Source organism: Schistocerca serialis, chromosome 3 (assembly GCF_023864345.2).
Source record: "Schistocerca serialis cubense isolate TAMUIC-IGC-003099 chromosome 3, iqSchSeri2.2, whole genome shotgun sequence".
Taxonomy (NCBI): domain Eukaryota; kingdom Metazoa; phylum Arthropoda; class Insecta; order Orthoptera; family Acrididae; genus Schistocerca; species Schistocerca serialis.
This window is the reverse complement of record NC_064640.1, coordinates 263,243,985-263,489,550: the sequence shown is the minus strand read 5'-3', so window position 1 is coordinate 263,489,550 and position 245,566 is coordinate 263,243,985. Positions and strand designations below refer to the sequence as shown.

General features: G+C 40.0%; 1 protein-coding gene across 1 annotated transcript; it reads left to right on the top strand.

Annotated features, from left to right (window-relative positions):
• The first annotated feature begins 64,596 nt into the window (after positions 1-64,596).
• On the top strand, positions 64,597-192,825 carry LOC126470035 (solute carrier family 12 member 9). Its single transcript, XM_050097527.1, has 15 exons — positions 64,597-65,020; positions 65,511-65,645; positions 70,980-71,114; positions 85,670-85,866; positions 99,543-99,753; positions 114,824-115,093; positions 117,254-117,461; positions 129,312-129,510; positions 143,290-143,532; positions 156,410-156,558; positions 156,912-157,115; positions 159,793-159,910; positions 179,712-179,888; positions 189,698-189,822; positions 190,358-192,825. Exons 1-15 carry the CDS (start codon positions 64,750-64,752, stop codon positions 190,554-190,556), a joined length of 2,841 nt encoding a protein of 946 aa, XP_049953484.1. The 5' UTR covers positions 64,597-64,749; the 3' UTR covers positions 190,557-192,825.
• The last annotated feature ends 52,741 nt before the right edge of the window (positions 192,826-245,566 follow it).

The following is a 245,566-nucleotide window of genomic DNA, read 5'->3' as shown; positions in this document are numbered from 1 at the left end:
CATACAGAGTTTAGGTAATTAAAACTTTCGGAAGTAAGTTTAAAAGTTTGTTTACATTACTGTTTATTGACGGGTTAGTAGACTACAGATTACGAAACTACTGTGGTCTTGTGCCAACTTATTCTCTACTTTTGTGTTAAGTTTGTCTATCAAACCATGTGTGGCAAATGTGGTGGTTGCCGTAGAAATTTGAAAGAGGGGGTGTTCTGTGTAGACTGTAAGTTATGGTGTCATTGGGGTGAATGTAGCGGCGAGGAAAGGAGGGTAGAAAATGAGGCTCTTCCATGGCAGTGTAGATTATGTGGACAGGACAGAAAAATCGCTGAACAGGAGGCAAAAATTTGTGCCCTTAAGGCTGAATTAGAAAACACGAACTTGGAATTATGTAGATTAAGGTAGGAAAAACAGACTGGGAAATGGGAAAAGGTAGCAAGCAAAGGCCGAAAAAGGGAAACACTTGAAAAACTCCAGAAATTCAATTAGTAAATCAGTTTGGCTTGCTATCTGAAGTAGAGGAAGGACCTCATCCAGATGTAGTTGAAAGTAGGTTCAAGCAGAATATTAGCTTAAAGAAAAAAGACAGGTTGGGATCAAACCAGAATAGGAAAAGAATAATTCTGCTTATAGGCAGCAGTCATGGGAGGGACGTGGGCCAGTAGCTTTAGGAGATATTAGGTGCTGGGTAGCAGGTCACAAGTTTTGTGGAACCAAGTGCTAGCCTTAGCCAGGTGACAGAAAATTTAGGTCAGCTATGCAGGGACTTTAAGAAGGAAGATCAGTTAATTATAGTTGGGGGAGCAGGAAACAGCCTGGCTATGTATTAGGAATGACCTGGATAAAATAGGAGCAGAAACTGAGCACACAAATGTGGGGTTTGTGCAGGTCTTTCAGTGCCATGATCAGCCCTGGGTAAGCACTGCTGTAAGGCATGTTAACACTGAGCTGAACAGGATGCTCCAGACACCAGCAAAATCTCACATAAGTGTTGTTCCAGTAAATGCTATTGGTAGGTGGGGATACACTACACATGGCCTACACCTGAGTAGGATGAGGAAAAATAAGTTAGGTGCTCTACTAGCAGAAACTGTATGGGGTGATCCCTGTGGTTAATGGGTCCAGGTAGACAGGTTTTTTTAGGTTAAAGCCAAAGTCCAGACAGATGACAATCAAGATAAATATAATAAAAGAAACTTCATGTACAGTAAATAGGGGTAAAGCTAAGGGCAGTATAAACTTGCTTCATCAAAATATCAGGGGAATAAAAAATAAAGTAGATGAACTATTAGTGTGTTTAGATGATCTCAGAAATAAGAATGTGAGATTAATATACTCTGTCTGTCTGAACACCATGTAACTGTGGGCATGCATAGTGTCAGTATAAGTGGGTATAATTTAGCATCTTACACTTGTAGATCTAGGATGGATAAAGGAGGAGTTGCCATTTTCATAAAACAAGGGTGTAAATGCAAAACTGTAGAAGTAAGCAAATTTTGTGTTGATCAGCACTTTGAGGTTCGTGCATGTGAACTTCACCTAGATAATGTAGTATTGATATTAGCAACAATGTACAGGTCCCCATTAGGAGGCTGGGAGCTGCTCATAAAAAGATTTGACTCCCTATATGCTGTCTGTGGTGATTTCAATGTAAAATTTTCTATGTAATTCAGGTAGGAAAAGTGAACTAGAAGTGTTATTAACAACATATAACTTGGAATCAGTGATCACTTTCCCTACACATATAGCTCAAGACAGTAGCACACTAATAGATAATGTATTTGTACAGAAAGAGGATGTAAAACAAACACATGCTTTCCCTGTGGTAAATGGATTGTCAGACCATGATGCACAACTGATTAACTTACAAAACCTAACAGGGTGTACAGGTCAGAAACCATTAAGTAAAAGTGTGAGGTCGCTCAGCCGGTATCTATAGAGCACTTCAGAGGAAGCCTGTTGTTGTTGTGGTCTTCAGTCCTGAGACTGGTTTGATGCAGCTCTCCATGCTACTCTATTCTGCACAAGCTTCTTCATCTCCCAGTACCTACTGCAACCTACATCCTTCTGAATCTGCTTAGTGTATTCATCTCTAGGTCTCCCTCTACGATTTTTACCCTCCACGCTGCCCTCCAATACTAAATTGACGATCCCTTGATGCCTCAGAACATGTCCTACCAACCGATCCCTTCTTCTTGTCAAGTTGTGCCACAAACTTCTCTTCTCCCCAATCCTATTCAACACCTCCTCATTAGTTATGTGATCTACCCATCTAATCTTCAGCATTCTTCTGTAGCACCACATTTCGAAAGCTTCTATTCTCTTCTTGTCTAAACTATTTATCGTCCATATTTCACTTCCATACATGGCTACACGCCATACAAATACTTTCAGAAACGACATCCTGACACTTAAATCTATACTCGATGTTAACAAATTTCTCTTCTTCAGAAACGCTTTCCTTCCCATTACCAGTCTACATTTTATATCCTCTCTACTTCGACCATCATCAGTTATTTTGCTCCCCAAATAGCAAAACTCCTTTACTACTTTAAGTGTCTTATTTCCTAATCTAATGCCCTCAACATCACCCAACTTAATTCGACTACATTCCATTATACTCGTTTTGCTTTTGTTGATGTTCATCTTATATCCTCCCTTCAAGACACTATCCATTCCATTCAACTGCTCTTCCAAGTCCTTTGCTGTCTCTGACAGAATTACAATGTCATCGGCGAACCTCAAGAAATGTTAGTTGGGGAGGTGTATATAATGAGCCAAATGCTAATGATAAATGCAACATATTTCTTGATAAATTTATATCCCTTTTTGAACATTGTTTCCCAAAGAAAATTACAAAATGTAACACCACACACTTTTCAAAGAAACCTTGGATTACTACAGGTATTAAAGTGACTTCAGAAAGAAAAAGAAAACTGTATGAGACAGCAAGAACTAGTAAAGATCCAGAAGTAGTTTTACACTATAAAAATTATTGTAACATGCTGAAAAAAGTTGTAAGGAAATCAATAAATATGTATGTTAGAGAAGAAGTTAACAACTCTGTCAATAAAATAAAATCAGTATGGAATGTTGTTAGAAGGGAGACAGGAAAAGTAACCACTGGGGTAGGTAGTATTACTGTTAAAGAGAACGAGACCATCCTAACCAACAGTACACAAGTAGCTAATGTATTTAATAACTATTTCTTTTAAGTGTAGGAGAAAAAATTGGTGAGAACAGTCAAAAGAAAAAGCCAGGCAGTACATGGAAGTGTCTGTTTTGAAAAAAAAAAAAAAAAAAAAAGGAATAAGTTTCACCTAACAACCTCTTGTGAAATAAGTAAAATTATTAAATCTTTGAAAAAGAAATGTTCTGTTGGAGTAGATGACATCTATAATAAGATATTAAGGCACTGTGAAGCAGTTATAGCTGATGTTCTGAGTCACATATGTAATGCATCACTAACTCCAGGTATTTTCCCAGACAGGTTAAAATATGCCATTGTCAGGCCTCTCTGCAGTAAGGGGGACACCACAGATGTCAATAATTATCGGCCAGTATCCTTGCTTACAGCATTTTCAAAAATCTTCGAGAAAGTATTGTACTCAAGAGTGGTAAGCCATCTCAACAGCAATGGGATACTTAGTAAATCACAGTTTGGATTTCAGAAATGCTGTTCCACTGAGACAGCAATATACAATTCCACTGTCCACATAATAGTCTTTAAATAGTAAAATGTCACAAATAGGAATTTTCTGTGACTTGTCCAAAGCATTTGATTGTGTGAAACATGACATTATGTTACAGAAATTACAATTCTATGGTATAAATGAAGTAGCATATGAGTAATTTAAGTCATACCTACAGAACAGGAAGCAAAAAGTTTCCGGTTATGGGTCAAGTGATTTAAATATGTTTGCCATTTCAACTAACTGGGGTGAAATTACATTAGGTGTTCCACAGGTTTCAATCATGGGTCCCCTTCTGTTCTTGATATATATGATGAATAACCTCCCTTCCTATCTGAAACAGGAATCTGATCTGACACTTTGCTGATAATACAAGCATCATTATTAATCCAGTAAAAGAAACTCCAATTGAAAATGATACAAATAAAGTCATTAATTGGTTTTCTGCAAATGGGCTTGTTCTAAACTTTGAGAAAACACAGTACATCCATTTTCCTGCTGCAAAAAGTACTGTTCCTTCCATAAATATAACTCATCAACAGAAGTCTGTAGACAGGGTAGAGCATACTAAGTTTTTTAGGGTACATATAGACGAGAATCTTAATTGGAAAATTCATATTTTTGATCTTCTAAAGTGACTAGGTTTAGCAACTTTTGCAATCAGAATAATTGCCAATTATGAGAATATAGAAATTAGTAAGCTAACATACTTTGCATACTTTCACTCTCTGGTGTCATACAGAATAATATTTTGGGGTAACTCAACATTTAGACAAAAAGTATTCACTTCTCAAAAGAAAGTGGTTAGAATAATGTGTGGGGTTGGTAGTCACACATCTTGTAGGCATCTTTTTAAAGATTGGGAATTCTTACAACAGCCTCACATTACCTGTACTCACTAATGAAATTTGTTCTCAATAACATGGACCAGTTTAAAAACAACAGTGGCATTCATGATTATAATACCATAAAAAAGAAAGACTTACACTATCCTTTACTCAACCTATCTTTGGCACAGAAAGGGGTAAAATATGTTGCTATAAAAATTTTTGACAAATTGCCAGATGAAATAAAATGTCTGACAGACAGCAGTAATAGCTTCAAAGATAAACTGAAATCATATCTCCTTGACAACTCCTCCTACACCATAGATGAATTCTTGAACAGGAATAAATAAATCTATAAATATAGTATATGCATTTGTGCCATTTAAGGGAATGGGGTAAATAATAGAAATATTAATCATATATATATATATATATATATATATATATATATAAACCTTGTTTCATGTGTGCATTTCTTGTGCACTTGGCACGTTCACATCATTAAAGCTACCGTACCGTGCAATTGATCGATGGAACACACAGCCAGCCAACTAACTAACTAAGAAGAGGTGCATGGCCCCTATGGTACAGAAACAGAGAACGACTGTAACTATCATAGTGACTTGGCAGTGCACTTCGAATATGGGAAAATATGATGCGAAATCCATATTCTTTCTTTGCGAAATACGAGTATTAAGGCAAATTCACATTGGCCGTCACGTGAAAACATTCTCCACCATGCATTTTAAATGTTGGTATTCAATCTGGCTCGTAACGGAGCGTCGTGTCACGTCAAGGTTTCTTGGGAAGAAAGTTTTGTAGGAGTCAACATCTGCTAACATCGTAAGTTAACTTAAACTGAGATGACAAAAGTCATGGGATAGTGATGTATACATATACAGAGCTCCGACGAGATTATGGCCGCATAGAGGGAATATAAAGACTTTGACACGAGATCGTAGTTGGAGCTAGACGCATAGGACATTCCATTGCGGAAATCGTTTGGAAATTCAATATTCCACGTTCCACAATGCCAAGAGTGTGTCGAGAATACCAAACTTCGGGCATTACGTCTCACCACGGACAGCACAGTGGCTGACGACCTTTACTGCATAACCGACAGCAGCAGCGTTTGCATATAGTTGTCAGTACTAACAGACGAGCAACACTACATGAAATAACTGCAGAAATCAATGTGGGGTTTACGACGAACGTATTCGTTAGCACAGTGCAGCGAAATCTGCAGTTAATGGGCTATGACAGCAGACAACCAATGCAGTAGCTTTGATAATAGCATGATATCGCCTGCAGCGCCATTCTTGGACTCGTGACCAAATCGGCCAGACCTTGGACGACTGGGAAACCGTACCTGATCACTTGAGTCCCGATTTCAATTGGTAAGAGCTAATGATGTGGTTCACACCCGGCGCTGACCACGAAGCCATGGGCCCAAGGTGTTAAAAAGGCACTGTGCAAGATTGTGTTGGCTCCATAATCGTGTAAGCTGTGTTTACATGGAATGGGTCCTCTGGTTCAGCTGAACCGATCGTTGACGAAATGGTTATGCTCGACTACTTGGAGACTATCTGCAGCCATTCATGGATTTTATGTTCCCAAACAATGATGGAATTTTTATGGATGACAATGCGCCATGTCACCAAACATCAGTTGAAGCTGGTATGTGTGCTCTATCGTCTATGTCTGCGGGGGCTCAGTTGGATAGAACGTCTGCCATATAAACAGGAGGTCCCAGGTTTGAGTCGAGGCATACATTTTTCAACTGTCCCCATTGATATTTATCAATGCCTGTCAGCAGCTAACGGTCTAGATTTCATTATACTTTCAAACTTCAGTTGTTCGCGTTTGGTTTGAAGAACATTCTGGACAGTTCAAGCGAATGATTTGATCATCTAGATCGCCCAACATGATCAAGAGGTCAATTTGTGCACATAATCCTGTACTGGCAACACATTCACAATTGTGGGCAGCATGGCTCAGTTTTTCTGCGTGGGACTTCCAATGATATTTTGAGTCCACACCATGCGAGATGCTGCACTATGCTGAGCAAAAGGATGTCCAACACGATATTAGGAGATATTCTACGTCTTTTGTTACCTCAGTGTATGTACCCCGTGTTTACTCATATTAAAGTAGCGGATTCTGTACATCTGTGACTCCCGAACCTTTATTTTATTATTGTGCTGTTTTTCGTGGCAAGTTGCAAATGTTCCATGATAACTTGGGTATTTTTCCATTGAGTGTTCCTCCACACGCTAGGTCAGACATCTGAAAGTTAAAATTTATTAAGGTTTTAGAATGACCGAACAGAGCTGACGCCCACTTTATATATAAACAAGAACGTAAGTTGATGAAGCAATTTTTATCAAATAATATTTTAAGTGAAAGAGTCTGCTCTGATGAAGGAGAAAAATACCGTTCTGACATTATTAGCTACATAAGGAAAAGAATAATGGATAAGATGACTAAGCTGTGTTTATTCCCTTATAAATAGTGTTTGAAGTATCTGTATGTATATATTTTCGCTATCAAATGAATGTAGATGTTTTGAAATGTTGCTTCACTTCCCAGCACTTTACCACATAAAATAACCTTCAAGAAAATAATGCAAAATGTTGTGGCATAATAACATATACAAACAGCTATAGCAGAAAAGCTGCCAAAAGTTTATGGTATGATGTACTGAAGAACTGCCCCAGCAATGTTCCAGGTTCCTAGAAAATTTTGTTAACAGCAGGATCTGATGATATCTACTTCAATGAACTCAATAAACACACTCATTGTTTACATGAAACACAGTGTGTTCTATTTCAACATCAAGTAACTGTTAAAGGTGTTCCTAAAATATACGACCTTGCTTGTTTTTCATTTGTAAACAAAGAAATAAAGAAAACAATTTATTTATACAGAAAAATCTGCAAGGGCTTCTGAAACCCGTAATTCGCTGCAACATGTGATATGGCCAGAGAAAATTGTACAAGACATCAAGACATGGCATGCACTTAAATAGAAAGGGAAAATCTGTGATGTCAAAAAATGTTTAGTTAATTAACAATGATTGTTCTGTGTTCCTATGTAAAGATTTCAAGACTTTACTTCAAACTACCGAAAAGGCCTCAAAATGCAAGAAAGTCGATTGCAGACTCTTTCTCTCCTGGTATCTTCCGCTTCCCTGCACAGAAGTGCAAATGGACTACTTGCCAGTGTCAAAAGTAAACACAGAAGTATCATTGGCTGCAATAGTAGCCAAACAATGTGAGCCAGTGAAATGAAGAAAACCAGGGCCATCAGCAATAGCAACCACACAACAAAAGTGCCTGAGGCCTAGGAGGACTACAGCAGCAACAGTAGAAGTGTAAAGTCAAGGTAGGTGCCTAAGACCTAGAAGACCAGCTACATTAAGTGATGATTTTTTATGTCATCATGTAAGCAGAGGAAGACTTCAGAAAAATATGTAAGTGAAAGTACTCATCTCAGTTACCAGTATAAAAATTTTGCCAATAATTTAAACTCAGTAGAGGCAGATGAATCAATTTTAATTTGACAACCAGAAACAAATTATTGCAGTGTAACTAAAGCATGGGGAGCTATCGAAATGAATAGTGCATCACAGGAAAAGGAATCATTAAAGTGAACACAACATTTAGAATACTTCACCAGAATGTTCAGTACAAACAATAAAGCAGACGAATTAGAGGTAATAGTGCAGAAATATAAGCCAAACATTCTTGTAGTTACAGAACATGCCCTAAATAAAAATCAGATGGAGATCTCTACAATTTCAAAAATTATGCAAATCTAACCAGTTTTGGCAGAGCATTCCATAAAGGTGGTTGGGGTTGCCATTTTCTCTAGTTAAAAACCGAAAAAGCTATCCTAAGTACTACAAAATATACTACAGAGGTGAACGGACTGATGACCACAGATGTTAAGTCCCATAGTGCTCAGAGCCATTTTTTGAACAGAGGCGAACTTTGAGGCTACAACAGTGGGAATAAAAATTGCAGGGAAGACATGCTGTGTATTAGGCGTGCACTGATCTGCAAATGGTGAAATAAAAACTTTATTTTAACAGCTAGAATTTACAATCCAAGAACTTTAAAAAATCCTTATTTAACGATTATTGGAGTGTGATCATAGACACAAAGAAAAATAGAAACAACAGGAAGTCACTACTAGATGTCTTGTAGACTTACATCATAAATACAGATGAACCCACTAGAGTAACTAAGCATAGTAAAAGTACTATTGATCACATAACAACAAATATTCTTTCACACTGCTGTGACACACAGGTAATAAACTCCGCACTAGCAGGCCATTTTGCAGCCATGATAGACATTAATATAAAGACTGATGGAACTGAGCAGAAGATATGTGAGCAAAACAGGCAGATTAACTCGCAAGCCTAATTCAATTTAAAAAATGCTGATTGCAGAAAAATGGGAAGGGCACTGCTGCAAATACTATATGAGACGGGTTTTTTCTTTATTTAATTATTAAAACGCTACATATCCTGACACCAAAAGTCTGGTAAACAAGTACCAAAAAGAAAAGCTGGATGATTTGAGAGGTACTCTCCATCCAAGAAGTAAATTGAAAGTGTATTATGACTTCTGTAAGTAAAAAAAAGAAGTGAGACATATAGGTATAATAATTAGTAAAAAATAAAGAGAAAGATTACTGCATTTTCATCAGAGAAGCAAGGTGTTATTCATTAAGACAGTTGTAGGTAAGGGAGAGAAGTGCTCAAAAGACTTATGGTCCTTCATAACTGAAGGGAAAGGAAACATAACAAAATTGGCAGAGGACATCTGTCAACTGAAAGATGGCAAAAGTGAGGTAGAGCCTCTAGAAACAGCAAACCCCTTTAATAGATATTATTCAAGCAAAGGCATTATTCATTAAGACAATTGTAGATAAAGGAGAGAATTACTCAAAAGACTTATGTTTCTTCATAACTGAAGGGAGAGTAAATGTGACAAAATGGGCAGAGAACATCGGTCCACTGAAAAATGCTAAAAGCCGAGAGGATACGCAGCAGAGCAGCAGCAGCAGTTGTGTCATTAACTGTAAATTAATTTAGTCTTTGTTTTTTGTTCACTTGCTTCGGCAAAGAAATGAACTGTACATGTGTATTTTACTGTGTAGACTAGTGGTTAGAAAATTAATCGTAGTTTTTGTTGTTGCATAACTCTTGTGAATATCCTTGTGTAGGGCGGCTTCCTTGTGTAAATTTTCCGTGTAGAGAAATTTATTTCTGTGTAATAGCTTGCGTTCTCAGAGTACAGTGAAGAATCTGCACATCAACTTTTAGTGATACTTTATTCTCCTATGGTATATTTTCTAACTCAGTAGCGCCATTTGAGGCCTGATATCTATTTTATACACAGTACGATATGGCTAGGGACTGTGATTGTTGTGAGCGCACACAAGGGGAGGTGACTGCTGTCCGTGAACAGCTGGAAGCTGTGTTGGCTACCGTCGACAAGCTTCTAGCTAATGCTCGAAATTGCGGTGACGCCGGGGTGCTAGTGACGAGACGTGGGACAGCTTTGGTGCCACTGAAATCCCCTGGTGACCTGGACGTGACTGCGGCGTCCGATACGCAACATCTGACCAGTTCATCCTCAGTCCAGAGTAGGTGGCAGACAGTGGTGGGTTCACGTGTCACTGGGCAGAAAGAGAAAGAGGGAGCAGGCCGTGCGGTTGGCCCCTATGTCTTAGCAACAGGTACGAGGTGCTTCCTAGTGTTGATGATAACTCTGAGCCAGCATGGAATGCCTCTCCTGTTGGGCCAGCTGTCGATTTTCCTGCCCAGTCCAGACAAGTACAGAGGGTGGGTATGCTAGTCATTGGGAGCTTCAGTGTTAGGTGGGTGATGGAGCCCCTCAGGGAGATAGCAGGCAAGGCAGGAAAGAATTCCAGTGTGCATTCAGTATGTTTGCCATGAGGTCTCATCCGTGATGTCGAGGAGGCCCTGCTGGTGGCTGTCGAGCACACTGGGTGCAACCGGCTGCATGTAGTGGCACATGTCAGCGCGAATGACGCCTGCCGATTGGCTTCTGAGACATTCCTTGGCTCCTTTTGGCGGCTGGCTTATTTGCTGAAGGCAACTAGCAATGCACGCGGGGTGCTGGCTAAGCTGTCTAATTGTAGCATCGTACCCCGGGTTGATCGCAGTCCTCTGGTTTGGATCAGAATGGAAGGTCTAAACCAGAGGCTCAGGCGGCTCTGCGACGGTATCGGATGCGAATTTCTCGACCTCTGCTACCGAGTGCAGAATTGTTGGGTTGTCCTTAATAGGTCAGGCGTGCACTACACGCAGGAAGCGGCTACTAGGGTAGCAGAGTACGTGTGGCGTGCACATGGGGCTTCTTTAGGTTAAAATACCCCTCCCTTGAAAGACGATTTGCCTGTTAAATCAGCCACAGTAACCTCGGAGAATCTTGGTCCACGCAGATCAGAGATACAAAAGATTAATATGATTTTAGTAAACTGCAGGAGCATCGAAGGAGAGGTCCCAGAATTGGTATCGCATACTGAAGGTTATAATGCACAGATAATATTGGGAACAGAAAGCTTGTTGAAGCCAGACGTAAATGACAACGAAATCCTAAGTTCAGACTGGAATATTTATCGTAAGGATAGGCTAGTCGCCAATGGTGGCGGGGTGTTTATTGCAGTAAAAAATTCGGTAAAATCTAGCGAGGTTATCACGGATTGCAAATGTGAATTAGTCTGGGTGAAATTGAGTATCAAAGAACAGTAAAAAATGGTGGTCAGATGCTTTTATAGACCACTTGTGTCAGGATCTGTACTTGTAGAGCGCTTCAGACAGAACTTGCAGACTACCATTAGTAATTTGTCTGATCATGCCGCTGTAAGAGGGGATGACTTCAACTTGCCAGGTATAGATTGGGAGTGTTATGCCATCAAAACTGGTGCCACGCGGATCTGTGTGGCATTGTTGTGGATGTCTTGTCCGAAAATTACCTTGAGCAGATAGTTAGAGAACTAACTCGTGAGGGTAACGTCTTAGACCCCCTGGCAACAAACACACCTGAACTTATCGAATCAGTTAATGTAGAGGAAGGTATCAGTGATCATAAGGCTGTGATGGCATATATGACGAGGGGTCCTACAAGAAATGTCAAGAAAGGTAGGAAGATGTATTTGCTCAGCAAGGGTGACAGGATACAAATTTCAGAATATCTCAGCAGTCAGCATCAAATATTCGGTGATGGGGACGAAGATGTGGAGAACAAATGGAAAAAATTCAGAAACATCGTTCAGTGTGCCCTAGCAAGTATGTTCCGAGTAAGGTATTAACGGATGCTAAAGATGCACCATGGTTTAATTGCTGTGTTAGAAAAAGAGCACTTCATCTCAGATTCAAGACGATTAAAAACCTAGCTGACAAACAAAAGCTGAACGAAGCTAAAATGAGCGTAAGGAGAGCAATGAGAGAAGCGTTCAATGATTTTGAAAGTAAGACTTTGTCAACCGACCTGAGTAAAAACCCTAAGAGATTTTGGTCGTATGTAATATTAGTAAGTGGTTCAAAATCATCTATTCATTCTCTCAGCGACCACAGTGGCACCGAAACGGAAGATAACACAGAGAAGGCCGAAATACCGAATTCCGTCTTCCAAAGTTGTTTCACCGTCGAAGATCGTAACACTGTCTCTCCTTTCAATCGTCGAGCAAACATCGAAATGGCAGAGATTGAGATAACCGATCGCGGAACTGAGAAGAGTGATTTCGTAGTCCGAAAAAAAAACACAGCACTGGAAAGGCCCAAAAGTTTTCGTAAGCATTAAATGTAACAATATTCTAAAAGCAAAACAAGGCCTCATTAACTGTATTTAATTTGATTATACGCAAAAGTTGCGTTACCACACTTGCAGTCAAATGCCATTTACTATGCAAAGCAGTTATGGTTTCTTTTTCGATTCACGGTCTGGCAGATTACTCAGTTTCAGTTTACCACTGTCTAGAACAGGGAGAAAGGAAAGGTAATAACGAAGTAACGTCTACGACTTTTGGACTATCTAAACACCATTCCATTATAAAATCGAAGAGCTGAGCTTGTTATGCTTAGTGATGGGTGTCCTAGTAGGTCAAAAATAGTTATGATTCAGTTCATGTACAATCAAGCGCACATCTTGAAGGTCTACAAAAGAATCGCATACTGATTTCCAGTGCGAGGACACGTCTATTTCCCAAATGATCAAGGGTTCTCGTTGATAGGTCATAAGAAGCACAAGACAATGATTGCAGAAATTCCTGAAACCTCAGTCAGGAAAACTGCGGAACCATGTGCATTACCTCATTCATTCCAGCTGAAAATAACGAAACATGATCATTTCGTAGACATCAAACGTGCTACTGAACTATTCTCTTTCAATACGCCTAGACCTCCATTCAAACTGCAACAGGTACAGATAAATCGAAATGGTGTAGAAAATAGATTTTGTGTCTCATTGTGAAATTCTTACTTCGTCTCATGGAATAGGCATATCATTATTAAAATAAATCCTACTACAGAATATACTACCTTGGATCTACACAAGTTGTGCGTCAAGGATCCAGGTATTCAACCAGCTAAAGCGAGGGATTTTTGTAATTTGATGCAGTTCCTGGAGGAAGAAAGCAAAGCCTTCTGCAAAAGAACCTCCTTTACTGATACTCCAGATGGAAACTGTAATTATGGGGAGATGAAGTTGATGATGATGATAACAGTGATGGGTGTGAGAATGAATAATAACTAATAATAGAAACTGTGGAAATAACTAAATCTCTATTTTCAGTTTGTTGTAAGGAAGATAATATTGAACATAACAGTTTACTGGATGGGCATCCACAGCCAAACTTTTCCATGTTGAATAAAAACCATTGCAGCTATTGTAAATACTTCTTTATTGAAAGCACGACCAGTTTCGTAATTTTAAATTGCATTATCAGGTGCAAATCTGAATAAAAAGAAGAAACCCCATAATCTGTTTACACAGACTATATGACAGCGACAAAAAGTGTACAGAAGATCGAATACTTTTATTAAGTGGTCGTGCCAGTTTTACAGTCCAATCTAAACCCTCTCTTTAAAATTCTTGGAAATTTCGCCAAAATCGGTAGTCATGGATAAAAAAATTTTGTATGAAACTGGAACATATAACGAATGGGACAAGAGAAAATATATAAAACGCACCAGAAAGAGGTGGTGCAGGGAGGAGGACAAGTGTACAGTAGACAGTAATTCAGCTGAAGCCGCACCAAGACAGAATTCTGCTACTGCATACACAGATTGGGTGGCTATCAAAACATAGGCCCCAAGGGAAGCAGCACAGGCACAGAAGCATGAATAGCCTCTGATAAACTACGAGGAAATGGTTGAGAACGGATGTACAAAAATAAACGTATTAATAAAAATAGCAACTATCAAGTTGTAAGGTGGCTATAATTTCGCACCTTGCAAGCACTCATCCACATACTTTGCTGTGAACTACAACCACAGTTAGATATCATTTGATAGTTTGTACATCGTATATATGAATATTTAAAGAAGACTGACATTGTCATATACGCCTTGTACATAATTGTTAACGCTTATTGCATGAAAGGTGACAGAGTGTCTTTATTATAAAAACAGTGTAATGAATGATTGCCTATACTATTAGAGGTTGGAACGCCAGTGGAGATGAAACGACAGGCAGAACTCAAGCTCTGGGTAGAAGGCCCGTACAGGTGTGGTGGTTCAGCTCCACACAGGAAGTGCCAAGACGGACAGTCTGGACACTTGAGAGCGAAGTCACAATACAGGGGCGGCCGGCCGCTATTGTAGTAGGGCCGGAAGGATAACTTCCGAACTTTGCAAATCTTGGATGCAGGTGAGAGGAACGAAGAAACAGCACCTCGCAAACCACACAGGCTGGATTATTTCCAAGGATTTTTACTCAGAAGCGTACCATTGTATGAGTGTAGGTATTTCCTCGCAAACTTTCTGCACTGTACGACAAAATACTAAAAGATGGTTGGTCAGCATTCGAAAGATCTGTAGAGAGGGAGAATATTCCGTGGTTTCGGGAATATGATTCGTTTTCGGAATTACGATGATGGGGAGCTGAGCCTTGCTGGGAGGCCAGCAGTGGAGAGACAAGGTCTTCCGTTGTGAGCACCCGTGTGTGACGGTCGCTCGATATCAGCTTTCTTGGTACAGACGGACTTGCTGTCGCTCTCAGGGGAGTTTATAGTTAGAACAGTTAGGCACTGTACTGTTGTGAAACTATACGATTCTGGACTTCACCTCCAAGTTGGAAGTCGTCGTTGAGTACGCAGCGTTCAGTAATTGAGAGCACTTCCTCAGCCTATACTTACGTTGAACGTCATCTGAACCCCGTCCTTGTGGTCGTGAGTTCGCGTTTCTCGTCTGTAGAACACAGAGAGGAGAAGACAGTATTAGAGTATATTAGTCAAAGGACCGCCTTCTGCCGTCCTAGTGTCTGAAAGAATTTTTATTTTTTGGCTGGAGTTCTTCCATCGATGCAGACATGTACGAGAACCAGCACGCCAACGCACCAGATGAAGTACATACAGTGATATCGCAAATTGCTTCGGCTTATTAGGGCTATAAAGCTAAGCAGCTGTGATCATGTTAGTGTATTTCCACTGAGGTTCCACACCACTGTAGATCATCTTTGAAAGTTGTGTCTTCTAGTGTTTGGTACATAGATGATGTCAGTCATTTCGTGTTATTGATATTAGATTGTGCAATCATAAAACGGGGCAGAGTTGGGCAATTGATTAATAATTTTACTTAGAAAATGCAACCTTTGTAATATAAATGTTTTTTTAACCTACAATAAATATATATACAGGATCAACATTTATCATTTAGTAGGATTAGTTGCCTTCATCATTCATTTATGTTTAGATAGTAATTTATAGAATTAAGAGATCCTAAGTTCTGCTTCAGGGGGTAGTCAGACAGGGCCACATTTTCATTTTAGTGTTTATTATTTTCTGTTGGTCACATTCATTTTTCACCCGCATGGAGTAGGATCTTGGTTATGGATTACCCTGCTAGGATTCTACTTAGACTCTTCTGATAGTAGTCATAAATTGGTTTGAAACCTTGGAAATTTTTAAAAAAAGATTTCCCATTTAATGTTTAGGTGTTATTGATAGTGATCACCAGCTTGCGTATATATAGTTTTCAGTGGTAAAGCCACGTGATAACATTAAAAATAATATTTGTGTATTTATTGTATTTCTTTTCAGAGGCGCTGCACTTCAGCCCACTGGTTGTAATTTCCTGATTTATGTTATGTAATGTGTCAGTGTAGTTTGTTGTACTGTAACGACACTGCCCCATTGCGACGTTGCCATTAGTTTAGCCTTTTGTTGTAGATATTTATCTTACGTGCCGTTACCTAATAAATGTGGGTATTGTAAATGGAGTGTATTTTAAGAAAGAATTGTAATCAGGGATCAGTCCATATTAATTAGGGCGAAAGCGCACTTAGTAGCACAACAGAGCACTAGTTGTAACAATATAGAAATGACAGATACACGGGGTAGTCAAGAGAGCCTATAGCATGAGAAAGAGTTAGCTATGATAGCAGCACAAGGCACTGGTGAGGGGAATACTGATCCATGGGAATTTTGTGAAGCTGATAGACACAGTCAAGCCTGTGGTGGGCTATGTGATAGCAAAGATGATGAGCAGCGACACACTGAGGCAATTGTAAAGATATGGGAATATAATGTAGAGTGTCCAAGTGAACTCAGAATTACTAAAAATCGTGGAAGATCGCCATCAGTGACATCGTCATGAGGCAGCATATCACGGGGACACAGTGACGACTTTTTTGAATACCAAGTAATGGAAAGGGAAAAGGGCAGAAGATCACCTAAGAGTAGAGGAAGAGAAAGTCACAATAGGAGAGAAGATCTAGATAACGTAGGTGTGTTGAACATCCTTGAATACCTAAAAGAAATGGGAAGTCAAATTCAAAAGGTTAGTGAAGAGATGGGAAGTAAAATTCAAAACATCAGTGCTGAAATGGGAAGTAAAATTCAAAACATTAGTGCTGGAATGAGAAGTCAAATGAAAAACGTTAGTGTCGAAATTTAGTTGATAAGACATGAAACGAGAGAAGTGAAAAATGAAGTAGTGACGCTCCGAACAAAACTAGAACGAGAGACTGCGAAGGTCAGAAGAACCACGAAGGAGGCGCGATTACTAGCGAGGGGCGCAAAGCGGATTGCTTTTGAAACATTAGAGAAGACAGAAAATACGACAAAGATAGATAGAGGTTCATTAACGAAGTTGCAGAGGCGCGTCAAACAAGTAGAAATAACGCAGCTGCAAAGGTCAGAAATTGCACCAAATAAGGCATTGACCGCGGGTTGTCCCAATTTAAACAGAACATAGAAAGCGAAATTAAGCAATTATCTCAGGAAGTCAGGTCGCAACCAAGGCAAAAATCAACTCTCAGAAAAGAAACAGTAGGCGATTTGGAAACAACTGAAACCGAAAGAGCCAGTTCAAACTCTTCACGATCATGTCCAAGACCAGACGATATTAGAATGTAGTAGTTGCTTGTCAAATACAGACAGAAAGTGTATCTGCAGAGCAACGAAATATCACTAGAGATAATGGTCCCCGCTTCTATACAGGGCACAACTGGGTCGCGAATTCTGAATACGGAGAACAGCAATGAGATATGTCATCTGCATAACTGTTACCCAATAATGCGCACCATGGAACAGTTTTCCAGTGATGAAAACGTAACAGGAAGTAGAAGAGAGGACGCCGAAGGTAACGGTAGACAGGAAACGGTAGCGCCAAGTGAGAATGTGATAGGCCGAGCAGGAAGAAACTCTAATGAAATTTTCGATTTTAAGCATTTTATCTAAGTACGAAAATTTCACCATTACAAAGACAAGGATAATGTTTTACACCCGAAAACCTTTATTGGTCAATTTGATTTATCATTACCTCCCCACTGGCCTTTGATGTACAAACTGTACTTCGTATGTTCACATATCAAGGGAACAGCGGCCGAATGCATGCGGAACATTGCAGAAACGTGCACGTCATACGAAGAGTTTCGTGACACATTTTTAAACAAATACTGGTCCAAGGAGAGACAGGATAGGATCAAGCAGGAAATAAAGATGAGCACAGACTTGGAGAGTTCAGGGTTCTGTAGTCTGGTGAAGTTTTTCGAAAACTTGACCAAGAAAAACCAGTATTTGGACGACCCATGCACACTGGCTGAGATCATAAGATTATGTTACATGAAGTTGCCAATTTCCTACTAGCAAATCCTCGTTGGCCTATGTGGAAGTGATGTAGAAGGGTTCAGAGGTATCCTAAGATAATTGGAATACACTTTCAATGAGCAGTAGCCGTGAGAAAAACGTAGGCAGAGAGACATGCAAGGTGAAGGTAGGGAGAACAATGGAGGGAGTAATAGAGGCCATAATTGGCAAAACAATGTAAATCGTCCACCTCACCAAAACATGGACCAGAGAGATCATAGTGGGAATTATGGACAGTGGAGGAACTATGGCAGATAATATAGACAACAAAATGACTGGAGATGGGAACCACAAAATAATGGCGGATCATGGGACGACAATAAAGAAACTTGTCAATGGTCAGATCATGGATAGGGTGGAATGTATAGCAACAGGAATCAGGAACAATCAGTTGTAATTAGACCACCCAGCCCTGGGAGAGTATGGCAAAATAGCGTAGAATAAGGAGGAAGAATTAAAGTGAGTTGATATGGTGACAGTAAAGTATATTGTACCTAGTTAGCAATTAAGTTAAGTATTACACTGAAGGGATCTGTTGATTTATCAGATTTTCTGTAATATTATCATGTTAAAAGAGGTGATACAGTACATAAAAGGGCAGGGTGTTGTGGGTAAGAAAATTTGAGTATGTTCCTTGGTAGGTTATAACTATGTTCACAGCAAGCTGAGCGAACAATTTTAGAAGGTGTTTCGAGTTTAAGATGTGCTACCTGTCCTTGAAGGAATAAAGTGAAATTGAGAGACGTGTGGTACTAAAAAAATGGCGTAAAGATGTGTGAATAGATAAAAAAATTGTTAACCAATTGGTGTGGAATGTATTAGGAGAGAACACCAGTAAATTTTTTTTAGAAATGAGTGTCTATTTTAGATGTTTAGCAATAGGATCATAAATGAGTGACTTGCTAATAGGGTTTGCGGTGATACATAGGTGTGTCGCCCAAGTACGATTTGTCTCCATTCAGAGAAATCGGAGTTCAGTAGGTGGCCAGCTCCACATGTCTATGTGAGAGCGCTCCGTTATTTGTATGGGAAAGTTGTATTTATGTTGTCCAAAGAGACGGAATAATTGTGTATATGGTGGCCAGTTCTGTGGAATTCCGTATGAGCGCACCGAAATATTATTTGAGTGTTAGAGGGACATGAAATGGAAGTGTAATAATGGGATATAGACACTTAAAACGTAATAAGGAAAAGGTATGAAGCTTTATGTTCAAAGCACAGGGCACAGAGGGTAATACATAGCGACATGGTAGTCGTGTTGATGAGCAGTGATTTTATATAATGTACTAAAATCTTTATATTTCCAGGTACCACTAATAGAATAATCTGTAACTTTATTAAGATGAAAAGAAGAGACCACAAGAGAAAGGCAACAGCAGCAGATCCGAAATAGGGGGACAGAGAAGAGAGGTTATTACTGAGTAAAACCATGAGAAAAGGTCATAAAAATGAGATTAAAATAAAAGATCAGTAAATACACTAAATTTGCTATGTAGTATGATTGTCCACACGAAGCACGTCATGAGCAGGAAATGAAGAAAAGGCCCACCTAATCATTCATTTGTGTATGTCTGTGTGTCCAGATGTGCACTTTATTGTTCACAGATATTCACGACGACAGCCATGATGAAACCAAGAGCCATGAGATTGGACACTCTTGTGATACCCATGGCAGTGGAATAGTTATGCTAGTATAAACATCCTACTGACCAGTAGTTTAACAAGTAGTTAACAGTAGTTTAACAAGTAGTTAACAAGTAGTTTAACAATTAGTTTAACACATAGTATTTGCAACTATTAACATTGGGATTTGATGAGGATTAATTCTATTATTGTATAAACAACTAACGAACCTGTATATTTATAGGTATACAGGTGCCGACAGATATTTAATAATTCACTGACATAGGTAGAGGTTTATTACTTTATAATTAACATTAAGTTTCTACATTAAATCTTTATTATAATAATAATAGTAAACACGTGTCTTGGGTAATTGTACAACTCAAACAATAATGAATGTAAAGGTAAATGACCTCACTAGTGAATGCATCTTAAAATTTAATATTTCATAAATGTCAATAAATTGTGTTATGTATTACATAGTACTTGTTGTAAATCAGAAACTAATTGTGGGCATTAGAGAGCACAGGATGCGCAAAAAAATTTTTCGAGACACACTGGAAGCAACAACACAGTGTGTGGATGAAACAGTCCAGTTGCAAGGGGAGCCGTCAGTCATGTTGCGGCGGATATGGGCGGACACAGACGTGGGCTATTCATCGGTTGCCTGAAGACCTCGGCCGAGCGGCAGACAATGGCACCAGGTAACGTGACCAGCACAGCAGAGTGGTGTTTAAATGACCACTAATGGCTTGTCTCCACTGTTATACTACATGATGGTGACGAGATAAATCAATTGCACACATAATACAGTCAGTTAAGTGTACAGCGGAACTGGTAATAGCTGTTCGGAACGTGAACTATATTTGCTTTTATTCTGCAGTCCTCCACCAGACAGAGTCTGATAACATAATAAGCTGTAGGAGTCAGTCACCTGGCACTAACTTCTGAGGAATCTGAGTCACACACAATGACTCTAGTTCCATGTATAGTGTCACCAAACAGATAACCTACCTGTTAACAGTTACCGATATCCTTATCCCAAATACAATAGTTATATCAAGAGCAAGAAGCGACATGAAGAACAGAAGAGTAGGAACACAAACATAGTAAAAGAAGAAACCTGAAGAACTGAAGACTAGGCACAATTACACTTCTCTTAGCCGAAGCAGAAGAATTCTAGGTGACCTATAGCAATCCTAGCAGAATGTACCTCCCTGATACTGTGTGCAAATTCGACGAAAACTTGGTCCTTTCAAACATACACCCACTTACCTGGCTGTATAATCCGAGCATCTGTCCACATCATCTATTCTGCGAGAGACTGGTAACCTGAAGAGACCAACAATCGGCTGAGGGTCCAAAGACTGACTTGTAAAGGCAACAGTCCCATCTCAAATGATCTTCGCGTCCTAAATTTCACAAAAAAAACTGTAGCTTCCATTCCTGTACACAAATGAAGATGAAAGTGTGTTGTGAAACCCGAATCAGTGTTTGACTCTTGATAAAAAAAAAGGTGTATAATGTAGAGAACACTGAACAGTTACATCCACAAACTAACAGTTTCTGATATCTATCATTGTGTAAACATTTTGTACTTATTTTTCAGAGTTGTCTTAAGAAAATATTTGTGTATGTATTTATGTAAAATTATTGTTTGTAGTTTTTTTTTGTTAATGACGCTATGTCCTTCACTGTTTTTATATATTTGTGTATTTCCAGAATTTTATTTGTGTATGTATTTATGTAAAATTATTGTTTGTCATTTTCTTTTTTAATGGTGCTGTGGGTTTTTAATGTTTTTATGTTTTACATGTTACACACTGTGAACAAACACATTAGTTAAAATTGGTGGTCGATCTGACCTCTTATTACAAATATTAATTGTCACAGTAAATGTAAATGCAGTTTGTCAAAGAATGCTTTAGAACATAAGATTCTGGAAATGTTTAAAGGGTATACACGTTAAGGAAAAACCTGTCTTGGTCAATCAGTTTGTGAAATAATGTTTCTTTTGTAATGTAAGCCAAGAGCATAAATATGACCAAGTGAAATTACGTAGCATGTTTCACAGAATTTTATATAATTGTATAATGGCCAATAGATAACCTCTTGAATAATTGATGTAATTGCTTGTTTTGCATATCAATAGCTAAATGAAACACATGTAATTTATTGGACGACCACTTTGGAAAGATTAGGATACTTTACTTTAATATTTCTTGCCAGAATCTACGTCTTAGGGATGGATGAATGACAGAGAGTGTGGGCTGTAAGCCTAAGGAATGATGGGAACTCCCCTTTTTTTTGTTTTGAAAGAGACTAAAAATTTTGTAATGCTAGTTCTGCAAGGTTCGCTGGAGAGCTTCTGTAATGTTTGGAAGGTAGGAGACGAGATACTGGCAGAAGTAAAGCTGTGAGGACCGGGCGTGAGTCGTGCTTCGGTAGCTCAGATGGTAGAGCATTTGCCCGCGAAAGGCAAGGGTCCTGTGTTCGAGTCTCAGTCGGTGCACATAGTTTTAAGGGGCTCCGGAACGCCCTATACTTGCAATGTTAAAATAACGCTTATAAATTACATCTTTCCTCACAAAGTATTTGAGGTAGGAAGTTGAACTTTTTACAGATTATTTATTGGAATATGGGCTACAACTTAACACAGAGATTTTACAAAATTTTAGTTCAGTTATTAAAGATGATTTTTTTTTCAATTGTAATGAAAATTCACAACATTTTTTATTTATATATTCAAAAATATATAGTTTTTTGGAAAAAGGCTGTGTTAAATTATGCAGAAGGTACTGTGTAACATTTACTGAAAGTTTGAAACAAATATGTTTGGAAAATCCTTAGAAAACATGTAATTAGTATGAGAAAACAAAAGTTTTGGGAATCGAGCGACAAAGATTGGATTAACTTTTTAGTGCATTCAAGGTCCATAGGATGGATTATCTTCATCCTCTGCAAACTCCTCCTCCAGCTTCCTCTTGTTCCTCCTCCTGTTTACTCTTGCTTGTATTTCTAGACTCTTTACAGCCCCGTCTGCAGCCCGAAGGCGTTCCTTGTCTAAAGCAAGCATCGCTCGTTGTTGTGTTCGTAGATTTTGCCACCATTTTCTTCAGTTGCAGTTACTGCAACACTGTTCCAAAAGATGGTCATGTATGAAAACTTATCACATTTCAGTTGTATTTCACTAGCAAGTCCTACGTGCTTTATTATGGAGAGTTCCAGACCAACTTCACTACAATGAATACATCTTACACAGTTTGAAAAAATTCCTTTGAGAACCGACATATCAAATATTTTATTCACATCCGATTCGCCCATAAAACATTCATAGTTTTCACTCATTGAACCAAGCTGCTTCTGTGAAGTATTTTCTTTCCCACTTTGACTGCTATGGGCAGGTGTACTTGAGAGGTTAGGTTCACTCACTTGGTTATCGTCTTTATTGTTTACAGTAATAACACATACCTTTGGCTTTCCAACATTTCTCCTTTTCTTAAAGGCCTTCAGAGGATTTCTAATAACTTTACTTTTACTCATTATTATACTTCAACAAAACAGAGACTCAAGGAACAGAATTAATTACAAATATTTTCGAGATAACGACAGAGTAAATAAACATGAAACAATCGACAATCACACCAGCGATATATATTGAACCATCACAGGTTAGCCACAACACATACTTAATCTCACATCACTAAAATGTACCTGATGAACACGGACGTTAATAATAACACCATTTGACAGCAGTTTAACAGCGCCACAGTGGGTCACGCCCATGTAGAACACAATTCAAAAAAAGTTTAAAAATAGTTGTAGTCTTCAGAATTGAATAAATTATATATCTATTAAAAGGTAATAGTCTGCAGATTCAGAAAACGCAAAGAAGTAAAAATTGAACTTTTCATGATTTTGAGCCTTTCCGGAGCCCATTAATCTGCCAGGAAGTTTCATATCAGCGCACACTCCACTGAAGAGTGAAAATCTCATTCTGGTTCTTTTACTATTGTTTATTCCAATTGTCATGTCTCGAAACAATGTTCCAAACATAATGGGTAGACAGATTAAAATAAATATGTAATAAGTAAATTTATGGCAGTAAACCCATGAATGAATGCAGATGATGTAGAAGAACATATCATGATTCAAGTGCTCCTCTGCCCTCGTATTCTTAGTAATTTGCTTATACAGACATTTGATGGTTATATGATATTATACTAGATGACATAATGCTATAAGAATTCTCCCATCCTAGTACAATATAGTTCGTTAGGTGGGGGTATTGTAAGGTGGCTTTAATTTTGCACCTTCCTAGCACTCATCCACGTACTTTGCCGTGAACTACAACCACAATTAGATCTCATTTGCTATGTTGTACATCGTATATATGAATATTTAAAGGAGACTGACATTGTCATGTATGCCTTGTAAATAATTGTTAACGCTTATTGCATGAAAGGTGATGGAGTGTCTTTCTACATCTACATCCATACTCCGCAAGCCACCTGACGGTGTGTGGCAGGGGTACCTTGGTACCTCTATTGGTTCTCCCTTCTATTCCAGTCTCGTTCATGGAAAGAAGAATTGTTGGTATGCCTTTGTGTGGGCTCTAATCTCTCTGATTTTATCCTCATCTTCGCAAGATATATGTAGGAGGCAGCAATATACTGCTTGACTCCTCGGTGAAGGCGTGTTCTCGAAACTTCCACAAAAGCCCGTACTGAGCTACTGACCATCTCTCCTGCAGAGTTTTCCACTGGAGTTTATCTGTCATCTCTGTAATGCTTTCGCGATTACTAAATGATCCTGTAATGAAGAGCACTGCTCTCCAATGGATCTTCTCTATCTCTTCTATCAACCCTATCTGGTACGGATCCCACACTGCTGAGCAGTATTCAAGCAGTGGGCGAACAAGCGTACTGCAACCTACTTCCTTTGATATCGGATTGCATTTCCTTAGGATTCTTCCAATGAATCTCAGTCTGGCACCTGCTTTACCGACGATCAACTTTATATGATCATTCCATTTTAAACCACTCCTAATGCATACTCCCAGATAATTTATGGAATTAACTGTTTCCAGTTGCTGACCTGCTATATTGTAGCTAAAAGATAAGGGATCTTTCTTTCTGTGTATTCGCAGCACATTACACTTGTCTACGTTGACATTCAATTGCTATTCCCTGCACCATACGTCAATTTGCTGCCGATCCTCCTGCATTTCAGCACAATTTTCCATCGTTATAACCTCTCGATATACCACAGCATCATCTGCAAAAAGCCTCAGTGAACTTACGATGTCATCCACAAGGTCATTTATGTATATTGTGAATAGCAACGGTCCTACGACACACCCCTGCGGCACACCTGCAATCACTCTTACTTGGGAAGACTTCTCTCCATTGAGAATGACATGCTGCGTTCTGTTATCTAGGAACTCTTCAATCCAATCACGCAATTGGTCTGATAGTCCATATGCTCTTACTTTGTTCGTTAAACAACTGTGGGGAACTGTATCGAACGCCTTGCGGAAGTCAAGAAACACGGCATCTACCTGTGAACCCATGTCTATGGCCCTCTGAGTTTCGTGGATGAGTAGCGTGAGCTGGTATTCACACGATCGTCTTTTTCGAAACCCATGCTGATTCCTACACAGTAGATTTGTAGTCTCCAGAAAAGTCATTATACTCGAAGATAATACGTGTTCCAAAATTCTACAACTGATAGACATTAGAGATATAGGTCTATAGTTCTGCACATCTGTTCGACGTCCCTTCTTGAAAACTGGGATGACCTGTGCCCTTTTCCAATCCTTTGGAGTGCTACGCTCTTCTAGAGACCTACAGTACACCGCTGCAAGAAGGGGGGCAAGTTCCTTCGCGTACTCTATGTACAATCGAACTGGTATCCTATCAGGTCCAGCGGCCTTTCCTCTTTTGAGCGATTTTAATTGTTTCTCTATCCCTCTGTCGTCTATTTCGATATCTACGATTTTGTCATCTGTGCGACAATCTAGAGGAGGAACTACAGTGCAGTCTTCCTCTGTGAAACAGCTTTGGAAAAAGGCATTTAGTATTTCTGCCTTTAGTCTGTCATCCTGTGTTTCAGTACCATTTTGGTCAAAGAGTTTCTGGACATTTTGTTTTGATCCACCTACCGCTTTGACATAAGACCAGAATTTCTTAGGATTTACTGCCAAGTCAGTACATAGAACTTTGCTTTCGAATTCATTGAACACCTCTCACATAGCCCTCCTCACACTACATTTCGCTTCGCATAATTTTTGTTTGTCTGCAAGGCTTTGGCTATGTTTATGTTTGCTGTGAAGTTTCCTTTGCTTCCGCAGCAGTTTTCTAACTTGGTTGTTGTACCACGGTGGCTCTTTTCCATCTCTTACGATATTGCTTGGCACATACTCATCTAATGCATTTTGTACGATGGTTTTGAACTTTGCCCACTGATCCTCAACACTATCTGTACTTGAGACAAAACTTTTGTGTTGAGCTGTCAGGTACTGTGAAATCTGCTTTTTGTCAATTTTGCTAAACAGAAAAATCTTCCTACCTTTTTTAATATTTCTATTTACGGCTGAAATCATCAATGCAGTAACCTCTTTATGATCGGTGATTCCCTGTTCTGCGTTAACTGTTTCAAATAGTTCAGGTCTGTTTGTCACCAGAAGGTCTAATATGTTATCGCCATGAGTCGGTTCTCTGTTTAACTGCTCAAGGTAGTTTTCAGATAAAGCACTTTAAAAAATTTCACTGGATTCTTTGTCCCTGCCACCTATTATGAACATTTGAGTCTCCCAGTCTATATCCGGCAAATTAAAATCTCCACCCAGAACTATAACACGGTGGGGAAATCTACTCGAAATATTTTCCAAATTATTCTTCAGGTGCTCAGCTACAACAGCTGCTGAGCCAGGGGGCCTATAGAGACATCCAATTACCATGTCTGATCCTGCTTTAACCATGACCTTCACCCAAATTATTTCACATTTCGGATCTCCGTCAACTTCCTTCGATACTATTGCACTTCTTATCGCTAATAACACGCCTCCCCCTTCACTGTCCAGCCTGTCTCTGCGGTATACATTCCAATCTGAGTTTAGAATTTCATTACTGTTTACATCTGGTTTCAGCCAACTTTCTGGCCCTAGTACTATGTGGGCATTGTGACCGCTTATTAATGATAGCAGTTCTGGCACTTTTCTATAGATGCTTCTGCAGTTTACTATTAGCAGATTAATATTGTTATTCCCTGTTGCATTTTGCCTACTCCTACCTTGCCGTGTCTCAGGAGGCATCTTGTCGGGCCTAGGGAGGGAATTCTCTAACCTAAAAAACTCACATGTGCACTTCACACGTACTCCGCTACCCTTGTAGCCGCTTCCTGCGTTTAGTGCACGCCTGACCTGTTCAGGGGGACCTACATTTCTCCACCCGATAGCGGAGGTCGAGAAATTTGCACCCCAGATCTCCGCAGAATCGTCTGAGCCTCTGGTTTAAGCCTTCCACTCGGCTCCAAACCAGAGGACCGCGATCTGTTCTGGGAACGATACTACAAATAGTTAGCTCGCATTCCACCCCACGAGCGAGGCTTTCCGCCTTCACCAACCCTGCCAACCGCCTGTATGAATTGAGGATGACCTCTGAACCCAGACGGCAGGAGTCATTGGTGCCGACATGATCAACAATCTGCAGTCAGGTGAGTCTCCTCCACGTCTCGGATGAGACCCTCCGGCAAGCAGACAGAGTGAACACTGGTCTTCTTCCCCGACCTTTCCGCTATTTCCCTAAGGGGCTCCATCACCTGCCTAACGTTGGAGCTCCCAATCACTAATAAACCCCTCCCCCCGTGTGCCTGCTCGGACCTTGCTGAAGGAGCGGCCACATGTCCACTCAAAGCCAGACTGGGTGATACCACACGACCAGCCTCCACATTGACCCTCCGCCTTGTACGCCGCTGAACCCGCCACTCCCCTTGTGGAGAGGGTGCCCCAACTGCGCCCGGTACCTGCTAAGATGTCTCGACAGCAGGGACAGTGGGTGAAGCATACAACACCTGGGGTGTGCCATGCGATGCACCAGACTCCCCACCGCCGTTACACTCCAAGGCAGCAGCCTGAAGAAGGCTGACCGCGGCCATCAACACGTTCAGCTGTTCGCAAACAGTGGCCATCTCCTCATGCGTCTGCACACAGCAGTCACACATCCTATCCATCCTAAGAAATCAACTTACTGTAGAGAGTTAATCAACTTTTAACTAGACTGCTAATTGACTAAAGGCGGCTGATGGTTATTATAAAAACAGTGTAATGAATGATTGCCTATACTAGCAGAGGTTGGAATGCCAGTGGAGACGAAATGGCAGGCAGAACTCAGGCTCTGGGCGGAAAGCCTGAACAGGTGTAGTGGTTCAACTCCACACAGGAAGTTCCAAGACGGACAGTCTGGACACTTGAGAGCGAAGTTACAATACAGTGGCAGCTGGCCACTATTGTAGTAGGGCTGGAAGGATAACTTCCGAACTTTGCAAATCTTGGATGCAGGTGAGAGAAACGAAGAAACAGCACCTCGCAAACCACACAGGCTGGGTTATTTCCAAGGATTTTTCCTCAGAAGCGTACCATTATATGAGTATAGGTATTTCCTCGCAAACCTTCCGCACTGTTTGACAAAAGACAAATATGGTTGGTCAGCATTCAGAAGAATCTGTAGGGTAGGAGAATATTCTGTGGTTTCGGGAATATGTTTCGTTTTCGGAATTATGATGATGGGGAGCTGAGCCTTGCTGGGAGGCCAGCAGTGGAGAGACGAGATCTTCCGTTGTGAGCGCCCGTGTGTGACGATCGCTCGATATCAGCTTTGCTGGTACAGACAGACTTGCTGTCTTTGCTCTCAGGAGAGTTTATAGTTAGAACAGTTAGGCACTGTACTGTTGCGAACCTATACGATTCTGGACCTCACCTCTGGGTTGGAAGTTGTCGCTGAGTATGCAGTGTTCATAATTGAGAGCACTTCCTCTGTCTGTACTTACGTTGAGACGTTATCTGAACTGCGTCCTTGTGGCTGCGAGTTCGCGTATCTCGTCTGTAGAACACAGGGAGGAGAAGACAGCATTAGAGTATATTAGTCAAAGGACCGCCTTCTGCCGTCCTAGTGTTTGAAAGAGTTTTTATTTTGTGGCTGGTGTTCTTTCATCGACACAGACGTTTACAAGAACTAGAACGCCGATGCACCAGATGCAGTACATACGGTGATATCACAAATTGCTTGCGCTTATTAGGGCTATAAAGCTAAACAGCTGTGATCATGTTAGTGTACTTCCACTGAGGTTCCACACAACCGTAGAGCATCTTTGAAAGGTGTGTCTTCTAGTGTTTGGTATGTAGATGATGTCAGTCATTTCGTGTTATTGATATTAGATCGCGCAGTCATATTAAGGGGTAGAGTTGAGCAATTGATTAATAATTTCACTTAGGAAATGCAAACTTTGTAATATAAAGGTTTTTTTTAATGTACAGCTAATATATAAGCAGGAACAATGTTTATCATTTAGTAGGATTACACTCCTGGAAATTGAAATAAGAACACCGTGAATTCATTGTCCCAGGAAGGGGAAACTTTATTGCCACATTCCTGGGGTCAGATACATCACATGATCACACTGACAGAACCACAGGCACATAGACACAGGCAACAGAGCATGCACAATGTCGGCACTAGTACAGTGTATATCCACCTTTCGCAGCAATGCAGGCTGCTATTCTCCCATGGAGACGATCGTAGAGATGCTGGATGTAGTCCTGTGGAACGGCTTGCCATGCCATTTCCACCTGGCGCCTCAGTTGGACCAGCGTTCGTGCTGGACGTGCAGACCGCGTGAGACGACGCTTCATCCAGTCCCAAACATGCTCAATGGGGGACAGATCCGGAGATCTTGCTGGCCAGGGTAGTTGACTTACACCTTCTAGAGCACGTTGGGTGGCACGAGATACATGCGGACGTGCATTGTCCTGTTGGAACAGCACGTTCCCTTGCCGGTCTAGGAATGGTAGAATGATGGGTTCGATGACGGTTTGGATGTACCGTGCACTATTCAGTTTCCCCTCGACGATCACCAGTGGTGTACGGCCAGTGTAGGAGATCGCTCCCCACACCATGATGCCGGGTGTTGGCCCTGTGTGCCTCGGTCGTATGCAGTCCTGATTGTGGCACTCACCTGCACGGCGCCAAACACGCATACGACCATCGTTGGCACCAAGGCAGAAGCGACTCTCATCGCTGAAGACGACATGTCTCCATTCGTCCCTCCATTCACGCCTGTCGCGACACCACTGGAGGCGGGCTCCACGATGTTGGGGCGTGAGCGGAAGACGGCCTAACGGTGTGCGGGACCGTAGCCCAGCTTCATGGAGACGGTTGCGAATGGTCCTCGCCGATACCCCAGGAGCAACAGTGTCCCTAATTTGCTGGGAAGTGGCGGTGCGGTCCCCTACGGCACTGCGTAGGATCCTACGGTCTTGGCGTGCATCCGTGCGTCGCTGCGGTCCGGTCCCAGGTAGACGGGCACGTGCACCTTCCGCCGACCACTGGCGACAACATCGATGTACTGTGGAGACCTCACGCCCCACGTGTTGAGCAATTCGGCGGTACGTCCACCCGGCCTCCCGCATGCCCACTATACGCCCTCGCTCAAAGTCCGTCAACTGCACATACGGTTCACGTCCACGCTGTCGCGGCATGCTACCAGTGTTAAAGACTGCGATGGAGCTCCGTATGCCACGGCAAACTGGCTGACACTGACGGCGGCGGTGCACAAATGCTGCGCAGCTAGCACCATTCGACGGCCAACACCGCGGTTCCTGGTGTGTCCGCTGTGCCGTGCGTGTGATCATTGCTTGTACAGCCCTCTCGCAGTGTCTGGAGCAAGTATGGTGGGTCTGACACACCGGTGTCAATGTGTTCTTTTTTCCATTTCCAGGAGTGTAGTTTCCTTCATCATTCATTCATGTTTAGAAAGTAATTTATAGAATTAATAGATCCTATGATCTGCTTCAGGGGGTAGTCAGACAGGGCCAAATCTTCATGTTAGCGTTTATTTTCTGTTGCACACATTCATTTTACACCCGCCTGGAGTAGCATCTTGGAAAGTGAATAACTTACAGACATAAGAATAAGAGCCTAGAACCTATGTAGGCCATTTTTAAACATAATGGTAAGATTTGAAAAATCTTAAAAATTCTTACAGTTTCTTTATTTATTCTTAAATTTAAGAAAATTTTTAAAAATAATTTGACAGGGGAGTGGGAAATAGCCCCAGCAAAGACACCAAGGAAGGGGAGGTAACGGGTAGAGGGCTGATGAACCAGGCTATTCACTTAAGTAATCAAAGTTGGCCAAAATGGCCTTATGCCCTAACTCAGTTTGAGAACCTAATGTTTGCTTTTAAAAATTTCTTAATGCACACAATATCTCCAGCTCATCCAATATATTAAGAATGTTACCCTTGCATTCTGTACGCAAAATTGTAGGACCAGATGTAATCGAGAACCTGAGTGACAGTTGCAGATAAATGCAAGCTTAAGGCTGAATTGGAGTCTGAACCCGAAACATGTTCCTTAAACCAAACTACAAAGGACTTTTCAGGTTGGGACTGTGTTCATAGACTAGCAATCTTCACCAGTGATGATGTAAACACTTGACGACTTGTGGGGCTCCTGTTTTGCCTTCTCCCTGTTTTTAAACCTCAGACCATTATTCTTAAGAATGAAATATGCAAGTCATCAGGCACTTACAGCTTCACCTCTGAAGATTGGCAGTCTAAGGATATAGGCCGAACTGGAAAGTTAGGTTTAAGGGACATATTTCTGGTCTGGGTTCCAGTTCTAGCTTGAGTTCTCATTTACCTGAAATGGTCACTCAATTTCTCGTATTACATCTTGTCTCACAATTTTGCATACGGAATGCAAGGGCAACTTTCCTAATATCTTGGAAGAGCTGGAAATCTTTCCTGTGTTAAAAGAACCTTCAAACCAAACACTGAATTCTCGAACAGATTTTTGGCATCAAGCCATTTTGGCCAATTGTGATTGCTTAAGTGATGAGCTTGGTTCATCCGCCTTATCTCCTTGCCTTCTCTTCACTGGTGCCTTTACTATGGCCATTCCCCCATTTTACATTTTCTTATAAAGTTTTCTTAAGTTTAAAAAAATTAAAAATACTGCAACAATTTTTAAGAGATTTTAATTCTAAATGTTATGTTTATAAATGGCCCACAACAGGTTCTAGGCTTTTATCCTTATATCTATAAGTTATTTACTTGGCAGTCACTATTTTTATTAGCACATTTATTTTTGTGCACCACTTCCCAACCATTTCCTTAAAGATTAATGGAGGTTACTTCCACTTCCACACATGCACCGCTTCCCTCAGGACCTATGGTTTGATAGCCAGTCTGTCCGTTTATGGCAGTCTCAACATTGTTTCTTGATGTGGCTTTTGCTGTGGTACTGTCCACCCTACACATGTTTCTCCCTTCCCTCCCACATATTCTCGATGCGTTTTGTAATATTTTCTCCCATCCCGGGGTTGCCAACTCTCCTGTATTATGTGGGAACTCCCGTATTCTTCTGAATTTTTAAGCCTACTCACATCTCCCATTTTTCTTTTATACAGGAAATACAATCTCCCGTATTTGAGAAAAGGACACAAAAATGGGTCAAATGGCTTTGAGTACTATGGGACTTAACTTCTGAGGTCATCAGTCTCCTAGAACTTAGAATTACTTAAACCTAACTAACCTAAGGACATCACACACATCCATGCCCGAGTAAGGATTCGAACCTGCGGTCGCGCAGTTCCAGACTGCGGCGCCTAGAACCACTCGGCCACCCCAGCCGGCAAAAGGACACAGATTAAGGTTTAAACCTGCCACATATCTTTCAAATCTCGTTGGTGAATGATGGTTACAACATCGTTCAATCGATACGACATAGTCTAGAATGAAATTTTCACTCTACAGCGGAGTGTACGCTGATATGAAACTTCCTGGCAGATTAAAACTGTGTGCTGGACCGAGACTCGAACTCGGGACCTTGCCTTTCACGGGCAAGCGCTCTACCGACTGAGCTACCCAAGCATGACTCACGCCCCATCCTCACAGCTCAGTACTGCCAGAAGTAAAGCTGTGAGGACGGGGCGTGAGTCGTGCTTAGGCAGCTCAGGAAGTTTCGATACGACATAGTGTTATGGATACTGTTACTACATCGATATGTAGAGAACATAAAACATAACACGGTGTTGCGAGTCACATTGTGATTATCTTGTTTCTTTGTCGTTCCGCCTAATCCGAGTTGTGCAAAAAGGAAGAATCCAAAACCCTGTTCAAAAGGGGAGGAAAGTACTTCAGTACATATCGGAAGAAATGGGAAGAAACTCATTTACGGGTTAATCCTGTAAAACGAAACAATTCTAAAGCGTATTGCACCCTTTGCAAGCGTGAATTCAGCGTAGCACTTGGTGGTAATACTGACTGTCAGCAGTATGCCAACACTAAAGGACACAAAAGCATAGTTAGAGGAAGTAACACATCTAAGATATCCAGCTATTTTCAGTGCCTAAGTGGTATTCCCTTCAGTGGTGAATGTGACAAAGTTCAGGTGGGTGAGTTATCGTTTGCGTATCATATAGTGAAACACAACCTAAGTTATATTAGCATGGACTGTGTGAATAAACTTGTAAAGAACGTATTTATGGATTCGGATGTGCCCAAAAAAATACGTTGTGGTAGGACTAAAGCAGAGTCTATTGCAAACAACGTATTAGCGCCTAGAAGTGTAAGTGATTTCCTAGATGTGCTAAATGACCCATATTAGTGTAGCACCTTTTTTTCTGTGGCTTCAGATGCGTCGAATTTCAGGTACAGGAAAATGTTTGCTGTATTAATCAGGTACTTTGAATTATTAGATTTAGTGGAACAAGTAGATGACAGTGCTAGTGGTATTCATGCTTTAATAGAAAACAGTCTTGAATCTCATTCATTAAATGTAAATAACATTTCGTCATCAATTATAGCAAAAATAAATCCATGATGAAATTGTTGAGTGAGAAAAATAACAAAATTTTTAAAGCAAACTGCACAAATCACATAATCCATAATGGCAGAAAGTATGTTTCTGATGTCTTAGATGTGGACATAGAAATGATAGTTGTTAAGATTGCTGGATTGAATGAATGTGGGTTTAATTGCAAACGCATGTAACTGGGTGAATTCAGTGGGATTTCCTCAATTTAACTTAGCAGCAGAGGTTTGGAAAAGTAGTTGTGTTCAACCAAGTGCAAGGGATGCATTTGTTCAAATTTCAGATGTTGAACAGATGGAAAACTTTTGGAAACTAATAAACAGTCGTCGTTTTTCCTGTCCTCTGATTGAAGGAGATGGCTAGCACTAGTAAAGGAATCGTTTTGTTGATTGGTCAGTTCGTCACCTCCAGGTTTTTTCGCTCTCCGTACTCGGAGGCGAGGCAGACTTGTTTTTTTTTGAGAGGTCAGGAAGATGTGAAAGAATCGGGTTGCAGATGACTCAGTGTGCTGGTTAGTATTATGTGTTAACTTTGTGCACACTGAAGCGTTTATTTTGTGTGTGAATGAGTTCAGAGTTTTCGAGTATGAGTGACTTCGGCCATTTGTTAGAAGCACTATGGAATTTTCGTGAGTAGTAATTTTGATATCATTCAACTATATTCAAATTGGGCCGAACTTGCTCTTTACCTGGTTACGATTCACTTCAGGAACTCTCGATTTTGGTTACATGGAATGTTTTCTTTCCATTGTGATGCACAAGATAGTTTGACAACTGAACATCGACGAGAAAATAATGAATATTGTCTTCTGTAGTTCTTTGAATGTCTGAGACTTTGCGTGTGAATGTATGTGCATCCATTGTGATGCACAAGACAGTTTGACAACTGAACATCGGCGAGAAAATAATGAATATTGTCTTCTGTAGTTCTTTGAATGTCTGAGACTTTGCGTGTGAATGTATGTGCATCCATGTTGCACCACATGATCTAACCAATCCTCTCTGAATAATAATGATTAATACTATTTATTGTAATGGAATCATAGTGTTTGGATTTTATATGTATTGTATGTTTAATGCAGTTGAGCAGTACACTTTAAATTGTAAATAAATTTCCTCTCGATTTAAATTTAGTTCATTAATCTTTACCCTATTGTGCACAATCACAAGCTATCCTTCTTCCTGTGATCACAGACTTCATATACCCTACAATTACTAGGAAGCACTTAATGAAATTGAATACCTGATCGGTCAATTTGAAGTCTGGTAATTAGATTTTCGTTGCACGTTATTTCCTTGTAATAGGAGCTATGGCTAAAGTTAATTAATCTTTTTCTGGCTTCAGATGAATAGCACTCAGGGTAAGGTAGAGAATGTTAAGCACAGTAATTCAGTAGGTACTCATTGCTATGCAAGTCCCTGTTATAGTGTGAAAGATCGTCCAGCCAAAGAATTAATAACCAGTATTGAGTTTGGGGATAGGGTCAGACCACACTTGTCCTATTATGGGTGGAGACACCCGCAAACTCCAGTCACTGCTGATCTTTAAATAGGCTCAAGCAGAGGAATAAAGAAGAATTGCATGTACTTTGGCAGGCAATGGACCATCAACAATCTACTGAGACTAATGATAATGACAGTAGGGAGGGCTGTGCCTCAGTTAAAACAAACGAAGGATGAAGAGGAAGAATTTGAGGAATTGGCAATGTCAGCTACCAGGACAGTCAGCATTTAATAAGGCGAACAATGAGACAGCCACAATTGTTTCTGATGAGAACGAGACACACTGCCATTTTGAACTGGTACAATAGTACCATCTTTTTCCTGACCCGACAACTGATGCATGTCTGGTTATGTGGCTCACGTAATTCGATGGTGTTCTGACAATGTTGTGGAAGCACCTGCTCAAAGTGAGCAGTGTGTGTGGACATTTACACGATAAGCAAACCATGAGGATGTGTGTTCTTGTGAACAACTGTCACATATATTCAGATTTTAAACACGATTTTTTATACAAGTTATGATCACCAAAAAGAATAAAAATGGGCATTCTAATGTTGAAGCTGTACAGGAATTCTTTAGTGGGAGATAGTGATTGTCAGTTGGTATTTGGATGACATACACATGTTCCCGTCCTTACTTCCGGAGCTAGGGTGCAGTCACGGCAAAGAGGCAAAAGCACCTGCCACACCACAGGGTATTGTTATGCAACCAGAAAACCGTTCTGATGAACGACCGAAATGGTAACTACATCACCTACACAGAGAAATGGGAATAGATGGCAGTGTAATAACCAGACCAGTCGTTTGTCTCCGCAAGGCAGTAGCAGTGGGAGACGAAAACCTTCCCTTTACCCCTTATGAGAACTGAGAGAGGTACAGTGCGCCCATAGAACTTTTGGCGGTATGTACTGTGAACTCAAGGGACAATGGTCCGAGTACAAGTGAAGGCAGTAGCAGAAACTGACTAGGGGATAGTGGCTTAGGTAGCGTGGCAAATAGTGAGGAGCCCCCATACATTAATTTTGAAGAACTGAGAGGAACTCTTCTGAGAAAAGAGGATACCTCAGAGATCGCAGGTTACCCTGTGCTTTGGATAAAGGTTAACGATAAAGTAGTTTACTGTCTCTTCAATACCAGTAGTCCAGTGAAGGCTATTAACGAATGTGTTTATGAAGCGTGTTTAAAAGAGAGAGTGTCCAAAGTTCCCCATGCAGAAAACTAAGGTGAAGGGAACAGCTAACCAAGAGACAGTAGATTTGAAGAGACAAGTGAGAATAGATTTTATGTGTGAATCATATGAAAATGGAGGATTTTCTGCTAGTACCATCCCTCATAGTGGATGTAATTCTTGGTCTCGATTTTATTAATTATTATAAAATGTCTATGGGCTTTGACTCAAGACTGATCATAGTTAAAACCAGTAATGAAACCTCAAGCTTAAAATTTGTAGACTGGGTTGAAAACGGCACGTCTGAGAAAGACTGCTCTGTGGGGTTCACAGATGTGTTTCTCATAGGCTGTGTCAACCACCAAGTAGAACATGCAGAAATGGATGTGAATCAGTTGATAAATGATAAGGTAGGACACCTGGAGCCAACCAGAGAGACAGGACAGTTTCTGAGAATTTTAACTTCACAGCAGGAGGTATTCTCCAAGGCACTCAGCAAAATTAAGAATATTGTGTACCACTCGAAAGTTAAAACTGTATAAGAAGATTTTTATGTGATCATATTCAATCCTGCTAAAGTATAAGGAGCAAGTGGAATAGGAGTTACGACTGATGGTCACACAAAAGACTATTGAAAGCGCAACCAACTCCTAAAATAGCCATAAGTGTATATCTCTAAAAAGTATGGCTCCATTCAGCTGGAGCTCTGTCGTCCTGACACTCTGGAAGAGTTACTACAACGTTTCCAAGGGACAGAAGTGCTCGGCTCTGCTGACTCAAAGAAAAAGTTTTGGCAGATAGCATTACATCCTGAGTGCCGCCACTGCACTGCCTTACTATGCTTTGGCCACTGTTTCTCACTCAGGAAGTTGCTGTTTGGCTTGAACATCTCATTGCCTGCATTTATTAGAGGTCCGAATGATGTCTTTCTGGAAGATCTATGCAAAAGGTTAACACTGTACGTTGATGACATGCTAACTGCAGAGAAAACTTGGGATGATTACAATTGTTACAACAACTTAGAGACCACAATTTAATGGTAGACCTTATCAAATCTGAATTTGGTCACAAGCAAGTTAACTTCCAATTTTTCAGTGGGGAATTCAGTTAGACTCTGAGAAAGGTCAAGCAACGAGGGATTATAATGTATATAAGAAGGGTAGAAGGACAGATCCTCAAAATTACAGACCAATATCCTTAGCATCGGTTTGTTGCAGGATTCTCGAACATATTCTCAGTTCGAATATAATGAATTTCCTTGAGACAGAGAAGTTGCTGTCCATGCATCAGCACAGCTGTAGAAAGCATCGTTCCTGCGAAATGCAACTCGCCCTTTTTTCACACAATATCTTGCAAACCATGGATGAAGGGTATCAGACGGAAGCCATATTCCTTGACTTCCAGAAAGCGTTTGACTCGGTGCCCCACTGCAGACTCCTGACTAAGGTACGAGCATATGAGATTGGTTCCCAAGTATGAGAGTGGCTTGAAGACTTCTTAAGCAACAGAACCCAGTACATTGTCCTCGATGGTGAGTGTTCATCGGAGGTGAGGGTATCATCTGGATTGCCCCAGGGAAGTGTGGTAGGTCCACTGTTGTTTTCTATCTACATAAATGATCTTTTGGATAGGGTGGATAGCAATGTGCGGCTGTTTGCTGATGATGCTGTGGTGTATGGGAAGGTGTCGTCGTTGAGTGACTGTAGGAGGATACAAGATGACTTGGACAGGATTTGTGATTGGTGTAAAGAATGGCAGCTAACTCTAAATACAGATAAATGTAAATTAATGCAGATGAATAGGAAAAAGAATCTCGTAATGTTTGAATACTCCATTAGTAGTGTAGCACTTGACACGTTGATTAAATATTTGGGCGTAACATTGCAGAGCGATATGAAGTGGGACAAGTATGTAATGGCAGTTGTGGGGAAGGTGGATAGTCATCTTCGGTTCATTGGTAGAATTTTGGGAAGATGCGGTTCATCTGTAAAGGAGACCGCTTATAAAACACTAATACGACCTATTCTTGAGTACTGCTCGAGCGTTTGGGGTCCCTATCAGGTTGGATTGACGGAGGACATAGAAGCAATTCAGAGGTGGGCTGCTAGATTTGTTACTGGTAGGTTTGATCATCACGCGAGTGTTACAGAAATGCTTCATGAACTCGGGTGGGAGTCTCTAGAGGAAAGGAGGCGTTCTTTTCGTGAATCGCTACTGAGGAAATTTAGAGAAGCAGGATTTGAGGCTGACTGCAGTACAATTTTACTGCCGCCAACTTACGTTTCATGGAAAGACCACAAATATAAGATAAGAGAGATTAGGGCTCATACAGAGGCATATAGGCAGTAATTTTTCCCTCGCTCTGTTTGGGACTGGAACAGGGAGAGAAGATACTAGTTGCGGTACGAAGTACCCTCCGCCACGCACCGTATGGTGGAGTATGTATGTAGATGTAGATGTAGATGTACCCAGGACTAGGTTCCAATTTTGTGATTTTTAGGCATGGTAAACTTTTACAAGTGTTTTGTTGACATAACCGTCACAACATCCTGCCTCTGTCAACTCATGAGCAAGAACACCGTCTGGACATGGGATTAGGGTGCATAGTGAGAGTTCATGGTGCTAAAGCAAGCATTGGTCAGTGCACCTACATGAGATCATCTGGACCTTGAGAAAGAGTTCTGACCAGCTTCTGACACCTCACAGACAGACATAGACATCCACTTTTTCCAGGAAGTAGAAAGCAGTGGCGAGATGATAATTTAGACTATCGCATTTGCGAGCCATGTATTAACAAAGTATGGGAATAACTATTCAGTTACAGAACTCAAAAGCCAAACAACTGTGTGGGGGTTTGTGAGGTTCTGTTATTTCTTGTTTGGGAAGTATAAATGTATTTCAATCATAAAGCACTGCAGTTCCTCACGACTGCCAACCTCACACATGTTCGTTTAGTGTGGTGGTTACTATATCTCTAAAAATTCAAGTTCATTGTTGTTTATATTCTCAGAAAGAATAACACGGTAGCGAATACTGTATCACATTCTCGAACAGAGTTAAAGATCGATGACATTGGGGAACTTCGAGCGAATATGTTTGAAATCAGATATCGAAAACAGATGCTGTTCGAGAATTGCATTGAAGTGACGCTGTCTGACAATTCCAGGGAGCAGGACAGGGATCTGATATTATGGAATATAAATACCAGGTGAAGAGATAGGAATGAGGTCATGATTAGCAGATACTACATCAAAATGAATGGGATACTATTCAGCAAGAAATTCAACTTACAATAACTAGCTGCTGTACGTACTGGAAGAGTTCATTAACAAATTAATATGGCATGTGAACATTAGTTATGCACATTCTGGTATGAAGAAGGGCTTCACAAAACAAAGGAAGTCAGCATATTTATACAACACAGAGAGAAGAATTCAGAAGGTTTTAGAGAAACTTCCTGATAGATTAAAGCTTAGAAGTTAAGTCCCATAGTGCTCAGAGCCATTTTGCTGAGATCATTGATCCCTAAACTTACACACTACTTAAACTAACTTATGCCAATAACACACACACCCATGCCCGAGGCAGGACTCGAACCTCCTGTGGGAGGGGCCCTGCAATCCATGACATTGTGCCTCAAACCGCACGGCCACTCCATGAAGCTCTATGGGTAAAGAATAAATAAATAAATAAACGCCTTCCTTATAAAATGCTTTTTCCTACATTTTTGTTGCTCTTCAGAGTTGTATTCAATTTTGAACATGATGTTGTGTGGGGTACTATTCAGCCTTGTGTTGTATAGGGCACTGCACACATGTATTTTTTTTATACTATGTAGTTTCTGACAAATTTTATACAATGTATATTGTCTCTGAATGAATAAACTACTATTGCTGTTGTTGGTTTTACGTTCTTCTCATCCCACTTTGTAGTACATGTCTTTTAAGGACATTGTATTATTATAATTCTAATTGCACTGCTAGGTTTGATTGCTTTTGTTTTTACAATAGGCCTCTTCTGGCTGAATTGCCATCATCAGGTTATTTGCAAGTAATGGTACATAATTTCGCACATCATTTCTAATTTTGTAGGTAATTATTAAATCTATTTCATTATTAGCTGCTAAGATGTGTGCTACGTTTGCCTGCTCTCATATCACTTGCTTATTCGGATTTTACTTATTTCTTTTGTTGTTTCTCGTTTTTGGCTCTGTTGTTTTATATATGCTGCTGGAATTATATAGTGTATGCTGTTAAAGAGATGAATATGATATGCAGGTTAAAGAGGATGTAAGTTTTGATAGTTATTTGGAAGATGAAGAGGATTGCACAGTATAGAGTTGTGTGGAGAGCTGCTTCATATCAGTCTTTGAACTGAAGATAACAACAACAGTATTATTATTATGATGACTGTCACTGTTTAAATAGTCTGCTATTCATCGCCCATTGCAGTAGTTTTAAGAAACGAGAGTCTCCATAATGTAAATACACAGTTAAGGTAGAATACCTAAACTCTTAAACAGTGTCTTGCAGATGTCTTTAGGTTTCTTTCTTTTTTATTCTAATGGTCTTTCTTCTATTCTGAAAACTTGCTTAGCTGCTGAAAATTAACCCTAAAATATGACCCTATATTGAAGGTGGGAAAGAAAGTAGGTAACTAGGTATTCTTAATTGTTTTTTTCATATAACATCCATGTTTTTATGTCGGAGCTGATACTATTTTCATTTTCCATCACAAACTCAGTGACAGAGTCAATAAGTATGCTCAGTCAGATATCTAGTCATATACCTCAAACTCAAACTGATGTAGTAAGCACACACATACTAGGTATATAACAAGGTGTTAAAAGTGATTTCATCCTTCACAAATTAGACAAAAAAACAACTGCTTACATGTTATACTCTCCTCTGCTAACATTTTCCTTTTTGTAATTGTCTCTGTAGAAACTATACTGCACACTAACTGTATACATGTGGCAAAAAAAAGAAAAGAAAAACGGAGCTAGCAAACGCATATTTAATACCATACATGACTGAGTAATACAGGCTACCGTTTTCACTGATTTGCAACATGAATTCTGTTACAACTGTTCACTAAAAAATGCTTTATCCCAAAAGCAGCAAAAGTTGGCCAAGTCATTATCAGAAACATGTGATGTGGAAAGACATGACCCTACATTTTGTAGTGGACAGAATAAATCTTAATAGCTTCAGCTTTGCTGGGATGAAGATGCCGATGATCAAAAGATGCCTAGAAAAATATGAGAATTTGGTGTCCTACACCAAGCACAAGCAGAGAAGTTTTTATGTAGTTTGAAGGTCTTTTACTTGGCTTAGACGAACAGTTATTACACATTAAAGTAATTTATGGGTATAGAGTGGTAATTACATTTAAAGTATCTGTATAAATGTATTTAAAGTAATCCCCAATGTGTCAATAGCAAATGTATGGTCTTGTTTTATTAATTCTGTGGTAAAAGCTTCAATACCGCAGCACATTTCTCAATATTTAATGCACAATGATATTAACTTGACAAGGTAAGTTACAACAAATGTTGGTTACTCTTTAAACATGAGTCTACTTGTACAAAGGGGTCATACACATGTTTTATAAAAATAGCAATCACAAGTTCTTAAGTACAGCTGATATCTAGTTGACACCATGTTTTTTCTGTCAATAGGAGTCGATCATTTTAGTACACTTGCAAATTTGTTTAGTGCATATAGATAACTGATTGATCAAAAGAAGGAGAGATTCATGAAATTTATAGCTACTAATATACAATCATTTTCCACACAATAATAGAGTTCCATGTCAGCTGTTCATCTGTCATTACAGCCAGGGGTGTATAGCAGCTAATACCCTGATGCTGGTTTCCTGTCCGAAACGTCAATGCAGGCTGGCGTTTTACCGGTGCGAGACGCTCCCTTATCATTGCTGTTATGTAGGTAATGTTCTTTGCTACTTTTATACTTTTTCTTTTTCTGTGTGTTATTTGTACGTCTCTATATTTTCTTTTTCGTAACTGTAAGTATTTTTTGACTTTTGGTATTATTTACAAATTTTGCTATCCAATTTCCTTAGTTATTACTTATTTTACTTATTATTTGCATGTCTATATGACCTGGGACAGACAGCCAAGATGGCCGCCGAGTGACACCAGAAACCATTTCCAGAAAGTTAAGTGATTTAGACAGGAATATAATTTAGTTTAACGCCGACAACAAATTAAATACGTGCATTAGTGTATCGTTTAGTCTTGCCATTAAAGGTTTGACTTTTCTTCGCGTATTTTTTCAGAAAACACGAAAAGATCGTAACTTCGCGAAGTCGCGCTTAGGCTTAAATTTTGTAAACGTGTTTGTTTCTTGTTTCACGGTAATTTAACTAGTTTCTCGGTAACAAATAAGTAAACTACCGTAAATAGCGTATAACTTCATTGTTGTAATACAGATTTCAGAAAAACAGCGTAACTTTATATCAGAAACTTGCCTATATACATTTGTTTATAGGCCTAATTCTCGTAACGTTTTTGGAGAATCAAAGTTAAAGTATCTCGTTTAATTGTCCTTTTTTTCATTCCATCGAGTGAAATATATAATAAATAGCGTATACCTTCATTGTTTTAATACAGATCTCAGAAAAACAGCGGAATTTTAAATCAGAAACTTGCTTATATACATTTGGGAATAGGCTAAATTCTTGTAACATCTTTTTTGATTTTCGGTAATTTAATTGATTTATTCTAGCTAAAGTATTATTTTTGCCATGAGTGAGAAGTGCCTGACTTGCCGTAGAATTGTTAGTTCCGGGGTTTGGTGTGATGGATGTAGTAGTTTTTTTCACTGGGGGGACTGCAGTGGCGTGGGTGTTGGGAAAGTGGATCAGGCTCATCAGTGGTTATGTAGGATTTGCAGCAGAGATAGGAAGATAGTGGAACAGGAGGGGAAAATTGTTGCCCTTCAGGCTGAGCTAGATCAGGCTAGGGAAGATCTGGACAGGTTAAGGAGGGAGAAGGGCAAAGAGAGGTGGGAAGTGGCAACAGGTAGCAGAAGGAACAGGCCTAGAACTAAGTCTGACAGTTTTGTGGTGAATGTCAAAAATAAGTTTGACATGTTGCTTCAGTTAGAAACTGATGAGCCTCAAGCAGAGGTAGGTGTAGACAGGACACAACAAACTTTCAATAGGAAATTGAAAAAGAATGTAGGAAAGTCATCGAAAAGGAAGAAAGTTTTGTTGTTAGGCAGTTCTCATGCCAGAGGTGTAGGCCAACTTCTGCAGGAGGAATTAGGACCAGAATACCAGGTCACAAATTTTTTCAAACCAAGTGCTAGTCTGGATCAGGTGACAGAGGATTTAGGTTCACTCTGTAAAGGATTTACCAGGGAAGACACCGTGGTTATTGTGGGAGGGCCAGGGAACAGCATCGACAGAGATCCTGGGTACAGTATAGAGTGTGACCTGGTAAAGATTGCGTCAGCATCGAGACACACCAATGTTGAATTTGTATCTGTCCTGAGACGCCATGACTGGCCTCATTTGAACTCTTCTGTTGGGAGAGTTAATTTGGAGTTGGAACAGCTGCTTGGGTCAGGTGCGGGGGCTCATATTGGTGTGGTTCCTGTTGATTATCTCAGTAGGTGGGACTATACCAGGCATGGCCTACATCTCAACAGGAAAGGGAAGGGGAAACTGGCTGGGGTAATAGCAGGAAATTTAAGGGGGGGAGGCACTGCCATGAATGGTAAAATACCAGTGGTTACAGGTGTTGGAGCAGCACCTTTTTTAGGATAGGTAAGACAGAAAGATGTCAAGTTCTACGAGAGGTCAGGATTGAAACAAATCTTCAGTTTAGGGAAGAAATTAAACAGCACAATTCTAGCACATTTTATCACCAATCACAGCTATCAATTATAAATTTTCACCAATCACCAGAAATTTTATCTCCACCAAATTGTATCTCAGTCCTAGGTAATTGCATTGATGAATTAAAGTCACCCAACCCAGTTGACATAATCTGCCTCTCTGAACACCATGTGACCACTGGTATAGGAACTAGGCCTAAGCACAATGAGAAACTCAGACAGGAGAGTACTGCAAATGTTAGAATAAGGAAAGGTTCTCATAAAAGTATAATTAAAAATAATGTAAGTATATTTCATCAAAATATTGGGAGTTTAAAGAATAAAGTAGATGAGCTTCTGGTTTGTTTAGAAGATTTAGAAGCTGAGAATGAAATAGATATACTATGCCTGTCTGAGCATCACATTGTTACTGATATGGATAAGGTAAATGTAAGTGGATATAAGCTCTCTGCACATGTAATGAGAGAAAATATGGAGAAAGGAGGAGTTGCCATATATGTCAAAAGTTATCATTGTGCAAAAAGTATAGAAACAAAAAAGTTTTGTGTAGAGAAACATATAGAAGCATGTGCCTGTGAGCTTAAATTAAATAAAGGCACATTTATAATTGTAACTGTATATAGGTCCCCATCAGGAAATTTTCATCTATTTCTGAAAAATTTGGACTCCTTGTTGAGCTATTTGTCAGACAGGGGGAAGCAAATTATTATTTGTGGGGACTTCAATGTAGATTCTCTGAAAGAGGGTAATAGGAAAAATGACCTTGAAGTATTACTCGGTTCTTTCAATTTGACACCCGTTATTGATTTTCCTACTCGGGTGGTAAAGGATAGCAGCTCACTGATAGATAACTTCTTTATAGACCAAGATAAGTTTAACCGGATAAATGCTCAGCCTGTTGAGAATGGTCTTTCTGATCATGGTGGACAGCTAGTTACAATATATGACATAGCTCCATTCAGCAATACTAAACAGTCCTCCAAAGTTGTACGTTCAGTCAACGATTTAACAATTGCAAATTTCAGGGAAAGCCTACAGCAGTTAGACTGGGATGAGGTGTACCGTGAACCTGATGCCAATTTAAAATATAATTTATTTCATGACATTTTTGTAAATGCATTTGAAAACTGCTTCCCCAAGAAAATAGTTAAATATACTCATAAGAAACCTTGTAACAAACCATGGCTTACTAAGGGTATAAAAATATCTTGTAACCGGAAAAGGGAAATGTATCTGACAGCAAGAAAGAGTAGTGACCCAGAAACTATCAAAAATTATAAAAACTACTGTGTTATATTAAGAAAAGTTATTAAAAAGTCCAGGAGTATGTGTATCATGTCTGAAATCAGCAACTCTGATAATAAAATTAAAACAATTTGGAATATTATTAAAAGAGAAACAGGTCAACCAAGAGCAGAGGAAGACAGTATTACCATCAAATTGAATGAAAACTTTATGAACAAAAAGTCAGAAGTTGAAAATATTTTTAATAATCATTTTCTAAATGTTGTGGATATAGTAGGATCCAGGTGTTCATTAGAACATGCGAGGCTGTTAGTGGAAGAGGCCATACCTATGCAATTTGATACAATTGAAATCTCACCCACTTCTCCCTCTGAAATTAGGAAAATAATAAACTTGCTTATAAGCAAAAACTCACATGGAATTGATAGCATTTCCAGCAAAATACTAAAAGCTTGTTCTCAACAGATAAGTAAGATTCTAAGCCACCTGTGTAATAGCTCTCTAGAACAGGGCATTTTCCCTGATAGACTGAAATATGCTATTGTTATACCTTTGCATAAAAAGGGGGATAGATCTGATGTCAACAATTACCGTCCAATCTCCCTTCTAACAGCTTTATCCAAAATTTTTGAGAAAGTAATGTATTTAAGAGTAGCTTCACATATCTGTAAAAATGAAGTACTAACAAAATGTCAGTTTGGTTTCCAGAAAGGTTTTTCAACAGAAAATGCCATATATGCTTTCACCAGTCAAATTTTGAATGATATGAATAACCGAACACCTCCCATTGTGATTTTTTGTGATCTCTCAAAGGCTTTTGATTGTGTAAATCATGAAATTCTGCTAGAGAAGCTCAAGTATTGTGGCATGAGTGGGACAGTGCACAAATGGTTTAATTCGTACCTATCTGGAAGAGTGCAGAAAGTTGAAATAAGTAGTTCTCGTAACATGCAAAGATCAGCACATTCTTCAAACTGGGGAACTATCAAGAATGGGGTTCCACAAGGGTCAGTCTTGGGTCCTTTGTTGTTCTTATTATATATTAATGACTTGCCATTCTGTATTCATGAAGAGGCAAAGTTAGCTCTCTTTGCTGATGATACAAGTATAGTAATCACACCTGACAAACAAGAATTAACTGATGAAATTGTCAATACCGTCTTTCAGAAAATTACTAAGTGGTTCCTTGTAAACGGACTCTCACTGAATTTTGATAAGACACAGTACATACAGTTCCGTACAGGGAATGGTATGACGCCATTAATAAATATAGACCTTAATCAGAAGCATATAGCTAAGGCAGAATATTCCAAATTTTTAGGTGTGTCCACTGATGAGAGATTAAATTCGAAGAAACACATTGATGATCTGCTGAAACGTTTGAGTTCAGCTACTTATGCAATAAGGGTCATTGCAAATTTTGGTGATAAACATCTTAGTAAATTAGCTTACTACGCCTAATTTCACTCATTGCTTTCATATGGCATCATATTTTGGGGGAATTCATCACTGAGGAATAAAGTATTTATTGCACAAAAGCGTGTAATCAGAATAATAGCTGGAGTCCACCCAAGATCATCCTGCAGACATTTATTTAAGGATCTAGGGATATTCACAGTAGCTTCTCAGTATATATACTCTCTTATGAAATTTGTTATTAACAACCAAACCCAATTCAAAAGTAATAGCAGTGTGCATAACTACAATACTAGGAGAAAGGATGATCTTCACTATTCGAGATTAAATCTAACTTTGGCACAGAAAGGGGTGAATTATACCGGCACTAAAGTCTTTGGTCACTTACCAAATAGTATCAAAAGTCTGACAGATAACCAACAAGTATTTAAGAAGAAATTAAAAGAATTTCTGAATGACAACTCCTTCTACCCCATAGAGGAATTTTTAGATATAAATTAAGAAAAAAAAGAAAAAAAATATTAAAAAAAAACAAAAAACACAAAAAAATAAAGTTGTTATATTAACTTAAGTATGTTGTTAAATTAACCTAATTATGTCATGTATTAGAAAATTCGACTCGTTCCACATCATTACGAAATATCGTATTCATGATCCATGGAACTAGTTTTAATCTAATCTAATCTAATCTACATCGCTGGGTACTGGTCCATTTGACATTGCTGCATGCTGTCATTGTAATCTACTTTCATAGACGTGTTTAGTTCTATGTAATTGTATGTATTCAGTTACAAAAGGGATTAAACATTTCTTTCTAATTATTTTTGTGCTATACATTCATTTTAATTTTCATAAGTGTGTCTTTCTATCTGTTTGTTGATATGTTTTCCAGCGCTTCTGTATGGTTACGCTTGTTGTGAATTTGTGTATATATCTTCTGTGGTTGTCTCCTATTATTTGATTTAAATAGCTATCCGTTGTCCTGATGGATAATTTTAATAAAGTGTTTCAGATCTATTTGTTCATTTAATATTTTCTGCATGTATAGTTTCCCATCTCTTACAGAATATTCGTTAGTACTCCTTTCGGTGTTATGTGTAATATTTGGATAGCTTCTTCTATATCTACTGTCTTCTTTTCGACCTTTAGCTGGTGGAAGAAAAGTAGATGGATTGTTGTTGGTTCGTACCATGTAAACAGAGCCAAGAACCAGTTCGCCGGCACTATCCGAGAGTGGGGTGGGATCTGACTGTCAGACAATCGCGCTCTGTGAGCTAGACCTTTCAGGTAGACGCCAATCTCCATCTCTCGAGAGCTGCCCGCTGTAGTTCTCAAATAGGGAAAAGCTATATCGGCATTTTCGAGACAGGTGAGAGTTCTCATTGAGTGATAACGGCCACATTGTGTCCCGGATTTTTGCTTTAATTAACAGGTTTTACGAAACCACATATTAGCATATATTTTGCAGTTCTCATGCACAAATTAAATGGAAGTATTCACAGAAATGTCTGTTTTGAGCCATAATATGTGGTCTTGGCATGATTCGAGCCAAGAAATCGCCCATTTTACTTTCTTCAAGAACAGCACAAGCAGTTAGCCTATTTAGAAAATTCTAGACTTAACAGTGCAACGCAGCAAAAACCTCATAGACATAATTATACAGAGTTAATAAACGAAAAAAATTCTCACTGAGGAGATTCGATCCTATGTTAATATTAACAAGGGACTAGTGCGTTATCCATTGTTCGATGTAGGCACAGCAACCAACTGTTTTGCAAACGTGTACCAGCATTGTCAGAACAGTTGACACTATTGTCAGAACAGTTAACACTACTGTTGCGATGGTTACTCACGGCGAAGTAAATGTCAGAAATGAGCAGGCAAAAAAGGTGACGATGAAAGTTACCGGGAAGTGGATTCAGGGCGAAGTTGTGGATTCAGATACTTTTTATGAGTAAAGGCTAACATTATGGAATGCACAGGTACTCAACTACAGGAACTGACATAAGATGCATAGTTTGTGGGCTGAAATGGCTGAATTTTTTAACACCTCTACAGAAGAAATTCATCTGAATGTCCTCAACTTAAGGAATCAGGGAAAGTAGTTTTGCAACATAGATTAATTAACACAGGGAAACAAGTGAAGGAACATTTGAAAGTAACCGTTTTGGAACTCGGAAATTTTTCATTTACCAGGTGTATATACAGGGTGAAGCGAAATTCGCGCACTTGGGCTTCACTGTGCAACTCCTCACATGCCAGCAGTAAACAAATGTCTCTCACAAAATTTCGTCCTGCGAGTACATCCGGCAGAAGAAGGATGATAAACAGTGGCAATCTGGCAACACTGTACCTACATATATGGTAGCTACCTCTGTCAGCAGCTGTTAGTCGTCTTGTATGGTTGGTGCAGTGGCTAGGGTTTTGGCGTTAATATACATCATTTCTTAGGTCACATGTATCCTAAATTTACACCATTTTGTAACGCTGAATCTAACAAGTATGTGGTTAGACGAATAAGCAATAGGCAGTTGAAACAAATGACCTGTCATAGTACAGAGTAACTACAAAAACAATATCAATGTCGAGATGCTAAAGATGATAGCACAGTATGATAACACAACATCTACTTGCCATTTATACTACATGTAATATGAGCGTTCAGATGCCGCACATTAGCAACCAGTGACAATAATAATGTCCATATTAATGACTGCATGCCCTTCACATCAAATTACGTTGTCCTCAGAACAACAGATGCTCAAAGCGACTTCCCTGCACATGGAAACATTGCGCGACCCCCCCGGACCATACAGCTCCGGACCCTTGGCAGCAAAGCTGAATCCACAGTAACATGAGCAGCATGGACACATGCTACCAATTCTTCGACATTCATCGGCAGAGTAGAGTACCCGCGCTCCTTCAGGTGTCTCCACAGGAATAAATGCAGGGATTTAGGTCAGGTGAATGTCGTGGCCAACAACTACACCTCCACGTCCGAGCCATTTTCCTGGATATGTACTGTCCAAATACTGTCGCACATTAATTCCAGAGTGTAGAGGTGCACCATCATGTTGGAACCATATCCTCTGCCAAACATATAGTGGAACATCTGCCAGCACATCGGGCAGATAGTTTGATACATTCGTGCAGTCAACTGGTCAGGCAACATGTAGGGACCCAATCACCTGTCGCCCAATATTCTGGCCCAGACGTTGATACCAAAGTGAACTTAATAGCCACAGTCGCTGGTGACGTGTGGGTTAACCTCACACCAATGGTGGGCATTGTGCATATTGAAGACACCCTCACGAGTGAATGCTGCTTCATCCGACCATATTATGGTGTTCAGGAGGTCGTCATTGGCTTCCTGTTGTTGTTGAAATCATTCACAGAATTGAATCCACTGATGGTGATCTGCAGGATGCAGGTGTTGCATAAAAGCATAATGATAGGGGTGCTGACCCTGCTTGTGCAGCACATTAACAAGTGTGTATTGCAAAGCATATAGCTGCCTTGCTACGCTACATGTACTTTGCTGAGGTTCTTGGTGTACGACCTCCAGAAGAACTTCTTCAGTAGCTGGAGTATGGCTAGTCCATGACCAACCTCTGTCACGCAGTCATGGAAGAAGGGAACCTGGCTCCAGAAAGCACAGCTCCAGATGGCGAAATACATTTTTATCTGGATGGCATCAACGAGGATATCTAGCAGCATATTCACGAATGGCAACACCAGCCCAGTTATCAGATGCACCAAGGACCAGAAGCATATCCACATATTCATCGTTTGTGTATGTCATACGTCTACCACACTGGTTTAGAGGTTTACAATGAGAAAATTCGATACGTGTACGCATGTACATTGGAGTCTGTCATAGGCATGTTACTCCACTCGCAACTAGTCCCTGTCTGGTGGACAGCGTATACAGTATAAACATGCCATCAGTCTTGCCCACCATTCCACTTAACATGCATTACCCCTATGGCAGATATTGTTCTGCGTGATTCATCCTGACACCACTAATTGTGAAATGTTCGGTTTCGAATTACACTTTTTCCCTAACAGTAATAGACACGATGTTTCCACAGTTCCATCGACAGAATAATGATAATAATAATAATGCATTGAGATACATACTAAACAGTATGCAGTTACCAGAATCAGTGTTGAAAGGCATAATTAGTGGGACCATGGTGATAACACATTCAAATAATAACCGAGTTTGGACATTATTTGCAAAACATGTTACTAGTCCTACTGCTAATGTAAGGCCCTAACTAAATGTAATGGATCTGAACGAGGCAAGAATAATAGTTTGTACTAATCTATGGGACCATTGGGGGAGCATACAAAGAAAACAGGTTTCGCATCTAGTAGATTAAGTGGTGCGAATAAATTCACGCCCACAACATGGAAAGGGCTTTTTTCAAAGCTGAGCAATCTTCCATTTCTAAATGGCCATCTTCTAAACAGCTCCTTAACATTGACCACTGATGACTCTGAATGGCGGGTTATTATCTCCTCCTGCTCTGGTCCTGTATCCTCCAGCTACTTTACGCCCCACACTGGAGGATGACAGGGATGAAGGCATTAATCAGGCAGAGCATATAGTGGTCTGATATTGATTCTGAAATTGAACGTGCATGTCGATCGTGTCATGCCTGCTCCCAGAGACAGGGAGTCCTAGTACAACATTTCTCTCCATGTTCATTCGCAGACTACCTATGGGAAAGGGTATACACTGAATTTTGCTGGGTCATTTCAGGTAGTTATGTTGTCACTGGTGGTGGGTGCTCTCTCTGACTGTCTGTATGGATGTCATCAAGGACAACCCATGCTGCCATCTGTGAGCTCTCTATAATCTTTGTGATTGAACAAGTGTCACATACACTAGTGTTTAGCAATATTGCCCAGTTCAGAGCGTTGTAGTTCAAAATTTTCTGTCGTTGCAATGGCACTGAGCACCTGACCACTGCCCCCTCCCACCTAACATCCAATGCAGAGGCCAAGCACATACAATGTTTAAAGCTCAAATACATAAGGTCTTGTTGGCAATATTGACTGAAGAAGTCTTCCACAGCTTCCTCACCACATACTGGTCCAACCTCCTCAGTGGGACCACTTCAGGTAAAATGCTGCATAGGCACAAGCATCAAATTCTGATAGACTTTCTTTATCTGGTACAATGTGTCCAGTCTGGGCGCATATGCTCGTCAACCAGAGTCCGGGTTTGACCCAAGGCGCCATCAGAGCCTATTGGGGGCATCAGCTGTTGGAGGCCACAGCCAGTCATAAGTTCCTGACATATCACCAAAATCATCTCTGACTACACTCTCAATCAACTACCCCATCTCTGTCATCTCTCCTGACCCAGGGACCTGACACCCCACAACCACCTGCTGTGCATCTAGCCATAACCTGGTGGTGGCTACTCAGGCATACAACCTGTGCCCTTGTAACCCTTCTCCTAACTGAACAAATATTAGGGCCACTGTGTGGGAGTCCGTGTCCACAGAGCTACTCCCATTGCACAAGTTTTTTCTAGTCCTGTTTGTGCCAGCACAGCACTTTGCCTTCAGTGTACTGCCATTCCAGTACCCCCTCAGTGCCAAGCCAGGCCATCTCAGTTGCCCAGTCAAGATGATAATATGCCGCTCAGTTCCTCGATGGAGAGCTCAGCCACATCTCCTACCTTTCTCTGCCAACAACTCACAAACATGGTAATTTTCGAATCCACATGTCGATTTCAGAGGAGGGTTTAATATCCCTGCCTACAAGGACTCACTGCGACAATTGCCACTACTGACTACAAAAATCAGAAGCAGTGTGTCATGGTGGCCACACCTCTCACACAGAGCTAGGGCAGCTGTGTGGTCAGTGTTCTATGGTGCCGTACTGTATGAAGCACTCAGTGTATCATGATATCGCTATTACTACAATGGCATTGCTTTGTTTCTGGACTGTCTTGGTTTCTATATCAATATATACCTAGTGCTCAGCTTACGATATCTATTGCTCTGTTTATGGTTTAGGCTTTCGCATGGCGACAGAAAAGTAAGGAAATCGTTTGGCCTAATTAACGTCACATACTGCAAATATGGTAAATAACAGAATTATGCTATACACGTAGGTGCAGATTCACTTTCAGTTATATTATCTAGTTTTTCATTTACATGACCGAAAAGCTGTGTGCAGCTTTCTTCGACAAATGAAATGTGGTTGTAAATTCCGAGTCGATTCATTTTTCGTAATAACTGCATGAACGTTTTGTCTTTTTGCTCCTTTTGGCAGCTGACCCGAGTTTGAACAGTCTCCTGAGTGAACTGAAAAAGTCTCAGTGCAGTTTTGTAACAACTTGTGTCTCAGTAACAATTTAAGTTTTGGAGTGGGATTGCTTATCAGAGAAAAATATAATCTTCTTAGATACTGAACTGAGAAAATAAAACCAAGATAACCTGTCTTTCAGTTTGCATACGAAACAAATGGGCCATTTGCATCCAGTCTTAATACGTTTATATATTTTTAATCTTCATCCAGCTATGACAAACTATCGCAAACTGTCTCCAATGAGAGATATATTTTATGTCTTTTGATTAACAGATTCGTACTACACTGCCGGAAAAAAATTAGCACGGCTGGAAAGACGACGTAGATTTTGATCCTGTGGCAGCATGTGCCATGTGGAGTAGAGTGGATTTACTGAGAATTGTTTCAGCATCGCCTGCCAACAGAGAGTGTAGTGGCATAGCTACTCCAGACTGGGCCAGCACAGCATTCTGCCTTCAGTGTACTGCCAATCCAGTGCTCCCTCATTGTCAAGTCAGGCCATCTCAGTAGGTTTTGTAACATGTGTGTCTACCCTTTAATAGGGAATGCTCACAGTCAGAAGGCTCATTGTGGTGAAAACATGTGAAGGAAGCAGGCAGCCATGCCACAGAGATGCACTCGTGCTTCCTAGACCCAACTGAGCAAGTTTGAAAGGTGTCAAATTATGGCCTTCCGGAGAACTGCCACAAAAATTGGATGTGCTAAGTCATTTGTGTAACGATGATGGCATCAGTGGTCACTTGAACATTTTCACACCCCTAGACGAGATCCTGGACGTCGACGCAGCACAGACGCCCAACAGGATCGTCGTATTATAACGGCAGCAGTGGCAGATCGTACAGCTACCAAAGGACAGATAAGAGGACTTGTGAGTCCAGACGTGTCTACAGGAACTGTTGTGAAATGGTTATTAGCGGTGGGGCTGGAGCCATGCACACCTCTAGCCCATCTTCCACTCACGCCATAGCATCGACCAGTTATAAACTAAATTTTTTCACAGTGGGAACAAAAAATTAGCACTATTTTTACTACGTGTGCTCATTCATGCTATATCTAATATAGTTAAGTTGGCAGGAAAGTCTTTACTTTGATAAAAGTATCTGTTTTCTCATTTATATTAAATAGATTGAGCTTATCTCCTACGTTTTATTTAGATGAATTTGTTGATATTTGTCAAAACAGTGCCTACATCTGTGATAATGCAGACTTGCTCACAATCAGCTGAACTACTTGTCATGCAACCCAACAGTCAGCTGCAGTACTAGCATATACAAGGTTGTCCATTGATCGTGACCAGGCCAAATATCTCACGAAATAAGCGTTAAACGAAAAAACTACAAAGAACGAAACTTGTCTAGCATGAAGGGGAAAACCACCTGGCGCTATGGTTGGCCTGCAAGATGGCGTTGCCATAGGTCAAACGGATATTAACTGCGTTTTTTAAAATAGGAACTCCCCCATTTTTTATTACATATTCGTGTAGTACGTAAAGAAATATGAATGTTTTAGTTGGACCACTTTCATCGCTTTGTGATAGATGGCGCTGTAATAGTCACAAACTTATGGCTCACAATTTTAGACGAACAGCTGGTAATAGATAGGTTTTTTTAATTAAAATACAGAACGTAGGTACGTTTGACCATTTTATTTCGGTTGTTCCAATGTGATACATGTACCTTTGTGAACTTATCATTTCTGAGAACGCATGCTGTTACAGCGTGATTACCTGTAAATACCACATTAATGCAATAAATGCTCAAACTGATGTCCGTCAACCTCAATGCATTTGGCAATACGTGTAACGACATTCCTCTCAACAGCGAGTAGTTAGCCTTCCGTAATGTTCACACATACATTGACAATGCACTGATGCATGTTGTTAGGCGTTGTCGGTGGATCACTATAGCAAATATCCTTCAACTTTCTCCACAGAAAGAAATCCGGGGACGTCAGATCCGGTGAACGTGTGGGCTGTAGTATGGTGCTTCGATGACCAATCCACCTGTCATGAAATATGCTATTCAGTACCGCTTCAACCGCACGGAAGCTATGTGCCGGACATCCATCATGTTGGAAGTACATCGGCATTCTGCCATGCAGTGAAACATCTTGTAGTAACATCGGTAGAACATTACTTAGGAAATCAGAATACATTACACCATTTAGATTGCCATCGCTAAAATGGGGGCCAATTATCCTTCCTCCCATAATGCTGCACCATACATTAACCCACCAAGGTCGCTGATGTTCCACTTGTTGCAGCCACCGTCGATTTTCCGTTGCCCAATAGTGAATATTATGTCGGTTTACGTTACCGCTGCTGGTGAATGACACTTCGTCGCTAAATAGAATGCGTGCAAAAAATCTGTCATCGTCGCGTAATTTCTCTTGTGCCCAGTGGCAGAACTGTACATGACGTTCAAAGTCGTCATGCAATTCCTGGTGCATAGAAATATGGTACGGGTGCAATCTATGTTGATGAAGCATTCTCAACACCGACGTTTTTGAGATTCCGATTCTCGCGCAATTTGTCTGCTACTGATGTGCGGATTAGCCGCGACAGCAACTAAAACACCTACTTGGGCATCATCATTTGTTGCAGGTCGTGGTTGACGTTTCACATGTGGCTGAACACTTCCTGTTTCCTTAAATAACGTAACTATCCGGCGAACGGTCTGGACACTTGGATGATGTCGTCCAGGATACCGGGCAACATACATAGCACACGCCCGTTGGGCATTTTGATCACAATAGCCATACATCAACACGATATCGACCTTTTCCGCAATTGGTAAATGGTCTATTTTAACATGGGTAATGTATCACGAAGCAAATACCGTCCGCACTGACGGAATGTTACGTGATACCACGTCCTTACACGTTTGTGAATATTACAGCGCCATCTATCACAAAGCGAAAAAAGTGATCCAAACAAAACATTCATATTTCTTTACATACTACACGAATATGTAATAAAAATGGGGGTTCCTATTTAAAAAAATGCAGTTGATATCCGTTTGACCTTTGGCAGCGCCATCTAGCGGGCCAACCATAGCGCCATCTGGTTTCCCCCTTCAAGCTAGACGAGTTTCGTTCTTTGTAGTTTTTTCGTTTGATGCTTGTTTTGTGAGATATTTGGCCAGGTCACTATCAATGGACCATCTTGTATATAATCACATAATTTACAAAAGGAGTGGATAATTTGGTATGTTTTCAATTTCATGTGTCAAGAGATTACATGTAACTTGCAGAAAACAATATGTTGCACTGAATGTGAAAATTCCTTACATGGAGTATTATAAAGTGAAAATGAACTCCTGACTAGAGAGAATATGGGAGGTTCAGTGACGCCTTCCAAGGATGTTGTTAAAATCTATAAAGTAGCAGAACAAGCCTACTGCTCACAGCAGGTGAAGGGTACGCTTAACAAGTGCCCTTGTCATGCATTGCTATGGCAGAAATTGATAACTGTATCCTTCCATCTATTAATGAACATATTAGAAACACTGACCTCACGGAAAATAATCGTACCACACATGTAAAATCAATTTTGTTTTAATATTTCAAGATTAGAAACCACCATTTGAGAAAGACTGTTACAGAAATGGACCTGGAAGGATGTGTAAGGAGTTTGTTTGAAAACCAATATTATTTAAGGGGCAGTAAATGGACGGTGCTTCATGTTTGTTGCCTACTAACAAAATATTTGTTCACTGCCGAGTATATTGTAAATACTGTATTATCTTGCAAAATAAAGTTCTCAGAAAAAATTAAGTGACATGCCTTTGTCATTCCTAGTATGGTTACAGATTGCCTTCAGCAATTATTTGAATGAGAAGGGAACATTAAATGCTTAACACTCCACTTTTTTTTCTATCCTGCTCCAGTACAATAGAGCGGAGCAAGAGTTACAGCTGGAATTTTACAGTTTCTCAAGTCACAGTTCGTAGGTTTAGTACAAATTACTGACAGATTCATAGCTTATGGATATAAACTATTCAAACAATGAAAGGGCATTCAATTAAAAATACTTTAGATTTCGTGGGAGAAGGAAACAGTTGAATTCTTTATGCGAAGAGAACAGATACACTGCAAGTTTCCTTGTTTATGCTGATTAGTGTGATCATGAAGTCTAAATATTGTCTATCGATTTATAACTAACATATTTCCAGACCAGGACTCTACAATATACATTTTATACAGTGCACAATGCGTATCCTTAATGGAGAATGCATCTTGTAATTGGTAATACAGAAATATTCATGGCGAATGTATTGTGGACTTTATTACTAAGGAAACAAGTACGAGCTGACCACTGAAAGTGTTTTATCTGTTTGCAAAGTCCATAGAAAAGTAACTGTTGTAAAACTAAATTTGTACATTGCTTAAACATTACTGTTGTCACTACTAGTTATGTGAAAATGAACTACATTTACCATCATAAAGTTAGCAGGACTTTATTGAGAAATACTGGAAAAGAAATCGGAAAGCAGGGAGCTGCCTTGAGCTGCTGGCCAACATGTTAGAACCATGCCAAGTGTATAGCTACTGTACTATTTTCCCAGTCTATTAATATCTACGTTTGAAGGGTGTAGGTGGGACATGCATCATGTTGGTACTACATAGAATGCCTGTTATCCACATATAGAAGACCACTTATCTCAGTCAGTTGTGGATTTCCTACTGCCCAATAGTAAATATTGTGAAGACCTTTCACCCCATGAATTTTAAACGATATTTCGTCCATGTTGTACTCCCTAAGCAAGTTTTACAGCCAATATAAAAGTAGTAGGAAGCAAACTTTTATGTACAAAAATGATGAAGAGGATCGATAAAACAATAAAATACACAAAAAGTAGTTGCTGTGTTGATGTGGCATAGCTGTATGCGGCCGCTGACTTGTCACAGAACAAAATTAGACTTGAAAATGTTGGCAGCACAATGGGTAACAATTAAAAATCATGTATTAACAGCAAATCTATTTAAATACTAAGCCTTGTGTGGTGATTATGTAAAGGCGTGGCACTGATGTTAAAGTTCTGAACACTGGTCTACACAAAACGCAGTGAACAATGACTAACTAATACAATATTATGTTGAGCCTGGCTCTGCTGTTGGTGACAATATCTAAGTCCTGGCTCTGGTAATAACGTATTATGCGACACTCAGTGGATACTGCAACACTGTATGATGACTGTGACAACTGCTCAGTGATAACTGAGCGCCAGTAATACCTGGCAACAGATGGTAACTGACAGTAACTGTGGCAGCTGACTGAGTGACACCGTGCGTCTGCATAAATCCATGGTTGGTGGATGAATGTTCATTTCTGGATTATACGTTTGGCATCAGGTGCAAGCAGGATAATGTATGTGACTGGACAATGTATTATGCACAGTTTCACAACTTCCGAAAATTCTTAAAAATATACATGCTTTTATTCATGTACATATCTATGGCAATTTGGAGTGAACGATTTTTGTGTGAATGTACTACTACTGAAACTGAATCATTTGTTTTTAAAGAGGCACTTGTCTACAGGAATCAACTTTACAGGAGAGACAAAAACCAGAATACACTTGACATAAAACTACTTTTACATTTTATTTTATTTTGTTTAGAGTATGGTACATGTTTGCAATAATATACATACAAACATAAATATTTTTCTTCGCAGTCATGGGGATTTAAGTCAGTGGATTAGTGTTCTTTTAAAAATAATCGAAATTATTTTTCTATATAGAACACTGAAGAGCTCCTACTGGAATCAATGTTCATCGTGTTCACAATCAGCTATGGGCCTCGCCAGAATGTACTTGTAAAACTCTTCATTCTTGTGAGGGGTATATTTCATCACCTTGCTGATGTCTTGCAATTCTTTGAATTGATAGGTGTTCCTTAGATGCCCATCGATGTACATGTATGACACTACTGTTCCTGGGGCTTTTGGCTGTGCATAAATTGTGAAAATTGGCTGAGTGCAACAGATTGTTTTCCCAAAGCCTCTACAGAAAGTGCATTTGTTTTATAATATTTTGTCCATCATCGTTTATAATCTTTGATATCTTCAGTCTACATCAGCATTACAGTTGATTTACTTGATTCTGTACTTTTCTAACATATTCTTCTGATGTGTAGACTTGGTCGATTTTTCACATAGCTCTTTTTATGACACCAAAATCTCGATCACATGGAAGGAACATGTGTCCCCCAATCGAAAAAAAAAAAACAGATTCACAGATTCAGATCTGCCAATAACTGTTTGAGCAGTAAAGAAACGAGTGATTACAGTTTTGTTCCAAACTCCCATCTGAAAAAAAGTAAAGATGTCTTATTCTGTTTGGAATATAAACATTTATATACTGTTGAATGAAGGTACATACTTCATTTGGGCCATTCTGGGCATGTCCTTCATGACACACAGATATTGCAGTCTTTTCTGTCTTGAGGTTATTTATTCCAAATATGTTCACCCACATCTGCCGATAACAAAATATTGCCTGAACTGGAAAATGTGGTAATCCCAAATTTTGCATATAACCCACAACTGTTCCGCATGCATAATTGGTATTAGAACAGAGTTCCTTAATTTCTTTGATTTTGGAATGGAACTTTCAGGCCCTCTTCTTATGAACTTGTAGTTCAGCTATACTGGTTATCCTAGCCCTTTCATTCAATGAAGCATTTTTCAGTCTTATATTTATTTCTTCACATTCCAAACAAACGTCGGATTGTGGTCTCCCAAACCAGTATACATAGTTACATTTGAAATACTTGTAGTAGAGGGTATAAGTTACTCTTACATCTGGATGTTGTGACAAAAATAGTTTATGCATTGTTGTGACAGTTAGTTTAGCATCAAGGTATCTCATATGTCAGCGACCATAGTGGATGTCTTTCACTGCAAAGGATTCAGTGTGACCTTTCACAGGCTCACAGATTTCACTAGACACTGCATGACTTTTGACAGTCTTAAGTCATTCAGAGATGTACTCTGAAGCCAGAGCCCAGACAATCAATGAGGTCTTTTTGTAGATATATCACACAGGCACATTATAGCTTGTTTACACGCTTGAAATCTACGCCATTTCCTGGAGAGATAATTTAAGAAAACATTTGCAGTCTTTCATCACCAATGAACTGTTTCAAGCAGTGTTTGATAAATCGGCAAAGAAGAAACGTAAAATGTAATGTGCAGCAGTTTTATTTTCCGTACGACCCTGGAAACTGTACTGATTATAAATTCTACTATCCACAAGTATTCCTTGGTATCTTCTCTGTTACACGTTTTCCTCTGTAACTAACGTACTCTACACCACATAATCTTGGTTTCTTCACAACATTTCCCATATAGGACTCTTCATTTCTAACACCATGTCTCTTTTCCTTAAAGATTTGCAGCTATGCTGCATTATGCCTAAAGGTGAATAATCTTCAGCTTCAATGCAGTCTGCCATGTTGCAAACGTTGCTTCTAGTGGCAGTATCAGGAACTATTCTATCATTCGTTTGTTTTTAAAACGGCACAAATGCGTAAGAGGTGCCCTTTTAAAAACAAACTGTGTTTCACTGTCGTTCACAAACACAGAAGGGATGCTGGTAGAAATACCATTTCTTTGTAGAACGTATATTTGAGGATAAAATGCATGCTGAGCGTAATAACTCAATTTTGCAAAATTGTGAACAAGCGCCCCTTTAAAAGCAAACAATTCAGTTGTATAAAGCGCAAATGTAGATTAGTACTGATACCATGACACAGAATACTTTTTTTCGCGGCACTTAACGTTTGGAAATACGCAAAATATTACTATTCACACACGAGTTTTGATACAGTTTTACTTGAAAACTTAGGACCTAGGTTTTTGAAACGAATTTAAATAGTCGTTTTTCTCAGACACAAAGGAAATACCAGAACATGGCTTATATAAGTCAATGGAAGTTAGTTGGTTTTGTCACACCAACTACAGTAGTGTGTCAAAGGTTAAAACCTTACTGTCAGTATATCTCACAAAAAGCAAAGTAAATGGTGGAACATAACAAGGCACAAATTCCGCATGAAGCAGCTAACAATACAAGTATTGGGCTTCTATGCGCCTTCTAAAAATGCAAATCAAAACACAAAGTATATCACTTTGTTGCTGTATTTTGATAGAAATATATTTCTACTATAGGTTTTTGTTCATGTGCATCTGTCACCTTCAAATACACAGAACATTGCTGAAGTGAGCCATGAAAAGCAATTAAAGAGTGGAGACAGTGAAATGATAAATGTGAAATGATGTGAGTAGTATTGGTAACCAAACATACATATGTATAAGTGTATTTCGAGGGTGATAAAAAAAGTAACATTGTGAAGGAGGTAGATTTGTAATATGCTTCTGTCGACTTCTATATAACTTGGAAATGGAATATATTTCTCTAAATGATCATATGAGAAATGAACTTTGTTTAATGCACACAATGAAGTACAAGCACTTAGAAAGAGCAACCCAGAAAGTTCTCTTGCGTCTCCTGCTATCATTCCAATACATGAGCGAATGATAGAGTTTATGAACTTCTAAAGTTTTCCTCAGTTTTGTGCTCTAAAAATAACAGATCATAATTAAGTGTGATACTTCAGACGGATTTTGTTAACATAATAGAATGCTTAAAATATTTTGGCTTGCAGACTAATGAGAATTTACACCTTGAATTTCATGTGGTAAACTCTAGGTTTATTTAAAATTATAAGACCAAATTTCAATGTTTGCCTCACTAAGATAATATTTTTGCATCATTTTAATATTGAGAGATTTATTTACTTGTAAAGGAGTAAAACTGCATTATGTATACAAGTCAACGGGTCCACGAAAACAAATCAAAATAATAAAGCAAAGATAAGAAGTAACAAACGTATGAAATTCATTACTATAACATGAGTAAGCATGTGGAAAATAAATTAAAAATGCTTCCACACTATGTAATGACATTCTTTTCGGGCCCACGCACTTTCCTTGTACTGTTTTGCACCTCTGTCTCCCTTCTCTAATATACAAGCTATTCCTTCAAGTTGCAAAACATTAGAGTCCAATAAATGTTATTTTCGTACGAATGTGGACTCCAGCTAACATGCCACATTTGTTGTTTCCGTATTTACACTTGCATCTTACGAAGATATTCAGCTTTAGTGACATACTGTATCAAAGATTTCCTCAAAACGCGCCATTTATTAGTACAGTTTGTTCTCCTGAAGTATCGGTTGAGGTACGCAAATGCGAAATGTGTACTGAATTGAAGTTTCAGTTTAGCATTGAACGTATGTAGGTTGATACTCTTTACTGGCTTCTCATTACCATTGAGGAGTAAATTTAAACGCAGAACACGAATTAAAGACGACCAACATAACCTGAAGGAAGAGTAAGATTAATGCTCTTGTCAATAGCATCCAGAAACATATGCATTTTTGACTGTTTTACGTTTCAGAAGCTGCTATATATGAGATAGTTTCTGACATCTGCACTCACGTATGCGAAGCATTTCAAGAATTTTGTTAAAGTGCTTATGTGAAAGATAGTATCAATAACGTATTATTAATGTAATAAAAATATACATGTGACCTGTGCTATAGGTTACTTGATAAAACTTGCAGTATAGTGCATTAGAGGGCAGACAGCGTGATCCAGGGTAAATCATTTTTACTTATCATCAAAAACTTTCAACATAAAAGTGATACATCAGCCATGTAATTCCAGACATCTTGAACATGTGCAACGGGTCTTTTGTATATTTTTAATTATAATCTGCATAATAGATATTATCTGCACTTGTTTACTTTCTTGGAAACGTATTGTGGTTTTCCTTTTTGATAAAAGCTAGTGCTTATTAAGTTCGTTTCTGCTTGGTGCAAGGCTCTATAATGAAATTTATCGTCTTTCGTATAAAAATGGTTCAAATGGCTCTGAGCACTATGGGACTTAACATCTGAGGTCATCAGTCCTCTAGAACTTAGAACTACTTAAACCTAACTAACCTAAGGATATCACACACATCCATGCCCGAGGCAGGATTCGAACCTGCGACCGTAGCGGTCGCGCGGTTCCAGACTGTAGCGCCTAGAACCGCTCGGTCACTCCAGCCGGCGTCCTTCGTATATGTCCCCAATAGCACCAAGTTGCTACGAGCAAAATATTTATCTCTTGCTTCTGTTATTTCCGAGGGACCACACACATACTGGTCAACATGGTGTCAGCGGCATGCTCAGCTTACTCGAAATGTGCTACTGGACACGTACGCATCATTTTAATGTCACTTCTGAGTCTACTTTCTGGAGATGGGCAGGCTGTTAATCTCATGCAACTACAACACCGTCACAACTTTCTTCCTGAGAAACCAAGACGGCGACATGACGTGACGGTCTGGTTCGGTACGTTGTTGGCCTATCTGAACGCCGCCATCTGAAATGCACTGTGGAATGTTTTGACGTGATGTGGAGGCAAGTATGAACTGGCCTTTATTGAACACAAAATTATATGTAATCATATATAATCTGTTTTGTCACCAATTCGACTGTAACATGTTAGAAGTATGCGATGAAAACATCAGTAATCAAGATTTTATAGCTAAGATAATGGTAGATTACATAATTCAATGTATACTTTTCTCATGCTGTTTGAATAAGGTGATTTAAAAATGAAGAAGTTAGTTTATTTGGCCTGCTTCCATTCACTAATGAGTTATGGAATCATCTTTTGGGGAAACTCCTCTCACAAAGAAAACATTTTCAAAATTCAGAAACGAGTCATTAGAATTTTATCTGATGTCAGTCGTAGATCATCATGCAGAGACCCCTTTAAGAAACTTGGTATTCTAACTACTACTTCTCAGTACATATACTCATTTACGTTCTTTGCTATTTCCAACATGTCTCTTTTTACACAAAATTGTGCATAACATGATTATAATATCAGAACCAAAAACAATCTGTATAAGGACTATAAAAGCTTAACATTAGTACAAAAAGGAGTCAAATTCATGGGAACTCATATATTCAATAACTTACCAGAGCATATCAAAGGTCTTGTAACTGATAAAGATCAGTTTCGGAGTGAATTAAAGAACTTCCTGTTGACCAACTCCTTCTACTCCATCGATGAATATCATCACAAGGATTATAGCTCATAACTCTGCATTAGAATTGTACAATATCCATGCATATATCTAAGTATATATATGTATATATATATATATAACCTTTGAATCTTTCCACATCCCAGACACCTCTCAAAGGGATCCATGGAGAAAGTATAAATGTAATGTAAGTCCTTAATCTTCTGTTAGTAATAATGTAAACATAATATGTGCTTAGTTTTGTTGTAAATTTCACTACTCAATCGTACCCAATGATTCATTCACGGTCGTATGTGGGGTGCCGTGATTCATCCCACCACAACGTACGTTATATGCATGAATGAAGTATTCCAAAGTTATACTTTAAGGAGGCCGCTCATCTATGGAAACAGCAGAAGTTCTCGAATGAGGGGTGGGTTTGGATGTTTGACAGTTGTGTGTGGTGCATCGTGATACTGTGAAGCGTTGCGAGTAATGTGATGATTGTGTGTTTTGTATCGTAAAATTAACATTTTGTTTGCTTTTTGTATATAACGTGAAGATGTTGTCACCGGAAGAGGGAACAATAAATCCAGGTCCTTTTTCTTCGGCCTCAGACACAAGTGTGCCAGTTATAGTGCAAAGAGAGGACGCCCCGTTGATAAGCAGGAGGAAATTTTTCTGGAAATGGCCAAGCGCAGCAAATCCGTTCTCCAAGAACAGCAATAACAATAATAATAACAACAACAATGGCAGAACTTTAGGAACCTTTGCAGGAGTCTTCAGTCCTGTGGCTTTGTCTATGTTCAGTGCACTGCTCTTTCTTCGAGTGGGTAAGAAATGATAATTACTTATGTTTCTTATAAGCCTTTAGGTTTTGAACGTATTTCTCGATATGAAGACCTTTTACTTTCCTTTCTTCTACCACTCAAAATCCTAAAATGTCTTTGAACACTGAAAATAATTATGCCAGGTGGCAATACTGTTCTCTGAGCTGTCAGAATGAACAGGTGTTCTGTTTGTCAGTTGTCTCCTCTCTTTTCTTACTAGTTTTCTTTCTAATTAGCTGTCAATGATAGAAACCTGCTACATTGAAAATCTGAGAATCTCAATCACTTTTTATGTTGAGTCTATTTTAAGAAAATTTTTGTGTTGATAGTTTTATCTGTCTTGTAATTAAATTTGTTTTCAGTTTCCTTTGTGTCAAATTGATCCGTTTACATTGTAGTACAAATGTAGTGATGGTTTCTCATTGTAATAAAATGAGATGTGTTTGAACTCTTCTTTCAGAGTTTGTTAATTAATAGTTTATTTTATTAACAGGTTTCATTGTTGGAAATGCTGGCTTGACACAGACAATATTACAGTTTGTCATAGCGTATGGAATACTGCTATTTACAGTTGCATCAGTGTGTGCTGTGTCAACAAATGGGGCTGTTGAAGGAGGTGGAGCATATTGTATCCTTTCGTCATTGCTGTATTTCTGTCCAAAACCCGCAAATATTAAAAATTTGAATGTTTAGATGCTTTTGTTTCTTTGTATTAAATTTATCATATAAAGGTAATGGTATTTATAATATTTATCATACAAGAAAAGATGAAAAAGAATATGAAATATCTTCAGAGCATCACATTTTGGTCTGCCTGTGGTACAGTATTGCTGAAGTGCACCTTTTCATCGCCCTGTAATAATCACTTAACGCAGCAATATTTCCTTTTCTTTTATACCTTTTCTGAAGCAGTGAAGTATCCAGGTGAAAGCACCATCTTGCAGCCGTTCATAAGAGTGGATCAGTCTCTCACAAATGCTTTCAAATTTCTGTGTTGAAATTTTCCACAAAACCATTTGAAAGATTCTTATAGAATTGTCTTGCTACTTTTTTCATTGTCCTCTTGTAATTATTTGAACTGAGTGTCTTCAAATGGTTCTTTTGTTTATTGACCAGTGAACAGACTTGCTTTCAGGTTTTTGGAACTTACTGGGAGGATCTTTAGATGTAAATAAGTGAATGCACAGCAATTTACATTTAAGACTTGCAAAATTCTTCATAATCTACTACTTTTAGTGACTTAAGCAAAGGTGTGGTTAACTCTGTCAGAGTTTTGTGCACAATTTATTTATTTATTTTTCCCTTCCTTTCATTACCAGTAGTTAATGAGTCTCTCTTCATCCAAATTTTCTGCGAATAGTGCTTGTCCCTAGCACAGCTGTGTCACTAACACAGGAAACAACAGTACTTGATGTAGCTGTATTGCAGTCATAATGTCCACAGACATTCCACTTATATCTTGCGTAGTGCCTTCCTGTCGTGATGTTTATTATATTTGAATATATTTACTTTCTGTTGGTAGCATGTACCTCATGAAGGAAGGAAAATTGTTACCATTGTGCAAAAGTACTGTTTTTTAAGACACATCTTCAAAGTGTCATCATTTAGTTGCCATTCATTATGCCTGTGCATCACATTCAGTGCATTCATCTGACTATAAATGTCTTTGCGGTACCCGAGATAACCTTCAGTTGAAAGAATTGCTCCAATTCTTTAGTCTTATTATGAAATGTGAACATTTTGAAGGAATCGTATAGATACTTCCACTGTTTTAAATGTGACCCCAAACATTCTCGTTTCTTTTTCCACTCCTCTTGGGTGTCATCTTGTGGTTTAAAGAGGACATGCTTGGAGGGCAGTTTTCTTCCTTCGAACTGGGTGATTTTTTTTCCATCTTCAATTGAGTATTCATTAGAGCTAACAAAAACTTCAACATGAGTTAATTTTCTGGTGACATAATGTAGTAAACTCTTAACTCGAATGGTTTTAAATCATTTTGAGTTATAGCCATTGCCCATCACTGGATGAACCTCCTGCCCCAATTTAGGTTGGAAATTGTTATCCGAGGAAGCTACACATAAAAAATACCATCAGATATTGTTACCATAGTTTATGAATAACAGTAGAGTGAATGTTAAATGAAGCAGTTGGTTCAAAAATTTCACTCCACGAGAGACATCATGCAGTGAACATCTCATCTAGTCTTGGCCTCAGTTCGGTTATCAGGAGTGTTTACATATTTCTTTAACTATGCCATATCTAGTTGAAACCATTCATGGATGATTGTATCATTTAGAGCTACTAAATTCTGATGATTTGGATTCTACATTTCAGCCATAATTCAAAATAGTCCCAGAAATTTTTGATTAAGATAAGCTGATTTAACAGACCAGTCAAGATGTGATAGTGTGCCTGAGTGTTTGTAAGACCAGGAACAATTGCATGCAGGCCTGTGAACATGGCTGTAGTCATCTTGGAAGACAAGAGGGTCCACATCTTACTCATCGTGGAGATGTAATATGTGTAACACTTGATCACCACAAATGTTTAAATAAAATAAATATTAGTTTGTGATCACAGTACCTGAAAGAGTGGACTGATGTTGTAGTACAAAATGCCCCCCCCCCCCCAAAAAAAAAGAGAAAGAGAGAGAGAGGAGAAGAAGATAAAGAGAGAAAGATCCCACACTGAAAGTCTCCAGTCAGCTGCTACCCAGTTTATATGTTATATGACCCATTAGTGATTTGCCGCTGTAAGTTACCATACTCTTAATGTGCATTGCATGGAGTTCCCTACATAACATGATGGGGAATCTTTTTTAAGACACTGTTTGTACTCTGTGTTACACGGCTGTGAGTGGTACATCATTCCATGTAGACATGTAGAACAGCCTGTGGTGATACACCAGGAAATCAGGCAACTTCATTCACATTGTGATCTTGGGCAGTCCTGTACATGATAGCTCCTCTCTGCCATTTTTTCACGTCTCCATGTTGACTCATCTTACTGTGCTGATTCCAAACAACGAGCTGGGTATGACTTAACATAAACAGTGGAGAGTCACATCACCACGAGGTACCAGTTTTACTTTATGTACAGCATTCCAAAGTGATCAATGTGCTCTTTTAAGAGGGATGACTAATATTTTGTTTTTTAGCTTTCTTTAGTTTGTTCTAATACCAAATTGCATTAAAGGGGGGGAGCATGTAAGTACGGTAAGGGTCTGTGTGGTGTTTGATAATCCTCTTTTGCTCCCGCATCATGCTAAATGGGCTGCACCTCAGGGAACTTTGTTGGTTTTGACTGTGTATGAGTCTGGGGAATTTTGATTTCTGAGCTGCGTACTGTAACCATAAATTCTGTGCATACTTCACTGACCACTGTACAGCATGGTGATGGAGTGTTGTATGCCACGAGGAATGTGAATATTAGCTTAATATCCTGGATTATGAGGATGTTACAAACTGCTCTTGTGAGATGTCCATAAAGTGTATAAGAACCAGTAAAAGCACTGCCAGCAGTTCAGCTGTGCTGTTGAATACTACTAACATCCAACCTGTTAAGGGAAGCTGTGACTTGTAACCCTTCTGATCACACACATAGTGATAACAGAAGTAGAGTTCATATCAAGTGCTAGAAAATTTGTCTAGTCATTAAGAGAGGAGAAGGTCTAGTAGAAAAGTTGTCATGTTTCTCCATTCAGGAAGCTGTGTCTGGAATAACAGGATCCCTGAATTTGGTGAAGGACTTCAAAATAGGACATAGCTTGTGGAAACTGCTACTCCACATCAAGCAACACTGGTGCCGAGTGTGAAATAACGTAATGAGTACCCAATCATCATGGAGCTGCACAACACCCTAAATTTGGAAAAAAAAAAGTGTTGTGAATTCCAGGAACATAATATAGATTGCTACTTACTGTAAAGAAGACATGTCAAGCTGTAGACAGGCACAATTAAGACACTTGCATAAAGCTTTCGGCCACAGCCTGTGTCAGTAAGAGTGAGTTTCCTACCTGGAGTTTCCACTGTATGGAGAACATAACATACATATATACTAGAAAATTAAAGGAAGAATGGTACTCTAATGGCATGACTGTGTGTAATGTCATCAAAAAAGTCAATGGAGAGCTGCAGAAGACACCTGCAGTTGTTCTGATTTCTACTAGTGTGTGTACTGTATTTTAATCTTTACTGTCATCATGAAATGCTAAGCAGACATAAAATGCAGAGAACGTAAAAAGACAGTGTCCAAAGTCATTGGCCTCTCAGCACTAGTTTTATCTGACGACACGTACACACTCGCTGTGGGTTCTGAAGTGTGTCTGACAGAACCACTTAGCCTCTCATCCAATATACCATCAGTTTTAAATTCTCTAATTTGCTGGAAGGATAAGGGAAATACAAATGCTCATCTCACCCCTGAGTTGGCTTGTGTATTGTAGTGGAACATTGTTTCTCGACACAAGGGGAGGAACAAGATCCTTGTGCTTATATTTTAATCACCTGGTGCTAGGGCTCTATATCATCCACTGCAAGGATGACCTTACTGGAAATATGAACAGGACCAAAAGAGGGATGACTTTGTCTCTCATACCATTGTGGAGTGAAGAGCACTACCCTGTGGTCCAGTGCAGGTGCGTGTTTTGGTTTAAATACTCACTGGTGACAGAAAACCTCACAGCCTTTAGAGCAGGAAGGGAAAAAACTGCATAAAAAAGAGGTGGCATGGGTGTCTACAGACAACACCTGGGAACATTGCACAGACAATGGCTGCTGAATGCCAGCCAGAATCCACTATTCTGTCACTACCTTGCAACCATGGGGACTGTTGGCCCCGGATACAATAAAGCTGGTTCATCTAACTGTTCTTTCTCTATTTAGGAGCCTCAATTGGTACTGTCTGATGCTCATAATACTGCGCATGGACATGACCAAAACCAATACAGCACGAATGGTCGACCAATGCTTGGTCTGAACTTAAGAAACTAGTACTATGAGTTTAATGTAATCAGCCAACCTCATGTTCCTGTGTTATTATTTTCATCCTCATTTTAGAACGTTTGAGGAAATTTATGGTATTTTACAGCTTCTGTCTCTGTCTGTTCTTCTCTCCAGTTAGTAATATTGCTCTCCATCTCAGTTCATCTAGTAAATGACGATTTGATTTCATGTGACAGTTAATTTTAATACTATCTGACATGAAGTTGTCTGCTTTGTTAAAATGAGGGTCAGGAATTTTCACGTGCCTTGAAATGACTGGGTATTTGTGTTGTCCTCATCATTTCATCATCGTTCATGCACATGGCAAAATTGGACTGAGAAAAGATGGGGAATTTGTACGGGTGCTGATAACCATGAAGTTGAGCACCCCAGAATCCAAACTTCATCATCATTGTTAAAATGAAGCACATAGATTGTAGCATCATGGTTTGTATGTTGTTGCTTTGTTATCATGAGTCATAGCAGTTTCTCATAAAGGTATTAGCCCTAACTGTTATTAAGGATTATTGAAATTTCTATCTGTAAACAGCACAAGGACTTCACTGGAGGGAGCCTTCACCAGATTGTCATTACATAAATGGTTATTTCTATTGTCTTTAGGACACAAATGTGAAATTACATAGTTTTTAGTAAGTTGCCCAGTACTATCATCTAAATATTGGTTAATAAGGTCACTATTTTTATGAAAGTTCTTTGATTGTACACTATTTATGGGTCTTGTTTGTTAATTCCATCACAAATGTACAGTCATAAAGTAAGCAGGAAGAGTTTGTAGGTTAAGTATTTTTATTTATTTATTTCATGTAATCATTTGTCTGTAAATGATTATTTCGTGTTTGATGTGATAAATGAGATAGTGTGTGATGCAGGGATAGTAGAGTGAACCAAATCATATTGATCAGTAATACATTCTTGCTCAAATAATTAAAGACCAAGTTTTCTTCTTAACAGAAATTAAGTTATGATCAGCAGGACGCTGGGACCAGAATTTGGAGGTGCTATTGGCACTCTAATGTTCTTTGCAAACATTGTTAGCAGTGCCCTTTACATTACTGGTTGTGCGGAGGGATTGGTTGAAATATTCGGTCCTTCAGGTAAGTGCCCAAATTCCAGTTCTATTCCCTTTTTATTCTGTGTCGTACCTGCCAGTAAAGGCACACAATATAATTCTTTACTAACAGATAAAAAGACTGATGACTTAACAAGAAATATATTGATTATTCATTGTGGAGGTCAGCATCCTGATGACTACTGGCACAGGATATGTATCTGTGTCTACAAAAGACCCATTATAAAGTTTGTGATACCCTTGTGCCAAGGGGTTACAGCCATCGTAAAAAGGACATCATGTGCAGGGCAAAATCTAAAAGAGGAGCAGTATTTGCAGTGTCAATGTCTGGGAATCATAGTGTTGAATTATAATTCCTAAGAGTCATCTTCCCCCAGTCCCATTGAGCCAGTTGTCTAAGAAGCTATCAATAACTTCATATCACAGTCCTACACACTTTCCTACACTGGGAGGATTTTAATGTTTATCATTAGTTACAGGGCACCACTACCCATCTACCTGTGGGATCAAGCTATCGACAGACTTTTGCATGCTATGATCTAGATCTTCCCAACATGGGGCAGAACATGCACTTCAGCTCTGCAGTGGGGCCATTCTCTGCCATTGATCTTTCATTATGCTTCCCTGACCTCCTATGCATTAGATAATTGAACCCTGAGTATTTTTTGTGAACACTGAGTATTTTTCATCATCACACATGTGGTGTACAAATGCTAATTTTGGGAGGACTCAAGAAAATAAATTTGTGTGACTACCACCTATGTATCCATAAGGATTATACCCTTGAATGAAGGTGTTGCTAGGTGAGCCTCTCCATCAGATGGTTTTCTTGGTGCTGACCTCGGTTGGATCTGGTTTACGATTGGGCCTCAAGTTTTCACCTCTGGCATATTCTCCAACTTTGCATTAAATAAACACATGGTCCCCATTGTTGGGTTTGACCTGCCACCAATTTTCAAAACTTACCAGAGGTGCACATAGTGCAGAGAAGGTCGCCCAGTGTGGTGTATGCGCTACCTTTGTGCCTTTCCATATGTGCACCCTTCTATTTAATAAGGTAATACACCCAAAACACATCACAGTAGCCATCCCATTGTGTGGGGGCGGGGGGGATCTTTTAGTACCTGTGCAGTGGTAGCCCCTTGACCACATAGGGATCGCACTTCTGGTGCCTGACCTGAAAACTCCCCATGTATACCAGAGAGTATGTGCCCATTGTGACAGGGGCAAGGGGACTCTGAGCAATGGATTACTGGCCAGGTAGTTGTTGTTGAGGTCGGGTGGCACCCATGGGGAGAGCAGATGAAGTTATCTTCTGCTGGTGACCGTATGGCCCCAGCACACTCTGTGAAAGGAGAGAGGACAGTCCTCTTTCAGTACAGGGAGGTACGACCCAAAATGTTTCCTTCCCTTGTGATGCAGTGGGAGAAACATAGGGCTAAACGGGAAGCAGAGCAATACTGATAACACCTCCCTCCAAGGGAGAAGTAGCAGTCCAAGTCAAATAACGAGGCTTCCCCGCCATCCTGGGTGGCTTTGTCCCCTCCTGCTCACTTAGTCAGACCCAGTTTTTATGGATGTCACCCCATCCTTGTCAGTGATGGCCACTGACCCAGTGACATGACCTACCCTCAGCTTCTTTATGTCTGATCTGGACCCTCACCTCATGATAATCCAGTGGAATTGCAATGGATATTTCTGTCACCTACTGGAAATACAACAGGTTGTTTCCTCTTCATCTGTGTTCTTTCTTGCTCTTCAAGAAACGCACTTCCACGATGACCACTGTTCAATGTTTCATGGTTATTGGGCATTCTGTCAGAACAAGGTGGCTTCGAGATAGCATCTGGAGGGGACTGCACTTTGTCTTCCATTGGTGTCATTAGTGACTGGATCCCCATTTGTACCAACCTTGAAGCAAAAGTGGTATGAGTGTGAACGACCCCAGCATTCACCATTTGCAGTGTCTCCCTCCCTCCAGGTAGGCCACTTCCTTGTGTTCAACTGCCTACCTTAATACAGCAACTCCTGACCTCATATCTTCTCCTAGGGGACTGGGGACTTCAATGCACATTACCCCCTGTGTGTGAGTGCCACTTCGACAGGTAGGGGTCTTCTAACTGACCAACTTATTACAGACTTTGATTTGTGTCTCCTCAATGTGATGGTTGTCATACTCATTTCAATGCCACTCAAGGCATGCTCTCATCTAAGTCCTTGAAGGAAATGTCCTCCCAGTAAAAGTTAGTTACGGTGTATAGGTGTTCATATTCTGAGGAAAGAAAAATAAAAAAATGAATGCCTACATCCAGTTGACATGGTGACCAATCATCCAAAAGTCACTGCTGTCACCTCATCCTGCCTAACTCAGTTTTTTCCAAACCAGTTCTACCATTGCTCCTACTCTGTTGGTTCCTGCAACACCATCTTTGCAAACCATTTCCCATACCTGGGCAGAGAAGCAGCTTTCTAATTTGGTGTCTACCAATAACAGGCCTCGCTATTAGGGCTCCTCTCCCTGGAAACCCACACATCAGAGGCCCGACACCAGATAATGGCTGAAAAAGCCACGGCTCTTCATCCATCCCCACACCTACAGTGGATAAGCCCACACAAGGATGATGATGATGATGATGATGATGATGATGTGGCGGCTATTCTGGTGGCCCCAGAGGTGCCTGTCTCCACATGCCATCAGATTCTGAGCCACTGTTCATTGACATTGTCCCATCTTAACTGGGACATGACTAGTCTTCCTGGCCCCTTCACACCTTTAGGCCACCCTCAACGTGATGATCCAATGGATTCATAATGTATACTGCTGTCACCTGCTGGAACGGCAACAACTAATTTCTTCTTATTCTGCAGTCTGTATTGCCCTACAAGAAGCTTACTTCACTGATGACCATTCCCCAAAGCCTTATGGTTACCATGCATTCCGTTGGAATTTTTCTGGCAACAGGAGGGCAACTTGTTGGATCTGTGCATTGGCTCACACAGATGTTGTTAGTGACTGAATTACTCTCCTTACCAGGCCGTTAGTAATAACATTGTGAGTGCAGATTATTCCAGTGCTCACCATTTGTAACATTTTTATATCTCCAGGCTGGGCACTGACTTCTCTTGAGATGACCACCTTAATCAAACAGCTCTTCCCTGCTTTACTGCTTGGGGATTTTAGTGCTCACCACCCACTGTGAGGAAGTAATAATTTTTATGGTAGGGGTCAACTGATCAAACAGCTTCTTTCTGATATCGATCTATGCCTCCTTGACTATTCCTACCCACTTCAGTGCCACTCTTGACACCATTTTGGCTATTGTTGTTACGATCTATTCCCCAATCTCGGTGGTGATCCTTGTGACAGTGACTGATTCCCAATGACCCTGACCCTTCCTTGTCACCACTTGACTGAGTATTTACCATGATGGGCTCTTTGAAGAGCCAAGTGCAATTATATACCTCTGCTGTCACTTTCACCCCTTCTCTGTCAGACTGCATCTGGGCAATCACCTGTGTACCTCGGGTACTGCTATTCCTCTTTCTACAAGGTACACTCCACTGCCGGTCAGTCCTGTTATGGACCAAAGATTTTGCAGTAGCTATTCTGGATTATCATAGTGTCCTGCAGTGTCTCAAGCAGCATCCTTAACAGGCTGCCCTTCTCACTTTTAAGTGACTTCGTGCTAAGTCTTTCTATCAGAAGGAATGCTGGGTGCACTATGTCTCCTCCTTGAGAACGTATGCCTTTCCTTCCCATGTGTGGGCTAAGCTCCATAGTCTTCTGGGCCATGAAAGATCAACCTTTCAGGGTTGTCTTTGTACTGAGGCGTTGGCTTTTGCTGAACACCTTGTGACCCACTTTGTGACATTGTTAGTGCCCTCTACTTACCCAGCTATCTTTCTAACACAGAAAGCACAATTTGAAGAAATTCCTGTATGTTTCACCTCCTGCCAAGCCGATTTATATAATGAACCTTTCACTGACCAGGAACTGCTTCATGTTCTTGTCTCATCTCGTGATACAATCCTAGGCCCCAATTCAATTCATAATTAGATGGTCCAACATCTGAATGTTTCTCAAAGGTTACAGTTTCTCAGGGTCTTGAACTGTATTTGGCTTGAAGATGTCTTCCCTCCGAAATGGCAAGATAGTATCATTTTCCTAATCCTTAAGCTAGGCAAAAACCCAATGTCTATTGACAGCTTCCAACCAATTAGCCTCTCCAACATGCTTTGCAAACGGCTTGGAAGGATGATTGTTCACTGCTTATGCAGAGTCTTACAAGCAGTCACTCCTTCTGGGCCTTCATGCTAACCATGGTCTTCCAAATTAGTTTTTTCTAATATTAGTGACCATTTATGGACAGCTGAACCGATTCTCCAATTTATTTTGTATATTAAGGTTTTAAACTACCTTCAGGATGGGCCGGTTGGGGTTGGGGCTTCTACCCCTGCATACAGGTTCTGGGGGATCCTTGGCTCCTACCTCCTGTGCCAACTGCCACTTTCATCCCTCTTTTACTCCATTTTTATTGCTTTTAGATGCAGTTTCTTTTTTTGTGCTGCACCCTGTTTCCATTTTCTGTTGAATAGTGGGTTCCCTTTAATGCCTTGGCTATGATGGATCAGGGATAGGATGGCTGTGGACAGAACGTCTCCCATGACATGCAGAGCTCCGCAGACTCCCACCTGCTGCCTTACCTATTTCTCATCTTGTCTTTATTATTAATGGTCCAGCTGATGTCCATTACATTTTTTAGCCTTTTCACTTTTACATTTCTGAATCTCCAGACTAGAATGCATTCTTTGCTCTGTAACTGTTTTCGTCCTTATTTTGGCTGGTGGGGGTTGGATGCTGGTGGAGTTTTGATCACCATGGATGAGCCTTAGGAGACCCCTCGTCTGCTCTGACTGATGTACCTGCTTGATGAATATAATTCTCCATAAATTATTTCTCCTCTTTGCCATCGGTGTTGCCTTTAATACCTTGATTTTACTGCTCCTACATACTTTCATTATCTGAACACATCACTAACTCCAGATAAACTACCCCTGGACTGAGGGACTGATGACCTTGCTGTTTAGTCCCTTAACCCTCCATCAACCAACCAACTGGTCCTTTCTTCGCTAGCTTCTTAAGAAAAGTGTGTATTATTCTGCTGGGTATCAGCTCACATGGGAATTCTGGGAAATGAGCAGGCAGATACAGCAACCAAGGAGATCTACAAGGAACATAATGTAACACAAGTGGTGTACCCCCGCAGTGTGTCATCTTTGTATAGAATCGAAGAGTTATACAACTGTGGGGTGAGGAGTGGCTGGTGATGTAGGATAATAGGCAGTGGTTGGTGAAGCCAGCTGTGATGCATCTCATATGAGCTACTAAGTTCTCTTGACATGTGCATAAATTGGGTATAGTCCATTAATTCTTCCAGCTCTGAATATTTTTTTAATTGCACAAATTTCGAGTAGTAATTTGTTTTATAGTCTACAATTACACCAGGAAAAATACTAAAAAAATTGTTTTTGACTAAGTATATGAAAAAAGGACTCACATGATCATGTGGATTGGAGTTTATTAATACAATATGTGCAGTATGCTTCACAAGTACACAGGACTATGAGTGACAGATGAATGGCATATTTATCTTGTCCTAATATAATTACATACTTATTATTCATCTATGTGTCTCCTAGAACACAATTAAAAAAAAAAAAAGTTAGAGGTTGTCATTAAAAATCATTCTTACTTATATAATATACTAAGAGAATATTGCTTCTCTGTGTGATACTGCTTGAAACATTGTTATTCATTCATGTATAAACTAGAACATAAATTTAAGTTATTAATTATTGCCATTGGAAAGCAATACTTGAAAGATCACTAATAATAACAAAAAAGAATGAGATCACATTACTTCTGTCTGTGAAATTGCTTGAAACAATCTTTATACTTCAAAAGACATTAATATGTATTGTACTTTTCACAACAAATTTTCAATTCAATTTATTGTGCGTAACACATAATTTTACATGCATGTGCGTTTTCAACTAAGTATAAAGTTTTTACAATTACAGTTTTCTTAGTTTACATTATTTCTTATTACATTGTAGTTCATGATAAATTCAAGTTATAAGGGCATTTTTGGATAAGCCACTGCTTGACTTGCTTCTTAACATTATCCCCTGTCAATATCTTAACTTCATTAGGTAACAAGCTATTAAAAACGACTCCTTGGACATCTTCTGTTAACCATATGAGAATCTTTTCTATGCCTTGTTTCGCAGTTGTGAATATCCATGTTTCTTTTTGTTATCTTAGTGTCTTCTTTCACTAGCATTATAGTTTCTAGCATATACATGGCATAAACTGTGAGAATATTGTGTCTAATGAATAGGGATTTGCAAGAAATTCCTGGTTTTTCTTTTGCTATGATCTTCAGGGCTCGCTTCTGCAGTATGAAAACTCACCCCACAGTACCATTCCATAAGACAAGAAAAGATACAATGATCCATAATATACAGTCCTTAGGGATTCAGAATTAAGATATGGTGGTAATCTTCTTAATACATATAGACTGGGTGTGTTTTTTTTACAGACATGAAAGTCGATCATCTATGCATAAACCTAAGAATTTACAGCCTGTATAGGTTTTTGGTAGAATTTCATCAATCTCAGTATTTTGTGTGTTTAGACCACTTGGTTTAAAATGAATATTATTAGTTTTTTCTATGTTTAATTTTAGATTCCCTCCTTCAACGTGAGCTCTTGCCTTTTCAATAAAGTTATGTATCTCTTTAACTAGGCTGGGCTCATTGTCTGCATACATAGTGACCGAGAGAACTTGAGAAATCATTTACATAGCATATGAATAGGACTGGACCTAAAATAGAGCCCTGAAGATTCCAAAATGTATATTTCTTGTACTTGACCTTCTCCTCTCCAGTATTTCTCCATCAGAGTACATAATCTCTGTGCACTGTTGTCTACCCTTTAAATAGGTTTCTAGCAATTGCATGAGTTTTACAGTGACACCACTCTGTAATTTTTGATAAGAGCACATCATGATGTACTCTTATCAAAAGCCCTTGAGAGGTCCGGGAATACTCCTGCGGCTTGGGATTTTTCATTTATTTTTTCAAGTACATTATGGACAAATAGCACTGCTGCTGACGTGATACTTCGACCTCTTCTGAAACCATGCTGGAAATCACTTAATATGTCAACATTGCTGTAATGTTCCAAGATTTTTTTAATATTATTTTCACTATCAGTTTGCTGAAAGTTGAGATTAGGGCAATGGATTTGTAGTTCTGTACACGCTTTATTTTCCCCTTTCTGTGTATTGGTTTCACTACAGACAGTTTCAACTTGTCATGGAACACACTGTGTTCGCGAACACAGTTTATTAGGTGAACTAGTGGTTTCATTAGTTCATGTTTACATTTCTTCAATGGATATAGAGAAATTTCATCTAATCCTGCCGATTTTTTGATTCTGAGGTTATTAATAAGCTGCAGAATGTCATATGTGCTTACTGTGGGTAGTGTACTGCAGTTCTGTTTGTTACAGGACTCAAATGAGTGCTATGTATCCTGTTTCATAGAGACATAATTTTCAACAGTATCTGTGAAGTAATTATTAAAAATATTGCTGACTAGAAGAGGATCAGAAATATCTTCATTATTCACACTTAATTGTACATTATTAATTTTAGTTTCTGTTTCATTGTTTCTGATTTTATTTACAATTGACCAGCAAGTCTTTGAAATGTTATCTGAACCTCATATCTGTTGGCTGATTCTTTCTGATTTTAGTCTCCTGACTTCTTTGCAGTACTTATATTTGTACTGCTTGTAGAGTTCTTTATATAATTTAGTTAGTCTCTGTAAGCTACACCTGTTTTTCATTTTTTCTTTCATATCTTTTGTTTTAAAATCGAATGGCACAGGTTTTGATTTTGAAGGTTGATTTTTCTGTATGCTCACTTTTTTAATTTGTAGCTCTATTTAAGTGCTCAGTCATAATTTCTGTGAACATGTTCCGTTTATTGTTGACTCCAAGGATAGTCATATGATTCCCATGATTCCTCACTTAAACTGTGTCTTAGTGTAACAATGTTGTTTGCAGACAATATTCGCCTGTACTTGTACATTTTCTTGGTTTGAATTTGGTATTACATTTTAGCTCCAGTGTTTGATCTAAATTATCTGAGAGGTGACCATTTATTATGTCTGTTGAGATGATATGGTCATAATTTGTGATAACATGATCAATTGAACTACTATGTGTGTTAGCTATTGTGGTGTGTACTAGGCCAAGAAGATCTTTAACCTCATAAGACAGGATACAATCTGTAAAACGTTTGCTTCCCTGACCATCATGTTAAGTATTGATGTTCAGATCTCCCAGTATGACAAGATTTACACTTTTACAGCCTGACATTAATTTACTTAAAACTCCATCAAATGATTTCAGAAAAGTATCAAACTTTCCTCACGGGGATCTATACACACCTATGACATGGTAAGGAACACTGCAAAATGTGATTTTAAGAATTGAAATTTTGAAAACTTTGTCAACACAGAAATTGTTCCCCATAACACTTTTTCTGTGGTAGTTATGAAGTTACATTTTCTTGAGTAGATGGCAACACCATCACCTTTATTGTGTGTTCTGCAGTAGAATGTAGCTAGATTGTAGCCTTCTAATTTGCAATATTGAATGTTGTTCACTGTTTACTGGTGTTCTGTAACTATTATTACATGTAGAGATAGTCCTGTGATAAATGATTCAAAAGCATAAATTATTCTCGTGTGAACTGACGTCTGCTTGAGGCACTTACAAAACACATACACTTGCATCTGGTGTTGTGCTGGTGGAAGGTTTTATTGTCTTAAGAAAAAACATCACTCTTGTTCTGCCAATATATCGTTTTACTGACCTGGCATTTCATGGTTGATTCTTCCAAGTATTCATAATTTTTGTCCTTGAGAGGTATGGCCTCTGTAGCACAATACTGCACATTCAATTTGCTGTTCACTATTTCTTGGATCCATTTTATAACTAAGTCCTTTCCTAGTCTGTTGAGATGTAAGCCATGGGATGTATGGAACCTTCTTCCTACATAACTTATGTCCACAAATGTAACATTTTTGAATCTCGTGCGTCTATTTAGGATCTATTTATTTGCACTTCGCACTTCTTTATTAACACACAATCAGATTGGCAAGTCATGTTGATGTGGCTCTTCTCTTACATTATGTTAATCTACACTGGAAAAATCAGGCTATCAATGCCTGAGAAATGATCATAACCATCTACTCTCTTTGTTATTACAAGTAATAGGATGTGGGAGGATTGGAATCTTTTGATCTTTTACCATCCTTGGACTCAGTTTCAGCCCTGGGTATTTCCGTCTCTGGTCTTTCTGTCACAGGAGTTACGACCAAAGATACAGCAATTTCCAATCAAAATTTCATAAAGTTCTTTTCCATGGAATTTTAATTTTTAGCTATTGTGTATTTCATCCAACTATTCACAGTAGTTACGCAAGTGCAGAATGATCTTCAAAGTCCAACACCTTACCTAAACAAAGTGCGGTAGTCCTCCATTTGCTGATAATACCCATTGACTGGTTATATTTGTATGCAAGAGAAGGATATTGCAACTCAGAATTTTTTCCTCTTTTTGGACAAGTGCTTCACCTTGTGTTATATGTGAATTCCAGAACATGTAGATGCATTTGCGATCTGCTTGCAGTCTTTCTGTTGTACTAAAACTATCTTGCCATCACTTGAAACAGTTTGTAATGAATCCTCTGATTTTATTTTGGCAGTATCATGGAAGTTTATCTTGATCATCATAACTGTTCCTCTTCCATGAGACTCCACATCAGCTAATTTCTCCAGCATGGGAATTTTAGTGAAATATCTGTCAAAATACAAGCAGCACCTAGGGGGAATGGTCTGTGACAGCTGAAGAACCACGACTAGCCCAAGTCCCAGCTCCATCGAGATTGCTTGAATCATCTTAGTGTATTTCAAGTTCTGTTGAAAGACCTGAAGTTGGTGAAATCACAAAATTTTTCAAACCTACAGGACTCTGTTTATTTTTGGCAAGCTGTTTAAAGAAACACTTCTGAAAAAGAAATCATCTGTTCACCAATGGAATATGATTTACAATTTACAGGAAGGCTAGCTAAGTACCCTTGCTAGGGTATGTATTTATTCCACTCTTCTATTAACCCATCTCCTTCTTCCTCTGTGTCTGTTCACTTTCTCCACCTCTACTTTGTCCATCTACTCCTCCCCTCTCTCGCTGTTCACCTCTGCCACTCCCCCCCCCCCCCCTCTCTCTCTCTCTCTCTCTCTCTCTCTCTCTCTCTCTCTCTCTCTCTCTCTCTCTCTCTCTCCCCCTCTCCCCCCCCCCCCTTCCTCATTATTCCCCCCACCCCAATATGAGGTTGCTGGTTCTTATCCCCAAATAATTTCTTTCGGGTTATAGCTCAATTAAAATTATTTTACAATTGAGATCTGTCACTTGCTGCTACAGTGTTGTCACATCTACTGCCAGCTGTCACTCAGTTATAGGTGACACACAAACATGTCAGGTCAGTTTACAAATTCTCTTTATGCGTAACACGGAGCAGTGCTGGAAGTGGCCACCACAAGGTATGATGGAAATGGGAAATACCCTGTTGACAGCTGATTTTAAGTGACCAATGATTGAACTGTGGCAAATGATGAGTTTTGTAGCCCTGAATTTAAACTTGTGTCCTAACCTAACTACAACCTCATAATGTACAGCATATCCAAGAAAATGATCAACAATCTGCATCTGAAGTAAAATCATGATTGCTTTGTTCACAGTGTTTAAGGCTAAGCCGTATGAGCAAACTCTGGACAGAACAATTTTGTAATATGTTTGTTTTTGTAGCCATCTTCCACAGTAAAATTTCAGTTTTACTGGTAAAACAAACTGTAGTTATTTCTCGCTGTCTTTGGTTATCTGTAATTGTTCTCATGCTGGCTACACAGCTGATGAGCAGTCCTAGTGGACGCTTGGTTGCAGGTTATGGATTATACAAGCAGATTCCAAACAAAAAATAATGATCGGAAGAAAAATAAGAGGGAATAAAAAGTCAATACGATGATGAAAATGATGCTACAAAGTATTAGAAATCATAAAATTAAATTAATTGAACAAGAAAGATACTCAGTCCTTTGACTAGACTTAGAAAAACAAAAGATTTCACTATATTTGATGAACTTTGAACTTTTGACCTTTTGCACATCAGGTTTATATACTAGCCATTATGCTTTGCTATTACACTGCAAAACATTGTTGTATTTATAACTCTGGTGTTACAGTCACAATTATTGACAGTCTTCAGAAATTTGGCTTCACACAATGTCATATGAACCTCATCTACTGCAGACCGATCTCTGTGATTATAACAACTATATAAATGACAGTTGAATCATGCCTTGTGTGGAAGGTGGTTAGTGCTGTGTATGGAATGTGTGTATTTCATTACCATTTTGTGTGTGTGTGTGTGTGTGTGTGTGTGTGTGTGTGTGTGTGTGTGTGTGTGTGTGTGTTTGGTGGTGTTGCCACCCTGTTACTTCCCAAGATGGTATATGTGTACCTTAACTATCTACAAGAAGTATTAATCATATGAAAATGTGTGAAAGGTTTATAAATATTTGTGAGTCTGAAGGTGTTTCTTTTATTTCACTCACTGTCAATTGTAACGGACATTCAACATAAGCTTTGTTGTCATCAGACAAATCACTGATGTCACTTGTTCAATTTAAAATACTAAACGTTTATCACTCTCAGGCACAATACATTTTCCAGTTAGCATTTGAGAAGCAATTCCCATTGCAATAAATAATTTTTAACGGGAAGGTGACTACCCATCACCACATCTAAACCATAGGTGTTCATATAAATCTGTTCTGTCAACATCTCTGATGAACAAAGTAACAGAACAAAACATGAATACAATTATGAGAGTCATACATAGGTGATTGGAAACACTGTAGTGACTAGCAGTGAAGATAAATCCTTAGCAAATATATGAGGGCTATCAAGAAAGTAACCTCTGCAAAGATATAAATAAAATACTATTACAGTTAAAGTTAATTTCTTTAAAATATTTTAAAACTACTTCTTTCTATTACTTCTCTATAAAATCACTATGATATTTAAGCATGTATCATCTCTCTTAATGAGATGACAAATTCCCTCTGCATGGATTTCTGCTGCCTGGGATTGCAGGTAGCCCATGACGGTGTCCTGAACTTCTTCAGTTTGCTGTTAAGCAGTAACTGATTGCCACTTGTGAAATTAGATCATCATATTCCAAAGAGCTGTTGTATGATGAAAGCTTCAAAAATGGTTGATTAACAAGACTCACTGGACACTGCACATGCAACTAGCTGTATTTGCACAAAGGAATGTTTTCATGGACATGGTAGAATGTATCAGAAGTGTTTTTTATTCTCATGTGGTACTGTCTGTCTGAAGTATGTGTACACCACATATAGATGGTAACTTTGTTGAATAAGTTGTGCAAATTGACAGTAAAGAATAGGTGGTCCACCCTGTTGCAGTTTGAATGCATGCCTTGCAGCAGTTTCACTGTGATGACAAAAACCAGAGACTGTGATCAGACAGTGGTAGAACTCTCCAAATGGTAATAATCATTCTTTTTGAATTGCAAGATTATAGGAGACCGGTAGAGTATAAGCAAATATATAGCACTACTGGACCAAGTTACTAAAAATAACTATAAGAGATAGAACACAAAATATGGTGGATTACTGGTCGTTTCAGCATAACATTTCCAGATAGCTGTAAAGTGTTTGCCAGACTGGTACCTAAACATAAGTCCCTGCATTTCATGAGCAATGTTGTGGCTGACAGCAATCCAGACACTAGTTTTTTGTCCCACCAAAAATCACTCTTGTAGTGCCTATTTCCTTGCTTAAAATAATTTATTTACAGCAAAACATGTAGGAAGTGTTGTGTGGCAATGGAACAAGTCAGCATATACTTGGGTTGCAATACTATAGCTTGAATGTGGCCAACTACTCCATCTTCTTGTGGCAATTAGGCTATTGCTGTATCTGTACTTTGTGATAAGATGCTTGAATGAAATCTTGTATGGTATGTGGTAAGCTCTTACTCCACAGTCAAAGAATACTTCTGTACTGTTGTTCTCTAATTACATCTGAAAGGCTTAAGTGATGTCTCAGAATGAGATTGTTCTGTGATTAGGATCCTACTTTCAATTTTGACAGAAGCAGACTTTGTATCCCTGCTTTGCCACTCTGATTTTGATTTCCTATAGATATCTTTTCGTTGAATGCTAAGATAGTACAGTGCTTCACAGCTTCCTTCAACTGAGTTCATAACCCCTCTCTAATGACCATGACAGTACTCAAACCTGTCTTTAGCAGTTTTATGATAGAACTTAAACCTTTCTTGAGCAGTTTTATGAAGGATGTATTTAACTGTGGCATAAGTATGGATGCACAGAATTTGTATCAGAACATAACTGATACTCCAGATTGGATTTACACTCTGCAGCAGAATGTGTGCTGATCTGAAACTTCCTGGCAGATTAAAACTTTGTGCTGGACCAGGACTCAAACCTGGGACCTGTGTCTTTCACATGCAAGTGCTCTCATCTGCCTGTCACATGAGGATCATACACAGGATCATACTAAAATATTTCCATAACAACTCTGAATGCTGAAGCTCAGAATTAAGCCCTTGTCTTCTAGAAATTAATTATGCTACTATAAATTTCAAATAATTGGTAAACTTGTTGACCCTATTTTTGATTATAAGTTGAACTGGTTACTTTTCATGAGAAACTTAAAAAGTGGAAAAAAAAACCTCAACAGTGTTTCAGTATGTTGTTATATATTTGCATCTGGTGATGAAGAACAGCTTTTTTATAACTCAGGCTTGATTAGAGATGTGCGATGTATGGGTTCCAAAGACTTACATGTCTGAAAAACTCTTGGTGCAATTAGCCATGAAGAAACTGTACTGTATATTGTTGCTCTGAGAACTAGTCTTGTGTTCAAAACTTGTGCTGAGGTCAGTGCATTTCATTTTGTTAATATGGCAGCTTCTTGTGGTGTGACACATCTCGACCAGTTTCTCTCTTCTCTACATACCTTCATTTACTTTACATGCAGTTTTTCATCAAAACAGGTCTATTAAAACTGTGACACCCACATTAAATTTAATCATATGTAGTATCACCATATTGTATCCTTAGGATACAGTAATAAAATATAATAATAAAAAATAAAAAAAAAAAATGCACTCAGTGCAATTACTGACTAAATTTGTAAGTCGTCGTTGTGATAAACTTAAGACTGGGAATTTACTTTAGGTGCAAAGGAGACAAAGTATTCAAGGTAAGATGTCTCTGTGTGTAACAAATGGAACATTATTGTGCTGTTAGTGACAAGGTAAGAGTGTGATCTTAATATGTTCATTATGTATGTACTCTGTGTATACAAAAACCATGGTAATTTATGTTTTGGCAGGATATCTGGTGCATGATGTGCTTCCAGATGGTCGCTGGTGGAGGTTTTTGTACTGCTCTGGTCTTAATGTCCTCAACTTGCTGGTGTGCTTGGTTGGAGCAAGCATGTTTGCAAAGACAAGTGTCCTAGTGTTTGGCATTGTTTGCATTTGCCTGATTTCAGTGATTGTCAGCTTCCTGTCTGTTGGACCTATGCAGGTAAATACTTTCTCTGTAAATTCCTAAATCTACTAACTTATAATTAAAGTATAAAAATATTTTATGTTTACAGGTGTTCTTCTTTCTTTGCAGTTGAAATAATAATTGATCATAGTTTTTTACTCTTTCATTTACATATTTTTATATGATTGTGAAATGCTTTGCTCTAACTCACTCCTGTCATTTGACAAGCCTAGCCTGTCACACTACCATGAGGCTGTTGTATTGTTGGAAGTATGCAGTTATAGCACTGTGTGTAGATCAAAGTAGAGTGATCATAGGACTACAAATGGTTCTTGGATGCTCTGCAGAACACACTGCATTTCTTTCTAAGCTCGTGAAAAAACTTCTTGGCAGTATCACTTTTGTCATGAGGAGAAAGTTGCAAATCTTATAAGCGAAGTTTGAAAGAGCAATACTCAATTTAGTGATAATTTATATGATGGTAGCTATTTTTCTCCAAAAGTCTGAGAGAATGATCATGAGACTAGTAATGGAAATTGTGAAACAGATATGACCGTACACGTATTTTCTGCCTATATTGTCCCCCCTGCGGGTTCGGGGGTTAGAATAGGCCCGCGGTATTCCTGCCTGTCGTAAGAGGCGACTAAAAGGAGTCTCACATGTTTCGGCCTTATGTGATGTTCCCCTCTCGGGTTTGACCTCCATCTTTCTAAATCATTCCGAAGAGCGAGCCAATTGGGGAAGGGCGCCTTACATGGTGCACTGTATCCGTCGTGCAATTAGACCTTTAGCCGGCTTTCTCGTCGTTGCAATGGCGTCCCGCTCGTTTTCGATCTCTTGGGCGAGGATACGTCCCTGGGTGCGATTACCACACTGCACTCTCCAGTGTTTCTTTTAACTGCGACGACGACCTTGGACATTTTTGCACCTAAGATCCAGCACGGTAGCCAGTCTGTTGTGGTGGGGCCGCCATGTACCCTCTTGGTTGTAGCCCCCTGACAACACAGGGATCGCTCTACTGATGCCTGCGCCGTTAACTCCCCACATATGCCAAGGAGTAGATGCCTATCCTACTGGGGTATCGGGACTCCCGGCAACGGCCATCCTGCCAGGTGGCCTTTGCTGTGGCTGGGTGGCGCCCGTGGGGAGGGCCCTTGGTCGGAGTAGGTGGCATCAGGGCGGATGACCCGCAATGAAGCGTGGTAAATCATCTCTCGCTGGCGGCCAGCCACCAGCAGTCTCTAAGCGTTCTCGGGCTCAATTTAATGCTCAGAAGTACGATCCGAAAACGTTCCCCTCCCTGGCCACGCCGTGGGAAGAGCGAAAGTCTCAGGATGGAGGTAACAGTTATTCGCCCCGATTGTTAGTTTGCACGAGAGCTGATGGGGAGTCTTTTCTCTCCACAAAGCCTCAGTTCTTCGTCGAGCATTTAGAGGACAAGTTTGAGGAGGTGGAGGGCTTGTCTAAAATGCGCTCTGGGTCAGTACTGATACAAACGGCATCCTCCGCCCAGTCACGCAGGTTACTTGCTTGTGACAAGTTGGGGGATGTTAACGTTACTATTACACCACATAAGAGTTTAAATATGGTTCAGGGTGTTATTTTCCATAGGGACCTCCTTTTGCAGTCTGATGACGAGCTGCGCGCCAACTTAGAACGTAGAGGTGTTCATTTCGTACGGCGCGTCCATCGGGGTCCGAGGGACAATCAGGTTGCTACCGGTGCCTTCATCTTGGCCTTCGAGGGTGATATGTTACCGGAAAAGGTCAAGGTGATGGTCTACCGATGTGACGTCAAGCCTTATATCCCTCCCCCGGTGCGGTGCTTCAAGTGCTGGAAGTTCGGCCATATGTCTTCCCGCTGCACTTCCAGCCTCACATGTCGAGATTGCGGACGCCCATCTCATCCCGATACTCCATGTGCCCCGCCTCCCATCTGCGTCAACTGCGGGGAGCACCATTCCCCTTGCTCGCCAGACTGCAGAGTGTTCCAGAAAGAGCGCAAAATCATGGAATATAAGACCCTGGACCGACTGACTTATACTGAGGCCAAAAGGAAATACGACTGATTACATCCAGTGAGAATGACATCTTCCTACGCCGCTGCTACAACACCTGTGCTCGCCCCATCAGTTTCGCGACTTCCGGCTGGATCGACGAGTGGTACAACTCCTCCTGCCCCCTTGCCAGTGGGGGGCTCTACCCACCGGGTTGCTCCTGTGCCACCTACCTCAGGAGCAACACCATCTCCCCCATCGGGGACGTCGGTCCCCGCTTCTAAGCCGGCGAAGTGTCCACCTTCTTCGGCTTCCCACGCTCGCAAGGGGTCCCTTGGGTCCCTCCCTTCCCAGGTTTCCACCAGCGGGAAGGCTGACGACCGACAGTGGCGTAAGTGCCCACAATCAGCTGGTCAACGGGCTTCACGATCCTCCTCAGTCCCGGAGACTGAATCGGTGAAGCCCTCCCAGCCAGTTAAACGCAAGGAGCAGCGTGAGAAATCAAAGAAGAAGAGCACTAAGCCCAAGGAACTCACGGTGGCAGCCACCCCGCTGCAACCTTCCGGCTCTGCGTCTGAGGACGAGGTAGAGATTCTGGCGTCCGCTGAGGACCTCGATCTCGCCAGTCCCTCAGACGCCATGAATAGCACTAGCGCAGGTGCTCAATCGGAGGCAGCAGGTGACCCAGTGGCGTAATCTGCCTTCCCTGTCTCGTCACGCCTTTCCCAGCCATGGACAACACCATCCTCCAGTGGAACTGCTGCAGTTTCTTCCACCATCTAGCTGAGCTCCGCCAACTTATCAGCCTTCATCCTTTCCTTTGCATTGCTCTGCAGGAAACTTGGTTTCCAGCAATGCGAACCCCCGCCCTCCGTGGCTATCGGGGTTATTTTAAGAACCGGGCAGCTTATGAAACGGTGTCTGGTGGCGTCTGCATATATGTCCTTAACTCTCTTCACAGCGAGTTTGTACCTCTACAAACAGCTTTAGAGGCTGTCGCTGTTCGGGTGTGGATGCCACAGGCTATTACCGTCTGTAGTATTTACCTTCCACCAGATGGTGCTGTCGCGCAGCATGTCCTGGCTGCTCTGATAGCCCAACTGCCGCCACCTTTCTTGTTGCTGGGCGATTTCAATGCCCACAACCCTCTATGGGGTGGGACTGTCTCCGATGACCGCGGTCGTGCCGTGGAGCATTTGTTGGCTCAGCTCGACCTTAGCCTCTTGAACACCGGTGCTCCCACGCACTTCAGTGTAGCCCATGGCTCGTTCTCGGCCATCGATCTCTCTCTTTGCAGCCCCGGACTTGTCCCATCCCTCCACTGGAGAGTGCATCCTGACCTGTGTGGTAGTGACCATTTTCCCATCTATTTGTCACTGCCCCAGTGTCATTCTTCTGGGCGCCTGCCCCGCTGGGCTCTCCACAGGGCTGACTGGCCGGGTTTTACTTCCGCGGCAACCATTGAGTCTCCCCCACAGGGTGACATTGACGAGGTGGTCCGTGTGTTAACCACGTCAATCATTTCGGCGGCCGAGGCTGCCATCCCCCGCTCTTCCGGACTCCCTCGGAGGAAGGCTGTACCCTGGTGGTCGCTGGAGATTGCTGAGGCTATTCGAGACCGTAGGCGGGCCCTCCAGCGTCATAGGCGGCACCCGTCTCTCGAGACCCTCATCGCCTTTAAGAGGCTCCGTACCTTCGCCCGTTGTCCTATTACACGGCGTAAGCAGGAGTGCTGGGAGCGGTATGTGTCATCCTTGGGCTCCCTTGTCTCCCCCTCGCTCGTGTGGTCCCGGATACGGTGGATTTCTGGACACCAGACCCCTATGGGTGTCCCTGGGATCTCCTTGGACGGCGCTGTCTGCACGGACGCTGCCGCCATTGCTGAACACCTTGCTGCACACTTTGCTAAGAGCTCTGCGACTGCAACTTATCCCCCCGCCTTTCGCTCTCTCAAGGAGCGAGCCGAGCAGACGCCGTTATCGTTCCGCACGCGTCGTTCTGAGAAATACAATGCTCCTTTCAGCGAGAGGGAATTCCTCGCTGCCCTCGCCGATTGCCCTGATACAGCACCAGGACCGGACTGCATCCACGCACAGATGCTGAAGCATCTCTCCAGGGACTGCCAGAGACACATCCTCACCATCTTTAACCGCATCTGGGGCGAGGGCGTGTTCCCGTCGCAATGGCGAGAGTCTTATTGTCCCCATCTTGAAGCCCGGTGCGGACCCACTGGCGGTGGACAGCTATCGTCCCATTACCCTCACCAACGTTTTGTGCAAATTGCTCGAACGTATGGTGGGGCGGCGTTTGTGTTGGGTCCTTGAGTCGCGCGGTCTCCTTGCTCCATCCCAGGGTGGCTTCCGTCGGGGCCGGTCTGCCACGGACAATTTGGTGCAGCTGGAATCTGCTATCTGTCTGGCCTTTGCCCGACGTCAGCATCTCGTTGCTGTATTTTTCAATCTACGGAAGGCCTATGACACCACATGGCGGCATCACATCCTCGCCACATTGTATGAGTGGGGTCTTCGTGGTCGGCTCCCGGCTTTTCTTCAAACCTTTTTATTGCACCGCTCTTTCCGGGTGCAAGTCGGTGCCGCCTCTAGTTCATCTTATATACAGGAAAATGGGGTCCCGCAGGGCTCGGTGTTGAGCGTCTCCTTATTTCTAGTGGCCATTAATGGTCTGGCTGTGGCCTAGGGGTCGTCGGTGTCTCCTTCTTTGTATGCCGACGACTTCTGCATCTCATTTAGCTCCACGACTATGGGAGTCGCCGTACGCAGGCTGCAAGTCGCCGTTCGCAAGGCAGCATCATGGGCTCTGACTCATGGTTTTCAGTTCTCTGCCGCCAAGACTTGAGTTATGCACTTCTGCAGGCGTGGGACGGTCCACCCTCATCCTGAACTTTACCTCGACGGCCACCTGCTTGAAGTGGTGGACACTTACCGCTTCTTGGGACTCGTGTTTGATGCCCGGCTCACATGGGTTCCTCATATTACTCAGCTGAAGCAAAAATGCTGGCGGCACCTCAACGCCCTCCGCTGCCTTAGCCACACGTCTTGGGGTGCAGATCGCTGCACGCTGCTGCGATTGTACAGAGCCCTTGTGCAGTCCCGGCTTGATTATGGGAGCCTGGCCTATGGGTCTGCATCACCCTCAGTGTTGAAGTTGTTAGACCCCATACACCACTGTGGGGTTCGGCTTGCAACTGGCACTTTTCGTACCAGCCCCGTGGATAGTCTACTGGTGGAGGCCGGGGTTCCCCCGCTGCGGATTCGCCGCCATCGACTGCTCGCCGACTATGCTGTCCACGTGCATTGCTCGCCAGGCCATCCCAGTCATCGCCTGCTTTTCCCTGCCATGGTCCTCCATCTGCCCGAACGGCGACCTAGGTCTGGGCTTTCCGTAGCTGTCCGCATCCAGTCCCTGCTGTCGGAACTGGGGTCATTCCCTCTTCTGCCTCCCTTCCGGGTCCGTGCACCTACGCCTCCCTGGTGTTTGTCCTGGCCGTCTGTACGTCTGGACTTGGCACAGGGCCCCAAGGACTCGGTTCCGCCTGTGGCCCTCCGTCGCCATTTTCTTGCACTCCTCGCCTCATTTTCGGACTGTGAGACTGTCTACACTGATGGTTCCCTGGTTGATGGTCGCACTGCCTACGCTTTTGCTCACGCTGCCCATGTTGAGCAGCGCTCCTTGCCAGCTGGCTGCAGTATTTTTACTGCAGAGCTGGTGGCCATATTGCGCGCTCTTGAGCATATGCGTTTCTGCTCAGGTAGGTCCATCGTCATCTGCAGTGACCCCCTGAGCAGCCTTCAGGCCATTGACCGCTGCTATCCCTCTTCTCCTCTGGTGTCCTCTATTCAGGAGTCTGTTTCCACCATTGCCCGTTCTGGTCGTTCGGTGGTCTTGGTTTGGACGCCAGGTCATGTTGGCATCCCGGGGAACGAATGTGTTGACAGGCTGGCCAAAGGGGCAATCGACGCCCCAGCTTTGGAGATCGGCCTCACGGCTCGCGATCAGCAGTTGGTGTTGCGCCGTAAGGTGCTTGGGATGTGGTCTGCTGAGTGGCGAGGCATGACAGCGCCTAATAAACTGCGGGCTGTCAAGGAGACGACCGATGTGTGGCGCTCCTCCCTGCGGTCTTCTCGCAGGGACTCTGTTATCCTGTGTCGCCTCCGCATCGGCCATACGTACCTGACGCACGGCCATCTTTTGCTCAGGAGGATCCCCCCCTGTGTCGGTGTGGGTCCCGGCTGACGGTCGCCCACATTTTATTGGAGTGTCCCCGACTGCGCCCCCTCCGGCAGTCTTTTAATCTGCCGGGCACTTTGCCTTTGATTTTATGCGACGATGCCTCCATGGCTGACAATGTTTTACATTTTATCCGTGCTAGTCCTTTTTATGGTTCTATTTAGGGGGTCCTGCACCTTTCCCTTTCTGTGTCTTTTGTCCTCGCGTCTCCCAATATTTGTTTTGTTTTGGTGTGTCGTCGGATGGTTGACTCTTTCCCTTTTTTTTGTTCTTGTGGTCAGTCAACCAGTCTCCGGCCATCTTCTTTTCTTCTGTTTCTTTCTGTCTGGTGTTTGTCTGTACTCTTCTTTTCTGTAGTGTTCGTCGCCTAATTTGTGTTCTTTAGTGCCTGGGGGGGGGGGGGGGGAGGGGGGAGTCTCCTTCCCCTTGGGGTTTTATCTGCTCCGCGACTTTATGTCTCGCCTGTTTTTGGAATGGGGGACTGATGACCTTCGCTGTTTAGTCCCCCTTAAACTTCCCAACAACCACCACCATCTGCCTATATTGTGAACTATAAACTCACAGGTCAGAAAAAGAAAACATTCACAGACTATAAGATAAACGTCGCAGAGCAGTTATTACAATCAGTACAGATCCATGGTATGTCTAACAAGAGATTGACAGACATTAACCTCCATTCCTTTCATTCCTTTGCATTTACAAAGAAAAGACTGAGCCCATTTTTTGATAAACAATTTGGCAGTGAAAAAGAAGAAGAACTGAATAAAAATACATAGTGTGCTGCAACAGGGGGAAATGAAATGAAACTGTTTGGCAATGTAAAAATTAAAATTAATAAAAATAGTGTCCCTCTGCATTTACCAGAATGTTTAGAAATCTATCACAGCTAAGTATCATTCTAAACCTACTTAGACAGAACTCTAAGAATACTTAACGTTTCTGCACTTTTGCCAGCTGAATGTCCATTTAAATCCAACTCCTAGGGTACCTGCACCACATTTAAAATGGATATGAATTGATTAAAAAACTGGAAAGCACATTGCTGAATTAGTAGTATGCTATATCCTGTGTTTGCTTTCTGTAAGTAATGTTAGTGTAATTTATTACATTGTAGAAAAATGTAATGTTTAATGTAAAAAAATAATGTGCAGAGTGTGTGTGTGTGTGTGTGTGTGTGTGTGTGTGTGTGTGTGTGTGTGTGTGTGTGTGTGTGCGTGTGTGTGTCAGAAACAGTTTGAAAAAGCTTGTAAGGTTATTGGAAAGGTAATTGGTGCTGAGAAATAATTGTTAGGAAAAAATTCGGTACATTGTGCATTTTCAAAGTTCATTAGGATTTAAGTTAGCCAATCAGGACAGCCAGCGATGGTGTCATCAAATGTATTCTTTGTTCTTTTTCATAAAATTGAACAAGACAGTGATACAGAAAATGGACATGGGTTGATAATAAGGACTGAACATGAGCCAAAGATTGAGCAGTCTCGTACACTAACATCCATGGTACGAGAACAGGATCTGTGCATGTAATTGTCTGATTGACTAACTTCATGCTAATTAACTCCCAAATAGTGCAGTGCATCAATTTTTTTCTTAACAATTATTTTTCAGCACAGTCCACCCTGCAACACCTTTACTAGCTTTTTAGACTGCTGCTGACCACTCTGTATATATAAATAGTCTCATACTCAGGGAATGAGCACCAGCACTTTTGGCAAGATTATAGTGGAGGTTGTTTGCTGTTGCCTTTCTCCAATCTGTTATGAAGTGTCAAGTATGTATCAGTATTGCGTGGATGACTGTGATGAGTGCTTCTACAGTGTAGAGTTGGATTTGTGTTGATATGGGTGAGAATGTTTAATGTAAAAAAATAATGTGCTGTGTGTGTGTGTGTGTGTGTGTGTGTGTGTGTGTGTGTGTGTGTGTGTGGTCAGAAACAGTTTGAAAAAGCTTGTAAGGCTGTTGAAGGGTAATTGGTGCTGAGAAATAATTGTTAGGAAAAAATTCGGTACATTGTACAGTTTCCAAGTTCATTAGGATTTAAGTTAGCCAATCAGGACAGCCAGCGATGGTGTCATCAAATGTATTCTTTGTTCTTTTTCATAAAATTGAACAAGACAGATAGAACTCAGTGCCAGCCTACGTCTCTCAAAAAGTTCAAAGTGCGCTGCGGAGCCTAACGTCCCCATCCAATGGATGTGAACACGGTATCACGTGCCCTCACTTCATGAGGCACTGTGGAAAGGTCTGGAATTTAATCCAGGACATTGGCGCAAGGACTGGTGATCAGAAACTTTATGCCACCTCCTCTCCTCCCCTTGACAACCAAATATTGGCAGTGAAAATTTCATCCAATACCAGGATTCGAACCAGCTTACTCCAGAGTCGAGTGTCACTGCAAAGGCCTGTGTTAGTGACCTTGGCTCAGTATTGAAAATTGTGTGTTGTTGGTTAGTAGGTAAGTAACAAGTTAGGTTCATGTTCAGTCCTGGTCAACATTGTATAGATAAACCTGTGAGAAATGAACTGTGCATGCGGAAGTTAATAATTTTGTAATGCTGAATAAACCACTTATTCTTAGAGGCTCTGAAAGTGATAATTCACAGATGTTTACATCTGCATACTAAGAGACATTGTAAGTAATGTATGTGGAGGAAGGTGGGAGAGTAAAAGAGTAAATGAGCTAGGCTGACCTTGTCTCTGCCTCATGTGGTCACCATATTGCCCTTTTTGATATGCTTGCACCAAGACCCTCTGTTTTATAACTTGCCCAGCTTTTCATCCATGTCTGTTATTATTATTGTTGTCTCTGTCACAGACCTTGAATACCACCACACTGAAACAGATGAGTATATCTTCCACTTGTACCTCCTTAGGTATGAAGGGAAGATTGGTTGATATTGAGCCATTTTCAAATAGTGCAAATGATATATCTATTGAACGAAAGTTCGATAGATTGATAGAAGGGTAGATCGGCAGGTCAAAAGACAGATACGTAGGTAGATCAATAGATTGATTGACCTATCGATCAATTGTTCTATCGACATAAGGATACGATAATCGATCGACCAATAGCTATACCGATCGATCGGTTGATAGACCAATCTACACATCGATCGAAAGATATATAGACCGAATGATATATCCACAGATCAACAGGTCAGTCAATCAATAGGTAGATCGAATGGAAGACCGATCAGTCGATACATCAGTATACACTTACACCGATATATCGATATTGATACCACGACATATCCATATATAAACATAAATTAATTGATCGATATATAAATCGACACACTGATTAATCAATAGATTGGTCTATTACTGACCAATAGAGTTATCAACTTAACAATATGTCGACATATCAATATATCGATAAATCGGTATGTGGATATATTGATCAGGTGTGTGTGGATGTATCGATACATAGGTATATTGGTATCTATAAATCTATTGATCAGTCTATCTACATATCGATGGCGATTGACAGATAGACCATCGATCTATAAACCGATATACGGACTTGTCAATTTATCGATATATTGATCTACAGGTCTCTTGATCTACCAGCGCAGCAATCAGTCGATATATCGATCTAACTACGTATTGGTCTCCAAACGTATCGATCTACCGATCTAACGGTCTGTTGTGTGCACTATTTGAAAATGGCTCAGTATCAACCAATCTTCCCTTCATACCTGAGGGGGAATACAAGTGGAAGATATACTCATCTGTTTCTGTGTGGTTGATTTCAAGGTCTGTGACAAAGACAACAACAATAATAATAATAATAAATATGGATGAAAAACTGGGCAAGTTATGAAACAGAGGGCCTTAGTGCAAGCATATCAAAAAGGTCAATATGGTGCTGACATCACCTATTCAGTGTATGTATCATTTGTGTTCGAATTGTTGTGTAAATTGTTTCTATGTTGGTAAATGAAAAATGGCATGGTGGGGTAAATCTGACCGCTACATGGTGGGATAAATCCATTGGCATATTTTTTATCGTTTATCTGTATGGATTTATTTATTTATGTAAGCAAAGTGAATTTTTGTTTTTTTAGGGAAATGGTACGACATTACAAACGAAAAACAACAAAGCACAATCAAAACGATATTCGCCGAGCAGTTGCTGCAATGCTAATAGGAATGATTTTACGAGCTGTTCCTTGTGATTTTAACATTCCGAGATAGACACTGCTGTTGCACTGCTGTGCAATGAAATCATCTGTTTTCAATTGCAATTTACATTCATTTAACTTTAATATATATATCGATTGATCGATGAATTGTAGCCTTCAGTTTCTTGTCTAGAGCAGTACTTTACTTCACTGTGCACACTGTCTTTCCTCTCTAGCATGTGTTCATGAACTGGTGCACTCATATTCCAGTATAATTTCAGCATGAATTTTTTAGAAGAAGGTGTTGAAACTTTATTTGCAAGAGATGGTATATTGTTGCCATTCTGTGAATTGTCTTTTGGATTGTAGATCATGACAATGAACACAGATGTCCTTTCCATTGTACTAGATACGGGAAATTTTCTGCCTTATGTGTCATAATGCAGTAAACTTGCCTAATACAAGACAGACTTGAAATTTGTTTCATTACTCATCTGCTTAGCATTCAGTGAAATAATGGTACATTCTGGACAATGCAGGGGGTAGCGTTAGATCTTATGTTCATTGCCTTAGCAACAGAGACCATTGAAATCATGGTTCTTTTCATGATCTGTAATTTTCATGTTATGGCTACCTATGAATTAGATGAAAGCCAATCGTAATAAGTTAATGTTTGGCTTTCTTCAAAACACTATATCCCATAGTAAATTTTCCTATCACTTAGATAGCTTCCACTATACTACCAGATTATTTTTCTGTAACTCTCCCCTTTTTTACTTTCTCAAATGACAGAAACATTAATCAAATGCTGCTCTGCTACAATGTAAATTTGCAGTGACATATATGTTTCTTTTTGTTTCAGTTTGTTCTTTGTTAGGTGCTTGTGCATATGTTGAACAGTTTGTTTTTGGCTTATAAATGCATTTTACAGTATAGAAGTCCAAATAAAGTATTTGAAATCCTGTTAAATATTGTAGTGTGTTGCTTTTGCTTATGGAACTATGTCTATATTTGTTCAATGTAGCATATTCTGTTTATTGCTACATGTTTCATGTTTATGGTGAGGATGTTGTTAAATATATATATTATAGTGGTGTTCTGTTAGTGGTGATATGGCAAAGTTAAGATTTAGGACTTGTGGCACCAGTGTGCACTTTGATGAGTTGTTTCAACGCTGTGCCCAACAATGCTTTAGGGGTAATGTTTAGTGAATTGATAAGTGGCTAGAAATGTCATCAGTGATGGTTAGCATAGCGTACATTGAGCTGGGACTGATCCACAATCTTTGTAGTTGTTATATGTGAATTTATGAACAAAAATGCAGATAAGCAGCATTATAATGATATAAAATTTTCAATGAGCTTTGATTAGTAAATAGGTGCATTGTGAAAGGGATGGTATTGGATTATCTGACCATCAGGCACAAGTCTTAGTACAAGATAGTATTAAAACACAAACAAAGAGATTACAGACATGCAAGAAATTCAAAATCCCATCCTACTTGCAGTATAATCATTCACACAACTAATAAAGTGCAGTCTTTGTGTAGAGGTGTACAGTGCACATACTGTGATTGGTACGTATAATGTGTTTCTACTCAGATTTATCATGTTTTGTGAAGGATTCTTCCTATTGATCTAAACACCTGATGATTGTGTTATTGATGGGTAGTCTGTGTAGATTACAAAAGTTTTCAGTGTGGTATGCAGGACCTTATTACAGACAATACAGTCATGTTCTAAGAAAGGTTATGAAAGAAGTTAAACTGATTGGACGTAACAATCAAATTTGTATAGCATGTAGATGTCATGAGTTCAGGGTCATTACAGTAGAGAAAAGGATTAGCTATCAAATCACCGAAATGAGGACGCTAAAAATGTCAATTAAGTTAAACAAAAATTGAAAATCTTCTGTGGTAATTTCTTGTTCATTGCATATAAAATGAATCAATTTCTCTCACATGATCTAGTATGTAGATTTCTATGGATGAAGATGGATCTGTAGTGGACAAATAGTAAAGGAAGCAAGCAACTGTTAAATCACTAAAGTGTAAGGACTTCTATAAATTTGATGGGATATGAAATAGGATATTAAAAGTTTGAGGTACATACGTCACAAGAAAAGGCATGATGAACAAAGACACACAATTATCTTTTTAGTTATGTGCTACAATTTTTTTGAAAAGGCAATTTACAATAGAGTACATATTTATTTCGGGAAGCATAACTTTTTAACAGACCCACATTTCAGCATTGGGAATGGGTCATATGCCAAGACATGTTACTACTTTTTAGATGAAACATTTGAAGATTTTGATTAAAAAATGTGCCCATTGAGTACCCAACTGTGATTTTACAAGGCTTTTGTTTGACTGGGCTACAATATATTGCTGAATGAATTACAATAATATGGAAATAAGGGAAACTAATGTAATTCAGGAAGTAGAAAGCTGGTTTACATTTTACATAACAGAAAATGAGTTTGTATCTGAATGGGGCACAGTAACTTCTGTTATTCATGGATTTCCACGTGTGAACCACTTACTTTTCTAACACACATTAATGACTTACCACTGAATGTACCAGATAGGACCACAACTTTTCTAGCTGCAAATGATATAAACACATTGTTACACAGATGAACCAGGAACTGAATAATACCATAAAATTATCTATTGAAATTAATCAGTTCTTAATCTACAACTTGTAAACTAAGTGAATGCAAACAATAAAACTTGGTACACTTTTCTCACAGGCAATTTTATTACGTGTGACATTCTACTCACTTATTGGTAACAATACTAGTGAAATGAAGACCGTTTACATTTTTTGGGTCCTCTCATGGAAGGCACACAGTCATGAAACCCAGCAAAAATTTAAATGATTCTATGTATACATATTATCGGAATGTTGTCGACCATCAATACGTATGATGCATGTAATATATTAGGACAATTGTAACAGGTGTATTCTCTATTCACTGTTTGTACACCTCAATTTACGTTTTATAGAAATTGTTCTAAAGATTACTTTTTTCATTAAATGTATTAGTTACTAAATGTAATGTGTTCTGTGATCATGTGCCAGTGACAGAGATTTTATGCAATAAAAAAGTACAATAACAAAAACAAAGAAAAATAAATTTCAGCTTGGAGCTCCTGGAGGTTTGGTGAGCCGCCTATTTTAGTTTATGTATTTTCACGTTGCTCTCCCAGTCTAAATTAATTAAATAAAAATGAATACTGTTTGTGAATATTGAAGAGTGAAAAAGGAGGTATTTTGAAATGTTTTATAACAACAGTGTCAAAAGATGCTTATTTGCTTCTTTTTCCTGTCTTTTTTTCGTAGATTCCATTTCCTGAGGCCAATCATCTTTTCAAGAATGCATCAGAACGAATTGGAATGTACACAGGCTTGTCAGCAAGTGTCCTCCATGAAAACGTGTTTGAAAATTATGGTAAAGATTATACAAGAGAAGGGGAAATAGTGACCTTTGCATCATTGTTTGGTGTGCTTTTCAGTGGTGTAACTGGAATAATGGCAGGAGCAAATATGTCAGGTAAATACCTTGCATGTTAGAGAGAGAGAGAGAGAGAGAGAGAGAGAGAGAGAGAGAGAGAGAGTGTGTGTGTGTGTGTGTGTGTGTGTGTGTGTGTGTGTGTGTGTGTGTGTCTTCATTCCAGGAAGAGTTGGACAACATTTTAATTCCTCCTGCATACAAATTGTTTCTTAAATTACATTGGTGGGAACACCACAGAAATTCAAGCTCATGTGGAAGCTTACCAACATTCTCACCTGTTATTTGTGAATGAATAGCAAAAGGAGGGGGGGAGTGGTGGTTATATCCAAAGTACCCTTTGCCACATGCCATAAATGGACTTGAAGAGCTTAGCTTTAGATGTAAATGTATTATCCACCTTTGAAACCCGATTTCAAAATGTTTTTCGTCTTTACTGAAACACGTTTTGTATTTATCGTGTAGCTGAGCAACAGTTTTGTGCATGTATTGGTGAACAATTATTATGTTTGTATCTAAGATATTTAATATACCTTGAACTTGTCTTACAAATTGAGAAGTGTATGTGACAAATGCATCCCGGTGAGACTTATGTTAAATCACAGATTTTGATGGTCTCTCATGGCTTGTCAAAAATAGACCAAATCAGGTCCTGTTTGTTAAAGATAAATATAGAGAAAATCAAGTATGACTTGACAATGTAAATAAGCATCTCATAGAAGGCCTCAGATTGGATTGTTTCATAAATGAATCTCACATCATTAAGTGTACTGAAACAGAAGGCACATGTGTTTAAATAAAGCTGAACAATCTCAGCAGCAAGGATGCTGTGTTCAGCATGGAATAATGCAGCCCATTTATGGGCAATTCCATGTCTATTAAACACTGAAAAGTAACATTTTCAACCTGACCATCTCAGATTTCTTTCAAATTTGGTGTATCCAGTGATCCAAATAAGAGATAGAAAACTACCAATGTGCAGAGGTATATGTCAATTGTGAAAAAAGTTACAGGTCTGCAAAGTTTGGAAATTGTGTGAAATTTGCATGCTTCTTTTCAACATAAACGACTATAATTCTAGTTTTAATGCAGATACAAGAATGTAACTTGTATCATTGAAAAACTGATGAATAGAGATTTACATTGATATGCAACATGGTGGGTTTCTCAGAATTTTCGTATTCGAGGTCACTGACCCTAATGTTTGTCCTCAAATATCTCAAAACGCCCTACCTTCAGTTTTTCTGGAGAACAAACCCCTACTGTATTGCTCCAATATGCTACTATAAACATGGTAAATATAAAGATGGCACACCAAAGGCATTGTGCAAAAAAATTTATTTTGCCAGCCTCAGTGCACTATCAAAATTCAGAACGTAGCACATTAATATGAAATACTAGTTATTTAAAAAGTACAATTTTTAAGTAATGTTGTACAAGAACATGGTTTATATCATTGCAGATGTATTACGAACCATTTACTGTGTAGCTTCAATGAAAGGCACAAGACTCCAATAAAATTGTTAGTGCTGCTAGGGCTCTGCAGGGAGAATGTATGTCATTCCAGTGGGTATCACTGCATCCAGTCGTGTGAGATGTCACACAAATGTCTGGTACGGCAGGAAACAAAAATGATGGACGTGGTACATGATGACACAAAAAGCTGACCTGTATTTCATTTGTTTCTTCATAAGTTTGTAAGAAATGTGCAACCCACCAGTGATTGTCATACATATAGAAAACAAATCCATGTATGTTGTCTGTTAACAGAAGCAGTGTATGTTTTATTATATCTTTGTTAATAGGTATTACACAATGAAGCTTGTGGGTACCTAGAATTGTACTTGCATTCTTGAAATGTTTCTTCAACTTGGCTATGTCTCAATTGTGATAGGAAGCCAATGTATAGTCGAAGACATATGAAAGAATATTGTCTTTGCATCACTGAAATAACTGTCATGGCGTCAAAATACACATCCACTTGAAAAGTGACAAACGCGCTTTGGAGTTGGAAAGTGATATTTTAAGAAACTGATGAAATTGTACTGGAAGGCATGCAAACACATTGTATCATGCTGAAGACAGTAAGATATTTTGATATATTAGACTTGGTGTATTTCATTAGTATGTGTGTGTCTGTAGTAAGCTACAAACAGGTGAACTGTAACCTGTGAATTATTCCAGTGAAATTCCTGTACTTCATCCAGTGTGGTGAAGGAGCAGTTCTCTGCAGAATCACAAACAATAGTATATTCATTTACTTTGTGTTCTTCTTTAATAATTTTAAAGGTCTGTGACTTCTGTTAGATGGTACATGTGTGTGGTAAGACTGGTTGTAAACTTGATGCGAAAACCTTCATTGAAATTGTTGACTGATTTTGTTATAGTCTCGAAGTACCCTGCCTGTGGTTAACAAACACTTGTATGTAATTTCGTCTATCCAAACTTCACAGACCTGTAACTTTCTTCACAGTTTTTATATACCTCTGCAAACTTGTAGTTTTCCATCTCTTATCTGGATCACTGAATGCAACAAATTTGAAAGAAATCTGAAAGGATTGGGTTGAGTGCTGCGTTGAATTGACATGCAGTTACCCTTGCACTGAATCTTACAGTATATGAACTTTACACTTTTGCATTCTATGTATTTTTTAATTTTCAACTCTGTGATTCTATTTGGATTTTAGTCAGTTTGCTAGAAAACTATGCTGAAATATTTGGGCTTTAAAATCTTAGTATATGCGACAAATATATATAATTTCATTCCAAATTTGAAAAGGATTTGGTTGTAATTGTCTTATTTTGATTTGTGCAAATCGATAGTGATTTCTGCTTGATAATTTTATTATTACTTAATTTAATATTTTTGGTATGTATGGGAAGCAGGTACTAACATATGATAAAATTCAGCAAAAACTGGGATATGTTTGGCAGAAAAGTGAATTAACGTCTTGTGTAACAGTTGACTGTAGTAGTAAAATCAACCCTAAATGTGAAATAACAAGAAACTGCTGAGTGGGGTGTAACAGGAAACTGATTAGTGAAGTGATGCGATAAAAGGCCTCAGTGGTAAAACCACTGCAGCTGGATGAGTTCAGTTCTCACCCTAACCGCCCTAATTTAGGTTTTCTGTAATTCCTCTAATTAATTTCAGGTGGCTTTCAATATAATGATAGTTAAAGAGTTCAAGACTATAAATTACCTGATACCATGGCCGAGGTCACTAATACATGCTGCTTGGTCAGTGGCACTCGACTTGGAGGGTAGTTGGTTCGAATCCTGGTGGTGGAAAAATTTTCATAACCAGTATTTAGCTGGCAATGGGAGAGGTGGTGGTTTAATGTTCCTGAACACCAGACGTTACACCAATGTCTTGGTTTAAATATCAAACCTGTCCATATTGTCTCATGAAGCAAGAACGCCTGAGACTATTGATGGTGATCTGTCTGTCTGGATGGGGTGATTAAGCTTGGTGACCTCCTTGGGGCTATTCTTGAGGAGTAAGCTATGAGCTGCCACAGGGTTTCACCTTCTCCCTTCTATCATCATAATCATCATCATACAACACAAACAATACAATCCACGCACCCCCCCCCCCCCCTCTGACACCCCCCTCCTCCCCCCACACAAATACAATGTAATATTACAAATAATGTGTAAAGCACTGTAATGGAGCTTTTTGTAAACATATAAACAAAAAACAAATAAGACTAAACTATTTTACTGACGAGAATTCGTCAGCAACTGAAGTCTGCACTGTTGAAATGCACTTGCACAGGTGGACTTGCAGTAAACTCTGTGGTCTCCCCCACACTCCAGAAAATGTCATAGAAATGTGTACATCACTAGCTGCATGTCCATTCCTACAGGCAGACATAGCACAGTAATAGAATATTTCACAAATTGTCAAATGCCCACAATTTTCCCAGAAGGAAGGATGCAAAGCAAAGAACAAAATTTTTTTTTTAAAAAAAGGGAAAGGCTATCATTCTGCACTTTACTGGTCTTGAGTGATAATTCTGAGGAAAGTGCTGATTACTTCATGGTATTGGTGCTTCGCTGTATAAGTGAGTGAGCACTCTTGTGCAGTTACTCGTTTGATGAGATACCTCACCGCCATGTGCATTGTGTGTTTTGATCGACCAACTATTTACAAGACTGTCTTAGATGCTGAGACTGACCATAATATGAATGAATGTTGAATTTGCTAAGGTTATTGACGTTTTACACACCGAGTGGGTTCGCACAGTGGACTCGCATTCCTGAGGATGATGGTTCAAACCTGCGTCCAGCCATCCTGATTTAGGTTTCCTATGATTTTCCTAGAGTGCTCAAGGCAGATGCTGTTGGTCCCGTAAAAAGGGCATGGCCACTTCACTTCTCTGTCCTTATCTAATCCAAGCCTGTGCTCTGTCTCTAATAACCTCATTGTTGATGGGGTGTTAAACAGTAATCTCCTCGTACTCAAGGTTGTATTTGGTCCTTCTGTGTCTCATGGTGGGCGTATTGATTTTGCTTTAACTAATGTTGAGGTTGGAGTTAGCCAAGCATGGCTGATCGTTGCTGTTGTTCAGATTGATTATTCATTTCATTAACTGACAATGAACCTTTAGAATTTTCCTCCACGTAACCTTACCACATGCAGGATATTTATGCTAACTCACGCTTATGCTTCTGAGACAACTGGCATGACTTAAGTGTTGATATCTACTCCTGCAAATAACTCCATTTCTGTTGTAGCATCTTCAGCTCGACAGAAAGATAAAGGGATAGATAAAATAAAACCTCACTGGTAAGAAGCATCCCGTTTTACCACCTAACGTAAACAGAATTTGGCTACACTCCAAGGGTGTAACATTTAGAATACATTCTAGTTCATTATGAAATGCTTCTATGCTGTGAGGTTATGCCCTCCAAGGAGATGAGGGTAAGGGGAATGTAAAGGAAGAGTAAACATCTTGGTAGATTATGCCTACTCCTCCTTTCCTCACAACCTCAGCACCAATAGTTGTTGTAACAGTGCAACTGCATCAGAAGATAACTGTATGTTCCCCTGTCTTCCATGTCATGAACAAAGTGACCCAGGTGTTGTCACTAATCTCATCATACTGATGTCTTCCATTCCTTTTCTCATCTGTGGAGATGTTAATACACACATTGCATTTTGGGGCCATGTTACCTTCTGGTACAAGGGCATAGGTATTTGTGTATTCTGAACATGAGGCATAAAACCCACTTCATAAGTGCCACAGGCCCATTCTCTGACTTTTGTTACGTTTATTCACAAAGATTTCGGGCTTGCAGCCGGTCATCGTTAGCGTCCATCCACGGTATTTCGACTGGACAACTGCCAGCCATCCTCAGGTGAGCCATCGGAGACTGACGAAGACGCCTTCATTCCGTAATATATAGCGTGCAGCGAGTATTCTGCGCATGTGTCAAAATCATATGGAGAGACGAACCACACTGCCCGTCAGCAGTGCCCTCGCTATTGGAACTGCAAAACCCAGCTGTCTTCGGCGTTGTCAATTGCCGCGGCCATTGGAGTACTCTGACGTCTTCGTCTGGAGCAGATCTTAGAGATGACGGGATTCCACGTGTTATCTAGCTGGTAGCCATTGTCACGGTTGATAAGATTGTCCGTCATGCGAATTTCCACTGATTCTTTTATGACGGAGTCCCAAAAGGATGTTGCTGTGGCCAAAATTGTTGTCTTGTCATACTCCATTGAGTGTCAAGTGGAAATGCAGTGCTCAGCAATTGCAGACCTGCTAGGTTGCAAAAGGCGAGTACAGCGCTGATGTTCAGTGCAACGTTCTTCTACTGTTCGCAATGTTTGTCCTATATATGACATGCCACACTGACAAGGTATTTTAGAAATTCCCGCCTTCCGCAAAACCAGATCGTCTTTCACCGGTCCCAGCAGGTCGGAAATTTTCGATGGTGGACGGAAAATTACTTTCACTTCGAAACCGTGGAGGATTCTTGCAATTTTGAAGGAAATGTTGCCGACAAAGGGAAGAAAAGCTAAAGATTTAGTAGGCATGCTCTCTTCTTTCTCCACTCCCTGTTTCTTTGGCTTAATTGTTTTCAGAACAAGGAATGCACCAGGCCATGAAAACATCCTGTACATAATGTTGGAACACCTCACAAAATACTAAAATCTCCTGTAATCTATTTAAATTCTTGTATGAAGGCAGGACAATTCCTTGACTTGTGGAAAGAAGTTCCTTCAGTTCTCCTTTTTAGGAGCAGGAGGTACTGCACCTGCTCAAGTAGCTATCATAATGCTGTCCTCACCAGCTGTGTGGAGAAAAAACATTGGCGTGAGTGGTAAACTTCTCATTTGTGTGAATTTTACAATGCAGGCAGCTTCATAGTCTTTTTTAGTGTGCGTTCAGGAGATATCATTCCACCACTGATAAACTGACCCAGCTGGAGGTGATTTACAACGAGCTTTCCTGTTCAGCTTTGAGCTAATTTTAGAGTAATGGGCACAATTTTACATTTTAGGAAGTAATGTTCTCCATGTTTGACAAGCCACGTACATACCTCCTGATGAGTTGTGGAAAATAATGAGCACCTCAGGGAGCTCAGCATTGGTTGGGTTTGGATTTGACACCCAGATTTTTTGAGCAGGGGATTAGTGAGCACTACCAATCCTTTGTAACAGTACACTCTGGACATGTTTAAGCAACAACCGTGTGGCATGACAGTGACATGTTGTGTGTCACAAGGAATGGGGATCTTGGCTTAACCACTCAGATTGCAAGGATCATACAAACCTCAATAAAAATGACTCATTATCAAGGTATGCTGCATACTGATGTGATGAACGGCTGTTGAGGTGAAACTGTCATTAATGGGCAACCTCTGTGGAACTTGACACAACTCAGTTGTACAAGGCTTAACAGGCAAGCAAGGCCCTGTTCGGGTGGACACCTGCGTCCCTAGCTGCTTGTGGAAAGTCAATGGAGTGTATGAAATTAATTTTCTTTAGAAAACTCTCTCAGTAGATCAGGTGGGCCTGTGGTGATAAGTTATGAGGATAGCTCTCCTGAACGTACTCCTACAAATATAAGGAACAGTTTCACTAACAGGACACAGTTATGTAAAAATAATTTTGTGATTATTAAAAGGAAGAGGGCACATTTTGTAAGGTATCTCCAGCTTCAGTTAAAAAAAGGTCTAGATGGTATTACAAGCAACCCAAAACCAATCAAGGGACTCCAAAATAGTACATTGTTGATCAAAGCTGCTTAAATCTAAGAAAGCTGATAAATACCCCATTGTAGGTGGAATGCGTGGGGTGAAGTTGTGAAGAACTAATAAACAAAGATATACTACAAAAATAATGGACAGACAAAGGTGTTATGGATGTGCAGAGCGAGATGAAAAGAGTGAATGGAGACTTTGAAGGAACTCCTACATTAATTTTAACTTTCAATTTGTCAGTATTACTCATTCAGATTAAGTTGGTTTCTTATGCTTACATGTTTATCCAAGTATGCCGAAACCATGTTGATGCTTAAAATACTTCACCACAGTCACATATCATGGTCATGTTACATGAGGGAACTGTGGCCAAGCATACCAGAGCCAGGTGTAGGATGCACATTTCCACCAATGTGTGTTAACTGCTCCAACAAACATTGAGTTTGGATCAGTGTGTGACCAGTCTACAGGGAAGAAAAAAGATGACAAATCAAAGTTACAAAATGTATTCCATATGCTGAAATAAAGAAATTATTTAAAGTCATGCAGCCTCCATAATTCATTACCTCATTTGCGTCAGTCATGAAACAGCCCACAGTAAAAGTTAATGAGTCAATACAAACACGAGCAATAAATGCCATTTGTAACACCTGCTTACATTTCTGCACATGCCATATTACAGGCTCCAGTAAACATATATCTTCCAGACAGTCAATTCCAAAGACTTCTGGCAGTGTGCTGCCAACACCCCGAAAAGAAAAGATCTCACAAGCAACAGTTAATCCACTTAATCAATCTTCCTGTATTTCTACCAAAAAAGAAGTTATCACAAAGAATAAGTAAAAGTGCAGTAGAATAGAGACTGAAGCAACACAGGTAAAATCAACAGCCACACATGATACTGGAGGTTTGGAAATGGAAGTGGTCACTTTAAAGTGAAAAATCATTTGGAGTAACTGAAGCTCCTAGCAGAGGAGAGTTCTGTGTGTATATACGTACAAGAAACACATGACAAGGCTTCTGATACCCCTTTGTTATGGGGCTATCACCTACATAGAAAGGGTGACCTAAGTGGTGAAAGGACTAAGGGATAACAGTCCATGTTCATCACTGACAGACTTTACTGCTCACCTGTCACCCTCATTACCAAACTACAGCCAGCTGCCATCACTGCAAATGTTTATCATTCTAGGTAACAAAATGTTCTATTTATCTCCTGCCACAGAAATCTCTAGATACTAAGGCATTTGTTGAACTCACCAACCAATTCCCCACCATTCCTCCTGTTACAAGATTTTAATGCACTTTGATCCATCTCCCTGAGGCACTGAGTGGGTGAAAATAAATTAAGATCAGAAAACATGCCTCCTGAACATGCGAAAAAATGACACACATTTGCACAGCAATAGATTGTTCTCCCCCATTGATCTCAAAAGTTTGTTATCCCACTGTTCCAGATTCTGCACAGTGAGTAGTAGATGATGACCTCCACTCCGGGGACCACTTTTCAGTTTCTGTCCACCTTGTATAGACAAAGAGCCAGAAAGAAAACCACCGAAGTGAATGTTCGGCAAGGCAAACTGTAGACTGTTCGGCCAGTTAACTATTGTTGAGCACTGACACAGTGTCCACATTATAAATGTGATCCACTGTCTTACTGATGTGTGTATATCAAAATCTTCAGGCCGTTGTAGAAAGGACTCAGTAAGGGAGAATTCTGGGAAAAGAATTTCATTTTCATTACCTGCCATATAGAGCAATGGAGTCCTTGAAAGTCACACAAGTGGTTATAGCCCAGACCATAGAAGACAAATATAATGCTTTCCTTAACACGTCTCATGCTCTTTGAGAGTTGTTTTGGATTGGAACATTCTAAACAGGGTATTAGCAGTAAAAGGCAGCCTGGCTGGCTGACTAGTGGGATAAGGATATCATACAGAACAAAATGGTAATTATATCAAAATGTTAGAAGTAGTCACAATCAAGCTACAGTAGCCCATTACAAACGGTATTGTAAGGTGCTTAAAAATGTTATTAGGAAGGCGAGAGGATGTGGTACGCAAATAGAATAGCTAATTCACAGGATAAAATTAAAACCATATGGTCAGTTGTGAAGGAAGTGTCTGGTCTGCAGCACAAGATCGATGACATAAAGTCAGTTCATAGTAAAAATATCTCTGTTCCTGATAAATCAAATATATGTACAGTATTTAACAATTATTTTCTGAGCATTGCTGGTGAATTAAATAATAATTAAGTTTCTACGGGGAATCATATAACGCGTTTGCCAAATGCCTTTCCGAGATTGATGTCTGAAATACTTCTCCGTGATACAGACAAGGGAGAGATTGAGTCAATAATTAAATCACTGAAGACTAAGGACTCTCATGTATATGATGGGTAGTGCCTAGCAGAATATTAAAGTACTGTGCTGCCCATGTTAGTCCTGTATTTAGCCATATTTGTAATTTTTCCTTTAGGAATGGTCAGTTTCCTTAGTGATTAAAGTACTCAGTAGTAAAGCTGCTTTATAAAAAGGGAGAAAGGGATAATGTAGACAATTTTAGACCTATTTCTATGCCATCAGTGTTTGCTAAAGTTATCGAAAAGGCTGTGTACGTAAGGATAATTGATCATTTTATATCACATAATTTGCTATCAAATGTACAGTTCAGCTTTATAAACCGTTTAACCACTGGAAGTGTTATATTCTCTTTTCTGTGTGAGGTACTGGAAATGTAAATGTAAATGAAGTCCCATGCTTCTTGACAGAGCATAGGGGAATGATGTGGGAGACCCGAACTACTGTACTAGGAAAGGTCCTTATGGAAGTGGTTTGCTGTTACCTTCCTCTGACCGTAATATTTCTGTTTGCTCATGACACTAGCTTGGCAATAAAGGATGTTGTGTGCAACATTGTCTCTGTTTCAAATAGTGCAGTTCTTGACATAAGTTCGTGGCTTGTAAAAAATAAACTAATGTTAAATCACAGTAAGACTCAGTTTTTACAGTTTCTAACACAGCAGTCAACAAAACCCAATGTTTTAATTTCACAGAATGGGCATATTGTTAGTGAAACTTAACAGTTAAAATTTCTATGTGTTCAGATAGATATTAAGCTGTCGTGGAAAGCTCACATTCAGGATTTTGTTCAAAGACTTAATATTGCCATTTTTACTATTCAAACAGTATCTGAAGTAAGTGATCGTTCAACAATTACATTAGTCTACTTTGTTTATTTTCATTCTATTATGTCATATGGCATTATATTTTGGAGTAACTCTTCCCATTCTAAAACAGTATTTTTGCCTCAGAAATGGGCGGTTTGGATAGTAAGTGATTTAAGTTCGTGAACCTCTTGTCGACCTCCATTCACTGGTCTGGGTATTTTGACATTGGCCTCTCAATATATATATTCTTTACTGTCATTTCTTGTTAACAATATCAGCTTATTCTCAAGAATGAACAGCTTTCACTCAGTTAATACCTAGCAGAAATCCAGCCTGCATTTGGATTGGACTTCCTTAACTCTTGTTCAGGAAGGTGTGCAGTATACTGCTGCATCCATTTTCAATAACCTACCACAAGAATTCAAAAATATTAGCAGGAATCCATACACTTTCAAATTGAAACTGAAGATTTTCCTCATTGGTCACTCCTTCTATTCTGTCTTGGAGTTACTTGAAAAATTATGCTGATTCTTATGTTATATTGTTGACTGCATTTACTTAAACTTATGGCTTGACTTTTTTTGGGTTCATAAACCTTTAAGCTTTACCTGCAAGTATTTTTATGTTATAATTTCATGTACTGACACATTCCATTCCTCCTCAATTTGGTCCTGTGGAACTTGATGTGTAAGTAAGTAAGTAAGTAAGTAAGTAAATAAATAAATAAATAAATAAATAAATAACTATATCACAGCACTTTACAACATGACTTCATCCATGGGGTCCAGTTCCAAATTTCCAGACGTTTCAAGAAGCCAGGGGGAGAGGATGTTTTGAACATAGCAATGTTAATAAATTGTGTTGAATATCTTAATGCTTTCAATTCTTTTCAGTTTTTTAATTTTATCAATTCCTTAAATCATAAATTACATAACAAAATTGTATATAGTTAAATAATAAATGATGCATTATATGCCTTTAATTCAAAAATTCCTTTAAAATGTTGTTTTTATTGTTAGTTATCACAAAATTTCACCTGCTATAGCCTGCACCACAGTTTCAGCCCCGGGGTATGCAGATCTTAAATATGGTCCTGCTTAGAACAGCTTCACAGAAATCAGCCTTGAGGGACAAAACCATTGAGTATATGAGCAAAATAGCTCTTAATTGCTCTAGATGTGACTTGGATAAACACACTGATGTAAGGTTGGAGCAATGCACTACAGTGGTTGTTAATGAAGCCCAGGATTATTTTAAACTTGACAGAGCATAACAAACAGTTCATTCAAGTCTATGTTTTTAAGAACAAATTATTCACCTTTTAAATGAGCACCATAGTTCTCACGTAGTATAGTGATGGCTCCAAACAGAGGACACTACTGGTTGTTCTATCCTACTGTGTCATTAGGATTTGTCTTATCAGTGAGTGTAATGTATTTCATGCAGTATTCTATGCCATTCGGAAAGTTGTGTGTCTTATGAGAGGTGATTGAAATCCATAATCTGCTTCAGCTAGTGTTCTGCAGACACATCTTACATGTGTGTCCAGCAGCTGAAACTGGCCAGATTATTCAGGATGCCCTTCTCCAGCTTCAAAGACAGGCTAAGGAGGTATTATTCCACTGGGTACTAGGATATGTGGGAATTCATGGGAATGAGTTAGTTCATAGTGCAGTCAAGGAAGCATGTATTGTAACAAATGTAATCCAATGTCATAACCCTTTGCATATTGTAACGTCATGGCAGAGGTATGTAATGGGTCTTTGGAAGAAGAGTGGCTGGTCATGATGGATAAGAAGCTGAGATCAATACAAGGGATTGTAAGGCTGTGGTACATCTCCTTCCGGCTACTTAGAAGTGGTGAAGTCTACTTAAAAGTTTTTGAATATGGCACAGCACCCTAACACATGGCTTCTTTTCTCAGAAGTGAAGACCTGTTGGTTTGTGATGTTTGTGGTATACTTACCACTTATATGGGTGTAGTTTATATCATGACAAGAGGGCAGAATGTGATTTATTAGCCAGCCTCTTCTCAATTTTAAGTGACAGTGGAATGAATGTGGCATGTGTTTTAAGATTTTTGTGTTTTGTTTGGCATACCTAAGCTGTTGGTTAGAAGTTTTCATTGTGTGCAGATACTTGACTCATCTAATTATTATGTAAGAGATAGCTAACCACCATTTATTTTGTGTGTGTGGTGTGTGTGTGTGTGTGTGTGTGTGTGTGTGTGGGGGGGGGGGGGGGGGGGGGGAGAGAGAGAGAGAGAGAGAGAGAGAGAGAGAGAGAGAGAGAGAGAGAGAGAGAGAGCAAATGTGGTGTTAGGTGGCTTTTTGCATATTTACATTTTATATATTTTAACCACATATATCTCATGTAAGGGCACTGATATCATGTGTTGAATGCCTCACACAAACAACAACAACAACAACAACAACATTTAAATATAAGACTTAATTTCTGGTCATAATTTTTGGTGATATGGTGAAACAGTTGTCACACAAGGGCCTGTGAAAGCAAAATCTCCTAGAGTTCCTAGTATTTGTATGTGGCACTAAACAGGGAACAGTCAGAACTTGGTTGCTGCAGTTTTATGGTTTCTTTCTACTATCCTGATTCAATTACAGTTGCATGGCTTATGAACCCATATTACCATAAAACACTTTATGCTGTCTGCTACAATCAGATTAAGATAGTCACAGATATTTTGTTAAGACCTGCTCCATTCCCAGTCTCAGCTCAGGGGCTAGTAAACCAGTATGGCCCATCAGATATCAGACTCCCTGTGAAGGGGCAGATCTATAAAATCTACAGGATCTGTGTCACTGCAACACCTTACTGTTGCTTGCTCCCTTCCCTTCCTTTACCCCCATCATTGCCGCACTATTGCTCTGGGTAGAGACCTGTGATGTGAATGTCTGTCTGTGTTGTTTCCATGTAGTGATTTGTGAAGATGGAAAACATTAATATTTGAGCAGTGATCAAGTACTTCGTAAAGAAAGATATGCACTATGAAGCCTATCTGAAGTAACCACTGAGTTGCTCATCCATTACATAACTTGACAGAAGAATAAGAGGAAAGACTAGAAGTATGCTGACTATTGTAATGGCCCACTTACTGTAGAGGAACACTAATGAGTTTAGGGTAAACTCTTGGCATGGGGAAAATCACCATGTTTGTGCTTTAAAGAAATGCTTCAAGTCACAGACACTCATGTGCTAAGATCATAAGGGCGATCTTAATAGGGAAAGTGCCAAGGAGGGAGAGCTGTACGACATCTCCGCTGTCCATCTGATTACAGGCTTTTAAGCAGTCACTGCTACAGTTTATGTCCCATACATGATTATATTATGCACAGGAGGTTTGAGGCTAAAATTCTGTCAGTGACCTTCTAATAGAACTCTACCACCTATTCCTCCTGCAGGTGACTTAAATTCCGCAAAATGATATGGGACACAATATTGGTTGCTTTAGGGACTGAATTGAGACACTCACAGTAGATACAGAGCTTCAACACTAGCAACAACACCCACTACATCACTGCTACAGTGTGAGTGTTCCCCAGTGACCTTACATTCTAAGGTCCTCTAGTCTCATTAAGAGGAAGGCCATCACTAGGTACAGCAGTGTGTGTCACTTGACAACTTGGGCAGGCTTGTGACATGGTTCAAAGTCTTATAAACAGTTAAAGTTAGGTTGATGCACCTGTCCAAGTTAGTCTGTCTTGTGTAAGTTGCGCCCTACACCCATTTGAGTTCTCTTATATATTGACTTCATGCTCTTCCCTCACAATTTTTCAGCTCCTACACTTCCCTCCATAACAAAATAAACTATTCTTTGATGTGTCAGGATGTGTCCACCAATGTCTCCATACGTCCTGTCAAGTTGTGGCATTTTGCCTTACCATACAGTTGATTTTCACATTGAGACCATTTAAATTCCATGCATAACACAACTTAGTGGCATTTGGTGTGTGATAAATTTCAACTGTAGAAACTTGATGCTGACTACCACTCTTTTCAGTGAGATAATCCAGAGTTGTTTTAGACATATGAAAATTCAAATGATACTGTACTCAGTGAAATGTATTTAAATCATTATTTTGTGAACTTTGGCTGCATTCACATACGGATTTGAGCAGGGAATTGTCTTGGTTTTTATAAGTGATCTGTTGTGTTTAATGTGTAAGTACGTGGGACTAGAAAGACACTGGAGTAGATGAGATATATATTTGCTTTGAAATTTCTCAGCTAATTGGACTCCCTGAGTGCTTTTTAAGCTTTCAGAAGAGGTGTACATGTCACATAAACAAGTTTGCACAATGCATGGCACCCTTACCTGCCTACAAGTTGGAGAGAATGAGTGAGATTTTAACTGAGTTTGTACGGTGTTGTTCAAGTTTTACTTATTTGAACTGTGTTAATATCAAAGTACTTATTAAAGGGTGCTAATAAGCTTAGCATTGATATGACTGATCTGGATGAGTGAGAGTTTTACTTGATTTTCATTTTCAGTTTTTGTATGGCAAATAGTGTTATGCAGAACAAAATCAATACAATAATCTGATGAATAATGGCAGTTTCATTATTTCATCAAAGAAAATACTTTCTTCTCTTTCGTGAAAATCATTTCATTTGATAAAAATTGAATATTGACTATGCTACACTGAATGGAGTGAAGTTTATTTTGAATGAAAAGACATTATCATTTCTATTTTTTTTTTTTCCAGGGGAGTTGAAAAACCCAGCTCGTAACATTCCTCAAGGAACCTTGTCTGCTGTTGGTTTTACTTTTATATGCTATATTGTGGTTTCATTACTCACAGCTGCTACCTGCAGTGGAAAATTATTGCAAAATAATTATTTATTCATGATGCCAATAAATTGGTGGCCACCATTTGTTGCCATTGGTATCATAACAGCTACATTTTCTGCAAGCTTAAGCAACCTTATTGGAACAAGTAGAGTGTTGGAGGCATTGGCAAAGGACAATGTCTTTGGTAAGTGACATTAATTATTTAGGTCACATATTTAATACATAATGGAGTGTCTATTTGAATGTGATAAATATAATTAATGGCTCATAGAAAAGATGTATCAATACTGCAACTATCATAGTTATGTTTGCTGCAGTGGGCAAGAACTGAAAAGAATCTGTCTTTCTCTTTAAGGACCAAATGAAAAAAGTGAGAGAAGACTTATGAGAGAGTTATTTAAGAAATACACTAGCTACTCAAAATTCTGGATAAGATATGAGAGATCTGAGTGTGAGAAAATAATCAATGAATTTACAATAATAAATGAAAGCCAGGTGTATTAAACTTTCAGTCGAAATTATACAAATATGGCACACTTGAATTTGTAAGAAGTGTTCAGCGGTTAGTAAACTGGATTCGTATTTGGCAGGAGTGTGTTTCAACTCCCTGTCCTGTGTTCCTGATGTATGTTGTATGTAGTTTTGCTAAATCGCTTACAGCAAAAGGACGGGATGGTTCCTTTGAAAAGCCCATGGCCAATGTCCTCCTTCTTTCTGGTCTGTTCTGAGCTTTAGCTCAATCTCTAATAATGTAGTTATCAGTATGACCTTAACCCAAATCTTCCTCCTTTCAACTTACTTCACAACCATACTACAACAAAAGCCAATTTATGTGAAAAGTTAAAACTGTACTGTTCCAGGGATTAAAACTAGGATCCCTACCTTTTATGGGTCATGTTCTGCCAATGATGCCATCCAAACATGTAGTCCTGGGCCAACTCAAAGCTTCAGAATGTCATGGTCTCCAATTGTAACTTGTCACATTGATCATAATGGCAAAATTCTGCTTAAGGCAATAAAATAACTGATTTTTGAATATGAGTTGTTTTAAAGAATCCCCCAAAGTTATCAATATATGTAAAATTGTTTATTGCAGTAAATGTGTGCATATTTTTAGTTGATTCATAGTGACTGTGTTACCAAAACTTCAAATTGTCAATCTGATGGGCATGTTTTAGTATGGCAAATACCATGTGGTGATTGATTGCCAGAGTGTATGATTCCTGTTGTGAAATTTGGTAGAGGAGGGAATATGGCAGCTACCTATTCTTTGTGCCGTGGTATTGGTGCACCATAGCTATTTTTTCTTGAAACATGAATCCCAAAATATAAAAGACAGCGGTGTAAAGTTCTCTGTTATCCATGTTGTGTCAACATTTTGGAACTACCCCTTATTAGTTTCAGCATTATGCAAAACATTGATTGTAATAATTGATTTGATCGAATGTGAGAAAACTAAATCATGATATCTAATATCAAAACATTTTATCATATGTGGGTTATGTTGTCGCCTCTGTCAACAGCCAGGATAAACTGTTTCAAAACGGCAACAGCACTGATAGCTATATTGCAAGACCAGTGGAAGAAAATAGCTGTAAGCTCCTACTGCAACTGAGGAAAGTACTCTGAAAGGTAGCGGCTCAGATTACATTCATTCAGAACACTAATGCAAGTACAAGAAAGCAGAATAATCAGAAAACAAATAATGGTACTAAAGGCAGAAACTAATGTAAAGATCTAGTATGATTTATCTTTGAGTGCTAGTATTGATTCTCTCTCATTTACAACTTTATCATGTGGCTTATACAGTAAACAAATAATTGGAAAGGAAAGATCCACTAACCACGCATTTGCCTCTGTAACATGATCATCTGAAAAAATCCTAATTGTGTAATAAAGTACTCTTCACATTCCTTCTAATTATCATTTTTACCTTTTTTGCGTTTTTATCTGCCGATTTCTGGAAGATAGTTTTTTTCATCAGTTAGTGACTATGGCTTTTTGTACTGGTCTTTTGTGTATGTGTGATTATATAAAAATTGTTATAATTTTTGTTTATGATAAGTTTATGATATTCGTTTGACCAGCTGTGTTTTTAATTGCTAATTGACTTAATTTTATAGACACTGTTGTACCTAATAATCTCTCTCTCTCTCTCTCTCTCTCTCTCTCTCTCTCTCTCTCTCTCTGTGTGTGTGTGTGTGTGTGTGTGTGTGTGTGTGTGTGTGTGTGTGTGTGTGTGTGTGTGTGTAACATTTATTGTACTTTTTTGTGTCGCCATATAGCTGCATAGATTATCCAGGAACTAATTATTGTATTTCATTGCTTTTTTGAATGTTTGTAGGTCGTCTGCTCTATTTCATAGTTCGAGGTTCTTGGAATGGAAATCCTGTTGTTGCTGTGCTGATGTCATGGTTCTTAGTTCAATTAGTGTTGTTAATTGGCTCACTCAACACAATTGCACAGATTAATTCCGTCCTGTTTCTTCTTTCATACTGTGCAACAAATCTGGCTTGTCTTGGTTTAGAACTTGCTGCAGCACCAAACTTCAGGTAAATTTGTACTTAATTTTTTTTCCCCTCAATTCCCTTAAGATAGTTGATAGTTACAATTTGTCTTTTATTCCAGTATTACAGCACAGCACATAAAGAAGTAATGATAATGCAATTTAGTTCATTCTTAGCAGTAAGCATACTTTCCAACTGCACTTAAACTTAAAATGAGGTAAAGCTTGCATGTATGAATTGTGTACAGTAGAGAATACCCAATTTAAAGCCTTGGAAAGAAGACTGAAATGAAAGACATGCTAAATTCCATATTTTATGGTGTCATAAATTTGCTACATTTTGTGCAGTAGAAGGAGAGCAGTTCAATTTTAATTTGCAAGTCTTCTGATAGAAATTCATGTTGCAGTGCTCTTTCTTTCCGTCTTTGAAATTTCAGAGTTTTGAGTTTTTCAGCATGTATGTGTGTGTTCATTTAATGCGTATTACACTTTAGGGGCAGTAATACTTCCTTAGCAGTGAATTTGAAATGTAATATATTACAGTGATTATTAGTTGTTGTATCAGGATAATTACAGTATTGAAGAAAGATGTTCAAAGTACTGTGAGCTACGAGAGGTTGTACGTAATTTTCAGAAATACATCTTTGATAATTGGAATCCTCACTCTATGGACCAAGTAGTAAAAGTGGAAAATTTTTGTTACTCATGAGAGGGTGAAGGATGTGGGTGAAGCATTATTAGTGTTGCGTACGAAATAAATAACAGATTAAGAATGGGAATGAGAAAGATTTGAATAATGTGTAAAACTAAAATCCAAAAGTAGGTTAAAATTTCCACCTCTGAGAGATTGATAGGAGTTTGCTGGGGGGATGAAAAGTGTCACACCTTGGGTCCCCTGTCCTGTGCTGAATAACTTTGTCGGACAAAGAAAGGTTAAGAGCCACAGGTTATTCACATTACGTTATCATTTTTAAGTAGGTGACTGACTCAACATTTTTTAAACAAACATTTCACCACATCTCACATGTACGTGCATTATTGTTTCGTCAGATTTGTTTCTGAACTATACAAATGAGTACACTATTAGGTCTTATCAGTATGTATAAGCATACAAATGAAAATGCTACTGAAAACACGTTTTAAAAATTACCCACTGTACTGATTTCCCTTGCTGCCGCCTAGAACAAAATGAGGCTGACATGCGGGAAACAAAGAGCATGGGTTGGTTTCTCTCTGTCTTAAGTGTACTGCAAATTGAAGAGAGCATTCATCAGACACGCTCTGCTTCTTTTGACAAAACATAAGCAGCAGTCATATTGCAATCTTTGCAGGTAGATGATAGTTTTCATTCTTTTGATTACTGTAGTCTGAGTGACAGTTTTGCTGCAGGATGATGTCTAGGTATTACTATCAATGTTTTGTGTTTCTTTTTACATGTTTTGAGGATAACAGCTTCTTTCATGTTAGTAATTGCTGAAACTGAACTTGGACAGCACAGACCTGCTGGTTTCATTTCTTCACAGCGTTTTGAACCTGCTTTGTCAGTCATTGTAAATGATTTCCTTGCTCAGTTTACTTTCTTGATTTGAAACTTTGATACTTGTAGGATAGGGAATTTCTCTGTGGATGTTCACATTTTCCTATCAGTGCAGTGTTTGAAATGTAGAAAGGCAAGATTACCCATTTCCTGTCATAGTACTCCTTTTAATTATTCTGTTCCTTATCATTCAGTTGGTGATACTTATATGGTATATAGATATTCCATGTATACACGAAATGATAAAGTTCGTATTTATGTAGTGTTGTATGTAGTCTCTTTACTCAATCAGAATTTTCTAACTGCTGATACTAATAATGTATATAGTTTTGTTTCAGACCTTTTTAATTAAGAGAGATTGATATGTGAAGTCATAACAACAACACATTATATGAAAATCACTGTGAGATAATCAGCAGATTTGAAAGGATTGGCACCATTCATTAGAAAGCCCTGATTTCATTCCTTCTGGTGACTTGTTTCATTTTTCCAAAAAACTAACTATAGTAACTTAAATAATATTTGGAATTAAAGTTTGACTACACCCAAATTTACTTTTGACATTTAAGCTATGATGATGCTTGTTAGATTTCAGGATTTGGCATTATTTTGTTGCCCTAATTTTTCGGAACCAGGTAACACACTTCATTTTTCATATATACCCCTGATTAAGAATCTGCACAAATTAGAAAAGTTTTGAGCATGACAACTTTACATGGAAGTAGGGAATTCTCTGCAGAGGAGTACAGCGTGCTAACCAGATAGTACTATAAACTTTTATGCTTTTCTAACCTTTATTGTTGGAACTTATAGGTGATTTACATTACTAAATTTTCACCCTGCAGTTTTATAAACTGATATACTCACTGAGTTCACAGAATATCAGTACACCAGAATAAATGACACGTCCCCTAACAGGCCTCCCCACACCCAAATCCTTACTCTGCACTAGACAATCAGTTAACATATGGTCATTTTGCACAATAACATTATGTAGTTACTGTATTGTTGAAGGTCATGATCTGGCTACACAGTCAACTTTGCAATAAAAATTAACACCCACTTGATTTGTACCAAGTAGTGAAGTGTATAAAAGCCTGTGGACCATATTCATACAAGTAACCTCTATGTACGTAAAAAGTACAGGCTTATCAACCTTCACAATTGTACTATACAATAATTTTTTGTGCCATGTATGAATGTAAACTATTGATGTGGTGTTATTTTTGATCAACTATGTTGTGAATGAACCAATAGGCTCCCTGTCATTAATTGCTGAACTTTGGTTAGTGGACAGTCAATTGGAGTGTGTTGAGATTGAGCTACATGAATTATAGAGCAGTGTTCTATGTACATGGACTTAATAATGACAAAATTAAGGAACTACTTATATGACCTACCACTCAGTATGATTTTTGTTTCTAATTTTAAGATATGAGAGTACTGTATTTGGTTGATAAATGATATATAGGTCATATAAACAATTGAAATGGTGCAGATAGTCAGTTTACAGGATAAGTTTACATCCTGTAACTACACTTAAAAATAAGGTGCCTTGATGTCCATGGACACCACATATTATTCTTACTGCTCACTTTTGTGCAGTCAATACTTTATTTGTAAGTGGTGAGTTACCCACAGAAAATTATTCCACAAGACATTCTTGAATGGAAATATCAAAATATGTCCGAAGCTTAACGCGTTTGTTTCCAAGATTAGCAATTACACAAAGAGCAAAAGCAGCTGAACTTAGTTTTTGAAAAGCTCAGTAATATACTTCTTACAGTTCAAGATTTCATCAATATGTACACTCAAAAATTTGGAGCATTCTGCCATACTTACTGACTCTTATTCATGAGCTACATCAGTTGTTGATACGACTCTATTTGTTGTATGGAACTGAATAAGTGTGTTTTCCAAAATTTAGGGAGAGACCATTTTCTGAGATCCATTTAATAATTCTATGGAAAAAAATATTTACAATCTCTTCTGTTGCATTCTCTGTAATGGAATTCATTGTAACACTAGGATTGTCTGCAAAAAGGACCAATTCTGCTTGTTGAATGTGAAGTGGAAGGTCATTTACATATGCGAGGAATAGAAGTTGACTCAAAATTGAACCATGTGGGACTCCCTTTGCGATTTCTCCCCAGTCACTAAAATTTTCTACCCTTCAAACATTGTTTGAATTATTCAGCACAACTTTTTGCATTCTGTCGGTTAAGTTTTGTACAGACTGGCTGTGTGTAAAGCCGTCAGTTTGAGTTTTTCTAAGAGAGTAATGTTACATACACAGTCAAACTTCCTGGAAAGATAAAGAAAAAAAAAAAACCGTATTCTGGTATTTTATGATTTGAGACTTGTACTATTTGACGAGTGAGTTTACAAACAGCATTCTCAGTCACGCAAACCTTCTTGTTTCGAAACTGCGTTACACTAAGTAAGTTGTTTCTACTTAAGTGTGAGACTACTCTTGAGTACATTACTTTTTTGAATATTTTAGAAAACGATGTCAGTAAGAAAATGGGGTGATAATTGTTTATCTTTCTTGTCACCTTTCTTTTGAAGAGATTTAACAACTCCATATTTCAACTTGTCTGCAAAAATTCCACGCGCAAGTGATGCATTACATATATCATAGGACATTGCTTATTAAGTTGGAACAACTTTTCAGAACTTGATTTGAAATTCCATTAACACTACATGAGCTTTTGTTTTTTAGAATTTTTATTATTCTATTAATTTTGGTGATAGGTCTTGCTGCTAATTGTAGTTGCTTAAAGTTTTGTGGAATGACGTTTTTAATATATCCTCGTGCTTCTTCAACTGAACCATTTAATCCTCTTTTTGCTGCTACATTTAGACACTAGAAAACTGAGTTGGAAAATTCGCTATTGAAATTATATTGATACATCCAAATAATGATTTTAGTTCATTTTTCCTGTCTGTATCTTTCAAGAAATCTAAATTGAAATCTCTATAAACTACTATCTGTTTCTTCTGGTCTAACTGGTAGCTTAATAATGTATCTAGATTTCTCATAAATAGCTAAAAGTTTCGTAGAGGGGATCAGTAGACCATTACAGTTATCAGAGAAGTATTTCATAGTAAAAACTCACATGTGCACACTTCTAGGTTCTGATCAAGACAGAAGCTATTTGTTTCAATATTTTTGACTTTGTGTCTAACTTTTACAAATGTTGTAACTCCTCCTCCTTCCATGTTAATGAGAATGATGCTGGTCTGTAATTCCTATTATTTAACTTCTCTATCCTTGTAGTTACATGGTGTTCAGAGAGGCACAGAATATCGATTGCTTCAGAATTTTCCACATCTTACAGGCATGCAAGATGCTCATCTGTCTTGTTTTTCTACTCCCTAATGTTGTTGTGATGAAATAAATTAATTTTATTTTTCTGGAAACTATTACATATACTATGGTCCTGTTCTGGTATGAGAGTTATTGTTACAGACTGATCATTGATTGATAGTTTGCTAAGGAAAATAAATGTGCATATTAGTGAAACTGAAAACCCATGGTGTTTCATTCATTATTGTTGACTGTAGTGTCGAAAGTCCAAATGATTTCTCAGGTTGAGACTATGAACTTATGGTGATACTGAGGAAGAACAGGCTACAACCAAGTTGTTGTTGAAGCTTCCTGGCAGATTAAAACTGTGTGCCCGACCGAGACTCGAACTCGGGACCTTTGCCTTTCGCGGGCAAGTGCTCTACCATCTGAGCTACCGAAGCACGACTCACGCCCGGTACTCACAGATGCTGGCAGAAGTAAAGCTGTGAGTACCGGGCGTGAGTCATGCTTCAGTAGCTCAGATGGTAGAGCACTTGCCCGTGAAAGGCAAAGGTCCCGAGTTCGAGTCTCGGTCGGGCGCACAGTTTTAATCTGCCAGGAAGTTTCATATCAGCGCACACTCCGCTGCAGAGTGAAAATCTCATTCTGGAAGTTGTTGTTGTTGTTGTTGTTGTTGTTGTCTTCAGTCCTGAGACTGGTTTGATGCAGCTCTCCATGCTACTCTATCCTGTGCAAGCTTCTTCATCTCCCAGTACCTACTGCAACCTACATCCTTCTGAATCTGTTTAGTGTATTCATCTCTTGGTCCCCCTCTACGATTTTTACCCTCCACGCTGCCCACCTATACTAAATTGGTGATCCCTTGATGCCTCAGAACATGTCCTACCAACTGGTCCCTTCTTCTAGTCAAGTTGTGCCACAAACTCCTCTTCTCCCCAATCCTATTCAGTACCTCCTCATTAGTTATATGATCTACCCATCTAATCTTCAGCATTCTTCTGTAGCACCACATTTCGAAAGCTTATATTCTCTTCTTGTCCAAACTAGTTATCGTCCATGTTTCACTTCCATACATGGCTACGCTCCATACAAATACTTTCGGAAATGACTTCCTGACACTTAAATCTATACTCGACGTTAACAAATTTCTCTTCTTTAGAAACGCTTTCCTTGCCATTGCCAGTCTACATTTTATATCCTCTCTACTTCGACCATCAACAGTTATTTTGCTCCCCAAATAGCAAAACTCCTTTACTACTTTAAGTGTCTCATTTCCTAATCTAATTCCCTCAGCATCACCCGACTTAATTAGACTACATTCCATTATCCTCGTTTTGCTTTTGTTGATGTTCATCTTATACCCTCCTTTCATGACACTGTCCATTCCATTCAACTGCTCTTCCAACTCCTTTGCTGTCTCTGACAGGTTTACAATGTCATCGACGAACCTCAAAGTTTTTATTTCTTCTCCATGGATTTTAATACCTACTCCGAATTTTTCTTTTGTTTCCTTCACTGCTTGCTCAATATACAGATTGAATAGCATCGGGGATAGGCTACAACCCTGTCACACTCCCTTCCCAACCACTGCTTCTCTTCCATGCCCTTCGACTCTTATAACTGCCATCTGGTTTCTGTACAAATTGTGAATAGCCCTTCGCTCCCTGTATTTTACCCCTTCCACCTTCAGAATTTGAAAGAGAGTATTCCAGTCAACATTGTAAAAAGCCTTCTCTAAGTCTACAAATGCTAGAAATGTAGGTTTGCCTTTCCTTAATCTAGCTTCTAAGATTAGTCGTAGGGTCAGTATTGCCTCACGTGTTCCAATATTTCTACGGAATCCAAACTGATCTTCCCTGAGGTCAGCTTCTACCAGTTTTTCCATTCGTCTGTAGAGAATACGCATTAGTATTTTGCATCCGTGACTTATTAAACTGATAGTTCGGTAATTTTCACATCTGTCAGCACCTGCTTTCTTTGGGATTGGAATTATCATATTCTTCTTGAAGTCTGAGGGTATTTCGCCTGTCTCATACATCTTGCTCACCAGATGGTAGAGTTTTTTCAGGACTGGCTCTCCCAAGGCTGTCAGTAGTTCTAATGGAATGTTGTCTACTCCCGGGGCCTTGTTTCGACTCAGGTCTTTCAGTGCTCTGTGAAACTCTTCACGCAGTATCGTATCTCCCATTTCATCTTCATCTACATCCTCTTCCATTTCCATAATATTGTCTTCAAGTAGATTGCCCTTGTATAGACCCTCTATATACTCCCTCCACATTTCTGCTTTCCCTTCTTTGCTTAGAACTGGGTTTCCTTCTGAGCTCTTGATATTCATACAAGTGTTTCTCTTTTCTCCAAAGGTCTCTTTAATTTTCCTGTAGGCAGTATCTATCTTACCCCTAGTGAGATAAGCCTCTACATCCTTACATTTGTCCTCTAGCCATCCCTGCTTAGCCATTTTGCACTTCCTGTCGATCTCATTTTTGAGACGTTTGTATTCCGTTTTGCCTGCTTCATTTACTGCATTTTTATATTTTCTCCTTTCATCAATTAAATTCAATATTTCTTCTGTTACCCAACGATTTCTACTAGCCCTTGTCTTTTTACCTACTAGGTCCTCTGCTGCCTTCACTACTTCATCTCTCAAAGCTACCCACTCTTCTTCTACTATATTTCTTTCCACCATTCCTGTCAATTGTTCCCTTATGCTCTCCCTGAAACTCTGTACAACCTCAGGTTTAGTCAGTTTATCCAGGTCCCATCTCCTTAAATGCCCACCTTTTTGCAGTTTCTTCAGTTTTAGTCTACAGTTCATAACCAATAGATTGTGATCAGAGTCCACATTTGCTCCTGGAAATGTCTTACAATTTAAAACCTGGTTCCTAAATCTGTCTTACCATTGTATAATCTATCTGAAATCTGTCAGTATCTCCAGGCTTCTTCCATGTATACAACCTTCTTTTATGATTCTTGAACCAAGTGTTAGCTATGATTAAGTTCTGCTCTGTGCAAAATTCTATCAGGCGGCTTCCTCTTTCATTTCTTAGCCCCAATCCATATTCACCTACTATGTTTCCTTCTCTCCCTTTTCCTACTACCGAATTCCAGTCACCCATGACTATTAAATTTTCGTCTCCCTTCTACCTGAATAATTTCTTTTATTTCGTCATACATCTCGTCAATTTCTTCGTCATCTGCAGAGCTAGTTGGCATATAAACTTGTACTACTGTAGTAGGCGTGGGCTTCATGTCTATCTTGGCCACAATAATGCGTTCACTATGCTGTTTGTAGTAGCTTATTCGCACTCCTATTTTTTTATTCATTATTAAACTGACTCCTGCATTACTCCTATTTGCTTTTGTATTTATAACCCTGTATTCGCCTGACCAAAAGTCTTATTCCTGCTGCCAGCGAACTTCACTAATTCCTACTATATCTAACTTTAACCTATCGATTTCCCTTTTTAAATTTTCTAACCTACCTGCTCGATTAAGGGATCTGATATTCCACGCTCCTATCCGTAGAACGCCAGTTTTCTTTCTCCTGATAACAACGTCCTCCTGAGTCATCCCCGCCTGGAGATCCGAATGGGGGACTATTTTACCTCCGGAATATTTTACCCAAGAGGACGCCATCATTATTTAACCATACAGTAAAGCTGCATGCCCTCGGGAAAAATTACGGCCATAGTTTCCCCTTGCTTTCAGCCGTTCGCAGTACCAGCACAGCAGGGCCGTTTTGGTTAGTGTTACAAGGCCAGATCAGTCAATCATCCAGACCGTTTCCCCTGAAACTACTGAAAAGTCTGCTGCCCTTCTTCAGGAACCACACGTTTGTCTGGCCCCTCAACAGATACCCCTCCGTTGTGGTTGCACCTACTGTACGGCTATCTGTATCGTGGAAGCATGCAAGCCTCCCCACCAACGGCAAGGTCCATGGTTCTTGGGGGGAGGGGGGGGGGGTTACAACCAAGTAAGTCCACTATAATGTTATGTTTTCATTCATGTTTTGAGGTAGTGCCACTGAAAGTATTATTAAGAAAAACTGGTTGTAAATCTGTGACAATCAGAACAACAGAGACTGTTAGCTACTCATGATGTTCACTGAATAATTGCTTGTGAAGCTAAGAAAAGTGATTCATGTCTGCTGAGTGAGTTTTTCAATTTGCAGTTATGGTATGCTCAAGAAACAGATTTGCCATGCAAACATTCTTGCTGCAGCTACTGTCGTTGAGACTTGGCAACATCACAGTGTGTGTTTGACAACTCTTCGATCACTGGCTTTCTTCCTTGGGGGGCACAGTATTATCAAGCTAAAATCACTTTGTTTGCTTATCATTATATATTCTAAATGATTCTCACTTAAAATGTGACCGTGAGGTAATAAATGTTTTTGAATCCAGATGGATCTTTCCGTGTATTAGCTACAACTGCTTTTGTATTTTACATTAGGTAAATTATTTGCCTTAGTCATCATTGTGGGAATGGGGAAGTGCTGGATGCAGCAGTGGCTCACTAGCTCAGTGGTAATGGGTATGCTGTGTGAAGTGCAGGCTGCATTAACTGTTGGTTCCAGTTGTGTTGGACACCTAGCGCGCACACACACACACACACACACACACACACACACACACACACACACACACACACACACGCACCTGTATTGAGGTCAAAAGTGTGTAATTTGTTTACTAATTTGTATAGTTTTGGGCAGGCTCTTTATTAATGATAGTTTTGTTTGATTAAGATAGACTTATGTCCTAAACTTGTCATAATCAGTTGTAATTCATTTGTAAAGTGCCTATTTGTAGAGTTTTTCCCATTATCTTGTATAGAACATAGTAGGTAAACATAAGAGCTAAATGTCTCTCTCTCTCTCTCTCTCTCTCTCTCTCTCTCTCTCTCTCTCTCTCTCTGTCTGTCTACCTCTCTCTGTAAGTGTTTATTCCATCATATAGGGTCCACTGTGTTTGTGATTTGGAAAATTTAAATTATTTTAACTTTGTGTTTGGACTCTCTTCCTGTCACCAGTTACCGTAACGGAGCCCGTCTGGTTAGCCATGTGGTCTAACGCACTGCTTTCCGGGCAGGAAGGTGTACCGATCCCCGGGACAAATCCGCCCGGCGGATTAGTGTCGAGGTCCGGTGTGCCAGCCAGTCTGTGGATGGTTTTTAATGTGGTCTTCCATCTGCCTCAGTGAATGCTGGCTAGTTCCCCTTATCTCGCCTCAGTTACACTATGTTGGCGATTGCTGTGCAAACAATGTCTCCATGTATGCGTACTCCATAATTACTATACCACGCAAACATTTGGGGTTACACTCGTCTGCTGTGAGAGGTTCCTGGTGGAGTCCACTGGGGGCTGAACTGCACAATAACCCTTGGCTTGTTGTGGGGCGGCGGTGGAGTGAGTGGACTGCTGTAGTCTGTTGTGGGGTTGTGAACCACTGAGGGCTACAGCAAGGACAAAGCCTCTCCATCATTTCTGGGTCCCCAGTTTCATACAATACAATACAGTACAGTACAATACCCTAATGGAGGGATCACATTTGCGCCATCTGTGAATGAATACCTAAATTTGTTCTTTGTATGATCGTATTTTAACTGTTTATGTATCATATCTTCTGAGGTAGAAGTTCATGACCAGCCCAGCATTTTCCTAAGTGAGTCTGGGACACTAATTAAAAACCACTGCCACACTAGTTGGTGTACCAGACAAATGGCTGTTAATTTGCTTCACAGATTTGATACAGGTTTGGCTCATCTCCCTGTCCTGCAAGCTAATGTACTGTGGTTTAAGCTGTACCAGCAGGTCACATGATATAAACTGATCATTAACAATATATTCTGTCACATCATATTAAGTAGTTTGACCAAGGTTTGATATTTGAATTCTGCAACCTGCATGCCAATGAGCCCACCAAAACACAATGAACTACCTTCCTTTTTACGTCATATTTCTTTTATCCTCCTTTTTCTTAAGGGAAATTTTAACTTTGATGTCAGTTTATGTTCTTAAATATTCCTCGCGTAATCTGTTGCATTTGTGGCTGTCACACCTCTGTTGTCACAGCATGGTCTTCACTTGGTTTATTGAAGATATTTCACATGGAAACACACACTACAGTAGCAAATAATTTTATGCTTTCCAAACGGAGTACAGTAACATGCACTGTAGATCATAGGTGCAAGTGCGATGCATCACAATTACCTGAGTGGATCCCCCACTGCTGTCAGGCGGCTGGTGACCAGCATCCACTGCATTGAGGTCAAGCTTTTCAGCAGAAAGTGTTCGGAGTTGTACATATAGCCATGGAGTCATTCACAAAAAGTTTTTGAAACCTTTTACTGTTACTGGTAGGTCAGAAAGTTGTGAAAAAAAGTAAATTTGTGGTTTCATTCGACCGATACTTTAAGCTCACAGATGAAATGCTGTTTAAAATATCAAGGAGGATAAGCTCAAACTTGTGATGTTGTATTTGCACTGCACGGTGTTTATCACTAGACCGAAGCAGAGACAGCACCAGAACTGCTCAAGTGGAAGACAAAATTTTCTTCAGAAATGCCAATACTGTACAGTGTTGCCAGTGCCTGCAAATGGCGAGACATATAATTATGAGGGGCAGCTTAGTTTATTGCTGCTTAAAGTGAATGACTAGGACTTATACTGTGTGCTGGCAAGCCAGTGGCCAGGTTTTATGTCAAAGAGTGTACATTTTATTCAAAAGAGCTATCAAGCGCTACCACCCTTTGTATATTTGTTGTTTTTAATATCTTGGTGTTATTGACAGTGATTAAAGTATTTACTCCAATCTAATTGGTGAATTAAAATTGCTAAATGTAGAATAGTGTATGTAATTGTGGACTGGATACTTGTGGTATGTATTTTCAGTTGTTATTGTCGTTAATATTTTTCAGCTGTTAGTTTCACTGTCTTGCATGAAATATTAATAAAGAAAAGCATTTGTAACAACAATATTGAGTCCAATAAGGTTATCATTGTTAGAGAAGAAAGACAAACATGTTTTTGTATTTTTTTGTTACAGACCTTCCTTCAAGTACTTCACATGGCATACTGCTATGTTTGGTCTAATTGGAACTATGGTTATGATGTTCGTGATAGATACTATTTATGCATCATGCAGCATTATCTTGTGTTTGCTGCTAGTTACAGCACTACATTTGTTTTCCCCATCTCGTGGTTCTAGATGGGGATCTATAACACAAGCTCTTATATTCCATCAGGTTTGTGAACACCAAACATACTTTCTGTATTATCCCAATGTACGTAAGCATAGAGTGAAACGAATGACATGATTGTCCCTATCACAGATAAGTATAGTTCTAACCATGTTAGAGACTTATGTCTTAAAATCCGTAGTTCTCGTTACATATTTATTTCTCTTCTAAATGAAACTCTTACAATCTCGTAACACCAGAGGATGATAGTGAAATTAATTTTTTTTTTTTTGCCTGCACTTAAGATTCGAAGACTACGTGAAATACTGACATTACAGAGGTGAGAGAAGAGAAAAAAGAATAATAGTGTAGATAGGAGAGTGCTGGAACACATATCTAGAACAAAGCTCTATTAAACATTTAAGATTTGGAAATATTCTGCACATATACAGCAGAAAAAAGAAAAGCATTCTACTTGTGTGGAGGAGTTGCTGTGGACTTACGCTGCAGAATTTGACAATCAATTATAAAGTTGTTGATATAAGACCAAGTCTGGTGCCAGATTTACGTAAGTGAACTTGTAGATGACCAGCAACTGACTATCATTTTGGTATAGTTTTATAATAGAATGACGTGCGAGAAGCATTTTAAACTTAAGAACCATATTAAGAAATAACCATGTAAGTAATAAGAGACAAATGAAAGTATGAAGGTTGTTACAATGGAACAGCATTGTTTGCTGTTCAAGAAAAAGTAATTAATACTATATCACTGCTTTCAGCTCTGTTCAGATGTTCTAGACAGCTGTTCGAAAGTAATGGGCAGAACGAATAAAGTGGTAAAGACTGACTGAAGTCACAAGTTGACTTTGTTCATTAAAATTGCACAAATGCTACTATTGCTGCACGTGTAAAAGTAGGTGGTACTAAACTGCTTAAAAATGTGCTCATTTGCAATACTTGGTTTGTATTGGAATAACATGTGTGTACAAATAATGTCTAAAGAAGTCATGAAGCTATAATAAGTGTAGGTTGTGGTCAGCTCTTACAAGACCAATAATTCTGTCTTTCATGTGCTGGATTTAGACACTCATGTTTAGTTGTCAGATGTGTCATTGATGTGACCACACATAAGTAAATATTCATGGATAACACAACCAAATAATAGACTCTGTAACTGAAACACATTCATGCAGGTGGATTTCCATACAAGGAAATCTAACACATTGCAATGTTCCTTTCCTTTGTAAGGTTGAAGAAGAGATCTCACATACCATCATCTATGTGGTGTGTGTGTGTGTGTGTGTGTGTGTGTGTGTGTGTGTGTGTGTTGGTTGGATGTCAATGTAACATAGTTACACACACACACACACACACACACACACACACACACACACACACACACACACTCACTTACTTTCACTCACTTTTTTGTTGTACGTATAATTTTTACTTATGTTATAAGATCTTAAATTTATTAGTTACCTTTGTTTTGTCATATTTGTGCATGATTGCAACAATATTAACCTTGTAGTACTCTTTTGCTGCTTAGAAAACCCAATAGATTTGACCACTAGGTATCATTTTACACAAGTCTGCTGCCAAAACTTCTCACACAGTTGGGCTAAACACAATATAGTCCTTTCAGATGCTCACTCCGCATTAGCTGCCCATGAAAGTAATTGTCACAGCAATTTTGTTTCATATCATCTTCGTGGCCACTCAGTGTTCTCGAATTGCAATTCCACTTCTGTTTTTGTACTACAACCATAATTTTCAAAACCCACTAAACCACTAAGATACTATTGTCACTGTTCCGTGCCTTGAGGGTGCACAAGAAACTCGCAAAATAGTTCTATGCAGATCATTTTTCATCTCCTTCCAAAATACATACCAACATGATGGCAAGAAATAGTTGCCAATCCAGCTTTTCAGCCAGTGTGTGTTTAGGAAGAAGCCAACCCAGTAATTCCCCCCAGTTCAAAGTATGAGCATTGGAATCATACCTGAACCCAACAATTACAAACTTTGGGAATCTCCAGCTTATAAGTTAATTGTTGCCAATAAAGGGAGCATCTCATTTAGAGAGACTCCAGTCACATATTCTAGAAATGTAGCAGATGCCCCCCCCCCCCCCCCCCCCCCCCCCCGTCCCACCTCCCTCCCATCGTTTCAGTGATGCAAAAATTCCATGCACATGAAACTTCCTAGCAGATTAAAACTGTGTGCCAGACCGAGACTCAAACTTGGGACCTTTGCCTTTCGCAGGAAAGCACTCTACCACTGAGCTACCCAAGCATGACTCTCACCCTGTCCTCACAGCCCTACATCTGCCACTACCTCTCAGTGGTAGAGCACTTGCCCACGAAAGGCAAAGGTCCCGAGTTCGAGTCTTGGTCTGGCACACAGTTTTAATCTGCTAGGAAGTTTAATGTCATTGCACACTCTGCTGCAGAGTGAAAATCTCATTCTGATTTCACACAAGGTATGGTGGTCTGTCACGTTGTCTCCAAGAGGGGGCGGCAGCTTCTGTACCCTATAGCGAGGGGGTGACTGTGGATTGTATTGCTGCTCATCAATTATTATTGTCAAGCATCATACTGCTAAGTGATTTGCCACACTATGACCCATATGTCCACTTTTGTAAGCTGTGGTACTCAGTGGCAACCCCTGTTACCAAAACATTGCTGCTTTTAGCAATGGTGGCAGTTTTCCTTGAATTAGGGACTCATGGTACGCCAATGACAGAGATACAGTGTCCCATGTGTCAAGAACCCACTGTCTGGTCATGTTAAAATGCACTAATGTCACAAATTTTGCTCAGCCTCTGTGTAAACGTTATGGTTGGTTGGTTGTTTCGGGGAAGGAGACCAGACAGCGTGGTCATCGGTCTCATCGGATTAGGGAAGGATGGGGAAGGAAGACGGCCGTGCCCTTTCAGAGGAACCATCCCGGCATTTGCCTGGAGTGATTTAGGGAAATCACGGAAAACCTAAATCAGGATGGCCGGACGCGGGATTGAACCGTCGTCCTCCCGAATGCGAGTCCAGTGTCTAACCACTGCGCCACCTCGCTCGGTGTAAACGTTATGCCAATGGGGCAAGTACTTAGCATTGATTGTTGAGTTAGAAGCCTCCATATTGAGAACTCCCTATTTTTAGACAGAAGCTGGAACTACATGAATACAAAAGCAGGATTACAGTGTATCAGAGGTTGAATGGTAACTCATTGAGGGTATCCTGGTTGATGCCTCCTTTTATTATGTTAAACAACTTGCTGCATTTTGTAATTTTACTTAACTGTTCATTAGCAAGTTAGAAACAAGTGAAGTCACAGAGATTCGAACAGTGTGTGACAGACACATTGTTAAATTTTTTTATTCCAGTCTTTTATCACAATGTCAATTCTTTTGACGATGACCGGTTTCAGTCAGTAATGACCATCCTCAGATCTACAATATAAAAATATGCACACTTAGTGAGCAGTGTGTCTTTCAACACAATACAGCATTACATATCACAATATACTATCATACAACCAGGCAAATGTACAGATAATATACAGTAAAAGATGCCTTTTCTACATGATGTCCTAAAGTAATAAGGCCGTAATGGCATTGTCAAAACATACAAATATACTCAGCAGAGCATCGTCACATAGATCTAAAGTAAGGTGTAGAATAGGCCACTTCGTCCACACAGTCACTTTTGCAACTGGCTACTGAAGTAGAGTAGCTACCAGAAATATGTTTTCCTACATTCTACATAGATGTCGCTACTGTGGGCTTAGATGTAGTCATCATTTATGTAAGAAAAATAATCTGATAAAAACACATTAGGTCAAATACACGTAGCAGACTTTTAAATATTGATAACTATTATAGAAACCAATTGTGATACAGTAAAAGATGAATACAATTACCCATATAAAATTATTAAAAGGAAATATATAAAGATAATAGGCCTGATACTTTTATGGTGAATTTACAGTTGAAAATTAATATATGTGATACATTGCCTATAGCCACCTATAAATTACCAATGAAACATAAAATGTCTGTATGACATCTGAAGACAGACAGATTAATGATCAGCACCCTCTGTTGGGTCGGTCGCCAGGAAGTTATTTAGGCGTGCAACGATCATAAGAACTTAACCACTAGAGGGCTTTACATACATCATGATATGTCTCCCACAGAAAATATTTAAACAACATATTAACAGTGAATAAATAAAATTACCTGGTCTGGTCATACAATCCATGAATAGGTAGGACATAATCAGTTACACGATTAGAGCGACTAATGTATGGAAGTAAGGCAAATGCCTGCTGTTCTCAACATAAACCATTAAGCAAGGCTAGGTATAAATATGTGAGGCATTATTTGGTTGTTGTAGTACGTTATCAAACAAAGCAAAGTAGGTGTTGGGCACAAAATCGCTTTGTCCATTGAGTACCCTAGTGGGCTCATACTTTTTGGCCTTGTAAATCTCCAACTCCTCAAACAAGTAAAAAGTGCGACCTTTCTCTGCCCTGTATAGAATACGTATACAACTCTCAATATTGCTTACAGTGTGGCCGGTTTCTGCCAGATGCATTCCCAATGCAGTTTTGTTATGCGCCTGCAAATGCTCCTTGAATCTTATTTTAAAAGAACAGCCAGTCCGGCCGATACAAAATTTGTCGCAACTACTACAAACGATCTTGTAAACCCCAGATCTATCCAATTTATCAGAATCATTACTCAAACTATGTTTTACACTGAGTTTCAGAGTATTGTTAACTTAAAAATCACATCTAACCTTAGATTTACTCATACACTTTTCTATTTGTTGGGACATTTTTCCATAAAATTTCATTGGAATAGTTTTCAGGTTTTCTTTATTATTTCTTTTTTCTTGATGATTGTGGGTCTGCCTATTTACTTTCTGTTTTTTTTATCCTATTGTGCGGGCACATAACATCATTTGCTGAGAAACCGTTGGCTACTGCAATTTGCTGTAATATACTAAAATCTTGGCGTATTTCATTGTCGGCTAATGGTAATCGAAAAAGTTGGTGGACCATAGAGGTGAAAAAGGCCCTTTTATATTGCGGCGGATGGCATGAACTGCCTCCAATAATAGTATCTGTACATGTAAGCTTTCTGAAAATTGAAAATTTATGTCTACTAACAACCTTCTTAATGGTGAGGTCTAAATAGTTAATGGAGCTTGCTTCTTCTATTTCTGTACTAAACACTATTTTTTGCTGCATGCTGCCTATGGCTTGAGCAAATGCGGTAACTTCATTCTCGTCCCCCTCTAACAGTAACAAGATGTCATCGACATAATGTTTATAATATATAGTCTTGTCTGTCAGTTGTGGAAACATAACAAAGAACTTACATTCTAAGTCATTCATGAAAATGTCTGCTAATGTACCAGCCAAACTGTTACCCATCCAAATACCATCTTTTTGTTGATATATTTTGCCATTGAAGATAAAATAGTTATAAGTTAATGCATATTCTAAAAGTTCTATTAATTCTGTGTATTCTGCAGTATTAATCTTGTTATGATATAGTAGATTACGTTTAATGATCTGAATTGTTTCCTTTATTGGGACACTACTGTAGATGTTTTTTACATCTAGGAAAGCTAGTGTCACAGTATTTGGAATATATATAAATAACTGTTTTTCACCTCAAAATTGGTAGAGAAAGTGTACACTGCTTTAAGTTTGTTGTTACGAAACTTATTTAGCTTAGAACATGGTGATGACAAATTATTAACAATTGGACGGACTGGGTTTCCCTTCCTATGTACGTTAACATGCGATCTCAGTTGGGGGAGCTTAGGATTCATCATTTTTAGCGATTTCTTTTCGTAATTGTTAAGCAGACATTGGGAGCTCTCTATGTTTTTCCATAGATCTATCTGGAACTTCTGCATTGGGGCTCTGTGAACTTCTATTATCTCATTTTCAAAGAAGAATTCCTCCGTTTTCTTAATATAGTCCTCTTCATATATAAGGACTGCAGTATCACCCTTGTCTGCGTGAATAACCATTGCCTTCTCTTTTTCTGACTTTGTATTAAGATTTTTTAGGATACGATTCTCATGATTGATGGCATTAGAAGAGTTACACTGGCTGGATACAGCTTTATTAACTTCAACGGCTGTGTCCACAACTTCTAGTTTCATTATCTTAGCTGCTTCACATGCCATTTTAGTTTCGACTACGACTCTTGTAATGGTTCAGTTATTAGGATTTGGAGTGATATTATATTGTAAACCTTTATTCAACAGAGTATTTTCATCCCCATTCAATTTGATATTTGTCAAGTTAGCTACTCTATCATAAAAGCGATGTTGTCCAACACCCTCCCTACTTTATAAAACATTAGCCTTCTGATGCTTTAGCAGTACACCTAACTTTTTGTTATGCCTCTTTTCTATTCTTTCAACATTAATCCTTACTCTGTTAGAAATTTCTTGCCAAACAAATTGAAACTGAGTACTAGACAGTTCATTACTTAATTGCAAATGTAAATCGAAAGCTTCTGTACTTAGCAACTCTTTATGTTTATACGATTCACGTAATTGGGCCCTAATCCACTTCCTCTCACTTTTGGCTTTAATTAACAAGGGGAGGGCTGACCGTTGTTTAATGTTCTCTTTCGCATATATCGGTGTGACACCTGCTGCAAGACACTGCTTATTGAATATAAGATTCATTACCACAGTACTGATTTTCTCCTTCAGTTTACAGAGCCTTTTGACTCTGTCACGAGCCAGACATGGCACTAGTTTCACCAGTTGTGACATAGTCGTGTATATGAACAGTGATCTAATGCTGTCAAATGTTTTTTATTCCAGTCTTTGATCACAATATCAATTCTTTTGACAATGACCGGTTTCAGTCAGTAATGGCCATCCTCAGATTTACAATATAAAAATATATACACCTGGTGAGCAGTGTGTCTTTCAACACAATACAGCTTTACGTATTGCAATATACTATCATAAACCAGCGAAATGTTGGAGGAGTTGGAGATTTACAAGGCCAAAAAGCATGAGCCTACTAGGGTACTCAATGGACAAAGTGATTTTGCTTTGTTTGATAACGTACTACGATAACCAAATAATGCCTCGCATATTTATACCTAGCCTTGCTTGATGATTGTTGAGAACAGTAGGCATTTGCCTTACTTCCACACATTCGTCGCTCTAATCGTGTAACTGATTATGTCCTACCTATTCATGGATTGTATGACCAGACCAAATAATTTTATTTATTCACTGTTAATATGTTGTTTAAACATTTTCTGTGGGAGACGCATCACGATGTATGTAAAGCCCTCTAGTGGTTAAGTTCTTACAATCGGTGCGCACCTACATAATGTCCTGGCGACCGACCCAACAGAGGGTGCTGATCATTAATCTGTCTTTTATTCAGCTGTCATATATACTTTTTATCTTTCATAGGTAATTTATAGGTTGCTACAGGCAATGTATTACATATGTCAATTTTTGACTGTAAATTCACCATAAAAGTATCAGGCCTATTATCTTTATATATTTCCTTTTTAATAATTTTATATGTGTAACTATATTCATCTTTTACTGTATCACAATTGGTTTCTATAATAGTTATCAATATTTGTTGTCACAGTGCCACGACATTCAAAAGTGCCGCTACGTTAGTACGTGAACACGGCGATAGAGGCGCTCCGCAGCTCGGCCGAGCGCGGGAGCGCCACCTGGTTATGAACGGCGCCGGCCGCATGTCACGGCCCGGCAGTCGAATGACAGATACGGAGTTAGTAACATGTAACCCGCTAGTGTTTCTACTTTTGTATCTCCACGCACTTTATTAGTGATTAAAGGTTATAACACTTTTTGGCGACGAGGTCGGATATTTTTTTTCCTGCGTTGTGGACTTGTGTGTTCGTGTCGGGGCAGACATGGAACAGCTTATGCAAGCGCTTATTGAACAACAAACACAGCTGACGGCTGCTATTCAGGCGTTGTCGACGTCGCTTACTCATCGTCTGTCTTCCTCTTCTCCACCTCCGTTCCCTCCTTATGACGAGGCCGCTGAAGACTGGGAGGATTATGAGAAGCGTTTGCGGCAACACTTCTTGGCTTTCGGCGATGTCGACGCTCCTATGTGTAAGTCGTTATTTCTATCTTGGATTTCCCCACGGATCTATCAGCTGCTATCTCAGTTAGCCCCTCTGCGGGAACCTGCCTCTCTGTCCTTCCAAGAAATGTGTGACTTATTGTCTAACTATTACCGAAAAAACACCCATGTCGTTGCCGCCGCGTGGCTTTTTACCGGTGTCGTAAACAGCCCCATCAGTCTTACCGGGCTTGGGTGGCGGAACTACACGGTCTGAGTCGGAAATGTCAGTTTGTCACGGACACTCATGAGTCTTACGCTGATTCAATGGTTCGGGACGCTATTTTACGGCTTGCTCCTGATAAAGAAGTTCATCAACGTGCCTTACAATTGCCAAACCCGTCGTTGTCGGAAGTTCTCAGCATCGCTCAATCGTTTGAAGTGTCTCACGCTGCTGGTGCGCAAATAGACGTGTGTTGTGATGTAGGCGCTGTACAAACCACTTTCGACACGGACAATTTGCCTGTTTCACAGGGAAACGACGATGTGGCGGCGGTGCACTCGCGTCAACAACGTCGCGTTGGGCCGCCACGCTCGCCGCGAAAACAGCAACCACAGAAGCAGGTTCGTTCCGCCCTTCCTTCTTGTCCACGTTGTTTCGTACAGCATGACAGAGCCGCGTGTCCCAAACGTTGGGCCACGTGTAATTCCTGTAGGAAAAAAGGCCACATTGCTTCTGTGTGTCAGTCCCCTAAAGTTCCTGTCGACGAGGACGAGGCATCGGACATGGATGTTAACTGTGTGCTTTCTCAAACGAATAAGTTGTTTGTTACTGTTCGTGTTCTGGATAAAGACATTCGCATGCAAGTGGACACTGGCTCTGCAGTAACTCTCATTAATTCTCGCACGTATTTGGAGTTGGGCTCCCCTCCCTTGTCTCTCGTTACACGAAATCTACGAACTTATAATAAGCAGAAAATTCCTATCGTTGGCCAGTTTGATGCGTCCACTGCCTACAAGTCTGTTGTTAGGCCCCTCACGTTTTATGTGGTGGATCATGCGGGCACTGAAAACCTGTTCGGTTATGATGCTTTCCAGTTGTTCGGGTTTTCCATTGATGATGATGTGCACCTCATATCTGAGGACGTTCCGTATCCACAGCTGGATGGCTTGTGTTCTGAATTCTCGTCCGTGTTCTCTGCTGGTCTGGGTCGTGCCAAGGATTTTGAAGCCCACATTACTCTTAAACCTACGGCTCGCCCTAAGTTTTTCCGGGCACGCCCTATTCCGATGGCGTTGCGTGCGCCTGTCAAAGCTGAGATAGACAGGTTAACGGCTTCGGGGATTCTCCTTCCTGTTACCTCCAGCGAATGGGCATCGCCCATCGTGGTGGTTTCTAAACCAAACGGGAGTCTGCGATTGTGTGGTGATTTTAAAGCCACTGTCAACGCTCAAAGCCTCATTGACACTTATCCTCTTCCCCGTCCTGAGGAGTTATTTACCAAGCTCGCTGGGGGCCAGTTCTTTTCCAAACTTGACTTATCGGAGGCGTACCATCAGTTGCCGTTGGATGCATCTTCCAAGGAATTTCTCGTCATCAACACTCCTTGTGGGTTGTTTCAGTACCAGCGGTTACCATTTGGCGTCGCTAGCGCGCCGGCCATTTTTCAGCGGTTTTTGGAACAGCTCACGGCTTCCGTTCCCGGCTGCATCAACTACCTGGATGACATTGTTGTCACGGGGGCCTCCACTGAGGAGCACCTTCGCAATTTGCGTTCACTGTTTCGGGTTCTGCATTCAGCAGGGTTGAAGTGCAATCTGGACAAGTCTCAGTTCTTCCAACCCTCCATTGTGTATCTTGGTTTCCACTTGTCCCGTGAGGGTATACGCCCTCTACGACAGCACGTTGCGGCCATTACCGCTCTACCCCGGCCGTCTACGGTCAAAGAACTTCAGGCGTTTCTAGGCAAGGTTGCTTATTATCACAAATTCATTCCCTCCGCGGCGGCGGTGGCTCATCCTCTGCATCAGCTGTTACGCAAAAACGTTCCTTTCTGTTGGTCCGCCGAGTGTGAGCAGGCTTTGTCCGCCTGAAGGCTCATTTGCAGTCGGCGCCTTGTCTTGCCACATTCCGTCCGGGTCAGCACTTGGTTCTGGCGACTGACGCGTCACAGTATGGCCTAGGGGGCTGTTCTCGCCCATCTGTATGAGGATGGGTCGGAACGACCCATCGCCTACGCTTCCAAGACCCTCAACGATGCCCAACAGCGTTACTCTCAAATAGAAAAGGAGGCGCTCGCTATCATTTATGCTCTGAAAAAGTTCAGCGTTTTTTTGTATGGTTCTAAGTTTCACCTCATCACCGACCACAAGCCGCTGGTCTCTCTGTTTAGCCCCTCGGCGTCGCTTCCGGATAAGGCAGCTCACCGCCTGCAACGTTGGGCCTTATACTTGTCTCGTTTTCACTATGAGATTCACTATCGCCCCACGGCCCAGCACGCCAACGCTGATGCGTTGTCGCGTTTGCCGATGGGCCCCGACACGGTTTTCGATCGCGATGAACTCCTCTGTTTCCACATTGATGAGGAAGAACGTCATGCGGTCGAGGGTTTTCCACTTACAGGTTCGCAGGTCGCGTCGGCTACTGCGCGGGATCCGGTCCTGCGTCAGGTGATCGGTTTTGTTCAGCGGGGTTGGCCGGACAGGACCAAGGGCCGGGCGTCGGATCCCCTTCGCAACTACCATGCCTTGCGCCTTCGTCTGTCTGTTCGTGGAGGTGTTGTTCTTCTGGCCACGGATGGCGCATCTCCACGGGTTGTGGTGCCCGCCTCTCTTCGCAAAGCTGTTCTCAAACTATTGCATGAGGGCCATTGGGGGATTTCTCAGACTAAGTCCCTGGCCCGCAGGCACGTTTATTGGCCCGGTATCGATTCGGACATCGCCCACATGGTCGCTGCGTGTGATCAGTGTGTTCAACAACTGGCTGCGCCTCGTACTCTGCCCTCTCCGTGGCCTGATCCGGCGCAGCCGTGGGAACGGGTGCACGCTGACTTTGCTGGCCCCTTCCTCGGCACTTATTGGCTACTGTTGATTGACGCCTTCTCGAAGTTTCCGTTTGTTGTTCGCTGTCCGTCGCCCACCACTGCGGCGACGACGCTGGCTTTGTCAAAAATCTTTGCGCTAGAAGGTCTTCCATCCACGATTGTCACGGACAATGGCCCTCAGTTCTCTTCGCAGGCCTTCCGTGATTTTTGTACTGGACAAGGGATTCATCATGTTACAGCACCGCCCTTCCATCCGCAATCGAATGGGGAGGTCGAGCGCCTTGTCCGCACTTTCAAAAGCCAAATGAAAAAATTCCTTAATGATTTTTCCACAGATGACGCTCTGTTGCAATTTTTGAGTTCTTATCGCTTCACGCCTCTGGGTGATCGCAGCCCTGCTGAACTCTTGCATGGCCGCCAACCGCGCACCCTACTGCATCTGCTTCAACCTGTCAGGCCTTGTGCTGTGTCCCCTAGTGCGGGAAAATACCCGGTGGGCACCGACGTGTGGGCACGGGGGTATGGATCTCGCCCTAAATGGATTCCAGGGGTGGTCCAGGCTCTTCGCGGCCGCCGGCTTTGTGAAATACGTACGGACGACGGCATGGTTGTTCGCCATTACGACCAGATGCGCCCACGAGTGGTGGCCACGCCGGTACCACCGCCCCTTTTTTCGTCTCCACCAGCCCGAGAAGCCAGTCCTGTCGCTGCTGCCGATCTTCCGGGCGTGTTACTGCCGCCGCCGTCGCTACCGCTTCCGAGTACGCCGGAACCGGCCCCAGTCGCGACGCCGCCTTCTCCGGGACCCATCTCGCTGGAGCACACCCCCAGATCCACGACACCTATGGATGCTGCTCCGGAGTTTTCACCCATCATCTCGTCCAGGAGGCACGCGCCAGCTTCCGTCCTGGACATTTTCGACCATACTCTCGTGTTTCTCCGCGGGATCTCGGGACCTCCCAAGAGGCCATGGATGTCTCCGCACTGTCCGTGTCTCCACGAAAGTGAGCGTTTTTTTTCAAGGGGGGAAAAGTGTTGTGACAGTGCCACGACATTCAAAAGTGCCGCTACGTTAGTACGCGAACACGGCGATAGAGGCGCTCCGCAGCTCGGCCGAGCGCGGGAGCGCCACCTGGTTATGAACGGCGCCGGCCGCATATCACGGCCCGGCAGTCGAATGACAGATACGGAGTTAGTAACATGTAACCCGCTAGTGTTTCTACTTTTGTATCTCTACGCACTTTATTAGTGATTAAAGGTTATAACAATATTAAAAGTCTGCTACATGTATTTGACCTGATGTGTTTTTATCAGATTATGTTTCTTACGTAAATGATGACTACATCTAAGCCCACAGTAGCGACATCTTTGTAGAATGTAGGAAAACATATTTCTGGTAGCTACTGCACTTCAGTAGCCAGTTGCAAAAATGACTATGTGGACTAAGTGGCCTATTCTACACCTTATTTTAGATCTATGTGACGATGCTGTGCCGAGTATATTTATATGATTTAACAATGCTATTAAGGCCTTATCACTTTAGGACATGTGTAGAAAAGGTACCTTTTACCATATTTTATCTGTACGTTTCCCTGGTTGTATGATAGTATATTGTGATACATAATGCTGTATTGTGTTGAAAGACACACTGCTCACTAGGTGTGTATATTTTTATATTGTAAATCTGATACTGACTGAATCCGGTCATCGTCAAAAGAATTGATGTTGTGATCAAAGACTGGAACAAAAAACATTTGACAGTATTGGATCACTGCGTCGCAGCTGATGAGACACATTGTTGTAAATACAATATGAAAACTATGAATTCCAGCAAATCTATGTTGAAACATCTTATTTTACACTACAGATCACTTTGAAATTAGTGTTCAGAAGGAAAGTTACGTTGCATCAGTAATATGTTGCATTAGTAATATGTGTTTCACCATCCATCATATTCTGAAGAATAAGTTCTGTGATCTGTTTTACATTGTTGCTACCACATATTACAATGAATGAAAGTAGCGGTTATGAATATCTGAAAGTCTCTTGTTATTTAGTATGATTACTCTAGAATCTTTATTGTGTAACAGTGAAAGTACATAAACAGAATTGAAGTTGTCTGTGAACTGCTATTATAACTTACCTTGTTTTTCTAGAAGCACTTAATGCCATATTAAATTGTTGATTTACTGTTCATAAGAAGGTAAATGCATGCCATGCCAAGTAAAATGGTGAGGTGTTCAAACTAACCATTAGGTATATGACTCTTTTATTTTCTTATTTATAGTTGTGTATATGCATGTTCTTTTTGTGGTTTACACATCCATTGTGCTTTCATCCTTAAATGTAAAAATACTATTTTATGGTATGGAATAAATATTATTTATGTCTCTCTAGTATAATTGAAGTTGCTGTCTTTTGACGTGCTCATTCACAGTTTATGGTTACGGCAGCGTGGTAATAGTTTGAGCCAATACATTTGGAAGGAATATTTAAGGAATGTAAAAGAAAATATTTTTAGAAATATCTTTTGTAGTTTTTTGTAAAGCACATTTTTATATTAATGAAATGTATAATTTTATTTAAACTTTCAGTATGTAAAAAGTGTACCATTTAGTTTATCTGTTTAGTGTAAAGCTGATAGGTAACATCCAACAGACCTTCATAAATGGCAGAATTTCCAACATTTGTTATAGGTGCGCAAATATTTGTTGTTGCTGGATTCGAGAAAGGACCATGTAAAATTCTGGCGACCACAGATGTTACTTTTAGTAAGTAATCCAAGAACATCTTGTCCATTGATTCACTTTGTGAATGATTTGAAGAAAAGTGGCCTGTATGTTTTGGGCCATGTTAAAATTGGAGATTTCCGTGACCATGATCGTGATGTCACTGCTTATGAATACACACATTGGCTGGAATTAGTTGACCATTTGAAGGTAAGTTACTAATGTGAATATTTGATTTACTACATTTATTCATATGTTAAGTATAATGAAAGTTTATTAGGGTATTGTTTTCAGTAAGCAAACTCTGTCACCACCTGAGTAGATTTCTTCTTCTTCTTCTTCTTCTTCTTCTTCTTCTTCTTGCGTTACGGCCTTTGTAGGACCATAGGTAGCCCCTTTGTGGACTGCGTTTTCCTCTTCTCCCAGAACCTCTTCATTCTTTCTCTTCTTCTCTCTCGCTCTTCTTCCGAGGTCTTCAGTGTCCTTTTCTCCTGTCGGCTCCATTGGTGACACTCTAATCTTTTCCTGTATTCTTCTCTGTCGTTGATCTCCGGCATATTGGTCGGCGTATATTTGTCCCTCCAATTTTCCTTTCCTTCGACCTTGATCCCCAATTCCAACCAGTCCTTCCGAAGTTCAACAACCCACTTGGTTCCTGTCTTTCCCCTTGTCCTCTCTGTTGTTTCCTACACTCTTTTCATCATTCTGTCCATACTCATCCTAATTACATGTCCAGCAAACCTTGCCCTTTTAAGTCTGATTTTCCCGGATAGTGTTCTCATGTTCTGGTACAGTTCTTCCCTAGGTCTTCGCAACCATCTCCCTCCACCTCTTTTGGGACCTAGTATTTTTCTCTCTTTTTTCTGTCTAGTTGTTTTGCCCCGTTTCTTCCTAGTGTTATCATCTCGGCAGCATATAATACTGCATTCCTCACCGTTGCCTTGTAGTGGCTTATCTTTGCCTCTGTGTATATATTCTTTTTATTGTATCTCTCTTGCCATACAGAAGGCTGACCTCATTTCTTTATCCTCTCTGTTATTCCCTCCTTGATCCTTTTCCTTCCTGTTATAAATTCTCCCAGGTATTTAAATTTGTTCACTATTTGCACAGTGCCTTCCGGTATTTCCCAGTCTGCAGTGGTATTTAATGTCGTCTTGTTATAGGCGATCCTCAGTCCTACCTTTATGGCTACCTTACTTAAGTTGTCGAGTTGTATCTTTGCGTTTTCTTCCATCTCACTTACTATTGCTATGTCGTCTGCAGAGGCTAGGCAGTCCACTTGAGCCATGTTGTCCTTTATGTCCCCCACATGGGTCTTTGGTATTCCCATTTCCTCGTTTATTGCTCTCCACTACCTGATCACTTCATCCTGTGCTATATTGAACAACAATGGTGACAATCCATCTCCCTGTTTAACACCAGTCTTGATCTCAAATTCTCCTGACAGTGCTCCTCTGAATCTCACCCTTGCTTTTTTGTCTGTCAGAATTTTTTTTATGAGTCCTTGGGTAGTTCCATAATGTCCTCTGTTCTTCAGGATCCTAAAAAGAGTCTGTCTGTCGCTGGAGTCATATGCTTTGTGAAGTCCACAAAGGTTATTACTCTCTTTTTGCCCTATGTTCTATCAGTTGCTTCAGGATGAATAACTGTTCTATACATCCTCTTCCCTTCCTGAATCCCGCATGGTCATCGCCATCTGTACTTTATACCTGTTCTTTTACTCTCTTGAGCAATAGTTTTGACAGCACCTTGTATCTGACCTGTAGTAGCGATATTCCTCTGTAGTTGTTTGCATCTCTCTTGTTCCCCTTCTTATGTATCGGTACTACAATTGCATTCTTCCATCCTTCTGGCAACTTATTAGTTCTCCAGATCTGCTGGATTATGTTGGTCATGTTGTCTATTGCTTTGTTGCCTCTCCACTTTATCATTTTGGCTGCAATACCATCTTCTCCAGTTGCCCTGTTATTCTTTGGATCACTTATGGCATGTGCAACTTCATCCCTGGTTGGAGGGTGTGGGTATCTCTCTTCTGTGTCAGTCCCCAGTTCCAGCTACTTTTCAGGTAGTTCACAGTTCAGCAGGTCATGAAAGTACTCTGCAAAAATCCTACAGTTCTCCTTTGCACTAACAGCCAGCTCCCCTTTCTTATCTCTTATAAACAGTTCTCTACCCTTGTATCCAATCAGACTCTTTTTGAATTTCCCAAAAAAAGTGTGTGTTGTTGTTTTTCCTGAAGTTAGTTTCAATCTCGTCCAGTTCCTGCTTCATCTTCTGTCTTCTGGTCCATCTTATTGTTCGGGCTGCTTCCTTTCTTGCTCCCAAGAAAACTTCCCATATTTCTGGGTCCTTCGTGCTGCTGCAGTCACTCCAGGGTTTCCTGTGAGTCTCTACTGCTTCCTCACATTCCTTGTTCTGCCACCAGTGCTTCTGTTTCTTTTCTTCCTTTCCCCATAGTTCAGCCTGTTTCACTATATTTCGCTTCATATCATCCCATTCATCTAATGATTCAATTCCTTCCTCGTATCTGGATCGATTGTGTCTTAATTTGTCTCGTCTACCTTTATGTTTTTGGTGCTTCTATTCGTCTGTGGCAGTCTGTCCATGTTTGGAATCCAAAGGCACTTAAATTCTGTAAGATAATGATCCAATTCCATTCTTGTATTCTTCCTGACCTTTGTGTTCATGATCTCTTTAGTGTTTGTCCAGCTGATTGCTGTGTGGTCAATGTGGAATTCCTCAAGGTGAGTGCATGGATTTGCCCATGTCTTTTTCTTACTTGGTTTGGCCCTGAAGTGTGTTGTTATCAATCTCATTCTGTGTTCTTGATAAAGTTCAATCTCACAAATTAACCAAGTTAGTAACACTTTGGTCCACCTATGGCCGTTATGCAAGCAGTTATTTGACTTGTCATTGATTGATAGAGTTGTTGGATGCCCTTCTGAGGGATATTGTGCCAATTTCTGTCCTATTGGTGCATTACATCATCAAAATCCTGGGCTGGTTGGAGGCCCCTGCCCATAATGCTCCAAACCTTCTCAATTGGGCAGAGATACGACCACCTTGCTGGCCAAGATAGGGTTTGGTAAGCATAAAGACGAGCAGTAGAAACTCTCAGCCTGTGTGTGTGGGCATTAACTTGCTGAAATGCAAGTACAGGATGGCTTGCCATGACGAATAACAAAATGAGACTTGGAATATCATTGATGTACTGCTGTGCTCTAAGGGTGCCACATATAACAACCAAAGGGCCCTGCTATGGAATGAAATTTCAACCCATACCGTAACTCCAGGTTGTTGGACTATGGGGCAGATGACAGTCTGGTTCGTATGCTACCGCAGTCTGGGGCATCTCTAGACACATCTTCATTGGTCATTGGGGCTCAGTGCAAAGCAGAACTCATCACTGAAGACAATTCTACCCTACTCAATGAGAGTCCAGGCCAAATACATCCAACACCAATGCAGATAGGCTTCTCCATGTACAGAGGTCATTGGTAATCGGTGCGAGGGGTGCCTTTTCATGATCCACTTATTAATGGTCCTTGGGGTCACTGAAGTACCAGTTGCATGTCAGATCATTGATAATGATGAATCTGGGGCTCTGAGTGCAGTCTGATGATTTGCTTAGTCGTTACATTGTTATCTCTCTAGGTCAACCATTTCCTTCTTGACACTGTGTTTGGCCGTGGTTCAACCATTCCTGCCAGTTTCGTTGAATAGTGGCATTGCTCCTATTCAAATGTCGAGTGATTAGCTGGTTACTCCAATAAGCTTCTTCAAGCCCAACTACACGTCCTCTCTGAAACGTTGACATCTGCATATGCTGTTCATGCGCCTGTCTACTGACCAGCTGAGTACATGGAATGAAATTTGCAAAGACTTTATGCCCTGATATCGACATGTCCCATTTACTGTCTGTGCCAGCTGCATGGTGGAATTGCCCTGCAGTATCACACATTCATTTTTTGTCAATACATGTATAAATATCAATTTGTGACCAGTTTGCATAACTGCTCTGTGGTGCAGTTTGATTTGAGAAATGAAGGATGATCAAGTGGAATGTGTGTGTCAGTTTTATCCCTGTTACCAGAGTGTATACTCTTACTTGTTCTGATGTACATGTAGTGGACAGTTTTGTTTACACCTCGATGTTATTCCAGTGGCTGTGAAGTATAGATGGAGTTTCGATTTTTGAAGCGCTTGATAATGACCACATGCTGAAATCACCTATGGGCCACAAGTGAATAATGAAATAGAGAGAGAGAGAGAGAGAGAGAGAGAGAGAGAGAGAGAGAGAGAGAGAGAGAAACTCATTTCAAAAATTTTTAACTACTAGGCAAAATGCTTTTAACCTTTAAAACAAATTGCAATGTTGACTTTGTTCATTTGCCAGTCTTTTCTCTTGCAAAGAAACATCACTAACTTGACCTCATATTTCAAGAAGAAAAAAAGCACAAATGCAAAATATCATCCCCAGCAATAGATCCTGCACAAAAACTTGATTCATAATTCTGATAGAATGCGGTTATGACCGCCTGAAGGTACAGATTTTAAACTTTGGGGTGCAGCATTTGTTTGTCACATGCTCCACCTCACTGCAGCTGCTTAATGCTCAGGGATGAAGTACTGAACATTACAGTGATGACCACAGTTCCTCTGTTTGTGGGATGCTGAAGACTAGGGAAGAGGAGGGGGAAGGTGGACACATATGCCCAATGTGTTTCGAACTCTTGTTTGGGAACACACTTAATTCTACATGAAAAATAGTAAGTAGTATGAGTATGTAATACATTACAAGGAAAAAATGCAACACTCTCAAGCACAAGGTCATTTTATTGACATGAGGTGACAGGTTTTTGATCATTGTAGGAATATATGATAAGAAAATCAGACCAAATGAAACACATGTCACAGTAAACGGTATCTAAACAACAACATTGATGTAGGGTATCCCCCTTGGGCAGCAATGCAGGCGTGTATCCTCACATACAAATGATCATAAAGGTGTGCAATGGCATCCTGCGATAGACTGCCCCAAACATCTTGTGCCTATTGTTGCAATTTGGCAATGGATCTTGCAGGCCCTGGAGAATGAGCAAGTTCCCACTTCATAGTGTCCCATACATGTTCAGTTGGTGAGAGATCTGGTGATCTTGCTGGCTATGGCAGTTGTTGTACACCATGAAGAGCTTGTTGCATCACAGCAGGTGTATGTGGATGTGTATCTTGCTGTTGAAAAAGCGCATCACTTTCCTATCAAAGAAATGGCATTATCGTGGGGGTAACAGCCTGTGTAATGTAGTGGGTACTGGTTACTTCACCCTGCAGAAACACCAAATGTTACTGTGAAATGTAACTGATTGTGTGTCTCCCCCCCCCCCCCCTCCCACCACCAAAAAGCCTTGGATGGGATCTGTCTGTTGTGGGCGAATTCACTATCAAATAGGCAGCTCACTATGTCTATGCCATACACTTGTATGTCCATCACTCACATACAGACAGAACCTACTCTCACCACTGAAGACAAATAAAGTACCATTGCACTCTTCAGTCTACTCTTTTATGACATAACAATATCCATGATATTTCAGTAACTTTTGTGATAGTCTCACTTTCTTCATGGGCACAAAAATCCCTACTGAGCTTACCTGACTTAATCTCATTCACCAATGCTTGGCATTATAGTGCCTTTGGTTCTTCTCTTGGCAATCCCAGATCTGTATGTGAGCCAGCTGTCTTGCATTTTCAGTCCTGGTGGTGAGGTGTTTCATGTAAGCAAGGTGAGTGTCATCCAGCCAAACTGGGAACAGTGTGTCCATTATAGTTATGGCCTTGCGACAGGTGAGCAGAAAGAACAATGTGAAGTGTGTTGCTTCACTGTGTTGTATTCAAATATCACAGTAGGCAGTATTGGATGCCAATATCTGTTTTTAGCAGTGTACATGAAGATTATAGCTACCAATGTCTTACTAAAGCATCGTTTAAGGCCGATTGTCTGTGGGTGGTAGGCAGTTGTCGTTCTGTGGGTGATGTCGCAAAAATTACGTCTGAACTTGTCTCTGCAGGAAAACTTTTCCATGATCAGATATCATCATGCAGGGTTTACCATGTTTCAAAATGTCTTCTGCAAGGAACCTAGCAATTTTGGGGGATTGGGATTCAGCACAGCTTTAGTGGCAGCATAGCAGGTGAGGTAGTCACTGCAGATTATTATCCACTGGTTCCCGTTTAACTTCAGGAATCTTCCCAAAAGGTCAATTCCAATTCAATGAAATGGTGTTGCTGCAGGCAGAAGTGGCACCAAGTGCCTCGAGATAAATATGATGCATGGTTCCATTGCTGGCATTCCATACTGTAGCTCACATATTGTCTGACCGATTGGTAGAAATTTGTCTAGTGATAGTTGTGACTGACCCTGTGTAGAGTCTTCATGAGTCCGTGGTGACCTAATGTTGAAGTGTCATGGAAAATCTTCAGGATAGCTGACTGTAGATAGCTGGGATGATGAGCAACAATTTCTGCAGTTGGATCATAGTTTCTCATATATAATGTTCTATGTATCAAATTGAATTCCCCCCGAGTCAGTTCCTCCTCCTTCAGCAATGATTTATCTTAACTCTGTTGAACAGCAATATCATTCAATGCAGCAATGATGGAGATTTTGTTCATGCCGCTCTGTTCTGCCAGAGGATTCCTTGATAGGCATCTGGTATCCTTGTGTTTGTGTCCGCCCGCATTGCCAGTTGGCCTGACGCATCCTTTAGGCTAATCAGTCAGCATATATAATGATGATTTGTCACATCACTGAAAGGTTTGGCCAATAAATATGGCCCAAAATTATTTATTGCCCAAACAGTTACAAGGCACTCTATCGGTTGTAAAGTAGTTCATCTCAGACCTAGAGAGAACTCAGGAAGCATAAGCTGTCACCTTTCAATCACCTTCCCGAGTTTCCTCAAGAACTGCACGTATCCCATAACTGCTAATGTTTGTGTGAAATTCTGCCATATCATTCTCATCGTACGATGCTAGGACTGGAGATAACACCACCCCTCCTTAAGGACAAAGATATTTCTTGCACCTTGTTCTAGCAAAATTTGGCTTTTCCATGCAATACTGAGTGAGGTGGCGCAGTGCTTAGCACACTGGACTTGCATTTGGGAGGACAACGATTCAAACCTGCATCCAGCCATCCAGATTTAGGTTGATTCTGTTGAAAGGACACGAGCGATTTCCTTCCCCATCCTTGACAAAATCTGAGCAGGTGCTCAGTCTCTAAGGACATTGATGTTGGTGGGACATTAAAAAACCAGTCTTTCTTCCTTTGGCTTTTTCATGCAGTAGGTCTTACAAGGGATGTGCCTTGCTACAGAAGTCCTTTGTGACTAAGTGGTACTGTGATCACATTGTGAGACAGCTTGTCACATTACCAATGAGTTGAGGAGTCAGAAAATATGTAGCTGCTCATATTATCTCTGGATCAGGATGGATTTCATTGCCCTTAACTAGGTGTGTAAAGAATTTTATTTGTCAGGGAACAAACAGGCACTTTTTCAGATTTGAGTGGAGGCCTGCGGTTTGACCACACTTCAACATGGTTGTCAGGTGGCTCTGATGTTCTTCAAATGTGTTTGAAAAAATGACAGTGTTATACTGATAGCAATGACATTTAAAGTGTTGAAGCAGTTTGTCCAAAGGTGGCTGGAGTGCTAAGTTGTCTAAATGTCATAATGTAGAACTCATAGAAGTCATCTGGTAATATGAGGTCTGTCTTTTCCCAGTCATCTGGATTGGTGGATGGTCAACCTCAATTGGCTAGTGGCTACATGTCCATAGTTGGGAAATACTTTGCTCCTTTCAAGCAGTGTGGGGTGTCAACAACGCTCAACAATGCATAAACATCTTTTTTCATGAGTTTGTTCAGTTGTCAATGGAGAAACACAATGTGCTGTCCTCCTCCTTCACAAGGACCAGAGGGAGAATCAAGGATCCCATGAAGGTGCAACAATGTCATCTTTCAACGCATTGTCCACTTCCTCCTGAAAGGTGCATCGTTCAGCGGGAGACACCCTATATGAGCACTGGCTAACTTGGTGGATGGTCCCCAGTGTTGATATGGTGTGTTGGCCTGTCTTTTTTCCATTCAGGATTTGAAAACATTTGAAAATTGATGCAGAACAGCTAACACTCGCTGACATTGTTCCTCGTCATGCCATATATTATTGGTAGTTCGATAATAGCTTTCTCCACTGTGTTGTTTGTAGTGGTAGCAGAGTATGATTCTTCACTGTTGGCACTAAGTTGCCCTTCCTGGACTGGTTCACCACATACTTACCTTTAGGGATGCGTTGTAGCTGCTTTCGACAATTATCGATCCAAAATTATCCTTGACCACTTACAGTGCTTATGATCAGTGCTGGCATGTAAATATCTTTTGTGAACCTGAGTAGCTTTTTACAGTGGACAAAAGCTTCAATTCTTAACTGAGCACCTAGACTGATGACTGGGACTCGTCACGTTGATGGGGTGATGGTGGGATAACAGTGTCTTCAGCTGCAAAAAACCACGCAGAGCAATCTTTGTTACAGCTTCATCAGTCTGAAGCTCTGATATTCCACAGCCTGTGACTGCATGTGATGCCTACAAGATGTCTCATCTGAAAATAACATTATGAATATATTCTGTTAAAAAGACAAATGGCTGTGTTATTTCATTGAAAGTTATTCTTGTAACATGTGTTCCTGTTGGATGGAGTTATTTCCCATTTATGACAACCAACACAATTGTTGTTAGCTGCCAGTGATAACCATTCGACGTTACAGAAAAAGAAGTCACTGAATTGACTAGTGCACAGAGGTCGCCTGTCAATGAAAATGTCGATGAGATTTCCTGACATCTTGTTGGCTGTTGTCCATGGAGGATTTTAGTATGTGGTGGCCTCACCTCCGTAGTGGCTCACCTTGTGTAGTTCCCTGAATTTGTTGACTTGATGAGTGGCTGGTACTTCTGTACAGTGACAGGGACTGCTGTACTTTGTTGGGGAGCTACCTCGTCCTGGGTACATCTTTGCCCCAAAAGTAGATTATAATCATCTGTAGTTTACTGTCATGAATAAAACTGTTGTGGTGATTGACATCTGGTGATGTGTAGTCATCAAACACGAGTCTTCTTTCTCTACAGCAGCGTACAACATGCCCAGGGTGTTCACAGTGGAAATATGATGGTGTGTTGTCTTCTTTCTCTACAGCAGCGTACAACAGTGGAAATATGACAACATATTGACCTTTGTCATCCAAATGCCCATTCTTCTGTGGGGCATATTCTTCGCAGAGGATTTGGTTGTACCTGTGTTGGTCATTTGCTGGGCCATTGTTTGACAGCTGCAGCTTAAGTCAGTTGGCTAAATCCATTGTTCCTTCGATGTTCAACTGTTAATACAGATTGGTACTAAAGATTGAGACACCTCTTTAACATATCATTACCTCCTGGCGTATAGTGTTTGACGTACTTGGCTGCTATCTCTTGTTTAGTTGATCCAGCAGTTCTGGCTGTGATAAACTGCTGTATCTGTTCTATTACTACCCGGCGGATGGGAGAGGCAAGATCATCTTCCACGACTGCCGTAGTGACCACATTCATGAGTCAGTTATAATTCTTTTGTCCAACTATGCTCTGTTGCATTTCCTTGATGTGCTGGCACTATTTGATGAATTTGTTGTGACGTCCCTTATCTGAAGTACTTGGTAAATATCATCTGCAACTCCTTTCATCAAGTGTGAGATTTGGTCAGTGTCTGTCATATTTGAATTCAGTGTTATGTAGGTCCAACGCATTCTGTATTCTGGGTTCTGTCCATGACAGCTTTTACATTGCCTAGTATGAGCTACAGTGATTCACAAGTTTTGAAGTACCCGGTATCTCTTTCAGTGTCATTTCGTAACCTCAATCGAATCCAAATCAGAAAGCAAGGTTGTCAGTGAAATTCAGCACTTAACACTGAAATCACATTTATTACAAACACCAGCTTACAGACAGAACTGAACTCCTGGATGGAGGGTGCTGCTGTTTATGCAAATATGGAATATAGAAACATTACAAATATAAGGAATTTCAGGAAGTGATAAATACTAACAACAAATAATTGTCAGTCAGGTTTGAACAGGTGACCCACAGTACACCAGCTCATGGCAGTATGACCATGATATCAAACTGAACCATTGTGACAAACATTCTGGCTCTGAACAGTGTTTGCAGTTACAGCAAGAGAAATTTCTACTATTTTGCATACATTGTATAGAAACTGCAAAACATCAATGAAATTTGCATATAAGTAATTTGGTTATATGAATTCTTTTCATGAACAAGATAAAACTGTAATGAAACTGAAACTTCTACACAGGAATAAATGGTATCCTCTCCATTGGAACATTTCCCATGTACTGATACAGATAACAGGTATTTTGATTGTTAGTTGTTGTTTCCATTCCAGCAGAGACATGTTAGTGATTGAAGGGCTCCCATTGTTAAAGAAGCTAATTTGGTTATTGCAGATTGCTGTATTTGAACTAAATTAACACCATGAAGTTTTTAAATGTACATAAGTTAGTCCTGGGTACTAGTGATTGATACTAATTCGTATATTTAATTATTTAAATAGTGCATGTAAAGAAATTGTGTATATCTACACTATGTGATCAAATGTATCTGGACACCCCCAAAAACATACGTTTTCATATTAGGTGTGTTGTGCTGCCATCTACTGCCAGTGACTCCATATCAGTGACCTCAGTAGTCATTAGACATTGTGAGAGAGCAGAATGGGGCGCTCCGCGGAACTCAGACTTTGAATGTGGTCAGATGATTGAGTGTCACTTGTGTTATATGTCTGTATGCAAGATTTCCACTCTCCTAAACATCCCTAGGTCCACTATTTCCTATGTGATAGTGGAGTGTAAACGTGGCGGGACATGTGCAGCACAAAAGCATACAGGCCGACCTTGTCTGTTGACTAATAGAGACTGCCGACAGTTGATGGGGGTTGTAATGTCTAATAGGCAGACATCTATCCACCCTATCACACAGGAATTCCAAACTGCATCAGGATCCACTGCAAGTACTATGACAGTTAGGCGGGAGGTGAGAGAACTTGGATTTCATGGTCGAGCGGCTGCTTAATAAGCCACACATCACACTGGTAAATGCCATACAACACCTCGCTTGGTGAAAGGAGTGTAAACATTGAACGATTGAACAGTGGAAAAATGTTGTGTGGCATGACAAATCACAGTACACAATGTGGTGATCTGATGGTAGGGTGTGGGTACGGCGAATGCATGGTGAACGTCCTCTGCCAGTGTGTGTAGTGCCAACAGTAAAACTCGGAGGTGGCGGTGTTATGGTGTGGTCATGTTTTTTATGGAGGGCACGTACAATCCTTGTTGTTTTGCATGGCACTAACACAGCAAAGGCCTACATTGATACTTTAATCACCTTCTTGCTTCCCACTGTTCAAGAGCAATTCAGGGATGGCGATTGCACCTTTCAACACGATCGAGCACCTGTTCATAATGCATGGCCTGTGGCAGAGTGGTTACACAACAACAACATCCCTGTAATGGACTGTCCTGCACAGTCCTGACCTGAATCCTATAGAACACCTGTGGGATGTTTTGGAATGCCGACTTTGTGCCAGGTGTCGCCTACCGACATAGATACCTCTCCTCAGTGCAGCACTCCTTGAAGAATGGGCTGCCATGTCCCAAGAAACCTTCCAGCACCTGATTGAATGTATGCCTGTTAGAGTGGAAGCTGTCATCTAGACTAAGGGCAGGCCAGCACCGTACTGAATTCCAGCATTACCAATGGAGGGCGCCACAAACCTGTAAGTCATTTTCAGCCAGGTGTCCGGATACTTTTAATCACATAGTTTATGCTTCAGCAAATTTTTAGCATCCATAATGGCAGTTACAACATTAATTTTGTTGACTGTTGGACTTCAGCTAAAGAATAGTATTTCTGGAAGCTTAATATTTTATGAAATATTTGGACATCACATTAAATCTCGGATATCTGCCAAGGTTCCTACAGAAACCAAAACAGGTGGCATGTTATGTATATTATACTTCGGTAATGAAAGAATTGTGCTCAACTTGAAAGTGAATATTTGACAACTGAGAATCTGAAATGAAATGTTACATTCTGCAAAATTTGAATGATTCATAAAAGTGGAAGACATGTCATAGGACAAGTGATGAAATGTATATGAGAATGATGTATTAATTTGTGAACTGAGGAATGATCATATAAATTATCCTAATTATTTTCTTCTTTTTTTCTGAAACAATTACATAATGTAGCATCTGACATGTCATTCATATGTGAAATTATTGCTTTAGGTGGATGTGATACACTTTGCACCATTCTGATGAAAGAATAAAAATGTAACAACTTCATTCAGTACAGTAGTGCAAGTTCCTTTGGACATGCATGCATGTTGAAAACAACAGTCACTGCTAATGATTTTTAACCATATTAAATCATGAAACATATTCAGAAATTGCAAATATGGTACCATCACAACTATAAAATTTACTGGAAACAAATGAAAATTTATGCCAGACCAGGAATCAAAACCGGATTTCCGCTTTACACAAGTGGTTGCCTTAACTACTCAGGCTATCTGAGCATGCTTGAAACTAAATAAGTCTCTCCCTGTGTGGGACTTGTATAATTGTGAGAGCACAATGGGAAACAGACATTGGGACATACGGAAGTTTGGATGTGTTCATGAATTGTGCTCGGATAGCTGAAGCAGTTGCAGTTATGGTGACCACTTGCATAAAGCCGGAAATCCAGGTTTGAGTCCCACTCTGGCACAAATTTTTATTTGTTTCTAGTAAATAGTACAGCTGTGGTGGTACCGTATTCACAATTAGTGAATACATTTCATGTTTTATTCAGTGCTTTAGTGGTTGCTTGTGCTTTTGTTTATAATTTGTTTTGGTTTATGGTTAAATTATAAAAAAATGGAGATCACAATGTACTTCATGTGGACTTTGCAAACATTTTATTTTCGTGCTTGCAGGTGAAAGCATTTGTTGAGCTTACAGTTGCTAAGACTGTCAGAGAAGGCATGCATCATATGATCCGAATGTCGGGATTGGGGGCAATGAAGCCCAATACAATTGTCTTGGGGTTTTATGATGACTCAACACCCAAGGACTTCTTAGAGAGGTAAGTTGTCATAGGAAGAAAATGCTTGTAAAAAGAGATCATCCATGCTTATAATGTATTTGAAAATGTTATTCATTCTTCCAAGATACTGTATGAGCACTACTGTTTCCTTACACTGTTTGAGAATGTACTTGAAAGATTAGATAACTAAAAAAACCCTCTGGAGCACAGTCTTCAAGATGCATGTTCCAATCTAGTTCCAATTCCATCTGTGATCGAGAAGATTTATTTCACATGTGTTCAGTCTGTGTAACTTCCGTACTATTAAACCACTGGCTTCAGTTTTGTGTCTTGTACATATTTATCATTACTCTAGACCTAATAAAACCCTCTATTTTTTTATTTTCTTGCAGTTCTGATTCAGGCTACCATACTACCACATTCAGTGGAATATTGGCGTGTGATGGAATTCCTCTTTTTAAACTACGCAGAGATTCTGAAGAGAAGCATATAAATAAAACTGAGTTTGTGGGAATGATGGTAGATGTTTTGAAGATGAAAAAAAACCTTTGCGTATGTCGCCATTTCCAAACACTTGATAAAGTTCGTGTTGCCAAGTAAGTAAACTCTTACACTTTATAATGTGCTGGAGATTTAGTTTTCTTATTAAACATTTTTTAAATGTCAGTTATTACAAATGAAATGCAGGCATAATTATTTGTTGTGCCTGTGTAAAATCCGTATTTAGATTTTTTCAGTTAATTGAGCTCCTGTAATTTTCTTCTTAGTTTTTAAAAGTGAACGTGTCACTCTGTGCATTGTGCCTCAGGGGCATTGTGTTTCCCTTATGCTTTGGCTGGGCATTCTAGTCGTATTTGGGATTTTCTCTCAGTTATCTATCAGGAAACAGTTAGTTAATCCCTTAATTTTTCTGTGATATTTTGTTGTAATCCACTGTGATGCGGAATTAATATGTTAAAGAAATATGTTGTTTAATCTCAGTCACTGCAATTATTGAAAATAGAAACCATTCTTTGGGGAGAAGGAGGGTTAATATTTACAAGCCATCTGCCTTCACAACAGACTCTCTGGTAGAAACTGTTCTCGTCTCAGTCTCTGGTATTCCTATCCATACAAAAGTTTCTGCCTCTGCATAGTCTCCTGCTCTCGCATTTCTTCATTCATTCATCTGTACCATACCTGTAACTGTAGTTTTAATCTCACAAGAGATGACCAGAATTTTTTGGTCATGAATTGGTATATTATTTCACACACATCCTTGTCACTGGGAAAAAGAGCTTCATATATTTTGGCTTTCTGTGTGACACTGAATAATTTTTGAGAAAATTAATAGAGGATTTCTGTCTTGTTAGTCGTAGTGACTAAACAGTTAAAGATCTGGTATGTTGGGCCAGTGGTGAACTTGTTGTGCTCAAAATTGGTGGATTTGAGTTTAATTTAATCTACCTCTTTTAGAAGTAGTTTCGTTCTTCTGTGTAGCCCCCTGCCCCCCCCCCCCCCCCTCCCACCCTCTCTCCCCAGCCCAATGGGAAGTTGTGTGTGTAAATGTTTCAGGCACTGTTATTATCTTATAGAATTTTATTTCATGTCCTTTCTAGTCTAACTCTTCAGTGTTTGGTGTAATTTACCACATATATATTAAACACTGTGCATTTACTCTTTTGTGTCGTAGTGTGCATTAGATTCTAGGTTGGTTGGAGTGTAATACCTGTTCTGTCAACATGACCTTTTTTTCTAATCGTATGTATTCTTTTGAGAACCATTACTTTTGTCTTTTGTTCCTATTTTTTAATTTCGTATTTCTTACACACTAGGCTCAGTTGATGGAGTGCTCTATGGGAGTTGACATTTTTATCAATAATAATTTGATCTTCAGCAAACACCAAGGTGTTGATATATCTGCTCTGATTTAGTTGAATGCCCTGTCTTCCTTTAAAGTTCATTTCTTTGAGAACATCATCAATTTAAGTGTTAAATAATGTAGGAGAAAAGCTACAACTTGGCTTCAGATCTTGACTAGGCTGTAGTGCCAGCAACTTGCATTTGTCAAGTGTTGTTTTAATGTTTGTGGAAACACTTAAGTCTTCTGGCAGAGCATTTTAAGTGCAGTGAAATGTCTCACACTTTCATTATAGATCACAGCACCTTGCTAACTATCCTGCCAAAGGCGTCTGCAAAATTGTCAAAGGCAATTAAACTTTCTCCCTCTTCTTGCAATCTGGTCCAGCATAAAAACATTACTGGTACAAGATCATTCTTTTCTGGACCATTTTGTTCATTAGATAAAATGTCAGCTATTAATTCCTCAAACCTGAGGTGGAGCTGTTCAGTGCTGCTGGTCCTCTATTACCAAAACCTCTGAGCCAGCCTTAACAATGACATGTGGGTTTCACAGTGAATCATCTATCCTTTATACATGTAAATAGGTTGAAGCCAAAATTAAAATAGTGTCTATAGAGGGTTAACATGTAACAATAATGTTCAGAAAGAAAAAAAATAAAACCCACTGAAGATAGCACAGAAAATGCCAAAACATATTTGGGTAAAACAAAACTAATGAAACAGTGTCTTGCATAAGGCAGTCAGCTATTTCATTGAAGTCTTTCATCAGTAATCTTAGCATAGACTGCATATATTGCCCAATAGCCTATGTATTTGTTAGTTTTCACAGTTAATTATTCTTGAACAGTGAATTATTAGAGTAGATTCTCATTTTTTTCAGCAATTATATAGTATTGACAATATTTGTTGTTTGGATACAGAAACCTTAAATGGAAGGTGTTATTTCTATATTGTAGAAGTTTTGTATTCATGTTGTAATACTTTTCATAAAATAGCCAGCATTTCAATACTATAAAATATTGAATTTATTTGATAAGGAAGAAATTGTAACTGTTAACAAAATCCACATTTTTTGATTAGCAGTTAATATTTATTATAAAAAAATATGACTTAACATACCATAAAATGTAAACTGCATTATTGTATGAGAGTAACCTTAATTTGGGTTTTATGTTCTGCATTTTGTAAGCATTCAAATGGAACTTTTTGTAAAAACAATGAAAAAAACTTGGCCACATACAGCAAATGAATGACACTATTCAACTGGTGGGTCTTCCATATCAGATGCATAATACTTTGTGGGAAAGTTACATAACATTTACTAGGAAATATACTGAATTAAGCACAAGTAAAATTCCATTATTGTGCTGTACTCTGAGTGCATGGTGATTATTTGCTCTTTTATTCAATTAATCCAAGTGTCTTTTTCAGGTCATCTGCAATAAAATATATAGATGTTTGGCCAATCAATTTCTTTAACCCAAATGATTTGGATCACTTTGATACTACGAGCTTATTCATGATGCAGTTAGCCTGCATAATAAATATGGTATGTGTCGGTTTCATTGCACTAGTTTTGTTATGAGGAAAGTGTATAGATCAATACTTTTTGTTTTATGTTTATATTAGTTTACAGTTACACAATTTTAAAAGCTTGAATTGGTCTTACCCTTAAATAATGAGGAATAGAGCTTTTAGAACAGAACATAAAAGTGTTCAAATTAAATAATTGTTTCAAAGAAGTTAAGTGTTAGGACTGTCTTGCATGCTGGAGGTTTATGCACACTGCATCCACAACATTCATAAAATTAAGTCTGTCCCTTGATCATGTCCTTAGGGAGGACCACAAAGAAACTGGCCAGTTTGGCTAGGTACTATATATGAGTTTGGAAAATGAGGTGTTTCTGAGGTGGGCACTGTTCAGTACTGCTGGTTCTCTGTTACCATAACCTCTGAGCATGCTGTAATTATGACAATTGACTTTGTCACTGTTACATTGTGTGTCACAGGGCGCAGGAATTTTGGTGTAACCAACCAGATTTGAAGGGTGTGACATACCTGTATAAAAACCTTTCATACTCGAGGAGTATGCTGTGGGCTGGGGGTGGATGACTGTTAACACAAAACATGTTGTTAGTGGACAACCTATGGGACACTTGCTTCAGCCTAACTGTATTATATGTCGCCATATGTGGAGGTCTCTACATTGGAGAGGGGCAGACTCATTTGACTTTGGGAAATAGTTCACTTGTGGTCATTCATTTTTGGGATCCATTCATTTGTACTCATTCCCTGTTTCTTTTTCCTAATTGTGCGTGTTATATGGATTTTAGATAAATTTGGAGAAAAAATATCAGTATGCACAAGTATTACTTCTACCTGTTAAATTCATTGAGTACCCGATGTGGACAGGTTGTTGACTTCAATTTCCTTATCTGAATGCATTCAGACAGTGTCACATTAGTTGGCTAACATTGTTGGCTAGTGACTGCAAGACAGCTAGTGTGAGGTCAGATCAGGCTGAATGAAAGTTCAGATTACAGAACCTGTTCACAACCCAGCGGGGACCACCCTAGTAATTGTAGTTATAGCAAGTACAATATTTTCATTTTCAGTTCATTCACAGAAAATAGTATACATATACCCAGATATTACTAGCTCGAAATGACCGGAGGTAAACTGTCATCTGTCAAACCAACATTAATAGTTTTTTTAAATAATTTGCTGGTGTGCAAATTAACTATGCATCAAAGTGCCATACTGACTGTGTAGGAAGTGAAGATTTATTTGCAAAAGTCACAACTTCTGAAGAAGGACCTGAGAAACAGTACACTAAAATTAGAAAGTTTGTTCAATGGCTCTGAGCACCATGGGACTTAACATCTATGGTCATCAGTCCCCTAGAACTCAGAACTACTTAAACCTAAGTAACCTAAGGACATCACACAACACCCAGCCATCACGAGGCAGAGAAAATCCCTGACCCCGCCGGGAATCGAACCCGGGCGTGGGAAGCGAGAACGCTACCGCACGACCACGAGATGCGGGCAGAAAGTTTGTATCAGCAATGGTGACAACTACATAAATATTCTGGGAGACTGTCAGAACGTCATACATGAAAAGAAATGAGACTTCTTTTTTCGAAACCTTGAGGACACAGCACACACCATTGCTTTGAAGAGCTCTGTAATTGAAAAAGATTGCCAGTTTTCAATTGGTGTACATTTGAAAAGAGCTACTTGGTTCACACATGGAATTGATGATCAGTTACTTGGAAGAGAAAACTTCTGAGTGTACACAGGTAGCCATTAACTGACTAAAGTGAAATGAATATGAAATTCAACAGTTCAGTAACTTATGTATTAATGTATTTAAATATAAATTTTACATACAAATGTATTTGAAAAGAAAAGAAAACCCACTACTGGTTCAGTGCTGATAGTTTCATGCATATCTTGGTTGTTTAACTTGCTGTGGAAAAGGGCAGGAAAAAATTGTCCACGAAACCCTTGCTGAAAGGCTTTCTAGTTAAATCATTGGTGTCTGTCACAAGACCATAAATTAAACAACTTTTAGACAAATGTGTCTTTTGATTGAAAACACTTTCGAAAAAGATGTGTTCTATTTACCGTACAGGAATAAGATTTAGGAGAGGATTGTATTGATATTTTTTTAATGAACTGTGAACTCTCTCCTTGACGAGTTTTCAGCTCATGGTTTAGTGGCTAGTGTTGCTACCTCTGGATCGTGGGGTCCCATGTTCGATTCCCGACCGGGTTGGGGATTTTTTGTGCCTGGGGACTGGATGTTTGTGTTGTCCTCATCATTCTATAGCCATTAGTGAAAGTGGCTAGATTGGACTGTGTACAGGTTGGGAATTTGTACAGACGCTGATGATTATGCAGTTGAGCACCCCACAAACCAATAATCATCATCATCATCATCGTCATTATTATCTCCTTGAAGAATCATCTTGTGGAGTATCTTTCTGTGCTCCAGGGGATCCATCGGTGGATGGCGAGAGCCATTTTTGTGTGTGTGTGTGTGTGTGTGTGTGTGTGTGTGTGTGTGTGTGTGTGGTCTTCAGTCCAGACTGGTTTGATGCAGCTCTCCATGAGAGCCATTTATGTATTGAAAAAGTTTATTCTGTGATGAAGTTGAACTATGACCTCAAGAACACACTGCAGTTTGTTCTATTTGTATTTTCCCTAACTCGTAAGTACATAGAACTGTGATCCTGTGTTGCACCAGAAGCAAAGCACCTTATTTGGATTTCAGAGTTCTTTCAAAACTGATATCCCATATGTGGCTTTACAAAAACTGATACATCATTTATGGTTCTTGTCCCCTGTTAATCTTCAGAATCAAAAATGAAAACATTCATTGCAATGAATTCCAAAGCAGAACCAGCTCATTTTTTCTTGAAATAAGAGTATCTTTAAACAGATTTTATTTGAGTTTAAGTTCTTTAAGATGAGCTCCTCGCACTGACATGAAAATGAAGATGTCGCTAACGTTCTGCACCTAATTACTCAACTGAAAGTTGTAAATACCCAGTTGAGACAGATGTCAAGCCCATGGAACACAGTAATAATGAACAAAAAAAGAAAGGATTGTATCTTGAGTATTTCCATAAGGTTACAGGGCCAAAAAAAAAAAAAAAAAAAAAAAAAAATATATAGACGGTTACAGGGCAAAAAAAATATAGACAGTTACAGGGCAAAAAAAATAGGCTTTATTGAAGAATAAGTATGTTTAAAAGAAAATATGATATTCTCATCATATTTGCCTCACACAGTAGATTTTTAGGTTATATTATTTAAGTTAGTGCAGCAATACAGCATTAATAATTAAGCTGAAAGTGATAATGTTTTTAAATAAAAACATTCTGAATAATAGTTTTTGAGGTAAAAAGCAAATACAATTTTATGCCATCCAACGATTTTTCAAATGGTGAGACATCCCTTTACCTTTTCTTACTGAGCGAAAATCACTCACAACTCACCTTTTTGTGTAAGAAAACCAAAATGGGGGCATGACAAAGAAACAACTGAACTTGAAAAATAAGTGTCTCCCAAAGTCTCATGTTTCATTTTTGGAAAAAATGCGAAAATTGCAAGTTTCACTTTAACTTTACACCACAGTTAAAAATGATCAAAAATTATCTTTAAAAGTAGTCATTAAATCAGGCAAATGAGTCCTTAAAAAAATCGTGCCTTATGATTAGTATGTGTTCAACAGTTCGTCAAATTGATGAAGAGAGAAACAGATTTCTCTTTTTGTTGGCTGAAAAAAAGTATGTATTACATACAGCTTAAGTTTTATAGATTAGAGAATTAGATTAGATAATTACAAAAAGTTGAACTGGAATGAGGAACAGCTGAATATTACCAAAAGAATGAGACCAGCTGCCTGAGACCTAGTTGGGAATGAGGAACGAGAAGACCAATCGAGACTAAGACTGGAAAAGACTGGCCACGACCAAACTGATCAGTGACTGACTGTTCCAGAAACAAGACAGACTGCAACCAAAGTGAACTGTGAATGTCTGTTCCTTAGAAGTTGTTCATTGGTCCTCCCGTTCACTTTAATGAATCATTCCTTTGGACTTGTTTGTTCGTGAATGATCTACCTGTACTCTGTGTGGGGAAGCTTGGTTTTCCCTGCCTTTTTGTGAATCACAAATGGAAGCCGTAGGTCAGTCCTGACACTCGTAATTGTTTGGGTGCACTGTGGTCGAGTATTAACACCCTCTTCGTTAAGATGCTATAAAAGGTTCAATCTGACAAGCTGTTGGCAAAACAAAAAATAAAAATTAGTAACAGAACACAATTACATTTTCAAAATGAGTTTTTGATTGTCAAAAGTGATGACGAAACACTAAGCGAAGCATTTCTGTTGTATATATTCAAAGATTTACAAGGACTGGCTGGAGTATTCAGATTTGTGAAGTGATTCCATAATGCAGGCTGTTAAAACTCTGCCCCCATGGGGAACAGGTGCCTGCAAGCACAAAGTTACTGTAGCTCGCCAACCAATCAAGTGCAGGTGAGTAGGATATCTGCCACATAGCCTTATTGTACTGTGTGCAATAAAGTTAATGAATTTGAAATATTTTTAATTTTAAAAATATGTTTTTCATCACTAGAATACCTCCAGACATATTTCACAGTTTATTAACAAAACATTATGTAGCTTCATCAGAGTATTGACATAAGGGAATGAATGTAAGTTATTTAGCACTCTGTTTTGAGTAGCATTACATAGGTTACCTATGGAAACACACAAATGATAAATTTACAAAATTGCATTCTGCTCAAGTATAGGTATTCCAACAGAACAAATTTGTTACATAGAAGTGCAGCTGACATAAAGTCTGTGGTCAACACTTTGTTGTGAATAGCTATTTTGTATCATGAAAATGACAAAAGCTGCAGAAAGAACTTTGTATCCCAACCCTATGCTGCATCTTGCAGCAACATGGTGTGTGATACAAAATATTTCATTAGCTGTGAATAAAAATAATTGTAATGCTACACAAACCTAATAAAATGTCAGTGTTTCTTTCTTACTTGAATTTTACTGCTAAACACATTCCATTATAATTGTATTTGCTAAGTCAAGGTCAACACATTAGCTGGTATTGTTGTGTGAAAGTGCTGACTGTCTGTGCACAAACTATTTACCCACCACTGTACTCAAATGACCCTGTTTGGAATGCACAATATCCATTGTGGCTTAATATGATGAAACACGCATTCTCTGCTGAAGAAAAGAAACAGTTCAAGGCAACACAGTCTCCTACTTCAAAATGTCTTCTGTAAACCACTCAAAACTTTGGTGATTAAGCTGACTACTTCAAGTAGGCTCAGCTATTAAATGGAGTAGTGTTTCCTTTTGCTTGCAAGTGCTTCAGTAGTTGGTCTCTTCACGGATATAGTTACATCGAAGGTGAATGTCAACCATCCAGCAGAGGCAAATACACAGTCCAGTCACATTAATGTAACCACCCTGTATGTTCATTGTCAATGTGCAGTAATCACTCACAGATGGCAGTTGGCAGTGTTAGCAGTGGAGGGTATAAAGCATGTCCGGGATATGGAAAACAGTGTTGTTGTTGTTGTTGTTGTAATGCAGAAACGGAACGATTTATCTGACATCCAAAGGGACATGATCATGGGCTTTCAACTCAAGGATGGAAGCATTTCTGAAATGGCTATGGTTGTAAACTGCTTGCAGGCTGCTGTGGTTGGAGTGTACTGTGCATTGCGAAATGGGACCATCCAAAACCAGTGCTGAGGCAACTATGGTGCATAGATGACTGGGGTGAATGATGGCTGTGGAGATGTGTATGGGTGCATAGATGACTGGGGTGAATGATGGCTGTGGAGATGTGTATGGGTGCATAGATGACTGGGGTGAATGATGGCTGTGGAGATGTGTATGGGTGAATAAACATGAAACTGTTGAGCATCTGACCACTCAGATGAACCAAGGGGTTACCAACAATGTCTCCTCTATGACCATTCAGCAGACATTGCTGTTTGTATGCCTCTGCAGCAGATGTGTAGTACATGCACCCATGCTTACTGATGTTCATCAGTGACAAAGGCTGAAATTTGTGCACTAGGACAGCAACTGGACATCTGCAGAGTGGCTTTCAGCTGAAACACTTTCTGTGCTTTGTTGGCATGAAATGTCTGAAAGCAAACACCCTGCAACAATCATCAGAAGGGTCCAGGCCAGAGGAGGGAGCATTATGGTCTGGGGAATGTTTTTGTAACAGTTTCTGGTTTACCTCTTCATTCTAGAAGGCACAGTCAATCGAAATAAGTATGCATCAATCCTTGGAGACTGTGTCAACCTCTATATGCAGCACGATGGCATCTACCAGCAGGACAATGCAACTTGTTGCACTGCTCACTGTGTGTGTGTGTGTGTGTGTGTGTGTGTGTGTGTGTGTGTGTGTGTTCCCCCGGCCACCAAACACCCCAAATTTAAACCCAATCAAGAATCCGAGAGACTATCTCAATTGGGCTGTTCACACGTTGGGTCATCATCCAAAAATCCTAGTGCAGCTGGCCAGGGCACTGGAGTTGGCATCGCTCCACATCCCTGTTGGTATCTTCCAGGACCCATTGACTGTTTCCCTGCATGTCTTGCAGCAGTATGCGCTGCAAAAGGTGGTTATTCAGGCTTTTGATAGGTGCTCGCAGTAATGTGACTGGACAGTGTATCTTCCAGAACTTGATGCCTACAAGAACTTGACCTCAGCTATGCCCAGTGTCTTTTTGTCCAAAAGAAAGAGGATGAAAATATGGGGAGAGGCCAAAGGAAATAGGTCAAGCCTTTGGCCTCCATTGCATTTGAGACATCCAAAGTTGATAATCGGTGCCTGATATCGAAGTCATAGTGAATGAACCACACAGTTCCATCAGCATAACATAGTCGGTTCTTTTATCATCTTTCGTACAGGAAAAAATAAGAAACAAAAATCTCAGCATTAACTGGCTTACCTCATAAATGGAATATACATTTCTTCAGGACTTGAGTGAAGAATTGAGGCTCCCAGTACAGGAAAAGCCCCTGTGTTTATGTCTCAGGAGACCCAAATTATATAATATGCAGAGTACCTGCACTATAGGGCTGTAATCTCCACAAAACAGAACAATCTAGTGGGGGAAAAAGGTGAAAGGCAAAGTCACTGCCTTTGTTAATAGTTCCTACAGGTCATTTCTCATCCCCTTAAACATAATGCTTCAATCTTCTATGGCTGCTATCATTTATGTTTCATGTTACATTTTATTATGCTTTTTATACTTACTTACTTACCACCACATGTAGTCCTCAAAAGCAAGGCTTTCAGAATGTAAGACTAGCAATTTCCATGACAATTTTTCCATTTTAGGTGGTTTCAACCCAGACAGTGCTGTGGGGCACCACCATGTGCCCCAGGGATTTGCTAGTTGAGAGCCACTTATCATCAGAGAAAATACAACATAGCACAAAGGATGACATGCTTCAGCACAGAATCAGGGTTGCCCTCTGGCATTGCTCTCACATTTTGCCCTTGTAGATAATGTTTGGTAATAAGTGGAGGAGGACATCAACTCTTTTGTCCACTGCACATTCCTGACAGTGTAGTAATTTAAAGCAAACTACCAAACTGGATAATCTGAAAGGCAAACTGCACTCTGTTTAGCCTTTGGGTTGCGTTTGAATGTCAGGACAGTCTTGAGGGTGGTTGGGAACATGCAACCAGTGTAATACATGAAGCCACCATAGTGTCTGCTTTTGGATCTTCAGAAACTCTGATGCGACAGCCTGTCCCTTGGTATAATGAGCAGTGTTGGTTGTTGTGCAGTAAGGGGCTGATAGGTTGGCTGAGCTACAATATTTGAAAAGTTTCTATGGAAGCAAAGAAAGCTGCGTAGCAAATTCAAGCAAAACTGAATACTTGCTGACAGATCAAAGCTAACTGAAATCAAAAGTAGCATAAGGACAACAATACAAGACACAGTCAGAGAATTCAAAAAATCATCTTACTTGCTAAAATGTTGTTATACTAAAAAAAGAAAAGAAAAGTTTGAACCTGTGTGAAATTAGTCAGTGGAACAGTCAGCTGTGCAGTCCCTTGTTGATCATGATGGTATTTAAACGTAAGATAATGACCTTCTACCCTGTCACGCAAAGTTGCTTCACTGAAGGGTCTCACAGTACAGTCCCCATTTTTGCCAGTTGTGCATGTGTGACTAGATAGAAAGCCATTGATGGGATATTGCTTAGATTGTTTATTAGATACAGGTATGTGGATGAACTCTCCCTCCTTCTTGAGGTAGTTTATCCTAAGTTGCTAAGAGAACAGAGCTCCATATTTGATTGCATAATGGCACAAATTAAGTCTTTGAGGAAGATCATAGGATAAATGCACAGAAATACAGCCCTAGCACTCTTAAGTCAGTGTGTATTCCTGAAGCAGCAATTTTGTGAGACTTAGATCACTCTCTTCATTCATGATTTCCAGAAAGGCATAGACAGAGGAGTGTGAGTTGATGCTATGATTTTTGCTTTTGGAAACCATTAGATACATTTCTGCACCATTACCTAATAAACAAGATGTCATTATAGAATTTGAGAAATGTTGCAATTGAATTGAAGATAATTGAACACAGTATGTCAGTCTTAATAGGAAGACATCATAAGTGAAGTACCTCAACAAAGTGTAATAGTACGTTTACTTTTCATGAAGCCAACCTGGCAGACTATGCTTTTGGTCTGTGGAAGTTCACAGATGGCACAATTGTATAGAGGGAAGTAATATCATTATAAAAGTGTTATGAAATACAGGAAAACTTGAAGATTATAAGCTCTCAATGCAAAGACTGGCAGTTGACACACGACATAAATAAATACAATGCAGTGCATATAAATAGATGAAAATACACTATATCATTTGATTTCATAATCAATGATAAGTCATCTGACACATTCACAACCATCAAGTATTCTTTTGGAATGACTTGAGGAGAAATAATCATATAAATGAAGCCGTTGAAAATGTTAGACTGAGATCTGTGATCATGTTCCCTAGGAAGTGTAACTCACCCATCAAGCAAGTCACTTACAAAACCAGTTCAGGCAGTTCTTGTTTATTGGTCTGGGAAACGTATCTAGATTAAATTGGATATACTACTTGTTCCATAGATCCATAATGAGGAGATATTTGGGGATCAAATACTAACAAAGAGATAGAGGGGCTGGCCAGTACTTACCTCAGCTCAGTACAGCCGATAGATACACATAAAACAGAACTGAAAATTTACATTCCTAGCTTTCGGAACTTTGTTCCTTCATCAGGGAGGAGAGAGGGGAAAAAAGGGAAGAAGGGAAAGTGGATTCAGTTACTCACAACCCAGGTTATGAAGCAACAGGGAAAGGTAAACAGGGAGGGTAGCAAGGATGGAGGCATGGTGCTCTGACAACCATGCCTCCATCCTTGCTACCCTCCCTGTTTACCTTTCCCTGTTACTTCATAACCTGGGTTGTGAGTAACTGAATCCACTTTCCCTTCTTCCCTTTTTTCCCCTCTCTCCTCCCTGATGAAGGAACAAAGTTCCGAAAGCTAGGAATGTAAATTTTCAGTTCTGTTTTATGTGTATCTATCGGCTGTACTGAGCTGAGGTAAGTACTGGCCAGCCCCTCTATCTCTTTGTTAGTATTTGTTTCACATCTTATATGAGATTTTCCATTAATCATTTAGATATTTGGGGATGTATAATCAGAGATGTGAAGGTGGCCTTGTCTGTGGCTATCGAGTGTGCAGGGTTCAGTTGTCTGCATTTTGTGGCTCACGTCAGCACTGACTATGCCTCGCTTGGGTTTTGAGGCGATACTCAGTTTGTACAGGTGGCTGGCGGAAGTGGTAAAGACTGTTGGCCTTGAGTGCAGGGTGCAAGCAGAGCTCACAATTTGCAGCATCTTTCCCAGAGTTGGAGCGAAGTGGAGGATTTCAACCAAAGGCTTTGTCAACTCTGTAACAGTCTTGGCTGGAGATTTCTAGACTTGCGTTATCGTGTAGGGATTTGTAGGACTCCCCACCAAGGAAGCAGCTACTCGGGTAGCAGAGTACTTATGGAGTGCACATGAGGGTTTTTTAGACTAGGTGGTAGTTTGAGGTGCTCTGGTGAACCCTTACCAGTCGATTCATAGCAAGAGAAGCAAATGGTGTTCAGAATAAAGACTCTTTGACTGTCACAATTTTATCAGTAAACTGTCAAAGCATTCATTGTAAGTTCCCAAATTTAGTGCCCTCCAGGAAACTTCTTGCGCTCAGATTATTCTTGGGGCTGAGAGCTGGCTGAAACCTGAAGTGGAAAGCTGTGAGATATTTAATGAATAATGGAATGTATATCAGAAATATAGATTAGAGGCCATAGGAGGGGGAGTGTTCACTGCAGTTGACAAAAATATTGTTTCTATTGAGGTTGTCAAGTTGAGTGTGGCAGTGAAGTCATGTTGTCAAGTATGACAGGTGCAGGTGAAACTAAATTAGTTGTTGTTTGGTTTTATTGGCCACCAAATTCTGCTGGTATAGTTCTAGAGTCATTGAAAGAGAGTCTACGGTCAATAATGGGTAAATACCCAGACATGCAAAACTAGTTGGGGGCGACTTTAACCTGCCGAGTATAGACCGGGATGTCTGTGGATTTATTGTGTGAGGGGTGATTACAGTCAGTCAGTCAGTCAGTCATGCGAAATACTTTTGAACACATTTTTTGAAAATTATCTTGAACAGCTGACTCGGCAGCCCATATGCGATGGAAATATCTTAGACATTGTAGCTACAGATATGCCGGACCTTATCAACAATGTCAGTATAGAAATGGGGATTAGTGATCATGACATCACTATAGCAACTATGATTATGAAAGTTAATAAATCAGTCAAGAAGGCTAGGAGAGTATTTCGGCTAAATAGAGCAGATAAGCAGTTATTAACATCTCACTTAGACAGTGAATAGGCATCACTTAGTTCCAGTAAGATAGATGTAGAGGAATTATGGGCAAAGTTTAAGCAGATTGTAAATCGTAATCTGGAGGGTTATGTGCCTAGTAAGTGGAGAAAGGATGGAAAAGACCCATGATGGTTTAATAATGAAATTGGGTGGATGCAGAGGAAGCAGAGGCTGTTGCACTTTTGGTTCAAAAGGGAACACACAAATGACAACAAGCAGAGGTTAGTAGAGATTTGTGTGTCTGTGAAAAGGTCTATGCACAAAGCATACAACTACCACCACCATCACACCTTAACAATAGATCTGGCTGTGAACCCAAGAAAGTTCTGGCCATATGTAAAATCTATAAGTGGATCTGAGGCTTCCATTCAGTCCCTTGTTGACCAGTCTGATGTGGCAGTTGAAGATAGCAAAATGAAAGCTGAAGTTTTAAATTTCACTTTCAAGAAATCATTCATGCAGGAGAACCATACAAACATACAGTCATTTGACTATCGGACAGATCCCAAATGGACAACATAGAAATAAGCATACCTGGTATAGAGAAACAACTGAAAGATTTGAAAACAAATAAATCACCAGGTCCGGATGGAATCCCAGTCTGGTTTTACAAGGAGTACTATACGGCATTGGCCCCTTACCTAGCTTGCATTTATCAAGAATCTCTCGCACAGCACAATGTCCCAAGCAACTGGTAAAAAGCACAGGTGACTCCAGTATATAAGAAAGGTAAAAGAATGGACCCGCAAAATTACACATAAATATCCCTAGCTTCTGTTTGCAGCAGAACCCTTGAACACATTCTCAGTTTGAATGTAATAAACTTTCTTGAAGTTATGAAGCTTATCTCTATGAATTAGCATGGTTTTGAAGGCATCGGTCATGCAAAATTCAGCTTGCTCTTATCTCACATGATATACTAAGAAATGTGGATGAAGGGCAACTGGCAGATTCCATATTTCTAGATTTGCTGGAAGCATTTGACACAATACCTCATTGCAAGCTGTTAACGAAGGTACGAACATATGGAATAAGTTCACAGATATGTGAGGGGCTTGAAGGTTTCTTAAATAATAGAACCCAGTATGTTGTCCTTGATGACAAGCGTTCATCAGAGACAAGGGTATCATCAGGAATGCCCCAGGGAGGTGTGATAGGACCACTGTTGTTCTCTATATACGTAACAATTTGGCAGACAGAGTGGGCAGCAATCTGCAGTTGTTTGCTGATGATGCTGTGGTGTACGGTAAGGTGTCAAAGTTGAGTACTGTAGGAAGATACAAGACGACTTGGACGAAATTTCTAGTTGGTTTGATGAATGGCATCTAACCCTAAATGTGTAAAAATGTAAGTTAATGTAAATGAGAAGGAAGATGAAACCTTTAATAGTCGGATACAGTATTAATAGTGTCCTGCTTGACACAGTCAGGTCATTTAAATATCTGGGCGTAATGTTGCAAAGCTATACGAGGTGGTATGAACATGTGAAAACTCTGGTAGGGAAGGCAAATGGTCGATTTTGGATTATTGGGAGAATTTTAGTAAGGAATTGTTGACCTGTAAAGGAGACTGCACATAGGACACTAGTGCAACCTATTCTTGAGTAGTGTTTGAGTGTTTGGGATCCATACCAAGTCGGATTGAAGGAAGACAATGAAACAATTCAGAGGCAGGCTGCTAGATTTGTTACCAGTAGGTTTGAACAACATGTAAGTGTTACAGAGATGCTTTGGGAACTGAAATGGGAATCGGTGAATGGAAGGCGATGTTCTTCTCAAGAAACACAGTTGAGAAAATTTAGAGAACTGCCATTTGAAGCTGGCTGTTGAATGATTCTACTGCTACCAAAATACATAGCATGTTAGGACCTCAAAGAAATTAGAGCTCATACAGAAGTGAACAGACAGTCATTCTCCCCTCGCTCTATTTGCGAGTGGAGCAATTGGGGAAATGACAAGTAGTGGTACAGGATACCCTCTGCCAGGCACCAAACAGTGGCTGGCAGAGTATCTATGTTGATGTAGATGCAGATGTAGAGAGAGATGCTAAGCTAATGTTCCTTCCACAGATCCTCAGTGGATAGTGAATCCTAAGTCTTCATGGATGTGGAATAAATCAAAACGTCTGACACATGTATTCATTTAAGAGGTAATAACAAACATGTAAATGTATGTACACTGAGGTGCATCAGAAAATGTTTAGGATATTGTTGCCACACATCATCAAACAGAAAGCACTTTGCAACACATATTTACATTGATCTCATTACTGCTTTGAAGACTTGCAGATGTCAGGTTTTATGTACTAAAACATATGATACTGTTAATTATATATACATCAATTGTTTCTACTAAAAATTTTCCAAAAATTAAGGAGTTGGCCATGTACAAATTCTTTAGGTTCCTCTTAAACTTATTCATCATTTGGTTTTGCTGTTCTTGCAGTGGCCATGTTTGCAGTTAAGATTACTGGCTCTAAAAACACTGTTTTTTTTTCACATAGATCCAAACACTTTTTAGAACCTTTGCACCTCTGTCAGTGGGCATCCTTTATTCAAATCTTTAAAGTGTAAAAATGTTTTAAGTGATAATTATTCTACCAAAGCTGAACCTAAGTACAGGTTTTGTCTGTTGTCATTTCCATAAGTTTTCTACATCATTGGATTGTGTGGAACCCTCTGTACATTATTGGACACTGGTACCTTGTCATCTGCAACTAAAGGGTGTAGATATGAGTTTGGTTGCAGAATTAACACATTACTTTATATCTAAGAGTAATTTTGTCATATCAGAATATTTTTTGATTATATTTGTGATTACTTGCATTAAGCATTAAGCTTTCAGAAATCCTTCTTCATCTGTATTCCTGTGTGTGTGTGTGTGTGTGTGTGTGTGTGTGTGTGTGTGTGTGTGTGTGTGTGTGTGTGTGTGAGAGAGAGAGAGAGAGAGAGAGAGAGAGAGAGAGAGAGAATGAACAAAAGATTATGCACAAACTGAGTTGTCAACAAGTGAATGCCACATGGGACTGGATACACAACAGCAAAACTAATTTGTGTTTTGGTAAAGTTGGAAAGTGTTAGTTACAAACAGTGTTCCAAAAATTGTGTAGAGTTTGTGTGCACTTCTCATCAACCAATGGCAGTGCAGATGAAACAAGATTTTCGAAAGCTAAATGTAAGTGAACACAAATATAGTCATGAACTTTTTCTCACAACAAAATTAATTTAGATGTACAGTGATGTGTTGCCCTAAAGTGATGCGATGCCCTTCCAGCCAAACTGATATTAACATCATTTAGCTGCGGGTCACAAGCTACCAATATCTGATGCTGTCCGAAGGGTTCTACAAAACATAGTAATATAGGAAACTTAAGGTAGTGACATCAACAGTCAAAACCTTGTTTGAGGCCTAATTTTCATAGAATAATTACCACTTAAAACATGTTCACATTTGAATGACGACGACACACTGATGATGGCACAAAGGTGCTGAAACATGATGGGTCTATATGAAAAAATGGTATTTGGATAACAGGTGGACCTTATATCCAGCTAACAGTAGTAGCAGATAATATTTTTATGGTTGCTGTCAAATTATTGAAAATCGATTTTGATGAATAGGGGACACCCTTCAGGGCCAAAGTAAGTCATTTTAAATCTTTGTAGATTTTATTCTTATTTCTAGTGTTGATTCTATGAACTGACAAGGTGGTTTGAAAAATAAATATATCATTTGTGACACATTTCATATAGGAATAAATAAATATATTGGGAAGAAGTGATTAGTATCCCCAGTTCCTTGAACGGTCCTCTAGAAGCGATTCTTGATTTTGAATCACAAATATTTAATGTTACTCGTTTTTAGACTCTTAAAACTTTAGTGTGGTGTGATGAGTTATCCCAGAAAATGATCCTGTATAACAATATGGAATGAAAATAAGTGAAATATTGTAACTTTTTTTATTCGTATGTCACCTGTATCTGTCAACATCCACATTTATAACCAATATTGTGTCTTGTCATATTTTAGACTTATACCTGGAGTAAAGCATGTAAAAATTCTAAACTGAATATAGTATCTCTTTCCAAGCAACAGAGAATTGGCTAGAAATCATTTGCACTCTTTCTAGAACTATTCTTGATCTGCCATTTGTTGCAGTACTTCTATCATCTGAAATCAAAACAAACTTGGCATCTAGCAATGTTATTGATGTAAAGTCATTAGTATAAAGAAGGGAAACTGCCCTGAGATGGCATTTGTGAAACACTACATTTAATTAGTTTAGAGTTAGATGATAACTGATAATTTAATACAGGATGAGTCTTTTACAATGTGAACCATTTTGCAGTATTTCCTATTACACCATAATTTTCTAATTTAATTGAAATGGTATTGTTATTCCAATAATCAAATGTCTTTGACAGACTACAGAATACACCAGTAGCCTGTAATTTATTGTCTAATGAATTAAGTATTCTTTCTGTGTGTGTAAATAGCCTTCATAATGTTGGAACCCTTTAGGGTGACTTTGATAGTGTATTACTTATGGTCAGATGTTTAACAAGCTGCCTGTGTATTACCTTTCCTAAACTTATTAAGAATGCTTGCAAAAGTGAAATTAGATGGGAGTTTGGTGGTATTCCTTTTTTGTCTCCCATATATAGAGGCTTAAGTCTGCATATTTTGGCCAATCTTTAAGTGTCCCATTGAAAAATGACTGGTTACACAAATAACTTAATATTTTTCTGTACTCGGAACATTCTTCAGTTTAATTTGTTCATAAGTTATCATAAACTCCAGGGGTTTATTTTAAAGATTATATAGTGCACATTACATCTTCTGGTGTAGTGAGGGTCATATTGTCATTACTAAAGTTGTTTGTAATTACTGCTCTGACTTATTCCATGGCAGAATCTATGAAACCTCATAACCCTGTATTTTCATTAACAGTTATGAAAAGCTTATTAAAAAGTTTTTCAACACTGCACACACGTGTTACCAGTTTATTATTTACCCTTGAAGCTATTGGCACCACCTCAGCTGTGATTCTGCCTGTCTTCTCCTTCACTATATCCCTTGCTGCCTTATTTTATTGCCTGACATGACTGTATTTTTCTTGTAATGTGTCTTTCTTGATGTCTGTATTACTATCTTCAGTATTTAGCTGTATGCATTGAAATGAGCAGTACCAGTAACATGAAAGCTGTTTTTAAGGGACAAATAGTTTTCTTTTTGTTCTACAAGGTACTTATTTTCCTTGAGTTATCCACGGCTTTTTTGTAGCCTTTGGTGTAATCTGTGATACTTTAGGGAAAAATAGATTTCAAACAAGGTAAGGACTTCATTAATAAGATTTTGGCATACTGACTTTCTTCCTGAACTGATTTAGTGCATTTTATATTAATTTTTGACACAAGGGACTACATGTCTTCCTCAATGAGGCCTGTTGGAGGACTATTGGTTTTGTAATATGATTTTGTTCATTAGACTTCCCAATAAAGAAATGATTAGTGAAAGTTTTTGAGCAATTAACTACCCTAGTTGGGAAGATTGTAGTAGGACTTACTTTAAATAATAGCCTTACTGACTGCAGTCAACTCTACTGGAAGCATTTCTAAGGAAATCTTTATTAAAATCATCAGGAACCATTATTTTGTTGTTTTTCTATTTGTTAAATAGATCAGTAGAGCTCAAAGCTGATGTATGGACAGATTAAAATCTCCTGGAGGTGCAAGTTGAATTAATAGAGGAGATAGATAAGATTCAAAGGTAGATTTTGTGCTTCATTGAGGGTTTGTTTAGTTGAGGTGAGAATGGCACAAAAATTCTCAAATAAATAAAATAAATAAATAAATAAAAAGCTAAAACAAGGGTGTTGTGTGTTGCAGAGAGCATTGCAGTTGAACTTCAGAGATCCTACCATATTTTACGGACTATAAGATGTTACACACTATGAGTATGAGATGGTACACACTATGAGATGTTACAGACTATAAGAAGCACCTAAATTTTTCAACACTTAAAAAATTGTACCATTTTTATTATTAGATTGCAAAACCAGACCAAAAAATCTTAGATTATAAAACTGAACTGACTTTTAAAATCCCTGAAAATCGTCATCTGAACTTTCTTCTTCTTCTTCTTCTTCTTCTTCACCTTCCTCTTCGTCGTCATCGTTGTCCTTTTCATGTGTAAGATGGTCTTCACTGCCATTGTGACCATTACTTATACTGCACTTCTTGACGTATTTAACAATAATGTCTTCTCTCACTGTAGACCATGACTGTTTTATCCACTGACACATTTGCTTGATTTTAGGGAATTTTAAAGCTCCCTTCAGCATGAATTCATGTTGGGTTTCATCCATCATCCATTTATTCCATTGCTCTCTCATATACGCTTTAAATGGTTTATTTATCGAGACATCAAGAGGTTGCAATTGTGAAGTCAGTCCTCCTGGAATAACAGCAAGCTCTTTATTTCCCTGTCTCAAATTTCTCTTTCACAGAATTTTTAAAATGACTACTAAACTGCACTAGCACAAGAAGAGAACTCTTCTTCAATAAAGCGCCTTTCCATCTGTCCCACAGTTTGTTAATCCAGGATTTCATACCAGTCTTGTCCATCTAACCCTTGTCATGTATGTGAACATGTACTTCAGAAAGATTTGGCATTGTTTTGTGTTTGAAAATGTTCATTAGATTAAGTTTAGTACCGTCAGCACAACATGAAAAGACAACAGTGTAGTGCATTTTTTCATGTCCACTTGTTTTTATAGTTACAGTTTTAGCACCTTTCATGGCAACAGTTCTGTTACTTGGCACATCAAATGTCGGAGGAGTTTCATCCCTATTCACTCTTTAGCTTAGTTCCACACAGGTTTTCTTTGGATTTTGAATAATAAAGCAATGGAAAGATAATATTTTGTCTTCCTACTGGTGTGAAATTTTCTGAGGTATTTTGGTTTTGGTGTACGTGCTAAGTCCATGATGCTTCATAAACCTGTAGCACCAACCAACTCCACCCTTCAAGTCTGTTAAGTTCCACTGTAGCACTAGCTTAAGAGTGTGTATTCGAATCATTTTTGTATTAATTCCAATGCCATTTTCATGGAGTTCTTGATTCCATTTTAATCCGTGATATTCTAGTTTTGGCCATTTTGTATTCAGTTGTCTATTGGCACATTTAGTTTTCCTCATTTTTTTCAACTCTTCTGTACTATCTTGCCAATCACGAATGTTTTTTTTTTCTATTGGTAGAGGTCCAAAATGCCACTCTGCTGCTCTGTTTCCACGTTGTTCTGCATATGCTATTACTTTTAATTTGTAGCCTGCATAATGTGAATACCTTTTATTCTTTTCCATAAGAAAACTGGCCACAAACAAAAATATTGTACTGTTACTGATAACACAGATCTTATCAATTCAATTTCACTGGCACTGTAGACTGCAATGACTCATCATAGGCTAGACAGTGTTCTGGGTTTGGGATGGGGGGGGGGGGGGGGGGGGCAGGGGGAGATGATGATAGCAAGCTTGTGAATCACTGCAACTCATGTTCATCGCATCGGTGCGCTGCTGCTATTGAATCCAATTTTGCCAGTTGGAGACATGTTTCCCATGGCATCAGATATATGGTCGTTTTTAAGACTAATGGGAACTTTAAATCAAACATTGGATATTTTTGTATTAATTTTGAGTATAAGAGGCACCTGAATTCTGGAGGTAATTTTTTGAAGTAAAAAGTATGTCTTATTTTCTGTAAGATTCAGTATGTCCCACTACAAGTCAGAAACAGATTAATCTCCCAGTTGATATCTCTGTAATGTAAACAGTTTCTTTATCTTTATTCTGTGACTGTCATTATTAATTTGCACATCTGTTTACTTAGCTTCCTCCATTCTTGGCTTCTGCTGTTCTTTCCTTTTCTTTGTAATACGAGTATTTGACATACTGGTCGACAGTCCAGAAAATCATTTCTAATGTAACTTGCCATCTTATTTGCATTTCTTTCTGTCCAGTTTATATAGCTGTTTCCAGTAGTTGTATCAGTTATGTATGTATGCTTACCTTTAGAGTTTGAGTGTAGCTTTTTGCAGGCTTCTCATTTCAAATTATGACCAAAGTTCACTTTAATTAAAGAAACATGTTAGAGGTAATATTTGCACATTTAGCGTCAGGGAGTCTCTTTCATGTGAACAGTACATTCAGCCCTTTTTATTCCCTAGACGAGTATTATATCTGTATGAAAAGTGCTTCATAAGTATGTCAAGCTCATAGTTTTAAGTAACCTACAACTAATATAATGTTGATAAAAACAATATTTGTAATATTGTGATTGTATACTACCAAATGTAAAATCCATCAAAATGCAAAAATTATTAATACAAACAAATCTTTAGTTTGTAATTTATAAACTGACATATTCAGAAGAATAATCTGTATAATGTCCTGAAACTGTATTATTTCTAGGGATTGTATTTGATTATTTGATTTTGAATAAATATTATTATTATTATTTAAAAGTTTTCTCAGACGTTATGTCTGGTCAAAAATGGAAAGTGACGCGGACCTTGATCAAGTGTGACTTCCTTTTTTAACTGTACGCTATACGTTATATTGCATTTAGGAACTTTCGGGTAATTGAACATGTATCAATAATTAAGGATTTCTGTAGTTGTATATACAAGTTTGGATGTAGCTGTATTGTATTGATGTACTGGTGGATATTGTGTGGTATGACTCCTGTAGTTGATAGTATAATTGGTATAATGTTGTTGTTATTGTTATTATTATTATTATTATTATATGTTGATTGGCTTTTTGATATTTTTCCAGGTTCCTGGCTGGAAAAAACTTCACCTCAGAGTTTTTCTTTGTGAAACTGGCGATCAGCAACTAGCAAATTTATCTTCATCTCTTGACTCTGCAGATACATCGGCAACTCCACTTAAGGGTGAACAGCGTTTGCGTGAATTGTTGCAGATGCTCCGTATTGCTGCCACAATACATTTGGTACTGAATTTTATAATAATATTATTTTTAAGTGTACCTTTAGGAATTTGAATATTGGACATGGTAAAAAAATTTTGCGGCAACTCGGTGCATTCTTAAATAACATTCTTAGCTCAGAAATGAAGAATTGGAACAGCTTACACTGTCAGTTTACAAACTTTTTGGAGGCCATTGTTTGTATTAATAAAAGCTTCTCATTATTCAAGTTGCATAAATTCAAATAAAATACTCGAGCTTTTGATGGCTATCTACGCCACCAGCGGCAAAAGTAAAAACCAGGCTGCGGAGGTTGTTATGGTCCTCTCTGATTGGTTCCAGAGGCTGCAGTCGTGCCTATGTAAGTAGAATACAGTACCAGCCCTGGCAGTCAGTGGTTTTTTTTTTACTCCTGAGTGGTTTTTACTCCTGAGGACGATGGTGGAGACAACTGTCAAAAGCTTGAATATTTTATTCAAATTGATGTGGCTTGAAAACTAAGATGATTTTATTTAGACATGTCACTGTGAAAGACTCAAATGATGCCACTGTTCAAGTGTATCAGAATTTTAAATGTGCTATCTTTGTATTTATGGACATTCATAGGCTTTGTGGTGAATAATCTTGACTCATTCAGAAAGTCCTGCGGCAATTTCTCAGTTAAGACTACAGTAGGCTCATGGACTGTGATAGGCCTTGTAGACAAAGAATATTTTTTTAAAGCTCAGAAGCTGTTTGTGTCTGTTTTCTTCAGAGTGATATTAACTTAGTTGTTTCAAACTCATCTCTCTGTTCACAACTGTTGGGCAAACTCAAATCAACTCCTTTGGATGGTGCTGCCGAGAAATTGAACACTAAATGCTAACTTTTGACCAACTTTTGTTGAACACACAATATTGTAGATTGAAGTACTGTTTCTTTTCTTTTCTTTTTTTTTTTTTCTTTCTTTCTTTTTATTACATTGCTCGTAATGTAAAGAAATGTTAGCAACTTGTCACTTACCACCATCAGAACTCATTTCAAGAAGCATAGCAGTTTCATAGAGATAATTCTCAAAATAACTTTCTGTAACCATGTATAGTTTGCATTTACAATTTTCAAAACACATGGCAGAGAAAGACCTGAGTTTGTTCATCTTACTATAGATAGAGAAATAATATGCTCTTGAACAACACTACCTTTAACCATTCGAGTGTCAGAAGTGTAAACTTTCCTTCAGGTCCCATTTTCGATAAGCATTCACCAGAACTGAAAAATGAGAGTCCAGATTTTTCACATTTAAGTTCGAAATTTTTTTTTTGTGGTGCCACTCCTTCTATTCTGTGCAAGAGTGCCTCATAATAGTTTAGAATCTCTCACTGTTTTATATTACTTATTTGTAGGGACAGGAAAATTTTGCGAAAACAATAACGCAAAAAATTAGCAGTTTTGTGCCAGATAATGTGAAATCACTGAATTTTATATGTTGTAAAATTTGAAATTTTGGCACATAAAAAAAAAGGTATAAATCTTGTAAATCACTGAAGAGCAAAGACGAAGTGGTGCAAGGTGCACACAACCTGTACCACCTTTCAGTGGAAAGATGTAATGTGGTCTGGTCAGTCTACTTCTAAACTGTTCTGTACCACATCTTGTGGCAGCTCAATGCATTGTCAGTTTACAAACTTTGTGGAGGTAATTGTTTAAAGGTATCAGAATTTTAAATCTGCCAGCCCTGTATTTGTAGTCCCTTATGGCCTACGTGGTTAATAACATTTATGTGTGCAAAAAAAAAAAAAAAAAAGGAGCCATCTTGTTTCTTGTTTCAAATGCGAAGAATGGATAGTAGTTATGATATGGATTTCAGTTACTTGCTGTGGGTGTTCAGATTATTTTGTCGAGCGCTTGTGAATTATGTCTAGTGCTTTGTTTGATGAACAGTCATAATGTCAGTTTCACTGATTTCATGAAAGCCATTCATACAATTTTGAAGTTTCAATTAGTGACAGAACATATTTATGAGAGGGCGTCAAATGAAAACCTTCAGAGTATAATTAAAAATCAATATTTTGCTCTATTGTTCTACAAATTGGCAGTACTGTTACCAGTTATATAAGGAATGCCCTACAGGTGGCAGCATACTACAGGTAAAGTAACTGTGGCAACCACACCAGTTCAGAATGGCTGCCCCACTTGTGACACACACCAAGGAAGAACAGCTTTCTGTCATAACGTGAGCAGTGAAGGTACAAAACATGTCGAAATTCATTGGCGAATGCAGGTATTGTAATGCATTTCTATCACTGTAGCAAGTGTATGAGTGGTGTAGAAAGTTGGAAAATGTGACAGGCTCTCTGCCTCCAGATCAGGCACACCACATTGTGGCACCGTAGTCTACTGCAGCAGTTGACACCACTGTGATGGAATATCGCTGTGCGATGGTATATGAAATAGTCACAAACTGAACATCAGTCATGGCTCAGGACCCGAATTATTCATGAAGTGCGTAAGTTTTGTAAAGTTATAACACTAACATGCTGTGAAACATGCTAATGTTACCCTCTGAGAGGAGTTTGAAGTTTGACCGCATGTGTGTGTAATGGACAAGGATATTGGACTATCATTATGAATTTGGTGAAATAACAGAAAAACCAAATGGGCCTTAATCGTGGGAGTTAATGAAAGTGGTAAAATCATAAATGAATGGAAAAAAAAGAATGGTTGCCAGCCCAATTAGGCACGTTAATTTGGAAATATATGTTTGAGAAAATGTAATATTACTTATTGAAGTTACTTTTGTTGAGATTTCCCTTTGAATAGCAAACAGAATACAAACTGACACTGTGCACTCTGTACTGCGTGTAGCAGCAGTTACCAATAACACACACACACACACACACACACACCAGTAAATTATGGAGAGTAAATTTGCACAGAGCTCATACTAATGACAGCCACACTCAAGAGCATTACTTAATTAAATACTGAAACATCACTGCCTGAATTGCAGAACTAATTTTGGACATGACGGGTTTCTATCTTGACTAACATGAAAAAAAAGAAGAAAAACACAAATAAAGATTAATAACATCATAAATACACTGTTCAAGCATCTCTACGTAAAGCAGGTTTCTTTAGTAACAGTAATAGTTCAATTTTTTCTTAATAGATGGAGAATATGATAGAGACCCATAAACTAATGTAGTTTCACTAGTCAAAGCTCTTTGATTATTACCATGGTAAAGACTAACTCTAAAAGCTATTCGTTCACTTCAATTACTTTGCAAGACAATAAAATACAACACTGGGCTCAATTAACTTAAAAAAAGGAACCTTTCGTGATGGGTACCAAAATTACACCTCCTTTGAAAATGTGCATGATTTTACTTCTAACAAAACAACCATAAATCTGTTCATTAAAGATTTATATGTACTTGAAATTTAATTACCTGTGAAGGATGTGTTCATTCCAACAATATTTACACAATCTTGCACTGTAATCTTACAAAACTATATTTCATAATAAACTAAGGATATTTTAATGAAAGCCTATCCACCTTCACTTTTAATTGATCTTTGAATTTTTGTACTTAAACTCTCTACCTTAACAATTTCATTTGGAGTAGTTCATTATCAAAGCATCCAAATGTTACTCTTAATTTAACTTTTACCACTCCTTTTACTTCAGACAAAAAATCACTTTTAAACACATGAATGCAAGAATTGTTCATTTAAATCAAGATATTCGGTTTTAATAGTACTTGGGTGAGGACCCTGTGTAGGTTCTTGATCAGGATTGAAAATATGGTTCCAGAGATGAATTTATATTTTATGTGATTATTACTGAAACAACACACAAATTAACTGGTCCATGCCCATATACATTACTTAACTGAATGTATGAAGTTTGTGAAGCAGTGGCGAAGATTGGTGGCAAGCCTAATGGTGGCTAACTGTACTCATGGCTCTTGATGTTCGAATGTTCTATAGATTCTCTTCTTGGCGTCGAATTTTCAGCATATTAGAGCCATTCTATTATTCTGTGAATACCAAATAATAGCCAGATCCACATCCTAGGCAGATCCCTTATAATGCAGCTTCCAATTGCCTGTTTTAGAACCGTCGAAGTGTACCATGCTAGGGCTAGCCACATAATTTGTGTCATTCACATGAAGCAGCCACTCAGTTCGCCCGCCAAACCCACCTTTTACATCGTGCCATGCCACTTCCATTGCGGAGGGACTTCCCTACCATGTTTACATGTTACAAATACAAGTACCCTAAGTATGAACCAGCTTTTAACAAACATACTATTTTTTTTCTAAACTTATTCATATTATAATAATTTAAAATTTCAACATATTCTTTTGGTTTTTTCGTATATACATTATAGTCTGTCTGTAAAGTGAAGAGCGAGCAGCGCTTTTGGTGGGGGAAGTGGCCTTTTCTGGAAGAACGCTACCAGCAGCCTACAGGGGCACCGAAAATATGTTGCCCATTACCTGTTTAGCGGTGTAGATTGGCGTGCGGTGATATACGTCGTTTCTGTTCGTCGCATCTTAGTTGCCAGTGTCAGACAGTTAACTTTGTATACCCACTGATATGCTTCGATATCCGGAGGTGATGGATAATCGTCTAGCATTGTAAGAAAATGTGTAGAATACGAAGAAGAGGAGGTATTTGCGAAGTACCTAGTGTTCATTCGTCTCTAATGTTATTACAGCGTGTATTAAAAGGTGACCCAAAAAGAACTATAACTATAATAATATTACCAGTCCCAATCAAAGGGTGGCAATTTATGCTAATGTCAGCCTCGCGCAATAGGACGCATAGGGAAGGAACATGAAAATAAGCTGCATGATTTACTGGAATTGCCACGAAGGAAAACTAATAATTTTGGGAGAAAACCCATCGTTGTAGACAGTTTGAAAATCATGGAAAACCTTTGATGCTTATGGAACACTAAATTTCTGTCTCGGTCACTATTCACCTGATTCTAAGACAAATTGCTTAAAACATGTGCCCAATAGCTATTCCAAACACTGCTGAAATTTTTTTCAAAACGTGCACAGTTCTAAGCAAAAAGCTTGACCTACGAGGTGCGTTCACATATTAATTTTTATTTTTTTGGAAGAACTTTGTTAATCTACAGCAATGTTATCCTCTTCAAAATATTCCTCATTACATACTGTACACTTATGCCAGTGCTTTTTCCAATTCCCAAAACACTTTACGAACTGTTTCTTTGGGATAGTTTTTAGGTCTCTTAACTGTGCATTTTTAATCTCATCCATGCTTGTAAAACGGCTGTCCTTTAAGGCTTGCTTTGAAATGTTTGTACCACTTGTATGCCCTTGGTTTACTTATAACAGGTTCACCAAAAGCAATATTTAACATTTCTAAAAATTTCATACACTTTATTCCATTCTTATGACAAAATTTAATGCAGGTTCCCTAATCTATTTTTATACAAAACAAATATTCGTTGATGCTACCACAACACATGTAACCTTCTTGTCAGCTGACAACAATATGCAAAACATTGTACACATACTTTTGAGACATGTTTATGAAGACAGTGATAAAGAAGTAGTGCAAATCGGACTAATATGACACACAAAATTATAAATTTCTGCTTACTTTTTAAACACTCTTTGTGTTGCAAGAATTGTTAAGTTTCAATGCAGTTGGGTTGGGGTTGGGTTGTTTGGGGGAGGAGACCAGACAGCGAGGTCATCGGTCTCATCGGATTAGGAAAGGACGGGGAAGGAAGTCGGCCGTGCCTTTTCACAGGAACCATCCCGGCATTTGCCTGGAGCGATTTAGGGAAATCACGGAAAACCCAAATCAGGATGGCCGCACGCGGGATAGAACCGTTGTCCTCCCGAATGCGCGTCCAGTGTGCTAGCCACTGTGCCACCTCGCTCGGTTTCAATGCAGTCCCTGAAAGAAAACTTCTACCTTTTAGTGGAAACACAAAGTAGGAACAAACCTTAAATTCTAAATATTGATTGCTTTATATGGGGTTCGTTTTATGAATAGCAGTAGAGGAACATACATTCACATGAACAGCCATTTGGTCCTATGTTTGTAGTAGCAACCTGACTTCCGTTCTTATGTTAATATTATTTACTCTATAATGTTGTGTTTCAAAAGAAGCTATCATTTTTTGTATTCCTTATGGTCTTAATGCATTTGTCTAAAAGTAAACGCAGCCGCGACGTATCTGTACATGGTGTCGTCACAGATTTAAAGCGTGCGCCGTGGCAGGGCCAGTACTACGTTGTGAAACAGCCTGTAGAAGCGCCTTGTGAGGTAGCTGGGATGGCAGAGTGGGGACTCACTCGCTCGCTCTTCAGTTTACGGACAGACTAAACAAAACTCTAATTTTCGTGCCATACATCAAAGAGTTTAAACAACACAGAATACATACTTCATAAATTGTAAATACACAGTTACATAAAATAAACCTAGTCCTAATCGGTATAAGTGTTACAAAGTGTCTGCAAGATGGGTGCCTTGGCAACTCACACCAGAAGTGAAAGAGCAACACATTTATGTCTGTGAAGAACTTCTGTGGTGTTTTGAAGCAGAAGGTGATGGCGTCTCTGTGAGAATAATTACAGGAGATAAAATCTGATTACAGTACCACCAACACAAAACAGGGAGCAAGCAAGGAATGGTGTCATTTCTCGTTAGCAAAACCCAGTAAGTTCCAGATGCAGCCATCTACAGGGAAAGGTTTGCCGGCACACTTTTGGGATGAATGAGGAATTGTCTTTGAACACTACACAACTAGGGGAACCACCATCACAAGTGCGTCATATTCCAATATGTTAAAAAATCTGCTTTGGCATGCATTGAGATCAAAGCAATGTGGCCTTCTGACTACAGGTGTCATTTAGCATGATGAAAATGATGCCAGTGCAACACTTGCAACTATCGATGACGTGCACATTGATGATCTGCCACATTCGCTATACTCAGCAAACCTCACACCAAGTGATTACTCCATGTTTGGACCACACGTAGAATTTATGGGAGGAAAGAAAATTTGGTTCTGATGAAGAGGTGCAGCAAGTGGGCATGAGTGGTTGTGCACAAAAGAAAAGCTTTTTCAGAGGAATCCGTGCATTTCCTGTGCACTGGAGGAAGTGTTTTGAACAACAGGGAGACTGCATCGAGAAATGACACACTTGTGTTCCACTTTTGTTCATTAAATGAAAATTAAAAAAAAAAAAGTAAGATTTTCATTTGACTCTTAACTTGTACATTGGAGCTGTTATTAATATTGCCTCCAATAATAAAATCGCCTAAAGACGATGTGAATACTGCTTGTAATACTAGCTTTTGTACAACATTTTTTTGTAATGGATGAATCAGTCCATCATAGTATGCCAATGCACTTCATTCACTAGGGAAGATGAATTTTGATGACAGTAAGTCTTTATTTCTCCAGAGAATTTGTGCTCATAGTGGTAGCTCAAAAGTTAAGTAAAAAGAGTAAATCTATTGTCAACCTACGGATGGTTGAACTTCATAGAGTGCTTCACTAGGTATATACTTACTGTAACTGGTTTGCACTTCCCTATTTTTTCACATACATCAACCAAAATAAGAAGTGAAAGTTATTCTCTGTTTGAGGAAAACATTCTAGTTAACAGCCCCTGTGTCCCCTTTCACCTCAGAGTTCTTCATTGATGTATGCCTAAGAGCTACACGGGTGGATCAAATATAAATGGGATTTTATTTTTTATTTAAATTCATTTGTTGAAAAACTCAAGGCAATTATAATTTATTTTTCCACATAGTCTCCTGCTTTGGAAATGCATTTGCCCCAGTGTATGGGCAGATTTTTAATGCCCTCATCATAAAAAGAACTGGGTCATGTCATCAGCCAGTTGCACACGAAGTCTTCCACACTCTCGTCATCTTCAAATCGTCACCCTCCTAGAGCTTCTTTAAGCGGTCTGAATAAATGGAAATCACAGGACAATAAGTCCGGGCTGTAAGGAGGATGGTAAAGTATAGTTCAGTGCATTTACTTTAGCTTGGGGACAGTTAGAGATGCAGTATGGGGTTGCGCTTTGTTGTGTAGGAGGATGACCTGTCGAGTCAATTGGTCTCATCTTTTGCAGCGATACGCAATCCTCGCCTTGTTCAACAGTTCGCACTAGTAAGCAGCATTGATTGTGCATCGCTCATGCAAAAAATCAATCAGCAAATGCTTCGCTGATCGAAAAAAATGGTTGAAAGAACTTTGCCAGCTGACAGTCAAGTCTTGGCTTTCACTGGTGCTGCCTCCCCTTTCCTCCCCCACACTTTACTGGCTTGTTTGGATTCTGGAGTGTAGTGGCGAACCCATGTTTTGTCACAGGTGACAATCTGACTCAAAAATGCATCACATTCTTCTGCAAACCTTGCTGTAAGCATTTTCGGTCTAAAGTTTAGGGACCCATCTGGAACACACTTTATGGAACTGTAGGTCATTTGTGATGATTGCTTGACAGCTCCCAAAACTGATTCCAACTTTTTGTGCAATTTCTGATTCTATTGCTCATCAGTTGTCGTCAATAATGTCTTTAACTGCACAAATGTTTTTGTCTGTAGTGCTGGTCCAAGGATGGCGATCATGTTGCTAATTTTCCACACTTTTTATGCCATGCAAACACACGTGTCCTTGGTAATGTTTTATCACTTAACTGTGCAGTCAATCTTTGGCAAATTTCCACCACTGTAACTCCTCCTTGAGCAAGAAATATGATAATTATGATTGCGCAATGGAGGGGTGCACCTGTTGCTCAGAGATCACGAGTGTTACTTGATGAAACGGTGGGAAATATCTAACAGCATGCTCCCCTCACTTCTAAAGGTCCCACCTAAGCATAGCAGAAGCATGGGGCCAGTCCTATGAACTGTTGATGTTCAGGAACAAAAATCTCTCTTATATTTGATCCCCCCCTCGTGTGAAAGCTACCACCCTCCTCTGCCCGACAGGCATTTTGCTCTTCCTCCTTCAGTTTATTAATTTGTTTCTTTTCTCTTGCCAACACTGAAGTGAGCACATTTGCTGACAACATTGCTTACATTTTCTGATAAATTTTTATTTGCTCTGATACCTTTACTTACACTTTTATTGAATGCCTATTTCTCTTGATGCATTGATGATATACGTGGGGATGTGCACACTTCCTGTGCACACTACCAAAGAGAACCCAAACTAAAAATATCAAAAAATGTATGCTAATGGATTCATGACACAGAGCAAGTGAATCTCAAATATTTCTGGTTACTGAGTGCCCTTGTAAGTATTTAACTGCCTCAAAGTTACACTCTGCTTTTCAGTTTACTGCTTGTAAATTGTATTTAGGTTGTTTCACACCACGTGCGATTGTGTGAGACTGCTAGCAGTGTGTGCTATTTGAAATGATAATGTACGTGTTTATGGTATGCTGAAATTTCATTCACCTAATGTTTAGTAAACGTCTTTTACACGGGAATCAATGTTACTTATAAAGTACTTACCTTTTGTCTCTGCCAAAATATGTATAATCAGTTGAGGTAAAGGAACATACCAATGGAGGTCTGTGAATTTATATGGTTGGAAACTGACTGTACTTTGAAAGGCAGTTTTTATACAGTTTGTTTGTGAAAGATATTAGTGTTGATTAGAGAAGGAGTATGTTAAACAGCTTTTAGGTAAACACACCTAATCCAAAAATTTGTATTATTTGATGCATTATTGAATTTTTCTGTTTTTTGTTTTTCTAAACTTGTGTGCTTCCCAATACAAGACAGTAATATATCTTTAGGTCTGCAGTTTGTATTAACTGTACACTAATTGTTATTCACAGATACCATCTTACTCAGAATTGTATGTCACGTGGAGAAGCACATCTGGCAGTGGATATCAATCAGCATCAGAAAGCAGTGCCACTGAGTATAATTCTCATAGAGCAAATCTGCTATATTTGCAAAGGTAAATATCTTTTCGTGTGCAAGTGATGAAAGTTGTAAATTCTACCCTGACATTTTAGATGTGCTGATTGCTACACAACACTTATTTGTACATTCATTTAGTACATTTAAAACACTTGTAAATTATGATCTACATTGCCTATGATAATAAGAAAAGCATGCCTTAATATAGAACATAAAAATACTCTCTCTCTCTCTCTCTCTCTCTCTCTCTCTCTCTCTCTCTCTCTCTCTCTCTCACTAGTGTTTTCACTTTTAAATGTTTGTTTGTAGTACTCATAGTCTGCCTCATGAAGCTGCCACATCTGTTTGTAGTTTTATTGTCAAATGAAATTTCTTGTTGATGCAGTTAGTGAAATTATGTGTAAGTTGTGGTCTACATAGTCTGACAATAAAGAAAAGTAATGATTTTTCAAAATTTAAGAGTTTTATCAAGTTGTATCTTACTTCATGCAGAAACATTGCAAATTTTGTTTTTTTTTTGAGTGAAATGTGCTATACATTTTACAAATTTCAACTTTTTTATTTTTGTTCAGTGTTAATCAGATCATAAACCAGAATTCATCAGAGACAGCAGCAACATTTATCTACCTTCCACCTCCTCCATCTTCAGTAACAGTTGAAGAAAGTGAAGTATATCCAAAATATTTAGAACTGTTGACAACATTGACTGAAAACCTTCCACCAACAGTATTGGTGCATGGGGTGCATGCTGTCACATCAACTGCCTTCTGAAAACTTTCTATAAGAAGAAAAAAATGTGATATCATGTGTATTTGTTTTAATTTATAATCATTATATTTAATCGGAACCAGCTAATATATTTTGGATAATGCAATGTACAGAAAACACATATTTATACCTGTGTGGATAACCACAAAAACGATTTTATCTAGATTATACAAACACAATTGTTTTGGTTGAATTTTATAAGATATTACCTACTGCAAAATACTGACACCTACTCATAAGCAATGATCAACACTGGAAAAAAAAAATTTGCATGAACCATGTGAAAAATATGCTAATGTGGGTGAAAGAGCAGAGACTCAAAAACAAGGTAGAAATCTAAGTAATTTTATCCTGTTAAAGAAAGCACACAAAGATGTATATGGTAGTCAATCGTTGTTAAATAAATGGTAGTAATGTGGTCATGCTTCATACCACTGTAGAATGTGAAGGGCTAATTATTTGAAGATGGATGTATGGCTGAAAAGTGGTTTACACTTAATTATTTTGTTTTCCCATAAAATCTCCTCTTCAGCTGCTCTGTGGCAACTTTTTTGACCCTCAGTGTCAGAACACTCTGCTATATTAACAGTTTACTTTATTATCAATTTTGAGAAATTTATAAGTAATATTTTTCTGTGGCTTGTGCTTGAGTGTCTGTGGAATGTGCTGTTTGTTGTAGTTTCCTCCAGTTATAAAGTAATTCCAAATTTCTAAACACTGAGCATTGAGCATATTAAAATATTTGTGTGTGCTGCTTATCATTAGTCAACTTAGAGACAGTTATGCTGAATGAGGGAACATAAATATTGTAAGAAGCATTTTGTGAATCGAGAGAAGCTGAAAATGGTGCTAAAACTTAAGCATACAGTGGATTTCCAGTGATGTTTTAGCAGAACTCAAGCTCTACTGTCAATTGGTTCCTTTGATCAGAAGGCTAGTTGAGTAAAGTAATATTATTTGGAAGAAAAATGCTAAAGGTGTTGTTTTATATTGCAGGTCTTTAGGGATGTAGGCCTATAGTTGTATCAGTTCTGTTGACTGGGATAGTAACAACAATATTTATCATGTGGAATACCCAGAAGAGAATATAAATTTGAAATATGATCTGTATAAGGCCAGCTTAATGGCTAAGTGTACTGGAGATCCATTGGTATAGAAGAGAATTCATGGTTATATAAAAAAAAGCAATTTTCGTACTTGACGTGCCCTGTGCTTGTGCCAAGATGCTTGATGAAGTTTTGTAATCAGTATTCTCTGGCTTACTTCAGTCATATAGGCGATGCATTATAATCATCGTTGTTGAGGCAGTTTTTGTAATTGTAGCAGCTTATAAATTTAGAAGCATTGTAGCTCTACCAATACTCCTTTGCTAACATGCAGAATTCTGCATCCTTGTAATTAGCTGGAACCTGTGTTGGGAACTTCAGCAATGTCGTGCAGCAATGCCTATCATTACAGTTGTGACTTTTTCCACCATAATATTTTATATGCAGTCAAAATACTATTAATTTTTTTTTATCTAGTCTCAGTGGTGGTAATTTTTAAAATTCCATGACAAGACACAACTCACATATACTTGATGACCAGATTTAATGATACTTGAAAATGGTGTTCACAGAATATTTTAATGCTTTCTTTCCAAACTTAAAAGAAAAACTCTTCTTAGGCATTAAGTCTGTTTTTATGCTGGCTGTCCACATTGATTAAAAGTAATATTTGTATATTTGTTTATTCCAGTTCAAATGACTATAGTGTTACTGCCACATAAAAACAATAAGAAAAGTTTTTGGCTTGTACATGTGACTTCTATATCAGTTGATCAAGTCATTAGCATTGTTCTAAATTCAGTCTTAACTGTTAACTTTTGGTTGATAGTGGAAACCATAATATTCGTTGCCTTCCATTCATTTTCTGGCTCTTCTTATTGACTGTTTTGTAAATTAAGAAAATACTTTCTTTCTCAATTTGTACTTTTGTCTATGTATCAGATCCAGGTCCATCCAGGATCACAGTGCCTTTCCTTGTAGGTTTAATGTGAGAAAAAGGTCCAGTGCACACTGAATGTTGGAATATTGCTAATAAAGCCTTGAGAGGTCATGTTTTCAGTGTTGCCATTTGTAGAATAAACATGACATCATTAATCATCTATATCATTGCTGATTATTGCTAATATGACGTGGGTGTCCCAAAAGTAAGTGTAAATAAACTTTTGAGAGGCTTATGAAAAAAAAAAAAAAAAAAAAAAAAAAAATATATATATATGTGTCTGAGACCACCTGTGGAATGTCATTGAGATTTTGCAGATCCTGTCAGACAGCACAGGGTATGTGTGCTCTCTCTAATGAGGGTAGACATGTAAAACCAAAGAGTTTATACAGAGTATGAGAATAATATCTGATATTATATACCATGTTGTAGTATTTTACAAATTTTTTTATATGTGAAGTGTATTTTTACAGTGTAATTTGGTGTATGTATTTAATATTTTTGTCCTATAATTTTTGCTTATATGCAGATAATAAAAAGGGTGCTCCAGAGGAATCTGTGGGCTAAGTTGGAAACAACCTGTATTACAGGGATCAAAATGTAAACTGAAGATGCAGTTATTATTTTTATGCACGTGGTCCAAGAAAAACAGAGGAAGACTTTTTATAACATTTAGATAAGTGTTTTTGAGATGCATTTAGTATCTTCAATCATGCCAGTCTTCTCTCACAACTTTTTTTTGTGTGTGAGAATTGTCATGTAAGATACTGTTTTGTTTGTCTTTAAGTTTGAAGAGTTGAAACTGGTGTTAAATTTTTACAGATTACTGTGACAATGTCTTAATTGAACAAGTTACTTCAGTTTGGAAAAAGTGGCATGCCCTAAAGGATTTTTATGTCATATTCATTTATGTCTTCCTTAGAGCAATAAATTTTTGAAATAAGAAAGTTGAATTATATAACTGTAGGTAGTCCTTACAAAATATGTATGTTGTGCCTCATATATGCAGCTTTTTAAAAATTGTTAAGATGCTGCCTAATGGTATGGTGTTCATTCTGTTCAAGAGCTTTCTAGTGCCAATTAAAGTGTTGCTCATTTAGTGTCCCTAGAATTATTATACAATCCTATTGGGTCTATAACTACTATTCTGCATCATATAAATGAGTGGGAGACCACCCTTCTTTCACGATTGTTTGATGGGCAGCCAACAAGCACTCACTATGAAGTGGCAACACACTGATTATTGATCATCTTGCCACACTGTAAAATACATGAAGGTAACTTTAAAAAGCTTTTACTGTTCTACATTAACAGTGTGTTGTTTGGACTTAAAGATACACTTATATCAATAAGAATACAGCCTACGGTGCACTGCCGTTGGGTCAGTTGTACAAGTAAGGAAGCTCCTTAATGTAAAATGCTTTACAAGTACTCAGTTACTATGTATCTCCACACAGCATTGAATTATAGCAAATGGGTGAAAAGCTTTCTCATTTTCTGTGAATTTTGTAAATGAATATTTGACGGTGACTGTTGGTACTCCTGAGAGTGGTTTTATAATATCAGTTCCAGTCCCATACTAAATTGCAACCTTCAATTCCAAATTAACTAAAAAAAATATATAGTCTGTTCTCGCAAACTGTTAAAATTTGTATACGGTTTTATTATCTTGAAGGATATCATTTTCTCTGAGAGAATACTTCAATATCGTCTAGATGCTGGCAATTAGCTAGCAGTGTGGTCGGGGACCCACTACACCTATGGACTTGACACTTGTCGCTGGCTGTACTATGCTGCTCAGTTTTCTGGATACCTCAAACAGATAAGACAGCAAACAATATTAACACAATTGTATAATATGTGATAACATTATAACAAGCAGGACAGATTTTCACTTATATTTAAGGTAGGGTTATTATGTACACACACATGAAAATACACCTTTCATGGGAAGAAAACCACACATCCAGAGTTTTATTCACATGCATATGACGTACCAATACACATGCTGGCCTTCTAAACGAATAAGCCATAATGACTATGGTTCTGCTCGAACAATTGATGCACAATTACTGTAGCAAATAAAAATATGAAATATTGGGTGATATGTACAGACACAATCTGTGTGCGTTCGTGTGCACAACTTTCTCACCATGAAGTATTTTTCAACACAGTTATGTACAGATTTTTCACAATTTTAAATTGCACCATCCCTTAGAAAGATAAAGTTTGTGTCACAAGTTCATCAGTTCTTTATGCTAGACCATTTTGTATAAATTTAATATTTGTAACAATGCCAAGTTAGTGCTTCTTTTTTATTTCTTTGTTGAGATAGATCTCTGTACAAACTTGACATATCAAGGAGCTGTAATATGGGCTTAAATTTTTACTGATTCAACCTGAATCCCATGTGTTAATTATAAACACTAAGTTAAGGTTCCTAACTGTCTTCAGCACAGGGTTTCTGCTGTTTACAATTTACGTGTATAAAGTATAAACTGAGTATAAAGTTCAACAAGTTGAGACCTTATCCCACCATTTTCTTTTGGACACGAAACCACCTCTAGGGTAAGGCCAAATTGTGGCACAGATGCTGTCTTAAACTGAAAAGCCTACGTACTTAAAGAACTTTAATCTAATATGGTGTGTCACCATTGCACCTCATCTGCAGGAACATCAGACATTTTTCTTCGTGTTTCAAAAGTTTGAATGAGATGTTCGATCTCACCGTGTGATTGGTGGTGTAAAGGAGGAGACAGCAGGTGTGGAATGCTGTTTGTGCAGCAGAACTCACCAAAAACCTGGAAGTAAAATTGTGGTTCATTGTCTGACACCCTTGTGAGAGGAAGTCTTTCAACAGCAAAAATTCTGCTGAGTGCAGTGACCATAGCCACTGTACGCGTGAACCAACCATTTAGAAACTTTGAGTATGCGGCTGAGGCCAATCAGCCCAGTAGTATTCAGCAAAGGACTCGCAAAGTCTACATGAACCCACTCCCACGGGTGTAAGGGCATCAGACAGGATGAGAATGTTTGGCAGGGAACTGCTTGCTGCTGTTCACGCTGCTGGCAGTTGCAGACAAGGTATTTCAGCCTACCAGTCTAAGCCCAGCCAGTTCAAAAGGTGGTGGGCGAGAAGTTTAATTTGTGAGATGCCCCAGTTCCTTGGTACAAGAGCCATAACATCGTCAGATGCAGACTTTGTGGTGGGACTACAGGGAGACCAATGACCTATGGTTAGTAGGATGAACTCCGTCCACCAGGATGAACTCCGTCCACCAGGATGAACTCCGTCCACCAGGATGAACTCCGTCCACCAGGATGAGCCAGTGATGGAGGTGGAAGTAATGCTACAATGGGTTGAAATCCTGTCCGGTAATGCGGTCTGGGCAGCCCTGTTGTATGTACCACCAGGCCTGTTATAACATGGTGTCTGTTGTGTCTAGGAATCCTGCATACTTGGTTCGCTAGACAAACCACCGAACAACTCTTATTAATGAGTTTTATTACAACAAGACAAGTACAAATACTTAACTTTGATAGACGTGTCACAAGCAAAGGGTGATATAAAAAATAATCAGTCTTCTTCAGAATAGACAAACACAAGTCTGTGGTACATAGAGATATCTAATGATAAAAGGCTATGATGCATCATCTAACAAAGTTTGAAGCTGCTGTCAAAGTGGGCCGCCACCAGTCGGGCGCGGCGCTTATGTCGTCGTCACGTAGGGGCCGCTGCTGTCATGTTGTTGTCCTGGAAGGAGGTTGGTCAACGTACGATTGGCTGACCTCTTCTCACAGCCTCCTCTTCTCTATTGTTCCCGACTGGCATGCTGGCGTTGACTTTACGCCATAACAGTGTCCTTTGCCATGGCTGCGGCCACATGGGCACCTGTGATGGGAAGTGTCCCCCTCCTGTTTAGCCTCTTTGTCCAAGTGGAAGCACAAGATCTTGCCTGGGCCGCACTCTGAGCTCGGGTCCATTGGGAGATAGAATGGGATGTGTTGAGAGGTATTGTGTAAGAGAATTTTGTAATTGTACCTGATGAGAAAGTGCGTCCAGCACTATAGTCAGTGGGCAGTCCTCTTGGGTAGCTTTGCTGCAGGAGCGAAGAGGGAGATCAATGGCTTATGATTTGTAATGAGGTGTAACTTTGTTCAGGACAGGAATACGTGAAATTTCTTCAGCACAAAGATGATCACGAGGGCCTCTTTCTTGATTTGTGAACACCTCTTTTGTGTGGCATTGGGAATTTTTGACGTAAATGCAATTGGATGTTCAGAGCCCTCTGCTTGTGTGTGCCAGGATCTCTCTCGGGCCCCCTTCTGAGACGTCTGCTGCCACCATTAGCTGTTTGCCTGGTTGAAATGTGGTGAGACATGGTGCTGATAGCAGGGCCTGCTTGAGAGTCTCGAATGACTGTTCACATGCCTCTGGCCATACAAAAGGCACACCCTTCTTTCGTAGGTTGTTGAGTGAGTGGGTAATCGATGCCACGCCTAGGTTACATTTTCTGTAATACATTACTTTTCCCTAGGAGGCCTGAGCTCCTTTAAATTTTTGCGACGAGGAAGCGTGATGACGACTTCAACCCGCTTCTGCATGAACTTAATACCTTCTCGAGAGATGATGTGTTCTAGATATTCCACTGATGATTGAAAAAAAAAAGATTTTTTCAAGACTGCGTTTGAGGGCTGCAGACTGAGGGTATGGAACAGTCGCCACAAGTTTCCTAAGTGTTCTTCTATTGTGGCTCCCATCACCACAATGTCATGTAGACAATTTATGCAGCTTGGAACATCGTGCAGCAGTTGCTTGAGGAAACTGTGGAAGATTGCTGGGGCACTGACCGCCCAGGAAACTAAGTGTCTGAAATGATATAATCCATGTGGCTTGTTGACTAACATGACATTTTGCGATTCCTCATGGAATGGTAGTTGTAAGCAAACTTTGGAGAGATCGTCCTTCAAAAAATACTGAGCCAAGCAAGTACAGAGAGAAGCTTGTCTGGTTTCAGAATGGAATACATATTGATCTCTGACTTTGAATTGACTGTAACCTTAGTCTCCAAACAGGCAGTTTCCTTAGAACAACCAAAGGAGTTGCCACTTACTTGGAGACACAACTTCAGTGACATCCAAGGCTGTCAATCTATCTAGCTCATTCTTGATGGCATCCTGCTGTGTGAGGGGTACTGGTCATACAAATAACAAGTAAGGGTGTGCCAACTTCTTTAATGTAAGGTGTACTGTAAAGTTCTTGATATTTCCCCAGACACCCAGAGAAAATGTCAGGCTACTCCTTACTGAGGATGTCTAATTTCTGAAATGGTACTTGGTCCACCTGGTGTCAGAACAAGTCACTGAAAAATCTGAAAGCTGAAAAGGCATCAGGATCAAAGAGACCACAAAGAAAGTAAGATGTTGTATGACATTTTTGTACATTGCCATGATTGTGGGTTGTCTTTTGAGTGGAGTGCATTTTATTATATGCCGCAAAGTGGCAAGCTGTGGATTGAAGGGGCTCTGCTCACAGCTGGAGCTAAAATTGAGTGTTTAATGAAGACACAGAGGCACTGGTGTCAACCTATAGCTGAACTTGTTTATTGCTCAAAGTGAGCATGATGAAAAGTAGGTGATGTCATTGTGGTGTGAGACTCCACCAAAATCACACTAATGCCCATTAGTTTCTGTTTAGGTGTGTGTGTTTAGTCCAGAACATGGCAGACAGATGTGAGAAGTCCTTTCTTCTGGCATGCCTCACACTCTGCCCCCATTGGGGCAGTCTTCTCGGACATGTGTTCAAAAATCAGGCGTCCATGTGTGGTAAGATTGATTTGGCTGTTTACACTACTAATAAAATTCCACACGGGATGCAATGACATGACAGTGTCAGTGGAAGTTGATAGTTAATAGAGCGCACATTTCATCAAAAGCCCAGGTGTGCCAGTTCCATGAGAGGGACCATTTTCACAAAACCTGGTATGTACTGGATGAAATCCATGACAGGAAAAGTGATTTTACCATGGCTGGATATGTCACCTGGAATGCAACAAAGTTCTACCAGAGGCACTTCTCACATGCTTCCCGCTCTGCCACCATCTTGTCGTTAGGCAGGAATGGTGACAGATTTTTAGGGAGAGCATGCAGACAACATGGCTTCCTGACGTTTGATGAAACGTGAAAAATGCCCACAATCATCACCAATTGTGTTGTAACTCACACACACACAAAAAAAAACAAGAGACAGTACCTCCAGAACAAGTATATGTAATGCTCTCGCAGGACAATAGCTCACAATGGATACAGTGTGTGATGTAGCCATGTGGCAAGACAGGTACAGTACAACTCTAGCTAGCGTAGAAAATAGTACGATGAGCTAGTGAAGAGAGGACAATAGCTGGGATAGTGATCGCATATGCGTATGTAGATGGCATGTTGCAGGTCACTCGGCTGTGGTGCCACCCCCCCCACCCCTTCCTCTCCCCGATGGCCGTACTTTGCAGTAGTGGGCGTGAAGTGACTGTCATGTTGTCTGTGCCGATGGTGCCATGATGGCCAACGTTGGAGACATCGGCTCATATCCGACGACAGCCCAGTAACAAAAGTATAGAGTCGAATTTTGGAATCTTAACAGTGGTTCTGATGAAAACTGTGATGCGAAATGGAACTGCTTATGAACTTAAAGTTTAATTATTGTATAAAATAATTAGTTTTAGATGACAAAATCTCCTACCTGCACTAGTTCTATGTACTCAGACACAGGGTTGTTGCTCCCTAGCCATTAGCTTTAATGTCCTTTCACCATCTTTGTTGATTAGGTTGTAGGAAAAATGTGGGGAATCACATTATCTTCACTTAAAGAGTGGAGATCAAATAACAAAGTAAAACTAGTGTCATTAATTTGTTCTGAATGCTGCTCCCACTTCTTGCGTTGCAGTTACTTTTTCTGCCGTTACTACTCCAGTCACATCACCTTTCCTGCCTTCACTAGTGGGGTGTGGTGCTGTATTTCACCCTCCTCATACAATCTGGAATTTATTAGTGCCCTTTAAGCAACCATAAGATGATCGCTTCATAACCATTAGTGCTGATGCATGTTTCTGTGTACTAGAGTCATCTCTGAACTCAAATGAACAGCTCATTGTTCACTGTCTACCATTAAGGGATTTAATCCACACACAAAATATTATCATGTCTATTGTCCATTTTCAAAGAGAAATTATCAATTCATTTGAAATTTTGATAATAAAAATTCTGTCTGCCCTTTTGCTGCCAGTTGGTCCTAAACCTTTTCACATCTTGGATGCTGCATAATCTCTTCAGTTTCTCAGGCATTATGTCCTCCTATAACAATATTTTTGAATGGGGTAATGCTTGTATCATGCATGGACTTTCATGTGAGGTTGAAACTTTCTGTCTGAATTAGTCTATAAGTACATTGGACAAAAAGTTAGCACCCCCCCCCCCCCACCCCCCACCCCAGGAGAAGATATGCTAATACTACGTAATGATGCCTCTAGTCTTGATAATGCCTTAAATATGGTGATGAAAAGAGTTCTTGAGTTTGTTCAAATATGCCACATCCAACTGAAGCCACTCATTAGTGATTAGATCCTGTAGACCTTCTAAATTACAGGATTTTCAATTACCATGTTTCACCCACTGTTCCTAAAAGTCTCAGATATTTTCTATGGAATTATTTAGTGGGTTAGTTGAGGTGCAATAGAGCGCTTGAGTGTTCATCAGCCAAGGAATGTATGCAAATAGCTCTGTAAATGTGGCCGTTATTAAATATGAATTCGCTTTCACTGACCCCCCTCCCCCCACACCCACACACACACGGACATGCACAAAAAGGACTGAATACTTCACTCCTTTCTGTGCCCCACACTAAGACTGAATGATGGGTAATGTAAGTCATTTCTCCTTCTTGTATTATATTTGTGAATGTTACAATTGTTTTTGGATTATGACTGACATCAATAAACCATGAGGGTGTTAATATAATGTGAGGGTGTAATCACTATGTCTAACTACAGAGAAGTGCACACGAGGTTGTAAAGTGGATTTATTATAATGTGCTACTCTGCAACAGAAATTTTCTTCCTCTGTGGTGAGTTATCCTAGAATATGGATGCCACAAGACATTAGTGAATCCAAGAAGAAAAAAATAAGTCAATTTTTCTGACATTTTCTTCCTCTAAATCCACTATTCTCTCTGTAATGCAAAAGTTGCAGAACTTTTTAAGATGCTCTATAACATGTGACTTCCCACTCAGGTTTTTATTGACACCCAAGCATTTAGAATATCCTGTTTCAATTTATTTGTCTACCCTCATGCATTATTGCTAATGGTGTGACCAGGCCTTGTGCAGTACAGAGTTGCACATATTTTGTTTCATCTGATTTCAGTGACAGTCTATTTGCAGAAGACCAGCTATTAATTGAAAGAGAGTTTTATTTACATTGTCAAATACTGATGTTTCTTCATTAGGCTTGATTATAATACTTGCGTTTTCACAAAAGAGAACTGTTCTGCTTCTTGGATATATAATGGCAGATAATTTATACGAGGGTTGGAATTTTAATAGTGGCACCTATTTATTTACAGCTCGTACAAAATAGATAGGTGTTTCAAAGTTTTACTAACCTTCAAAGTAGTCACCAGCATTGTGTATAACCTGTTTCCAGCGATGTGGAAGTCTGAGGATACTCTTACCAGTGCCAATTGTGTTGACAGTTAGGGTGGCGCAGTCTATTGCCCAACGAATTTGAAGCAGTTCTGAAGTGATTGCTGTGAAGTGTTCCCTTCAGTTTAGAAATTGAGTTGAACTTACGAGGGCTTAAGCGAGAGGAGTGCAGTAGGTGGTATAGCACGTAGCAGCCCCATCAGTCAAACAAATCAGTAACAGCTTGCACTGTACATGCTTGAGAATTGCCCTGCAAAATGATGGTCAGGTCCTGCAGAAAGTGTCATCATTTCTGTCTCTATGCTGTTCATTTTTGGAACACAACCTGCGACCAGCTTAGAGACAGCAGTGATGACACTTTCTATGTAGAAAAGTAGCTGGAAGGTGCAGCAAACTGTCGCAAATAAAACATTTTCTATTTTAACAGTGATTTCCATTTTGCGACCGGTCAGAGCTTACTTTCCTAATAATCCTTGTAAGTCCTGCTATCTGCACAGTCTGGCAATACTGTAGGATGTGGAAATGTCTGAAGGAAATGTTCTCTTCTGCTTAAGGTGTTACAGTGTTGTACCTACAAGTGGTCTAGTGATAAACATCAAACAGTATAAACACACAGTGCGAGTTCAGGTAAACTCCTTCCGTTATTTTTTAAATTGTATTTCTACTGTCTGCTGAGGTATCAGTCTGACGGAACCTCAAAGTTAATTTGCTTCACTTTCTGATCCACCAAAAATAGCAAAAACTTCCAGAAACATTTCCGTAAAAGAGCTCATGGCTGTTTCAAGATCAGAATAGTTTATGCTCAAGAGTTTCCTCACCCTACAGCACCCAACCACAGGCCACCTGACGCCAGCTGTTATTGAACCAATGGATCGTGGTGTGGCACACACTGGGCACGTTTCTGCTCTCTATTTGTAAGCATAAAATTGTTTCTTATCATAATTTGATTTTGCTAGGAAAACAAACTGAGTGAGCACCGTGCAATAACAACATCTGTGGATTGGTATGAGTGTAGTTATTATCGTTTTCTTAATTTAAGTTCTAATATTTGTCTTGAAGTTCCGCATTGGATTCTACATATTTCAAATTCTGAAAATCGCTTTAAAATAGGGTAACAAGTAGAAAAATAACATTTAAGACAAATTGTTCACTTTGGGTTTAATAGAGGCGTTTAGGCACCAAAGTTAGCTGAAAGCATTTATATCATATGGGGAGAGTACTGTTGGACAAATCACACCAGAAATGGATTTTCTTGTTTCAAAAAAGATAGTTCTGGCATGAATGACTTTCCACATCAAGGAGGCCTCGATGATTGACATATTTGGGTTGCTCTAAAGAAACAACCCCAGAGGCTGTGAAATGAAGCCTGTTGAAGGGGTCATAATGCCATTGCCAATGGGAGAAGGTGTGGCCACTATAAGAGTGTGTAGGTACCAAACTCACTAATAGTAGGACATGGGTGCATCCCAGTGTGATAACAGGATGAGCATATACACAAGTTGAATGCCACTGCACTCTGTAGTGTTGAAAACTGAGAAATGCAGGCTTCAATAGATGAGCAAATGGGTGTAGTGAGTTTTCAAACAGTAGGAGTAGTGTGGTATAATGGAAAGTCATTGAAGAATGGCACAAGTGCATGGAGAGCACAGAACATCTGTTGCAGTTCCGATGCTCAATCTGACCTCTGGAGCAATGATTAGCACAAGAACTCACCGGTCTTCAATAATGAGGGCATCCATCTGTTGGAAAATGGAATCAGTAATACAGTGCGGTGCTCCAAAACGTGCGTCATCGGCCTGTGACATCTGTTCTTCCTTGAATTGCTTGTGTTGTGCCCTGATGATTGCAATGGACATGCAGTGTTTTTTGTATAATTGTGCCATTCTCTGATGAATTTCTGTTTCCAACATTCCTTCCGCCATCTGGAAACACCATACACCCTTTTGCTCTTCATCTGAAGCATCCATTTCTCTGTTTTCAGTACGACTGAGTGCATTGGATGGTCGATGGCTTGCATGTTCTTGCTCCCTCGTCACATGGGTCCCTGTAGTGGTGAGTTTGGGACCTCAGCACGCCTACAGGGACAGCTACTTCTTCTATAGGGAAGGGCATTATGATCCCTTCAGCAGATACTCTTTTACAGCCTCCAGCTTGTTTCATTTTGAATGGTCCTAATATGTATTGTTGTTGTGGTGGTGGTCTCCAGTCTGAAGCCACATTTCTACATCTACATCTACATGGTTACTCTGCAATTCACACTTAAGTGCCTGCCAGAGGGTTCATTGAACCATTTTCATACTACTTCTCTACCATTCCACTCTCGAATGGCGCATGGGAAAAAGCAACACCTAAATCTTTCCGTTCAAGCTCTGATTTGTCTTATTTTATTATGATCATCATTTCTCCCTATGTAGGTGGGTTTCAACAAAATATTTACGCATTCGGAAGAGAAAGTTGGCGATTGAAGTTTCATAAACAGATCTTGCCGCAAAGAAAACCACCTTTGTTTCAGTGACTGCCACCCTAACTTGCGCATCATATCAGTGACACTCTCACCCCTATTGCGTGATAACATGAAACGAGCTGCCCTTCTTTGCACTTTTTCGATGTCTTCTGTCAGTCCTACCTGGTAAGGATCCCACACCTCGCAGTATTATTCCAGCAGAGGACAGACAAGTGTAATGTAGGCTGTCTCCTTAGTGGGTTTGTCGCATCTTCTAAGTGTTCTTATCAACAAAGCACAGTCTTTGTTTTACCTTCCCCATAATATTATCTATGTGGTCTGTCCAATTTACACTTCTGGAAATTGAAATAAGAACACCGTGAATTCATTGTCCCAGGAAGGGGAAACTTTATTGACACATTCCTGGGGTCAGATACATCACATGATCACACTGACAGAACCACAGGCACATAGACACAGGCAACAGACCATGCACAATGTCGGCACTAGTACAGTGTATATCCACCTTTCGCAGCAATGCAGGCTGCTATTCTCCCATGGAGACGATCGTAGAGATGCTGGATGTAGTCCTGTGGAATGGCTTGCCATGCCATTTCCACCTGGCGCCTCAGTTGGACCAGCGTTCGTGCTGGACGTGCAGACCGCGTGAGACGACGCTTCATCCAGTCCCAAACATGCTCAATGGGGGACAGATCCGGAGATCTTGCTGGCCAGGGTAGTTGACTTACACCTTCTAGAGCACGTTGGGTGGCACGGGATACATGCGGACGTGCATTGTCCTGTTGGAACAGCAAGTTCCCTTGCCGATCTAGGAATGGTAGAACGATGGGTTCGATGACGGTTTGGATGTACCATGCACTATTCAGTGTCCCCTCGACGATCACCAGTGGTGTACGGCCAGTGTAGGAGATCGCTCCCCACACCATGATGCCGGGTGTTGGCCCTGTGTGCCTCGGTCGTATGCAGTCCTGATTGTGGCGCTCACCTGCACGGCGCCAAACACGCATATGACCATCATTGACACCAAGGCAGAAGCGACTCTCATCGCTGAAGACGACACGTCTCCATTTGTCCCTCCATTCACGCCTGTCGCGACACCACTGGAGGCGGGCTGCACGATGTTGGGGCGTGAGCGGAAGACGGCCTAACAGTGTTCGGGACCGTAGCCCAGCTTCATGGAGACGGTTGCGAATGGTCCTCGCCGATACCCCAGGAGCAACAGTGTCCCTAATTTGCTGGGAAGTGGCGGTGCGGTCCCCTACGGCACTGCGTAGGATCCTACGGTCTTGGCGTGCATCCGTGCGTCGCTGCGGTCCGGTCCCAGGTCGACGGGCACGTGCACCTTCCGCCGACCACTGGCGACAACATCGATGTACTGTGGAGACCTCACGCCCCACGTGTTGAGCAATTCGGCGGTACGTCCACCCGGCCTCCCGCACGCCCACTATACGCCCTCGCTTAAAGTCCATCAACTGCACATACGGTTCACGTCCACACTGTCGCGGCATGCTACCAGTGTTAAAGACTGCGATGGAGCTCCGTATGCCACGGCAAACTGGCTGACACTGACGGCGGCGGTGCACAAATGTTGCGCAGCTAGCGCCATTCGACGGCCAACACCGCGGTTCCTGGTGTGTCCGCTGTGCCGTGCGTGTGATCGTTGCTTGTACAGCCCTCTCGCAGTGTCCGGAGCAAGTATGGTGGGTCTGACACACCGGTGTCAATGTGTTCTTTTTTCCATTTCCAGGAGTGTAAGTTGCTCGTAATTGTGATTCCTAGGTATTTAGTCGAATTGACAGCCCTTAGATTTGTGCGATGTATCATATACCCAAAATTTATCGTGTTTCTTTTAGTGTCCATGTGGATGACCTCGCACTTTTCTTTGTTTAGTGCCAGTTACCAATTTTCGCACCATACAGAAATTCTCACTAGATCATTTTGTAATTGGAATTGATCGTCTGATGATTTTACTAGATGGTTAATTACAGGATCATCTGCAAACAATCTAAGGGGGATGCTCAGATTATCACCCAGATCATTTACGTAAATCAGGAACAGCAGAGGACCTATGACACTACCTTGCGGAACGCCAGATATCACTTCTGTTCTTCTCGATGATTTACCGTCTATCACTACGAACTGTGACCTCTCTGAGAGGAAATCACGAATCCAGTCACGCAACTGAGATGATACTCCATATGCACGCAATTTGATGTAGCTCTCCATGTTACTCTTATCTTGTGCAAGCTCCTTTGTCGCCGAATAACTACTGCAACCTACATCCTTCTGAACCAGTGTAGTGTATTCATCTCTTGGTCTCCCTCTACAATTTTTACCACTGACACTTCCTTCCAGTACTAAATAGGTGATCTCTTGATGTCTCAGAATGTGTCCTATTAACCAATCTCTTCTTTTAGTCAAATTGTATGACAAATTTCGTCTCTCTCCATTTCTGTTCAGTGCCTCCTAATTAGTTATGCGATCTACCCATCTCTTCAGCATTCTTCTGTACCAACACATTTCAAAAGATTCTATCCTCTTCTTCTCTAAACTGCTTATCGTCCATGTTTCATTTCTGTACATGGCTACACTCCAGACAAATACCTTCAAAAACACTTCCAAACACTTAAATCTATAATTAATCTAAAGAAATTTCTTTTCTTCAGAAATGATTTTCTTGCCATTGCCAGTCTACATTTTATATCCTCTCTTCTTTGGCCATCATCAATTATTTTGCTGCCCGAATAACGAAACTCGTCTACTACTTCAAGTGCCTCATTTCCTAATCTAATCCCCTTAACATCGCATGATTTAATTCATGTACATTCCATTATCCTTGTGTTGCTTTTGTTGATGTTTATCCTGCATCCTGCTTTCAAGACATCATCCATTCCATCTAACTACTCTTCCAACTACTTTGCCGTCTCTGACAGAATTACAATATCATCAGCAAACCTCAAAGTTTTGTTGCCTCTTCCTGAACTTTAATTCCTACTCCAAATTTTTCTTTGGTATCCATTACTACTTGCTCAATGTACAGGCTGAATAACATGGGGATAGGCTACAACCTAGTCTCACTCCATTCTCAAACACTCCACCCTTTCACACCCCTTCACTCATATAACTGCCATTTGGTTTCTGCAAAAGTTGTGAATAGCCTTTTGCTACCTGTATTTTACCCCTGCTACTTTCAGAATTTTGAAGAGAGTAGTCTAGTCAACATTGCCAAAAGATTTCTCTGAGTCTACATATGCTATAATCATAAGTTTGCCTTTCCTTAACCTATATTCTAAGAGAAGTCATGGAGTCAGTATTGCCTTGTCTGTTCCTACATTTCTCCAAAATCCAAACTGGTCTTCCTCAAGGTTGGCTTCTACCAGTTTTTCAATTTTTTTCTGTTAAGAATTGGTGTTACTATTTTGCAACCATGGCCTGTTAAAGTGATAGTTCAGCAATTTTCACACCTGTCACCAACTGCTTTCTTTGGAATTGGAATTATTACATTCTTCTTGAAGTCTGAGGATATTTTGCCCATGTCACACATCTTGCACATGAGGTGGAAGAGTTACGTCATGGCTGGCTCTCCCAAGGACATCAGCAGTTCTCAGGGAATGTCGTATACTCCAAGGGCCTTTTTTCAGCGTGGGTCTTTCAGTGCTCTTTCAAATTCTTCTTGCAGTATCACATCTCTCATCTCATCTTCATCTATTTTATCTTTCCTTTTTATAATATTGCTTTCAAGTTGATTTCACACATTCAGCCCTTCTATGTATTCTTTCCGTCTTTCTGGTTTCCTTTCTTTGCTTAGTATTGGTTTTCCACTTGAGCTCTTGATATTCACACAACTGCTTCTCTTTTCTCCAAAAGCCTCTTTAATTTCCCTGTAGGAAGTATTTATCTTTCCCACAGTGATACAAGCTTCTGTAGATTTACATTTTTCCTTTAGGTATTCCTGCGTCCTCATTTTGCATTTCCTGTCAATCTATTTTTTGCCTTGCAGGGTAGCCACGCAGTCTAAGGCGCCTTGTCACGGTCTGCACGGCTCCCCCCTGTCGGTCATTTTTGAGATATCTGTATCCCCTGTCACCGCCTTATTTGTTGCAGTTTTATATTTTCTCCTTTCATCGGTTAAATTCCGTATCTCCTGTGATATCCAAGGATTTCTACTAGGCCTTGTCTCTCTTCCTATTTGACCCTCTGCTGCCTTCACTATTTCATCTCTCAAAGCTAACCACTTGTCATATATTGTATTCCTTTCCCCTTTTGTAGTCAATCACTACTTGAATAATGATAACAAAACCAACAGCTGTATTGGAATCCAACATTGTTTATTCTTTTTTACTCATGCTGCCAGTTTCAACACCAAATAGTGATAGATGAGTATGGGAGCACAGACAACATAAATCATAGTTTGTGACAAAAATTCAGCACCTAACTAGTTTGCATTTTTTTTAATGCAGTGAAAATATACATCAGTGATGTAATGGACCTGAGGGGAATCCACACGTGGAACAAGTTACACCAGCAAAGCAATTGAAGCCAAATATATCCGTCATCAGAACACCTAGAAATATGAGGTATGCCAATAACAAGAAAATGAAACAAACTAATAACATAATACCAAATGGCTGTAGTGGACAAATGGAACACAAACCTAATTAACTCCACTGGAAAATGCAAACCCACTAACATAATAAAATATACTCTAATGACATCAAAAACATAAACAATCTAAAACACAGTCAAAATCTGGGTTTGTATTTTCCAGCGAACATTTCTTCATTAGGTTTGTGTTGCATTTGTTCACTCCAACCATTTAGTATTATGTTATTAGTTTGTCTCATTTTTTGTTATTGGTATATCTCATATTTGTAGGTGTTCGGTGAGGGATATTTGTGACTTCAATTGCTTTGCTGGTTTAACTCATTGTATATGTGGGTTCCCTCAGGCCCATTACATCATTGGTGTATGCTTCCATTGGACTTAAAAAAAAAAAAAAAAAAAAAAAAAACACAATATGGTTAGATGCTTAATCTTTTTTATATGGGTAACAATAGTATATTTTTATTATGTAATTTTGTGATGTGATTTGTCCCCCTTTTTAGTTATAAACTATGATTTATGCTCTCTGTGCTCTCATACTCTTCTATAATATTGTGTGTGTTTCCATATACAGGGACCTGAAAATGACAACATTTGCTGTGAAAAAAAGAACGAAAACAACATTAAATTCCAATCCAGCTGTTGGTTTTGCTATCATTAATCAAGTACTTCATGTCTGGCTGCTGTTCTGCTTTCCTTGATGGATTGCCAGATACCCAACACTTATTTAGGTCCAATCTCTTTCATTTCCCACCATTTTACAATTTCTTGAGTTTTAATCTTCGCTTCGTAACAAGTAAATTGTGGTCAGAGTCCACATCTGCCCCTGGAAATCTCTCATTATTTAAAATCTGATACTGAAACATCTGTCTTACCATATATAATCAATCTGAAACCTTCCAGTGTCTTCAGGTCTCTAGCATGTATACAGCCTTATTTCATGCTTCTTAAACCAAGTATTAGCAATGATTAAATTATGCTCTGTCCAAAAATCTACCAGGCAGCTTCCTCTTTCATTTCTTTCCCTCACTCCAAATTCACTCACTATTTTTCTTTCTCTTCCTTTTCCTATTTTCAAATCCAGTCTCTCTCCCCCCACCCCCCCCCCCCCCCCCACACACACCATAATTACCATTTCCGTCTCCCTTAACTATCTGAATAATTTCTTTTATCTCATCATACATTTCTTCTATCTCTTCATCATCTGGGGAGCTAATTGGAAAATAAACTTGTACTATTGTAGTGGGTGTGGACTTTGTTTCTGTCTTTGCTTTGATACTGCGTTCACTATGCTGGTCATTGTAGCTTACCTGCATTCCTATTTTCTTACTCATTATTAGACCTATTCCTGCTTTACCCCTATTTTCGTTTGTATACATAAACCTGTAGTCACATGACCAGAAGCCCTGTTCCTCCTGCCACTGAATTTCACCAATTCTCACTATGTCTAATTTCAACCTATCAATTTCAGTTTTTAAATTTTATAACCTACCTGCCCAATTAAGAGTACTAACAAGCCACAATGCAATCTACAGAACGCCAGTTTTGTTTCTCCTAATGACAACATCCTTGTGAGTAGTTCCCACCTGGAGGTCCAAATGGCAGACTGTTTTACCTCCAGAATATTTTATCAAGAGGATACATCATCATCATCATTTAACCATACAATAGAGCTACAGCTGTAGTTTTTCCTTGCTTTCTACAGTTTTCAGTACCAGCACAGCAAGGCCATTTTGGTAAATTTTACAAGGCCAGTTGAATCAATCGTCCAGACGGTTACTCCTGCAACTACTTTTAAGGCTACTGCCTTCTTCAGGAATGACATGTTTGTCTTGCCTCTCAACAGATACCTCTCCATTGTGGTTGCACCTACGGTATGAATACCTATATCACTGAGGCACACAAGCCACCCCACCAATGGCAAGATCTGTGGTTCATGGGGGGAATATGTAATGTACTGTGACCATTTAATTTTCTTCCAATATTTACATTCAACAGGCAAGGTTCAGAAGTTTTGTATAGGAATACTGCATGGTCTCATTCAAAGCAACAAACGTCAAAGAGGTCACTACTAAATACATTTTTGCTTGACCATCATTAGTTCACTCATCGAGCATTCTTACACAACATTGTTGCTGGTGATAAATTATACCTTTATGTTAACTACTTAAGAAGAAATTAATGGCTGAGTTCTAATAAGACATCTTGAGCAAATGATATTGTGAACAGATATTATTTTGAATCTGGTGCAAAAAAAAAAAAAAAGAAAAAAAAGGGTGTTTTTGCACTAGTGACGACTACCCAGAGTGGTGTGTCCATTGCAGCTGCCATTTCCTGCCAACAATCAAGACACCTGTGGGTGCAGTATAAGTAAAATGATGAACAAAACTATATCAAATGTTGCTACTACCAATTTCATAAACAAAACTATCCAGGGAAAGTCATTCCTCACACACTTGTTCTGCTGATCGCACCCTAAAATGTTTATCTTCCCCACTCCTTAATGGACAAATGTCAAGAAATTTCCTTATCAGATAAAAAAAAGCACTTCAAACCCGGCATGACGACAGTTACCATCGACTCCAGTTCGGAAAAAGAAACCGTTTATAAGGAGCACTTGTCGTAAAATGATGCTGAATGTATGAAGTGCTGCAGTGTTGAAAAAAAAATTACTGTTACATCCGATTTGGCAGTCTTCCCCCAGAGCTGCGACGTACACTTGGAAGAGACTGCGTAATACTGTGAAAGTTAGAGAGAATTTGCCAGGAATCGACCAGACGTATGCCCAGGAACGCTAGGCAAAAAGAGGTTAGTTTCAATTATAATCCCATTAGAGAATATTTCAAAATACCGGTAACTCCACATTTGGTTGTAATTAATTTAAAACGTGTACTCTTTTACTGACAGAGCCAGTAGAAAGACAGATGCTTATAGTGATGACTAGTCGTGCACCCATTTCTGAAAATATTCGAATGCAATGTTAAGGTCCATTGGTTTCGTGTGGAGAAAGGTTGAAAACAAGAGAACTTTATTATCGGAATGTGGCGACATTGTGCATTGGCAGTCCCAGTTCCCCGCTGGGTTGAAAAATATCAGGGAGGCTGGTGCAGAAATTTTTTATTTGGACGAATCCTGGATGGACAGTAACGTAACATGCGGCATAAAAGAAAAAGAAAAATTGCGTGTTACTGCGTGGGGAAGCGTCTCCAGAAGACGTATAGTTGGAAGTGCGGGTTCTAAAAGCGGATCCGTTAGGCAGGCAGAGCTAAAGTTCTGTGCCAAATCAGCCTAAGGAGATTACCACGGGCAGATGAACACCCGCTAATTTCGTAAAATGGTTCGAAGAACTTATACTCCCAAATTTTCCTCCACACTCTGTGTTAATCATGGACAATGCACCTTATCACAGCAGACAACTCAATAAATACGATAGGGAAGTATCTATGATACAGTGGCTACAGAATAGAAAAATCCAATGTGATGAGAGTATGAGAAAGGAGGCTATCTACTCCCGCATCCGGGAGAATAGGGCAGCGAAGTCGTATGCAGTTGACATAGTGGCAACAAGAAAGGGCCACGAGGTAATTCACTTGTCGCCATAAAATTTAGATTTGAATGCCATTGAGCTAGCGTAGGCAAAAATAAAAAGACTCTCTCGGGAGCGCGGCATTACAGGTGGCATCTCATCTGAAAATTTGCTGACTCTCGCAAGCGCTTGTTTTCAGGCTGGTACTGAGGAAGACTGGAAAGGTTACAGCAAAACGTTACAACAGCTTGAGCAGGAGTACTGGAGGCATGATGGTGTGATGGAAATAGTCATTGACAACCTCATTGTCGACGTCGGCGCATCAGATACCAGTGACGAGTAAATAAAAAAACGATTAAGTGCGAAAGTGATACTGTCAGTGCATCGGAATTATCAGAAGCTTCAGCATAATTTGCATGTTTCATTCTTGTTTTGTTTTATTATACATTTGTGTTGGATGTTGTTATAGCTTTGCTGCAATGTGTGGCATCCAGTAAATTTAAAAAATAAACAGTAGGTTATCTTCCATTCCTAATGTCGTACATTGTTCTTTTACCTACTTCTAATTCCTCAGTTATTTTGATACAGTAACTGATCACGTAAGACGTTAATGTCTTTATTTAATATGTCAGTACACACAGTGATCTCAATTTCGATAACACGAAGTGTTTAATTGATGGTTAACTCTGTCCTGCACCTGGCTGCTTCTGTGGAAGTTTAAGAATCACGTTTGTGTTGCCTGCACTGCGTGCTTGCTGTATATGGAGGTGGAGCTTGTCCCCCTCCTCAACCCGCCGTGCTGGATCCCAACGGCCTCGTATCACTAGCATTCGAGATGACAGGCATCTTATCCGCATGGCTGTAACGGATCGTGCAGCCACGTCTCGATCCCTGAGTCAACAGATGGAGACGTTTGCAAGACAACAACCATCTGCACGAACAGTTCGACGTCGTTTGCAGCAGCATGGACTATCGGATACCATGGCTGCGGTTACCCTTGACACTGCATTACAGACAGGAGCGCCTGCGATGGTGTACTCAACGACGAACCTGGGTGCACGAATGGAAAAACGTCATTTTTTCGGATGAATCCAGGTTATGTTTACAGCATCATGATGGTCGCATCCGTGTTTGGCGACACCACGGTGAACGCACATTGGAAGCGTGTATTCGTCATCACCATACTGGCGTATCACCGGGCGTGATGGTGTGGGGTGCCATTGGTTACTTATCTCGGTCACCTCTTGTTCGCATTGACGGCACTGTGAACAGTGGACGTTACATTTCAGATGTGTTACAACCCGTGGATCTACCCTTCATTCGATCCCTGCAAAACACTACATTTCAGCAGGATAATGCACGACGGCATGGTGCAGGTCCTGTATGGGGCTTTCTGGATACAGAAAATGTTCGACTGCTGTCCTGGCGAGCACATTCTCCAGATCTCTCACCAATTGAAAACGTCTGGTCAATGATGGCCGAGCAACTGGCTCGTCACAATACGCCAGTCACTACTCTTGATGAACTGTAGTAGCATGTTGAAGCTGCATGGGTAGCTGTACCTGTACACGCCATCCAAGTTCTGTTTGACTCTATGGTTCAAATGGCTCTGAGCACTATGGGACTTAACTTCTGAGGTCATCAGTCCCCTAGAACTTAGAACTAATTAAACCTAACTAACCTAAGGACATCACACACATCCATGCCCGAGGCAGGATTCGAACCTGCGACCGTAGAGGTCGCGCGGTTCCAGACTGAAGCGCCTAGAACCGCTCGGCCAATTCGGCCGGCTGTTTGACTCTATGCCCAGGCGTGTCAAGGCCGTTATTACGGCCAAAGGTGGTTGTTCTGGGTACTGATTTCTCAGGATCTATGCACCCAAATTGCGTGAAAGTGTAATCGCCTTGCCCAATGAATACCCGTTTATCATCTGCATTTTTTCTTGGTGTAGCAATTTTAACGGCCAGTAGTGTATATGAAGTTAAGGAATTCAGTTGCCTAGGCAGCAGAATAACCCATGACAGGCAGGGCAAGGAGGACATACAAGGCAGACTAGCACTGGAAAAGGGGAATTCCTGAACAAGAGAAATCTAACAGTATCAAAAATAGTACTTAATTTGAGGAAGAAATGTCTGAGAATGTACGTCTGGAGCACAGCATTGCATGGTAATGAAATGAAATGTGGACTGCGAGAAAACCAGTAAAGAAGAGAATCAAAGTAATAAAGCTGTGGTGCTATAGAAGAATATTGAGAATTAGGTGGACTGATATGGTAAGGAATGAGGAAGTTCTCCAGAGAATCAGCGAGGAAAAGAGTATATGGAAAACACTGACAAGAAGAAGGCTCAGGATGGCAGGACATCTGTTAAGACATCAGGGAATAACTTCCATGGTACTAGAGGGAGCTGCAGAAGGCAAAAACTGTAGAGGAAGACGGAGATTGGAATACATACAGCTGAGGAAGTAGTTTTCAAGTGCTACTCTGATGGTTGGTTGGTTTGTGGGGCGCTCAACTGCGCGTTTATCAGCGCTGCTACTCTGAGGTGAAGAGGATGGAACAGGAGAAGAATTCGTGGTGGGCCACATCAAACCAGTCAGAAGACTGATGAAAAAAAAAAATTGTGGAACGACATCCCTGGACTCAAAACTATTATTTGATAACCTAATATCAAATGGATTTAGTAGGATATTTCCGTGCCATCCAGGAAGTAACTTGACGATCATAATGTTGCTAAAAATATTCTGCATTGTTGCCAAGTTTAAGTTATACTACCAGGAGGAAGAATTCATTTCACCAGTCGATGTATTCCTGGAACAGGCTGAGAAGTGACCTTCCAGCTTCTGTTTCAAATACCTGCCAAAAACTGGAATACAAAAAGTATATGTCAGTGAGTTTTATTCCTTTTCTGTAACTAGGTTTAGAGACTACAGCATAGTTATGAATAATACTCAAGTGTACCAACTGCAAACTAAACATCATAAATCGGCGTCACACAATTATTTTTGTTTTTCGGTCTTCAGTGTACTGAAAATTGAAAAGAGTACTCACCAGAAGCGATTCATATTTTTATAGCATCTCCAATGGTTATACTGTAAACGTCGTGAGTAGGCAACACGTCTTTCGATCATTATAGACTTGAAAATGTTTTTCTTAAGAGCGCTTTCATTGACACTGTCGCCAAAACAAAGGAACGCAACCGACAAACAACAACACAGCACTGATTGCAAAACATGAACATCGACGGATAGACTTCGTAAGCTACTCATAACAATACTCCAAATAAAGAAAATCTATTGTGGAACAGAACCATTAAAAAAGTCGCGAAGAAAGTGAAACAAGCGAATGTGTGATATGCACCCTCGACTCCAGCTTCTCTTAATATGGAAGGAGAGGTCATTGTCGTCAGAACATGGAACAAGAAATACAAAATATTGACAGTAGGCCTAATGTCTAGAATGTGTCATCTCTAAGAAAAACTGTTATTCAGTCTATAAATACTGAAAGAACAGGTATCATCTACTCTTTCTGATTGCAATATATATCCACTGCTGATGTAGAATGGAGGAATGGAACGCGCTGTCAGAAGAATTGCTTACCATCATTATGGCCAGTATGAGAGCCTGTTGCAAAGCATGAATTGCTATCCATGATGAGCAGATACCATATTAAGAACCATTTCTTGCCTTTTGCAATGTCCAGGGGAGAGTAGTGGGACAAAGCCAATGCTGGCACAATTTTGATATCAAATTTATATCAAATTAATCACACAAATTAATTAATTGATTTATTAATTACCCCTACCCATGATGATGTCCTGGATTTTCCCCAGCTGGCTCGTGGGTCCACCTAAGGGAACTAACAGCCCCTGCTCCTTCCATGACATAATCCAAGATGGTGGTCTGGGAAAAAATGGCAGGAAATTCACTTAGTCTCTGTCAAACCGCTGGACTGGGAGGACCTTTTGACGGTAGGCTAATGTAGTGTGCATAAGAATATTAAACGATTTGTTTAATAATATTGTTTATTCATTCCTGAAATCGCTACATACCTTGAAATTGATGCTGGCGTTAAAGCAGTTTAGATCATGTTAAACAATTCTAAGTCTACGCTACATAGAAAGTACAAACAACGTGCCTATCATTGATGCTGATATCAAAGTCCCCAATCTTGAAGCTGCTATTAAACTGGAACATCACCAGTTGGTTGTGGCCCTTATGTTCTTTTCACATAGGGGCCGCTGCTGTCATGTTGTTGTCCTGAAGGAAGGTCTGGTCAGCATGTGATTGGCTGACTTCTTCTCACAGCCTTCTCTTCCCTGTCATTCCTGACTGGCATGCCAGTTCTTGACTTTATGCTGTAACATTCCTCCTTCCCAAAGCGACGGACCCTCATCGTACGTGAAGCATGTCAATGGGAGTGGAGGCAGGAGCATGGACGGTCTGATGGACTGGAAGCTGTGGCTGCCAGGGGATGTCAGACTTCCAGTTGTATCCCACCATTCAGCCTTCACTCTGGTGGAAACGTACCCCGGAAAATGCCCAGATGGACATGCATCCACCTACTGCAGCCCATACCATGATGAAGAAGGCATCGGCTGCTGCAGTGTGGGTGGGTACAGCTCCATCGGTAGGACAAGAGGAGGCGAAGGCTCCATCTCCATGGGGTCATCTACATCTACATTTATACTCCGCAAGCCACCCAACGGTGTGTGGCGGAGGGCACTTTACGTGCCACTGTCATTACCTCCCTTTCCTGTTCCAGTCACGTATGGTTCGCAGGAAGAACGACTGCCTGAAAGCCTCCGTGCGCGCTCTAATCTCTCTAATTTTACATTCGTGATCTCCTCGGGAGGTATAAGTAGGGGGAAGAAATATATTCGATACCTCATCCAGAAACGTACCCTCTCGAAACCTGGCGAGCAATCTACACCTCGATGCAGAGCGCCTCTCTTGCAGAGTCTGCCACTTGAGTTTATTAAACATCTCCGTAACGCTATCACGGTTACCAAATAACCCTGTGACGAAATGCGCCGCTCTTCTTTGGATCTTCTCTATCTCCTCTGTCAATCCGACCTGGTACGGAGCCCACACTGATGAGCAATACTCAAGTATAGGTCGAACGAGTGTTTTGTAAGCCACCTCCTTTGTTGATGGACTACATTTTCTAAGCACTCTCCCAATGAATCTCAACCTGGTACCCGCCTTACCAACAATTAATTTTATATGATCATTCCACTTCAAATCGTTCCGCACGCATACTCCCAGATATTTTACAGAAGTAACTGCTACCAGTGTTTGTTCCACTATCATATAATCATACAATAAAGGATGCTTCTTTCTATGTATTCGCAATACATTACATTTGTCTATGTTAAGGGACAGTTGCCACTCCCTGCACCAAGTGCCTATCCGCTGCAGATCTTCCTGCATTTCGCTACAATTTTCTAATGCTGCAACTTCTCTGTATATTACAGCATCATCCGCGAAAAGCCGCATGGAACTTCCGACACTATCTACTAGGTCATTTATATATATTGTGAAAAGCAATGGTCCCATAACACTCCCCTGTGGCACGCCAGAGGTTACTTTAACGTCTGTAGACGTCTCTCCATTGATAACAACATGCTGTGTTCTGTTTGCTAAAAACTCTTCAATCCAGCCACACAGCTGGTCTGATATTCCGTAGGCTCTTACTTTGTTTATCAGGCGACAGTGCGGAACTGTATCGAACGCCTTCCGGAAGTCAAGAAAAATAGCATCTACCTGGGAGCCTGTATCTAATATTTTCTGGGTCTCATGAACAAATAAAGCGAGTTGGGTCTCACACGATCGCTGTTTCCGGAATCCATGTTGATTCCTACATAGTAGATTCTGGGTTTCCAAAAACGACATGATACTCGAGCAAAAAACATGTTCTAAAATTCTACAACAGATCGACGTCAGAGATATAGGTCTATAGTTTTGCGCATCTGCTCGACGACCCTTCTTGAAGACTGGGACTACCTGTGCTCTTTTCCAATCATTTGGAACCCTCCTTTCCTCTAGAGACTTGCGGTACACGGCTGTTAGAAGGGGGGCAAGTACTTTCGCGTACTCTGTGTAGAATCGGATTGGTATCCCGTCAGGTCCAGTGGACTTTCCTCTATTGAGTGATTCCAGTTGCTTTCCTATTCCTTGGACACTTATTTCGATGTCAGCTACATTTTCGTTTGTGCGAGGATTTAGAGAAGGAACTGCAGTGCGGTCTTCCTCTGTGAAACAGCTTTGGAAAAAGGTGTTTAGTATTTCAGCTTTACGCGTGTCATCCTCTGTTTCAATGCCATCATCATCCCGGAGTGTCTGGATATGCTGTTTCGAGCCACTTACTGATTTAACGTAAGACCAGAACTTCCTAGGATTTTCTGTCAAGTCGGTACATAGAATTTTACTTTCGAATTCACTGAACGCTTCACGCATAGACCTCCTTACGCTAACTTTGACATCGTTTAGCTTCTGTTTGTCTGAGAGGTTTTGGCTGCGTTTAGACTTGGAGTGAAGCTCTCTTTGCTTTCGCAGTAGTTTAAAAAAAAATGGTTCAAATGGCTCTGAGCACTATGGGACTCAACTGCTGAGGTCATTAGTCCCCTAGAACTTAGAACTAGTTAAACCTAACTAACCTAAGGACATCACAAACATCCATGCCCGAGGCAGGATTCGAACCTGCAACCGTAGCGGTCTTGCGGTTCCAGACTGCAGCGCCTTTAACCGCACGGCCAGTTCGGCCGGCTAGTAGTTTCCTAACTTTGTTGTTGTACCACGGTGGGTTTTTCCCGTCCCTCACAGTTTTACTCGGCACGTACCTGTCTAAAACGCATTTTACGATTGCCTTGAACTTTTTCCATAAACACTCAACATTGTCAGTGTTGGAACAGAAATTTTCGTTGTTGTGATGACACCCTCTGGCGGCTGTTATGGCCGCGCTGTCCTTGGGATGCGTGAATATGGAGGCAGAGATACCGAAAGATCACCATGCACATGACAGTGGTGAATTTGATTGTGATGTTGGCACTGCAATCCGTCTGGGCCTGAAATGAGATACATTCATGTGCCAAGTCGACGAAGGATCTCGCCTCACACCCACCGTCTGCTGCCGCTAAAAATCCTAAAAAACACAATATCACGTAGCGTGAAGCGATACTTTTGGCCTTCCTTCGGCGCTAGATGCTGAGGAGGGTGGAGCAGCTGCAGCAGTGTCAGATGGCGACGGCTGTGAAGCAATTCTGCCAGCTATGGTCCATCACATGGATACAAACGATAGGAGGCGTGAAACAGTTGCAGTTCTTGATACCTCGTGTGTGCTGTGCGAAGTTTGGCCATCTGCTGCTTGAAGATTCTGACAAAACGTTCCGCTTCGCTGTTTGACTGGGATGGACGTTGCACTAGTTAGATGCTGTATGCCATTGCATTCACATAATGTTTCAGATTCATTTGATGTGAACTGAGGGCCGTTGTCCGACACTATGACTTCAGGCAAACCTTCGAGGCAAAAAACAGAGGCTAATGCCTGAACTGTGCTACGTGATGTTTGTGAGTTCATTGGCACAGCAAAAGGAAACTTGCTATAAGAGTCTACCACAATCAACCAACGAGTGTTCCAAAAAGGTCCCGCAAAGTCTATGTGCACATGGTGCCATGGTGATTGCAACTTAGACCAAGTAGAGAATTTTTGTGGCAGAGCAGACTGATTTTCCGCACATGCATGACATCGTGACTTCATCTGTTCTATTTTGGTGTCCATACCCAGCCAAGTACAGTGTCGACGCACTAACTGTTTCGTACGAATAATCCCCCTGTGTCCTTGGTGAAGTATCTGTGACACTTCTTTTTGCAAAGCTTTGGGGGTCAATACACGTGACTGTCCACTGTCATTGTGAACCTTGCTGTTTGGTGAGGCTATGCCAATGTACAAAGTATTGGCGCACTGTGCAGTTTTCCTATAGTTCAGAGGGAAGGATTGAAACAATTCATAATCTTGAGCATCGATGTGACAAAAGATGTAGCAGAAGCGTCAAAGTCCGTCAGGACCAATCGGAAGACGCCGGCCGTGGTGGCCGAGCAGTTCTAGGCGCTTCAGTCTGGAGCCGCGCGACCGCTATGGTCGCAGGTTCGAATCCCGCCTTGGGCATGGATGATTGTGATGTCCTTAGGTTAGTTAGGTTTAAGTAGTTCTAAGTTCTAGGGGACTGATGACCTCAGATGTTAAGTCCCATAGTCCTCGGAGCCATTTGAACCATTTTTGAATCGGAAGACGTGAAAGTGCGTCTGCATTATTATGTTGAGATGTCCGACAATACACAATCTTGTACTGGTATTGAGACAACAACAAAGCCAATCGTTGCACTTTATGGGCAGTTCGTACAGGAACCGGCTTCATCGGAAGAAACAAAGTTCAAAAAATGGCTCTGAGCACTATGGGACTTAACAGCTCTGGTCATCAGTCCCCTAGAACTTAGAACTACTTAAACCTAACTAACCTAAGGACATCACACACATCCATGCCCGAGGCAGGATTCGAACCTGCGACCGTAGCGGTCGCGCGGTTCCAGACTGTAGCGCCTAGAACCGCTCGGCCACTCCGGCCGGCTGAAGAAACAAGGACTGCAATGGCTTGTGATCTGTTACTAAGTAGAATTTTATGCTATATAAATAGGGCTGGAATTTGGTGACACCATACACAATAGCCAATGCCTTTTTCACTGTTTGTGAACAGTTACACTGAGCTGTGGACAACACTTTTGATGTAAAAGCAATAGGCCTGTCTTTATCACCAGTTCTGTGAGAAAGCACCGCATTGATTCCATAAGAAGTGGCAATGGATAAGTATCAATCACAGTTTGTGGGTTGACTGTAGACTTAAAGTCAACACAGAGGGGAATGCGACCTGAAGGTTTGGGGAGCAAAACCAGTGAACTTGCCCACTGACTAGCTTGTATGGGTGCAATAGCTCCGCTACCTTGCAATTCTTTCAGCTCAGCTGTTACTTTGTCCCATAATGCAATGGGGACAGTTCTGGCCCCGCAAAATTTCGGCTGAGCATTGTCTTTCATAGTAATATGTGCAACAAAATTGTTAGCCTTGCCTAAACGTTCAGAAAAGAGTACAGGGAATTCTTTCAGCAAGCTAGTTACACTGTCTTTAGTATTTAATGCAGTCACTGACAACACATTGTCCTGAATTTGAAAGCCAAACAATTCAAACGAATCAAAGCCAAATATGTTCTCACAATCGCATGATTGTAGCACAGTGAAAATCAAAATTCGCGTATGCGAGTGATGCATGGCAGGCAAAGTACATTTTCTGAGAACGGGAATGTCTTGTCCATTGTTAGAAGCCGGCCGGAGTGGCCGAGCGGTTAAAGGCGCTACAGTCTGGAACCGCACGACCGCTACGGTCGCAGGTTCGAATCCTGCCTCGGGCATAGATGTGTGTGATGTCCTTAGGTTAGTAAGGTTTAAGTAGTTCTAAGTTCTAGGGGACTTATGACCACAGCAGTTGAGTCCCATAGTGCTCAGAGCCATTTGAACCATGCTAGGCGCGTGCTAGTTTTAGACAGGGATGGGGAGCCTAGCAGTTCATGTGTGTTACGATTCGGCAATGTAAAAGAGGCACCTATGTCCAACTGAAATTTCACACGTTTTCCACTAACAAGGGGAGGCCGCCAATTGTGAAATTCAAATTCGATTCATACTGTGCATAATAAAAGCTCATGGCCAGAGGTGTAATGTGGCAAAGCACCAAGATGCACTTCTCACCCGTTGTCGAGAAAATCGACAGTTAAAAGAAACAGTTGCGGTGAAATACTCTCGACGATTAATGATTTTCTACAGCGTCGTGGCGCAGCGGTAAGCGCTCGGGTTCGTAATCCGAAGGTAGCCCGATCGAATCTAGCACCATGCAATTTTTTTATTATTAGTTTTTTGTAATTCAAATATATATATATATATATATATATATATATATATATATATATAAAGTATTAATGAATTGCTTATGCATGTTGGTGAAGGCGGATCGCTCTCCAGTTGTACCGCCTCCATTTTTTCATTTTTCCGTTTTTTTTAACAGGGTGTACCAAAGCTCTCCCGTCTGCACTGATTTTCGACAATGTTATAAGTTGCGCTAGGGACCGCATCTACCTTCTTTCGAAGTTAGCAGGCAACTACGATGTTATGTGGCGGCTCGTTTCGGCCCATTCAACATATGTCATTCAAGTGTAACGAGCGAGTAACGGAGTTTATATTTCATACCTGCCACAGCAATTTGTGTTCGTGGGGTCTCTATTCTAATTCGAACGTTTGACTTACGCTATACGTATTCGTTTCGGAATATCGTTTCTACGTCTTCCGTTAACTATACGTGGTTAACATTATGAAGACAATTAATAACATTTGTGAAATACAACTTTGTTTGCGGAAAACGTAATGATGTTCGAAGTCGCCAGTTTTTCCACGACAAACGACTTTCAACAACTTATTATATGCATAATTGTTGCAACTGATTGCCGGCAATTATATACATGTATATATATATATTTGAATTATAAAAAACAAATACTAAAAAAAAAGTTGCATAGTGCAAGATTCGATCCGGCGACCTTCGGATTACGAACCCGAGCGCTTACCGCTGCACCACGACGCTGTAGAAAATTTATGCCGTAGAGAGTATTTCACCGCAACGGTTTCTTTTAACTGTCGATTTTCTCGACAACGGCTGAGAAGTGCATTTTGGTGCTTTGCCACATTACACCTCTGGCCATGAGCTTTTATTATGCGCAGTATGAATCGAATCTGAATTTCACAATTGGCGGCCTCCCCTTGTAAGATGCAAATAAACAAAAAGTTTGTTGGACTGACGTAGCACTGAAGAAACTGTTTGCTCGCTAGTTTTGCTAATGCCTGCAGCAGGCTTTTGATACCCTACATTGATTACATGGGCCATGCGACTAAATTTTTGTGAGTGGGCAGAGTTCTGACGTTTATTCTGTTGCGAAAATACGGATTGTACGTGGCCTTTCTTACCACAAGCGCAACACTGTATGGACGGGCAGTCTTGGCGTTTGTGCCGTGAATACCACCGAGGACATGACATAATTCTGTTCACCTGTTTAGAGAACTGTTTACGCAGCTTGGCGCGTGTGTGTTGTTGATGCCTACTGGGCCAGTCATGAGCAAGGGACGACTCAACCCAACGAATTGGTGGCTGTTCATCTTTATCGGCTGCTGCAGCACCTGAATCATACTGATCTAGAATTTGCACTAATTCTAAAATGATGGGGCTGATTGTTACAAAATCTGTTCTCTATGTCTGACGTCAGTGACATTGTACACGATCGCATCATGCAACATAACATCTGAACATAAAGCACCACAAGCACATTTGAATCTGCATTTCCTCATCATACCCTGAAAACCTGTTAACCACTCGATAAGTTTGTTCTGACATTTTTTTGCAATGAAAAAATTGGCACATAGCTGCCACCACATTCACTTGTTGGTCATAATAGTTAGTTAGAGAATCGAGAACCTGATCATAGGAAAGTTCACTCGGAGTTGCATTAGGAAACAATTTCTGAATGAGGCAAAAGACTGCACTTCCTACCATTGACAAAAAGTAATGTAGTTTCACAGTACGTGACCCTTTGTGAGCAATGATGTGGGCTTCGTACTGTAGCAACCACTCGAGCCATTCCTCTTCTTTTTCGTTAAACTAGTGAAGAGGCGGTATGGTACTCACAGTAGTTGCTTGTTGCGCAGCGTTCGTGTGGTTCACGAGTAACTGCTGTAACGTATCGAGGAGCAATGCGATCTGCTGCATCTGAAACTGAAACATCCGTGTTAGCTGCGCTGCAGCTATCACTTGCAGCTGAGGTGCCTGAACAGGGGGTGGGAGAGGCGCGTTGCTCATGTTGGAATAGCAAAATGCAATAAAACAGATAATGCAAGCAAGAAAAATAAGCACACAAGCAAAGAAAATTTCTGCAACGTCCACCTAAAAGCATTGAATAGGAAAAACACTATAAGACACTGTTAAAACATGTAAATACACCCCTGCAAAGAAAAGGCAAGGTAGAATTAAGGCACCAGCAAAACACAAAAGCCCACAACAATACAAAACTGTGGCAGCAGGTTGCACTGGGTTCATACTCATGGCCAAATATGTAGTGTCTAGGAAGCCTGCATACTCGGTTTGCTATACAAACAATTAAACAAGTCGTATTAATGAGTTTTATTACAATAATAAAAGAAACAATACTTAACTTTGGCGATTACACAGATGTGTTGCAAGCAAAGGGCGACATACAAAATAATCTTATATGGATATGGTGTCAGTTCTTTCGGACATGTCCGAAAGAACTGACACCATATCCATATAAGTATATAGTTCTGGCAATACCGGCCATGACCTCCTTCTTCTGTGCGGATGCACACATATTCCCCGAACTCTTACGGGACTTAGAATGTTTTCCACGAGTAATGAGTGTGTTGGGGTGGGACACTACGAATGTAGTGTGTGGACATACAAGGTGAGAATGTGAGTCTCTCGGGAGGCGTGCGCGAGATAGTCCCTGCAATCGCACTATCATCTGTGCCCTCGGTGGCTCAGCTGGATAGAGCGTCGGCCATGTAAGCAGGAGATCCTGGGTTCGAGTCACGGTCGGGGCACACATTTTCACCTGTCCTCGTTGATCTATATCAACGCCCGTGCGCAGCTGACGGTATTAATATAATTCTAATTTCGTTCTACAAAATAATCAGTCTTTTTCAATATATATAATCCCAAGTCTGTGGTACATAGAGAGTGCAAGTGAAGTGAGTAGTGTTGACGCTGCTATCAAAGTCCCTAATCTTGAAGCTGCTATTGAACTGGGGCATCACCAGTCGGTCGCAGCGCATATGTCAAAGGGGCCATTGCTGTAGCGTTGTCGTAATGGAGGGAGGTCCTGTCAGCCTTCGCTTCCCTGTTGTTCCCGGCTGTCGTGCTGGCTCTTGACTTTACACCGTAACAATAGATACCACAGCAAATACCACTACAAGACAGAGTCCACTGCAATGTACTGAGATGCACTAAACATGACACACTTAAACCACGATCCAGTCCACATCAAATGGCTCTGAGCACTATGGGACTTAACAGCTATGGTCATCAGTCCCCTAGAACTTATAAGGGAACCTCCCCATCGCACCCCCCTCAGATTTAGTTATAAGTTGGCACAGTGGATAGGCCTTGAAAAACTGAACACAGATCAATCGAGAAAACAGGAAGAAATTGTGTGGAACTATGAAAAAATAAGCAAAATATATACACTGAGTAGTCCATTCGCAAGATAGGCAACATCAAGGATACAGTCAGTTCAGGAGCGCTGTGGTCCTCTGGTTAGCGTGAGCAGCGGCGGAACGAGAGGTGCCCGGATCTCGTGGTCGTGCGGTAGCGTTCTCGCTTCCCACGCCCAGGTTCCCGGGTTCGATTCCCGGCGGGGTCAGGGATTTTCTCTGCCTCGTGATGGCTGGGTGTTGTGTGATGTCCTTAGGTTAGTTAGGTTTAAGTAGTTCTAGGTTCAAGGGGACTGATGACCATAGATGTTAAGTCCCATAGTGCTCACAAGGGAACCTCCCCATCGCACCCCCCTCAGATTTAGTTATAAGTTGGCACAGGGATAGGCCTTGAAAAACTGAACACAGATCAATCGAGAAAACAGGAAGAAGTTGTGTGGAACTATGAAAAAAATAAGCAAAATATACAAACTGAGTAGTCCATGCGCAAGATAGACAACATCAAGGAGCGTGTTAGCTTACGAGCGCCGTGGTCCCGTGGTTAGCGTGAGCAGCTGCGGAACGACAGGTCCTGGGTTCAAAGCTTCTCCCGAGTGAAAAGTTTAATTTTTTATTTTCAGATAATTATCAAAGTTCAGGCACTCACACATAATCAACTTCGCTCTCCAAAATTCCAGGACATGTTCAGATTTGCTTGGACATGTACAGGATTTGACGGTCTACGAACGGAAACATTTGAAAACGTAAAAAACATATGTTTTGCTAGAGCACAGGGAAAACTGTGCGACTGTGAAACTGTTGCATTCATTTGATGCAGTTTATGTGACAAACTCATCACTTTTTTGAGAGTGATTATCACATCCACAAGAAAACCTAAATCGGGTAAGGTAGAAGATTCTTTTTACCCATTCGCCAAGTGTGCAAGTTAGGTGGGTCGACAACATATTCCTGTCATGTGACGCACATGCCGTCACCAGTGTCGTACAGAATATATCAGACGTGTTTTCCTGTGGAGGAATCGGTTGACCTATGACCTTGCGATCAAATGGTTTCGGTTCCTATTGGAGAGGCACGTCCTTTCGTCTACTAATCGCACGGTTTTGCGGTGCGGTCGCAAAACAGACACTAAACTTCTTACAGTGAACAGAGACGTCAATGAATGAACGGACAGATCGTAACTTTGCAAAAATAAAGAAAGTAAAATTTTCACTCGAGGGAGGACTCGAACCAAGGACCTTTCGGTTCGCAGCTGCTCACTCTAACCACGAAACCACGGCGCTCACCAGCTAGCAATGTCCTTTATGTTGCCTATTTTCCACATGGACTACTCAGTTTGTATATTTTGCTTATTTTTTCATAGTTCCACACAACTTCTTCCTATTTTCTCGATTGATCTGTGTTCAGTTTTTCAAGGCCTATCCACTGTGTCAATTTATAACTAAATCTGAGGGGAGTGCGATGGGGAGGTTCCCTTGTCAGAGCCAATTGAACCATTTTTTGAACGAGAGGTCTTTGGGTCAAGTCTTCCTTCGAGTGAAAAGTTTACTTTCTTTATTTTCGCAAAGTTATAATCTGTCCGTTCGTTCATTGACGTCTCTGTTCACTGTAATAAGTTTAGTGTCTGTGTTTTGCGACCGCACCGCAAAACTGTGCGATTAGTAGACGAAAGGACGTGCCTCTCCAATGGGAACCGAAAACATTTGATCGCAAGGTCATCGGTCAACCGATGCCTCCACAGGAAAACACGTCTGATATCATCTATACGACACTGGCGACGGCATGTGAGTCACATGACAGGAATATGTTGTCGACCCACCTAACTTGTACACTTGGCGAATGGGTAAAAAGGTTCTTCTACCTTGCCCGATTTAGGTTTTCTTGTGGATGTGATAATAATTGTCTGAAAATAAAAAAATAATATTTTCACTCGAGGGAAGACTTAAACCAAGGACCTCTCGTTATACAACTGCTCACGCTAACCACGAGACCACGGCGCTCCTGAGCTAACATTGCCCTTGATATTGCCTGTCTTGCGCATTGACTACTCAGTTTGTATATTTTGCTTATTTTTTTCATAGTTCCACACAACTTCTTCCTGTTTTCTCGGTTGATCTGTGTTCAGTTTTTCAAGATCTATCCACTGTGCCAACTTATAACTAAATCTGAGGGGGGTGCGATGGGGAGGTTCCCTTGTTAGAACTACTTAAACCTACCTAACCTAAGGGCGGCACACAACACCCAGTCATCACGAAGCAGAGAAAATCCCTAACCCCGCCGTGAATCGAACCCGGGAACCCGGGCGTGGGAAGCGAGAACGCTACCGCACGACCACGAGCTGCGGACCCAGTCCACATCACTAGTTGTGACAGCTAGATGTTAGAGTGATAGAGATCACTGAAACACTTGTATATCCTACATGATCATCGATGCCCATACACCGAGCGTCATTCCCCTCATACACTGCCAGCGTCAATGCGTCAATGGAAAAAAAACACCTACTGCCGCGACCTATTCGGTTTTCCATCGAGAATACATGCAACACACGTGATCACGGAGATAGTCCAATGCATACTACGTATCAGTTCGCTATTCAGCAGTCCAGAAAGTGCCCCTGCTGGGACCTACAGCTGGGGGCAAGAACCGACTAGCCTGCTCGCCAGAACTTTCCTTTGCACCTGCCGCTCGCGAGAGTCTTAATCCGGAAATACCCATTCGTTCCGGCCACATGCTACCTTCGTCACACGCCAAATGGTGTCGTCCTAGGAAACCAGCCACATATGTATCACTGTAATTGCAATGAAATATTACGATTGCAGCCCCCAATTTCTTGACATTCGACAATGAGCGAAGTATTGGAAGTATCTCCTCCAGACTGCTGTGGCTTTGGAAATATCAATATCTATATTTCTCTTATGGCTGGACATAACTTTCCACGTAAAATCCTTTATCCCCCTTACAGCTATCAGTGCGCTTAAATCGCAGTCTCCCACGTCAAATCCGTACCTCCCTTACGGCTGGACATAGCCATTTTTTTTTGCACATGTCGGAACAATGACCACAGTAACTTTATTCCCCAACACAAACTTTATAAGGCTGCCGAAGTCTATGGAACAACCCCTACTAAATGTAATACTTCGTCAATAATTGAATGCTGCTGGAACCAACAATACTGGGCGAAAATCCGTGATGGATGGACATGTCTTATTTGTTTTTCTTGCGAATAGTACCAGTGTCGCTTAGGAAGAGAGAAGTAATCTTCTTGTATGCCATCAGATGTTAAAAACACGATTGCAACGACCGTCTTACCCTCACCATGTATAAAAAGAGAAGTTTACGTTCATAGGGAAGCATATACATAATGTTTTCCCTAGCTTTTTTTTCGAGTGAAATAGGAAAGGGAATGCCTGTTAGTGGCACAGGATACCCTCCGCCACACATCGTACAATGGCCTGCGAATAGGCACATAGATGTAAATGAAAACTTGGTCTACCTACTAAGATGCCAGTCCATCCATTTACATATACAAAAAACTCATAGAAGAATATTATCTTTAATTTATTGAAAAAAAGAAAAAAGACAGAATTTCTGCTGCTGATTTTCTCTCTCTCTCTCTCCCTCGCTCTCTTTCCTGAAATCTTCGCATTAGCTCCTATTTTTCTCATTGCAGTCACTTTGTTAGATGTATGTGAGAGATTGTAACAAGTTTGTACACAATACTTAGAAAAAATAGTTTAGAGGTCACCTCTCAACTTCCCTTTCGTCACAGTATCGCTTATCAACCGCATTCTCCAGACTTCGATAAATAGCAATTGACTCTGCCTGATTTCGACAAATATACGTGGTCTGCACGCAGATATTCAGTAGCATAACATCTACTATTCATAGATATCGAGTGATGCTCTATAAACATCACTCTGTGCATGTACTAATCGTTTTTATCCTGTTCCTATGATAACAGTGTTAGGAATACGGTAGTGTACTGGTGATCGACTCGTCGTTGACAGCACAGTGTCCCTCTGTGCTGGCATACGGCTTTCCCAGCACACCAGTCAGCACTAGAAAACATTGTATAGCAGGCGCTAAACTAAGTGCGCCTATGACAAGAGAAGACCGAGACACACCCCCAGGGTATGCCCCAATAACGGCCCTGGGCAGCGCGCATATAGGCCGCCGTCGCCGACAGAGCTGTCTCAATTTCTCAATCTCAGTACCTGAGTACGTCACATCGGGACTCAGTTCGCATTGCACCTCAGTACTGCGCTCTAGTTTTCCATGGTGATAGTCGTTGCCTCGCACCTTAGCTAGTTGTGAGGGAATGTTACTCATTGTATATAGTTGTTTGTATATAGTTGTGATATGGACATGGACAGGATTCAAGAGTTAGTACATTTGATTGAGGTTAACAACAGAACTTCACACTGGGCATAATTGAAGTTAAGTACTCAATTGGTTCCTGGAATAAAGTGTATTTTAGTCACACATGCATTTCGTGTTGTAGTGAGAGGAAAGTGGCCACACACCTATCGTACAATCCTCTCCTCATCCAGCCACGAACCACAAAACGTTAGACGAGGGTACAGCGACAACATTGTCTCCCTCCCTTCGTTATATTTGTAACATCCAACGAAGTAAAACTATGAAGTATAAAACTTCACTAATGTCAAGTGGTAGAGAGCTCAATAAGATTTTACCCCATTTCTCTCTTCCAATATATTGGGAAACAAACATGGTCTGCGTGTTGACATTGACCATATGTGGTGATCCCATTAAACATGCATGTATTTGTCCACTGGAGCAGGCGAACAGTGATTAAGGTCACTTCCATAGGCCTGTGTAAAGTTTCGTTGCCTGTACTGCAGCAGGACCATATCGACTACCAGTCACAAGGAGAGGGTTCTTGTGTTGTTGTTGTTTGATACATTTGCTTTTTGCTGTAACACATAGAAGCAGTGTATGTCTGCAGCTGTGTACACAGCCATACATTTTGTTTTTCTACCATGACTTCGGGGAGCCGGCCGCTGTGGTCGAGCGGTTCTAGGCGCTTCAGTCCGGAACCTCGCTGCTGCTACGGTCGGGGGTTCGAATCCTGCCTCGGGCATGTATGTGTGTGATTCACCTTCATTCGACACTCGTCATCAATCATTCCACATTGACCATTATTGCGGTCCTGAGTCGTCACACTTTAAACTATTGTTCAGACCTCATATTATTATAACGATTCCAAATTCGCTTACGATGTACGAATGTACGATTCTAACAATATCTCTCATGATCCCAGAGGCTGATTTGGCCACTGACTGTAAGACATACCAGTTTACTTAATAATTATGCCCCTGCAACATAGAACGAAGTGTCTCAGAAACTGGAGCTAAACTGACATTAACACGTTTCGAACCATTGGCTCTGACGGAAAGCTGGAAATGGTGCTGCTGTTGTCACAACCCACTGGATGATTGAAATAAAATACAGAGACTGTGTTTCTTATTGACAAAAAATGTATAAGACATTGCAACATATGGAAACTGGAAGAGTTTGCAGTAGCCGGCCGGGGTGGCCGAGCGGTTCTAGGCGCTACAGTCTGGAACCGCACGACCGCTAGGTCGCAGGTTCGAATCCTGCCTCGGGCATGGATGTGTGTGATGTCCTTAGGTTAGGTAGGTTTAAGTAGTTCTAAGTTCTAGGGGACTGATGACCTTAGAAGTTAAGTCCCATAGTGCTCAGAGCCATTTTTGAGTTTGCAGCATTGTGGAGCGCCTCCAAACAGCTTTCCAAAGGTAATCACCTCTACATGTAATCTCATCTTCCACAGTGATGCGGTAGCAGATGTCTCAGTATTCCATTTCGATTTTGTCCTCATACTGCAGTCATGTACGCGATCACTGTTTCGGTGTTGGCCATCTGAGGAAAGTGTTGATCTCACCAAATCTCCCTGCATCTCAAACAAGTGATGTCAGTTGGTTGGTTGGTTGATTTGGGGGGAGGAGACCAAACTGCGAGGTCATCGGTCTCATCGGATTAGGGAAGGATGGTGAAGGAAGTCGGCCGTGCCCTTTCACAGGAACCATCCCGGCATTTGCCTGAAGCGATTTAGGGAAATCACGGAAAACCGAAATCAGGATGGCCGGACGCGGGATTGAGCCGTCGTCCTCCCGAATGCGAATCCAGTGTGCTAACCACTGCGCCACCTCGCTCGGTGATGTCAGTCATTATGTGATAATCAACAGCGTATCAGTGGACGGATGGGATGGAAGAGACACCATCAATACGGGGAGATGTACTGTAATAAGCACCATAGTTCATAGTGTGATCGATTTTAGCAATTTTACTAGCTTTCCCAGAATTTAAACACCAACCCATGAAATGGCTACATAATTCCCAATTTCTACATGATTCCTAATAAATCCCTCCACCACTTTGCGCATACCAAATACTAGATTGCAAATGTAGAAAGATGAATATGCACTACATCCATTCATTGTTGATTCTCAGACATAAACACTCAAGTATACCAGACAGCGTCCTGTACCAATGCCGTTAGTTATCTACATATTCCTGGCACCTCGATCGTTGCGTAGAATTTACAGTTACGAGTGACCATCTTTCCCTGTGTGGATGGAAGTCACAGAGTATTCTCACATTCATAGCATAATGTCGAATATTGAAATCTCTCCCAACATTGTCTTTGACTAATATCCCCAGAACACTGTCCTCAATTTAATTTACAACAGACCAGAAGTAGGAGGGTACTATATCCTCTAGATTCCATGTCTTGTGAAGGAACAGAGAGAGATGAGTCCGTAACTGTTCTTCAACAATTACTATTCCGCATCAATCTTGCTCACATCATGTATCCAAGTGCACAACATCTCTATCCAGATAGATACCTGTTGAGGAGGTTAGCAACCCTTATTGGTGTATAGTAGACATGGGAATGTTGTGGTGATATAACAGATGGTTATGAAAAATCATGTGGTGTGATGGAGCTCCAGATGGACGGAGTTTAAAGCATTATACGTAAAGCAAATGTGATATCAGTTCTGAAGTATTGTGTTAGTGACTGGGGTCAGTAATAAGAAATAACTGGCAAAGCGTTGCTGCGGTGTTTGACAAGCGAAATTACAAGCTATGCTGCACTAACTCCATGAACAGAACACAGTTTCTTCCACACACAACAGCGTCTTGGAGATGTGCACACAGAATTTGCTGTACCTCACAATTCCCTGTCACTGACTTACAGTTAGAATCACTGCAGTTATGAAACTGAAGACTCAGTTTATTCAAGGGACACATTGTAAATCTATGTATTCTGTAGTTGTCATGGTTCAATGTCGGAGACCACAGAGATTGTGGAAACACATCTGCAGGTCGACAGCACACTCATGTCCCACCTGACCAGTTCGGGGCAGTCCAGCAGTGGCCTGAGCATTAATCCAGAAATGCCCAGTCATTCAGACTGCACTACACGCCGCAAGTCATGGCCAACGAGTATGTCAATAAATCAACTGAACTTCCCCTCTATCGTCATATTTAATGTAAGTGGTGATCACCTTCATTTGACACTCGCCATCAATCATTCCACATTGACCATCTTTGCGGCCCTGAGACGTCACACTTTAAACTATTGTTCAAACCTCATATTATTATTACGATTCCAAATTCGCATACGATGTACGATTCCAACAATATTTCTCATGATCCTAGGGGCTGATTTGGCCACTGGCTGTAAGACATACCAGTTTTCTTAATAATTATGCCCCTGCAACATAGAACGAAGTGTCTCAGAAACTCAGTAACTCAGCAGTGTCCCTTCTAATGTCGCGAAATGATCTGACAGGACAACATGGAACAAATGTCAATACAGTTGTACGTAAGTAATTGAATTTACACGTTAAACCCGTCTCAGGCGTCTTGTCACGGTCCTCGCCGCGTCCCCCGTCGTAGGTTCGAGTCCTCCATCGGACGTGGGTGTGTGTGTTGTCCTTAGCGTAAATGAGTTTAACTTATATTAAGTAGTGCGAAAGCTTAGGGACCGATTACCTCAGCAGCAGTTTGGTCCCAAGACCTTACCACAAATTTCCAAATTTCTGTTAAACCCGTGTGAATATAAACCATTACCTTTAATACTACACAGATAACCTATGCAATTAACACTAATCTAAACCCACTTCTCTGAAGACTTATGCCCCCTCAACGTAGGAGAAAGTGTCTCTCAAACTCAATCCTAGGCGGCCACAAGTCCCTTATACAATAATACTCAGAGCATACCCCTGAGCAGCCTTCGAAATTTTGTCGGTAGAGTTCCGGTTCACTAAGTGTACATCGAAGTTTGTCATTAAAACCGCTTTATAGTTAGTATTCCAACGTATAACTACCTGCAATTGTTATTAACAGTAAATGCTGGGATCTTACAACTATGTTTAAAGCAATATGTGAAACTTACTTGTACATCTGCAATAGCTTCTTCTTTTTTCCAGTTGCGGTTTTATATTCGCCCTATATGGCTTTTGTTTTCACTAACTAGCCAAGTTTTCGTTTCTTGACTTCGACCTCATCCATTTCTTGTTTTCTTTTTGCGTTTATTTGTAGGGCAGACAATTTGTTTAATGGGTGATAATGAGGAACAACGTCATAGCATGGGAAAAATATATTTCTCCTGCTTTATTGTAGCACTTACATTGTTGGAGCCAATGTTAAAAATTTCCACATAGTTTACTGGCTAACACTGTATGCAGACAGAAAATAGTTTATAAGTTTTTCTGACTCAGGTGATGATTGATGGTTCACACTGCTATCATTCCTTTCTATCACATCTATAAAGGGTAGTTGCTAGTCCTTTTCAACCTCCTTAGTAAATTTTTATGCAAGTGTCACAGGAGGTGACTGCTGACGCACTCTATGAGAGTACTGTTTGTAAAGTGACTAGAATTAACACACTTTCTAAGTCGGAAAGTCGATGTTCTGTCTCTTACGAAACTGCAGGATTTAATACATCTCTTAAGTAGGGAATATACACACCAACAATCACATATCACGTGTCGACCGTGCTTAGTAGTAGTAATAGTAGGAATAGTAAGGTTTGTTTTGATGAATCTCACTCTGCTCTTCTAGTAAATAGAGCAATGGAATACGATAGTGACATAAAACATGTATTTTATATTTAGAGATCGGTTAGGAAGAATCCAAGCAATTGCTTCAGATTCCAGATTAAAGGTATATGGGGGACAGACCTCAATACAAGTGTCCATTTGCCTATTTTCTTTTATATACATAACATTTACCATCTACTACTAAGACACTCGTACAGCTGGGTTAACTTAAGGATACCACTAAAATCACAATGCCGCTGGGATTATAGAGAAACATGTCATTATCATCAATGAACTGTTTGACAGAGTGAGAGCCGAATCGATACAGCATCTCTCAGTGTTCAGTTCTACAGATTTTACTGCAAGTACTGTAAAATAAATGCGGAAATTACGTTAAAATAATAATTCTTACTCATTGCTCAATTCTGTAATCTTGCACATGACTTGAACATATCTTCACTTATGATTTAATCTATATCAGTTTTGTTCTCATTATTCTAATGTGTTAGCCCCAATACATACTTTGATTTATATACATAGCAATTTGCTCACATTACAGATTATATATATATATAAGAAACTAGAGAAGACAGACTCTTCTGTTGAGGCCTTGCATCCATATATCTTTAATATATATAATAAAAAATAATAATAGTAACTTAAACATAATGTATGCTACAAGTGGGAGGTAATGGTTCAAATGGCTCTGAGCACTATGGGACTTAATTTCTGAGGTCATCAGTCCCCTAGAACTTAGAACTACTTAAACCTAACGACATCACACACATCCATGCCCGAAGCAGGATTCGAACCTGCGACCGTAGCGGTCGCGCGGTTCCAGACTGTAGCGCCTAGAACCGCTCGGCCACTCCGGTGGCGCTCAGCCACTCTGGCCGGCTGCGAGGTAATGTTTACAGTAAACAGTGATCTCCCTCTCTCTCTCTCTCTCTCTCTCTCTCTCTCTCTCTCTCTCTCTATATATATATATATATATATATATATATATATATATATATATAATGTGAGCAAATTGCTGTGTATGTAAATCAAAGTATGCATTGGGGCTAACGCTAACACATTAGGATAATGAGAATAAAACTGAGGTAGATTAAATCATGTATATTCAGGCTTACCCATTAACATAATGAGAATACAAATGAGGTAGATTAAACCATAAGTGAACATATGTTCAGGTCACACGCAAGATTATGGAATTGAGCAATGAGTATGAATCACTATTTTATCGTAATTTCATCATTTATTTTACTGCACTTGGGATAAAATCTGTAGCAACCGAACATTGAGAAACGTTACTTCGACTTGGCTCTTACTCTATGAAACAAGTTAATGACGATAATGATAAGTTTCTCTATAATTGTGTGGGTTTGTGATTTTAATAGCTAACCGTAGACGCATGGGGAATTGAGTGGTGTAGTCCATATGTATCAGCTGTTTCTCTTAAAGTGTTTTCATTTCTCTATTATGTACAAAATCGATTGTGTTTGTAGTGAAGTATCGAAAAAATTTCATCCATGTATTTAGGAAAAAACCGTTGAAATTGTGAAACAGTCGTAGAAAGGAATATACATAATGTGAAGACATATAGGTGCAGTATTCAAAATGTAATGCAGTGGTGTAGCTCATATACTCAACCATTTATCTGCTACGAGGACAGATTACTCTACAACTCACCAACCGAGATTAAGTCTTTAGAGTGCAAACAGCCTCCATTGCTTTAGACGATTGTTGTGTAGCTAACGTGTGTAAAATACAGTAGAGCACAAAGGAAAGTGGGTCAGTTGAGGATGTAAATGTATTCGATTACACTCTTTTGACACATGTTCTATTTTAATCACTGTTTGCTGTAGATGTGAAATGTCATTACCTTCCACTTGTAGCACACATAATGTTTTAGTTACTATTGTTATTTTTTTATTACTGTAATTCGCAGTGGATGTACATCTTGAAGAAGAAGAAACAACACCCCAGGGGCATATTATTATCAATGATGATGGACGTGCTGCTGCGGCTGACAATGACGATGATGATGATGGTGATGATGTAAGCACAGTGTATCAACTGATATGTGCCGAATGATGTTAATAAAATTATTTTACGCTAGACATGTTTTCTTGCTATTGGCCCAACCAAACAGATCCTTTGCAATATACAATAAATGAAAGAAAGTAGAGCTGATGGGAACTTGCGTTGAAATCTGGCTCCCATATACCTTTAATCTGTAACGTGAGCAAATTGTTTTGATATCAAACCAGCCGATGTCTTGATCGAAAATAAGGGTGTTATGTCACTATCGTTATTCATTGCTCTGTTTACTAGTAGAGCAGGGTGACATTCGACAAAACCAACCCCCACTACTACTACTACTACTACTACTACTAAGCACGGTCGACTCGGTATATGTGTTTGTTGGTGTGTACATTCCCGTCTTAAAATATGTATAAAATCCTGCAGTTTCGTAAGAGACGGAACATTAACCTTCCGACTTAGAAAGTGAATTCGTTCTAGTCGCTTTACAAACACTACTCTCACAGTGTGAATCAGCTGTCACCTCCAAAGTCACTCGCGTAAAAATTTACTAAGGAGGTTGAAAAGGACTAGCAACTACCCTTTTCTAGATGTGTTGGTTAGAAGGAATTAAACTATTTTCTGTCTGCATACAGTTTTAACCTGTAAACTACATGCAGGGTCTTAACACTGGCTCCAACAAGACGATATAAGTGCTGCAATAAAGCAGGAGAAACATATTTTTCCTATGCTAGGACGTTGTTCCCCATAATCCCATAAATGGTGTATCCTTTAAATGGACCCAAAGAGAAAACAAGGAATGGATGAGGTCGAAGTCAAGAAACGAAAACTTGGCTTTTTAGTGAAAATAACATTCATAAAGGGTTAACATAAACCGGCAACTGGCAAAAGCAGAAGATATTGCAGATGTACAAGCGAGGTTCACGTATTGCTTTAAACAGAGTGGTAAGATAAACGTATTTACTAATAATAACAATTGTAGGTGATTATACGTGGGAATACTTACTGTAAAGCGGTTTAACTGATAAACTTCGATGAATACACGGTGAACCATAACTCTACCGACATAATTTCGGAGGGTATTCAGGGATGTGCTCTGAGTATTTTCGCATAAGGGAGTTGTGGCCTCCTATAGACTGAGTTTGAGAGACACTTCCTGCTGCGTTGAGGGGCGTAAGTATTAAGAGAACTGGTTTTAGATTACTGTTGATTACATAGGTTATCTGTGTAGTTTTAGAGGTAATGGTTTATATTCACACGGGTTTAACGGAAATTTGGAAATTTGTGGTAGTGTCTTATGGGACCAAACTGCCGAGGTCATCGGTCCCTAAGATTACGCACTACTTAATCTAAGTGAAACTAATTTACACTAAGGACAACACACACAACCATGCTCGAGGGAGGACTCGAACCTACGACGGGGGAAGCAGCGCGGACCGTGAAAAGGCGCCTCCGATGTGTTTAACGTGTAAATTCAATTACTTATGTACAACTATACTGACACTTGTTCCATGTTATCCTGTCAGATCATTTCGCGACATTAGGAGGGACACTGCTGAGTTATTGAGTTTGTGAGACACTTCGTTCTATGTGGCAGTGGCATAATTATTAAGTAAACTGGTATGTCTTACAGTCAGTGGCCAAATCAGCCCCTGGGATCATGAGAAATATTGTTAGAATCGTACATCGTATGCGAATTTGGAATCGTAATAATAATATGAGGTTTGAACAATATTATAAAGTGTGACGTCTCAGGACCGCAATGATGGTCAATGTGGAATGATTGATGGCGAGTGTCAAATGAAGGTGATCACCACTTACATTAAATATGACGATAGAGGGGAAGTTCAGTTGATTTATTTACATACTCGTTGGCCATGACTTGCGGCGTGTTGTGCAGTCTGAATGACTGGGCATTTCTGGATTAATGCTCAGGCCACTGCTGGACTGCCCCGAAGTGGTCAGGTGGGACATGAGTGTGCTGTCGACCTGCAGATGTGTTTCCACAATCTCTGTGGTCTCAGTGATTCTAAGTCAGTTACAGGGAATTGTGGGGTACTGCAAATCGTATGAACGCATCCGGAAGACATTGTTGTGTGTGGAAGAAACGTCAAACACCACAGCAACGCTTTGCCAATTACTTCTTATTGCTGGCCCCAGTCACTAATACAATACTTCAGAACTGATAGCACTTTTGATGGATGTATAATGCTTTAAACTCCATCCATCTGGAGCTCCGTCATGCATAAACCACATGATTTTTTATAACCGTCTGTTATATCACCACAACACTCCCATGTCTATTATACACCAATGAAGGTTGCTAACCTCCTCAACAGGTATGTATCTGCATAGAGATCTTGTGCACTTGGATGGATGATGTGAGTAAGATTGATGCGGAATAGTCATCGTTGAAGGGCAGTTACGGACTCATCTCACTCTGTTCCTTCACAAGACGTGGAACCTAGAGGGTATAGTACCCTCCTACTTCTGGTCTGTTGTAAATTAAATTGAGGACAGTGTTGTGGGGATATTGGTCAAAGACAATGTGGGGAGGGATTTCAATATTCGACATTATGCCATGAATGTAAGAATACTCTGTGACTTTCATCCACACAGGGAAAGATGGTCACTCGTAATTGTAAATTGTACACAACGATCGAGGTGCCAGGAATATGTAGATAACTAACAGCATTCGTATAGGACGCTGTCTGGTATACTTGAGTGTTTATGTCTGAGAATTAATAATGAATGGATGTATTGCATATTCATCTTTTTATGTTTACAAACTAGTATATGGTATGGGCAGATTTGGTGGAGCAATTTATTAGCAATCATGTAGAAATTGGGAAGCATGTAGCCATTTTATGGGCTGGTGTTGAAATTGTGGAAAAGCTAGTAAAATTGCTAAAATCGATCGCACTATCAGCTATGGTGCTTATTACAGTACATCACCCCGTATTGATGGTGTCTCTTCCATCCCATCCATCCACTGATACTCTGTTGATTACCATATGGTGACTGACATAACTTGTTTGAGATGTGGGGAGATCTGGTGAGATCAACACTTTCCACGGATGGCTAACACCGAAACAGTGATCGCGTACAATATGAGGACACAATCGAAATGGAGCACTGAGACATCTGCTACCCCATCACTGTGGAAGATGAGATTAAATGTAGAGGTGATCGCCTTCGGATATCTGTTTGGAAGCGCTCCACTATGCTGCAAACTCTTCCAGGTTCCATATGTTGCGATGGCTTCCATATTTTTTGTCAATAAGAAACACAGCCTCTGTCTTTTATTTCAATCATCCAGTGGGTTGTGACAGCAGCAGCACCATAATTTACTCCATGTGATGTCCAGCTTTCAGTCAGCGCTAATGGATCGAAACGTGTTAATGACAGTTTAGCATCTGACACAGACCTCGAAGTCATCGTAGAAAAAAGAAATGTATGGATGTGTACACAGCTGCAGTCATACACTGCTTCTATGTATTATAGCAAAAAGCAGATGTATGAAACAACAACACAAGACCCCTCTCCTTGTGACTGATTGTCGATATGGTCGCCCTGCAGTAAAAGTGACAAAACTTTACACAGGTCCGTGGAAGCTATTTCGATCACTGGTCGCCTTCTCCACTGGACCAATAAATTTATGTTCAATGGGATCACCACATACGGTCAATGTCAACACGCTGACCATATTTGTTCCCTGATATATCAGAAGAGAGAGTTCCTGCGAAACCTTATTGAGTTCTCTACCAGTTAAGGTTAGCGAAGTTTTTATATTTTGTTATTTTTCTTCATTGGATGTTAGAAAAATAACAGTGGGAGGGAGAAACACTGTGGTGTCAACGACATAAGAATAAGATAAAGCAGATTAGGATATGTACGGGCTTGCAGGCTACGCCCATGTGCTCAACCAGAGCAGAATATCATATCCGCCACTTCATCTGTCGAGTAGTAGGCTACAGTTGTTAACAAGTGATGGAAGAGTACTTACAAACAGCGCAATAACGATAAACACAAAAATGAATCCGCATTTGGAAGAACGTAAAACGCCGTGATACGTACCCACAGTTGACAGTACTGTAGAATAAGGCACACAAGCACGACGAAAACTAACGTAGCGTACAACACGACACCAACCACACAACTGACTGCAGACTACCTAATGGTAGGTAGAGTACAGTGAGTAAGACATCATAATGCCCTGCCGACACATTTGACGGAGTACCAGTGCACCGATTGTGTTACTATTTGCAACCAAGCGTCGCGCAACCCTTCCTATAAGCATGTGTTTATCTCAGAAAGTATTCGTTTGCGGACCCATGTTTATTCGGCTTATTTTTCTTGTTTCGTTGAGTACTACCACCTCTCAAAGTCCTCGACATTTCTACACCTTGTAGATGTAGATGGGACGAAAAGTGGATTGAGCTCTTATATTATATTTTGAGGTTTACTTATAATCTATATCGCTTGACAATATTATACGTATGAGCTCAGGCACCTAATTCGTGATATACGTGTATACAGGACCGCACTGGAGTCCCCTAGGCTGAACATGTGGTGCAAGCCTTACAGGGGGAAATTTTGTCTTGACTAAGCTGCAAAAATCGCATTTTATGGCGGTTTTTAAATTAAAAACCCATAATTATTCTATAATATAGCGTGAGTATAAAGTTTTAAAAGAAATAAAGTGACTCTAACATATTTTTTTAAGAACATGCATCTGCCAGTGACATGTAGTCCATATTCAAAGAAAGAAAATTGTGACTGGAAATACAAAAAAAAGGTAATTTGATGAACAAATGAGTTACTTAAATTTCGTTCTGAAGGCGGAGCTTCTGTTACCTCTACCATTTAACCCACATCCCTGTCCTCTTCTCGTATGACACGTTGAAAGAACGGTTGTTGGTAAACCTTTGTCTTAGCTATAATTCCTCAGGTTGTTGTTGCAGTCATTCATTTCACGAGACGTATATGGGAGGAAGTAATATTTTGCTCGGAACGTACTCTCCCGGATGTTTTCAGTAGTAAACCTCTCCATGATACACAACGCCTATTCTGTAGCTTTTAACACTGGAGTTAGTTCAGTATCTCCGTAACGCTCTTGCGCCATTAAATGATCACGTGGGTGCTCCTCTGTTGGATCTCGTCTAGTTCTTCTATTAATGTGAGCTGGTAAGGAACGGAGATTGATGAGCAGCATTGAAAAATTAGGGATACAAGTGTTTTGTAGGCCACATCTTTCGTTGATGAATTTCTCTAAGATTCCTGCAGTGCATCTTAGCTTGGCATCTGCTTTTCACTTCAATTGGTTTTATGTGGCCGCTCCACTTTAGGTCGCTCCATATGGTTACTTCCCGTTATTTTATGATTGTTATTGTTCCTAGTGATTTGTTGTCAATAGTCTAATTACACAGTACTGGATTTCTAGGCTTATTTATGCACGCTACTTTACATTTACTTACATTTAGTATCTTGTGGCGTTGCTTCCTTCTTATAGACAACCACATTATCTCTGGTCATCCTCATGTAGCTCCTAACGTTATCCAGTGGATCATTTATATTGATGCAGATGCATACTGGTCAGCCACAACCAATCAGTCAATCACTCACATAGCACGATTCTATCAGTAGGATGTGCTTCTTCCGTATTTTTCTACTGCTACAGGACAGTTGAGTTATAACACTAGTGTCACTTGTGTTTTGTACTCGAACATGCATAAATAATAATACAAATATTTTTATTTTGACACTAGATCGAATATTTTTTTGTTCGCGATCAGGGATCTGTTATCATACTTTCCTGTTATGGTAAGCTACCTGCGTGTGTTCTGTAGACGTACCATTACTCTCCACCCCAAAACACCTACTTAGGGAGGAAATTTAATGGTGTATAGTTATTGAACTGACATCATCTCCCACTTCTATTGTAGCTTCACAGCTACATTGCATCCTTGTGCGGTTAAGTGATACCTATTACAAAGCTCTATGTATTTGCGACGTTTTTGATGATTGTAATTCGACATGTTCATGAGAAAATCACATGCCATCCAGCCAGACGCTTCAGTATCACCAGTTCAACATCATCTGTAGCAAATACACTTTCTAAAAAAGAAAGAGGGTAATACAAATGGTTCAAATGGCTCTGAGCACTATAGGACTTAACTTCTAAGGTCATCAGTCCCCTAGAACTTAGAACTACTTAAACCTAACTAACCTAAGGACAGCACACACACCCATGCCCGAGGCAGGATTCGAACCTGCGACCGTAGCGGTCGCGCGGTTCCAGACTATTGCGCCTAGAACCGCTCGGCCACCCCGGCCGGCAGGGTAATACAGACGTATTTAAAAATCGTGCATTTGCCATTGCTTTGTAGATTCCAGGCAACGCAGTTCTAAATTACAACTGCTATAGTACTGTATGACAGAATCCTATGGTCTTCGAACCAAAATTTTACTGCCAGACTGTAGGAGACATATTGTCAGACAGATAATGAAAAGTGTACCGCAGCGCGGTACCACTGTTGTAAGCATTTATACACATGGACAGTCTTCCACAGAGTTAAGAAAATGCCATCCGTCGGCACTTCTTTATCCCCTACTGAGTAATATTGTCAAGACATTTGAGGCGAGTACTACACAGTTCAGTATTATCTGTAAAGAAATGCCTTGCAATATAGAAAAGTTCAATTGCGTATGAGTTACAGCTCGCTAATACTGAGGGAGAATATTACAACATTCAGAATTCAGTTAAAGCATATCTGAAAGAGCCAACTTACACACGACAGATCACACTTCTCTGACATCTGTAATAAAGAAACTTGAGGGAACAGGGCATGTGGCAATCTGTTATATTTTTCCTGCAAAATGGTGATGTATAAGGCGAAGTGTCATGTAGCCTTCAGTGTGCAATAGTATAAATTAGCAGAAGATGGCAAAACGCTTTATAGTGCAAGATTTTTTTTACCCTAGCTTGTAGATCACAGTAATGTATGGCAGACATTGATGTCGGTTTGATCCTAACTGAGAGGAGTTTTTGACAAACAATGTAGAGAATAACCCTATTCTACTTTGCTACAAATTATTATTTATTTATTCGTATAGCTCACATGCAGCGTACAAAACACAGGTATATAACATTGGTATACGTATAGCTAGCAGATCAAAACTGGATTTCCTGGATAAAAACATGTAGACAAATCAAAATGCCTTTGCTACAAAGATCAATCTGTACTCCCCGAAAAGTGTACGTTAAGGAGAAAGTTACATCAGCAGTAGTGTTGTGTTTGTTTAGTAACGTTACACAAGAAATCTTTACGTATTTTGATAAATAATAAAGACAATTTTTGATTTCTTTAATGTGCGATTTGGTACAATAAAACACAATTTAGAGTACGACTGGGAATCAAAACCGACATGAATCGTTATTATTGCGAACACACACAGATATGTTAAAACTAAAAATCATTTTTCACCAGTAGTTAGGCGTGAGGGCCAGGATTCGAAGCCAGATACGCATCTTCCGCGGAGACTTGAAGAGCTTTGAATCGTGGGTGAAACAAAGAAACGATGGAACTGTATCGTCTCGAGCGGATCAAATCTTGTGAAAAGAGAGATCCAAGGTCGAATCCCAGTCTAGCACCAAAATTTTAAACACCCCACGTTCAAATAAAATAAGAAAGAAGTGCGTGTGACCGTACATGATGACTGATTCATTTTAAAAAAATCTAGTGTAAGCGTGATTACTGGTGTCAAGAGTTTCTAAGTGCTGCCACTTCTGCCTCTGTCATAGACCAAACTAAACCACCTCTGTCCCAGCCGGTAATGAAGGGACGGAGTGTATAATATGGATTCCGAACCACACTGCATCTTAATGTTTTTCACTTGAAATTAACAGAGGCGAAGGAGACCTGTTCGAGTTTGCTGAAAATGTTCGTCTGAAGTTGAAATTTGTCCCAAACAATGGATATAGCGATACAGCATCAATCCACCAGACTATTGAAGCCCATATTTCGCTGGGTCATGATTTTATCATAACGAAAGTTGCGCCGCACTGTACGAGAATTTTCACCCCCTGATTTTCTGGAGGTGGATTCCAGCCTGTTCAATATATTCATTTTCTGGATGTGTCGTAATCTTGTTCCCTGGGGTCTCCATTAACCAGCTTCTTTGGTGATTCAATGTGTACTTTCGGCTTGATTTTATAATCACTGAAACGACCATCGACACGTACTGGCAACACAGTCGAGTGTTGAAGCTCTGGCAGGAAATGTTCATCTACATGTACAGGGTGTTACAAAAAGATACGGCCAAACTTTCAGGAAACATTCCTCACACACAAATAAAGAAAATATGTTATGTGGACATGTGTCCGGAAACGCTTAATTTCCATGTTAGAGCTCATTTTAGTTTCTTCCACTACGCTCAATGGAGCACGTTATCACGATTTCATACGGGATACTCTACCTGTGCTGCTAGAACATGTGCCTTTACAAGTACGACACAACATGTGGTTCATGCACGATGGAGCTCCTGCACATTTCAGTCGAAGTGTTCCTACGCTTCTCAACAACAGATTCGGTGACCGATGGATTGGTAGAGGCGGACCAATTCCATGGCCTCCACGCTCTACTGTCCTCAACCCTCTTGACTTTCATTTATGGGGGCATTTGAAAGCTCTTGTCTACGCAACCCGGGGACCAAATGTAGAGACTCTTCGTGCTCGTACTGTGGACAGCTGTGATACAATACGCCATTCTCCAGGGCTGCATCAGCGCATCAGGGATTCCATGCGACGGAGGGTGGATGCATGTATCCTCGCTAACGGAGGACATTTTGAACATTTCCTGTAACAATGTGTTTGAAGTCACGCTGGTACGTTCTGTTGCTGTGTGTTTCCATTCCATGATTAATGTGATTTGAACAGAAGTAATGAAATGAGCGCTAACATGGAAAGTAAGCGTTTCCAGACACATGTCCACATAAAATTTTCTTTCTTTATGTGTGAGGAATGTTTCCTGAAAATTTGGTCGTACCTTTTTGTAACACCCTGTATAGTCGGCAAGCTACAGTACGGTGCGTGGCGGAAGGTTCCCTATACCATTACCAGGCATTTCCTTTCACGTTTTGCTATAGGAACTTGCAGCCTTGCATTTAGTAACATTTTAACTTGAACAGAACTCGGACATGTTGCTCGCGTAGGCACGCTGCTTCGTTCGCACGGCGAACGCCACCATCTCGCACTAGGACAACAGACTGATGGCGCCAGCAATGCGGTAAGATTTCACT

What these genes read in the sequence shown, in the direction of transcription:
- LOC126470035 (XM_050097527.1), top strand. Translation starts at nt 64,750, where the DNA reads ATGTTGTCACCGGAAGAGGGAACAATAAATCCAGGTCCTTTTTCTTCG. An exon ending in AATTAGTTGACCATTTGAAG is followed by an intron (nt 143,533 to 156,409) that starts GTAAGTTACTAA and finishes TCGTGCTTGCAG; the next exon opens with GTGAAAGCATTTGTTGAGCT. An exon ending in CCCAAGGACTTCTTAGAGAG is followed by an intron (nt 156,559 to 156,911) that starts GTAAGTTGTCAT and finishes ATTTTCTTGCAG; the next exon opens with TTCTGATTCAGGCTACCATA.